This window comes from Schistocerca cancellata, chromosome 6 (assembly GCF_023864275.1).
Source record: "Schistocerca cancellata isolate TAMUIC-IGC-003103 chromosome 6, iqSchCanc2.1, whole genome shotgun sequence".
Lineage (NCBI taxonomy): Eukaryota > Metazoa > Arthropoda > Insecta > Orthoptera > Acrididae > Schistocerca > Schistocerca cancellata.
Window position 1 is genome coordinate 563,199,867 of NC_064631.1, and position 288,358 is coordinate 563,488,224.

At 41.5% G+C, this 288,358-nt stretch overlaps 1 protein-coding gene across 1 annotated transcript; it reads left to right on the forward strand.

Moving 5' to 3' along the window:
* The first annotated feature begins 105,110 nt into the window (after positions 1-105,110).
* LOC126191176 (class A basic helix-loop-helix protein 15) lies at positions 105,111-237,599 on the forward strand. Its single transcript, XM_049931951.1, has 5 exons — positions 105,111-105,202; positions 174,349-174,514; positions 174,596-174,755; positions 197,358-197,669; positions 237,216-237,599. The coding sequence occupies exons 1-5, from the start codon at positions 105,200-105,202 to the stop codon at positions 237,340-237,342; spliced, it is 768 nt and encodes a 255-aa protein (XP_049787908.1). The 5' UTR covers positions 105,111-105,199; the 3' UTR covers positions 237,343-237,599.
* Positions 237,600-288,358: the final 50,759 nt, after the last annotated feature.

A 288,358-nucleotide genomic window follows, 5' to 3' on the forward strand; every position in this document is an offset into this window, starting at 1 on the left:
AGGAGTTTGCAGAGGATGAAGATAATCCATCCTATGGACCTGGAATGCACTAAAAAGTTAATCCAATCTTTGTCGCTCGATTCCCAAAACTTTTATTTTCTCATACTAATTACATGTTTTCTAAGGATCTTCCAAACATATTTGTTTCAAACTTTCAGTAAATGTTACACAGTACCTTCTGCATAATTTAACATAGCCTTTTTCCAAAAAACTGTATATTTTTGAATATATAAATAAAAAATTGCAAAAAAAGTTGTGAATTTTCATTACAATTGAAAAAAAAATAATCTTTAATAACTGAACTAAAATTTTGTAAAATCCCTGTGTTAAGTTGTAGCCCATATTCCAATAAATAATCTGTAAAAAGTTGAACTTCCTACCTCAAATACTTTGTGAGGAAAGATGTAATTTATAAGCGTTATTTTAACATTGCAAGTATAGGGCATTCCGGAGCCCCTTAATGCATTTGTTCTGCTTTTAGTGCTCTGCGTTTTCAATTTACGTCTTGCGTCTTGTCTTCAATTTTCTTGTTTAAAGTTTTTCCAGTTCTTCGCATTTCTTTCTGTGGTCTTCTAGTTTCCGGTTAATGAAAACTATTTGTTCATATAACTTCCCGTTTAAGTTTTTCAGTTGTTGCTTATTTTCCTAAAATTATGGGTTCCTGGTTTCTTCGCTATTCTATGATAGGCTTTCGCTTTTTTCGAGTCGTGCCCCTAATTTTTGGAATTTTACTTCAGTTTTTTTTCGCTTTTGTTTAGCAGTTCCGTGTGGGGATGGCGTTGGGTGTCAGTTTGTGCAGCATTTTCGTGATTCTGAGTTTGCCGCTGCATGTGAAGTTTCACGTTCCTCTTCTCTCCTAATTTCTACCTCACATTTCGCCACTACTTTGTTCCTCGTCTTGTTCGTTACTTATGTTAGTTTCATTTAGAGATCTTGTTAGTTAATTATGTTGGTTTCATTCAGAGATACTACTTCACACTGCTCACTCGTATCTTCTTCCCGATCATTTTCTGGTGCCACTTCCACATTTGAACCACGGTTTAGTGCTTCTAAACTACTTGAAATTTCCTTCTCTGCATTGTTCATTCGTGCTAAGCTTCTTGCCTCGCCCCAGTAAACCCTGACATTCACTAACAAAATTGTTAAGATTTAAAGATACCTGACATACAAGACAAAACTAACTAACCGACAGAAAAATTTCTCAGTATTTGCCTACACAGTGAGATTCTATCCCTACCTAAAACATAGACAAAATGAATAAAATCTCCTCCAAAAGTTCAATGATGGTTTGCAGCTAAACAATGACGGATAATACCAACTTTTCCTCACGGAAAAGAATACACAAATGGTTATGTGCCAACACTTAAAATTATATTTTAAGTCTAGAAAATTTACCAGTGTTTGAAGTATCTACCCAAGTCCTTTTGTCAAATTTTAAGTTTCACAGGTCTTAACTGCGGCATCAGTAAATCACAGATTAACGAATACTAGGCAGGAGTCATCAAAATGCTTACAGTCGTGTGATTCAAAGTTGCAGGTGTGGAAATTTGGCACAATAATGAATTAGGGATTAAATGGCTATTGCGCACAGTTTGAGTAGTAACAGACGTGCTGTGGCTGCATGAAAAGCATTATTCAACATGGTGGCGTTGCTTTCAGAGTTCCTCCGAGTTATAATCCGTAGTTAGTAGTCATCCACTGCAGTAGTAGCCCTTGGGCAGCCTGAGCGAGGCATGTCATCGACAGTTCCTGTCTCTATATCGCCTCCATGTCCGAACAACGTCGCTTTGGTTCACTCCGAGACGCCTGAACACTTCGCTTATTGAAAGCCCTTCCTGGCACAAAGTAACAATGCGGACGCGATCGAACCGCAGTACTGACCGTCTAGGCATGGTTGAAATCCAGACAACACGAGCCGTGTACCTCCTTCCTGGTGGGATGACTGGAACTGACAGACTGTCAGACCCCCTCCGTGTAATAGGCGCTGCTCATTAATGGTTGCTTACATCTTTGAGCAGGTTTAGTGACATCTCTGAACAGTCAAAGGGACCGTGTCTGTGATACAATATCCACAGTCAACATGTTTCAGGAGTTCTGAGAACCGGAATGATGCAATTTTTGTGTGTGTGTGTACAAACATACATCCTAAAATCCACAGTCAACATGTCTTCAAGAGTTCTGGGAACCGGGATGATGCAAAAAATTTTTTATGTGTGTACAAACATACATCCTAAAATCCTTCGTTTTTGAGTTATTAATGACAGTTTACAATGTAGTGATGGAGCAAATCAATACTCTTAATAAATGCTCTAAATTTACTCCTTTTGCTTCTAAACATGTATGAGCTCGTAGAATCATGGACTGTCGCTCCCTTTCAAATACTCACTGACCATTTCGAATGATTTCGGAGGCTTCCACGACACGCCGATGTAGAGCTTCTGCATCCGGGTTGACTGCTGTGTAGACCATCTGTTTAAGATGTCACCGTAGATAAAAATCCCAATGATTGCGATAGGGGGAACGTGCAGGCCATGAAACTAGTCCTTTTGTCCAACCCATCTGTAATGGTAGAAATGAGCCAGCGTATCTCGAACACTGACACTGAAATGTGCTGGAGCTGCTTGACACGTAAACCACGTGTTCCTTCGAATTTCCAGGACCACATCTACTACTCAAACTTGGATGTTCTGTAGACTGCTCCTTTAAGACGTGCTGGGTTAACGTATGGTCCTACCAGACAGTCACCTACAACTCCTGCCCACACATTAACCGTAAACTGAAGCTGATGTGTAGCCTGTACAGTAGCATGAGGACTGGTGTCAGGTCGTACGTGTCATTCCAACTCTTCCAAAACGTTGCATCGTCTGTAAAGAAAACTGCAGGGACAAACAACGGACGGGTATGAAACTTCCTGGCAGATTGAAACTGTGTGCCGGGCCGAGACTCGAACTCGGGACCTTTGCCTTTCCCGTGCAAGTGCTCAACTGGCGGTAGTAAAGTTGTGAGGACGGGACACGAGTCGTGATTGGGTAGCTCAGATGGTTGAGCACTTGCCCGCGAAATTCAAAGGTCCCGAGTTCGAGTCTCGGTCCGGCTCACAGTTTTAATCTGCCAGGAAGTTTCATATCAGCGCACACTCCACTGCAGAGTGAAAATTTCGTTCTGGGGACTGACGGGTAATCTGTGCAACAAACCATCGCCAAAATTTCTCCTGTGGTGGGAGGCACTGCACATATTGAAGATGATAGGGACGAATGAGTTGCTCGTGAAGTACAGAGTGTGTGAGATAAGTAATGACACTGAATTTTTATGTACGGAAGTTTTTATTTCTTCAAACAACAATATTTCCCCCCTCAAGATAGTTCCATTCAGTAGCTAAACACCAGCGAAGTCGTTGTTCCCAGTCTTGGTATCAACGCTGAAGGGCTTCATCTGGTGGGGCCTTTAATATGTTGATCACGATCTTTTGCATGCACTCCACAGTCCCAAAATTACGTCCTTTTAAGACATGTTTCAGTTTAGGAAAATAAAGTCACAAGGACTCAGTTCAGTTGAATAGGAAGTAAATGGAACAGCAGGAATGCGTCTTGGTTTCATAAATTCCGTTATGGAAGTGGCTTTGTGACACGGGGCGTTGTCGTGATGCAGCATCCGCTTGTCTGCAATGTGCAAATCTTCAGTCAAAATTTCATGTACGGTGAAAGTGCTTAAGTTTAACAGATCACCCAACATCCATATTGTTAAACGTCGACCTGATCTCACAAGAGCACAGACAAGTTCGACCTTTTCGTCGGTTTTTGAAGTTGAAGGTCTCCCTGAGCAGGGCTCATCTTCAACGTGTTCCCGGTCTTCCAAAAATGATTTTTACCAGCGCAGAACTTGTGCTCTTGATGAGAAATGTTTCCCATAGGCCTGTTTCAACTTTTCAAAGATCACACTCGCAGACTCACGAGGATTAACGCAAAACTTGATGCCAAAAGGTTGCTCTAAATATCGCTTTCCATTTTCGTAGCCCACAACAAAAACACGGCTTCATTGAGGGCGTTCTCATAAATCACCTGACCGTCGTACAGATCTGAAACTCGGATTGAGCATCTGGAAGGAATGAAGACACCGGTATACACAAGTAGAACAACACAGCGATGCCAGATCGCATGTCAGTCTCATTACTTTTCTCACACACCTCGTATCCTTCGTGCTGAACTTGGCAATGTACCTCATGGCAGGGCCATTAGTCTTGCTCTTATACCTGGCTCTTTTAAACACCACGTTGAACGTGCTCTTCTTAATCAGGCGTACGAGCAACACTTGGTTTTACTGCGCCAACAGTCTGCTGTCTTCCATATGGCAGTGCCGTCTGATACAGCCGTACAGCGTCCTGGCCATTACTACTCCCGCAGTCGCATATAGAAAAATCATGTCTGTCTGCTCACGAAATGACTATCCTGCCACGTTTGAACGGAACACTTTCAGCTAACTCACTAGCTGTATAACATGTGCACAATGGACACATTGAAGACAGGCGAATAACAAATGTAAACAAGTTTCCCTGGCCACACAATGCTATCAACGATACAACGAGCTAAACGGGTGCACAGATAAGTGAAGTTTTTGGGTTGTAAAGGGAAAGCCGTTGATTGTCAGCTACATTAATAACTCGAATACGAAGAGTTTTCGGACATATCTTTATATTCCAGAATGAGATTTTCACTCTGCAGCGGAGTGTGCGCTGATATGAAACTTCCTGACAGATTAAAACTGTGTGCCCGATCAAGACTCGAACTCGGGACCTTTGCCGCTGCAGAGTGAAAATCTCATTCTGGAAACATCCCCCAGGCTGTGGCTAAGCCATGTCCCCGCAATATCCTTTCTTTCAGGAGTGCTAGTTCTGCAAGGTTCGCAGGAGAGCTTCTGTAAAGTTTGGAAGGTAGGAGACGAGGTACTGGCAGAAGTAAAGCTGTGAGTACCGGGCGTGAGTCGTGCTTCGATAGCTCAGTTGGTAGAGCACTTGCCCGCGAAAGGCAAAGGTCCCGAGTTCGAGTCTCGGCCGGGCACACAGTTTTAATCTGCCAGGAAGTTTCATATCTTTATATTGACTTTTTTCTTGTTTTGGTGTAATGAACCTGTTCTCTGTAAAAGTATTTCTGAAACACACTCTATATGCCGGTTGGACTGTGTCCTACATGGTCCTTCCTTGGACGTTATAACTGTCACGCCTTCGCCTGGTAGCCTGGAGTCTCATTGCGCATCACGATTAACATCGCATTATTTGCTGTGGACGTCCGTCGACACTAGCAGGGGTCTCAAATCGCGAGTAACGGCGAGGAGCAGTGAGTAGCGCGACGGAAGGGGATTATATAGCGCAAGTGGGCGGGGTGTGGTGGGGGGGGGGGGGAGGGGGCTACGCGCTGTAGAATCAATTTGCGGGGGGTGGTCGGCCCGCTTATCGCACGCCGCCAGCCAGGTGGCCACTGCGCATGCGCCGGCCAGCGCCACCCCAACGGGGCAGACGGAACCAGCCACGGCTCTCCAGCGGCAATCGGCGCTTTCTCACACCCTCGAAAAAGGCGCAGTTAATTCGAAAACATAAATGTTTTTCCAGTAGACAGTATTCTGCTCCACATCGCAAGTTTACCGGACGAATCTCTCAAACTGTTAAATATTTCATAACATCGCACAAGTGTTCTGACAAATGGTATTCCACTGTGTGGTCAACGCTCGTAACGCCTTTATCCATCGAGAGCCTGAAGCAACCTCAGAACGAATAGTTTCAACGAAAACCAAAGAGTTCCAAAGCTGCACAACAGGTTGTTGTTGTTGTTGTGGTCTTCAGTCCTGAGACTGGTTTGATGCAGCTCTCCATGCTACTCTATCCTGTGCAAGCTTCTTCATCTCCCAGTACCTACTCCAACCTACATCCTTCTGAATCTGCTTAGTGTATTCATCTCTTGGTCTCCCTATACAATTTTTACCCTCCACGCTGCCCTCCAATACTAAATTGGTGATCCCTTGATGCCTCAGAACATGTCCTACCAATCTATCCCTTCTTCTAGTCAAGTTGTGCCAGAAACTTCTCTTCTCCCCAATTCTATTCAATACCTCCTCATTAGTTATGTGATCTACCAAACTAATCTTCAGCATTCTTCTGTAGCACCACATTTCGAAAGCTTCTATTCTCTTCTTGTCCAAACTATTTATCGTCCACGTTTCACTTCCATACATGGCTACACTCCATACAAATACTTTCAGAAACGACTTCCTGACACTTAAATCTATACTCGATGTTAACAAATTTCTCTTCTTCAGAAACGCTTTCCTTGCCATTCCCAGTCTACATTTTATATCCTCTCTATTTCGACCATTATCATTTATTTTGCTCTCCAAATAGCAAAACTCCTTTACTACTTAAAGTGCCTCATTTCCTAATCTAATTCCCTCAGCATCACCTGATTTAATTCGACTAAATTCCATTATCCTTGTTTTACTTTTGTTGATGTTCATCTTATATCCTCCTTTCAAGACACTGTCCATTCCGTTCAACTGCTCTTCCAAGTCCTTTGCTGTCTCTAGCAGAATTACAAGTCATCGGCGAACCTCAAACTTTTATTTCTTCTCCATGGATTTTAATACCTACTCCGAACTTTTCTTTTGTTTCCTTTACTGCTTGCTCAATATAAAGATTGAATAACATCGGCGAGAGGCTAAAACCCTGTGTCACTCCCTTCCCAACCACTGATTCCCTTTCATGTCCTTCGACTCTTATAATTGTCATTTGGTTTCTGTACAAATTGTATATAGCCTTTCGCTCCCTGTATTTTACCCCTGCCACCTTCAGAATTTGAAAGAGAGTATTCTAGTCAATATTGTCAAAACCTTCTTCTAAGTCTATAAATACTAGAAACGTAGGTTTGCCTTTCCTTAATCTAGCTTCTAAGATAAGTCGTAGGGTCAGTATTGCCTCATGTGTTCCAATATTTCTACGGAATCCAAACTGATCTTCCCCGCGGTCGGCTTGTACCAGGTATTCCATTCGTCTGTAAAGAATTCGCGTTAGTATTTTGCAGCCGTGACTTATTAAACAGATAGTTCGGTAATTTTCACATCTGTCAACACCTGCTTTCTTTGGGATTGGAATTATTATATTCTTCTTGAAGTCTGAGTGTATTTCGCCTGTCTCATACATCTTGCTCACCACATGGTAAAGTTTTGTCAGGACTGGCTCTCCCAAGGCTGTCGGTAGTTCTAATGGAATGTTGTCTACTCCCGGGGCTTTGTTTCGACTTAGATCTTTCAGTGCTGTGTCAAACTCTTCACGCAGTATCGTATCTCCCATTTCATCTTCATCTACATTCTCTTCCATTTCCATAATATTGTCCTCAAGTACATTGCCCTTGTATAGACCCTCTATATACTCCTTCCACCTTTCTGCTTTCCTTTCTTTGCTTAGAACCGGGTTTCCATCTGAGCTCTTGATATTCGTACAAGTGGCTCTCTTTTCTCTAAAGGTCTCTTTAATTTTCCTGTAGGCAGTATCTATTTTGTCCCAAGTAAGATAAGCCTCTACATCCTTACATTTGTCCTCTAGCCATCCCTGCTTAGCCATTTGCACAACAAGACTCCTTACGTTTTAATACGTGAACAGGTCGTATCATGAGGAATGGTCTGTATTCAGGAACACGACAGGAAACATCATTCAAAGCAAAAAAGTCTAGTAAACATGGGCTCTAAAATGCGTAACTTAAGAACTATCAGCACTTGTTTGTCTTCGATACTGTGACACAAATCTCTTCTGTTATTTCTTAGGTTTTCATGTTTTAAGAGGTGGCAGTATGGAAAAAGTAAAAAATGTGTAATGGACCTAAGCTCTAAACTGCATACTTTAAGAGCCATGGGCAGATTTTCGGTAGGAAAGACGTTAGACAATAGTGAAGATAAAAGAGTGTTCGTAACTCTTATGGTGCGAAATTTAGGGCCCATGTTACGGGATTTTCTTTTAAAAAAAAGTTCTATACCGCCACCTCTTAAAACATGGTAACCAAAGAGCTTGCAGATGTGCGAAGTGGCCGCGCGATTGGAGGCGCCATACCGAGCGAGATGGCGCAGTGGTTAGACACTGGACTCGCATTCGGGAGGACGACGGTTCAATCCCGCGTCCGGCCATCCTGATTTAGGTTTTCCGTGATTTCCCTAAATCACTCCAGGCAAATGCTGGGATGGTTCCTCTGAAAGGGCACGGCCGACTTCCTTCCCCATCCTTCCCTAATCCGATGAGACCGATGACCACGCTGTCTGGTCTCCTTCCCCAAACAACCAACCAACCATTAGAGGCGCCATGTCACGGATTGCGCGGCCCCTCTCGCCGGAGATTCGAGTTCTCCCCCGGGCATGGGTGGGTGGGTTGGTCTTAGCATAAGTTAGTGCAACCTAGTTTAAGTAGTGTGTAACTCTAGGGGACAGATGACCTAAGCAGTTGGGTCCCTTAGGAATTCACACACATTTGAACATTTGAAAGCTTGCATAGAACGGATATGTTTCACGGTATCGAAGACAAAGAAGTGCTCCTAGCTCTTAGAGTATGCATTTTAGAGCTCAAATTTACTAGAATTTTTTGCTTCGAATGGCCATTTCTGTCATACCTCTAAATATTGACCAAGTGTCCTGGTACACCCTTCATATAATTTGTCACACAAGTTCACCACCATTCTTGGATTTCCGACTACACAACTCTCTATTTTATGGAATCTAGTGATGCGCATAACGACATCATTATGGCGAAGATAAAACACTCATCAAAATACAATATATTGTACGTAAAATAGCAGCCGTGACGATAATCAGATATTTTCATGACCTGGCATTGTTGTATTCACTAAGTCAACCAAAGCAGGATATGCGAACCTGAACTATACCTGGGGCTACGCTACAGATCAGTCTCTCGCCACAGTTTATATAGCGAAAGGCAAAATATTTATTATCAGTGTTCTGTTCTATCTGTGTTTGCACGCGTATGCTGTCATACTCCACAACGTCATTACTCCACCGGTCAAAGCAGTCGCCTAATAATTGGAGGTTCAACTAACCCCACGAAGTATCATCACTGGAGGATTCTCAGTATCCACAAGTTTATTCAGAGTTATTTTACACTTTGCATCAGGAGATTGTTGCAAATCCTGACCTAGATACCGTTTCCAGCAAGTCCACTGAACAGAAGTTCACCTCAAATATGGACAACAGGCAAGATGATTCGTACGAACAAGAAAAATATAATAAAGTTTACCGCATGTGATCAAATTTTGCAGCTTGTAATACTATGTAAGTAGCTCATAAAAAAATCTAGTGCGATCTGTTCCATAGTACTGCTTGAGTATTTACTGCTTCAGTGATTAGAGTTCTTGTCAACCATTCACGATAACAGACATGGAACTTGTTCAGGCACATGCTGCTGTAATCTAAGAGATCTGCATAGCCCTAACAAATTTTTGTTCGGGCTATGCAGGCCTGTTAGATGCTCGAGGAACATAAGTGGGAATCGAGGGTAGAATGGCGACATCGTTCTCGAGTAACCCTGTTAGTAAAACTACCGTTGGGTAAATTAACATTCAAGGAAGACTGTATAACGATTCCGCTGTCCCTATTGTATATATCCCACATCATATAACTGACACCAGAGTGCGAATGGAAGAATACGGGTAACCACCATATCCCTTTATTTCTGATGTGAATGGAACACGACATGGACTGCCTTAGTACGAAGTATCCTACACCATTCATTATAGAGGGGTATAAACAGAGTACTTTATCTGGGAATTTGTGGTATTCCCCAAATGTGTTCTAAAGACTGTCATATCAGATACTTTTATTATGTGGAGATACACCAATGGGCAAAGATACTATGCCACCTGCTGATATCGTTTGTTCCACGTTTGGAAAGCAGAATGGTTCAAATGGCTCTAAGCACTATGGGACATAACATCTGAGGTCATCAGTCCCCTAGAACTTAGAACTACGTAATCCTACCTAACCTAAGGGCATCACACACATCCATGCCCGAGGCAGGATTCGAACCTGTGACCGTAGCATTGGAAAGCAGTATAGCAGCGATTCTACATAGAATGGTTTAGAGGAGTTGTAGGTAAGTTTCCGAAGGTATGAAACACCAGTTATCTACAACAGTTCGAATTAACAAAAGCGTTCCATGCCGCTTCGTCAACACACACCTGAACTGTCAACTTCCACAGAAACCTAGAACTCGGGCTGTGCTACAGATTACTCTGTCACCACAACGGAAATTCAAAAAGCTAATACAGAAAAAACCAAATATCGTGCGTGTTCTGTTCTCTTTGTATTTGTGCACGTTTGAAGACAAGCAATATCATCGCTACATTACGGAATGAAGCCGATATACACTATGTGATCAAAAGTATTCGGACACCTGATTGAAAATGATTTACCAGTTCGGGGCGCCCTCCATCGGTAATGCCTGAATTCAATATGGTGCTGGCCTACCCTTAGCCGTGATGACAGCTTCCACTCTCGCACGCATACGTCCAATCAGGTTCTGGAAGGTTTCTTGAGGAATGACAGCCCATTCTTCATGGAGTGCTGCACTGGGGAGAGGTATCGATGTTGTTCGGTGATGCCTGGCACAAAGTCTGCGTTCCAAAACATCCCAAAGGTGTTCTATAGGATTCAGGTCAGGACTCTGTGTAGGCCAGTCCATTACAGGGATGTTATTGTCGTGTACCCACTCCGCCACTGTCCTTGCATTATGAACAGGTGATGGTCGATCGTGTTGAAAGATGCAATCGCCATCCCCGAATTGCTCTTCAACAATGGGAAGCAAGAAGGTGCTTAAAACATCAATGTAGGCCTGTGCTGTGATAGTGTCACGCAAAACAACAAGCACCCTCCAAGAAAAACATGACCACACCATAACACCATCGCCTCCGAATTTTACTGTTGACACTACACACGCTGGCAGATGACGTTCACCAGGCATTCGCCATACCCACACACTGCCATCGGATCGCCACATTGTGTACCGTGATTCGTCACTCCACACAACGTTTTTCCACGGTTCAATCGTCCAATTTTTACGCTCCTTACAACAAGCGAGGCGTCGTTCCTTCACGTTTCCACTTCACTATCACATCGAAAACAGTGGACCTAGGGATGTTTAGGAGTGTGGAAGTCTTGCGTACAGACGTATGACACAAGTGACACCCAATCACCTGACCACGTTCGAAGTCCGTGAGTTCCGTGGAACACCCCATTCTGCTCTGTCACGATGTCTAATGACTACTGAGGTCGCTAATATGGAGTAGCTGACAGTAGGTGGTAGCACAACGCACCTAATATGAAAAACGTATGTTTTTGGGGGTGACCGGGTACTTTTGACAAAACAGTGTACGGTATCGGTTTAGATCAGGTAAATTAGGTAACAAAGACATGAACCTCAGTTCACTGTTAAGCTCCTCAGACCGCTGTAGCACTATTTGAGCCTTATGACGTGGAAATTATACTGCTGTGAAATGCCATTGCCGTCTGGGTAGACGTCAAATATGAAGGCATGCTTGTAGCCCGAATTAATGTTCGCACAGCCGACAGCTATCACGGTGCCTTCTATCACTACCATAGGTCACATGAAAGCCCACGGATATGTCTGTCATTGGAGCCACACCGTGGTGCAGTCCTGTTTCGAGCAGCCACTCGCTTGTTAGACGGCGTAATCGTATGCGATCATTGGCTTGGCGTATCAAGAAACGTGCTTCATTGAACAAGAAGACCCTTTTCCATTGATCGACCGTCCGAACTCAATGATTCCGTGCCCACTGCGACCGTGACTAACCATGTCGTTGGGCCAACATGGGAACACGTAGAGTCATCAGCTGTGGAGCCTCGTGCTCAACAGTGGGCACGGAATAGTCTGCTACGAAACACTTCTGCCCGCACCAGTATTATACTTTCTCAACAGATCTGCCACACTCCGCGGCATATACTTCTTTACAGAGTTGGGAAGCCTGCGACTTCCACGTTCTGTGATGAAGCGTGGACGCCCAACACATTGTCGCTTACTCGTGGTTTCACTGCCCGTCAACCACTCTCCATGGATGCTCACGACAGTAGCATACGAATAGCCAAACAACTTTGCAATTTCTGAGATGCTTGTTCCCAGGTGCTGGACCTTATCAATCTGACATTTGCCGAAGTCACTTATGTCATTTGATTTTCCCATTTGCGGTCCGTATCGTATATAGAATGACCTGCCATTTGTCTCTCCCCGCTTGTATACTTTGCTTTCAGTGTCACAAGCCGCCACGTGGCGGCACTAATTCTTGTGCTAGACAGTGGCTACCCATTGTGCCCTCACGTTCAGAAAAAAAACAGAACATCTTGAACGACTAGAGATAGGACGTTCATATTCACAGCACGTGTACATTTGCATCTTCTGCAGAAATAATTAGCATTTCAGTCACCTCGGTTCAGCATAATGGCGTCCTGTGGTATAGCCATCCATACTGCATTCACCTGGTTTCAAGGTTCATCTGTATTGGTTGGCACTGGGTCACAGTGTTGCATCTGTCGTTTCACCATACACGACACATTTTCGACTGGTGACAAGTCTGGTGATCTGGCGGGACAGGCCAAAAGGCTGGCATCCTGTGACACCTAGAAGGCACGTGTTCTTACCGCAGCATGTGTTCATGCATTGTCTTGATGAAAAATGGAGTCTGGGGTGCAGAAAGGGTATGGTTGCGGGTCGCAGAATGTCATTCACGTACGTCACACTGTTCACAGTACGCTGGAGACGCATCAACTCTGATTTGTGGTTGTATCGGATAGCATCCCGCACCCTAAGGCTTTGAGTTGGCTCTGTATGTATTGTGCGAATGCAGTCACCGTAATTCCGCTCCCCCTGTCAGCGGCGATCCAAAATGAAGCCAACATTTCCAAACAAACAGAACCTGGATTCGTCCTAAAACACTGTCTGATGCCATTTCTATCCACAGTGACGTCGTTCCATACACCATTGCCAACTAGAGCGTTTCCGCACATTTGTCGAAGGTGAGCGGAGAAGAGGAAGACGCGCACGTAACCCATGCCGTAATAAACGGCGAAGGACTGTCAGCCCAGATAGTGTACGATGTGTTACACTGTTGCATTACTGTGCCAGAGCAGACGAGGACGAAGATCTGTCCTGCAGTGCCATTCGGATGATGTGTCGATCTTCTTGCGGGGTGGTCTGGTTCGTGTGACCTGACCCATCTCGTCGTATTCTACTGCCTTCCGTGAACCATTCCGCACACACCCGTTGCACTGCCGAAACGCTTCGTCCCATATGAGCAGCAACTTTCCGGATGGATACATCACATTCTCTCGTGCCAATAATGCACCCTCTTTCAAACTCAATGATTTGACAGTGCGGTTCGCACATACCTCTGCGAGGCATCCTGCACGTCTGCTCAAGTCACTGCCTCGTGATGACTGGGTGTTGTGTTACGTCCTTAGGTTAGTTAGGTTTAAGTAGTTCTAAGTTCTAGAGGACTGATGACCATAGACGTTTAGTCCCATAGTGCTCAGAGCTATTTGAACCATTTTGCTCAAGTCACACTGGTCAGTTCCATGCGGTTTACAGCGACAACGAGAAACGCAGGCCATTTTACCAGTAGATGATGTTGCGCTGCGAATCGATGTTGACCTTGAACCGGAGGATCGACGAAGTTCAAACGCTAATCATTTCTGCATAACATACTAATGTACATGTCCTATGAATATGAATGTCCTATGTCTAGTCATTCAAAGTGTTCTGTTTTCTTTTTTTTCTCTTGAGCATGAGTGCATACACGTTCACGTTCTTGAGGACATAATGCAATCATACTATGCAATTCTGGATCTGTTCTATCTTCCTAAGTGTCTTTCAGTCTACACAGCGCTTGTAAGCAGCCGACTTTCTAGGACTTACTTATCCGCCTACAGAAACAGAGCGGGGATATGTCATTCTCCCGGGTACCACAACACTTGGAAATTCAAGGAAATGAGTTCACATATGAAGCAGTTAAGTGTCACTCCCTAATACGATTACCTCGATGCTGAGGCAAAGGAGATCACATTTCAGTAGGAGGAACAGTGGCTGAGGTTAAAGCCACGTAAGGAGCAACAACTAATGCTCGATTAAGCCGATATTTTTTTTTTAATTCTGAGTAAAAGTTTTAAATTTCGACATACCCGTAGTGAGTCCAGGAACCTGAGAAAAGAAAACGACTAATTTAGCGCTAAGAAGGATAGCGGCAGTCTTCTTTCGCACAATCATTCGGAGCTGGAATAGTAAGGTAAAAAATGAGACGAGACCTCGGTAACGTACTCTCCGCCACAAACCACATTGTGGCTCGAGGAGTACCGACATAGCTATGGGTGTAAATTTTTACATCGAATGTAGACCTTCTCTTATTGACTGAACTGTCTTAAAATCGAGCTTCTAAGAGGTGGAGAAAATTTTTTTTCTTTATTGTAATTTTAATCATCTCACACAGGCGGTCTGGCAGCAGCATATTACGCTGCACTTCAGCCTTAAGTGGTACAATAATATGACATATAGGTGACACAGACAATACAATAAAAACGGCGGGCAAAAAATGTAGATACAAAAAACAATAAACATGAAGCCGTTCACGCTGAACGAGAAAAAAAAACACTAACACTTGTTGACACGGCGCACATAACACGGATGACTTGGACGGCACACGTGAACAGTGGAGGCGTGACGGCGAAAGAACACTAAACACAACGAAGGCACACACGCAAGACACTGATGGCGATGATCTCCGGCGCGCGAAAGTCCACTGAGCGTGTACGAATCCGGAGAACTGCTAAGAGATGAGGAGGGGGGGGGGAGAGGGAGAGGGGAGAGCAGAGATGCCATGGGCAGGGGAGATAGGGGGAAGGGAGGAAGGGGGAGGGGAAGCCCGAGGGAAGAGGGGTGGAGGGAGGGGGATGGGGGAAAAGGAAAGAGAAGGGAGGGGAAGGGAGGGAGGGTGCCTAAAGGACACAGGAAGTGGGGGTGGGCAATCAAAGTTGATAGGAGGGGTAGATGGAGGGGAGGAGGACATCATCAGGGAGGGGGAGCTGGCGGAAGCCACCTTGGGAGAGGGTAAGGAGGGTGGAGAGATGGAGACCGGGTGGGACGTGGGAATACAGGCGCGGCAGCGGGCGAGGGCGGGAGAGGATGGGCGAGACAAGTGGGTGAGGAGGATCGAGTTTGCGGGAGGTGTACAGGATCTGTATCCTTCCAAGGAAAAGGAGGAGGTGGGGGAACGGAATGAGATCATACAGGATCTGTGTGGGGGAGGGGAGACAGATGCGATAGGCGAGGCGGAGAGTATGGCGTTCAAGGATTTGAAGGGATTGATAAAAGGTAGGGGGGGGGGCGGAAATCCAGGCCGGATGGGCGTAACAAAGGATAGGGCGGATGAGGGATTTATAGATGTGGAGGATGGTGGAGGGGTCCAGACTCCACGTACGGCCGGAAAGGCGCTTGAGGAGACGGAGTCGGGAGCGTGCCTTGGCTTGGATCGTCCGGAGATGGGGAGTCCAGGAGAGGCGACGGTCGAGGGTGACGCCAAGGTACTTAAGGGTGGGAGTGAGGGCGATAGGACGGCCATAGATGTAGAGATAGAAATCAAGGAGGCGGAAGGAAGGGGTGGCTTTGCCTACAATGATCGGCTGGGTTTTGGAGGGATTGACCTTGAGCAACCACTGGTTGCACCAAGCGGTGAACCGGTCAAGATGGGATTGAAGAAGGTGTTGGGAGCGCTGCAGGGTGGGAGCAAGGGCAAGGAAGGCGGTGTCATCGGCAAACTGGAGAAGGTCGACGGGGGGGTGACGGCGGCAGGTGGAGAAAGTCATGCCGTCGACAATGACGACGACGGGCTCGTTCTTAAGAAGGTTGAGGTAGATGGCTGGGCGGAGACTTAGATTGCCATAATTGTGAATACGAGTCCTGTGTCATAACATTGGATATACAAGGTGATTATAATTAAATTTAAACTTTAAAAATGCTTTAGAAATAACACCACTGGTCAGAATGACGTGAAACTGCAACGGAATATTATCGGTAAAGGGAGAAACGTATGGCAGAAGAAAAAAATAGTGCGAAAATTGGTCAATAGATGGCGCTGTATGCGTCAGATTACGTAAATGAAAACACCTGTCATGCGCACGACTCATTGAAGTTAGCATAAACACGCCGAGTACATGGCTTTTCCTCCTTTCGTGTCTGCGACGTTCGCCATGACTGTCAAAATGCAGGATCGCGCTCTGCCTGTAAAGCTGAATTACAAGAATGATGACCTTGCACACGTTGCTCTGCAGAAGTTCCGGACATTGGAGGGTTTGAAAAAAAGACGTTGGTCCGATGACTGCCGTGAGTCTGGAGAAAATGTTTCGGAAATTCGAAAAGGCGGGTTCTTTTGGTGTGCAACCTGGTAAAGGGGAGAAACGAGTTGATTCGACGTCAGAGGAAGCAGTGGCCACAGCAATGCAGGAGAAGACGAGCGGTGGTGCGCAAACCTGTAGAGCACGGAGAACTGCCCGAACATTAGAAATACTTTGCTATACATTCAAAATTACCCATGTGCACGAGTTGCTTCCTGTTGACCTGCCAGTAAGAGAGACCTTTGCTTTATAACTTCTTCCACGCATGGAAGTGGATAATGATTGGCTGCGGAAGATTTTGTGGACAGACGAAGCCCGCTTCTATCTGACAGGATATGTCAATAAACAGAATTGTCGAATACGGGCAACGGAAAATCCACACACAAATCAACCAGTACCAGTTCATCCTGAAAAGGTCACTATGTGGTGCGGGTTTACGGCAGCATTTACCATAACGCCATATCTTTTCGAAGAGTCAGGTGCTTCCGGTCCTGTTACCTTGGGAGGCACCCAAATGCCTTGCTCATACTGTGGCATCAAGCAGTCAGGCCTGCAAGATGAGTGGTCTGCCAAGCGAGTGCATTCATTCTTATTTATCTAGTAACATGAACTCTCGTACTCAAAATTAAGTTACAAATTATCCTCCTGTATGAATAATACGCAACGGAAACGCATATCTGACTATCAGTAATTTACAGATCTCTGACTGTTCACTACGCACTGGCAATACCACATTTTCTTTTTGTCTTTTATTTAACGGCTTTTATCAACACGTGGCCATCGCACTGAATATGAGTGGCGCACACATTATAAATTCTGGATATCATGACAACATACAATTCGAAGGAAAAGGCCACCAATCTTTTTCTTTTCACTAACTTATTTATTCCGATAAATTCTATAACCTAAACACACAAATTCTATAACCTACAACAATAACACATGAGAAATTCCGCCCAGTGGGCATGGCTTAACATTGGTGATTCTCTACCTTATGGTCTCGTAATTATTTAACGCTACAGTGCACTTTCTGGATAGGATGGTGGATCTTTTATTATATCTCACACTTCGACTCTCACAATCATCATCACGAAACTTTCCTCCAGACCGAGCAGTACAAAAGGAACAAGCATAACCCACTAATCTTTTGAAACTACCTTGCTACTCTCCCATGCAAACCACACATACCCAAATTACATGACATACACCACACTACAACATGGAATACAATACAATAAATAGTCACAACACTATCACTTTCAGCTTTCCCACTTCCATTAGTATTTATCCCAGTTTCACACGACACTGCCCCACTTTGTAATTCTACTTTCCTACTATGAACTCTGGAGATATATGCACGTCTTCCTGTGCAATGCAAGCCAAGTGGCATTGCTGGATAGACGGCCGACTCACCTTGCTTCTCTCTCAGAGTTTGAATCTAGCGTCACACGGAATCATATCACGCAAAGTAATATTAAGAACATATTCATCACACACGCGAGTCCTCAACTGATACCATGGACGAGTACTTCTTTTTATCCTTTGTCTCATACACAGATTGAGAGTCACACAGTAGTCACCACGTGGAAGTACTCGTCTCTAATTTCAAGTCCTGCACACGCCATTTCTTAAATATTTCAACTTACGGTACACACGCTATTTCTTAAATATTTCAACTTATTGTACACACGCTAGTAATCCAGCTTAACTTAAGCACACGGAAGTATTTCAACTTATTGCTACACGTGGTTTCATTGTGACCGTTGGTCACTTCCGAAGATTACTACAATCCCGTTAATATTACCTGCCTGACATTTAAATCTCCACACAAAAGTTCCTGAAATAGAGAAATTATTACTTCAAACTACTCTTAAATATTCCACATGCATACCGTGTCTCCACTCTTTTGTCTTTACGGAGCACAACTAAAACAGGTGTTAACAGCACAAGATCCAGCGGCAGAGTGCTGAAACATGGCCGTTCTTCAGATCATCTTGCACCGCTGTCGAGGTGGGGGAAGACCATGCTACCGTATTAGTCAGCCACATTTCAGGCGCTCAAAACTCCGGTAAGTTTCATCTCTTTGGTTCCACCAAAGGTGGCCAAAGGATCGTCTCAAAGATGATCATATATTCACATTCACTATCTGCGGTTAGCAGACGACCGTACATTCATTCATTTCACAGATCTCACCAAACTGGATGTAGCGATTTATTTTGTGGGAGTGCGCATGTGATCAATTAAATAAATAAATTGTCATTCTTTCCAACACTGGTATCCGGCTTCGCTGTATTAATTGAAATTGAGTTATTATTAGCAAAAATTTGTTGTTCTGACAAGAATAATGAAGTATGTTGTACCTATTTTCAATGACGGGCGGTACTGTACCCTTTCAACCTGTACCGTCCCTGGTAAGCGCTATGAGTGTCTTTTGCGCAACCACCTCATTCCAGCTCTCCAACAGCGTGGATGTGTGGATGGAATCATTTTTATGCAAGATGGCGCACCTCCGCACATTGCAAATCTAGTTATGCAGTCGCTGAAGCGCCATTTGGGAAATGCTAGGTTTATCACCCGCTGTTTCCCCACAGCCTGGCCGCGCGGAGTGGCCGCGTGGTTTGAGGCGTCCTGTCACGGACTGCGCGGCCTCTCCCGCCGGAGGTTCGAGTCCTTCCTCGGGCATGGGTGTTGTGTTGCTCTTAGCATAAGTTAGTTGAAGTAGTGTGTAAGTCTAGGGACCGATGACCTCAGCGGTTTGATCCTCTGGAAGTCACACACATATGAACATCCTACAGCCTGGCTGTTCCGATCACCTGATCGTAATCCGCGTGACTTCTGGCTGTGGGGCTTTCTGAAAGATGCTGGATGTGTTCCGATTGCAAACTTAGCTGCATTCAAGGCATGCATTGCGAAACACATTCTGAACGTTATCCCGGAAACACTTCGATCAGAGGTGGAACATGCTTGTTCTCGATTTCAACTTGTTGCAGAAAAAGGAGGACTGCCTCAGGATAATTAAAACCGATTTAATTGATGCGTCTTATGCGGTTTTAGAGCTCAAAACATTAAAACCCGATTTGAATTATGCTTTTTATGCCGTTTCTGGCCTCAAGACAATCAAAAACCGATGTGAGTTATGCTTTTTATGCGATTTTTGGCCTTAGGACAAATAAAAACTGATTTTTCTCACCGGATGTGATATGACCTTACATGCTGGATGGACTTACGTAACTAACAGTATCACACCTGTACACCCATGCACACTGAGTAGTACAGTTTGTTTAACGTCGAACATACAGGTTAGGCATTGTTGTATGATTTATTTGTCATTTGTAGTCGACCACTACTAAACTGTGATGCTTACAGCGCCATCTATTGCTACGTTTTGTAACTATTTATTTTTCTTCTGCCATACGTTTTCCTCCTTTTCCGATAATATTGTGTTCCAATTTGACGTCATTGCGACCAGTGGTGTTATTTCTACGACGGTTTGAAAGTTTAACTTTAGTTATAATCACCTTATATAACCACTGCGCTACCTCAATCAGCGATAAGAGTTCTGTCTCAGTTGGAAATCACATTTACATCGACATCCATACTCTGTAAACCACTGTGAGGCTCATGACAGAGGGTGCTTGCCACTCTACGATGTATTTATGCTTATATCCGTCCCGTTTACATATAGAAGCCATGAAGAATGAATTGCTTGAATGCCTCTGCACGCTCAGTAATCAGTGTAATCCGATCTCAGCAGCTGGAAGCCCAACATAGGGGACTATGGTGTACTCCTAGATTCCTTGCTGAATACTGGTTCTTGCAGCATTATAAGCAGGACTATTTTCTGTAGACAGTGCTGTAGACAACCAAAAACTATTGCAACGAATATTTATTCACGGATAACTAGTTTCAGTGAAGTCACCAATTCACGGGTTAACACTACATCAAGATTAAGGGAGGTTACTTGGCGTGAAATACACCTACATACTTATTTATTGTTGGAGTGTGTACGTGGGTTGGAAGACATGAGTAGAGTGTGGGAGAAGGAGAAGGTGGACAGAGACACAGGAGAAGAGCAAATGGACAGAGAGAGTGGGAAGAGGAGATGGACATAGAGAGGAGGACGGAGGAGATGGAAAGACAGAGGAGGAGGATGAGATAGACAGATGAAATGGGGAGAGCAGATCGACAGACGGAAGGGAGTGGAGCAGATGGACAAACAGAGGGGGAGGATCGAACAAATCAGTCACAACTTGCATCTTGTGCACCCTAGTACTGCCCTGCAAATGGATGGGCAGATCCTGTCGAACGAGTCGCCTTTTCTCAATCTAAGTGGGACGCAGGTTGTGTTTCAAAAATGAACAGCTCAGAGAAAGAGGTGACGAAACTTTCTGCAGGAGTCGCCAATCATCTTGAAGGAGACTGCTCGCGCGCATATGGCGCAAGTTGTAAATAAATGATTAAGTCGCTCGATGGAGCTAGGAAGCGCTGTACCATCCTCCAAACTGTCCACACTTACGACCTTGTGACTTCAAATTGATACCTAAATTGAAAGAATCACTTCATAGCAATCGCTTCAGAACTGTTACAGAAATTTGTTGGCAATAGACTGCTCCACTAGAACTACCAAAACAGCTGGCGTCGCTGAGGATATACTACGACTTCTACATCGATGGCTGTGCGTTATACACGTTCCTGGTGATTACTTTAAAGGACTGTAAATCTTTGAAACCGAGCGGGGTGGCGCAGTGGTTAGACACTGGACTCGCATTCGGGAGGACGACGGTTCAATCCCGCGTCCGGCCATCCTGATTTAGGTTTTCCGTGATTTCCCTAAATCACTCCAGGCAAATTCCGGGATGGTTCCTCTGAAAGGGCACGGCCGACTTCCTTCCGAATCCTTCCCTAATCCGATGAGACCGATGACCACGCTGTCTGGTCTCCTTCCCTAAACCAACCAACCTAAATCTTTGAAAGATGTCGGCCGCTGTGGTCGAGCGGTTCTAGGCGCTTCAGTCCGGAACCACGCGGCTGCTTCGTTCGCAGGTTCGAATCCTGCCCCGGGCATGGATGTGTGTGATGTCCTTAGGTTAGTCAGGTTTAATTAGTTCTAAGTCTGGGGGACTGATGACGTAAGATGTTAAGTCCCATAGTGCTTAGAGCCATTCTGAACTTTGAAAGATGTGTCTATTTTGTGTAAGTTGTAAATAAATAGGTGCCACTATAAATAGGTCCCACAACCCTCATATATGTGCACAGATGCTGTGTCTAAAATTAGTTATGTATTCAACGCACTAGATCGTTAATACATCTTACGTCGTGTTAATCCATGATTTGAAGGTGATTGCTTGACCGAAAGTTGTTGTCTGCGAATAAATATTCATCAGCTTTTGGTGTTTCCATAATTTGTAATTCGTATCAGAGGATGGTGAACGCCTTTATTCACGCTGTTCAGCATTTCGGTTATGCTCTTCCACGACTAAACAAACCTCTGACCATTTGTGATGCCTTTTTCTGCAAACCGATTTAGCACAGGTCCCACGCACTTGAGCAATATTCCTCGATGGGTTGCCCGAGTGTTTTGTAAGCTACCTCTTGTACATTAGCAACGAAGCGAAGTCTGTCACATCCTTTATCTACGACTGAACTTACGTGATAACTGTAGTGCACTGACAAGACAGCCAGTCCACAGTGACGGGTAACCGAAAGGCACGCGTTTACACACGCCGGCTGGCGTTAGGTCTGAAACAGGATACGTAATGAATGCTATAAAGAAAAGTACGTAGCTGCTGAAATACTTAACTTTAATCCATCATTTGTATACAGCATTCTGGATGATACAAGTGAGACTCTCTATAGCAATGGTTAATGGCGCCTTGCTAGGTCGTAGCCATGGACTTAGCTGAAGGCTGTTCGAACTGTCTCTCGGCAAATGAGAGAAAGGCTTCGTCAGTGTAGTCGCTAGCAAAGTCGTCCGGACAACTGGGACGAGTCCTAGTACGTCTCTCTAGACCTGCCGTGTGGTGGCGCTCGGTCTGCAATTACTGACAGTGACGACACGCGGGTCCGACATGTACTAATGGACCGCGGCCGATTTAAAGCTACCACCTAGCAAGTATGGTGTCTGGCGGTGACACCACAATAACTCTGTTTCGTATCCCCAGGAACGTCACACCCGAGTTTTTATATGAGTTGACTGTTTCCAGTTATGAATCATTGATATCGTAATCATACCTCAATTTTGGGTTTTCCGAAATGCACTGTTTTACACTTATGGACTGTAAAGCAACTCCTAGTATTTGCACCAATTTTAAATCTTTTGAAGATGTAATTGGATGTCTGATTCTTTTTATACAAATAGTATGTCGTTGTACAAATTGGGGCACATAAAACCGGCCCGAACCGGAATGCGAACGCGCGTGAGTAGCATTACTACCTTGTCAGTTTCTTTGCCACCTTCCAACGGCAGTAGCGTGTGAGTAGTTCATACGGAAAGAGTCGTTATAAACCGTGTACTTCATTGTCATGCCTTACTCCATTGAAGAACGTGTGTTTATTGTTGAAGAATATGCGCGATCTGAATCCATTAAAGTTGTTCGTGACACTTTTCATGAAAAGTTTCCAAAAGTAGTATTCCTGCAAAACCAGCGATTCAGGATCTAGTGAGAAAGTGGCGTTTGACAGGCAGTGTTGTTAATTCAAAGAGAAATAAGGCACCAACTGTACGTACACCTGAAGTTGTGGCAAACGTGACGGCACACACTGAAAGAAGTCCCTACAAGTCAACACGACGATTATCACATCAATGTAGAATATCTCGCAGGTCATGTCAACGCATCCTTCGTGGCTTAAAAATGAAACCTTACCGTGTGAGTGTTGTTCAGCAAATAAAAGAAGCGGACAAGGGTAAGCGTACACATTACTGTAATTGGTTGCTGGAAAACGTCGCTGGGGGACATCTTGATCAGTTTCTCCTTTTTTCGGCGGATTAAGCTTGGTTTCATCTGTCGGGTAACGTTAATTCACAAAACACAAGACACTGGGCTACAGAGAATCCCCATGGCATACCGCAAAAGCCGTTACACGATTTAAAAATTTGTGTATGGTGTGTTGTGTCTGGTAACAGAATTATCGAGCCATTGTTCTTCAACGAAACTGTCAACACACATGTTTACTTGCAACTCTACAATGAATTTTCGGCTGTGTTAACTCCAAACTAAAAATGTTGTGGATATTTCCAGCAATATGGGGCAACTTCTCATACGTCGGATTTGTCCTTAGCTTGTATAAATACTGATTTTACAGAGGAGACGACTATTAGTAAGGGCTTATGGCCATCCCGCTCTTCCGACTTGTCACCATGTGACTTTTACCTCTGGGGACTCTAAAGGCTAGAGTCTACCGCAACAATCCCAGAACACTTGACACCTTAGAAAACAACATACGTCAAGAAATTTCGAACATCCCTCAAAGAGTACTGAAAAGTGTTTTCCTTAACATGCTTCGACGTGCACAACTTTGCTTGGATGTTGGCGGAGAACATTTTGAACACAGACTTTAAATTCCTTCCTAAAATATGCTTATTAAACTAATAAAAGTAAATCTATTGCTTAAACTATTAATTACACAGTTAATAATGAAACTGTACAATGAAAATGTAAGAAAGCGATGATATGCGTTGATTTTCTTCATTCATATTCCTTTCAGCGCAGGGGCCGGTTTTATGTGTGCTATTCTGTAGACCACATCGGGAGAAAAATGATTGGGATTACTGTTAATCCGAGACAGAATGAAATTTTGGGGTGGAGCCACTGACACTGACACCATCGTCATCTAACTCGTGAAAGTTTGTATCTGCTTTTTGGCGTTACTTGTGGAGATAATGACTGATTCTTTAAAAATTGTGCACATAGCATTTTCTTTGGCACAAGCACAGGAAATGATTTATACCGTTAACCGCTGTCGGCCACCATTAGATGTCATTCAAACAGTTGAGAGCAGCATCAGACGCGCACCAAGGAACCCTTCGTCCGGCTGATACTGTCTGTAACTAATTTTTGACCGTTGGAGCACTGCTATTGTGGAAATTGAAGGTGCTTTGTAATGAACTGGGTTTTTTGTCTTAATTCAATTTTTTATGTTGTTCACAAATTACAACACCTTCTAAACTTTTCAGGCTACTTAAGGCCATGGTCTTTTCCGAATGTACTTCTGAGCAAAAAAGGGTCTGGTAGCTGAGTCCAAGGTTTTTGTTAATCATGACTTTTGCGTTCTTGAGGTGATATTTCCATAGGAACTTTTTCAGCCCCTGACACATATTTATTTACATATAACCGAGAAGTGAAATACCAACTATCGTAAACTTACAAATTTTTTTAACATAACGAAATATTTCTTTAGTAATTTTTACCCTCAATTTCTCCCTCTAAGGGATTGAATTTCCAAAAGCAGCAAAACACGATTTTTTTTAAATTTCTAACAGAGAAGCCAAACATAAATTTCCATAGATTTAGATAGAAAATGTTTCTTCAAAATAAAATAATTTCATAAAACATTTCATCCCATATTTCAGTGCCTTAGGGGGCTGAATTTCCAAAAGCACTTAAACACTTTTTTTTAATTTTTAAGTCAAATAGCAATTTTTCATACATGTAGCTTTAAAAATGCTTTAGTAGTTCTTTAGTAATGAATTGTTTCCAAAAAACTTTAACGTAATATTGTACAACCTCAATGGTTGAATTTCTAAAAAATTCTGAAACACGCGTTTTTTAATTTCTGTCTGAGAAAGCAAATACCAATTTTCGTAGGCTTTCATCCTCTGCTTTACCCCCTTTAAGAATGGGATTTCGAACAATCCCAAAATGATATCTACGGTGTAAGATCCACATCCTCTCCAAATTTCAAGTTTCTATCCTTAGCTGTTTGGGTTGGACAATAATGAGTCAGCGAATGTGTCACTCAGTCAGGACATTGCGTTTTATGTATAAAGATTAGCTGCAACCAGTTATTTTTACTAGTAAATCTGTACATTTTCCCATGATTACATTTGAAAATGCTTGACTTCCTATCTTCAGATGTTTACGTTTATTTACGTGTTGTAAACCGTTTTCTTACTGACAGCGTTGCAGAATTTTGCAACGTAATTTTTTAAGACAGCTACTGTAAAACGTTCTTAGTAAAGAAACAATGTACATGTAAACATATGAAGGTGGTGAGAACATAAATTGAATGTACTCTCAAATACGTATGTTTTTAGCCATAATTTGTCGGCGTTGCATGCTGGTAAATGGTACCATTCGTTTTGGTACTTAGCTTATAAACACTAGTGTCACAGACGCAACAGTTTTGACTTTGTGCACCACGAGAGCTCCTGTCGCGTCACGTGACAAGGCAGCCCGCGAGCTTAAGCATGTGGATCAGGCCCTGCGGGTCACTAAATGTTGCCCATGCCTCGTATAGACGAGCAAGTGAAGTGTTTCACAGAAACAACAGAAAACCTACATCAAGACGATCGGATGGGATTTCGAATGCAGCGCTTGCGGCACACGACTCTAGTCCCTGGTCTTCTGGCTCCACTGCAAGAGCCAGGGGCCGCCCGACCCCAGGACACTTTGCATAATCCCCTCCACACGACCTCTCAGCGAGCGGCGCAGCTTCACATTGTGCTGTGTTGACTTTAAAGCCGCGAGGGCGTGTGTAATGAGGGACGCTTTAGCCGACTCACTGTCAACAGAGCATGGGGTGTAGTCGAGTCGGTTCTTTCTGAACGATCCTCTCTATTTGTCCTTCTCTTCTCGGAGCTATTGCTGCTGCTATATATAATAACAACGCTTATAAGAACATCAGGTTCCTATCAGTGACTCGGGAGAAATAACAAATTAAGTCCTACAGGGTTCAATATTGGGTCCACTTCTTTTTCTTGTATGTGTCAATGACACTTAACATTCATCAAGCGGAATTGATACCTTTTGTAGACGATATTATTGTTATAACAAATATCATTGGGGAAGAGGCAATAGAAAATATTTTTAGTGATTTTTTCAAAGGATTGTTAAGCTGTCTCTGAAAAGCGGCTGTCCCTAAATTCTGAGAAAGCACAGTATATGTGAAGCTGTGTATGTTAGTCGTGAGTCATATATGGATAGCTCAGTCCGTAGAGCACTTCAGGACGCAAGTCAAAGGTCTGAGGTTCGAGTCCCAGTTGAGCATATAGTTCTGTCTGCCAGAAGGTTTCAAATGAGCGCACACAGTGAAAAGTCACTCTGGTATTGAGTTCTGTAAAACAGTCGTACCAACAACTGATGCAGAACGTGAACTGGAACCAGTAAACGGTGTATGAAGTTCAAAATGTTTGAGTATGCATATTGATGTAAACTGTAAGGAAGATATTACTGAGCTAGTGATACAGTTACTTTCAGCTGCTTTTGCTCTTAGTATGATAGCTAGCTTTGGAAGAAAAGGTATCAGCCTCCTAATATATTTTACACATTTCCACTCCTCAGTGTCAAATGGAAAAATTTTCTGAGATAACTCGTCACTCAGAAAACACTGGTTGTACAAAATCAAGCAGCAAATAAGAAATGTGGTGTTCACTCAGAGTCATTTAGCAGGTACTTTTTCGAGGCTTTAAACATTTTAACTCCACCTTCACAACGTCGACGCGTCGTGTTGGTTGCTGCTACTACAACGGCAGGGGAAGGTGTGGATGCAGCAACCAATTAGGGAACGGGAGCCGAGTCTGTAACTGGTGGCGACTCCTGCTCGTGGCCCGGCATTTGCCTTGCGACCACCCCGGAACGACAGCCGAAAAACGAGGCGGAAGGCACACTCCTGCATCCGACAATGGAGCGCAATCTTGATGGTGCTGACCCACAGCGACATCGTGATGTGGGATGGCAGCCCATTGGTAGGCCGCGGGTGGACCATCCACAGAATACGTCTGCTGTTCACTCAGTGCTGGCTGAGGCGTTGTGGGACAGGTGCATGGGTTCGGGGCCTGGTGGCAGTGATGCGGGACTCCAGGCCGCCAGATGAAGTGCAGGATGCATCATCGGGGAAGGAACCCATCTGTAAGCAAAGACTCGGCAGCACGATCACGCAAATTACATTGGTTCCAGGGCCGCCGCTGCAGACCTCCTGAACCCTGTACAAGAAACATGGCTCTGGGCACTATGGGACTTAACTGCTACGGTCATCAGTCCCCTAGAACTTAGAATTACTTAAACCTAACTAACCTAAGGACAGCACACAACACCCAGCCATCACGAGGCAGAGAAAATTCCTGACCCCGCCGGGAATCGAACCCGGGAACCCGGGCGTGGGAAGCGAGAACGCTACCGCACGACCACGAGATGCGGGCACAAGAAACATGGATCTTCCTGATGATTTTACAATACTGCCTCGCTCCCAGGTCTGCCGTACGACCTGGGAAAAAAATTGTTGATTAGCTTCATACATTGCCTGAGTGAGTGAAGCAGTCGCAAGGCGCCGTGACCGCTGCAGTGGCTTAAACAGTGTGAGGTGGCGCCATCCATGGGGCAACTCAGCCAGTGAATGGCCGTTGCGGACCTGGGAGCGGTAAGATGACTTTGTGCATCTGCTGTTTGAAAGTGCGCACGAAGCACTCCGCTTCCTCATTTGATTGTTGGTGAAGAGGAGCACTGGTGATGTGACGAATACCGTTGGCTGCACAAAAGTTCTCAGATTCTGCTGACACAAATTGAGGTTCATTGTCACTCACTAACAACTCTGACAGACCTCCAATGCAAAATATGGACTGCAAAGACTGGAGTGTGCAAAATGTGAAAGTTGAATTCATGGGGACGACAGAAGGGAACTTTGGCTATTTCCCAGCGAATGTTCCAGTAGGGTCCAGCAAAGTCCAAAAGAATGCACTGCCAAGGTGCTTCTGGCTTTGGCCAGCCAAAGAAATGTTGAGGAAGGGCTGCCTGGTGTTCCGCACAAGCATTACGCTGTGTCATCATCTGTTCTATTCGAGCGTCCATGCAGAACCGAGTGCAGTGTCTGCGAGCTAATTGTTTCGTGCAAATCATGTCCGAGCGTCCATGTCTCTAGAGAGCCTTTGGGAGAACCATAAACGAGTGTTCTGATTCAGTGCGTAGCAAAATAGCACCTTGAAGCACTGAGAAGTCGTGCCAACATGCAAAGTATTGGCGCATCACCAGGATAATGATTTGTTTCACTGGGCGAGGCCAACCCAAGTAGATGAAGTGCAACAAAATCTTGAAGTACAGGCCTGCTACCACTGCCTGGGCAACCTTCCGATGATCTAAGGGGAATTGGTCTACTAACTCCTGTGCGACGATGTGGCAACATGATGCTTCTGATGTATCAAAGTCTGCATCCGGTCATACGGGAAGGTCCAGAGCGTGTCTGCATTTGCATGCTTGGATGTGGGCCTGAAAATTATCTCGTACTGATTATACAAGAGAATAAGAGCCCATTGTCGCTATTTTAGTGCAGTGTGGTTTGGAAAAGACTTGGTTGGGTTGAAAAGTGACTGCAGTGATTTGTGATCAGTAGCTAAGTAGAATTTCCTGTCATACAAGGACCGGTGAAATTTAGTCACTCCATAAAAGACTGCAAAAGTCTCGTTCTCTTTCTATGAATAATTGGTCTGCGCCCTGTAGAGAAGTTCGGAGGCAAAAGCTACAGGTCTATCTGTAGAACCAATTCTGTGTGAAAGTACTGCGTTTATGCGGTATGATGATGCATCTGTGACCTGTTTTTCCAGGATCGAAATGGACCAGACAAAGATATCTCAGCAAAGCGTCTTTAATTTCTGCAATGCCATGTCACATTCGTGGGACCACTTCGAAAATGATGTAAGGATGCCATGATTTGAGCTGCGTGAGGAATGAAGCAGATGCAGGAGGTCAGATTCGCTAGTAGTGATAGCAACTCAGAGAGATTTCTTGGAAGTCTGAGGTCACGATTAGACAGAAAGTGCAACTGCTTCGGATGAACACCTTAAGAATTGATCACATGACTTAAGTACTCAATTTCAGTCCGGAAGAACACACACTTTCATTTGAGGCCTGCCTCTGACAATACTTCGAATAGGGTGCGCAATTTACTGTGGTGCTCTTCTGGTGTGCGGCCTGATACCACAATGTCATCCAAGTAATTTGTACATGAAGGCATAGATGCAGTTAATTGTTCCAGATACACTCCTGGAAATGGAAAAAAGAACACATTGACACCGGTGTGTCAGACCCATCATACTTGCTCCGGACACTGCGAGAGGGCTGTACAAGCAATGATCACACGCACGGCACAGCGGACACACCAGGAACCGCGGTGTTGGCCGTCGAATGGCGCTAGCTGCGCAGTATTTGTGCACCGCCGCCGTCAGTGTCAGCCAGTTTGCCGTGGCATACGGAGCTCCATCGCAGTCTTTAACACTGGTAGCATGCCGCGACAGCGTGGACGTGAACCGTATGTGCAGTTGACGGACTTTGAGCGAGGGCGTATAGTGGGCATGCGGGAGGCCGGGTGGACGTACCGCCGAATTGCTCAACACGTGGGGCGTAAGGTCTCGACAGTACATCGATGTTGTCGCCAGTGGTCGGCGGAAGGTGCACGTGCCCGTCGACCTGGGACCGGACCGCAGCGACGCTCGGATGCACGCCAAGACCGTAGGATCCTACGCAGTGCCGTAGGGGACCGCACCGCCACTTCCCAGCAAATTAGGGACACTGTTGCTCCTGGGGTATCGGCGAGGACCATTCGCAACCGTCTCCACGAAGCTGGGCTACGGTCCCGCACACCGTTAGGCCGTCTTCCGCTCACGCCCCAACATCGTGCAGCCCGACTCCAGTGGTGTCGCTACAGGCGTGAATGGAGGGACGAATGGAGACGTGTCGTCTTCAGCGATGAGAGTCGCTTCTGCCTTGGTGCCAATGATGGTCGTATGCGTGTTTGGCGCCGTGCAGGTGAGCGCCACAATCAGGACTGCATACGACCGAGGCACACAGGGCCAACACCCGGCATCATGGTGTGGGGAGCGATCTCCTACACTGGCCGTACACCACTGGTGATCGTCGAGGGGACAGTGAATAGTGCAAGGTACATCCAAACCGTCATCGAACCCATCGTTCTACCATTCCTAGACCGGCAAGGGAACTTGCTGTTCCAACAGGACAATGCACGTCCGCATGTATCCCGTGCCACCCAACGTGCTCTAGAAGGTGTAAGTCAACTACCCTGGCCAGCAAGATCTCCGGATCTGTCCCCCATTGAGCATGTTTGGGACTGGATGAAGCGTCGTCTCACGCGGTCTGCACGTCCAGCACGAACGCTGGTCCAACTGAGGCGCCAGGTGGAAATGGCATGGCAAGCCTTTCCACAGGACTACATCCAGCATCTCTACGATCGTCTCCATGGGAGAATAGCAGCCTGCATTGCTGCGAAAGGTGGATATACACTGTACTAGTGCCGACATTGTGCATGCTCTGTTGCCTGTGTCTATGTGCCTGTGGTTCTGTCAGTGTGATCATGTGATGTATCTGACCCCAGGAATGTGTCAATAAAGTTTCCCCTTCCTGGGACAATGAATTCACGGTGTTCTTATTTCAATTTCCAGGAGTGTATCTTTGAAAGATCGCTGGTGCGGATGCGATGCCGAAAGAGAAGCGAAGAAATTTGTTGAGTTCCACGGGTGTATTAATCACAAACACTTCCTGTGACTGTTCATCTAATGGAATCTGTAAGCAGACATCGCGCAAATCAATCTTGAAGAAGTAGCGTCCCCGCTCCTAAGCAGTCTATAAGCTTATCAGATCGCGGCAGTGGGAATGAATCAACTACTGCCTGAGGATTCACTGCCGCCTTAAAAGTCCGCGCAGATTCTCAGTTTCCCTAGTGGTTTATTCACGAAAACTGACGGGGATGCCGACAAACTGGCTGTTATGGGAGCAATAACGCCTATTTCCTGCCACTGTGCAGGTTCTTTTGCAGCAAAATCAACGAGCGCGTATGGTACAGCGGGGGCTCTGCAAAAACGGAGCTGCGCATTGTCTTTCATCGTCACATGAGCAACAGAATTTGCAGTTTTACCCAAGCCCTCAGCAACAAGTCTTTAAATCTGTCACGTAGTTGAGCAACACTGTCTCTAGAGTCAAACGAAGCGACTGCTAGCCCATTGTCTACAATACGCAATCCAACCAAGCCAAACAAATCAAGGTAAAAAAAATATATTAGCACTGTACCGTGAACGCAAAACCTTGAACGACACAGTCTTTTGCAAATTTTGATGGACAACAGGAAGGCTACAAGATCCTAATGCTGGAATATCCTGCCCATTACACGGTGTCAGCGTAGCTATTGACATCTGTAACTTATGTTTGCCAAGCAGATAATAAGTATTGCGTCTAAGCTCTGACACTGAAGCACCCACGTCTAGCTGAAACTGAACACTTTGGCCAGCAATAACAAGGCCCACAAAAAGTTTGTTGAAGTGTCGTTGTACTGAAGAAACTACTGATTCTTTGTATTGCACGGTTTCACTGTTACGTTCTACACTAGTCTCACAGCTCGACTCAGGATGAACAACATGCACTTGAAAGTTCAAGTTATGTGTGCATCTTTGGCACCTACAGACAACAGCTTAAATGTGCTCGTTCTTAGCACATGCAAAACAAGTCGCGTACCACAAAGGGTACCGTTCATGTTTGTGAGATTTGTAACAGCGCGGGTAAGACTTCACGCCACTATATTTCCGGTAAGGTTGTTTACGTGGTCAGCTGCGGCCTACCCGACTGGGTCGCTGTGTATTTGCCGTCGAAGTGGGCTGCTTGCGTTGGCCGGCCGGAGTGGCCGAGCGGTTCTAGGCGCTACAGTCTGGAACCGCGCAAATGCTGCGGTCGCAGGTTCGAATCCTGCCTCGGGCATGGACGTGTATGCTGTCCTTAGGTTACTTAGGTTTAAGTAGTTCTAAGTTCTAGGGGACTGATGACCTCAGACGTTAAGTCCCATAGCGCTCAGAGCCATTTGAACCATATTTTGCTTACGTTGCTGTGCAATGTTATCTCTTGGGGCTACGGCACAAATGTTCCCTGCTTGAAAATCATCATCTGCACTGTCACACTAATCTTGAAAGTCAATAATCTGCTAAACCTGTTGCAATGTAGGGTCAGGGTATTTTAAGATTTGTTCACGGATTCTACTGTCTGACACGATTTGAATAACAGAGTCACGAATCATCAAATCATTATAATGTTTCCACAATTCACACTTAAATTTGCACTGTCTTGTGAGCCGCTGCGGATGTATCACCCATTACCTGTACGTTTGAACTGGTTGTTTCTTGAGCCTAAATAATTTAAATGTGGCAGCCACCGCATTGACCTTATCGTCGTAATATTTGTTCAATGCTTGAATAAGCGCCCCTCATCACTAACTAGTACTGGCCTTGTGGTAGAAAATCACTTCGCACAAATGCGATAAACGGTGACACCAACGGTGGACAGAAAAAAAGACTGCTTCACAGTACGATGGATTTGCTGAGCGACCAGGAGCGCTTCAGATAGTGGCAAATTACGTTCCAAACTTCCAGCGAACTGGTTGCAAACAGAATTTAAAATTCTTTAACTAGTTTTCAACGCCAACTAGGGCTGCCTTCTTCAGAAGAAACTGTTACCTTACTTAAAAATATCACAGAAAGTGTAACACCTCCGTTTATTTATCCCGACCTGATCTGATCGAATAGCAGCCCAATAATTATTATTAATGTGACCGTGTACCTAATGGGGCTGGCAATCGGAATTGACTGCTACGGAAGTTGTTACTTTCCAGTTCGTCCTTCTCAAATGCTGTAATAATGAAATGTCTGGTAACAAGAAAAATACCAACACAGTTTCACTAATTACGAACCAATATTCGTCTCAAAAACACAAAAAGGAGGAGACAGCCACTGCCTTCGTCATACATATCTAATTACGGCTAATCTCAGCACAGGCTTCTTCATTTTTCATTATCGTCACACGTTAATCCATCACTGCAATCCAACACTGCAATCCAAACTGATGCCGGCGCGGTAGACGCGAAACCAAAATATCGGCACTAGAATGTTACTAATCACTTTCGTAATAATATTTCTTCACCTTCCCGATATTATTCTAGTACAAAGGGGTTAAACCACGGCGATGGCAACTCCCTTTGTCGTTAAAGCCTTGCATTACCACAACTGGCCTCCACACCTCTCTACCCGCAACATGGGAACTGGCAACTCCACACTCGCTCTCGCAACACGACACAATCGATTGTTCGCCCTATCGACCTGTGCCGAGTGCAAACCTATAGTAAGGGCCTACGGACCCCTTACAAAAGGTACATTAATATTAGGTAGGCATAGAACAAATAGTTAATTTTTACAAGTTAAATTGCATAAAAATACTCACATATGGTAAAAAGGAAAATTTGTGCGACATCGCTCTAGTCAAGACGTTGAAACCACAATTAAAACGTTTTGCACCTCGATTCATAACAGATATAGTCAAAATTTTAAAACAGTGGGTAAACTTACCTCTAAGGGCAGTAGAGTGGTGTAGGCCACGAGTAAGTAACAGCAATTGTGCGAACAGGTCGTGCCAAATAACGACGTGAACATGATACAGATCGCGCCATCTGGTAGCAGAATTTATAAAAGTTTAACAACATCTACACTAAATTAATATAATAGTGATTAACAGATTAATAAGATGTGAATTATACAAGCAAGGGAGAGGAAAACAGTGTTTAAGGGCTTACAGGGAAACGGATAAGCAGTGGCTTTAAGCCATTGAAAAAAATTTGTTACGCGACTGCAGTTGTTCATTTAATATGAGGCCAGGCCATCCTTCAGAGAAAAATGTTTGAAGATCTGTAACTCTTCCAAAATGTTTAGTCTAAAACATTTTCTTTCAAGTGCAAAATTCCGATGTCATGAATTTCCATAGGTTTGTGGCCTGTGATCAACAGGTGGTTGGCCAAGGTTAAGTCATGAATATTAGAACCATTTTTCCCTAAAAGATGCTCTTTGTATCTGGCAGAGAAAGCACGACCTGTTTGGCCTATGTAATAGGCTTTACACGTGTCACAACTGATTTTATAGATTCCTGAGTTCTGGAGGGGAGACCATTGTGATTTTAAATCACATATAAGGTTGCTCCAGAATTCCGCACTAGAACTGTCGTAAGCCAATGCCGAAAATAATGCGTCTGTCGCTGCCTGCGGCCGCTGCTTATCACAACGCGGAAATCCATGTCATTGGTGGCAGCACGGAGTTTGCTGATTGGGCCACGCTTATGGTTGGCGGCGAACTTCAAAGCGTCGCCTGAGGCGCCAGACCGAAACTGCCTCAAGAAGCCAGCTCTGGTTTCATCCACTGGCGAGGACACAACAGTCTCCTTCATTGCTCGCTCACTGTACAGATTGGATAACTACAACCATGTCTCACCCCTTTTCAGCAACAGCTTCACTTCGACTCTTATTCGCTGATCAGCCAAAACATTATAACCACTTACCTAATAGCCGGTAGGTTCACTTTTGGCACAGATAACAACGGCGATGCGTCGTGGCATGGAAGCAATGGGGCCTTGGTAGATCGCTTGGGGGGAGTTGGCACCACATCTGCACACACAAGTCACCTAATTTCCATAAATTCTGATGATAGGGGCGATGAACTTCCATCACATCCCAGATGTGTTCAGGCAAGTTGGGGGGTCAGCACGTCAATTGGAACTCGCCACTGTGCTCTTCGAATTTATCTTGCTGAAAATGCCACTGTAACACGATCGTCATGAAGGGGTGTAGTGGTCTACAACCATATACTATACTCCCTGGCCGTCACGGTGCCTTGGAGGAGCTGCACTCGACCCACGGGTGCCCGCGTGAATGCTACCCAGAGCATAATGGAGCCGCCGCCAGCTTGTGTCTGCCCCGCAGTACAGGTGTCAAGAAGCTGTTCCTCTGGAAGACGACGGATTCGCTCCCTCCGACTGGCATCATCAAGAAAGTATTGGGATTAGTCGGACCAGGCAACGCTAGGCCACTGCGCGAACGTCCAGTCCCGATGGTCGATTTCAGCTGTAGTTGCCGATGTCGTGGTGTTAACATTGGCACATGTATGGGTCTTTGACTGAGGAGGCCCATGGCCAGGAGTGTTCGGTGCACTGTGTGTTCACAAACACTTGTGCCCTGCCCAGCATTAAAGTCTGATGTTAGTTTGAGAAGCACTCACATGCCTTGCTCATACTGTGGCATCAAGCAGTCAGGCCTGCAAGATGCGTGGTCTGCCAAGCGAGTGGATTCATTCTTATTTATCGAGTAACATGAACTCTCGTACTCACAATTAAGTTACAAATTATCCTCCTGTATGAATAATACGCAACGGAAACACGCATCTGACTATCAGTAATTTACAGAACTCTGACTGTACACTACGCACTGGCAATACCACATTTTCTTTCCTTTTTTATTTAACAGCTTTTGTCTACACGTGGCCACCGCACTGAATATGAATGGCACACACATTATAAATTCGGGACATTATGGCAACATACAATTCAATGGAAAAGTCCACCAATCTTTTTCTTTTCACTATCTTATTTATTCCGATAAATTATCTAACCTAAACACACAAATTCTATAACCTACAACAATAACACATGAGAAATTCCGCCCAGTGGGCATGACTTTACATTGGTGAATCTCTATATTACGGTCTCGTAATTATTTAACGCTACAGTGCACTTTCTGGATAGGATGGTGGATCGTTTATTATACCTCACACTTCGACTCTCACAATCATCATCACGAAACTTTCCTCCAGACCGAGCGGTACAGGAGGAACAAGCATAACCCTCTAATCTTTTGAAACTACCCTGCTACTCTCCCATTCAAACCACACATACCCAAATTACATGACATACATCACACTGTAATAAGAAATATAAAACACTAAATAGTCACAACACTATCACTTTCAGCTTTCCCACTTCAATTAATATTTATCCCAGTTTCACATGACACTGCCCCACTTCGTAATTCTACTTTCCTACTATGAACTCTGGAGATATATGCACGTCTTCCTGTGCAATGCAAGCCAAGTGGCGTTGCTGGATAGACGGCCGACTCACCTTGCTTCTCTCTCAGAGTTTGAATCTAGCGTCACACGGAATCGTATCACGCAAAGTAATATTAAGAACGTATTCATCACACACGCGAGTCCTCAACTGATACCATGGACGAGTACTTCTCTTTATCTTTTTGTCTCATACACAGTTTGAGACTCACACAGTACTCACCACGTGGAAGTACTCGTCTCTAATTTCAAGTCCTGCAACGCCATTTCTTAAATATTTCAACTTACGGTACACACGCTATTTCTTAAATATTTCAACTTATTGTACACACGCTAGTAATTCAGCTTAACTTAAGCACACGGAAGTATTTCAACTTATTGCTACACGTGGTTTCATTGTGACCGTTGGTCACTTCCGAAGATTACTACAATCCCATTAATATTACCTGCCTGACATTTAATTCTCCCCACAAAAGTTCCTGAAATAGAGAAATTATTATTTCAAACTACTCTTAAATATTCCACATGCATACCATGTCTCCACTCTTTCGTCATTACGGAGCACAACTAAAACAGGTGTTAACAGCACAAGATCCGGCGGCAGAGTGGTGAAACATGGCCGTCCTCTAGGTCATCTCGCACCTATCTCGAGGTGGGGGAAGACCATGCTACCGTATTGGTCAGCCACATTTCAGGCGCTCAAAGCTCAGGTAAATTTCATCTCTTTGGTTCCACCAAAGGGGCCAAAGGATCGACTCAAAGATGATCATATATTCACATTCACTATCTGCGGTTAGCAGACGACCATACATTCATTCATTTCACAGATCTCACCAAACTGGATGTAGGGATTTATTTTGTGGGAGTGCACATGTGATCAATTAAATGAATAAATTGTCATTCTTTTCCACACTGGTATCCGGCTTCGCTGTATTAATTGAAATTGAGTTATTTTACAAAAAAAAAAATGTGTTGTTGTGACAAAAATAATGAAATAAGTTGTACCTATTTTCAATGTCGGGCGGTACTGTACCCTTTCAAGTTCCGCCGCAGTTTGCCGCCTGTCCTGTTTTACCAGTCTGCCCAGCATACGACTTCCGACATCTGTAATGAGGGATGGCCGCCCAACCCCAGGACCTCTGGACTTGGTTTCACGTTGGTTCACCACTTGTTGAAGAGACTCACCGCAGTACTCCTCGAACACCCGACTAGTCCGGCAGCTTCAGAAATGCTTGTGCCAGCCTTCAGGCCATCACAGTCTGCCCTCGGTCAGAGTCCCCATTCTACACACGGACAGCACATTCCCTCATACAACATGCACTGTGCGTGTGTCTGACTAGCAGTCATTCCTCACCAGGTGACGCTACTATTGCGTGGACGGCTTGGTGTCGATAGCAGGTCGGTGGTCATAATGTTCTGGCTGATCAGTGTCACTCCAGTCTGTTTTCTGTATGAATTGTAAATAACCGTCAGATCCATGTATTTTATCCGTGATACCTTCAAAATTTCAGAGTGTACTCCAGTCAACATTACCAAAAGCCTTTTCTAAATTTCCTGATGCTTTAAACGTAGGTTTGCTTTTCTTCGGCCTATCTTATAGGGACAACTAGTCTAACAGAATCAGATTTTCACTCTGCAGCGGAGTGTGCGCTGATATGAAACTTCCTGGCAGACCAAAACTGTGTGCCCGACCGAGACTCGAACTCGGGACCTTTGCCTTTCGCGGGCAAGCGCTCCACCATCTGAGCTACCGAAGCACGACTCACGCCCTGTACTCACAGCTTTACTTCTGCCAGTACCTAGTCTCCTACCTTCCAAACTTTACAGAAGCTCTCCTGCGAAGCTTGCAGAAATAGCACTGCTGAAAGAAAGGATATTGCGGAGACATGGCTTAGCCACAGCCTGGGGGATGTTTCCAGAATGAGATTTTCACTCTGTAGCGGAGTGTGCGCTGATATGAAACTTCCTGGCAGACCAAAACTGTGTGCCCGACCGAGACTCGAACTCGGGACCTTTGCCTTTCGCGGGCAAGCGCTCCACCATCTGAGCTACCGAAGCACGACTCACGCCCGGTACTCACAGCTTTACTTCTGCCAGTACCTCGTCTCCTACCTTCCAAACTTTACAGAAGCTCTCCTGCGAAGCTTGCTGAAATAGCACTCCTGAAAGAAAGGATATTGCGGAGACATGGCTTAGCCACAGCCTGGGGGATGTTTCCAGAATGATATTTTCACTCTGCAGCGGAGTGTGCGCTGATATGAAACTTCCTGGCACACCAAAACTGTGTGCCCGACCGAGACTCCAACTCGGGACCTTTGCCTTTCGAGGGCAAGCAAGGTGCCGAGTTCGAGTCTCGGTCGGGCACACAGTTTTGGTCTGCCACGAAGTTTCAACTAGTCTAACGTTTTTCAGCATTTCTCCGGAATCCAATCTGACCTTCCGTGATGTCGCTTCTACCATGTTTTCCATTCTCCTGTTGCTTGTAACTTCTAGAGTTCCTTGTCTTCTACGAGACTCTCAAACTATTTTATTTTCATAAAATTAGCAGTGAAATTAGGAGACTGATATATTTTAATATATAAATACTCCTACTAATTACTTTTTTTGGGCTGGGTGTGTCATGACCCCCATTGCCTCCCTCACCCCTTAGTTCCGCCCCATCAATCGAGCATGGGACTTGCTTTAGCCATCTGCTACCCTTCGTACACCTACATGTCCAGTCCAACTCCATTTCATATTAATTATAGTCGTAATTACGTCCTCGTTTTCAGTCTGTGTTCTGATCCATTTGCTCATTTCGTTTTCTCTCCGAGCAATTCCCACCACACATTTCTTCATTGCTAGTTGAACAACTTCTGGGCTTTTAATTTTTTCCCTTTAGAAGTCAGAATCTCTGTGTAGAAAATTAGCCGTGTCGGTAGACAGTTTCGGAAACGTTATTTAGTTTACAGAAATGAGTTAGAAGCTATTTTCACTTCCCCGTTTGAATATTTCGTCCACAAGGTTATGAGGATTGCGACTGTTGATTAATACAGATAAAACACTTGCAGTGAACACATAGTGCGTAGCGGGGCGATCACTCTGTTGTGGAAATAATTCAAAAGCCAAGGTCGCTTAAATACTGTTTACTGGATAACTGGTTTCAACACACTAAAGGTGCCATCATCGGATTTGAATGTAGATTAACATTCATAAACGATTTGGATTTGTGACAATGATCTTATATCAGCTGGTCTGCCTCATGTATCGTTATATCCAAATGGTTTATAAATGTTAATCTACATTCAGATTCGATAATGGCGCCTTTAGTGTGTTGAAACCGATTATCCAGTAAACAGTATCCAAGCGATCTTGCGTTTTGAATTATTTCTACAACAAACAAAACAGTTTCTATATCAGTCGCTTGTTTATTTGCCACAACGCGTTTCGATGGTTCACACCATCACCTTCAGTTGGAGAATTGTTTATTTACATGGCTGGTGTTTGTGAAGAGTACAAAAGTCTTTTCAGAGTCGCAGACCGAGGGCAGTTTAGTATGCCACAGACTTCATCAAAACTTAAAAAGCAGTCGAAATAAATTTTCATCCTCTGGCATATACACTGAAGAGCCAAAGAAACTGGTACATCTGCTTAATACCGTGTAAGGCCCCCACGAACACGCAAAAAGACTCGACTAACGTCTACAGTAGTGCAGGAGGAAATTAAGACCATGAATCCTGCAGGGCTGCGCATAAATACGTAAGAGTACGAGGAGGCGGAGAGCTCTTATGAACAGCACGTTGACCATATATGGTCAATAATGTTCATGTCAGGGGAGTTTGGTAGCCAGCGGAAGTGTTTACACTCAGAAGAGTGTTCCTGGACTCACTCTGTAGCAATTCTGGACGCGTGGGGAGTCGCATTGTCGTGCTGGAATCGCCCAAGTCCGTCGGACATGAATGGATGCAGGTGACCAGAAAGGATGCTTACTTACGTGTCATCTGTCTGAGTCGTATTTAGGCCATTAAAGAGCCTCCACCATCTTGGAGAGCCCCTGCTAACATGCAGGGTCTATGGATTAATGAGGTTGTCTCCATACTCGTGCGCGTCTGTCCACTCGATACAATTTGAAACGATGCTCGTCCGACCGGGAAACATGTTTCCAGTCATTAACATCCCATTGTTGGTGTTGACGGACGCAGGCGAGGCGTAAAGCTTCGTGTCGTGCAGTCATCAAGGGTACACGAGTGGGCCTTCGGCTCCGAAGGTGCATATCGATGTTTCATTGAGAGATTCGCACGCTGCCACTTGTTGATGGCCCATCATTGAAATCTGCAGCAATTTGCGGAATGGTTGGACTTCTGTCACGCTGAACGATTCACTTCAGTCGTCGTTGGTCCCGTTCTTGCAGGATCTATTTTCGGGGGAGGCTATGTTGGAGATTTGATGTGTCACCGGTTTCCTGATATTCACGGTACAGTTGTGAAATGGGCATGCGGGAAAATCCCCACTTCATCACTGCCTCGGAGTTGCTGTGTCCCATCACTCGTGCGCCGACAATGGTTCAAAAATGGCTCTGAGCACTATGGGACTCAACATCTTAGGTCATAAGTCCCCTAGAACTTAGAACTACTTAAACCTAACTAACCTAAGGACATCACACACACCCATGCCCGAGGCAGGATTCGAACCTGCGACCGTAGCAGTCCCGCGGTTCCGGACTGCAGCGCCAGAACCGCTAGACCACGCGCCGACAATAACACCACGTTTAATCTCACTTGAGTCTTGATAACCTGCCATTGTAGCAGCAGTGACAGATCTAACAACTGCGCTAGACAATTATTATCTTATATAGGCGTTGCGACCGCAGCGTCGTATTCCGCCTGTTTACATATCTCTGTGTTTAAATACGCGTGCCTATACCAGTTTCTTTGACGCTTAAGTGTATGAAATCATATGTTGTAAATGCGGGATCAATACGTAAGTGAAACAGGCCGTAACTTCCACACCAGATTCAAATAACACATCAACGCCTTCCGATACAGCGCTCCACACAAATCTGCAATAGCCTCCCATATAAAAATACAGGACATCCATCTGATAATATAAAAAGCAACCTTCCTTAAAATACTACGTACACTGAACAAAGGACACAGAATGACTATATGAAGAACTGGAAATCTGCAAACAGGGAAAGAAACTTGGGGAACATCTACTCAATGACAATAGTGAAACAGACACAAACAACTTTTTCAAAAGCTTTGACAAAGTACTTAAAACAGTTTAAATGCACAGAAATTAATGCAATCACTCCCATTCATTCCTCAATAAGTTCAACTTACAACGCATATGCATGATCTATTTTAATCTTCTTATATGTAAGAAAGTAACATAATAATGGAAGTGTGCATTTATCTATATTGAAGAGCCGTCCATTAATATTTTTAAAAGAAAAACATATTTATTTGCATAACCATTAAATCATTATTTTTGTATCCAGGGCTGCAGCAAGCCCACATTACATAAAAATATATACAGGGTGTTACAAAAAGGTACGGCCAAACTTTCAGGAAACATTCTTCACGCACAAATAAAGAAAAGATGTTATGTGGACATGTGTCCGGAAACGCTTAATTTCCATGTTAGAGCTCATTTTAGTTTCGTCAGTATGTTCTTCCACCTACGCTCAATGGAGCACGTTATCATGATTTCATACGGGATACCCTACCTGTGCGTCTAGAACATGTGCCTTTACAAGTACGACACAACACGTGGTTCATGCACGATGGAGCTCCTGCACATTTCAGTTGAAGTGTTCGTACGCTTCTCAACAACAGATTCGGTGACCGATGGATTGGTAGAGGCGGACCAATTCCATGGCCTCCACGTTCTCCTGACCTCAACCCTCTTGAGTTTCATTTATGGGGGCATTTGAAAGCTCTTGTCTACGCAACCCCGGTACCAAATGTAGAGACTCTTCGTGCTCGTATTGTGGACGGCTGTGATACAATACGCCATTCTCCAGGGCTGCATCAGTGCATCAGGAATTCCATGCGACGGAGGGTGGATGCATGTATCCTCGCTAACGGAGGACATTTTGAATATTTTCTGTAACAAAGCGTTTGAAGTCACGCTGGTACATTCTGTTGCTGTGTGTTTCCATTCTATGATTAATGTGATTTGAAGAGAAGTAATAAAATGAGCTCTAACATGGAAAGTAAGCGTTTCCGGACACATGTCCACATAACATATTTTCTTTCTTTGTGTGTGAGGAATGTTTCCTGAGAGTTTGACCGTACCTTTTTGTAACACCCTGTATTAACAAATGTATATATAGCTACCTAACATAATAACTGAGTTGTGCACGTGTCAGTATTCTGCAGCAGCCCATTCATGTATTAAAAAAGAAAAACATACTTTTGTAGAAGTCATTTGATTTTGTAACTCTGCATCCAATGTAAGCAAACATATCTGTTACATGTACAGTCGTGGACAAAACGAGCGAGACCCCTCGCCTTTTCGTTATGCTGATCCGCACGGCTTTAAAGTCTGCTACACAGCATAACAGGCAAGGCGACGAAGTGCTACCAACATACTATGCACAGGCGTGAAATTGACAAACTATCTGACCTTTTTTAGTCTGTTTTCAATAATTTGTAATACTATATTAATGCTGATTAGTGTGTTAAATACAACGCGTAAATATAAGACAGAACTGAAAGAAGAAACGCTAATTGGTATGAACTGTACCAATAAAAATGAATTTCAACTTATCGAGATAACATAATTGTTTTAGTAATACAAAGAACGCCGGATCGTTACGAATTAGCAAAATATTATCCGCTTTCGGCCGCGAAACGGTCTGTGTCAACGTTCAGACCAGTCATACTGGATTACCGTTGCTGACCTACCATGAAAGTGTGCAAATTTAACAATGCGTGAAGATTCATAACGAAATTCAGTTAAAAATCATTCAGTGCCACACTTAAGTCAATTCCATTATTGACAGAAGCGGAAAAAGTAGGCAGTAACATGTATGAAATTCTACAAGAGTGTCATATTGACACGCACAGGGCGCCAGTACAGAATAAAGGTAGCGATAAAACGTATTGGGGCCGCGAGAATTTCTTAAAATTGCTTTACTGATATTCTACCTGCCTCCATCGAGATTAGAACCGAAAACAAACCAGACCTTCCTTTCACTACGCTAGCAGACAACCCATGCAGCCCTCTATTATTATCCCAGACATGAATAAGCCACCAATTTCGCAATGAAAATGGCAAAATGATCTGCAGTTTCTGTTGCATAGAGCTTTCTGGACTCAAAAACATGAATTTTCTTCCTTTATGTCACCGCTTATGTGACAACCATTCGGGATGTTTATCGAAATAGCAAAATACTGTTATTAGAAAGTAAATTTAGTAGGATATTTCTGCACCACCCCAGGAAATAAATGGCTACACAGCTGCCAAACGTATTCTACACTGTTTCGAATTCTCCACTAGACTCGCCACAGCCGCAAAACGTTCATTAGCCTAAGTGTTTCTTAAGCTAGCTAGCAATGGGAATGTTCACACTTCTAAAACGCGGTAGCATTAATACTGGGATGTGAACTACCACGTGTATAGGCAAATGGATTCTATTTGCATTCCTGTAAACGTGATTTGGATCGAAAGCGTAGCTACGATTAATATGCTGATGTATCGACTGCAACTAGAACATTTCGAATAAAGAGTAGGGGGTGTTATTTATGCAGCCCTCATCTTCAGTATCTGTCGTAGCTATTTTCGTTGTTAGGATTTCGTTACCTAAAAGGGTAAAAACGGAACCCTACAAGTCTCACTTTCTTGACCGTCTATCGGTCTACCCAACCTTTAAAACCCGTTTACCTCCAGAACGGGTAGACATAATAAGCGGAAATGTTTCGCACTTCTAGTGGTAACCGGTCCCTTGGTGGTGTAAAAAAGTGAGCTACTATGTCAACGCAATCTAAAGATACGGCCGTTTATGAAAAGAAAATTTACGTGAAAGGTAAAAAAATGGCTCCAAGAACTATGCGATCAAACTGCTTACGTCATCAGCCCCTAGACCTAGAACTACTTAAACCAACCTAACTTAACACACATCCACGCCCGGGGAAGGATTCGAACTGACGGCGCAAGCAGCCGTGCGATCCGCGATATGACGCCGTTGAAAGCACGGCTAACCCGCGCCGGAAAGCTGTTAATATCATCTGATGTTGCTAACAAGTTATTTACTTCTGGTGAATGATTTTCTGCGCAGTTCATTTAAGACAGAATAACTAAAATATATTTGATGTTACGGAAGACGAAGGACGCCTAATTCGTTTCCCTCTCTTTACTTATGATGTTACATTCGCAATCTGAGCATACGTATTATCCATAACCACACTTTAGCGCCACACAGATACGTGAATGAAACACATTGGCGTACAGTTTTAGACATAAAAACTGACCGCCGGCCGCCTGCCACAGAAACTAAGTCCGAGTCTATTCACTTAACGTAGCCAATAAAACTGACCGGCCATCTGCGCAATCTGGCAACACTGTAAGATGCGGAAGCGTTAGGAGGAAGTGTTGTCTACTTCCGAGATGTTCTCGGATTGTGTGAGCCCGTGGTCTAGTGCTAGCCGGCACGGTAGCTCAGCGTGTTCGGTCAGAGAGCCGGTTGGCCTCTGTAATAAAAAAACTGAGTGAAAGGATCTACCACCGAACTTGAACAGGATGTCCTGCGACGTCCGCAACGACCAAACACAACGATCAATAATGAACAATAAGAAAAAAAAGAAAAGAAAAAATGGTAAACGTCATGCATTCTAAGCTTATGGTCGCCTATTCGTGTCCAACTATTTTTTTCTACCACATTTCGGTCTAAAGTTATGATTCTGATTGAGCATCGAAGATAATTCGCTTAACATTCTACCCACCAGCAATGACAAGTATTCCAGAAACAACTCCGCAGGACAGCTCGTGGCTGCGCCGCGATCATAACAGCTTACGCTCGAGCGTTTCCTCACGCTGCAGCGGCTACCGGCCACCGGCCGGACGCTACCCGCCGCCTGAAATCTGGCGCCGCCCATGTGAACGCGGCGCCACGCTGTCAGTGTATGTATCAACTGTCATTTTCGAATTTGAAGTTCTAGTTATCATCTTGCAGTTAAACATTCGATTTTGCATACTTGAAAATCATGAACTACAGTTAAGCATTGTAAAATTGAGTCGCAAGTGGAAAAAGGTGTAACACCTGAAACACAACGTTTACTTTTGGTATAACAGAGGGGTGAATGCAGAGGAGGCAGCTAGAAAGATTTGAACTGTGTTTGGAGCGAGTGCTTTTGGTAAAAATACGCCAGAAAAAGATATTCGTGTTTCAACAAAGATCGTTCTGGCATGAATGATTTTCCACATTAAGGAAGTCTCAACTACTGATATATGTGATAGATTACCATGTAACCATCATGCGACATTTGCATTCAACAGGCAAAGTTCAGAAGTCTGGTGTAGGAGTACTGCATGCTCTAATTCGAAACATCAAAAATCAACGGAGTGACTATTATTGAACGTCATCAGGTCACTCATCGAGCATTCCTTTCGGTCGGAGTGTAAGAAAATCGAGCAACAAAACTACATCACCTGTGCTACTGCATGATAACGCACTATGTTGATTTGAGAAACAAAACAATCCAGGAGATTGATAGAAAAGTCGTCTCTCAGGCACTTGTATTGATAGTGAAGTCCTCTCTCAAGCACTTGTCCCTCTCGTCATATATTTGTAAAATTTTACCTTTCCCGCTCTTGACCGATCAACCGTCAAGGCAATTCATTTCTAGACGGAAATACTCTTAAAACTACTCTGGTTTAATGACATCGTTAGAACCAGTAGGTTTCTACAGGCGTAGAATTTGTAAACAACTTTAGCATTGTCAAAATGGCTCTGAGCACTATGGGACTTAACATCTTTGGTCATCAGTCCCCTAGAACTTAGAACTACTTAAACTTAACTAACCTAGGGACATCACACACATCCATGCCCACGGCAGGATTCGAACCTGCGACCGTAGCGGTCGCGCGGTTCCGGACTGAGCGCCTAGAACCGCTAGACCACCGCGGCCGGCTAGCATTGTCAGATCGTTTTAGATATCGTGAAAGAAAATTCTGCTGCTGATTAATTTCTCTTTGATAATTACTGTAGCGTTTAGTAAACTGATGGAAAATGCAATTAAAATATTCACTGTACTAATACAAATTAAATTCAGCTTACTACAGAAACATCACGACGGCAGTCTATCTTAATAAAGCATTAAGTGTCTGTGAGACGATTGAACCTATTTTAACACGAATTAGTATGATATTACCAACTTTTGACTTCGAAAAGATCTGTATTTATTTTATTTCCTGTACGATTCGCAAGTATTATGAAAATGTGACATTTCATAGATAAAATTATGTATTCACAACAACAAAAAATATGTCGGCAGAAAACAAAAGTGGCATTATGAATTTGGCAGTACCGTAAGGTTTTCGCTCTGACACTAAGAGTTACTGAAAGTAGCAAGACGAATTTTGCTCGAGCGTTGTCTTACGATTCCCTTATTGAGTTTTTATCAGCCTGCTTGTAGCTGTGCTACAAAAGAATTCAGAATCTGGCTTTCAGCGAGTCGCGAATGGCGAACGAAAGCAGCTTGCACCTGTTAGCTAAGCATGTTACCTGGGAACTGGTTTTTTCCTAAACTGGGAAGACGTCCTTTTGTGGTTGAATTGTTGGCAAATGTCAGTCAGACGTGTGCCGTTGGTCTAACCGTTTCGGTGTGTTGAATTTGTGCCAATGATTTTTCTACAGGTTTCTTCTGTCCCAAATAGAGAGTTGAAGTCTCCCACTAGTATTTTCACGTCATCCTGGTGAATTTTGCTCATAGTATTTTCGAGTGTGTTCCAGAATTTTTCGACATTTTCGGAGTTTTTCTTATTTTCGATGTTGGTGGGGACACGTGCATTGATGAGCGTATATTTTTTACTGTGGCTCTGAATGAGCATAGTCATAAGTCACTTGTTGATAGGCCGGCCACGGTGGCCGAACGGTTCTAGGCGCTTCAGTTCGGAAACGCGCAACTGCTACGGTCAATGGTTCGAATCCAGCCTCGGGCATGTATGTGTGTGATGTCCTTAGGTTAAGTTAGGTTTAATTAGTTCTAAGTTCTAGGGGACTGATGACTTCCGGTGTTAAGTCCCATAGTGCTCAGAATCATTTGAACCTTTTCATTGTTGATGGGTGTGATTTCTTTGACAGAGTTGATAATAGATCTGTGTTCGAGAAGTGCAATGCCGAAGATTGGTACGCCTTTCGCTACCTTTTGTTGTATTTTGCTCTTGAAGACGCAATGGTTTCCCTAATGCAAGGTTTCATTGTCAGTTAGTCGTGGTTCTTGAAGAGCAAGGATGAGAATTTTTTGTCGGTGGATTTCTTTTGTGAGATTATTTAGTTTTCATGTTTGGATCAATGTATCTATGTTTACTTTTAAATGCATGTTTCTTCCTTGTAGGGAAATTTACCAGAGATCTTCGATATTCTCTGCCGTGCTAACCTGGACTCCCCAGAATCCGAAAATCCAACTGCCGCCTGTCGACAGCCGGGTTGTGTACCACCTGGGGTAAAGTTGACTTTGCTTGCATAGTTCATGTTTGCTTGTGTTTCATTGGTTTGGCTTGGGTGATACGAGGACCGGACAGGACCAGAGGGTGTTGAAGCCTTTGAAAGCAAATATTTTCAGCCAAGCTCATTGAGCTAAGAGACGGTGACCAGAGTAGCGGTGATTTTCACTCAGACGTGTCTGGATTTTGGGTTCAACGGATTTGGTACCCGTTCAGGATTGTGTTAGTATTTGGTTCACCCCTAGTATTTGATTTCCTCGGTACCACCCATATGGGGGAGGGTTTCACCTATCCGCTACACGCGATTATTATTATTATTTCTTTCTATTCTCAGACGTAATGTCTGGTCAAAAATGGACAGTGACGCGGACCTTGATCAAGCGTGACTTCCTTTTAACTGTACGGTATATGTTATATTGCATTTAGGAACTTTCGGGTCATTGAACATGTATCAATAACTACAGATTTTTGTAGTTGTATATATATGTTTGGATGTAGCTGTATTGCATTGATGTACTGGTGGATATTGTGAGGTATGACTCCTGTAGTAGATAGTATAATTGGTATAATGTCGACTTTATCCTGATGCCACATGTCCTTGACTTCCTCAGCCAGTTGGATGTATTTTTCAATTTTTTCTCCTGTTTTCTTCTGTATATTTGTTGTGTTGGGTATGGATATTTCAATTAGTTGTGTTAATTTCTTCTTTTTATTGGTGAGTATGATGTCAGGTTTGTTATGTGGTGTTGTTTTATCTGTTATAATCGTTCTGTTCCAGTATAATTTGTATTCATCATTCTCCAGTACATTTTGTGGTGTGTACTTGTATGTGGGAACGTGTTGTTTTATTAGTTTATGTTTTATGGCAAGTTGTTGATGTATTATTTTTGCTACATTGTCATGTCTTCTGGGGTATTCTGTATTTGCTAGTATTGTACATCCGCTTGTGATGTGATCTACTGTTTCTATTTGTTGTTTGCAAAGTCTGCATTTATCTGTTGTGGTATTGGGATCTTTAATAATATGCTTGCTGTAATATCTGGTGTTATTGTTTGATCCTGTATTGCAATCATGAATCCTTCCGTCTCACTGTATATATTGCCTTTTCTTAGCCATGTGTTGGATGCGTCTTGATCTATGTGTGGCTGTGTTAGATGATACGGGTGCTTGCCATGTAGTGTTTTCTTTTTCCAATTTACTTTCTTTGTATCTGTTGATGTTATGTGATCTAAAGGGTTGTAGAAGTGGTTAGGAAATTGCAATGGTGTAGCTGATGTATTTATATGAGTGATTGCTTTGTGTATTTTGCTAGTTTCTGCTCGTTCTAGAAAGAATTTTCTTAAATTGTCTACCTGTCCATAATGTAGGTTTTTTATATCTATAAATCCCCTTCCACCTTCCTTTCTGCTTAATGTGAATCTTTCTGTTGCTGAATGTATGTGATGTATTCTATATTTGTGGCATTGTGATCGTGTAAGTGTATTGAGTGCTTCTAGGTCTGTGTCACTCCATTTCACTACTCCAAATGAGTAGGTCAATACTGGTACAGCGTAAGTATTTATAGCTTTTGTCTTGTTTCTTGCTGTCAGTTCTGTTTTCAGTATCTTTGTTAGTCTTTGTCTATATTTTTCTTTTAGTTCTTCTTTAATATTTGTATTATCTATTCCTATTTTTTGTCTGTATCCTAGATATTTATAGGCATCTGTTTTTTCCATCGCTTCTATGCAGTCGCTGTGGTTATCCAATATGTAATCTTCTTGTTTAGTGTGTTTTCCCTTGACTATGCTATTTTTCTTACATTTGTCTGTTCCAAAAGCCATATTTATATCATTGCTGAATACTTCTGTTATCTTTAGTAATTGGTTGAGTTGTTGATTTGTTGCTGCCAGTAGTTTTAGATCATCCATGTATAGCAAATGTGTGATTTTGTGTGGGTATGTTCCAGTAATATTGTATCCATAATTTGTATTATTTAGCATGTTGGATAGTGGGTTCAGAGCAAGACAGAACCAGAAAGGACTTAATGAGTCTCCTTGGTATATTCCACGCTTAATCTGTATTGGCTGTGATGTGATGTTATCTGAATTTGTTTGGATATTAAGTGTGGTTTTCCAGTTTTTCATTACTATGTTTAGAAACTGTATCAATTTAGGATCTACTTTGTATATTTCCAATATCTGTAGTAACCATGAGTGGGGTACACTATCAAAGGCTTTTTGGTAATCAATGTATGCGTAGTGTAGGGACCTTTGTTTAGTTTTAGCTTGATATGTCACCTCTGTATCTATTATCAGTTGCTCTTTACATCCTCGTGCTCCTTTGCAGCAGCCTTTTTGTTCTTCATTTATAATTTTGTTCTGTGTTGTATGTGTCGTTAATTTCTGTGTGATGACTGAAGTTAATATTTTGTATATTGTTGGTAGGCATGTTATGGGGCGATATTTAGCTGGGTTTGCTGTGTCTGCTTGATCTTTAGGTTTCAGATAGGTTATTCCATGTGCAAGTGTATCAGGGAATGTGTATGGGTCTGCAATGTAACTGTTAAATAATTTAGTTAGATGTGAATGTGTTGAGGTGAACTTCTTTAGCCAGTAATTTGCTTTTTTATCATTTCCAGGGGCTTTCCAATTGTGTGTAGAATTAATTGCTCAGGTGACTTCATGTTGCAAAATTATCACTTCAAGCATTTGTGGTATCATCTTGTATGTGTCTGTTTCTGCTTGTATCCACCGTGCATGCCTGTTATGTTGTACCGGGTTTGACCATATGTTGCTCCAGAAGTGTTCCATGTCTGTTATGTTTGGTGGATTGTCTATTTTAATGTGTGTGTTATCCATTGTTTGGTAAAATCTCTTTTGGTTTGTGTTGAATGTTTGGTTTTGTTTTCTTCTATTTTCACTTTTTTTGTATCTTCTAAGTCGTTTGGCCAATGCTTGTAATTTCTGCTTTTTTTCATCTAATTGCTCTATTGCTTCTTGTTGTGAGATTTTACCTAACACTTTTCGTTTTTTGTCTGATATTTCATTTCTTGTAAATTGTGTTAGCTGTCCAATGTCTTTTCTCAGTTTTTCTATTCTGATCTGTAGCCTGTGTTGCCATGCTGGTTTTGTGGGTTTCTTCTGTGTGTTGGTTTGTTCTGATCTCTGCCTAGTGTGTATATTTAGTGTAGTGAGTGCTCCTATATAAACCAGTAGTTGTAACTCTTCCATAGTTGTGTTTTCATTTATTTTGTTGTGTATGATTGTGTTGATAGTTTTTATTGTTGTTTCGACTTGTGGGTTATTTGGCGGTCTATGCAAGAATGGTCTAATGTCTGTATTTGTGTCTTTGTATTCTATATATGTCAGCTGAAATTTCTCTTCTATATTTAACACGTGTGTCTCTTCGCGTTCTATTTGTGCTTGTTCTGGTGGCTGTCTTAAGATTTCGTTTTCCTCCGATTGTTTAATTGATGCGTGTTGGTCTTTGTTTGTTTGCTCTGGGATGTATGAGTCCATTACTGTATTTTCTTCTTCTTCTGATTGCACATTATTTTGTTCCAGTATTTGTTGTACTTGTTGTTTGATGTTTTCTAATTCTGACTGGGGTATCCTGTTATTTTTTATTATTACACGGATCTGATCAGCTAGTCGTTGTTCTGTTAAAAATTTTAATTCCGGGTATCTGGTAATAAATGTTGTGTATACTTGTGATCTGTATCCAGTTGTGTTGGTTCCTAGGTTTGTTGATTGGTAATAACAGAACATGAGGTGTCGATTAACTTCATCTGACCATCTCATTCTCTGTCTTTGTTTTCCTTCTAAGGTGGTTGCAGGAAGCATATCCTGCAAAACACCTCTATTTGGATTTAAATCATTTTCCAGTTGGCTAGCAGTGTCGTTACCATTGTGGGCGGGCATGGGGTTCAAGCGTCGTCCCCGACCATGACGGCGCTTGTCCGAGGCTTCTTTAGTTCTGTCCTGAACCAAGTAATCACACTAAAAGGGGGGTTAGCCCTATTAGTGGTTTGTTCTTTTCGTCGCCTTTTATTATTATTATTATTATTATTATTATTGTCATTATGTCATCAGCAAATCCGATATGATGTATCTTCCCACCACTGAAATAGATGTGTATTGTTCGATTCAGTATTTCCATCACATAAATGTGGGTTATAATTACGTTTCATTGCTGCTAGAAGACATATTTCTCACTTTTTCTTAGACAGTTGCTACCTGTTACTCCATCATAGGAATTTATGTGCGCAGCATTGTTGCAATACAGACGTTCAAATTATCCGATTTCTGTAATTTCGTTTCGATACCAGATAGTTCTAATCGGATTCAGCTAGGCAGTCTTAATGTGGATATCTGACTACGGCTCTCATCATGTGATAGACTGGGCAAATCACATTCTTAATCGGACTGTTGAATATAGATCACTTATCTATGACAGGGCCTGAATTCTTAAACACTGTGGAAAATAATAATCCAATGTGCTTATTACAAATATGTTATTTAAATATAAATACATGGACTAACGAGATAATAGTTCATTTACAGGAGCAGAGACCCATCCATCATAACAGAGCAGTGCGAGATTGGTTTCAGGCCCAAGAGAGGATAAAGCTGTTGCCGTTTGTTCCACGATCACCAAACATCAACCAGATAGAGAATATGTGGGCAGAGGTAACAAGGCCATTTCCACGTGGATCTACAAAAGCAAGCGACCTTTGGACAAATATAGAAAACATATGTTGGGAAGTAAACCAACACGCTACACTATCGACGACTTAATGAAATCAATTCCCTAAGCCTTCGAGAAATCTTACGTAATGATCGTGGGTGGGTTGGTTACTAAAAGTATAAAAAAATGTTCAAATGTGTGTGAAGTCTTATGGGACTCAACTGCTAAGGTCATCAGTACCTAAGCTTACACACTACTTAACCTAAATTATCCTAAGGACAAACACACATACTCATGCCCGAGGGAGGACTCGAACCTCCGCCGGGATCAGCCACGCAGCCCATGACTGCAGCGCCGCTGACCGCTCGGCTAATCCCGCGCGGCTACTTAAAGTATACTCGTCCACAAAACCCATGTGGGCAATTATCTGATAATCAGTCAAGATTTGCTTTGTGGCAGCTCTTTAGCATACAAGACCATTTACTTTCAGGCTCCTCCTTACAATTCTTGCAATGCAAGGTAATTGAAAAAACTCATCCACTCGACGCCAACTGAGGAACTGACTGGTGCATGTGTTGTTCAACACACAGTAGTTGTCAGCCTCACTAGAATCAATGACTGTGTGTGTGTGTGTGTGTTTTCGTGTTCATGCACAATCTGAATCAATACTATTAACATTAGAGAGACAACCAACAATAAATAATTCATCAAATATCACTGTAAAGTATTTTAATGCGATGGGAAGTTACTAACTGAATTTTCAACCAACCCACGTCCTGTATATTACGTTAAGTAAGATGTATTAACTCCATAGTATCGTTAGCAGAGACAGTGCGCTCTTGTTTTCGAGGCTCGCGACAAGCGCAGCGATCAGCAGTGCCCAATGCCGCCGCGATTTGTTTATGTTGGCTGAGCGTGGACACTGCAGCAGACGCTTCGCCATAAACAGAAAGAAATCGCCTTGTCTCTGACCGCAGTGAGCGGATATCACTGCCTGCGTGTTCTTATAGTAACCAACGTGAGACTCTATTCACAGGAGCCATGGAGCAATTGCAACGGGTATCATGTCATTAGTCATCAGAATATTAACCAGTGATGAAATGTCCACTCTATTTGAATCCCAAGAAAATAGGAACCTTCTCACAAAGGAATGTGAGGTGATATCAAAATTTATCCAACATACAAAAATTAACTGCAGGGCTTTCATGTATGCAGTAGTAGCACACAAGGAAATATTATGTCTTGGAAGCGTATATTTCATTTCCTCTTCTCATTTTAACGCCCTTGTTTTAGTATGAAGTGGGAAAATAAACACGAAAAACTCAAGATCCTGAGAAGCATATAAGTCATTTCCTCTTCTCATATCATATCTTTTGTTTTAGTATGAGGTAAAAAAATAAACAGTTTAGGGTTCTGAAACATAATATGACACCAGATTCTTATCGTAGGCGCTATCGGAAAGGCAAAAAGCAGGGAGCTGCCCATTGTTTTGTCCAAAAGTCTGTTTCCTTTCATGCATTACGCACGTTAGGAGATTCTTATTTAAGGACTTGAGGGCATCAAGTTCTTCAGCAGAACAAGCATTATGTTATTGTGCTAATTGCGGTATGGAAAAAATGCAACAAAGACGAGTTCCCCTGGAGCAGTGAGGATATTTGCACATGTCTGTATTCAGCAATGACCGCCAGCTGCCACAACACTTCACAGAATCCTTGCGGCAGGCACCCCAACTGTGCGTGCACTTCAGACTTCATTCAGTAAGACGTCAGGAGTTGGATGGAAACGTCAAAGTCGTATTCAATCCAGAATGAGGGTTTATTAAGATAGTTGAACGTTCTAGCAATTACACTTCTATAATTCCCATATGCGTATTCTCATAGCCAAAAGAACCCGTTAGTGCGAAACCAACTGGAACTGCATTAACATCAAACTGCAAGAACTTGAGACAATACGTGGACTCTTCTCTTCGCTAAGTGACCTGTTACTGATATTTAGGATTCTCTCCGTCCTAGGCGTAGTGGAAATGGAACTTCAGAGGCGCCGGCCCGGGTGGCCGAGCGGTTCTAGGCGCTACAGTCTGGAACAGCGCCACCGCTACGGTCGCAGGTTCGAATCCTGCCTTGGGCATGGATGTGTGTGATGTCCGTAGGTTAGTTAGGTTTAAGTAGTGCTAAGTTATAGGGGACTGATGACCTCAGCAGTTAAGTCCCATAGTGCTCAGAGCCATTTGAACCATTTTTTGAACTACCTACTTAAGTAAAGATAGTGTTGTGGCGTCGTCGCTTGTCTTTATTTGGCCTCAGCTTGAGTAATCCGATTTAACGAACATAGTACTACATTCGCTGGCTGCTAATGATACAGTATGACAACAGAGATCATCGTGCGGGTATTACATTAATTCTGCAATGAATTGCTTAAAAAATATTACCATCAGCTATGTAGCTGGAATGACTCATTACACAGGTACTCTATGTTGCACTTGGTTAAGTGATCAGTTCGCTGCAATCCTGCTTCTTCTGTTTGTAAATACTTGAATACTTCAAAAATGGTTCATATGGTTCTGAGCGCTATGGGACTTAACGTCTGAGGTGGTCAGTCCGCTAGAACTTAGAACTACTTAAACCTAACTAACCTAAGGACATCAGACACATCCATGTCGGAGACTGGAGTCGAACCTGAGAACGTAGCTCTCGCGCGGTTCCAGACTGTAGCGCCTAGAACCGCTCGGCCTCCCTGGCCGGCATACTTGTATACTGACCATTCGTTATTTGACTAAATATGAACTACAATCTAATTCGCATGTATATGGCATGGGTTAGCTCCGGCACGAAAGTATGACTAAGGATTGGATTCCGTTGGAGTCCCGTTATTTTGATGGCAAGACAAATGTTCGCAAATCACCTCTATTGCCTCAAAAAACAATTGCATCTTAAATATCGAAGGACCGACGTCCGCACTGTCACAGCGCGTTGAAATACAGCAACGACGGCAGATGAAAATTTGTGACCGACTGAGCTTCGAACCTAGACCTGCTCTTACTAGACAGACGGGCTAACCACTGCGCTATTACTTTTTTTTAAAGTTTGAGAAGTCTTTCAGCACCAGGTAGGCGGAGGCAAAGAGGGCAGGGGTCGAAAATCCGAGGCCTGGCCACAGTGCCTCCCCCATACCTGTCACTGAGCAGCTGCATTATTCACATGTATTCCATGTTTTCACCCATATATTCCTTTAAATTGTTGAACAAAATTGAAGTAGTAATTAAGGTAAAATAAATTACAGATTGTCGCCTCCAATGGCGTGCGTTCCTTGTGGAACATAACTTATAACAGTGAACAGGGTGACGGAAAAATAAATAACAAACATTCATTCAGAAATATATTCACAATTTAAGTTATTATGCACTGGATGCATATGAAGTCTGTAAGGAAGCCATATATTTTTCAACAAATGGAAGAAGTTTCGGAGCCGGAGGGGGTTTGCCAAATTAGAACAGTTGTGATTTAAGAACCGACGTAAAAGAATATTCCAGGAATAAAAAAAAGTGAAAGAATAGTATTCTGCTTCAAATCAATAAAACTGTCCATCTCTTTGTAGCCCACATAAAGCAATAGATAAAATTTTTTAAAAACATTCCTTATATTTGTTATTCTTCTTCAGCTTAAAATGTTCTTCTGCAATATAAAACATGCACTCTTCTTAAGTTCTAAGTTTTGTTTATTACGACGTACAACACAAACTGTCCCAGAAGCCACGAATAACTGTTATTCTTTGTGGACGGGTAACATTTCCAGTCGGGTTGTAAAGCTTCAGTTATCGGTATATGACTTTCTGCGGTTCTGTGGATAGTGCTAATTTCTTCGTAGTCCAGTTCCAAATTCTGATTCTATTTTCACATAAGAAGGTGTGCGCTACAGTTTCTACAAGCCCACATTTGTCGCAGTATGAAGATGGTCTCAATTTGATTTTTCATAATCGTTCCGCTGTGGGTATGGTTTCGTTTACAACGTCGCACCATACGGCACTGACTCTAGTTGGTATAATTTTATTGTTGATATTTTTCCAGACGTTCCTCCAGTTTTTTGTAGGTTAATTCTCCGGAATTGGTTTGTGTAGACGATGTCTGGTAATTTAATCATAGACGGTTCTAGTGTTGGTTTGTGCTGGTGGAAGTCTTATACAGCTCCAATCGCCATAGTACTTTCGGACGTAATCTAGGCTGGCGTGCTACATTAACAGGAGCGTTCCTATCTCCAGGATCTAACGAGGGGAACAGAAGTTTCGTGATGCTTGTCTTAGTGACGAGTATTAGTTTAAAAGCACGTCTTAATTCCAAGTCCCGTGTTTTGCCTCTGCAAAGTCGTCGTGTGGAAGGTTACTTTGAAGATATTTTGTTTCCACACATACCAGGAGGCTACAGCTAATATTTTATGTGCAGTGACCTGCAGTATCGGTAAGACTGCTGCGACATGATAAATTTTGCTAAGTATGTATGTATTTATAAACTGAACTTTCTGCAGTCAGTCTAACGATCGCATGTCGTGGGCCTTCAACAAGGTTCCGATGACATTAAGTTTCCTCTCCCAAGCGTTCGTGGCCATGCGCTTGAGATTCGCCCTTAATCACAATCCGAGTTGGAGTCTCTCTTCAGTTACATCGAACCAGTGCGCAGCTATTGCACTATTGTAAGAACCGACATGCGGTATTTTGGATTTAAAATTTTGTAAATTTGTGATAAGAACTTATGAGACCAAGCCCCCCGACCATTATTCCACTCGCTCGCGGCCACACTGTATTCCCGCGTGGGTTTGGACGATGTCGTGCGCCTAGCGCTGAAAACTTTAGATGAGCTGCCGAGACCCAAATAATTATACAGGATGTTTCAGGAGGAATAGTAAATATTGTAGGAGGTGGTAGTATAGACAAGTTGCAGAAGAAATGCCATATAACATGTGTCTAATTTTTATTTCGTACATACAGCTGGGTTCAATGCATTTACGTTTCGTATGTTGGTCCTTACAGGACCCAGTTGTCTACATTTCCTTGAAAATGACTTCCAGCGTTATTGGAAGAGGTTTATTTGGCTACAGGAATGCCTATGTTCCTCCAGCATGACGGGGCTCCTGCAAATTCTAGTCGTCAGGTGACAAATTATCCAAACCTAACATTTTCTGGAAGATGGATCATTAGATATGGGCACTTTTCTTGGCCTTCAAGGTCCCTGGACGTTCTCTCTTTGGATTTTTGCCTGTGGGGATGGTTAAAGGCGAAGTCTACAAAGAAAAAGTAAACCCAAGAGCCGATTTGATCGTTCGGATCATGAATAGTGCAGCCCTCATAAAAGAACGCAAAGACGACCTCAGAAGAGCTACACGTGGTGTTATCAAGAGAAGTCAAATGTGCATTGAAGTTGGTGGGGAAATTTTTGAAAATCAACTTTTAACGTCCTCATTTGCCTTTGATTTGAGTTTGTTAGGGTTACGTGCTAACAGCTGTATCTCTGTCCTCAATAAAAAGTGGACGCATTTATATGGAATTTTGTTATGCATTTCGTCTGTACTACCACCTGCTAAAATATCTACTATTCCTCCTGAAACACCCTGTATATGGATATATGTGTGGTGTCTGTTCTTTCGGACATGTCCGAAAGAAAATGTTTCATGGCATTCTGCAACGACCTTCGATCTAGTTGTACGGGCTGATAGAGATTTCAGAGCTGCTTGGCTGTCTTAATAAAAGTAGATGCTACGATTTTTGTAGGGTCTACTCTAATTCTCCTCCGTGCACTTGCTGATAGAAGATGTCATGTAATACTGTGGCCATCTTCCCTAAAGAGATTCTAGGCAGTACACCAGACCCGGTACATTCATCTGTTTTCGACCTGTCAGCAAACCACTATATTATGTCTCCTGCACGGTTTAGTGGTTCGTTCTTCCACTGCTCCCTGCCTCCAACTATTACATGGCAAAGTTTATTGAAACAGCTACAAGTTATTGTATAGTTAGTCGGCATTTCCCGAGCCAGCGCCATACTGATTTGGGATTCCGTATATTCTAACTATATCCAGATATTTCCAATTTTTAGCCTTTATGTCCCTGCCGCTGTCTCCATTTTAAGCCACAGGTGTAAGGCTGGCATGTCTAGCGTAATATCAATCCCAAGAGTGGATATCCTGCTAATTCCATCTGTTTGTGAAAGCAGATCATTCTCTGAACTTTGCCAGAGTCCCTAGCAGCCACCTTCTGTTCGACTTTGTTCATATTATAGGCCTATAAATTACCAATGGTCTTTTTACAGAGGTATATATCCAGTAAGTACTGGGTTTAGACCCCATTTTACCCTACAGCAGCTTCTAGTGCTTATAAGATTGTCTTTCGCAGTGGAACACATTATTTATGTGAGGTGTTCATAATATTTTTCCATCCAGGGCTACCTCTAGATACATTACAACCCAGCTATATGTATGTTCAATAAAAATTGGACACATGTTATATGTCATTGTTTCCACAATTTGTCTATACTACCATCTCTTACAATAATTACTATTTTTCCTGAAACATCCTGTATAATTATTTGGCTCTCGACGGGTCATCTAAAGTTTTCAGTGCTAGACGCACATCCGAACCCTGACGCACGACATTGTCCGAACCCTCGCGGGAATACAGTGTGGCCGCAAGCGAGTGGAATAATGGCCGGTGAGGAGGGGGGGGGAGGGAGGGGGGAGTACCGCGCATGTGGTATACGGCAAAGATGGGAATTCGCGTCTGATGAGGAGCGTGTGTAGATATGTGCTGCAGAGAGGTTGGTTGCTGTGTCCCGACAGTGCCCACCGTCGGAGCTTCGAGTCCTCCCTCCGGCATTGTCCATAGTTTAAGTTAGATTAAGTAGTGTGTAAGCTTACTTGGTCCCATACGCTCTCACCACAAATTTACAGAATTTTAAATCCAAAATACTGCATCTCGGTTCCTACAATAGTGCAATAAGTACGCACTGGTTAGATGTAACTGAAGTGAGTCTCCATCTCGGATTGTAGTTAAGGGCGAACCCCAAGCGAATGGCCACGAACAGTTGGGAGCGGAAACTTAATGTCATCGGAACCGTGTTGAAGGACCATGACATGCGATCGTTAGACTGACTGCAGAAAGTTCAGTTTATAAATACATACATACTTAGCAAAATTTATCATGTCACAGCAGTCTTACCGATACTGCAGGTCACTGCACATAAAATATTAGCTGTAGCCTCTTGGTATGTGTGGAAACAAAATATCTTCAAAGTACCCTTCCACACGACGACTTTCCACAGGCAAAACAGAGGACTTGGAATTAAAGACGTGCCTTTAAACTAATACAGGCCACTAAGACAAGCATCACGAAACTTCTGTTCCTCTCGTTAGATCCTGGAGATAGGAACGCTCCTGTTAATGTAGCACGCCAGCCTAGATTACGTCCGGAAGTACTATGGCGATTGGAGCTGTATAAGACTTCCACCAGCACAAACCAACACTAGAACCAGACATCGTCTACACAAACCAATTCCGGTGAATTAACCTACAAAAAACTGGAGAAACGCCTGGAAAAATATCAACAATAAAATTATACCAACCAGAGTCAGTGCCGTATGGTGCGACGTCGTAAACGAAACCATACCCACAGCGGAACGATTATGAAAAATCAAATTGAGACCATCTTCATACTGCGACAAACGTGGGCTTGTAGAAACTGTAGCGCACACCTTCTTATGTGAAAATAGAATCAGAATTTGGAACTGGACTACGAAGAAATTAGCACTATCCACAGAACCGCAAAAAGTCATATACCGATAACTGAAGCTTTAAACCTGACTGGAAATGTTACCCGTCCGCAAAGAATAACAGTTATTCGTGGCTTCTCGGACAGTTTGTGTTGTACGTCGAAATAAACAAAACTTAGAACTTAGAAGAGTGCATGTTTTATATTGCAGAAGAACATTTTAAGCTGAAGAAGAATAACAAATATAAGGAATGTTTTTAAAAAATTTTATCTATTGCTTTATGTGGGCTACAAAGAGATGGACAGTTTTATTGATTTGAAGCAGAATACTATTCTTTCACTTTTTTTTATTCCTGGAATATTCTTTTACGTCGGTTCTTAAATCACAACTGTTCTAATTTGGCAAACCCCCTCCGGCTCCGAAACTTCTTCCATTTGTTGAAAAATATATGGCTTCCTTACAGACTTCATATGCATCCAGTGCATAATAACTTAAATTGTGAATATATTTCTGAATGAATGTTTGTTATTTATTTTTCCGTCACCCTGTTCACTGTTATAAGTTATGTTCCACAAGGAACGCACGCCATTGGAGGCGACAATCTGTAATTTATTTTACCTTAATTACTACTTCAATTTTGTTCAACAATTTAAAGGAATATATGAGTGCAAACAGGGAATACATGTGAATAATGCAGCTGCTCAGTGACAGGTATGGGGGAGGCACTGTGGCCAGGCCTCGGATTTTCGACCCCTGCCCTCTTTGCCTCCGCCTACCTGGTGCTGAAAGACTTCTCAAACTTTAAAAAAAAATAGTAGTGCAGTGGTCAGCACGTCTGTCTAGTAAGAGCAGGTCTAGGTTCGAAGCTCAGTCGGTCACAAATTTTCATCTGCCGTCGTTGCTGTATTTCAACGCGCTGTGACAGTGCGGACGTCGGTCCTTCGATATTTAAGATGCAATTGTTTTTTGAGGCAATAGAGGTGATTTGCGAACATTTGTCTTGCCATCAAAATAACGGGACTCCAACGGAATCCAATCCTTAGTCATACCTTCGTGCCGGAGCTAACCCATGCCATATACATGCGAATTAGATTGTAGTTCATATTTAGTCAAATAACGAATGGTCAGTATACAAGTATGCCGGTCAGGGTGACCGAGCGGTTCTAGGCGCTACAGTCTGGAACCGCGCGAGAGCTACGTTCTCAGGTTCGACTCCAGTCTCCGACATGGATGTGTCTGATGTCCTTAGGTTAGTTAGGTTTAAGTAGTTCTAAGTTCTAGCGGACTGACCACCTCAGACGTTAAGTCCCATAGCACTCAGAACCATTTGAACCATTTTTGACGTATACAAGCATTTACAAACAGAAGAAGCAGGATTGCAGCGAACTGATCACTTAACCAAGTGCAACATAGAGTACCTGTGTAATGAGTCATTCCAGCTGCATAGCTGAAGTTAACATTTTTTAAGCAATTCATTGCAGAATTAATGTAATACCCGCACGATGATCTCTGTTGTCACACTGTATCATTAGCAGCCAGCGAATGTAGTACTATGTTCGTTAAATTGGATTACTCAAGCTTAGGCCAAATAAAGACAAGCGACGACGCCACAACACTATCCTTACTTAAGCAGGTAGTCAGCGCTAAATTATGTGCGCCACCGTTAACGTTGCCGTAAGCAGTTTGACAGCATTACACCACCACAACTACTGACAACCTGAACCATTATCATCACGCAGTTGTAACTCGCATTGATTACAAGTTTCTCATGTTGTCAAGAATAGCGGAAAGCGCCTCTGAAGTTCCGTTTCCATTACGCCTAGGACGGAGAGAATCTTAAATATCAGTAATAGGTCACCTAGCGAAGAGAAGAGTCCACGTATTGTCTCAAGTTCTTGCAGTTTGATGTTAATGCAGTTCCAGATGGTTTCGCACTAACGGGTTCTTTTGGCTATCTGAATACTCATATTGGAATTATATATGTGTAATTGCTAGAACGTTCAACTACCTTAATAACACCTCATTCTGGGTTGAATACGACTCGGAAAGAAACGTTAATTTGTCGTTTCCATCCGTCTCCTGACGTCTTACTGAATGAAGTCTGAAGTGCACGCACAGATGTGTTGCCTGCCGCAAGGATTCTGTGAAGTGTTGTGGCAGCTGGCGGTCATTGCTGAATACAGACATGTGCTCCAAGGGAACTCGTCTTTGTTGCATTTTTTCCATACCGTAATTAGCTCAATAACATAAGGCTTGTTCTGCTGAAGAACTTGATGCCCACAAGTCCTTAAATAAGAATCTCCTAACGTGAGTAATGCATGAAAGGAAACAGACTTTTGGACAAAACAATGGGCAGCTCCCTGCTTTTTGCCTTTCCGATAGCGCCTACGATAAGAATCTGGTGTCATATTATGTTTCAGAACCCTAAACTGTTTATTTTTTTACCTCATACTAAAACAAAAGATATGATATGAGAAGAGGAAATGACTTATATGCTTCTCAGGAACTTAAGTTTTCGTGTTTATTTTCCCACTTCATACTAAAACAAGGGCGTTAAAATGAGAAGAGGAAATGAAATATACGCTTCCAAGACATAATATTTCCTTGTGTGCTACTACTGCATACATGAAAGCCCTGCAGTTAATTTTTGTATGTTGGATAAAATTTGATATCACCTCACATTCCTTTGTGAGAAGGTTCCTATTTTCTTGGGATTCAAATAGAGTGGACATTTCATCACTGGTTAATATTCTGATGACTAATGACATGATACCCGTTGCAATTGCTCCATGGCACCTGTGAGTAGAGTCTCACGTTGGTTACTATAAGAACACGCAGGCAGTGATATCCGCTCACTGCGGTCAGAGACAAGGTGATTTCTTTCTGTTTATGGTGAAGCGTCTGCTGCAGTGTCCACGCTCAGCCAACATAAACAAATCGCGGCGGCATTGGGCACTGCTGATCGCTGCGCTTGTCGCGAGCCTCGACAACAAGAGCGCACTGTCTCTGCTAACAATACTATGGAGTTAATACATCTTACTTAACGTAATATGCAGGACGTGGGTTGGGTGAAAATTCAGTTAGTAACTTCCCATCGCATTAAAATACTTTACAGTGATATTTGATGAATTATTTATTGTTGGTTGTCTCTCTAATGTTAATAGTATTGATTCAGATTGTGCATGAAAACGAAAACACACACACACACACACACACACACACAGAGAGAGAGACACACAGTCATTGATTCTAGTGAGGCTGACAACTACTGTGTGTAGTCAGTTCCTCAGTTGGCGTCGAGTGGATGGGATTTTTCAATTACCTTGCATTGCCAGAATTGTAAGGAGCGGCCTGAAAGTAAATGGTCTTGTATGCTAAAGAGCTGCGACAAAGCGAAGCTTGACTGATTATCATATAATTGTCCACATGGGTTTTGTGGACGAGTATACTTTTAGTTGCCGCGCGGGATTAGCCGAGCGGTCAGCGGCGCTCCAGTCATGGGCTGTGTGGCTGATCCCGGCGGAGGTTCGAGTCCTCCCTCGGGCATGAGTTTGTGTGTTTGTCCTTAGGATAATTAGGTTAAGTAGTGTGTAAGCTTAGGTACTATGCTCATTCAGAGCCCCAGTAAAAAATATACACTCATCAATGCACATGTCCCCACCAACATCGAAAATAAGAAAAACACCGAAAATGTCGAAAAATTCTGGTTCAAATTGGTTCAAATGGCTCTGAGCACTATGCGACTTTACTTCTGAGGTCATCAGTCGCCTAGAACTTAGAACTAATTAAACCTAACTAACCTAAGGACATCACACACATCCATACTCGAGGCAGCATTCGAACCTGCGACCGTAGCGGTCGCTCGGTTCCAGACTGTAGCTCTTAGAAGTGCATGGGAAAAATTCTGGAACCCAGTCGAAAATACTATGAGCAAAATTCACCAGGATGACGTGAAAATACCAATGGGAAACTTCAACTCTCGATTTGGGCAGAAAAAACCTGTAGAAAAATCTTTGGTACAAATTCAACACACCGAAACGCTTAGACCAACGGCACACGTCTGACTGACATTTGCCAACAATTCAACCACAAAAGGACGTCTTCCCAGTTTAGGAAAAAACCAGTTCCCAGGTAACATGCTTAGTTAACAGGTGCAAGCTGCTTTCGTTCGCCTTTCGCGACTCGCTGAAAGCTAGATTTTTAATTCTTTTGTAGCACAGCTACAAGCAGGCTGATAAAAACTCAATAAGGGAATCGTAAGACAACGCACGAGCAAAATTCGTCTTGCTACTTTCAGTAACTCTTAGTGTCAGAACGAAAACCTTACGGTACTGCCAAATTCATAATGCCACTTTTGTTTTCTGCCGACATATTTTTTGTTGTTGTGAATACGTAATTTTATCTATGAAATGTCACATTTTCATAATACTTACGAATCGTACAGGAAATAAAATAAATACAGATCTTTTCGAAGTCAAAAGTTGGTAATATCCTACTAATTCGTGTTAAAATAGGCTCAATCGTCTCACAGACACTTAATGCTTTATTAAGATAGACTGCCGTCGTGATGTTTCTGTAGTAAGCTGAATTTAATTTGTATTAGTATAGTGAATATTTTAATTGCAGTTTCCATTAGTTTACTAAACGCAACAGTAATTACCAAAGAGAAATTAATCAGCAGCAGAATTTTCTTTCAGCCACGAGCTGTCCTGCGGAGTTGTTTCTGGAATACTTGTCATTGCTGGTGGGTAGAATGTTAAGCGAATTATCTTCGATGCTCAATCAGAATCATAACTTTAGACCGAAATGTGGTAGAAAAAAATAGTTGGACACGAATAGGCGACCATAAGCTTAGAATGCATGACGTTTACCATTTTTCCTTTTCTTTTTTTTCTTATTGTTCATTATTGATCGTTGTGTTTGGTCGTTGCGGACGTCGCAGGACATCCTGTTCAAGTTCGGTGGTTGATCCTTCCACTCAGTTTTTTTATTACAGAGGCCAACCGGCTCTCTGACCGAACACGCTGAGCTACCGTGCCGGCTAGCACTAAACCACGGGCTCACACAATCCGAGAACATTTCGGAAGTAGACAACACTTCCTCCTAACGCTTCCGCATCTTACAGTGTTGCCAGATTGCGCAGATGGCCGGTCAGTTTTATTGGCTACGTTAAGTGAATAGACTCGGACTAAGTTTCTGTGGCAGGCGGCCGGCGGTCAGTTTTTATGTCTAAAACTGTACGCCAATGTGTTTCATTCACGTATCTGTGTGGCGCTAAAGTGTGGTTATGGATAATACGTATGCTCAGATTGCGAATGTAACATCATAAGTAAAGAGAGGGAAATGAATTAGGCGACCTTCGTCTTCCGTAACATCAAATATATTTTAGTTATTCTATCTTAAATGAACTGCGCAGAAAATCATTCACCAGAAGTAAATAACTTGTTAGCAACATCAGATGATATTAACAGCTTTCCGGCGCGGGTTAGCCATGCTTTCAACGGTGTCATATCGCGGATCGCACGGTGCTTGCGCCGGCGGTGTTTTTATGTCTAAAGCTGTACACTTGAGATATTTCGTTTCCCATGAAATGGTGGCATACGATGCTGTGGTGTCTTCGAAGCGCGAGCTTTGTCAGTGCAAGATATCTCAGCACAGCTGAGCGTACGTTTTCTTCCTGCTGCTAGTCTAATGGACAATGGACAATTATGTTAGTAAAATCACTCGATATTTTTATGTCCTTTAAATTACATTTGCTTCATGTTTCGTATTGAAGACGTAGGAAACGTATGTTATTTGGTCCAGGAAGCACGTTCCAACATAAATTGATGCTTACACTGACATTTATGTTGCGAATTAGTCGTCTTATCAAAAATGGCTCTGAGCACTATGGGACTCAACATCTTAGGTCATAAGTCCCCTAGAACTTAGAACTACTTAAACCTAACTAACCTAAGGACACCACACACACACCCATGCCCGAGGCAGGATTCGAACCTGCGACCGTAGCAGTCCCGCGGTTCCGGACTGCAGCGCCAGAACCGCTAGACCACCGCGGCCGGCTAGTCGTCTTATCCATCACATGGATAGCGAGGATGCTCCGTTTTGCTACAGTTGTTTCATAGCTAACAAGGGAACCTCCCCATCGCACCCTCCTCAGATTTAGTTATAAGTTGGCGCAGTGGATAGGCCTTGAAAAACTGAACACAGATCAATCGAGAAAACAGGAAGAAGTTGTGTGGAACTACGAAAAAAAAAAAAAAGCAAAATACACAAACTGAGTAGTCCATGCGCAGGGATAGTCTGAGTTCGGGAGCGCCGTGGTCGCGTGGAAAGCGTGAGCAGCTACGGAGTGAAAGGTCATTGGTTCAAGTCTTCCCTCGAGTGAGTCGTTTCATTTTTTGTTTTCAGACAATCGTCACCACACGTACTGTTTATCAACAAATGTAGGAAATCATCATATAAATGTTCGACAATCGTTCGATCCTTTAAGGAACTTTCCGATGCCTTACAGTTCGGAAAATATTCATTGACAGTGTTATTGAAGTTGCGAGCTCTATTTGCTGGATTCATATTGCCCACGGAATGCATCTCACGTATTTAATGCACTCCCTTCTAAAGTAGCGAACAGTCAACTGCCAGCCATGGAGCCTCGTTAGCAGGAATACTCTCTCCTCCGTGCGCTGTAGTCGACTGACGTCATGTCTTTCGATGTTTGTTTCGGCGTAGCGTCATCATACTACGGCGCAGTTACCTCGCATCGGACGGACGGACGGACAGATAATAATTGTCTGAAAAGAAAAAATTCAAATTTTCACTCGAGGGAAGACTTGAACGAAGGACCTCTCGTTGCGCAGCTGCTCACACTCACCACGGGATCAGGCGCTCCTGAGCTCCCTCTGTCCTTGTTGTTGCGTATCTTGCGCATGGACTACTCAGTTTGTATATTTTGCTTATTTTTTTCATAGTTCCACACAACTTCTTCCAGTTTTCTCGATTGATCTGTGTTCAGTTTTTCAAGGCCTATCCACTGGGTGATTTTAACGCCAGGATTGGAAATCGAACAGAAGGGTATGAAAAGGTTATGGGTAAATTTGGAGAGGATATGGAGGCCAACAGGAACGGGAAACAACTCTTGGATTTCTGTGCCAGTATGGGCTTAGTAATCACAAACTCCTTTTTTAAACATAAGAACATTCACCGGTATACTTGGGAAGGCAGGGGAACCAGATCTGTCATTGACTATATAATAACAGATCAGGAATTCAGGAAGGCTGTGAGGGACACACGTGTATTCAGGGGATTCTTTGATGACACTGATCATTATTTAATCTGCAGTGAAATTGGGATTGTGAGGCCGAAAGTGCAGGAGGTCAGGTCCATATGTAGGAGGATAAGAGTGGAGAAACTTCAGGATAAGGAAATCAGGCACAAGTACATAACAGCGATCTCAGAAAGGTACCAGTTAGGTGAATGTAGTCAATTACAGTCATTGGAAAAGGAATGGACAAGGTACAGGGACACAGTACTAGAAGTGGCTAAAGAATGTCTTGGAACAGTAGTGTGTAAAAGTAGGATGAAGAAAACAGCTTGGTGGAATGATACAGTCAAGGCAGCCTGTAAAAGGAAAAAGAAGGCGTATCAAAAATGGCTACATACCAGAACCCAGGTAGACAGAGAAAGTTATGTTGAAGAAAGAAACAAAGCCAAACAGATAATTGCAGCATCCAAGAAGAAATCGTGGGAAGACTTTGGAAACAGGTTGGAGACTATGGGTCAAGCTGCTGAAAAACCATTCTGGAGTGTAATTAGCAGTCTTCGAAAGGGAGGTAAGAAGGAAATGACAAGCATTTTGGACAGGTCAGGAAAACTGCTGGTGAATCCTGTGGATGCCTTGGGCAGATGGAGGGAATATTTTGAAGAGTTGCTCAATGTAGGTGAAAATACGATCAGTAATATTTCAGATTTCGAGGTAGAATGGGATAGGAATGATGATGGAAATAGGATCACATTTGAGGAAGTGGAAAAAATGGTCAATAGATTGCAGTGCAATAAAGCGGCTGGGGTGGATGAAATTAAGTCGGAACTCATCAAATACAGTGGAATGTCAGGTCTTAAATGGCTACACAGGATAATTGAAATGGCTTGGGAGTCGGGACAGGTTCCATCAGACTGGACAAAAGAAGTAATCACACCAATCTTTAAACATGGAAACAGAAAAGATTGTAACAACTACAGAGGTATCTCTTTAATCAGCGTTGTGGGTAAAATCTTCTCAGGTATTGTTGAAAGGAAAGTGCGAGTATTAGTTGAGGACCAATTGGATGAAAATCAGTGTGGGTTTAGGCCTCTTAGAGGTTGTCAGGACCAGATCTTTAGCTTACGGCAAATAATGGAGAAGTGTTATGAGTGGAACAGGGAATTGTATCTATGCTTTATAGATCTAGAAAAGGCATATGATCGGGTTCCTAGGAGGAAGTTATTGTCTGTTCTACAAGATTATGGAATAGGAGGCAAACTTTTGCAAGCAATTAAAGGTCTTTACATGGATAGTCAGGCAGCAGTTAGAGTTGACGGTAAATTGAGTTCATGGTTCAGAGTAGTTTCAAGGGTAAGACAAGGCTGCAACCTGTCTCCACTGTTGTTCATATTATTTATGGATCATATGTTGAAAACAATAGACTGGCTGGGTGAGATTAAGATATGTGAACACAAAATAAGCAGTCTTGCATATGCGGATGACTTAGTTGTGATGGCAGATTCGATTGAAAGTTTGCAAAGTAATATTTCAGAGCTAGATCAGAAATGTAAGGACTATGGTATGAAGATTAGCATCTCCAAAACGAAAGTAATGTCAGTGGGAAAGAAATATAAACGGATTGAGTGCCAAATAGGAGGAACAAAGTTAGAACAGGTGGACGGTTTCAAGTACTTAGGATGCATATTCTCACAGGATGGCAACATAGTGAAAGAACTGGAAGCGAGGTGTAGCAAAGCTAATGCAGTGAGCGCTCAGCTACGATCTACTCTCTTCTGCAAGAAGGAAGTCAGTACCAAGACTAAGTTATCTGTGCACCGTTCGATCTTTCGACCAACTTTGTTGTATGGGAGCGAAAGCTGGGTGGATTCAGGTTACCTTATCAACAAGGTTGAGGTTACGGATATGAAAGTAGCTAGGATGATTGCAGGTACTAGTAGATGGGAACAATGGCAGGAGGGTGTCCACAATGAGGAAATCAAAGAAAAACTGGGAATGAACTCTATAGATGTAGCAGTCAGGGCGAACAGGCTTAGATGGTGGGGTCATGTTACACGCATGAGAGAAGCAAGGTTACCCAAGAGACTCATGGATTCAGCAGTAGAGCGTAGGAGGAGTCGGGGCAGACCGAGGAGAAGGTACCTGGATTCGGTTAAGAATGATTTTGAAGTAATAGGTTTAACATCAGAAGAGGCACCAATGTTAGCACTGAATAGGGGATCATGGAGGAACTGTATAAGGGGGGCTATGCTCCAGACTGGACGCTGAAAGGCATAATCAGTCTTAAATGATGATGATGATGATGATGATGATCCACTGTGCCAACTTATAACTAAATCTGAGGGGGGTGCGATGGGGATGTTCCCTTGTTAGTGGTATTGTGTGTTGGTGGCGTTGCCAGTTTACATACTGTGCATGTAACACACAATAAATGTGTTGGATGCCTCCTGTGATCAGTTTACTTGAAAAACGTTTGTTGCCATCGTAATTTATGTAACTGGCTCTCCGACTTCCAATTTGACAATTTGTGGAAAAATTGTTTACCTTGCTAGTCCTAGTTTCAAATATTGTCTGACAGAAGACGTAGGCATGAAGGAGTCAGTAAAAGCAATTATTCGCTATTATAGCGAACTTTTGAATCCACTGGACACTTGAATCCTCTATATTGATTCTGAGAGTTTTGTTATTTCTCTTGTTATTTACTGTCTCAATGTCATCCGTGAGAATAAAATTAAAGGCAGTTGGATTAGGTTCCTGATCTATAAACTATGATTTAATAGCCGGCCGCGGTGGTCTAACGGTTCTAGGCGCGCAGTCCGGAACCGCGCGACTGCTACGGTCGCAGGTTCGAATCCTGCCTCTGGCATGGATGTGTGTGGTGTCCTTAGGTTAGTTAGGTTTAAGTAGTTCTAAGTTCTCGGGGACTGATGACCACAGATGTTAAGTCCCATAGTGCTCAGAACCATTTGAACCATTTAATATTCTGCGCTGCTAAATAAATTTTGAAGGTTATATTCTTTACGTAAAACAGGGTATCGGTTTCAGTCCTAGGATTGACGATAAACTTCAGAAAAACAATTACAGAATAGTGGCATATCGATTATTGAAACTTCCTGGCAGATGAAAACTGTGTGCCCGACCGAGACTCGAACTCGGGACCTTTGCCTTTCGCGAGCAAGTGCTCTACCAACTGATCTACCGAAGCACGACTCACGACCGGTACTCACAGCTTTACTTCTGCCAGTACCTCGTCTCCTACCTTCCAAACTTTACAGAAGCTCTCCTGCGAACCTTGCAGAACTAGCAGAACTAGCCAGAGCCCGCGAAAGGCAAAGGTCCCGAGTTCGAGTCTCGGTCGGGCACACAGTTTTAATCTGCCAGGAAGTTTCATATCAGCGCACACTCCGCTGCAGAGTGAAAATCTCATTCTGGAAACATCCCCCAAGCTGTGGCTAAGCCATGTCTCCGCAGTATCCTTTCTTTCAGGAGTGCTAGTTCTGCAAGGTTCGCAGGAGAGCTTCAGTAAAGTTTGGAAGGTAGGAGACGAGGTACTGGCAGAAGTAAAGCTTTGAGTACCGGTCGTGAGTCGTGCTTCGGTAGCTCAGTTGGTAGAGCACTTGCCCGCGAAAGGCAAAGGTCCGAAGTTCGAGTCTCGGTTGGGCACACAGTTTTAATCTGCCAGGAAGTTTCATATCTGCGCACACTCCGCTGCAGAGTGAAAATCTCATTCTGGATATCGATTATTGCTCCTCACCATCAACAATAGTTGTTACCCATAGTTTCGTATTTGCTATTTTACCATCGTTACCCTTTAGAAACCAAACTGATCTTTCCACAATGCCATTTTTGACTTGCTTCTTAATATGTCCTATAACTACAGATTTGTTGAAAATATTAACTGTTAAATACGCTATTCCACAAATTAAAAACTTCCAGTTATTCTTCATATCTTGAAACTTACTACCGTTGACTTTCACTGAAGAAAAGATACATGATAATAAAATGAAATCAAAGATTAGAATGTCAAAGCATAGTGTTAATGGTTAAAATGAAATGAACTAAAAATCATCTTCTTGTCTAAAACACGTTACTCTTCCATAGAACTTCGGCATCTCTCAAAATTTTTTACACCTCTGATGTTTAGCCACATGTGGACAAATAGTGGGTCTCATGATGCAGCACTGTTTAGCCGTCACAAAATAAAGTCTCAAAAATCAGTAAATAAAACTATTCTTCTACTGTTTCTCCGAATCGCATATACCAACCGCCCTCTGCAGCGACAACGACTCAAAGTCTACTGGGTATTTGATTCTTCTCTGCTTTCTCGGGCCTCATTACCTCTCCTTCTAGCCCAACCTTTGTTCTCCAATTACGCCTTCATCGGCGAGCTTCTCCTCAATATTTTTCATTTGTGCTGAATTGTTTTGTACCCTTCTTGCATATACACATGTGTCATGTATTTTTTACAGACTGCATGAATATATAAGGTGTGTATTTCTTCTCTTGTCAAATTAAATATTACATATCTTGCTGTGAATTAATTTGTTTGTCCACATTCCACTTACTGCGTTTTCTTGAAATTATATAAAATATACGTCTGTAAATAAAGAAAAAACTTGAAACAGCTGTTGCAGCTGATTGGTGAAAGGCTGAAAAAAAAAAAAAAACCACCTCCGCTGATGCTGTTTAGTATCGCGTATAGCCTCCTTCGGCTTCCACAACAGCTCGAAGTCTGTTGGGCATTGAGCCCACAACTCGAGCCACATAACTAGGAGATTCAAGTAACTCATTCCAAGCGTCATGAATCACATCAGAAAGCTGTCGACGAGTCGACGGTGACTGCCCCTTTTCTCGTATTACTCTGACCATTTCTGCCCAAATATTCTCAATGGGATTCATGTCAGCTCCTTTACGTGGCCATTCCATTACAGTAATATTACTATGGTCGTCGAACCACTTCTTAACCACACGTGCCATATGAATAGGCGAGCGATCTTGTTGGAACATGATCTGATCATCGCCAAATCTTGCTGTCACAGAAGGCTACATCACGTTCTCCAGAATTGATATGTAATTGCGCGCATCGAATCTTCCTTCCACTTCCCACAGGAGCCCACACCCTTCGGCTGATATCCATGCCCATGCCGTTACCGACTCCCTGCTATTCCTTCGGCAACTGTAATATATTTTCGATTATACCTAGCACCTTCAGGCCGGTAAACAAGTACTTTTCCGGTTGATGCCGTAGAGAAAACTTTTTCGTCCGTGAAAATCACTCGCCTCCAAAACTGGAGAGGTTTGTCGACATTTTCAGCAGCACAAGCAAGGCGAGCTTCTCTGTGGGAAACAGTCAATGTCTCTTTCACAGCAGCGCTTCTTGCTCTCAGTCCACCTTCCCTTAGACGACGAGTGACGGTCTTACTAATAACATTGAGACCCAAAGTCTGCTGAATTTGTCGTGGGGTGACAAATGGGTGGTTCTCACTGAAACGGCGTATCTGCTGATCCTGAGCTGCTGTTGTTTTGCGGCGACGCCCATGAGGCCTCCCATTCAGGTTACCACTCTCTTCGTTTCGTCTGATCCACCTGGCTACCGTCGACTTGGGAAGACCCATAGTTCGTGCTGTATAGCCATTTGAAGATCCCTCTGCATGGAGTGCTATTATAGCGCCCTTGTCTTCCTCAGCTAGATGGGCCATTTAGCGTTGACTGAATGATTCGTCGCGGTTAATATCTGCTGCGGAAACAGCGCTAGTAGGAAACAGGCTGCCTCCTCCACGACGGCAGCCACAACGCAGTGGCCAAGTATGTGTAACACGGAAATCGATGGCATAAACGAGAGGTCGCAAGCCCGTACCCGTGTCATTACATAGTGGAGCAACTTAGAATCTGTAATTTTTCTCAGAAGGGACTGGTCCACTCTTGTCATGTCTTATCCTGATAAATATTACATGAAATGAAATGTTTACGTTTTGCATATGCGGCAGGCCTAAAGCAAGAAACATTTCTGAAATATATGAGGCAACCTGAAGAACACTTCGTGAATTTTAGCTGTAGAAGGTTGCCTTATAAGAAGGAAAACTTGTTTATCCTCGCTGCCATGTTTCCAAGTGGCGCAGTTTTCTCTGAGGCATACATAATTCTCGCCGGGCGTAAGAAGCGACTCGACTAACGAGGAGAACCCGCCAGGTGCCATAGGCTGATTGTCCGGAAACTTTGCTCAGTGAAGGAGAGGACAAAATAAGCGAACATGTGTTTTGACTTATCTGCAGACACTGGACCGTTTCCGAGAAAACGACGGTCAAAGTTATCAACACGCTCTTGCTATAGTGTAGATACCTTCTGCAGCCGAGAACGCAATTGAAGCGGTGGCTCAGTGGCTACCGTCGTTCCTTCTTAACTTTGATTCCCGTGTTCGAGACCATATTGGGTTTTTTATTACTATTTTTTCCTGCCTCTCTATCAGAATTATCTACGAATGTTTTTTTTCTAATTTATGTTGAAATAATGTTGTCATTATTCGCCAATTAACTTTATGTGTAATAAATTAATTAAAAAAACAATAAACGAATGAGACAAGCTGATCTAAAATCATCTGGTCTGCCTCATGTATCGTTATATCCAAATGGTTTATAAATGTTAATCTACATTCAGATCCGATGACGGCACCTTTAGTGTGTTGAACCCGGTTACCCAGTAAACAGTATTTAAGCGATCTTGGCTTCTGAATTATTTCTACAACAGAGTGATCACCCCACTACGCACTATGTGTTCCCTTTTTAACTTATTTCTTTACACAGTAAATTAACTGACGAATAACGACAACAGTGTTTCAACATAAATTGGAATAAACATTCGTAGATAATTCAGAGAGTGAGGGGGGGGGGGGAGGAAAAACCGGGTTTCGAACTCGCAGCGCAAAGTTCCGAAGTCGCTATGGTAGCCGCAGAGCCACCGCTTCAGTTGAATCCTTACCCGCTAAGAGGTATCTACACTATAGCAACAGCGCATTGAAAACTTTGACCGTCGTTTTCTCAGAAGCGGTAGAGTGTAAGCAGATAAGCTAAGACACGTGTTCGCTTATTTTGTCCCCTCTTTCACTGGGGGAAGTTTCAGCAAGATCGGGGTTTGACGCTTGGCGTGTCCCCTCGTAAGTGGCGTGCGTTGGGATTCAGTAGACAGAATGCGTCCACTTTCCTCGACTACTCATTGACATGTTTGGAAACTTTCTTTCTTGTAGTGGCACTTTGCATTAGGAGGGCTGATTTTCCTGATAACGATCTACTAATGGACTTTGCTCCTAATTTACGTTACTGTGTAGTAGACCTACTGCAACTTCTTAAACCGGAAATGTTTATTTATTTGGATACTCCGCTTCTTAGTTGCTACATTTCGCTATAATATTTTCCTTTGTTTCAAAACGGCAAGTTAAGATGATCACTGCAACTTGGTAACATCAGTAACAATTTAATACTTTGAAACAGTTATATGTGGTGTAGGAGGAGTGTACTCTGTTGAATGAGGAATATATTAAACACGAAAGCTGCGTTCAATAACAATAATTAACTTTCGGTTACATGACAAAACACAAGTCGAAGCACTGTCAGTTCATCTCAGTACCCAGTAAAACTCAAACTGGAACGATCGAAAACATACTTTTGTGGGGAAGGCAAACGAATGACTGCGTTTTATTGGCCGCACACTAAGAATACGCAACAGGCCAACTGAAAACACTGCCTACACTACGTTTGTCCGTCCACTGCTATAATATCTATGACAGAAGTGATTGACTGCGCTCGCAAAATCGTCCAAGGAACGGTAGCACGGCTCTGAGCACTATGGGACTCAACTGCTGTGGTCACAAGTCCCCTAGAACTTAGAACTACGTAAACCTAACTAACCTAAGGACAGCACACAACACCCAGCCATCACGAGGCAGAGAAAATCCCTGACCCCGCCGGGAATCGAACCCGGGAACCCGGGCGTGGGAAGCGAGAACGCTACCGCACGACCACGAGATGCGGGCAAATGGTTCAAATGGCTCCGAGCACTATGGGGGTAGCACGATTTGTAATGTCACGAAATAGGGGAGAGAGGGTGCCAGGTTTGATAATCGAGTTGGGGTAACATTCATGAAAACAAAAGCGTTTTTCGTTGCTGCGAGATCTTTTCACGAAATTTCAATCACCAACATCTGTTCTGAATGCCAATCCTCGGGAACTTACACAGGAAGAAACCATAGTAGTAATGTAATTCAAGGCTCGCAAGAAAAGATTTAAGTGGTCCTTTTTCCCGCACACTGTTAATGACTGGGACGGTAGAGAAATAGTCCGAACCTTCTGCCAGGCACGTAAGTCTGGATTGAAAAGAAGTCTTGTTGATGTAGTCATGTAGATGTAACAACGAAATTATGTTGTAATTGCAACATGTGACTTTCATTTAATTTGAACATCGAAGTTGTTTGCTATTTATTTACTTTTTGTTCATTAGTTTCAGCCATATATGAACACCTAGGCGCGTTAAATTGATGTTGAAATAAAGTGTGATGCATGGACCAATAACAATAAATTCTTACCTAATTGTTATGGTACTGCAGTATCTTCAGAAGTGGATATCGCATACGACGTTCCTAGGGTGTTTATAAATGGATATTGCAGACGACTTCGAACAAAGTTTGAATGTAGCTTCGTAAAAGTTCCGTGCTCAAACGATCTGAGTTGCTGGCGAATACAGTTTATCATTACACATGAGGTGAATAGGGCTCCGCCGGGTGCTGTGGTCGAGCGGTTCCAGGAGCATCAGTCACGAACCGCACGGCTACTTCAGTCGCAGGTTGGAATCCTACCTCGGGCATAGATGTCTGTGATGTCCTTAGGCTAGCTAGGTTTAAGTAGTTCTAGGTCTAGGGACTGATGACATAAGCAGTTTGATCGCATAGTTCTTGAAGCCATTTTTTGACCTTTCGCGTAAATTTTCTTTACATAAACGGCCGTATCTTTAGATTGCGTTGACATAGAAGCTCACTTTTTTACACCACCAAGGGACCGGTTACCGCAAGAAGTGCGATACATTTCCGCTTATTATGTCTACCCGTTCTGGAGGTAAACGAGTTTTAAAGGTTGGGTAGACCGATAGACGGTCAAGAAAGTGAGACTAGTAGGGTTCCGTTTTTACGGGTTTAGGTGACGAAATCCTAACAACGAAAACAGCTACGACAGCTACTGAAGATGAGGGCCGCATAAATAACACCCCCTACTCTTTATTCGAAATGTTCTAGTTGTAGTCGATACATCAGCATATTAATCGTAGCTACGCTTTCGATCCAAATCATGTTTACAGGAATGCAAATAGAATCCATTTGCCTATACACGTTGTAATTCACATCCCAGGATTAATGCTACCGTGTTTTAGAAGTGCGAACATTCCCATTGCTAGGTAGCTTAAGAAACACTTTGGCTAATGGACGTTTTCTGGCTGTGGCGAGTCTAGTGGAGAATTCGAAACAGTGTAGAATACGTTTGGCAGCTATGTAGCCGTTTATTTCCTGAGGTGGTGCAGAATTATCCTACTAAATTTACCCTCTAATAAGAGTATTTTGTTATTTCGATAAACATCCCGAATGATTGTCACATAAGCGGTGACATAAAGGAAGAAAATTCATGTTTTTGAGCCCAGAAAGCTCTATGCAACAGAATCTGTAGATCATTTTACCATTTTCATTGCGAAATTGCCGGCTTATTCATGTCTGGGGTAATAATAGAGGGCTGTTTGCCTGGGTTGTCTGCTAGCGTAGTGAAAGGAAGGTCTGGTTTGTTTTCGGTTCTAATCTCGATGGAGGCAGGTAGAATATCAGTAAAGCAATTTTAAGAAATTCTCGCGCCCTCAATACTTTTTATCGCTACCTTTATTCTGTACTGGCGCCCTGTGCATGTCAATATGACACTCTTGTAGAATTTCATACATGTTACTGCCTACTTTTTCCGCTTCTGTCAATAATGGAATTGACTTAAGTGTGGCACTGAATGATTTTTAACTGAATTTCGTTATGAATCTTCACGCATTGTTAAATTTGCACACTTTCATGGTAGGTCAGCAACGGTAATCCAGTATGACTGGTCTGAACGTTGACACAGACCGTTTCGCGGCCGAAAGCGGATAATATTTTGCTAATTCGTAACGATCCGGCGTTCTTTGTCTTACTAAAACAGTTATGTTATCTCGATAAGTTGAAATTCATTTTTATTGGTACAGTTCATTCCAATTAGCGTTTCTTCCTTCATTCTGTCTTATATTTACGTGTTGTATTTAACACACTAATCAGCATTAATATAGTATTACAAATTACTGAAAACAGGCTAAAAAAGGTCAGATAGTTTGTCAATTTCACGCCTGTGCATAGTATGTTGGTAGCACTTCGTCGCCTTGCCTGTTATGCTGTGTAGCAGACTTTAAAGCCGTGCGGATCAGCATAACGAAAAGGCGAGGGGTCTCGCTCGTTTTGTCCACGACTGTACATCATCTCTGAAACGACAGTGTAATTGTAGTGTGCAATGACGAGGACATACATCAGACAACTGTACACAGACGTTTTACAGCTCTACCGTCCATGTAAGTACAGTTCACTGTCAGAAATTCATTTTTTTAACCTCTAAAGTGCCTTTCTAGGTAAACAATTTTTATCATTAGCACAAGACGCAAAATAACCTACACTGTCCTTGATATGCGACTCTTCGCCAACAACAGCCACGTAACTAAACAATTCTCCACCTGAAGATGATGCTGTGAACCATCGAAAAGCGTAGTCGCAAAATAAAGGTTGTTTGGTTGATTCGGGGAGGAGGCCAAACAGCGAGGTCATCGGTCCCATCGAATAAGGGAAGGATGGGGAAGGAAGTCGGCCGTTCCCTTTCAAAGGAACCATCCCGGCATTTGCCTGAAGTGACTTACAGAAAACCTAAATCAGGATGGCCGGATGCGGGTTTGAAGTGGTCCTCCCGAATGCGAGTCCAGTGTGCTAACCACTGCGCCACCTCGCTCGGGAGCAAAACAAACAAGTGACTGGCACAGAAACTGTTTTATTTGTACTTTTCTGTTTACTTCTTTGGCTGTTCATCCAGTCATCTTGCTGAACTAACCTACATACAAAAACCCATCAATTGGTTCCATAACTTAGTGTTAATGTGTACAAACTTCTTTCCAGTTTACACACAGTACATTAATCTACTAGCCTTCTAATACATTTCCTGGCACATTTTCAACTATGATTTCTGAATTTGTTCTATTCATTGCTAAATTTTAGCTCCATTCGTGGGGAAATATACAACGTCATCAGCGAAATGATAATATTTCCAGTATGTTCCATTAACTTGTTTTCCATCTTCATTTTCGGCGTTTCATCATCTAGGGACATTTCTAGGGCTGCTGAAAGTAGTTTGGTGATATGGAACTTCTTATCCTGACTCCTGTTTCACTTCTGATCTTCTCACAATCGTCATGAAGTGTAATGAAAACTGTAGCACTGACATTTACATTCTTCAATGAAGAAGAATCTTGTAAATTTTTTTATAGAGTTTCTACATTGGAAGACCATTTCCCGTAACAGGAGCAGGACTGTACCTATTCTATTTGGCAAGAAAGAAGACAAATTAGCTATTTAAAAGTATGATCCTTTCCTGAAGGTACAAGGTATTCTAGAAAATTATCCCCAGTCCCGTAGAAAAAGTATTAGACTGCAATTAGGCAAAGCAACGAGGCGGATTTAGAAGTAGATATAGCACGACAGAGCATTTGCAAGTTTTGATCGAAATTATACAATAGGGAAATCAGGATGAGTAGTTGCTTATTGGTGATCTAGTGGTAAAGCATGAGCCTGGAAACGGAAATGTCGCTGGATCGAATACCAGTCGGACCACAGGGCTCCCTGTGTGTTTTTATTCCCAATTCCTGGAATGACTACTGCGGTGGGTTAGGGACACGTAAGTGGCCGAAGTAGTCTCCAACTGAAAAACTTGCACCAGTACGTTGAGCTAATATACATCGTTTATTTTTAAAATATCTTTTGACCCAGTCTCCAATAAATTTATATTAGTGTCTCTTGAGAAACACTTCATTGATTTAATCTAACAGTAATAATAATAATAATAATAATAAAATATAAACATGGCATACACAACCGTATTTAGCCGTTTAAGTTTCTCAGTTAAACAACTCAAGAAAAAAAGGAATCCGGAGAAAAGATAATTTAAAGTTAAACGAATAGATTAAATACCAACATACAGAAAATCTCTACAATGAGAAATGCATCTCTAAACACACACAACTAAAACGTTACAAGTCCATCACTAAGTGAGTAAAAATTTGCATGGGGAATACTCATTTTGAACAGAATAGCGGATATCGAGAACATTGAGAAGAGAAAACGTAAAACTACACAGAAACTCCTGGAGTCTAATGTACAGTCGTGGACAAAACGAGCGAGACCCCTCGCCTTTACATTATGCACATCCGCACAGCTTTAAAGTCTGCTGCACAGCATAACAGGCAAGGCGACAAAGTGCTACCAACATACAATACACAGGCGTGAACTTCGTCAGAATGTTTTCAATCATGTGTAAGACTACATTAATGCTGATTAGTGTGTTAACCACAACACGTAAACATAAAATACAAATGGAAGAAGAAACGCTAAATAGTATGAACTTCCTAATAAAAATGAATTTCATCTTATTGAGATAACATAATTGTTTTAGTAAGACAAAGTACACCAGATCGTTACGAATTAGCATGATATTATGCGCATTCGTCCGCGAAACGGTCTGTGTCAACGTTCAGACCTGTCATACTGGATTACCGTTGCTGACCTACCATTAAAGTGTGCAAATTTAGCAATGCTTGAAGGTTCATAACGAAATTCAGTTAAAAATCATTCAGGGCCACACTTAAGTCAATTCAGTTATTAACAGAAGCGGAAAAAGTAGTCAGTAACAAGTACGAAATTCTACAAGAGTTTCATATTGACATCCACAGGGCGCCGGTACAGAATATAGGTAGCGAAAAACGTATTGGGGGCACAAGAATTTCTTAAAATTGTTTATTTATAGTCTATCTGCCTCCATCGAGATTAGAACAGAAAACAATAACACTAAGCTATGAAACAATTGTAGCAAAACAGAGCATCCTCGTTGTCCATGTGATGGATAAGACGGTTAATTCGCAACATAAATGTCAATGTAAGCAGGAATTTCTGTTGGAACATGCTTTCTGGACCAAATAACATACATTTCCTACGTCTTCAGTGCGCATCATGTAGCAAATGCAATTTGAAGGTCATAAAATATCGAGTGGATTTACTAACATAATTATGAACCAGTCAAGAACGTAAATCGATGGTGGCATAGCTGTCAAACATATTCTACGGTGTTGTCATTGTCCATTAGACTAGCAACAGGAAGAAAACGTTCGCTCAGCTGATGTGCTGAGATAGGTAGCATTGGCGAAGCTCGCGCTTCAAAGACGCCACAGCATCGTCTGACACCACTTCGTGGGAAACAAAATACCTCAAGTATAAGCCAATGTGTTGTATTCGCATATCTGTGACTATGACTTAGCGCTAAAGTTTGGTTATGGATAGTAAGTATGCTCAGATTGTGAATCTAACATTATAAATAAAGACAAGGGGAAATGAATTAGGCGTCCTTCCTCTTCCGTAATATCAAATATATTTTAGATATATTTTAGTGTATTTTTATATGTTTTAGTTCAACGGCGTCATATCGCGGACAACGCGGCTGCTTGCGCCGTCAGTTCGAATCCTTTCCCGGGCATGGATGTGTGTGATGTCCTTAGGTTAGGTAGATTTAAGTAGTTTTAAGTTCTAGGGGACAGATGACCTAAGCAATTGGTCGCATAGTTCTTAGAGCCATTTATTGACCTCTCGCGTAAATTTTCTTTACATAAACGGCCCTATCTTTAGATTGCGTTGACATAAGAGCTCACTTTTTTAGACAACCAAGGGTCCGTATACCGCAGGAAGTGCGATACATTTCTGCATACCCGTACTCGAGGTAAACGGGTTTTAAGGTTTGGGTATACAGATAGACAGTCAGGAAAGTGAGACTAGTAGGTTTCCATTTTTACCGATTTAGGTGACGAAATCCTAGCAACGAAACTGCTACGACTGTTACTGAAGATGAGGGCCGCATAAATAATTCCCCCTACTCTTTAGTCGAAATGTTCTAGTTGCAGTCGATACATCAGCATGTTAATCATAGCTACGCTTTAGATCCAAATCAAGTTTACAGGAATGCAAATAAAATCCATTTGCCTATACACCTGGTAATTCTGATCCAAGTATTAATGCCACCGCGTTTTGGAGGTGCGAGCATTCCCATTGATAGCTAGCTTAAGAAACACTTCTGCTAATGAACGTTTTCTGGCTGTGGTGAGTCTAATAGAGAATTCGAAACATTGTTGAATACGTTTGGCAGCTATGTCACCGTTTATTTCCTGGGGTGATGCAGAATTATCCTATTAAATTTACTCGTTAATAACACTATTTTGTTATTTCGATAAACATCCCGAATGATTGTCACATAAGCGGTGACATAAAGGTAGACAATTCATGTTTTTGAGTCCAGAAAGCTCTATGCGACAGAAACTGCAGATCATTTTGCCATTTTCATTGCGAAATTGCCGGCTTATTCGGGTCTGGGGTAATAATAGGGAGCTGTTTGCCTGGGTTGTCTGCTAGCATAGTGAAAGGTGTTTGCTACTGCAAGGGAGGTCTGGTTTGTTTTCGGTTCTAAACTCGATGGAGGCAGATAGACTATCAGTATAGCAATTTTAAGAAATTCTCGCGGCCCCAATACGTTTTTTGCTACTTTCATTCTGTACCGGCACTCTGTGGATGTCAATATGAAACTCTTGTAGAATTTCGTACTTGTTACTGACTACTTTTTTCGCCTCTGTTAATAATTGAATTGACTTAAGTGTGGCACTGAGTGATTTTTAACTGAATTTCCTTATGAATCTTCAAGCATTGCTAAATTTGCACACTTTAATGGTAGGTCAGCAACGGTAATCCAATATGACTAGTCTGAACGTTGACACACACCGTTTCGCGGCCGAATGCGCATAACATCATGCTAATTCGTAACGATCAGGGGTACGTTCTCTTACTACAACAGTTATGTTATCTCAATGAGCAGAAATTCATTTTTATTAGTACAGTTCATACTAATTAGCATTTCTTATTTTATCTATGTCTTGTATTTACATATTGTGTTGAACACACTAATCAGCATTAATATAGTCCAACACAAGATTGAAAACAGTCTGACAAATTTCAGATAGTCCTTGAATTTCACGCCTGTGCGTAGTATGTTGGTATCACTTCGTCGCCTTGCCTGTTATGCTGTTCAGCAGACTTTAAAGCTGTGCGGATCAGCATAACGAAAAGGCGAGGGGTCTCGCTCGTTTTGTCCACGACTGTACAGGTGAACAGTTCTGATCAAGATGCAACAGGGATATCAGACAGTACACAGAGATGCACAGCGACGTTATAAATCGCAGACTAAAATGTTATTGTGATATAAAGAGATTGGATCCTGGTTAACTGACAAAGGAAACTCTTGAATATTACAGAAACATGAATGGTCAGAACCAGATCTCATTGAATGTATGTGGGAACAAAATTGGCGGAGATCACAAAAGAAGGTAACAGAATAAATCGTCTCTTTATCTTCAGTTCAGAAAAAGCAGGTGAATCTGAATTAAAACACCTGGAGCAACTTGGCATTAATCAATATATAAATCACCTTTCCAGGAAATGAACATAATGACACGAAGAGAGACCAACCGTCGTCTCTAAGTAGTTTAAATAATCCTACGCGGGGTTATTCGCAATAACAAAAATAAAGTACGAATGAAAAAAATTGATGAAGATATAGTTCCCAGGAACTTGGCCGCTGTAAAATACGTAAAAAGTAACTGTAGTTACAACCAGAGGAAAATTTAAAAAAATAGTGTGTAACAGAGGTACTTAGTAGGAATAACCCGTCATACCATTCCTGTGCCGACAGCAAAGAGAGTCTACTTAACTTTGCGTTCACTCTTGTTCATTAAATGAAATGTTTATAGATAGTTTCCTCGAGCAAATTATGTAGACTTCTAAAGATAATGTATTGCTTGTAATAAATGTGTTTTTTACTCGAGAGCCTTCCAGGTAATTCTTGTGTAAGTTTTAGGAACATTGTTTATCCCCACGTTCAGCATTGCTCGATGGTCCACCCCATAAATGTGATCCACAATTTTCGATAATTGTGGTTCAACAGCCCTGTGCCTATTAGAATTTATTGTAGCTTATAAACGAGCTTATTAAATCCACCTTTATCTGTCTGTCAAACAACAGTGCTTGCATCCCTGTTAAACTTTAAATCACTCTTGCATCTTGATCAGGACTGTTTTCTCTTCTCAATGTTCTTGATATCCGCTATTCTGCACAAAATGAGTATTCACCATGCAAATTTTTTCCTGCGTCGAAACCACACAAAGGCGTACCGTATCCTTTAGGGCCCATAGCATCCGACTGAACCTCCTGGATCGTTACTGCGTTACCATTTCTCTGCGAAAGGTGTTTCCTTTGTTTCCTTTACATTTCTTTTTTTTAACAGAGTGATCTCTTGCCATTTTACAAGGCAGTTAAGCTGCTTTAATTTCTTCTTTAGACGAGCGGGTGCTGCGATTAATCGGGAAAATCTTTTCCGCTACGTACTGCATTAAATCCCTGAGGAAAGGGCAGTGATTCTGGAACTTCTTGATGAAGTTACTCCTCTTACTTAATGTCTCTGTTGCCCCTAGTTCTCAAATATTGTTCGATCTTTCTCTGGCTCAGCGAGTAGCATTTAATCCCACTGGACTTGAGAATTAAACGCCGAAGCGGAGGAACCCTTCTGCAACTTTATAATCCTGACGATTAAGAGTCTTAACTCGGCTCCGAGTCCAACGTAAAGAAATGAGGTTTAAGATAGTAGCCGTTTTCGAAACAGCCACGCAGCTCCCTATGCACGCAGCTCGGTGGGAAATGTTATTTGGATCTGTTATGGAAAACACTAGGGAAAGTAGCGTTCAATAGTTTGCATCGTAGCGAGGAAGTCGACAGACTCGAGATCAACACACACAGGTGTCGTTAAGTACTAAAGGCGCCAGCTTTGGCGGAAAGCCGTCTTCTCAGGGGCACTTTGTTCGCTACGAAAGGTCCTTACTAGTGAATGTCTTATAGGACTGTTATTGTATCATTAGTGTTAATCGCAGCTGTATTCGAGTGTGCCGACTCGCTCTCAAATTACACAAGCTGTGATCGGATTAAGCAGTTCTAAAGCGGAGTTTCGTAAGCCAGTTTCGTCTTAGACAGAATGGCTCCTCTGGAGAAGCGAATCTCCACGTTATTCATAGCATATTTCGGCATTTAGTCAACGAGATTACATGTTGGTTCAAGCTATTGGATCAAAACTGGTACACAGTTTCAGAACTACAAATATCTCACAAATTATTTCTGTTTGACAGCACTAACATGAATCTTAGAAATTATACTATGGGACCCTTTCGTCACTGCTGGCAGAACATTGTTACATTTGAAACTAATTACAGTACCATATTCTTAAAGCTAAAAAAGAAAACAGATAGGTCTGAAGAAGCACTGTACGTCCTCCAGGTGCATGCAACAAATAGGAGGAACGTTATTAAAAACTTAAATACAGAGTATGATTTTCCCCAATAATATTTATTTTATAGTTCACTATGGAGCAGCTTTCCGCTTTCTAGGCCATCCTTAGACAAGGCTAAAAAACACAGTCCATACAGAATCAACGACAGTTTATAGCCGTACAAAGATTGATTTTATAAAGATGTTTGACACTTTACAGCTATACATCTACATAAATATACAAGCATAATGAAGTTTACGGAGACGCTATACACAAATAAATCTTACACTACTTCATACTCAAAGATTAAAAGTGTAAGAATGTACAGGCCAAAAGCGGAACTCTAGCACAGGTACGGACTACTATGTTGTATGTTATGTATGTGACAAACGGGCAAAACAAAAACAAAAAAAAGAAAAAAAGGGAGAGGGCGGCAGAGGGGAGGAAGAGTCGATCCTAAGTGGGTCGGAAATAGCTATACTATTAAGAGCAAGCATATATCTTATGGTGAAAACAATCTTAACTGGCTGCTGCTACTTTAATAATGGTGAATAATGGAACAGTGCGCGGCTGTTTGCTGATGATGCTGAGGTGTACGGGAAGGTGTCGTCGTTGAGTGACTGTAGGAGGATACAAGGTGACTTGGACAGGATTTGTGATCGGTGTAAAGAATGGCAGCTAACTCTAAATATAGATAAATGTAAATTAATGCAGATGAATAGGAAAAAGAATCCCGTAATGTTTGAATACTCCATTAGTAGTGTAGCGCTTGACACAGTCACGTCGATTAAATATTTGGATGTAACATTGCAGAGCGATGTGAAGTGGGACAAGCATGTAATGGCAGTTGTGGGGAAGGCGGATAGTAGTCTTCGGTTCATTGGTAGAGTTTTGGGAAGATGTGGTTCACCTGTAAAGGAGACCGCTTATAAAACACTAATACGACCTATTCTTGAGTACTACTCGAGCGTTTGGGACCCCTATAAGGTCGGATTGAGGGAGGACATAGAAGCAATTCAGAGGCGGGCTGCTAGATTTGTTACTGGTAGGTTTGATCATCACGCGAGTGTTACGGAAATGCTTCAGGAACTCGGGTGTGAGTCTCTGGAGGAAAGGAGGCGTTCTTTTCGTGAATCGCTACTGAGGAAATTTAGAGAACCAGCGTTTGAGGCTGACCGCAGTACAATTTTACTGCCGCCAACTTATATTTCGCGGAAAGACCACAAAGATAAGATAAGAGAGATTAGGGCTCGTACAGAGGCATATAGGCAGTAATTTTTCCCTCGTTCTGTTTAGGAGTGAACAGGGAGAGAAGATGCTAGTTGTGGTACGAGGTACCCTCCGCCACGCACCGTATGGTGGATTGCGGAGTATGTATGTAGATGTAGATGAACAGTATTTGATCACTACAGATCAATAAAACTTCTCAGATCCGTAAACTTCATTTTCTTTTCGTCAAAATATCACGAAAGGAATTGTACATGTCTACACAGTCAGCTTAGGGTGATCAATTGACAATTTTATTCGTTTGTTCACCATGGCCGTACGCAGAATTTGCGACCTCCTAGGCTAAATCTTTGTTGCGGGCCGCACCAGGAGTAATTATGTGAAAAATATCCCACAAAAATAGCATTTTTCGAATTAAAACCCTGTAATGCAGCATTTAAGTTTCATTATTTAACTGTATAAAAATTTGCTGTACACTTTACGATTTAACGAATCCATGAGATTAAAAAAACTGAAATGACTGAAATCATTAAGGATTTCAACCTGATGTACTAACTTCATAGGAACAATCATTATCTAAAAAAATATGAAATTTTAATTCTAATAATTGGCCAGGTGCGCACTGTGGGTTCCGTAAAAACTTTTTTGTGTATATATGTAGTAATTCCAATGCCGTATCAAAATATCTACAATAATTGCTCAGACCAGCCCGGACATACAAAAAGAAACGAGCAGGGAACTTCAGTTTGTATTTGTAGAGAGGGAGTATACAGTAAAATACTTTTTATTTACTTTTTAAAATATGACTACACCTTATGTTTTATGTTTATATGTGGTAATGTTCGTCTATAATGTGTATGGTGGATGATAAATGCAATGTATGTTCACATGGCAAAAGGTATTTTTATGTGATATAATTTAACAAATTCCTGATTTTTTACTCTACTTGTACTGCGAAATCTTGCTTCTTGCCGAATTTCTTGATTCTAGGTCAACTGGAAATACGCACTAGGTTTTGATGAGTGAGTTTGCAAGTATCAAAATACGTGAAATAAATGACCAAATCTTTTGTTTGTATTGACTTAAAAGCTTACAATTTTTATGCCGCTAAGGCAGTATAGACCTTATTATGTGACATAAATTTGAACTTGATTCGTCAACCCGCTCCATAGGAAAAGTATCCCTAACAGTCGGGCAGACAACAGACTGACAACACAGCCGTCCTATAATGCTTCCTTTATTACGGACTTGATACACTGCTGCTTGTGAGTGCGAGGGACAGGTGTCGGCTGGTTAGGATTGAACTGACGGTGTTCCGAGTGTTGCAGTGCGAGCTGTATACGGCGCAGAACGCTGAAACATCTTAAGTAAGTTCATTAATCAGTGCGCTCGCAGAGTAAGCTGGCACCAGGTGAAAATCTGGCGCTGTAAGCAGTCAGAATGTGATGTGGGTGCAAGAAACGGGAGAACGATCAAGCACATCATAGCGGTGATTGTGGCACGTTTATTAGGATATGTTCACAAGTTACAACATTTGTTGAGTATGGTCTCCCGCCTCAGCAACAAGCTGCATTCGTAGCACGGCATGGTCGACAGTTGCTCGTAGCATATCCACTATAATCAGAGCGATATATCGTCGCATGCTATCTTTCAGATCATGAATTGCCCAAATACATCCGCGATAAACACAACCATGAGTCACATGTATTTAGCCTGGGGGATGTGGAAGGCCGCACATCATGAAATTGCCCAGAGATGATGCGGTCATTACCGAAGATTTTTCGAAGCAAATCTTTCACCTGGCATGCGAGCCATCTTGCATGAAAACAGAAGCGTGGACACAGATCCGTTCTTGCAAAGATGGAATCACGTGTTGCACAAGGAGGTCTTTATAACGTGCAGAAATCACTCTACATGTACATCTACATCTACATTTATACTCCGCAAGCCACCCAACGGTGTGTGGCGGAGGGCACTTTACGTGCCACTGTCATTACCTCCCTTTCCTGTTCCAGTCGCGTATGGTTCGGGGGAAGAACGACTGTCTGAAAGCCTCTGTGCGCGCTCTAATCTCTCTAATTTTACATTCGTGATCTCCTCGGGAGGTATAAGTAGGGGGAAGCAATATATTCGATACCTCATCCAGAAATGCACCCTCTCAAAACTAGGCGAGCAAGCTACACCGCGATGCAGAGCGCCTCTCTTGCAGAGTCTGCCACTTGAGTTTGTTAAACATCTCCGTAACGCTATCACGGTTACCAAATAACCCTGTGACGAAACGCGCCGCTCTTCTTTGGATCTTCTCTATCTCCTCCGTCAACCCGGTCTGGTGCGGATCCCACACTGATGAGCAATACTCAAGTATAGATCGAACGAGTGTTTTGTAAGCCACCTCCTTTGTTGATGGACTACATTTTCTAAGGACTCTCCCAATGAATCTCAACCTGGTACCCGCCTTACCAACAATTAATTTTATATGATCATTACACTTCAAATCGTTCCGCACGCATACTCCCAGATATTTTACAGAAGTAACTGCTACCAGTGTTTGTTCCGCTATCATATAATCATACAATAAAGGATCCTTCTTTCTATGTATTCTCAATACATTACATTTGTCTATGTTAAGGGTCAGTTGCCACTCCCTGCACCAAGTGCCTATCCGCTGCAGATCTTCCTGCATTTCGCTACAATTTTCTAATGCTGCAACTTCTCTGTATACTACAGCATCATCCGCGAAAAGCCGCATGGAACTTCCGACACTATCTACTCTACACATAACCGGCCCGCGAGGTACCATCTCCTCGAAGAAAAACGGACCGAGAATGAAGGGTCTTATGTAAACACACCAAACGGTCACAAAAGCTGAATGCAGTGGAAGTTCCTGCACAACATGGGGCAGACTAGAACACAATATGCGACAGTTCTATGCATTAACGGCACCGTGCAGAGCAAAATGTGCCTCGTCCGTCCAAAGAATATTCCCCGGCCACATGCCATACATTTCCGTGCGTGCCAAAGAAGTAAGGGCAAAGTCACAGTATTGTATCCTATCTTAGGGCAGCATTTGGTGGATATTCTGGAATCTTGTAGGGATACCAACGTAAAATGCATCGCAAAATCTTGGGTGGCCTCCCTCTCCCTAATGCATCACCTAATCCGTATGTTTCTTCAAATTCCTCAGTCTCTGTCATGTCTTCCAAACCATAACGAATCCTATTCTCAGTATACCCCTTTTGCTTCTTTCCATATTACCCTGTATTCATCTGATTCTGTATCCTTGTCTTCTTTCTATTTTACTTCGTAACACAAACTATATCTAGATTAAGCCTTTTACTTGCCTTTTCAAACTGTCTAGCTTACCCACCGCGTTTATACGTCGAACATTATAATCTCCATCAGGTAGAATATGACCCCTTCGTTGGCTTTTCAATCTCTTTCTCATGATCTACATCTACATATATACTCCTCTAGCCACCAAGCGGTGTATGGCGGAGGGCACAATTCGCTCCAAAGTCATATTTCCCCCTCTCTGTTCCACTTGCAGATCGCGCGGGGGAAAAATGACTGTCTGAACGCCTCAGTACGAGCTCTAATTTCCCTTATCTTTGAATGGTGATCATTGCGCGATTTGAGAGTTGGTGGTAATAATAAATGCTCTACATCCTCGGCGAAGATCGGATTTCGGAATTTAGTGAGCAGCCCCTTCCGTTTAGCGCGCCGTCTATCTGCAAGAGTGTCCCACTTCAAACTTTCTATGAGATTTGTAACGCTCTCGCGATGGCTAAATGCCGCTCTTCTTTGGACCTTCTCAATCTCTTGAATCAGACCCAAATGGTAAGGGTCCCATACAGACGAACAATACTCTAAGACTGGACGTACTAACGTATTGTAAGCTATTTCCTGTGTTGAAGGATGCATCGCTTCAGGATTCTACCAATAAACCGCAATCTAGAGTTTGCCTTTCCCGTTACTTTTGTAACCTGATCTTGCATTTGAGATCATTTCGAATAGTCACATCCAGATACTCGACGAATGTTACCGCTTCCAAAGACTGGGCATATATTTTGTACTCGTACATTAATGGGGATTTTCGCCTTGTTATACACAGTATGTTACACTTACTAATATTGAGAGATAACTGCCAGTCATTACACCACGCATTAATTTCCTGCAAATCCTCATTGATTTGTTCACAACTTTCGTGTGATACTACTTTGCTGTATACTACAGCATCATCGGCAAACATTCTAATGCTGCTGTCAATACCATCAACCAGGCCATTTATGTAAATCGATAAAAGTAGGTGACCTATTACGCTGCCCTGGGGCACACCTGAAGTTAAGCGTGTTTCTGTTGAAGTCACCCCATTCAGGATCACGTTACCCTTGGTAGTCCCCTCCAAGAGATCCGAATGGGAACCAATACATAATCTTTTGCCAATGGACAGGTCATCACGGTATTTTTTTCAGTTACAGGTTGTATTTCTGTGAATAAACATACTCTGTCTTTAATACAGTGGCTTCCATTACCTTCATGTCATTGATCAGTGGTGATTCTTCTAACTTACCGGACAATTTCCCACCGCAAGGACAAGAAGGTACTTTGAAAATATGTACTCCTCCGCCCTCTTTGACGACACCGTTGGTGGAGTGTAGATAGATCGTTATCCCGGGAGTTTTGATGATGAATTTTATTCAGAATGTAGACAGCCAGTATAGTAAGTAATAGTCGTAAAATATTAAATCGAATTATAAACAGAAGAATACAAGACTGCCAGAAGAACCCATAGATCAGTTTGAATTACGGAGAAGCGCAGTAACGCGGAAGGCAATCCTGGTCCTATGACTTCTCTCAGAAGATACACTGAAGAATGGGAAACCTACGTATACTGCATTTGTAGGTCTAGAGGAAGCGTTTGACAGTTTCAACTGGAATACATTGCAAATAATGCAAGTTCTGCAAGTAGCAGGGATATAATACAAGGAGCGAAAGATTATCTAAAACTTCTACAGGGAAGAGACAAAGGACATCAAAGGGAAACAGTAGTTGAGAAGTGCTTCGATTGAGATCCAGCCTGTTTATTAACAATGAATATAAGTTTAAGTGTTAGAACGTCTTTTCTAAAGGTACGATGTTGCAGTGCCTGCGTCATTCAGAAGTACGATGCAAAGTTCCTTCGGAGTTCGTAAGTCCAAAGGATCAGGCAACGTGGTGACTACATCCGTTGTGAAATACATTAAACATACTCGCAGTTGTGAATAATGGCAACCATCAGCTGTCTAATGAAAGGACGAACAACACAGGCACTGCAATATCGCATTTATCCGCCAACAGCGGGCAAACGACTTTCAGTTAAAATTAGTGTTAGTTGAAAACAGTCTTGGTTGCAATTTTAGTTTTTTTTTTTTATCAACTACGCGTTTCACCTTATTTAGGCATCTTCAGGCTGATCTTAGTTTTATATTTCTTAGGACGATCCTTTAGACAGTGTAGGTAAAGGGCAACGTCCAGTACATCAGGCCAACATCGCCTTCGTTAACCTCAGTAAATACTTTCTAGATGTACATAAGTGACTGCAAGACCTGTATAACGCGTACCTGTTCACATGTTGGCCTGATGTACTCGACGTTGCCCTTTACCTACACTGTCTAAAGGATCGTCCTAAGAAATACCAAACTAAGATCAGCCTGAAGATGCCTAAATAAGGTGAAACGCGTAGTTGATAAATAAAAAACTAAAATTGCAACAAAGACTGTTTTCAACTAATACTATTAAACACTGGTTTGCTGATTCATGCAACAGATGGAATGGAAGAATTTCAGTTAAAATGTCTCCTCTGTATCTTCATATACATAATGAATGTACGAGCGCAGGTTGCAGACACGTGGTTGAGACATTTGGAAGTTTGGGTCTGGCCGTGCGTCGTGCTCGGACAGCCTAATGTTAAGGCGACCAGTCGCTTGAATTCCAGTCCGGCACACATTTCCATTTTCGTAATTACGTTATACAGCTGACGGTTCTCCGTATTCACAAATGTGAATATATTTCATGTATTTTCTGAAATTTTTTGTCTGGAGTGTAGCGCTGCACGAAACTGAAATGTGGACAATAAATGATCCAGAAAAGAGCTTCTGAAGTGTTGGGTTCGAGAAGTAGATTAAATTCTTCACTTAAAACTTCCGGGCTGATAGGTCGTGGTCGAAGTATAAAACTCTCTCCTGACGTTTCGTCTCCGACTGCGGGAGACATCCTCGGAGGTAAAGCGGCGAACTGCGGAGAGGACTCGAGGAGGCGCTGATTATATAGGCAGTACAGGGGGCGCCACTATGGATCACGTGGCGTCGGCTATGAGATTGTCTCAGGTGATGCCAACATTCTCGATTGAAAGTAATCGATCGTCACGCTTGCGGTGCAACGCCGACATCCAAATTTTATCCAGTTTAACGCCTTCGTCTTTCCTGTTAAAATTATTACGATGTTTATCAATCTCGATAGCCTCTTTATACAAGCGTGCATAATAATGCGAGGTTTTTGATATGACGCTCGTCTCGCTGAATTTTGTTTCATGATCACCTTCCTGGTAAACATGTTCCGCTACGGCCGATTTATCCGTGTGACCCAGGCGGCAATTCCTCTTATGTTCAACAAGACGGGTGTTCACACTTCTCTTTGTGGTACCGATGTAAACCTGTCCACAACTACAAGGAATTTTATATAACCCCGGTGTAGCCAAAGGGTGTCGTGCATCTCTTGCCGACCTTAAAAATTCTTTTATTTTCCTGGTGGGTATGAAAATAGTTTCCACCCCATACTTGCCTAAAACTTTCCCAATGCGATCTGTGACCTTACTAATGAACGGAAGAAAAACTTTGCCCTTGGACGACTGTTGTCCGTCGTTATTCCTGGTTCTCTGCCTAGAGCGAAGTGCTCGATCTATATCCTTGCTAGAATAGCCATTCTTCACGACAGTTGACCGTAGATGTTCAATCTCATCTTTTAAATAAACAAGTTCACAAAGTTTGTACGCCCTGTCTACCAAAGTTTTCATTACACCTCTTTTTTGTCTAGGATGGTGGTTTGAATCCTTGTATAGATAACGATCAGTATGTGTGGGCTTTCTATACACCTTATGGCCCAACGTTCCGTCCCGTCGTCAGGAGAGAGTTTTATACTTCGACCACGGCCTATCAGCTCGGAAGTTTTAAGTGAAGATAATACCGGCCGTGAAAGTTTACATTGTATGAGTAGATTAAATTGTTGGGTGGTACTGAATGGGATAGGGGAGAAAAGGCACTTATGACGCAACTTGAATAAAAGAAGGGATATTTTGATAGGCCCCATCCTGAGAGATCAAGGAATCGTTAATATGGTAAAAGTTAATTTGGTAAAAGTTAATTTGGTAAAAGTTAATTTGGTAAATATGGGGGGGGGGGATAAAATGGTAGAGAGGAAAGAAGGCCTGATTACAGTAACCAGGTTCAAATGGATGTGATCTGCAGTAGTGATGCAGACGTGAAGAGACATACATGGAGAGATGAATCAAATCAGTCGTTAGATCGAAGAAAACAACACAATAACAATAACAACAATAACAATAATAACAACAACAACTACTACTACTACTACTACTACTATTACTACAAGCAACTGCTAAGATGGAATGCTTTGATTAGAGGTCAGACACGTAATTCAGCACGGTGACGTACCGGTTTCCTATAATAATAACGATGCTAATTTCAGTTTGTAATGGTATTTTCTAGACTGCAGTGCGGCTAACATACATATTGAGAATAAATTAATTCTGCGCAAAAGGGATAATATAGCCATCGATAAAATGTGATTTTGACTACGAGATCGTAATATATATAGAAAATAAAGTGCAAACAAAAATGATCTGCGATTTGCAAAGCAGAGAACTTGCTGAATAATGGCAGAGCAGGTGGGTGCAGCGGAGTGGAGATGACAGTTTAATTGCGAAATAGCAATGCCACTTTGGCGCGAAAATACAAGTTAGTGTTTCGCGATTAAGGAGTACGATAAGTCATTTTAGCTGACTTGACAGCTTTTTATTGTTAGAACACTGTAAATAATTACACAAGAAAACACTATTTCTCACACTTCTTAGTCGAAAATCATGTTGCGGACCGTAAGCCAGTATGAAACTCTTCATTATTGCTGTTAGTTTCGATGTTTACTAATCATCATCAGGCAAAAGCAGATTTTAAATTACAGCGTACATGTGGATGTATACACTGCCCTTCCAAAAAGTTTCGAGTCTGATTTTACTTCTCCGTGAGCACAGTAACTACGACGACTGCTTGAACTGACAACAGTAAACGACAGGTGTACATGTGAGCAGGCAGGCTTAAGTAGCGTGTCAAGGTGTCACAGGTCGCAACGGATCAAAGTCTCTAAATCAATTGTTAAAGATATTATTCCGTATGTTTAGAAGGAGAGAAAACTGGTCTGCAATGTTTATCCAGCATACCCAGACTCCCGGTCAAAAAACAATGACGACTGGGCACCTGTCACGACTCAATTGAAATGAAATACGCGGACAGTTCTTTCTTGGAAAAACTCGTGACGGGTCACGAGACTTGGCGTTATCAGTTCGAATCTACCACGAAACAGTTAAGTACAGAATGGGGCTCTGACGGTTAGCCAAGGCCGAATAAGGTGCGAAGGAAACGTGCGAGTTGAACTACTTCCCAAAGTAGAACTTCACTGACACTTTCACATGGTTGCATGAACTCTAGTGGAGGAGGAAAAAATTTTTATCTTTTTTTTTTTATTAATCTAGTCTCGAGGGTTTCTGGATGGGTTAGGCCCCAAGTGAAATGCTATCCCCCGCTACGTAATGCTAATAACGTGAACCGCCAGCCGTGGTGGCCAAGCGGTTAAAGGCGCTACAGTCTGGAACCGCGCGGCCGCTACGGTCGCAGGTTCGAATCCTGCCTCGGGCATGGATGTGTGTGATGTCCTTAGGTTAGTTAGGTTTAAGTAGTTCTAAGTTCTAGGGGACTGATGACCTTAGAAGTTAAGTCCCATAGTGCTCAGAGCCATTTGAACCATTTTGTTAATAACGTGAAGTCTACAATAACACTCAATATCTTATTGTGTTCTGTCGTGGAAATAGTCCTTTTGACACTATGTGAAGGGAACTAAAACTTCGTATGTCTGTCCACACAGATGCTGTAACTGAAAAACATCTTGTGCCCGATGACGATTAGTAAAAATCTAAACTGGTAGCAGGAATGAAGGGTTCATAAAAGCTGACGGTGTGCAATCTGGTTTTCATCAAATTAAGCCTTAAGTCTAAATATATCGAATAAGACTAGAAAATTGACTTCCAATCTGAAACCTACTAAATGTCATAAAATATAATACAACAACATTTTGACACTATTGGCAAAAACTGTTGTTGGTTGTTTCAGTACGATAAAATTATTCCGTTTAGAGTCTTAACTGATATTTCTATGCATTACCCAAAAGTCTCGGACGGGAAAGTCGTGTAAGGCCAACGGAATCCTATCATTTTTATAGGCGTTAGACGACAGTTATCGACAAAGTAGAATTTCACGTTACAGTCAAGATAGAATTACGGAAGGTCACTGATAGCCGAGCGGTCTAAGGCGCTGCAGTCATGGTCTGTGCGGCTGGTCCCGGCGGAGGTTCGAGTCCTCCCTCGGACATGGGTGTGTGTGTTTGTCCTTAGGATAATTTAGGATAAGTAGTGTGTAACCTTAGCAGTTAAGTCCCATAAAATTTCACACACATTTGTATATTTTGAAGGCCACTGAGGATAGCAAAAGCCGAGAGCTGAAACACATCCGGCGTTGTTTTCCCCTCGTTGTCAGCTACTGTCAAAACGTCAGTCAGTCAGTCAGTATGATAGCAAGAGTCCCTCGACGGCTGTTGTCTGTCAGGCATGGAAGCCTGGCGGTCCCCAGGGAAGTCTGCCGCGATTCCCAAGGGACGCCGTGGCCACCACCCCAGACGCTGCAGTCCGGGACGACGGGAAGGCTGATGTGCGACTAGAGCCTCCGGTCGGGTAGACCGTTCGCCGGGTGCAAGTCTTTCGATCTGACGCCACTTTGGCGACATGCGCGTCGATGGGGATGTAATGATGATGATTAGGACAACACAACACCAAGTCCCTGAGCAGAGAAAATATCCCACCCAGCCGGGAATCGAACCAAGGCCCTTAGAACTGGCATTTTGTGGCGCTGACAACTCAACTACCGGGGGCGGTACACGGGAAGGCTGATAAGAACTGCCCACTCAGATACTGCAGCTAAGACCTCCAGTCCACGCTCACATGGCTTCTTTATTTTGTTTGTGTTTTGCTGAGTGAGCATCCCGCGTTGTCCGATTTCTTATTTACCCCAGTCTTATATTACGACATTTCTGTGCCTGTGTTTTTAAGAAGAACGAGCACTGCATTGTTCTTCTTAACAGCACAGGCACTGCAATATCGTAATACTGAGATGACGAACGTCGTGGGATACTTGTTAGTATCGTGTCGGACCTGGTGTAGTGCAGCAACTCGATGTGGGATGGACTCAACAAGTCTTTGGAAGTCCCCTGCAGAAATACTGAGCCCTATTGCCCCTACAGCCGTTCATAATTGTGGAAGTGTTGCCGGTGCACAGTTTGGTGCGCTAACTGATCTCTCTATTATGTCCCATAAATGTTCGTTGGGATTCATGTCAGGCCATCTGGATGGCCACCTCATTGTCCAGAATGTTCTTCAAACCAATCGTGAACAGTTGTGGCACAGTGTCATAGCGAATCCATAAAAATACCATCATTGTTTGCTGCAAATGGTATCCAAGTATCCGAAAATAATCATTTCCGGTCAATGTTCGGTTCATATGGACCACAGTACCCTGTCCATACAATGTAAGCACAGCCCACAACATTACGTAGTCACCACTAGCTTGCACTGTGCCTTGTTGACGATTTCGGTCTATGGCTTCGTGGAGTCTGCATCACACTCGAAACCAACAACTGAAATCGGGACTCATCTGAACAGGTCACGGTTTTCCAGGCGTCTAGCATCTAACCGTAGTCGAGAGCCCAGGAGAGGCGCTACAGCCGCTGCCATAGCCAATTAACGCCAAATTTCGCCGCACTGTCCTAATGGATACGTCCGTCGTACGTCCCACATTGAAATCTGTAGATATTTCCAGCAGTGTTGCTTGTCTGTTAGCACTGACAACTATATGCAAACGCTGCTGCTCTCGGTCGTTAAGTGAAGGTCATTGTCCACTGCGTTGTCCTTGGTAACAGATAATGCCTGAAACGTGGTATTGTCGGCACACTATTGACACTGTGGACTCGGAATATTAAATTCGATAACTATTTCCGATTTGTTAACATCGAGTATAGATTTAAGTGTCAGGAAGTCATTTCTGAAAGTATTTGTATGGAGTGTAGCCATGTATGGAAGTGAAACATGGACGGTAAATAGTTTGGACAAGAAGAGAATAGAAGCTTTCGAAATGAGGTGCTACAGAAGAATGCTCAAGATTAGATGGGTAGATCACATAACTAATGAGGAAGTATTGAATAGGATTGGGGAGAAGAGAAGTTTGTGGCACAACTTGACCAGAAGAAGGGATCGGTTGGTAGGACATGTTCTGAGGCATCAAGGGATCACCAATTTAGTATTGGAGGGCAGCGTGGAGGGTAAAAATCGTAGCGGGAGACTAAGAGATGAATACACTAAGCAGATTCAGAAGGATGTAGGTTGCAGTAGGTACTGGGAGATGAAGAAGCTTGCACAGGATAGAGTAGCATGGAGAGCTGCATCAAACCAGTCTCAGGACTGAAGACCACAACAACAACAAACAACAACTATTTCCGAAATGGAATGTTCCAACTGTTTAGCTCCACCGGTCATTCCGAGTTCAAAGTCTGTTAAGTCCCATCTTGCGGCTTTAATCACGTCGTAATTATTTTCACATGAAACACCTGAGTGCAAATGACGTCAAATCTCATTTGGCAAAGGCACTACGCCAAGGTACAGCCTACCATCCCGACAGAGACCTGGTTTAAACATCGCACTTTGTGAAAACGAACCGTCACCAATATTTGTAGTGCAAGATTTACACATGGATGTCTTCAGTCTTATGTGTTTAAAATCAGCATCAATGTAGCAGAATTTTGTGCAAAATTTCGTGACTGTCAGAAAGAATCTGTCGAAAATGTAAAGCATCTGTTGTTCTCTTGAGGCAAGTATGAAGTTGCAAACAGAACATTTATGCAACAGTTGAGTTCATTATACTTCCAGTTTCAACAACAAAATTATTTAAGTTTTTGATGAGAACAGTATGTAACTTTTTTACAGATGTCATTGAATTAATATAGGAAAGCAGTATTACTGTTTAAATTTAAATGTAATTTCAATTATAGCTATAACTCCTTGGAGTTGATATTCTGCTCTCTTTTAGTGTGTCTTTCGTACGATCCCTGTATGGTGAGCGTTATACATCTACATACATACTGCGCAAATCACCGAATGTTGCGTGGCAGAAGATACCTTTACCACTACTAATCATTTTCTTTCCTGTTCCACTCGCAAATACGAGGTGCATTCAAGTTCTAAGGCCTCCGATTTTTTTTTCTCCGGACTGGAAAGAGATAGAAACATGCACATTGTTTTAAAATGAGGCCGCGTTCATTGTCAATACGTCCCAGAGAATGATCTGGTACACGACGTCGGAATCTTCATGAAAATTTTGTGGAAGGCTAGTGGGAGGATGCCCTTACAGACATCAGCTTTCCCCCCATCGCCTGCCACTCTCCCTCGAGAAGGGGTCATTGTACCCCATGTGTTGAGACGGGATTGAGAACCAGTCCGGTATTTATCTATCTGGATGTGGGAAATAGCCTAAAACCGTTTCCAAGCTGACTGGCTCACCAGCCCTCCTCGTCAATCCTCGAGGCAGATTTGATCCGCAGCTGGGGTGCCTCCCTGTGTCTCCGAAACGTATGTGTTAGTGCTCTCGACTATCCGAGCTACTGACACTTCACCTTTAACATAAATAAATTTGACACATTGCAAGTAAATTGACGGAGGACCCATTATTGTTTCGTTACAGGTTTAGAGATGCCTTAGTGGGAATAGTAACAGATCTGGCAGTCTATTGTACTAATAACGACGTACCAAGCATCACTTTGTCAGCCACGCAGAGTAGCATAGAAAAGTGCTTCAAGAGTCAAGCCGGCCGGAGTGGCCGAGCGGTTCTAGGCGCTACAGTCTGGAAGCGCGCGACCGCTACGGTCGCAGGTTCGAATCCTGCCTCGGGCACGGATGTGTGTGATGTCCTTAGGTTAGTTAGATTTAAGTAGTTCTAAGTTCTAGGGGACTGATGACCACAGCAGTTAAGTCCCATAGTGCTCAGAGCCATTTGAACCATTTTTCAAGAGGCAACAAGAAGGATGCAGGATACGTCAACACTTTCGTCTGAAGATCAGTGTAATCAGAAATACCCAAAATGACAAAGCAGTTTACAGCCATCTGCCGAGTCATTTCCAACTTGTTATCTACCTAGAAACTTTTTTTTTCAGATATGGTTTCACGTAGTATGTGTCAATTAACATTCATTTCTGGGCCAAGAAGTCACTGGTTTTTCTTTGAAACTACATAAGAGTGGCTTCCTATGGCCCCGGTGATCCTCTTAAGTGACTGCTTGGAAACCGGAAGGACGCAAGTCTCTGTCGGACTACGGAATCTATCCTTTACCTCTCGAAGATGTGAAGATTCACCAGGTACGCCACGTGATTCAGATTCCACATTAAACTGCAGGTCGTCTTTCCTCGATAGCCATACTGGAATAGAATAGAGACATTCAAGTCGCCGAAGTAGCGCCAATTGAAAGACTTGCATGAGGCCATTAATACCACACGGACTTATTACCGTCAACGTCTCTCTAAGATGAAATGTTGCATCCCCTGCCACAAGCCAATTACAGTGCAGTTTAAAAATTATATTAGTCGTGTATGGTATTGTCGGTATCGTAAACCGACATACGGCCGGGAGAGCTGTATGCTGACCACATGCCCCTCCGTATTCGTATCCAGCGACGCCTCCTGTGGACTGAGGATGACACGGCGCCCGGTCGGTACCGTTCGGCCTTCATGGGCTGTTTCGGACAGACTTTATATGGAACTGTCGAGATCAAGCAGCTTCGCAGTGTGTTTACTTCACCGCCAATCGTGGCCGTGTTTCAAAAGCCTTGTTACGTCTCTGCAAGATCTATAAGTAGGTAGGTAAGGAAAGAAATGAGAGCGCCGAATATCGATATTAAAGTTACTTGATTTGCCTCGCCTCTCACTGCACTAACAGTTGGTATCTAAACAGATTTTGCTAAATTATCCATGTTTTACATAAAAAAGGTGTATACCATAACAGACTTATGTCTCCAGTTTTCTATTTGCAATGGTGTCCACAGCCAAAACAATTTCTTTGAATGATTAAATTAATTTTAAAGTCATGGCAACCGACTACCCTTTAACAATGTACGACTAGACGAACAAAATGGTTCAAATGGCTCTGAGCACTATGGCACTTAACATCTGAGGTCATCAGTCCCCTAGAACTTAGAACTACCTAAACCTAACTAAACCTAAGGAGAAGGGACAGGATGATAGGACATCTGCTAAGACATGAGGGAATGACTTCCATGGTACTAGAGGGAGCTGTAGAGGGCAAAAACTGTAGAGGAAGGCAGAGATTGGAATACGTCAAGCAAATAATTGAGGACGTAGGTTGCAAGTGCTACTCTGAAGAGGTTAGCACAGGAAAGGAATTCGTGGCGGGCCGCATCAAACCAGTCAGTAGACTGATGACAAAAAAAAAAAAAACTAACTAACCTAAGGACATCACACACATCCACGCCCGAGGCAGGATTCGAACCTGCGACCGTAGCAGTCACGCGGTTCCGGACTGAAGCGCCTAGAACCACTAGGCCACCATGGCCGCCCCTAAATATTCAGATGTGTGTGAAATCTTATGGGACTTAACTGCTAAGGTCATCGGTCCCTAAGCTTACACGCTACTTAACCTAAATTATCCTAAGGACAAACACACACACACCCATGCCTGAGGGAGGACTCGAACCTTCGCCGGGACCAGCCGCACAGTCCATGACTGCAGCGCCTTAGACCGCTCGGCTAACCCTGCGCGGCCTAGACGAACATCCAGACTATAATCCAGATACATCCGCTTAACGTGTTACATAACAATCACACGAAAACTGCATCTCCAGAACTGCAGTGTAGTGATAACAGACTAAAAGGGCATTTTAATCTAGCTGATGACAGCCAGTGGGGCAGACTTAACATTCGTAACGGATTACTGTATGACGGGGAGGGCTCAACCAGCGTAATAAATACGAGTAGGAAGCCAATATGGATAAAATAGCTTACTAAGTCCTAAAACCAATGCAAACTTCGTAAGCTACAAAGTTGCTGGAACACATTGCCAGGAAAGCAGTCATCAAAAGAGCCATGACCGAACATATATGATAAATAAATAGCAGTTAAGAAGTGCTACGGAGATGCATTGAAGTTTACTGTAGTCTCTTCCATTCCTAAGAACTGTGTAAAAATTCCTCATTTCCTATCCGTTAAGTTCGTTGAAGTCAACGTGATGATCCTCAGGCATTAGCCTACATCTTCAATTTTTCTTTCTTGCCTAAGTTCTAGGGGACTGATGACCTAAGATGTTAAGTCCCATAGTGCTCAGAGCCATTTGAACCATTTTTGAATTTATTCCATATGCCAGTACCTCCGCTAACAGCCCGCAATGGGACACCATGTCAAATGCTTTCAGGAAATCTAGAAATATAAAATCTGCCTGTTGCCCTTCATCCACAGTTCGCAGCATATCATGTGAGAAAAGGGCAAACTGAGTTTCGCACTAGCTGGACGGTACGGAGAAAATTGCGGCTGTTAATCCGAATGAAAATGTTACCATTTCTACGTCTTATGACGAGCTTTTTATTTTATCCACTGCTGTTAAGACGATGGGAGGCTCGTTTTAAGTAAATGTACATTGTCATTTATTATACAGCGGAAAGTATAAGAGATTTTTATATCCGAATGCAGCACATACCCGGTACAAAAATTTCCTTTCATGTCTGTAAAACTATTCGCTCTGTGATATCGATGATTGTTAAGGCTAATTTAGGCCTGGACTACCAGTACAAGACTCATCGTAACGATATTCCCAAAACGCTTGCTGCTACAAGAATTCGGCAATGCTTTGCCCTATGATCAGTTATATGATAATGAATTGATAATAGCGCAACTGTCAAAATGAGAAGTGAATGAGACATTAAAAAATATACCTTTGGGTAAAGTAACAGTAAACAATTCTTCATCAATGCATGGAAGTAAATTTTGTCACGCAGTTTATACTTAGTTGCTGAGTGTTAATGTAAATGCAGAAAGCGTCACCAACAAAGAATACTTAGCAGGAGAATGATTAAACCTCTATAATATGCGGTAGTAACTGTCACGCTGCGTAAAACAAAAAAATATTATTCAGTACTTGCAACAGAAGCAATAAAGGCGTTTTGAGTCAGTCCATTCACTACTGCTAGAAGCATTTTCCGTTTTCTTGCTCTAATAGAACGCTTACTTTACTCGCATGAAACAGGCGTGCGCCTGCGACAGTATCTCATTCGGCGGAATGGAAGGGTATGTTTCAGCCGATGTTTCAAGACTTTCCAGTTAATCTACCTTTGAGCTTACCTGATCGAATAATTTTTGTATGTGGTCGAATAGGCTGCATGTCCACTAGTGGTACAAGGTAGTAGATGAATTTAATTTGTTGTAATTCATATTTTGTTTACAGTTTTTTAGGTTTCGTGAAATATCGAACCCATACTTCCTTTCGTTGACTTGCAATTTTAAATAAAGGGGACAACGCTTTGCACCTAAACTGAAGGCAAAACATTAGAAGACAGGGTACGATGTTTTTGTAAAATAGCCAACAGGTTCCGAACATAGTGTACTTGATAAGAAAATTGTTTGTTTTTCCGCGATGATCTTAAGTCTGTGCGTTACATGTATACGTGCCATTATCAGAAGCGGAGATGCTCACTGAAGAAGGCGCAAAAGACGAAAAAAATGTGTAGATGTAAAAATGAAGCATGTCTGGAAAGCGGATGGATGTGCAAGTATTAAGTGAAGCACAGAAAGAGAGTTTTCGAAACTCAAAAGACCTAGAAAATGTTGCAGAGCTATTACACTCTTATTACGGATTATTGGACAAAAGGCCATGGAAGTTAACGCTGCCAGTAAACGAATGTCGTACAGCTTTAATTCACTACCTACGGGAACTACGTGTATTTTAACAAACGACTAACATGGGGCACAATTTCAGTTGCTGGTTGCCTATGTAACTGCTATCAGGAGCAACATATTAATTTTCAGTACTTTATATAGCTATTGACCGAATTAAAAATATTAGAATTCTGTCATACGAATAATCTGCCAATTAAGAGCTATAATCTCATTTTAAAGCTTTAACGCAGTAAGTCTAGTATTAAAACTACGACCTGTGTTTATGTCTCGAGGAATAAATTACCAAGCTATATTCATCAAGAATTTGAGAAGAAGAGCACCTGATACCTTCCAGCAAAGTTTGTGTCTAATTTCAAAACTTCACTAAACTTTGTCTCGTTGACATCCCCACAAAACGAAGAAAGGAAAAAAGTATATCGCTCACTGATTTTCGTTGTTCATGCAGTAAAACTGCATTTCTCACTTCTTTACCTCTAACTCTCTTCGCATATTGCAGACGCTGTCCACATATACTACTGAATGCACCTGCGATATTATATTATTGTACGACATGTAGTTCGGGAGTTATGACGTTTAGTGCAGGGGAGTTGAGATTCTTTAAAAAATCTGTTGTGGGGTTGTGCTAGCTGAATACTAGTTGTGCGTTGGAGAACCCAAATGTCAGTTGCAAAGCGATACTCCACGCTCAGATTTGGTGTCCTTCACCGAAAATCCAATAAGTTCGTAGCGAATGTTTCGTCGCTCTGGGCATGACGCGATCCATGTTTACAGCACGGTTGCAATTTTTCGGGGGTCGGGTGCTGCAGCGCTATTGATCGCAAATTCGTGCGCTGCTCGACACTACACTCGGTATCGGCGGAAGCAGTTGTATGCAACAGGAAATAGAGGGGGCGGGACCAGCCGTGGCCCCGCCTACAACCGCGCGGAAACCGGCGCCGGATTGGCCGTCGCGCGGCTGGCGCATGCGCGTACCCCTCCCCCCAACGAGGCTGGAAGCAACACACAGTGTCGTGTGCAGCGGGGGTCGCCGGAGTTTGCGCGTGGGAGGTCAGCCGGTGAGAGCAGCGGGCAGAGGACACCGGACCAGTACCACAGCTGCGGCGAACCCTGCACCAAATGGTGAGCCAGGCAACTTTCCTGCCCATACTTTTCCCCCTCTAACTTCATACTCCTGCAGCCTCCAAAACAAATCTTGAAGTGTGTGGCTTATTTCGGTCCAGTTGTTTTTATGTGCTAGCTATCGTCTCCAAAATTGACACGGTGAGGGCGTGAATGTGTTACAGTACTGGTAGTCTCAGGAAAAAACTAAAAACATGAAAGAGTCACTCTTAACAATGCTGTTTATTAAGAACAAGTAGCATTTTTACCTGTTTTATTTAATGAATACTGCTCTTAACAGTGAAAGAAAGTTGTTATTTGCTCTTTGTTGGATTCAAATCCCTGTCCAGCGCCTAGATTAAGACTGTAATCACCCTCTGTTGCTTTCTTGATAAACGTTTCACACGTGAGTGGGCCATTTTTACTTGTTTTATCTTTATGTCACTTATTTAAGCTGATATAACATGTATTGTGTCACGATTAAAATTAGTTACAATTAAAACGTTTGACTGATCATTCCTGAACCGATAACCAGTCATGAATTATTAACGGTGGTAAACTTCACCCTGGATACATTTAAGACGATTGTGCAGTCCTTTGCAAGGTAGCGATAACAATGCCAATGTGGCATGCAGTTGCTTGTAAAGAAACACAAACACTTCACAAATATACACTAGCGCAAAGATTTGTGGTAAGGAAATTTACGCCACCACCAGCCACAGTAGTTATCACCTGCTAAGAGTCACAGCGTCTATATTGTCCTTCCCCTGAGGTTACCAAGCAACCATTGAAGCGAATTTTGTCGCTGAGAGTTGAGGATTATTATCTTATTATCTGCGGGACTTAGCAAATGAGCTCTGGAGGGGGATTCCAACATCAACATCGACACTTCTGCAAAAGATACGGGAGAAACAGTGCTGTAGTACGAGTAAAGAAAAAGTTGTTATTCAGTCTTGACTTATTCCATTTATGACTGAACTTCCGAGCTTTGCTAGAGTGATAAATTACCCTGAATTTTTATGATCGTAGCGAAGCGATGTAGCAACATAATTTGCATTAACTGATTATTAATAAAGATAGTTAAACGAAATAAAATTCTCACCACGATCATAGTATCTGTAAATAATTCCATGGTTACGAATTTTTAGTCATATTACCGCACGTTGCATGTTTTTATGTTTTGGTCTTTGCCATTTACTTTGGTTTGCTTTTATTCATAACTAGCGAATCCTGCAGAGCTTCGGAACTGCTGTAAATGTTTCAACATATGATTATACAGCCAATTGGTTGCAAATAACTATTACGTACAGTGACCTAGGTTTCGACACCTACTAAGGGTGTCTTCATCAGGATAAACTTTTGATAAATCGTAAAATTACAATGCTAAAAAGCAATGGTCAGAATTTAGAGCAGCTATGCTCAAGTCAGATTTCACTTTTTGCAACCGGTTGGCTGTATAATCCTATGTTGAAACGAGTATACGGTTGCTGAGTAACAGCCATGTTTAAAACCGCTAAATATGTATTGGATTTGGATTATGTTGTAACCTCCTTCTTCCCCCTCCCTCTGTCTTCTCCTCCTCTCCTACCCCCCGCCGCCGCCTACCACCTCCTCTCTCTCTCTCTCTCTCTCTCTCTCTCTCTCTCTCTCTCTCTCTCTCTCTCTCCATGTCCTCCTTACCCCTCTCCATGCCCATATCTCCTCCCGCCCCCCTCTCTGTCCACCTCCTCTTCCTCAGTATCTCTGACCTTGAGCCTTGTTTACTGTTTTGCAAACAAAACCTTGATTGACAATCGAAGTCGCTTAAAATGAGTGCGTAAATTGGTTGCGATGATTGGTATACGGGATTCGAAACAGACTTCAGCGGCTGGGTCTGTGAGGAGGTACTTCGCATAGTTTCAATCTGCGAAAAGGATAACATTACAAAATTTCATACGATTCAGATTCCGTAGTAGTATTCAAAGTGTAAACTGATAATCCATAAACACAACTTTTCTGTTTTCAGTTAAAAGGGACAGCGAGAAAGAAAACAAAGCAACGCATTGCTGTGTATCCACTTTTAAAAAAATTGTATGCCAGCGTACAGTATACGGGACAACCAATTTGTCCTGTTGTTAAAATGCTCTGCTGTCATATTCAAAACTGACTGTGAGAATGAAACTAAGCCACACATACTCACAGTGCAACACAGCATTTTATTTTTCGCAGTCAGCTTTAACAAAAAAAACTTTTACATTGTTATTTAAAAAAGTAGGCTGTACTCCTAAATGTTTATTGCAGTATTGTGTAAAAATTTTAAGTATATCGGGGAAAAGCTTTTTGTGATTTTTGGTAACAACATTAAACAATATCCTGTCTCTATCTAGTTAGTAGTATCAGAAGATGCAGAAACATGTCATGTGAAATCATTATTTTTCTAGTCTCATTATGCTTTGTTTTATTGCCACTGATTATTTAGTTATTAGCAGTCGTTCCACCGTCTCGCCCCCTCCCTCCTGTCCTTTCCCAATTACCTTTTTATCCTATAATCCTTTCGCGTGACGCTACTGCTTTGCTGCGTCGTCTTCTTTCCTTAACTTTTCGTCACCCTGTACTCCTCCAACACCAGCCTCATAATCTGATGTCTGCTACTACGTTAATTCTCCCGCTATTGCGTGGATAGTTTGACTTAGAAGCCTTACTATACATGATGTTTCAAAATGAATATACGAGTGTTAAGGCTTTGTAGCATTTATTACATTTAATTTACACTTATAAATAATACATCAAATGAAGGGGCAACTCAAACGTTTCGGTTTGGATACCAGCGCTCAAAGGGAAGAGTATGGAACAAGCAAGAGTGACTGAAGAACGTGTTGAATGAGTGAGTGTCTTTTACGCGTAGCCCCAAGAAATCAGTTCGGAAGGCTAGTAGCGAATTAGCAATCCCAGTGACGTGTGTGTGGAGACAGTTAAGGACACGCGTGCAACCACGTGCTTATCGTTTGCAGTTGTTACAACCTCTAAGGCCTACAGACTAGGTTTACATGACAACTTTTCAAACGAAATGTTGCTGCGTGACGATGATTTTTTAGAGGCGACGTCTTCAGTGATGTATCGATTTCACCTGAGTGGAAATGTTAACACACGCAAAGTGCACATCTGGCAATCAGAAAATCCCCACGAGATGGTACAGATGTAACGAGACTCCACTATCTTGAATGCATTTTTGTGCCAAATACCGGCGGAAAGTTTATGGACCTTTATTTTTCGGTGAAGCAACTGTAACTGGTGTTTCTTATGTTGATGCGATAGAACTATGGCTCCTTCCTCAGTTGGAAGAAGCTGAACCACGCAACTTTATTTTGCAACAAGATGGTGCGCCGCCTCACTGATATAACTCAGTACGCGATTGGTTAAACGATGTTTTACCCGACCGCTGGGTTGGCCGCAAGGTTCCGGATGACAGAGCTTGTTTTGTATGGCCTCCACGTTCGCACAAGATCTGAAACTACCCGTGTTTTACCTTTGTGGGTTGATAAAGGATTATGTATACGTGCCTCCACTACCAGATGAGTTACTCGACTTTAGAAACAGCATTATTGCTACAATTACTCCGGACACATTGAGTAGGATTTGAAAAGAATTGGCCTATCTACTCGATGTGTGACGAATGCTACTCACATTGAACCTTGTACGAAAAACTGTTTCAGTTGCTCTTTCATTTCATGTAACGTTACTGCCTACCACGCAGGGTGCCCGGGTTCGATTCCTGGCAGGTGACTGGGTGTTGTGTGTCTTTCATCATCATAGACTCGCAGGTCGCCGATGTGGCGTCACCTGAATAGTACTTGCGATACGGCGGCCGAATTCCCCCGGCCAACAATGCCATACGATCATTTCATTTTTTTTTTAATTTTAAGTGAAAGTAGTAAGTGCTACATAGCCTTAAAACACTTATATTCGTTTTAAAACACCCTGTACATCCTGGATATCAGATTTTTTCGTTCACACACATTGTTTCCCACAGAGATATTCCTTGAGCTTTCTTAGGTATTCTGTTCAAATGGTTCAAATGGCTCTGAGCACTATGGGACTTGACTTCTGATGTCATCAGTCCCCTAGAACTTAGAACTAGTTAAACCTAACTAACCTAAGGACATCACACACATTCATGCCCGGGCAGGATTAGAACCTGCGACCGTAGCGGTCGCGCGGTTCTAGACTGTAGCGCCTATAACCGCTCGGCCACTCCGGCCGGCTACGTATTCTGTATCTAAATTTGATACTTTGTCTATTAAGTTTCTTTACAGGTTTTACACTACTGTTTAATCCGATATTCCAAGGAGCAGGCTACTTCCAATCTGCTTTCCCCGCCTTTTCTTTCGAACTCCTTAGTTCTTACTTCTGAACGTTTTAATACTGCTTCGTGTGCTTAGACTGTATTCTTTTACTTCTTGCTCAGGTCGACGACATACTATAACGGTAATTCCTTCATTTTGTTTTATTAACGATGGAACCAATGTCATCAATGCGCTTGAAACTACCAATAGCTTCCTAACGGTTCAGTACAATATTTTGGTGTGTGCCGACTAGTCATGTAACTTCACACTCACACTCCACACAAAACCCTTTAATACGTTGAGTTCTATTTTGTCTAGATACATGACTTAATGTTTGTAACCTAGCTGCTGAATCATCAGACATTTGCATAGATGATTCGTAAACAAAATGTAGAATTACAGCATTCTGAATATTCATGTATGTGCGAAATGCTAACAGCTAATAGCGACTGGAGATGCTTTTCTGGCTGCAGATGACGAATCTGAAAAGTATGTAGTTCTTACAGCGTTGATTACAATTATTCCCGTCTTAAATAACATTCTGTTATTAATAGTCTTGAGACTGACGCATTTGTAATATCAGTTAACTGAAGAATAAAAAACTATAACAAGGGCTCACAGAATAGACGCACTCCCCCCTACGTATCGTTGGATGGGTACAGTGCTGTCGTAATGTGCAGCGCACAGCCGAGAACTTGTGCGCTGTGCAACTCGTCCAGACTTTTTAAGGTGGAATGTTTCCATAAGAAAGTCAGCGCACTGCCATTAAATTAGCTCGGCCTTAATTATCACTCTCAGCTAAGCATGAAGGAGACAATGGAAATTTCGCGCTAACCATCCCGGCTCGCGACTTTGCTCCGTAAGTTCAAAATATTCAAAAGTGTGTGAAATATTATGGGACTTAACTACTAAGGTCATCAGTCCCTAAGCTTACACACTACTTAACCTAAATTATCCTAAGGACAAACACGCACACCCATGCCCAAGGGAGGACTCGAACCTCCGCCGGGATCAGCCGCATAGTCAATGACTGAAGCGCCTGAGACCGCTCGGCTAGTCCCGCGTGGCTGCTCCGTAAGCAATACTAGAAAATAGTGGGAAATTCATAAATCCACAAGAAAGGAGGAAGGCATGGTGGTGTGTCCAACATAATTTTCACTTACTTGTTGTGGGCGTTGTGGTCCGCACAATAACAAAGATCATGAAATCAACACTGTGATTGGCACCACAGAGTACACTAACCTCATAGCATATGTTTTAAGTACACTATCAGACACTAGTAGTTATTGTGGTTCAATAGCCAGCTTCAAGTCTCTCAGTTGGAATCCATTTCGGTGGATTGCCTGTCCCTAACCTATCTCATTTAACTAACGAGCGAAAGGAGAACTACAGTTTAACGTGGTATCGTCACATCGGTGACAGATGAAGGCTAGATTAGAGACAGAAAATTTTCGTGGTCCGACCAGGGTTCGATCCCATGACCACACTGTTTCCAGGCACACACGCCACCGTTAGATCACCAGGCCCGACATGCTAGCAGTGAAAACTACTTACAGAAACAAACCACCCAAATGACGATCGAGAAAAGACACCCTATTTTGCGAACTGTGAGACGCTACCGACTACAAGACGCACCTTAATTTTGAAGCAGTTTTCATTATTAGACTGCAAAGCCAGAGTGAAAAAGGGTTCCAACTTTGTAAAACCAAACCGATCTTTAAAATCCCTGAAAATTGTCGCTTGAATTTTCTTCTTCTTCTTCTTCTTCTTCATCCTCTTCTTCGTCATCGTTGTCCTCTTCATAAATAAGATGGTCTTCACTGCCATCGAGAGCGCTACATATGCCGCACTTCGTGGAAGATTTAACAATATCTTCTCTCACTACAGACCACGACTGTTTTATCCATTGACACACATGTTTGACTGTAGGTCGTATTAAAGCTTTCTTTGGCGTGAATCGATGTTGGGTTTCAACCATCCATTTGTTCCAGTCCTCCCTCATATACATTTTAAATAGTTTATGTATCGAGACATCAAGAGGTTGCCATTGTGAAGTAAGTCCGCCACCAATAACAGCTAGTTCTGTATTTCCCTGCCTCAGTTTCTCTTTCACAGAATTTTTCAAATGACTACTAAACTCATCTAGCACAAGAAGAGAACTTCTTCAATAAAGCACCTTTTTCGTTCTCTCCCACACCATGCTAATCTATAATTTCATACCAACCTCGTCCATCCAACTCCTGTCATGTACGTGAACAACAACATCTGGTGGTATTTCAGAAGGTTTGTCATTGTTTTGAATTTGAAAGTGATAATTGGATTAAGTGTAGCAGCGACAGCTCGTCGTGAAAGGACATCAATGTAGTGCATTTTCTCATGTCCACTTGTTTTTCTAGTCACAGATTTGTCACCTTTCATGGAAATTTCTGTTACTCGGCACATAAGATGTCAAGAGGAGTTTCGTCGACATTCGCTATTTGGATTAGTGACACACTGCTTCTTTCGATGTTGACTAATAAAGTGATGGAGAGATAATACTTTCTCTTCATACTCTTGCGGCATTTTTCGAGATATTTTGGTTTTGGTCCGCAAGCTAAGTACATGACGCTTAATAAATCTGCAGCACCAACTAATTCCATCCTTAAAGTAGGCCTATGTTAAGCTCCACTGTAGCGCTAGCTTGCGAGCGTGTATTTGAATCATTTGTGTATTAATTCCAGTGTCATTTTGAGGGTTCTTGCATCCACTTCAGTACGTTATCTTCTAGTTTTGGAAATTTTGTTGATGGACGGCTGAAATGCCGTTCAGCTGCTCTGTTTTCATGTTCTTCTGCATGTGCTATTACTTTCAATTTGTAGCCAGCATCATATGAATATCTTTCATTTTTATCCATTACGAAACTAGCTAGTAACACAAATATTATGCTGTTACCGATAACACAAATCACTATCAGTTCAAGTTCCCTTGCACTGCAGACTGCAATGACGCATCATAGGCTATACAGCGTTATGGGTTTGTGATGGTGGGGCCGCAGGGAGACGGTGTTAGGAACCTTGTTAATCACCGCAATTCATGTTCGTCGCGCCGGTGCCTTGCTGATGCCAGTTGAATCCACTGCTTCCAGGTAGAGATAGGTTTCCTGCGGCATCGAATCTATGGCAATTTTTAAGACTGGTGGGAATTTTAAATCAAACGCTGGGTATTTTTATATTGATTTTGAGTATAAGAAGCACCTGAATTTTGGACGCAATTTTTCGAAGAATAAAGCGCGTCTTATAGCCCGTAAAATATGGTAAATGAAATGTAGTGTGTCACCTTCATGTCAAAATAATCTGGGTGGGAGCGCAGGCCACAACAAATAATCTGAAATTACATTTCAAACATATTTTACAATTAAATAACAAAGTTCAACAAATATTTATTTTAAAGAATTAGTTTCAGCATTACTGATAATGAAATTACTTAAACCTTGATTGTAAACCGTTTACACAAAATAAAATCTTGAACAAGAATCTTTAGATAGACAGAATATCCGGCGGTCCAGTCACCTAACAGGTTCACCCACAGGCCCCCACAGACAGTGATAGAAAGTTTGTTGCAATAACTAAAACAGACTAAAAATTAGGACTACATTTTAAATATAAACACAGCCCCAATAATATTCCCTTCTTTCTTCTTTGACCAAAACTACCTGAAAATCTTAAATTGTGCACACACAAAATTTTTGGATGCTGAACTTGGCCGAGCATAAACGGCCACAAATAATTTAATCCTTGGAATCTTTAAGAAAATTCCAAAACGCTTCTAGGAGGCCTCATGTTTCAATATCATTGAAATAAGAAATGTATTACAAATAGTCAAAAACGGTTAACTTATGAGATTATTTGTTTAAATTCAGAACGGTCACAACTAGCTACAGTGTGAAATTTATATTTACTTGATTAACCTCAACGAAAATAAAAGAAATTGGCCGTAGAACAGCCTCTCAGCGGCAACTGTCGTTTGTAAAATAAACTACGTAATGACACAGGTGTTCACGCATCGGCACAAGACGCTATAGTGACTCCACTGCGTGATTCCGACAGCACAGCAGCTTTACAACTTAAGTAACATAAACTTTTGTAACCAACAAAGGGTTATAAGCAGTTCGCTCAATACGAGAAGTTGCATAATACCTGAGACTACGGTTATCAAGATCGAAGGCGCTTTGGTCTCAGTCGTACAAGAGAATATATTTTACTTATTGTTACTAATCACAATGAAACCTTAATAGAAACACTAAGAAGGTTACTCAAAAGTTTTACCTAGTTTGACATTCAAAGATTAATTATGAAGTACCAAACACGCAGTGCGTATACCTCGTGTTGCTTTCACCCAAACAAACAATTTCCCCTAGAACACGGACTGCACCGGATTCAACCACCAATTATATTGTGGTTTCTCCTATAATACAACAGAATGAGCTTCTATTGCAGATTTTACAGTGAATCTAAACTTGAGTCACACGCAGGCAAGCACATTAAAAACTACAGCGCCATTACACAGGCAACAAGATTGTTCACCACATAATATGTAGAGTTGACAAATAACCATGTGAATTAATACGTTGATATTCCCGGTAAAGGCAGTTAACATCAAGGTGAATGAAACTCAGAGCAAAGCGATGGGCGGCTAGGGCCACACGGTACGTCCCAATAATCTAGGGCTGTTGATAAAACATATCGATTTATATGGCCTGCATCTTTCACCTAATATATCGATATCTAAATGGCAATATCGAGTGCCGATATTTTTATTTCATATCATATTTTTTTCGCAATTTTCGTTTAATGTTTGAACCTTTCTAGTGGTATTGTAGTGCCGGCCGGGGTGACCGAGCGGTTCTAGACGCTTCAGTCCGGAACCGCGCGACCGCTACGGTCGCAGGTTCGAATCCTGCCTCGGGTATGGATGTGTCTGATGTCCTTAGGTTAGTCAGGTTTCAGTGGTTCTAAGTTCTAGGGGACTGATGACTTCAGATGTTAAGTCCCATAGTGTTCAGAGCCATTTGAACCATAGGACGGCCCAACAGCCAACCCTCACACCACTCCATCCAAAAAAATCTACCTTGTGTAGCAATGTCGTGTCGACCTCCGAGAAAAGTTCGTCTTTTGTCATTGCGTGCGGGGTTAAATGCTGTTCTAATATACATGACAGGGCGCGAGGCCTGACAGTGTTTCTGATGAAATTTAAAGAATGCAGATGTTTGTGGGATATGTCATTTGAGCAGTGTAGCAACGTATGTTGCAAGAAATGAAACACTTTGTTCGGTTTATTGACGAATCCATAATGGTGTCGTATGCCACTTAGGGGGAATAAACGTCGGTTGATCATCTGTGTATCTGACTTAGATTTTATTTCCCGTACTTATCGGAAATTAAATATAAAAACCGAAATATTGACATTCAATGGACGTTAATTCGTAAAATATACTTGCTTCACTGTTATAAGTCTTACAGAAGTACAGCCTATATCAAAGTTCTCTGCTATGAAGAGCAAAGTGTGGAACTTTTTTACGGGTCTAAAAGTTGCTGTGTGCTTCATTTCTTTCTTATTCGAATTCTGATTGAGTTTACCGTTAGACTTCCAGGAAATTAGGAAGGTAAAAACAAAAATAATGGAAGATACACTAAAATCTCCCTGCATTCAAATGTATCCACTATAATGAAAGTGGGGGGTACTAATAATGATTCCAAAAACCCTGGAACAACGCGCATCGAAAAATTAGTCTGTTTAGCTGTCGAGCTGTATCCTACTAAACGGCTAAAATGGTGCACGGGCCCAGCACAGTGTTGCCTATCTAACGGCTTCTAGGGGCAACAAAAATTTGAGTTTTACACAATTATTGACACATTTTAAAAACTTAAAATGACGTCATAATCTACCCATTAACAAGTGCAATCTTACGTTAAAGGATTTAAAAAATTAGCCAAGTTTTAAAGTTATCTGTGTAAAGTAATCTGTGTATACAGGGTGTTACAAAAAGGTACGGCCAAACTTTCAGGAAACATTCCTCACACATAAATAAAGAAAATATGTTATGTGGACATGTGTCCGGAAACGCTTAATTTCCATGTTAGAGCTCATTTTAGCTTCTTCCACCTACGCTCAATGGAGCACGTTATCATGATTTCATACGGGATACTCTACCTGTGCTGCTAGAACATGTGCCTTTACAAGTACGACACAACACGTGGTTCATGCACGATGAAGCTGCTGCACATTTCAGTTGAAGTGTTCGTACACTTCTCAACGACAGATTCGGTGACCGATGGATTGGTAGAGGCGGACCAATTCCATGGCCTCCACGCTCTCCTGACCTCAACCCTCTTGACTTTCATTTATGGGGGTATTTGAAAGCTCTTGTCTACGCAACCCCGGTACGAAATGTAGAGACTCTTCGTGCTCGTATTGTGGACGGCTGTGATACAATACGCCATTCTCCAGGGCTGCATCAGCGCATCAGGGATTCCATGCGACGGAGGGTGGATGCACGCATCCTAGCTAACGGAGGACATTTTGAACATTTCCTGTAACAAAGTGTTTGAAGTCACGCTGGTACGTTCTGTTGCTGTGTGTTTTCATTACATGATCAATGTGATTTGATGAAAAGTAATAAAATGAGCTCTAACATGGAAAGTAAGCGTTTCCGGACACATGTCCACATAACATATTAATGTGATTTGATGAGAAGTAATAAAATGAGCTCTAACATGGAAAGTAAGCGTTTCCGGACACATGTCCACATAACATATTTTCTTTCTTTGTGTTTGAGGAATGCTTCCTGAAAGTTTGGCCGTACCTTTTTGTAACACCCTGTATATCTCAAGATAGTGTAAGTCATAGCGAGCAAATTGCGAATTACCCAGACTATATTCAGACAGTATTTGACAATGAGAACGCCAGACTACTTCCAACAAACTTTACACATAATTGGAAACATTTTCCAACATTTTTCTTGCCGACACAGTCCGCAAAATAATGAAAAGAAAAAAGTATATCGCTTACTACAGTTTCGCGCTTTATTCACTAAAAATTCAGCAGTAGGAACGATGTTTTCATCTTTCTTTACTATTAACTTATTTCGCAACGCGTTTTGCAGATAGTATCCACATATACCACCAAATATATCTGCAAGATTATATCATTATGCAACACATAGTTCAAAAATATGACCTCATATGCACTGCGATTCGTGAAAAACTAGCTTTTCTTAAAAAGTAGCTCATGTTACCTAGATAATACTCATCCAATGGATAATTCTAAACTAATAAAAGGAAAATAAATTAGGGTTTTTCCTCTTAAGCCATAAAGATTTTACATGTTTAACGCCAAATATTAAACACGTTAACTCACATGCAAAGTAATCATGCGTTTGAAGCTTCTTTCTTTATACATGGAAATTCGATTCTTTAAAAAGTCGGTGTTGAGAGGGGGTATTTGTTACACATAGCCGATTTGTAACAGGAAAACTCATACATATTGTTCAGAAATTCATGGCCAACCAACAGATGTTTTCGCAACACTCCCTGAACATTTGAGACGCGATCGTAGCCAGTGACGCAGCGGAAGTGCAAATCTAATTCGTTATTTTACATGTCCACCCGCAAAAAAGTGTTTAACTGTGTTACCATTTCCGTTTCTACATAGTATTGTCGACATCACGAAGCCTAATCAGATGAAAACTGAGCAGAATAATCCAGATAACTAGATTCCTCAGACAAAATTGTCCTAATACACATTCGTGGGCTTCCACGCGCGGTGTCATTTTGGATAAAGTAATTTTTGCTGTTGGTCCGCGTCATAGTAAACTATTAAGCAACTAAATTGCTGATGTTTCGAACACTTTGCTGCGGTCCTCTTCAGGGTGAAAATTTAGTTCTTTTAGTAGTTTACAATGACGTGGCCCATTAGCTAAAATTATTTTCTCTAAAATTGTCCTGAGTTGATGAAACACGTCGTCGAACTACGACTATCAGAAGTCCATAAATAAGTCAGGGGAACACAATTTTTCGGAGAGAAACTAACAGTATGCTCATATACTGACGATTAAAACATAATTACCACCAGAAACACCGATGTAAGTGAAATCCGACAGCGAGTCAGTACTTATTCAAAAGCATCCAAGGCCATAGTAGCCATAGTAAATTCTCGCAAGTCGAAAGTTAAATATTTGAGCCCTACAACAGGACGCAGCACTGCTGAATAGCATACAGTTATGTGACAAAAGCCTTTGGAATTGAATTCACAGGCAATTTACAAAATGCCTCCTGTATAATGTGGAGAGCGTTTAAAAGATGTGAAAGCAAGATTGAAAATTAATAAATCAATATGCACGTAGAGATCTGCTTATTGCGAAAAAGTACGATGTAAAACTAGCACAGCTTTTCCAAAAATATGGTCCTGATCTCCACATATTTCCCATACTGAGGCAAATATTGGGCTGGTTACAAATGGCTGTTCGGTGACTCACGCAATAGGCTGAAATAATGAAAATCATGCATAAAATCCTACAAATGACGTATCATGAGATCTACGTGATATATAAAACACATCAAGTTATGTGGTTAGAAGAAAGTAAATTGACGTGCAGGTCTTCAGCTGCCACTTCCATATTTTAAAACTGGGCTTTATATACGCGAAAAGCGTTAAAGCGAAATATCCCACCTAAAAAAATATCCGAATAAGTATGAGTGGGACTGGCGCACCGAGGGTTCTGTATAAACTTAAATATGTCTTATAGATAGTTCATCCATCCCGTGTATAGAGAATTTCGGCCGTTTTTGCCTGTTACTGGTATCGATACTGTCAAGATATCAAAAATATGATCCAAATGGCTGTACCTGCTGATTGCATTGACGTAAAAGTTTAAATTTCTTACACCGCCGAGGAACTTAACAGATGGACAGACAGACGGATGACAAACGACAAAAAAATTTTGTGGGTGACATAATTACAAATTAACATTTTTAGGATTTTTTCCTTGCTTCCTGCCAAATTTAATTACTCTAGATCAACGGAAAGTACCCTATTGGTTTTGATAGGTGAGTTCGCGAATATCAAAATATGTGACATAAATGACAGTCTCTTTCGATTGCACTAACTTTGACGCTTCAATCTTTTACACTGATAAGGGGTCGGGCAGACAGACAGACGGACAGACAACAAAGTGATTCTACAAAGGTTTCGTTTTTACCAATGGAGGTACGGAATCCTAAAAAGTCACAATGCAATGCAACAACAGATCCCATATAAATGTATCACGTTCTGCGAAATTCTGAAGGTAGCAGGGAAAATACACAGGGAGCGTACAGTTATATACGACTTGTACGGAAACCGGACTACAGATATGAGTCGAAGGGCATGAAAGGAAAGCTGAATTTGAGAAGGAAGTGAGATAGGACTGTAGCCTATGTCCAGGCTTATTCAATATGTACAATAAGCAAGTTGTGAAGGAAATCTAAAGTAACCTAGAAAGTGAATTAAAGTTCGGGGAGAAGAAATAAAAACTTTTTGGTCTGTTGAAGACATTGTAGTTCTGTTAGAGACGGCAAAGGAATTTCAAAATCAGTTGAAGGGGATGGATAGTCTCTTGAATTATGAAATGAACATCAGTAAAAATAAAAAATCAGACGATGATGAAGGAATTAGATAAATACATGAGTTTTGTTCTTCGGTTAGCAAAATAACTGATGACTTATGAAGCAGAGAGGATCTAAAATGCAGATCGGAAATGGGAAGAAAAGCATTTCTGAAATAGAGAAGTTTGTTAACATAGAATATAAATGCAAGTATTAAGAATTCTTTTCTGAAGATGTTTGGGATGTCACCTTGCACAGAAGTGAGAAGTGGCTAAATGAAGGGATCAGTTGATAGGACACATTTTGAGAGATCAACGAATTGTTGTCAGCAGCTCGTGGTCTAGAGGCTAAAGTCGATGCCTCTATATCGCGGCGCCAAGCGATGTGGCACAGTGGTTATCACATATAGTAGGCTGAATCGTCCGCGATGCTTCCCCAAGTCTGAGAATTGAGCAATGTTTATCTTATGGGTGGTTAACCTATTCACGCAACTTTTTACGGTATTTCTTATAAAATATTTGATACTGAGTGTATGAAGTGTCCCGAATAGTAATTAATGTGTAATAGGTAGTAATTAATTAGTAATTAATGTCCACTTTTCATAAACAGAAAAATGAAATGTGATATTACAATTCTATAGAAATGTAAGCTTGGAATTTTCATGGTAGTTTGTAAATATTAAATGTAATGAGCTAAGAAGTCGGAACCAATGTCTTCAAATCTGGGTGTTAGACAGTAACAACCTGTGTCTGTTTATTAGTTTTCGTCCGTATATAGGCAAATGCAGAAGTGGTGTTTATTTTTTTATCGTAAATAGGTACTTCAAGAAATGCGGCATTTTGATTGTACAGGGGATGAGGGAGATTAGGAGTATAGTTTCGTGTTACAGTGAAACGAATTTTCTTCATCAGATTAAAGTAGCACTTGCCCAGCAGGGAGGTCTGGGCAGTCACATTCCCCGTCCCCACCCCTTTTGATTTGTCAACATATTATTACGTTACTACTGCAAGTTCCCTCGTAATGACGAATCTGCTATAAAAATATGCTTATTAACTCTCGCCCTGCCATACCCTTACCATTATTCAGTTTGTGCACGTATGTTTATGATAAGGGGGTATAAATATACCACAATAAATATTACTCTCCAATCTGCCAATTGCGAAATTGTCTCAGGAACTGAAAAATTTGGAGACCAATTGTTTCAGTGTAGTTTCCAACTGGGGGAAGAAACGCAACTGGACACAAGTGATTTCATCTTTATAACTACTTTTATTAACATGTATTTATAATACTGTATATTGATCAAGCAGTAACGGAAACAAAATAAAAATTTGGAGCTGAAGTTAAAATCCATGGAGAAGAAATAAAAACTTTGAGGTTTGCCGATGACATTTTAATTCTAACGGAAACAGCAAAGGAACTGGCAGAGCAGTTGAAAGGAATGGACATTGTCTTGAAACGAGGATATAAGATGAACATCAACAAAAGTAAAAAAAGGATAATGGAATTTAGTCGAATTAAATCAGGTGATGCCGAGGGAATTAGATTAGGAAATGAGACACTTAAGGTAGTAGATGAGTTTTACCATTTGGGGAGCAAAATAACTGGTGATGGTCGAAGTAGAGAGGATATAAAATGTAGACTGGCAATGGCAAGGAAAGCGTTTCTGAAGAAGAGAAATTTGTTAACATCGAGTATAGATTTAAGTGTCACGAAGTCGTTTCTGAAAGTATTTATATGGAGTGTAGCCATGTATGGAAGTGAAACATAGACGATAACTAGTTTGGACAAGAAGAGAATAGAAGCTTTCGAAATGTGGTGTTACAGAAGAATGCTGGAGATTAGATGGGTATACCGCATAACTAATGAGGAGGTACAGAATAGAATTGGGGAGAAGAGGAATTTGTGGCACAACTAGAAGGGATCGGTTGGTAGGACATGTTCTGAGGTATCAAGGGATCACCAATTTAGTATTGGAGGGCAGTGTGGAAGGTACAACTCGTAGAGGGAGGTCAAGAGATAAATACACTAAGCAGATTCAGAGGGATGTAGGTTGCAGTAGTTACTTGGAGATGAAGAAGCTTGCGCAGGATGGAGTAGCATGGAGCGCTGCGTCAAACTAGTCTCTGGACTGAAGACAACAACAGCAACAACAACATTTCAAATACACAACTGAGCGCCAGGTCCTGGTTCTCAGTCGTCTCTCTGGCAATTTATGGCCTATCTTTTTCGTTATTCGGGCTCCCTCGTAAATATACATGTGCCAAAAACATTTTTGCAATGTTTGCAATTGCAGCTGAGCAGCCAAAATTTACGACGAATTTTTCAATACATTTCATTAGAAATCTCCTCTCGCATCTTGACTCATATGTAAACAAGTATAAAAATCCTAAACTTTGCATAAAACATGACGGACAATTCACCCCACGTTATAGGAGTCTTACTTAACACACTGGATTCGCAATAAGGAGGACGACGGTTCAAATTCCTGTCGGAACATCTAGATTTAGCTTTTCCGTGAGCTCCCTAAAGCGCACCAGGCAAATGCCGGAGTAGTTCCTTTGAAAGGACACAGCCGATTTCTTTCTTCTTCCTTACCTAATGACTTGCGCTCAGCCTTTAATGGCCTCATTCTTGACGGGACCTGCATTTTCCTTCCTTCCTTTTAAAATGAGGGTCCCTAGTTCGATTCCCCGCCGGATGTGGGACTTTCTTAGACCTCGGTGTTTTTGTTGCTATGATCATTGTTCTCATCTTCATCAGACGTACACGTCCCCGAAGTTCACGCCAAGTAGAAAGACTTGCACTGGCGGCCGAACGACCTCAGACGGAGTCTTCCGGCCAGTAATGTCGTAGGGTGATTTCAAATAATAGTTTGGAGGGAAAAGTAGTGAGAGAGAGGGAGAGAGAGAGAGAGAGTGAAGGAGGTACTGTAAGTTGTAGCGGGAGATAAACGCTCGCAATACGGTAAGCAAGTTCATATGGACATATGTTGGGTAGTCACTCAGAGATGAAGGATCTTGCACAGGATAGACTTGAGTGGAGAACTGCGTCTTCTGGCTGAAGATAACAACAACATAAAAAAAGTGGAAATAAATCGGACTCAATCTATACAAGCCACTCGTTAGTTGGAAACCACGAGCGGTGTGTTAGAAAGCTGTAAATAGAAAGTTTGCAACAAACAGCTTTTCGAAATGTCGGTCTTTCACCTTCGTATCGCCCGTACATCTTGCAAGATACAACAGAGGACTAAGCTGCGACAATAGCAATGCGGAAATGGACGAAGGAAGAAATGACTTGATGACGACATCGCCTCACACAATAATCACAGGTGATACACTGCTCCCGTACAGGGCACCGTATCCGAAAGTAAAAAAAGAAAAATAACTGCATACTACTCATTACCATACATAGTATGGGAGAAGCCAGAAGGATTTTTAGTACTACGTTGCAGGTCGAATAAGTGAAATACAGGCACATCAGAAATACCTTGATAACCTCGCTGTGTTCTTAATGACAACTAAGCACATCGGAATTCTCTCCTCTGCAGTTTGTACAAATGCAAAATTGGAAGTACGCCTTTTTGGTACATATTGAAGCTGCATCTTTACTAGTTTGCTTTTGGATCAGATACCTACGTTCTTCGTTTCTGGCAATTAGCGAAGATCTGTTCCCTCATGTTCCTCAGGGAATGTCTACCTTGACGTTGTTATTAAAAACATTGTTGGAGAAAGGCAGCAATCGCAGTGTAATACTGGAAATTAAGTATAGAACAGTTTTGATCGTAGGACACGTTTATTAAAAGGTGGCCGATTTTGATTATCACATGATCATCTTCAGATCTTCAACCATATTGATGGACAGTAGCTGTGCATGGAACAGGGACCTCCGAATTACAATAGTCAAATGCTGAACCTTAATACATTCGGAGTGGAATTGATCTTGTGTTCCATACTGACACTACTGGAAAAATGTGTCACACGTTACTTCTGTACTAACTTAGACTTTTCCATACGCATCAACCACACTTTATAGAAAAGATTCTGATGTTACGGGTTGCTGGAGGCCTACATCACTGTTATCGATTAGAATTGTTAGATCTACTGTCTCCTTCCACATCTAAATTATTCAAGCCAACATTTTAAAGGACGTCACAGATTCCGACTTTCTATGTTGTTGTGCTGTAGGATTACATGTACAGTTTTTCTGTGTTTCTTCACAGTTTCTGCAACTGGTTCTAGACTAAATACTCGTCTGGTTTCAATATCTTTGTTGTAGCTGAGGAGTGATTATTCTGTCTAACAAAGGGATTCACACCAAAGGATTCAATTTATTTTGATTGACGAGATGGAAGACTTTAGTTTTTGCACCTATTTAGCATTAAGAATCGACCATAACCCCCAGACAATTTAGGCAAAGTTATTCCTTTTGAACTTTCCGTTTCAGTGTTTGTTGCATCATACCACAGAAAAGTTGAAATCTCTGGAGTTTCATTTCCACATACTCGTACACTGTACGGCTAAAATTTACGTGGCTGGTCATTAATTTGTGTATTCACTTTTAATGATTTTAGCTTTAATAGAACAAAATTCTCGAAACCACCTTATTATTACTTTACTTTTACTTTACATGTGACAAGGGCCACCACTTTATTTTTAATTTCTAAAATTATCTTGCCTTATTAGCGGCAACCTTATATTCTGAACTACTGTTTTGACTGCAACTTCATCCTTGTCAACGTTGATCAGATCATCCTCAAATAATAAAGTAAAGTTGTGAACTTCACATTCTTACTGATAAAGCACTTTTTATTGTTTTCTGACATTGTTTATAATCTTTTCATTGCAAAGATTAAAAATTGTGGTTGATTGTGGTCTTTCTTGCTTAATATTTGCAGAGAGTATACCACGTTTCAAAAATAAGATTCTTCCTTGTGTTATTAACGTACAGAGATTATATTTCCTAGATCAGGCGCGCTGGTACTTCAATATTTTTCTATACTTCCCACAATTTTCGCGTCAAATACTTTCTCGCAGTCTACGAACACGTGACACGTGGGTAAACGAATTGCCTTCTTTTTTAAGGTACCAGTGCAAGAGTAAAAATAAAAACTGAGCATGACATGTCTTTCTTGAAGTCACGTTGAACATTTGATAAACGAGCATCAACGTGATATTATAATACAACTACATGTGTAATAATAATTATACATAATTACTGTATTTCGCGTCTGTAAACTATAGAGCCACAATTCTCTGCTCTTACAAGTGTAATACTTCTTGCATGAAAGAACGGCTGGGAACTACGTATGCGTAATGTAAGCACATATCGTCATCCTGCTAAAGTCAGTGGCTCTGTGGCAATTTCAGCGTGACGTACAACCAGAAGAGTTTTACTGAAACTACATGTCTGCAAATTTGAAAGCCGTCGTGACACAGCTCACGGTAAGTGCGATACATTAAGCAGTACCATTGTACCACTATGCATACTGATCCTACGCTTTTTATGTTAGTGGTATGCCTTCGTAATGAAACTATGGATGAGGCATTCACTCGGTAGTAACTTCAGCACGTCGCTCTGTTATTTGAATATATGTTGATCAGTTTACATTTGACACTTCCTCTGTTTAGAAATACTACTCGCAAAAAAATTGCGTAACTCGTGTTGTGAAAGTACTCCATTTTAATTTTGAAATCAGACGAAAATTAGTGTAATTTTCTTGTCACCTTGCTGCTATTTCCGCTACATATTCCAGCGTAATGATGGACAGAATTGAGAGTTTCCAATAACTGATAACTCTCTTCACATTCGGGAACCGAGAAATTTTGCTAGTTCTATTAGATGCGTCCTTGGTGAATGATTTTTCAATTACTAGACATGTTTCTACTAATATCTTTATGCACAGTAAATTATTTAAGAAATGTACTATATGTAAAGCGTCACTTAATTTTTAAAGTAGTCTCATTAAATATTATAAGAACCACTTTGAGTCTATCGGTGATTTAAGCCAAGCTATTTTTGCGAAATATCGACAAAGTCGTGATATCATATTGAAGTTTTGGAAAAAGGCATTACCGTAAAGTTTACAGTCTCGAAATACCGTCTTTCCTTTCAAAAAATTATTTCCGTATACTTATTTCAGACACAAAAGCGCATGTTCAGTTTTAATAACTGTTTCTAGTGGCAGTTATTTTAAACTAGATCTCTTGTTTGTTGGTGGCTGCATAGACTCTGCAGGTGGGCTACTCTTCCTGGAATTCCCAGTACTAACTATCGTTTACTCAGGACTCCAAACGCTGCGCATTCCGAAAACAAGACGCCTAGCGACATTGAACTGGGCGGCAAGGAACGAATCATCTTTTGCACCTCTGCTGGACAATTTTTTTTTAATAGGAAATGTTGCTTGCACCGTTTTAGAAATAGCAGATATCTACGAGGCACATCGATTCTTTAATCCGTGTGATCATGAAATTGTTATTTTGTCCAAGATATTTCTGCGGATACACGGCAACCACAACTGCCTGTAATTTTTTTATGGAACCGCAGCATTAGTTGCACCAGACTTTCTCTACGACTGGTTTCGACCCTTAGGCCCTTTTAAGTTTCCACGATTGAGCAACGGGAACGATCGTAGCGAAGTGGGGGGCGCCGGACACATTAGGAACACACCCCATCTCACACTGTGCTGTTACTCAGTTGAAACAAGTCGTAGAAAAGTTTTGGTGCAACCTGTGCTGCGATTCGATAAAAGATTCTGGCTCTGACATCTCGATAATAATTGGTGTTACAATTGCTATTTGAAATGGCGAGACACTGGAGGCACTATAATATTTTAATAAGGTATCGTGACGTCACGTTTCATTCAGCGAAGTCTCCCCTCTCCCCTTATGACGGCATACCAAATTTGTCGTTATTTAATCTCTTCAACCATCCCCCCCCCCCCCCCCCAGCCCAATTACCTCTTAGCCTGACTGCAGTTCATGTTAATTTCAAATTTACAATTGTATCCATGTTTGTATGCATGAAGAGTATAATTTTTATATCACAGTAAAGAGAAAGGAATTTTTGAGAACCTCAGAACTGTGCAGGTAATCAGACCACTTCAGCTTTTTAACGAGAAGTGTTTTCTAAATTTTTTTGCACTCTAGTTATTTCTACAATAATTTTTTCTAAATGTTAATAGAACAAGTCGCAGCGAAATACTATGTTTTGTGCATGTTTTCCACCTTACTGGTGGATAGCAGCTGCGAGAAACGTTTTTAACACTTAAATTTAATCAAGTCAAATAGTTGCATGTTGTTGTTGTTGTTGTTGTTGTTGTTGTGCTCTTCAGTCCTGAGACTGGTTTGATGCAGCTCTCCATGCTACTATATCCTGTGCAAGCTTCTTCATCTCCCAGTACCTACTGCAACCTACATCCTTCTGAATCTGCTTAGTGTATTCATCTCTTGGTCTGCCTCTACGATTTTTACCCTCCACGCTGCCCTCCAATACTAAATTGGTGATCCCTTGATGCCTCGGAACACGTCCTACCTCAGTGGAAAAATAGTTTCCGATGTTTCAGCCATTTTCAATAGCCCATGAACGAGTAGTCTACATGCTATGTGAAAATATAGTAGGAGCGTCAACATACACATAGGAGGCAAGGTCATGGGATACCATCTAACGTAGCGTCGGAACTCCTTGTGCCTGGCGTGGAGCACCAGCTCTACGTGGGATAGAAGTCCTCTGCAGAAATACTGACTCATGCTACCTCAATCCATAATTGTGGAAGTGTTGCCGGAGCAGGAGTTTGAGCGCGAACAGACCTCTCAATTATGTCCCATAAATGATCGACGGGATTCACGTCAGGCGATCTGGGTGGTCAAATTGCGTTCGAACCGTCCAAAACGTTCTTCGAATCAGTCGCGAACAATGGTGGCCTGGTGACGTGGCATAATGTCATCCACAAAAAAATCCATCGTTGTTTGTGAACGTGAAGTCCATGAATGGCTCATGGGGTCTGCGCAGCACTTGAACCCTACCATCAGCTCTCACCAACTGAAATTGGGATTTATCTGACCAAGCCACGGTTTTCCATGCTTGTAGGGTCCAGCCGACATGGGAGTCAAAGAGATGTGCTGCAGGCAATGTCGTGCTGTTAGCAAAGGCATTCGCGTCGGTCGTCTGCTGTAACAGCGTATTAACGACAAATTTCGTCGTACCTAACGAATACGTTCGTCGTACGTTCACCATTGATTTCTGCGGTTATTTCACTTATATTGCTCGTCCGTTAGCACGGAAAACTCTACGCAAACGCCGCTGCTCTCGGTCGTTAAGTGAAGGCCTTCGGCCACTGCGTTGACCGTGTGGAGAGATAATGCCTGAAATGTGGTGTTCTCGGCACACTCTTTTGACACTGTGGAATTCCCAAAGATTGCCGATTTGGAATGTCCCATGCATCTAATTTCAACTACCATTCCACGTTCAAACTTTGTTTATTCCCGCCGTGCGGCCACACACCTATTCACATGTATCATCTGACTACAAACGGCAGCTCCGCCAATGCACTGCCCTTTTATCCTTTATGTATGTGATACTACCGCCATTTGTATATGTGTATATCACTAACGCTTGACTTTGTCACCACAGGTATTTTGATGCAGTCTACGAATCATTCATAGGCTATTGAAAATGGCTGATAAGTCTTAAATGGATCAAACGCTAAAATATTTCATGCAAGTATTTGACTTCAGTATCTTCTTTCTTCCTCTTCTTTCCCTAGCGCTTCTCCCGTCTAGTACGGGCTCCGCTTTGTTGGGATTTGGCAAATTTAATTTTGTTAACTGTAGTGACTGGATGCCCTTTCTGCGTCCACAGTTGGGAAGGTAACCTATGGTAGGAAAGTTGTGTGCGCCATCTGTCTTGAATCGTGTAAACTTCATTCTGTATGTTATCGTAATCTTACTATTTTTGTAGACTGCGTTCGGGTAAGATACCTTACTTTTTGATTCTATATGAAATTATACGGTAAATTATAAGATTTCCAAAACCACACTAATTACACATGTTTCGCAAGGTTACTTCAATCAGAAAACCGATTAATATGAAAAAATCATAATTTTTTAGTCTGGTAGTAACTGTTCTATACAGGTTGGACTACTAGGCATCTCACCCCGGAGATTGGGGTAAGATGGCACAATAAATTTGATAACATCACCAATTGTACTGACCACTGGACCCACATGAACAAAATAACGGTCAATGCAGAGAAAACCAAAGTTTTTGTCTTCACACGTCGGAGACCCATCGTCAATGAACGCCTACGGATATCAGACCAGCCACTCCCCTGGGCAACAACTGTAAAATACCTGGGAGTGCATCTGGACGCCAAACTGTTGTATAGTCATCACATTATGGAGAAGAAGACGTCTGGCCTCAAAATGCTGGGAGCTCTCCTCCCATTTCTGAAGAGCTCATACCTCAGCCAACGCACGAAACTCCAGTTGTACCGTGCCACAGTCGAACCATCTATTTTGTATGGTTCGACCTCTTGGGGTACTACGTGTGCCACTAACTACAAGAAGTTACAGGTTGTACAAAGCAGATGCCTACGATGGATCACAGGAGCCCAATGGTGGATCCGAAATCATGACATTCATCGAGCCTTAAGCGAATCTTACCTCTCAGACATGGTCAAGGAGAAGGCACGAACCTTATTTCGGAAGTTGGACATGATACGTGACAGTACACCACAACTCACCACAGTAGGTGCGGTAGTAATCTTACGCAACTACAAATATAAAGTACCGAAGGCGATAGTATTTGAGCCTCCGTAAATGATATCCCTACGTAATTCTCCATAATTTAAGGACATATCGTCCTTAAGCACTTCTACACACATGTTTTCAAACACACACCAAAAGCAGCGAATTAAAGGACCCTTCTGTGTGCCCAAACTAAAGCTGAAAGAAGAATAAATAAATAAAGAGAAAATTTTTACCCCTTCCATTCCCTACAGAAGTAAAAATCAACGAAGTTGATCAGACTTCAGCACCACCACAAAAAAAAGAAACCAATTATACTATAAATTTTACTGTGGAGTATTACAAAATAAAAGTTTGTACTGCAGTTACCGACCGTCCTATGGTTGATATTTACAGTTTTACAGCAAACCCGTTACACATGTGCGATATGGAACCCCACGCACAAGAGAAGCCCGAAAACATACCACCAGTTTTACGTACTCTGTTGCTCACTGGAGGCTTTCTTCACTCCATTAGCCTCTATTTTTGCCACTATTTTACGTAATTTCCAAGCATTGTCTGTAAATAAATAAATTAAAATAGTTGTTACGAGTGTACAGCTAACCCCAAAGAAAATTTGGTGTCTTTCCCTGGTATCTGAGTGAGATGCAAGTTGTAATATTTGTTCCAACTGGAAGTAACTGGACACACACCGTAGTTTAAGATATAGAGTAAATGACAAACACACAGACAGAACTGGTGTAAATGTATAGAAATCACTATAATTGTTTTTAAAAAAAGTCTGCAATTATTTTACAGCGTAAATTTTAGTGCATATCACAGCTTTTGGATCCCAAAAGATGAAAAATAACCGTTACACCTGCACTTCTCGCTTGCTGCCTCCAGACCTTCACTCAAGGAAGCAGTGGACCACTGACTGTTGTGCTCTTCTGACACAGTGAAATAACACGACCTGAGAGGCATCACACCCCATTTACCATCTTCCCCCGATTCACTCTGTCATATTCCCTGAGGCGAAATTTGGAACCAGCCGAGTATTTGCCTAAACGAGCGTGGGAAACCGCCTAAAAACCTCACTCTGGCTGGCTGGTGTACCAGCCAATGGTCGTTAATCCGCCGCCCCTTCTCGCAAGCTAGTGCGCCTTACGTTATACAAGCAGGTCAATTCTACGTTTCTACGTTCATGCGTATTTAAAGTATAGATAATTCATGTTTTACGCTCTTTTTTTTCAACGTTATTCTATATAACAGGTGAAATAAGGGCTAAATGATGGGGGCTAAATGATGGATGTGAATACACATCCGAGAACTGAGAAATTTAGTAAGTCTCATGTGCTCGCCAACACAAAGTCTTCAGTGGCGAATGGGAAATATTTTATTCGGTCGTGGTTTTCGAATACGCAGCTGCGGTTTCCAAGAACATCTAGAATTAGTTGGAAAAAAACTACTCGATGCACAACTGCCGACTGACATTCTAAACCTGCCCTTACATGCCGTGAGCAGTGAGAGGCGTTTCGTTTTTATGTATTATTAAACATCGCTAATACTCTAAAAGATATGTACATTCAATTATTTACATTGCTTGCATTTTTGTATTTAGAGACTTGTGACTCTCCTGCTCACTTTGGCAGAGGGGGCCACAACCTCAGTTAAATAAAAATTGCTGAAGTGATCAGCCGAGATCTTCACGATGGAGACCTCTCGTTAGAGATGACTCAAGAAATCTAAAGCGGAATAGCAGAAAGTGAAAATTTATCTTTCATTTTATGAATGTGGACCCACAGGAAAAACTCTCTTTCAAACGTTGTCGCTGTTGAATCTTAAACGAGGGAAGATTTTAACATTCGGGTCAGATACATTCGTGCTTTAAAATTGATCACGACGTGACTGTGTAAGGTTTTCCGTAGTCACATTAGGAAACATGATAGCACAGTGCAGATAACGGCTAAGTTGGAAATATGTATGGATATTGCTCTCAGTATTTGATTGTTGTACTGCTTCCGTAGTGAAGTGGCAGTCTAATGACAAAGTGGGGTACTGCAGATAACTTCATTTCCTGCAACAAGTTTCCTTCCTGCCAGTGTCTCCAAGTTGTCTCATTTCCCGAACTGTGGCTTGCCACTGTGCGTTCTAATTGGGTCTCTGCGCCAAGTCACTGTTCGCTTACTTACCTGTAATAATAACACTACCGCCTATGTATCCCGCACAATCAGAAGATTTCGGCCTCAGTGGTCGTTCTCGAGTGATCATTACGTATAGGTAATTCAGAAATATGCACCTGATGTCCAAATTACATCTGCATCTCCGCACAGATGTATGAATTGTCCTCAGATACTCTGATGTTGGTTTGGCTGTAAGCAGTAAATTTTTATATAATCACTTACACACGAGCAATGGTGACGCAGCATTCTAATGCATTGTATCTACATCTTTTTCTGTGTGTATGAAATATAATTCACATGAACAACAAGGCTTATCAGAAAATATCGGTACAACCCTCGTATAACGAGTCGACAAAGGATGAGATGAACGTAGACGACAAACACGTTGATAGTTTGTAAGCGAATTGTACTAGGGTGGAATGTTTATTAAAAGAAGAACAAATAGGCTTCAGGAATGGAAGATCGACAACAGAAGCAATGTTGTAATGAAACAGATCACCATCAGAACAAAATTAGTGGTGAACATTACGGCCGCAGAAAAGTTCAGTCATTATTAATTATCTGGGACATGATATCACATACTCGTATGGTGTAGCAAAGATAGAGACAAGAAAGAAACAAACAGTGGAAACATATGTAAAACAATAAACAGGTACGTTAGAAACAAGACACAAAAAATAATGCGAATGTAGTTTCAAAAAGTAACGGCCGTCCCCACACTAACCGTGAGTCATTTACAAACGGCATCATCATCATCATCATTTAAGACTCATTATGCCTTTCAGCCTTCAGTCTGGAGCATAGCCCCCGGCAAGAATGAAAAATCCATGCAGTTGAAATGAGACTCCTTTGGTCTGTGAAAGGCTGTACCGCAGTAGACAGATTAAGTAACAGCGTCATTACGAACGAATTAAACACATAACGTGAGAAACAAACTTGAAGACAACAGAAGAGAGTGGAGTGAACATCTCGACAGAATGAAATGGGCCTGACTATCTTCCAGAGTCGAAATTTATGATTCGTTAGGCCGAAGAAGTCGGGAAACGCCAAGTAAGAGATGGTCACCGTAACAAGGAAACGCCTAATCCTTGAAGTGGAGAAGGTAGTTCGAGGTCAGTATGTTTCAGTTACAAACAGGTTTCATAAAGACTGCCACCAGTCACAGTTCTTTGTTGTCCTGCTTGAATTATTTATTTTTGTACCGCGTTTCGAAATCTGATCAGGCCAAAACTGCAACGCAGAAAATTTACCTTAAATATGCATAGCTTTTTACTGTAGTGACTTTTGGTCTCGGCTTATGCAGGTCACAGCCGGCAGAGAGAGAGAAGTTTGAAACAGCGATTAATTCGTTTGTTGCTCTATAGCCAACATGAAAATGTAAATATTCAATCATTGCGTTCATCGTTTAGTCACTAATTTTTATTCTGTGCTGTTAAATTAGAAAATCCGTAATAATCATTAAATGTATGAATTTCAAAAAGTGTCTTCGCGATTCCAGTGCAATTAGATGTTCATCTTTAGAAGTAGTATTGCCTCACAATTAATCTACTAACATCAAAGAAGCTTCAAATATGCAGAAGACATGACAAATATCAACGTGAAAACATCGACAGTAAAGTCGAACCAAACGTAGTTTTAATCGCTGCCTTGGTCTGGTGAATGGTAATGTTATACACAGCAAATAACGTGTTGTTAGTTTCACTCTCGAGATTATATTCTATGGACAACATAGTCCAGACCCCACAGGGACGGATGGGAGACAATACGTCGCAAGATGACAGCCGATTCTGATGAATTGAGTGAGTTATTATTTACATTTTTATGTCAATAACGGGCCAAGAAACGAAGTAAACGCCTTTTCAAGAATATTAAACTTCCTTTTGTCCGCAGGGCGGTGCACAGCACGCGCCGAAGCTGAAAGACACAACAATAAATTTAATTTATACTAAGATATTTCTTTTGTACATCGTGTTAGCCTAATGGTGATGTTATATCTCGAAACATGTTGCAGAAATAAAATAATTTATACTGGATAACAAATAATTGCGAATAGCTGCAGTCGCCGTAAAACAGTTGAAAAATTGAAACGACAAGTGCGGTCAAGTAACATGCAATATGGATATAAACAGTACGAGCTCACAATGTTGCCAAAGGTTTTTCGACTGCGCTGCACAAGTTTCGCTGGGAAGCCCATACAGATCCTCTCCGCATTCGATTTCCATATTTTTGGAGCCCTGAAGAAAGACATTAGTCTCTGTGTATTCGCCTCGGACGAAGAGGTGCACACTTGGACACCGTCATGTTTCCATATCAACCGCAAACACTTTTCCATGAAGCCACTGACCGTCCTGTCTCACCGTCGGATAAATGTGTTAACAGTTGTGGCCACTGAAGTAATAAACAGTTTACTTACTTTTTTCCATGTTTCGTTTTCATTTGATTGTCCCTTATATATCTGTAAATTGGATGAGGAGCCATAAGCCAAATACTGACTCTCCCACAAAGAATATTAGTGTGGTTTGTCCACCTTAAATTTTAATTAGCGTACACACACAGAAATTTACAGGTGCCAATTTCTGTTGGTGAAATGTTACTCTCATATTACACCACTAGCAACAAAGATGCCAGCATCTTAAATTCTCTACCATAAATAAGATTAAGATATCACCTGCATAGCTTACTGTATGAGATTTAATGGTCCGTGCTGTGTCGTTAATACACAGTATATGAGGAAGAGACCAAAGATTGAACCCTGAAGTTCAGTTGTATTGCTGTTTCAGTGGTCTGTTAAAATTTTATAATTTTATCATCTAATTTGTATGCCAGTTTGGCACATAGCTTACGATTCAACAGATATGTGCCGCATGGATGGATCCTCACTGAGATATGACTTCACTTTTTTTTGCAAGTAACTTATGATCTACTGTGTCGAAATCTTTTGTCGGATCTAAAAATATAGATTCAGCCTGCATCCTCTGGTCCAGCAGATAATACACTTCATGGAAGAACTGTGTAATTGCTGTGGTCGTGCTTAACTTTGTGCTAACACATGCTGAGAATCTGTAAGCAGTTTGTGTGTAGCGGAAAAGGCGCTAAGCTGGGACAGAACAATACTTTCGAACATCTTACTAAATGTGGGAGTTAACTTTATTGGTGTATAGCTGGAGATATTTTCCTTACTTCCCTTTTTATACACTGGTATAAACTCCCACATTTAGTAAGATGTTCGAAAGTATTGTTCTGTCCCAACTTAGCGCCTTTTCCGCTACACACAAACTGCTTCCAGATTCTCAGCATGTGTTAGTACAAAGTTAAGCACGACCACAGCAATTACACAGTTCTTCCATGTAGTGTATTATCTGTTGGACCAGAGGATGCAGGCTGAATCTATATTTTTAGATCTGACAAAAGATTTTCATAGCACTTATTTTTAGAACTGTTGGATACATGTTTTCTCTAATTCTGCAGTTAATAAGGTAGGTGGGAGGTTTTAAGAACCCTGTAACGCGCACGTTAATAACTGTACTGGATAGGCCATCCCACACAGATTAAATTATTTTCTTAGATGTGCGTATTATGTAGCAATCTTCTTGCTCAGTCGTTTCCGTAAATTAAAACTCGGTACACTGAGTGTGGGAATGTGGAATCTCGATCTGTGCATCTATTGTAAGGACTGATTGGTGAATGGTAGAAGTGAAATAGTTATTAAAAATTCTACATATAGTATTTGGGTTTTCACAATGTTACCATCATTTTTTGTATACTTACTGAATGGTTCCGTGTTCATCTTCTTCAGACTTTTACGGTATTTGTCCATCAGCTCCCAGGTCCCTGGATGGTGTACTTAATTATCGAACTGCTGTGTTACTTTGCGGTTAGTCTGCTTCCTGATGTTAGCAATTTCAGTTTTAAAGTTTTCTTTGCCTGATCTGCGTTGTAGTAACGTTACACAGTAGCTTCTGATCATGATTGCATACTCTTTCTGAGCGTAATTAGACTTGGTGGCAGTTTGTCTAGGATTACTTACATCTTACCAATTTTAAGAACCTTATGGATTTCTCTGAAAGCGCAGCAGTGGTAATGACGACTCAACAGGGTCGGATATAACTCATTCCATTTGTCGTCACATCCTTTCAACTGGCACACATTATCCCATTTCTCCTCTGCTGGTCTGTACTTACAAGGGGAGGTCGCCAATTGTGAAATTCAGATTCGATTCATACTGCGCATAATAAAAGCTCATGGCCTGAGTTATAATGTGGCAAAGCACCAAGATACACTTCTCAGCCGTTGTCGAGAAAATCGACAGTTAAAAGAAACCGTTGCGGTGAAATACTCTGTACGATTTGCAATATATATATATATATATATATATATATATATATATATATATATATAAATTACCGGCAATCAGTTTGCAACAATTATGCATATAATAAGTTGTTGAAAGTCGTTTGTCGTGGAAAAACTGGCGACTTCGAACATGATAATGTTTTCCGCAAACAAAGTTGTATTTCACAAATGTTATTAATTGGCTTCATAATGTTTACACGTGTACTTAACGGAAGACGTAGAAACGATATTCCGAAACTGCTCCATGCAACTTTTTTTTAAGTATTTGTTTTTTGTGATTCAAGTATATATATATATATATATATATATATATATATATATATATATATATATATATATATATATAAGTTGCATGGAGCGAGATTCGATCTGGCAACCTTCGGATTACGAGCCCGAACGCTTACCGCTGCGCCACGACGCTGTAGGAAATTTAAAATGGTAGAGAGTATTTTACGGCAACGGTTTCTTTTAACTGTCGAATTTCTCGACAACGGTTGAGAAGTGCATCTTGGTGCTTTGCCACATTACACCTCTGGCCATGAGCTTTTATTATGCGCAATATGAGTCGAATCTGAATTTCACAATTGGCGGCCTCCCCTTGTTAGAGGCGGTACAGTTTGATTTATTCAGAGTTCATTTCTGCAGAACAACATTTTGTTATTTTTAGTACAAATGAATTTATATACTCAGTCACACTAAAAGTTCCGCCTCCGTAGCTGAGTAGTCAGCGTGGCTAACTGCCATATGGAAGACCGAGGTCGATTCCCGGTACTGTCAGGGATTTTTCCTTGGCAGAAGGACTGGAGCACAGTGCACTCAGCCCGGCGAGGCCGACGGAGGAGCTGCTCGGCCGATTAGAAGCGGATCGAAGGTCGACAAAACCCGACAACGATCTGGAGAACGATGTACTGATTCCACGCCGCTCCATACTGCATACGATGACGGCATTGGCAGAGGACGACACTGTCGGTGGTCGGGCCTGATTGTTCCGTATAGGACTAGAATAATGACAATCTAGGCTCCTGTAATTTACCTTTTCTGTGATTATTTTTGTTGATTAAAAAAATGGTTCAAATGGCTCTGAGCACTATGGGACTCAACTGCTGTGGTCATAAGTCCCCTAGAACTTAGAACTACTTAAACCTAACTAACCTAAGGACAGCACACAACACCCAGCCATCACGAGGCAGAGAAAATCCCTGACCCCGCCGGGAATCGAACCCGGGAACCCGAGCGTGGGAAGCGAGAACGCTACCGCACGACCACGAGATGCGGGCTTTTTGTTGATTATAGCATAATCAGTTCTAGCGGAGTACGTGTCCGTTAATCTGGTGTTTGAGATTACTATGTTTAAAAGATTGTGCGACCTTAATGCAACAGTAATTTCAAGTTCATTATACTATTTGAATTTGCATATATGTTTGTCGCCAAATATAGTACGGCTATTAGAAACGGTCTGACCAACTACACTGCTAAGTCTATCCGTAAGCCGCACTACGTCAGCATTTGGCGGGCAACATACTCCAATCATTTTATGATTCACTAAATTAAGATAATTACTGCAAAGCACAACACCTGGCAGTTCGATAGATACTTCACTGGTGTGGCGTTCGAGAAAGGAAATTTAACTGCTATATCGTTACTAACATAAATTGCCATACCACGATTGTAAGAAGGTTGTATAGGTTTTTTTATTGGTAACGCCACGTAGCGCTCTGTATGAAAATCACTGGCTATGCTGTGTGCAGTCTTTGGCTGGATGGCATTGTTGTAATATTCGCTGTTGTAGTGTTGGGCTGTTTGGGCTGTTGGCTGTTAACAGCGCGTAGCTTTGCACAGTTGGAGGTGAGACGCCAGCAGTGGCGGATGTGGGGAACTGAGATGGCGCATTTTTGAGAGCGGATGATCTGGACGTGTGTCCATCAGAAATAGTAGATTTGTAAGAATGGATGTCATGAACTGCTATATATAATATGACTTTTGAACACTATTAAGGTAAATACATTGTTTGTAATTTATCAAAATCTTTCATTTGCTAACTATGCCTATCAGTAGTTAGTGCCTTCAGTAGTTTGAATCTTTTATTTATCTGGCAGTAGTGGCGCTCGCTGTATTGCAGTAGTTCGAGTAACGAAGATCTTTGTAAGGTAAGTGATTTGTGACAGGTATAGGTTAATCTTAGTCAGGGACATTCTTTTGTAGGGATTATTGAAAGTCAGATTGCGTTGCGCTAAAAAAATATTGTGTGTCAGTTTAGTGTTGATCAGAATAGGTAAAGAGCGAAATGTCTGAGTACGTTCAGTTTTGCTCAGCTGTTTGAAAATCAAAAAATGTAAGAGATTTATCAGCACAGTAAATCAATAATTTTTCTAAGGGGACGTTTCACGATCTTTCGAGTATTATCTGCAGTAACAGTCTGTTAGAAGTAACCTTCTCTAGTGTACAACATACGCTATGTAATCAAAAGTATCTGCTGCCACTTACTGCCAGGTACTCCATATCAGCGACCTCAGTAGTCATTAGGCATCGTGAGGGAGCAGAATGGGGCGCTCCGCGGAACTCAACGGACTTCGAACGTGGTCAGGTGATTGGGTGTCACTTGTGTCATACGTCTGTATGCGAGATTTCCACACTCATAAACATCCCTAGGTCCACTGGACACCTGGCTGAAAATGACTTAAAACTTCGTGGCGCCTTCCATCGGTAACGCTGGAATTCAATACGGTGTTAGCCCACCCTTAGCCTTGATGACAGCTTCCACTCTCCCGTTTGATCACATAGTGTATTATTTCACTTAGTTTTAATAGATGCTCAGTTATTACTAACAAATGTGGTCAGTGCTCCTCCACGAATGTTTGCAATAAGTCTAATTTGTTTATGAGATACTGAACTTTTAAGTGAATCTTCTTTAAGAGTGTTATCCATTCTTGCTGATTTGCCACTTCTCGGGTATTAAAGTTATTTAATTTCTTTACCATAAGCTACGGCAATAACTGTTTCCTTAGTACTGTTTCGCAGTGGCAGGTCCCTTACCTCTCAGCCTGGCTTTTCTTCAAGTGAACAGGGATCAGGCACGTCTGAACTACGTCCCTACACACAAGGAGGCCTATGATGGCCTTTATCCTAAAAAAGGCTTCCTGCGTGTAGTGTAGAGCTGTTGGTTCCTCCTCCTCACTAGTTTTTCCGCACTAATCTTGGAAACCAATTTGGCCTTCCCCTTTCTGTTTATATGCAGTCCATGACTTCTGTGGTCATCACGGTTCATTTTACAACCGTCTAGCAAATGTACTTAGTTAAACGTAATATCACACAATTTTCTTAGCTCAGAATTCCATTACCTAACTTTTTGTCGAACTGGCAAGTCTGTGATGATGATTTCACATAAAACAGTTTCAGCAGTAAGTTTCGAGAACGTTGCACGCTGGCTTGCTTTCGCACACGTCGCTGTAGTATTAACCACCATTGTATTTAACGAAGCACCAGAATTATCCTTCACGAAACGAAGTGCTTTGTACGTGTATTTTGCGAATGCAAGATTTTGATATTTTAAAGTGGTTATCATTAGACCATCTGTTAGCACAGATATTATTTAATTTCTTTTGACTTTCACAAGTTCATTATTTTATTTTTCGCGGTACTTACCGAGCACTGACGGCATGTCCACTGATGTTGGTCTTGTCTAATATATTTCAGATTCACTTTTGCGCATTCGTCGTGGTACAAGCATTTGCTAGTGACGCACAGGTTACCCCTTTTCACCTGTTTTGCGTGGATCTCATTTTTTAGACAGAAGAAAGCGCTACCATTGTGTTTTTTCCGTATACGTTGTTGATCCGCCTTTACATATTTGAGTATATTTGGTATTTTTCTTCCTGGTACGACATAGGTGAAAACTACCTTTTTCTTTTGAGGAAACAGTCTACATATTTTACAGAAATATTTTGACAGGTGCTGTGATAGTCATATAGGAGTGTTGGAAAGAGCTAACTTCGGTGTATTTTATTTTGTAGATATTTCCAACGATCGTATCCTATCTTTTGTGGACATGAAACTGACTTTTAATTGCATTTCTGTGATTCCTGATTCTTAATCAGTGAGTGATCAGTTTTTCCCATTATTTCTAAAATGTAACGATCACATGACATCGTTCTGCGAACATGTAGCGGCATTTATGTTGCTTCCAGTAGAAAGGTGCGTGTGGGGAAGAAAGTAGAGCTCCGAGGCAGATGCATAGGCGTTTGTAATGCAGTCCGTCCTGCAGTGCAACGTATTTGTTACCGACGTTGTGGCCGACCAGTATGAGAAAATCTGAAAATGAAGCAACAGATTTACCTTTCCTTTGACACCGGCTTATTACAATATCTTCAATGATTTGTAACTAAATTGGGCGGTTCGTGAACTTTCGGAAAGCGACATCAACTTAATCGGGCAACTTACGACATCCACTTGCGGCATAGCGAACATAACGGCATTGTCAGCGAAATGCATCGAGAGCAGTAGATCCACAGGCAGAAGATTTTTCGAATGGAACGTGTGTCAAGCTCATCACACCTTCATTAGTACTATGAGAAGAAAGAACACATTCGAAATCGGAAAGTTACCATTGATGTAGCAGAAGCTAAAATACTTTTAACTGCTGCAATATAAATCAGTTTGATGATTCAGTCCACATGTAAATGTTGTTTTACCGACAGCAGATTGTGTTTTGGAGAACTTCCGCACATATTTGCTCTACGTGAACGTTTGTTCTGGTTCAAATGGCTCTGAGCACTATGGGACTCAACTTCTAAGGTCATCAGTCCCCTAGAACTTAGAACTACTTAAACCTAACTAACCTAAGGACATCACATACATCCATGCCCGAGGCAGGATTAGACCCTGCGACCGTATCGGTCGCGCGGTTCCAGACTGTAGCGCCTAGAACCGCTCGGCCACGTCGGCCGGCGTTTGTTCTGTTCCTCTGTTCAAGTCATTCGAAAGGTTAGAGACAACTTAACCAAATATCTCCTACCGCGCTACTGAGAGAAGTATAAACTTCATGGTGGCGCCTCATTACACTTCTAAATTCCATTTACCGCGAAATTTCTTGCCAGAGTTACGCAATAGTTATATTTATGAGTTTGTGTCATTGAGAACTCTATAACGATTAGTAAGTGGGTGTGTATTTATCTAAGAGATTATGAAAACGAATTAGCCATTTTTCTTTCCCATTTAATTACCTATTCACCAAAAGGAAAAACAGATCACTAATACCGTTAACATCTCAAAAACATTACAGGCTGTGTTTCTCCCGGAGGATGTGAGTACGTCTGTAGGAGATGGAATAAATTAAAATTCTTCCGCTTCTTTCAACGAGCAATTGATTAGCGTGTTCAGGTCATAGGAGCTACTGCCGGCCGCGGTGGTCTAGCGGTTCTAGGAGCTCAGTCCGGAACTGCGCGACTGCTACGGTCGCAGGTTCGAATCCTGCCTCGGGCATGGATGTGTGTGATGTCCTTAGGTTAGTTAGGTTTAACTAGTTCTAAGTTCTAGGGGACTGATGACATCAGAAGTTAAGTCCCATAGTGCTCAGAGACATTTTGAGGAGCTACTACGCTTGTTTCCTTTGTCATGTGGCTCTTCTGCCGTTCGATTTATAAGATTAAACTTCTTTTGGTACTCTTCCTACTCATGCTCAATTCATATTTGACAGTCACCCCTTTTTTATTATTGGACGTCCTCTACACACACGACTTTTAAGATCAAAATAAGTTTATAATATCATTTTATAGATTGTTGTTCCATCACACCTGTCAAGTCTTCAGTTAACCACAACCTTTCGCGTGCGGGGCAATTATATCCAAACTCGTCAAAAAGTTTTCAGCCGCGATTTCATTGCTTTTGCTTCTTGTTCATCGCAAATGTATTTTCATTTTCTTTCAGTATGTGCGTGTTTCCTTTGTTCATGTTATTTAATTTGAAACCGATTTCGCTTCGTTTATATTTGACACCATAAGCACAGACTGTTCAACGTATTTCTTCTTTTGAGGATTCGTCTCTCCGTTGTCGTCAATGCCTTTGCGTGGCTGCTGTTAGTATTGGTTAACTAGCAGAATCACCGTCGTAGAAGTTTGTCTTAAATAATAAATCGCATTATATTACTTTATACCACAATACCAAAAGTCACAAACTGATTAAAGCGTTAATTTTTTGACACATGTGTGTAAACTAATCACAATTTCTTGTGTCAATTCGCACGTTTTTAGTTCGACTCCTCTCGCTGACGATATCACGACATTCCGTTAAACCTATATAAAAATGTCGTTTACTTAAACCCTTTCACTGCGCATTTAGTCTGTGCGGCCGCTTGCGCGCTTTAGCAGCCTATCGCCATTAATCAGAAAAACTTAAGAGGCAAAATGCAGTATTATTGTATTAAATTAGATACTCACGACAGTTGCACATGAACAGGCAACCAGCTTCGCTGTTTTCGAAACGCTCTTTCCCAGTCGGCGGGCCATAAGAATCTGTCCTTTGTCAGAATCACTTATGACTAGATTTGTCCATTTGCGAGCCGTATTGCTGCCAGACTGATTTCCATTCGTCTCTGCTCCACTTATATACAGAGGGTGGACAGAAATGTGGCAGCACCGAAAGCACAACACATTACCGTTGTTAATAGCGTATAGGAAAAGCTTTGGCATTCGAAACAGGTTCTGGCCGTTTCGGAACGGGTAAGTACACGTCTTGCATGATTTGCAAGGGATTCTTATATCATCTTCCTGCAAAATAGGGAGAAGTTTAGGCAACAATGACGGAGGTGGATAACGATCACGTTCCCTTATCTCCAAAACAGACCAAAAAAGCTCACTAATGCTTAAGGGGCTCCGGAAAGGCTCAAAATCATGAAAAGTTCAATTTTTAATTTTTTGCGTTTTGTGAATCTGCAGACTATTACCTTTTAATAGATATATAATTTATTCAATTCCGAAGACTACAACTATTTTTAAATTTATTTTGAAATGTGTTCTACATGGGCGTGACCCACTGTGGCGCTGTTAAACTGCTGTCAAATGGTGTTATTATTAACGTCCGTGTTCATCAGGTACATTTTAGTGATGTGAGATAAAGTATGTGTTGTGGCTAACCTGTAATGGTTCAATATATATCGCTGGTGTGATTGTCGAATGTTTCATGTTTATTTACTCTGTCGTTATCTCGAAAATATTCGTAATTAATTCTGTTTCTTGAGTCTCTGTTTTGTTGAAGTATAATAATGAGTAAAAGTAAAGTTGGTGTTGCGACTTTCAATGATGGCAACATTGTAAGGTGCAAGGTATTTAGAAATATGGGAATGAAGATAGGTTCTAACATGGTACGAGCGATGCTTGCTTTAGACAAGGAACGCCTTCGGGCTGCAGACAGGGCTGTAAAGAGTCTAGAAATACAAGCAAGAGTAAACAGGAGGCGGAACAAGAGGAAGCTGGAGGAGGAGTTTGCAGAGGATGAAGATAATCCATCCTATGGACCTGGAATGCACTAAAAAGTTAATCCAATCTTTGTCGCTCGATTCCCAAAACTTTTATTTTCTCATACTAATTACATGTTTTCTAAGGATCTTCCAAACATATTTGTTTCAAACTTTCAGTAAATGTTACACAGTACCTTCTGCATAATTTAACACAGCCTTTTTCCAAAAAACTGTATATTTTTGAATATATAAATAAAAAATTGCAAAAAATGTGAATTTTCATTACAATTGAAAAAATTCATCTTTAATAACTGAACTAAAATTTTGTAAAATCCCTGTGTTAAGTTGTAGCCCATATTCCAATAAATAATCTGTAAAAAGGTCAACTTCCTACCTCAAATACTTTGTGAGGAAAGACGTAATTTATAAGCGTTATTTTAACATTGCAAGTATAGGGCGTTCCGGAGCGCCTTAAGTCTGGTGACAGTGGTACCCAAAGGGGATGCCACAACTCATCCTCCAGCTCACAAAACAATCCTGGACGACGCAAGCTCTGTGAGCAGGGGCAGTGTTGTTCTTGTACACATCATCACCATTGGGGAACAAACATTGTATCATAGGATGGACCTGATCAGCCAGAACTGCCACATAATCCTTGACAGTAATGCGACCTCTCACAGTAACTACGGGGCCCATGGAATTCCACGATATGGCTGCCCAAATCGGCAGCTAAGCCCCGCCATGTTCCACTCCTGGGACGTAAACTCTTCTAGAAGTTGGAAACGGTTTGAAACAAGACTCATCCGACCAAATGACTTCATTCCCTTGCTCCACAGTGCAGATTTTATGGCTTCGACAGCACGTTTTCCTGTTACATTTACTCGCATCACTGGTGTGTGGTTTTAGAATTCCACCTCGTCCTCCAGTTCTTTGCCTCTGGAGCTCCCTTCGTGGTGTTCTGATGCTGACGAGGTTCGCGAGTGCGACACTCAGTTCTGCAGTGATTTTTCCAGCTGCCGTCCTCTTATTTTTCGTCACAATACGCTTCGATGACCGACCATCAAGAACACTCAACAAACCCTTTCGTTTGTGTTATGACTTGTCAGGCGCAGTTTTTCCGCTTTCCTGTATGAATGTAAATCTTACATACAGTGCCTCTCGAAACACCAAACACTTCAGCTACATTGATTACAGAAGCACCCACCATACGAGGGCCAACAACACTCCCACGTCCGAAATCACTTAGCTACGATATAGTGGACTCTCAGCAAGACAGAACATTGTTCTGACCACGACTGGTACTTGCAAAGTATTGAGGATATTCCACTGGTGGCGTTCGTAGGCAAATACAAAAGAAAGGAAGGAAGATTGGGTTTAATGTCCCGTCGACGTCGAGGTCATTAGAGACAGAGCACAAGATCGGATTGTGTCAAGGATGGGGATGGAAGTTGGCCGAGTGTTATCAGAGGAAGCACCCGGCATTTACCTGGAGCGATTTAGGAAAATCACGCAAAACCTAAATCGGGATGGCCGGATGCGGGTTCGAACTGTCGTCCTCCATAACGCAAGCCCAGTGTGCTAACCATTGCGCCAACTCGCTCGGTGTGGCCAAATACAACAGCCCAACCTGCGGGCTTGGCTCGCATCTACAGTTGTGTCAAAGCATGCGTTTCTCGCGGTGTTTCCGTATTTTTGTGTAACCCCTCTACTTTTCTTACCGCCTCTCGCGCCCCAACACCGCCTGGCGACGTTCTGTCACGTTGAAGGACTGTGGACATAATGCTCCGGCTCATCTGTGCATGTTTAAACGAAATACTTTCTAATTTCAACAGTATTACGTCTTGTAAGGACAGTGGACGCTTTTTGAAAGGTTTGTAAGGTGTATGGCCGAGCGGCTCTAGGCGCTACAGTCTGGAATCGTGCGACCGCTACGGTCGCAGGTTCGAATCCTGCCACGGGCATGGATGTGTGTGATGTCCTTAGGTTAGTTAGGTTTAAGTAGTTCTAAGTTCTAGGGGACTGATGATCTCAGATGTTGAGTCCCATAGTGCTCAGAGCCATTTGAACCATTAAAACTGCTATACCAAGAAGAAATGCAGATGATAAACCGGTATTAATTGGACAAATATATTGTACTAGCACTGACATGTGATTACATTTTCACGCAATTTGGGTGCATCGATCCTGAGAAATCAGTACCCAGAACAACCACCTCTGGTCGTAATAATGGCCTTGATACGCCTGGACATTCAGTCAAACAGAGCTTGGTTGGCGTGTACAGGTACAGCTGCCCATGCAGCTTCAATAGGATACCACAGTTCATCAACAGTAGTGACTGGCGTATTGTGACGAGCCAGTTTCTCGGCCACCATTGACCAGACGTTTTCAGTTGGTGAGAGATCTGGAGAATGTGCTGGCCAGGGCAGCAGTCGAACATTTTCTGTATCCAGAAAGGCCCGTACGGGTCCTGCAACATGCGGTCGTGCATTATCCTGCTGAAATGTAGGGTTTCGTAGGGATCGAATCAAGGGTAGAGCCACGTGTCGTAACGGATCTGACATGTAACGTCCACTGTTCAAAGTGCCGTCAATGTAAACAAGAGGTGACCGAGACGTGTAACCAATGGCACCCCATACCATCTCGCCGGGTGGTACGCCAGAATGGCGATGACGAATACACGCTTCCAATGTGCGTTCAACGTGATGTCGCCAGACACGGATGCGACCATCATGATGCTGTAAAGAGAACCTGGGTTCATGCAAAAAAATAACGTTTTGTCATTCATGCACCCAGGTTCGCTGTTGAATACATCATCGCAGTGCTCCTGTCTGACGCAGCGTCAAGGGTAACCGCAGCCATGGTCTCGGAGCTGATAGTCCATGCTGCTGTAAACGTCATCGAACTGTTGCTGCAGATAATTGTTGTCTTACAAATGTCGCCATCTGTTGACTCAGGGATCGAGACAGGGCTGCACGATCCGTTACACCCATGTGGATAAGATGCCTGTCATCTCGACTGCTAGTGATACGAGGCCGTTGGGATCTAGCACGGCGTTCCGTATTACCCTCCTGAACCCACCGATTCCATATCAGTCATTGGATCTCGACCGACGCGAGCAGCAATGGTGCGATACGATAAACCGCAATCGCGATAGGCTACAATCCGAGCTTCATCAAAGGCGGATACGTGATGGTACGCATTTCTTCTCCTTACACGAGGCATCACAACAACGTTTCACCAGGCGACGCCGGTCAACTGCTGTTTGTGTATGAGATATCGGTCGGAAACTTTGCTCATGTCGTAGGTGTCGCCACCGGCGCTAATCTTGTGTCAATGTTCTGAAAAGCAAATCATTTGCATATCACAACATCTTCTTCCTGTCGGTTACATTTCGAGGCTGTAGCACATCATCTTCGTGGTGTAGAATTTTTAATGGCCAGTAGTGTATATTAGTTATCTGCCGTGTTTCGCTGCCGCACGATGAATGCAGCTCACACCGGACCTCCGCGAGTGGCTGCACTTTCATTATAACCAGCAGGCATCTCAGATTTGAAAAGGTGACCCCGTGTAACGGGAGTAGGTCAAGAGTAGACGCTGAAGAGGTACAGATCACGAAGAGCGTCAACGTACAGATATTCTAGTTTTCTTTAGGTTTTTGGATGGCCACCCAAATTTCAGCGCCGCAGGTGACTACCCAGTTGGCGTATTCGGCGCGGCGGGCCGCGGTTGCAGTGGGAAGGCGAACCTTTGGCAGCAGTGGGCGGCGGCCGCAGCTGCGGCAGGTGGAGGAAGGTGTGCGCACGTCGCGCGCCCGCACCGGCAGCGCGTCGCGCGCCGGCGCGCCTATCTGGCACGTGGTCCGCGGCTGGGCACGCAGCCGCGCGGCCGCGCCGTGCTTATCCTATCTGCGCCTTCCGCCAGATGCCGGCCGCCGGCCCGCTTCCGCCGGACATCGCAGCCAGGTCGCCCGCCCGCGCGCGCGCGCGCCCGGCGAGGCAAGGTCGGCCCCCTCCGCCCCCACTCGCTCCTATCTGCCCACAAATAGACGCGGCGCTTTGGCACAGTTTTCCCCCTTTTCTTTGTGATTCTCCCGCACTACTCTCGCTGTCCGATGGATGCCGCAGACGCTGCGGTGAAACGATTTCCTCAGGCACGGGGCGGTGCGGGTAGAACTTCAAAATATGAAAGTGGCGATTTTTATAACTTCACAACTGTAAAAGACACTTTTATTTAATTCACTGAAAATTTTTTGCTGTTTAAATAGAGAAATATTTACGCTTTTAAGGAAAACTGGTTTTTCGCGCTATCCAACATTAATCACGCCGTATCTCCTAAACTACAGGGTGGTCCATTGATACTGTAGCGGCCAAATATCTCACGAAATAAGCGTCAAACGAAAAAACTACAAAGAACGAAACTTGTCTAGCTTGAAGGGGGAAACCAGATGGTTGACCAGCTAGAGGGCGCTGCCATAGGTCAAACCGATATCAACTGTGTTTTTCTCAATAGGCTGGCTAATGGATCTGTTCGGTGGCGTTCCTCTGGCTCCCGGGACACGTTGGTATCTGCGGAAATGAGGCGGCCGATATTGCAGCCAAGGCTGCAGTCTCTCTTCTTCGGCCAGCTATTCCATCGATTCCCGTCGCCGATCTACGGCGCGTTTTATGTCGTCGTGTTGTTCATTTATGGCACGCGCACTGGTCGACACTTCCCCAAAATAAATTGCGGGACGTGAAAGCTCTTCCTTGTGCTTGGACCTCTTCCTCCCGAACGCGTCGTCGGGAGGAGGTAATTTTAACTAGACTCTGGATAGGGCACTGTCTTTTTAGCCATAGACATCTTTTAAGCGGCGATCCTCCCCCACTCTGTCCCCACTGCTCTCAGTTGTGGACGATAAGACACCTTTTAATTGAGTGCCCCTATTTTACTCCATTACGCGCCCGTCTACAGCTGTCGCCTGATATATCGTCAATTTTAGCAGATGACACGCGATCGGCCGATCGCGTTCTAGAGTTCATTCGTACCAGTGAAATGTTGTCAGTTATTTGAAGTTTTTTTTGGGACAACCAACCCCCTTCTGTAGTGAATTTTTAAGCCTTCCTTCTGCTTTTAGTTTCTCCAATTTTATGACTTTCGTTCCCATTGCTGCTAGTTTCCGTTTTCGTTTTTTTACTGTTTCCTAAGTCATAGACCGGGCGCTAATGACCCTAGCAGTTCTGCGCCCTAAAACCATAACAAAAAAGAAATAATGGATCTGAGCACTATGGGACTTAACATCTATGGTCATCAGTCCCCTAGAACTTAGAACTACTTAAACCTAACTAACCTAAGGACAGCACACAACACCCAGTCATCACGTTCTAAACAGGAACCCCTAATTTTATTACATATTCGTGTAGTAGGTAAAGAAATATGAATGTTTTAGTGGGAACATTTTTTCGCTTTGTGATAGGTGGCGCTGTAAGTCACAAACATGTAAGTACGTGGTATCAATTAACATTCCGCCAGTGCGGACGGTATTTGCTTCGTGATACATTGCCCGTGTTAAAATGGACCGTTTAACAATTGCGGAAAAGGTCCATATCGTGTTGTTGTGTGGCTATTCTGATCAAAATGCCCAACGGGAGTGTGCTGTGTGTGCTGACCGGTATCCTGGACGACATCATCCAAGTGTCCGGACCGTTCGCCGGATAGTTACGCTATTTAAGGAAACAGGAAGCGTTCAGCCGCATGTGAAACGTCAAACACGACCTGCAAAAAATGATGCCCAAGTAGGTCTTTTACCTGCTGCCGCGGCTAATCCGCACATCAGTAGCAGACAAATTGCGCGAGAATCAGGAATCTCAAAATCGTCGGTGTTGACAATGCTACATCAACATCGACTGCACCCGTACCATATTTCTATGCGCCAGGAATTGCATGGCGACGACTCTGAACGTCGTGTACAGTTCTCACACTGGACACAAGAGAAATTACGGGACGATGACACATTTTTTGCACGCGTTCTGTTTAGCGACGAAGCGTCATTCACAAACAGCGGTAACGTAAACCGGCGTAATATGCGCTATTGGGCAACGGAAAATCCACGATGGCTGGGAACATCAGCGACCTTGGCGGGTTAATGTGTGGTGCGGCATTATGGGAGGAAGGATAATTGGCCCCCATTTTATCGATGGCAATCTAAATGGTGCAATGTATGCTGATTTCCTGCGTAATATTCTACCGATGTTACTACAAGATGTTTCACTGCATGACAGAATGGCAATGTACTTCCAACATGATGAATGTCCGGCACATAGCTCGCGTGCGGTTGAAGCGGTATTGAATAGCATATTTCACGACAGGTGGATTGGTCGTCGAAGCACCATACCATGACCCGCACGTTCACCGGATCTGACGTTCCCGGATTTCTTTCTGTGGGGACAATTGAAGGATATTTGCTATTGTGATCCACCGACAACGCCTGACAACATGCGTCAGCGTATTGTCAATGCATGTGCGAACATTACGGAAGGCGAGCTATTCGCTGTTGAGAGGAATGTCGTTACACGTATTGCCAAATGCATTGAGGTTGACGGACATCATTTTGAGCATTTATTGCATTAGTGTGGTATATACAGGTAATCACGCTGTAACAGCATGCGTTCTCAGAAATGATAAGTTCACAAAGGTGCATGTATCACACTGGAACAACCGAAATAAAATGTTCAAACGTACCTACGTTCTGTATTTTAATTTAAAAAACCTACCTGTTACCAACTGTTCGTCTAAAATTGTGAGCCATAAGTTTGTGACTATTACAGCGCCATCTATCACAAAGCGAAAAAAGTGGTCCAACTAAAACATTCATATTTCTTTACGTACTACACGAATATGTAATAAAAAGTGGGGGTTCCTATTTAGAAAAACGCAGTTGATATCCGTTTCACCTATGGCAGCGCCATCTAGCGGTCCAACCATAGCGCCATCTGGTTTCCCCCTTCAAGCTAGACAAGTTTCGTTATTTGTAGTTTTTTCGTTTGACGCTTATTTCGTGAGATATTTGACCCGGTCACAATCAATGGACCACCCTGTATATGTCGTACATCAGCATAATTTTCTGGTTGGCTGCAGCAGTATATGCCGATATTGTGGGCAAACTTTCTGGCCAATAGAGTCAGAAACAGTGAAGTAATAAATTAAAATGTCACGTATTATGTGGAACTTTTAGCAAACCAAGATTCGAAATGTAGTAAGCGACAAACTTCTTCCCTATACACTTTTTGTAGGAGGTCAAAGCGAGAAGTTTCGGTAAGGTTCGAATTTATTTTTAGAGTTTGTTGAAAGTCTGTGGGTCCTATAGCATTATCGTGTGAAATCCCTTGGCACGATTCGAGTTTCAGCACGCTGCGACGCTCATTTTGCTGTTAGAAACGCGGTACAGTGCGACGCGACAGTAGCAGCGGAGGAAGCAAAGGTAAAACATACAGCGCTGTGATCGGTCTAAAAAACTTGTTAATTTTGGGACTCCGAAAATAGGTGGAAGTTGGGAAAGAGGAAGAAGACTGTATAATACTGGGAGGAGCCCTCAGGAAGCGCAAAGCAATCAGAGAAATGTTCTTACATCGTGAAGAAGAACATGCGTACGACATTTTAGTAACAAAAGCCGTTGCTCGGTGACGTGAAGGAATACTACACCCCTTCAGTATGGACATATTGTACCCTGGTGGCCCTGACCACATCCCACTGCCTCATAACGCAGACTATCAGAAATTAATGAACTGGCAGAGGACAAAATGATACCTTTGGTAGGTGCCGGCGGTTACGCCAAAGTGGAGGGATTCACTGTGAGGAGCGGATTCACCGATTTCCTCAAAAAATGTCCAAATGTGTGTGAAATCTTATGGGACTTAACTGCTAAGGTCATCAGTCCCTAAGCTTACACACTACTTAACCTAAATTATCCTAAGGACAAACACACACACCCATGCCCAAGGGAGGACTCGAACATCCGCGCGGACCATCCGTCACCGGTTACCTAAACGGTCCGAATTTTAATCGTCGTTCGCAGTACAATAACCACGACAACATCCAACTCATTATAGCTGTGGTTAAAGGCACAGTAGAAATATATTTACAAAGGCATTACACAGGACATAATCAAAGACATTTCTTCTTACATGTTTCATTAATTTTTCTTCAGACTTCTGCCGAATTAACTCCTTTCGCATTTGGTTTTTCAACTCGGCATCAGACATGTTCCACAAAATACGCTCTCCGGATCCTACTCGATATGCTGCTCAACCTCTGAGGCAGAGAAGCGATCAGCCGACACTTCTGGTGAATGTTTCAGTAATTACGTCAGAAGACTTACCTACCCTCTTGCTGCCGGTGAGCGCGATTCAATTACTGTAGCTGTGGCCTAGCTGCTCAGTTCGACCTCCCCCACTTCTCCAGCACCGAGCGAGGTGGCGCAGTGGTTAGACACTGGACTCGCATTCGGGAGGACGACGGTTCAATCCCGCGTCCGGCCATCCTGATTTAGGTTTTCCGTGATTTCCCTAAATCACTCCAGGCAAATGCCGGGATGGTTCCTCTAAAAGGGCACGGCCGACTTCCTTCCCCATCCTTCCCTAATCCGATGAGACCGATGATCACGCTGTCTGGTCTCCTTCCCCAAAACAACCAACCAACCAACTTCTCCAGCCACACAAATCTCTGCAACGTTGCAGATAGGGTTGATAGAAGAGATAGAGAACATCCAACGGAGAGCAGCGCGCTTCGTTACAGGATCATTTAGTAATCGCGAAAGCGTTACGGAGATGATAGATAAACTCCAGTGGAAGACTCTGCAGGAGAGACGCTCAGTAGCTCGGTACGGGCTTTTGTTGAATTTCGAGAACATACCTTCACCGAGGAGTCAAGCAGTATATTGCTCCCTCCTCCGTACATCTCGCGAAGAGACCATGAGGATAAAATCAAAGAGATTAGAGCCCACATAGAGGCATACCGACAATCTTTCTTTCCACGAACAATACGAGACTGGAATAGAAGGGACAACCGATGGAGGTACTCAAAGTACCCTCCGCCACACACCGCCAGGTGGCTTGCGGAGTATGGATGTAGATGTAGAACGTGCGGGTCAGACTCCTCCCGAAGTATGCAAGCGTTTCCTGTAGGCAGGGTGCTCACCGGCACTGCGTTGTCCGCGCCCTAGGAAAACGGTCTACCATATTTCCATTGTGGGAGTGGGGAGCGCAATCTCGCACGAGTTTTATGCAGCACGTTGTGGGAAATTCCAGCAGTTAGGGAGACGTAGCTTAACAGGCCTCTATATGCACTCCGCCCATTACCTCCTCCATTCTCTTACCGTCTCTTGTCGACTTGTAAGCATTGCGACCGTGTAATGGTTGTACACAGTGGGCTGAAAATGTTGTTGTTGTATAGTGTCGATTCCGCAACCTATGGAGACCGAGCCATTCAACGCCCAGTTGCATAGTGATCATCACAAAACATTCTGTCACCTCTGAGAAAGGGCTACTTTGCTATTTTGGAATTCATAAGATGCCGAATTGCACTGTTTTGTTCATAGGTATGAGTGTGATCACGCATTATATGGTCCCATCTGGGATACATTCTGCTGGAAAAGAAATGCGACACCCTCAAGAACTGTGGTCAGAGCCACCAGGGTATAATATGTCCATACTGAAGGGATGTAGTATTAGCTGTTCAGTTCTCACAGTGATCGGCGATTAGATGACGCTCAGGAGACCTGTCTGTGCATCCTCTGTTCTGACTTTGCAAGCAGTAACTTTGCTCAGTTTAGCGGTGGACAGTGTATATAACATTCATTCTAGGATGCAGCCATGCCCCACTGATAAGTGTGTACTCCCGTTGAACAGCTTGAGCCAATTGAACGAGGTCCTACTGAGTCTCTGCGACAAGCTGGATGGACGATCTAGATGCTGCACATGTTGGGCACAATATATCTGTGATGTGCCATTGCTTTCAACATTGTTTGTGGGACATTCCTACACCTTTACATCAGATCAACACATTGTTAGAATAGCGGTGACGGACTGAACGTCATCCAGGGACGAAATCTGGACACATGTAGCACCTGTTGTGGCAGGAACCGTTGGAATCCGCCTGCTTGCAGCAGGATTAAGACCGCCTGTCCCTCCGCCCAGCTAACGGCCTTGCCGTAGTGGTAATATCGGTTCCTGTCGATCACCGAAGTACTGTCGGGTTTGACCAGCTCTTGGATACTTCACCGTTCGGGTCTGCCGAGTGCTACTGACCAGTGGTGTGCACTCAGCCCTTGAGAGGTTAGTTGAGGTGCTACCTGGTTGAGAATTAGTGACACTGGCCACGAAAACTGACAATGGTCAGGAGACCAGTGTGCTGACTGCATGCTCCTCAGTATCTGCATCTAATGACGCCTAAGGGCTGAGGATGACACGGTAGCCGGTCGGTACCACTGGGCCTTCAAGGCCTCTTCGGGTGTTTTTTTTTTTTTTTTTTTTTTTTTTCCTCTGGCCAGGCTACCACTGACACCATGACAGGACCAAGCATAGCTACACTGGGTCGTGAAAGTATCGACAGGAGACTGGAGTGGTGCCCTGTTGTCTTCAGTGATGCCAGTAGGTTCTACCCTCATGTGAGTGCATTCACCCATGACACATCGGTCCCATCCCAGGCTTCATGGCGTGGTGGTAATGGTGATGGTGGTGGTAATGGTGGTGATGGTGGTGGTGATGGTGATGGTAATGGTGGTGATGGTGGTGGTAATGGTGGTGATGGAGGTGGTAATGGTGGTGATGGTGGTGGTAATGGTGGTGATGGTGGTGGTAATGGTGGTGATGGTGGTGGTAATGGTGGTGATGGTGGTGGTAATGGTGGTGATGGTGGTGGTAATGGTGGTGATGGTGGTGGTAATGGTGGTGGTGGTAATGGTGGTGGTGGTAATGGTGGTGGTGGTAATGGTGGTGGTGGTAATGGTGGTGGTGGTAATGGTGGTGGTGGTAATGGTGGTGGTGGTAATGGTGGTGGTGGTGGGACAGGGGGCATTAGTTGCACCTCCCAGTCACATTTAATGTTACTGCATGGTAAAGCAACCAGTGCCTGCTACATTGCTCGGGCTTTTATCCCAGTGCTACAACCATTTCTTACACAGGAAGGTGATGTGCTTTTTCAGCAGGATAGTGCAGGTCCACATACAGCTCCTGCAACGCAACATGCTCTTCATAGCGTACAACAACTGCCTTGATCAACGAGATCACCAGATCTCTCGCCAGTTGAATACGTATGGGGCATGATGGAGCGGGAACTTACACTTCGTCCGGGGCCTACAAGAGACATTGTCCATTTGCGACAAAAGACGCAAGATGCTTGGGTCAGTCTGTCGCAGGATGCCATTCGGCACCATTATAATCGTCTGCATGCGAGAATACACGCCTGCGTTGCCACCAGAATGGGGTACACTACCAGTCACCTCCTTGTCAATTGAACGACCTTGTCCTTGAGGGCGTCGCATTTTTTTCCCGCCAGTGTGGTGTACAGAAATGTTTCAAGGGTAGCTGCACAGGTCAGAAGGAAAACGTTCCACGGTAAGCCGTGAGTAAAAAATCTATGCAATATTCTAGACGAATGGTATGCTTCCTGGCAGCTTATGCTGCCGAGAGCGACAGATAAGGCCAGGATGGCAGGATATGTCAGTAGTGGAGAAGTTACTGTTTGCAAGGGCGTTGTGTGCAGAGCCAACCACAGTGATCTCGGTTCTGTAATCTAATTAAGTCATCAAAGTCAATTTAATCAAGTCATCAAAGAGGTCTATTTGATTACAAAGTCGGCCACTCATTGTCGATTTTCATGTGCGTTTTGTTTGTGATTTACTTTTTGTCAGCGTCTTTGTGACTGCCTGATGTTGGGCTGTGTAAATGTAGATGGAGAAGCCAGTATCTATTGCTGATAGGCATGGACTTTCCGACGCCATGTTGTCTGAGGTTTCGTATTATACAGGTTGTAACGAGTGTAAATGTATATACTCGTATTTTTCTGTATCGTCCGTAGTATATACACACATCAGTGTGTTGGTTGATTTTTCTCTGCCTCTAACAGTCTTCTTATAAATACGTCTCATAATTTACTACCTCATATTTACTGCATCATCATAACTGCACCATTAAAGAGGCTACCACTGTCAGTATAGACCTATCGTTTTGCGTGCACATGTTCACACTGCAACACCTGTCCGGGGAAAAATAAGCATTAATGGCTCGCTCTTGCCACAGGTACTAACGAACCTAAAATGTAAGATTCCTAACAATTAGAATTATTAGTCTGAAAATGACGTAAATCTGATCTTATGTTGTTCCGTACACCGTCCTCAGTCACCAGTAGAAATATCTGCATTTATACCAGTCACATCCTGTTTTTAAACTTGCCATAGGTAGTCAGTTTTCCCTACGAAAGAGTAAAAAACTGAGCAGGTCAGAATGAAAGACGGTATAATGCGTAAACTGACAAAAAAAATCAAGAAAACTTTTAGTGGAAAAGAGAACCATACCAACACAGAATATAAATTTCAGTGTTAGGAAGACTTTTCTGAAAGTATTTGTTTGGAGTGTAGCCTTGTATGCAAGTGAAACGTGAATAATAAAGATTACAGATAAAAAGGAATAGAAACTTTTGAAATGTGGTGCTACAGAAGAATGCTGAAGATTCATTGGGTAGGTAGGGCAAATAACATAGAAGTGCCCAGTCAAGCTGGCACAGCTGTTGGGGAAAGCAGAACGCATTCTGGGACATCAAGAAATAGTCAGTTTGGTAATAGAGGGAAGGGTGTGAGTGGTGGTGGTGGGTAATGGCAGTAAAAATAGTAAAGGAAGATCGAGACTCGAACACAATAACCATGTTCAGAGTTACGTAGAGAGCGGTGGTTATGCAGATATGAAAGGATTTACACAAGATAAAGTAGCATGAAGAAGTCCACCAAACTAGTCTTCACACAACTGCTCTTCTACGTGACACAGCAACGTTTTCTCTTATTGCAAATAACATTATGGCCAACAAATCGCCCAGCTGATCGTGGATGACGTTCCCAGCTTTCTCCTCATTTTAAAACATCCTTCTTAGTGCGATCTTTATCCAAAAGGTTGACCAGTGATACCGGTCAGCAGGCCGTTGTGGACTAGCGGTTCTAGGCGCTTCAGTCTGGAGCCGCGCGACCGCTACGGTCGCAGGTTCAAATCCTGCCTCTGGCGTGGATGTGTGTGATGTCCTTGGGTTAGTTAGGTTTAAGTAGATCTGAGTTCTAGGAGACTGATGACCTCAGATGTTAAGTCGCATAGTGCTCAGAGCCATTTGAACCATTTGATACTGGTCAACAAATTTTCATTCTTTCGGGTGACTGGGGCACCAAACGTCTGATTTTGTTGTCTCTGCAGTGTAGCATCTCCTCTAATACAACTTTCGTCCATCTGCGACCTGGTTTAACATCCCGTTATAATAACACTAAGTCAAAGTTTGTGCCGAACTCGGGAAAAGAGCGTTGGGCCCAGGTGAGGGGAAATAAGCATCGCCTAGGCGATTTCGTAGTGGTGGTGGTTTGCCGTTGCTTTCCGTCAACCTAGCATGAGATTTTAAATGTGTGTTAGTGTCGTTCGGATGACCGAGGTGAGCGCTTGTGCAATGCGGTGGTGTATTTGTGCCGTTATGGATGAAGAGAAGGGATAGGATGGAGCTCAGTAATAGCATATAGCCTACTCCTCTCGAATACCAATAACAGAGTCTCCGAGCTGAACGTCTCTCTATGACAGCTGGAAAACTTTCAGCAGTGTCACATGCCCCCACTCTATGAGACACTTTGAAAGAGATCAGAATTTAATGCAGAACACTGACCCTAAGTCTCATGCCAGCATTCTGACGCCACTACCTCGCCTTCTCTTGCACCGAAATGCTGGAGTTCCTCCACTAGGATTCGAACCGGTTACCTCCGTCTTAGTGAGGAATCTTTGTGGCTAACCTGCTTCGTGCTCCTTTCTGGTTTGCCTAAATGCTAGGAGAGACACCTCACAACTAAAAGCCTTCTCAAGTGCGAAAAAGGTTCACGTCATGACTATCGTGCGATATTCTGCGGTTTATGGTGGACTATCTGGATACCCGATATTGCCCGGGCATGTATTTATTCTAGTCTTCTATTAGTCCAGCTCCTCCGTCCCCCTCCCTCTGTCCATCTGAATCCTACCCCCTCTCTCTCTACCTCCTTCACTCCTCAGACCCCACTCTCTCTCCATCTCCTGCTGCCCTTCTCTCTGTACATTTTCTCCATCTCTTTGTTCATCTCCTCCCCTTTCGCCGTGCAGTTTCATTTCCACGCAGTTTAATGTTCATGACGTCATATCTCCTGAACTAAGTGCTGTACAATGACATAATTTTGTTGGTACATCCAGTGGTATACGTTCCTAATGTCTGCGAAATGTGTCGTGAATAGTTAGTGGTAAAGAAGTAGTAAATTAAAACGTTATGCATGATGCCGTAGCATCTCCAGCACCTCAGTGTTTACGATGTCACATCTGCTGAACTAAGTGTCGTACAATAAAATATTTTTCTTTGTACATTCAGCGGCATATGTGAGTGATGTCGCCGAAACAAGCTACGAACAGAGGTAGTAGCAATTAGGTGATAAATTTCAGTGTCGTGCATGATGAGGTAGTTTTTCATGCTTTCACTGTCTGACGTCGTCTCCTGAACCAGGGGCCATACAGTGATATACCTTCTTTGGTACATTCACTGCTGTTTGCGAATACTGCCTGCAAAATGTATCGCGACTACAGTTAAACTGTATATATATAATAAATTAAAACATCATGATTCATGCTGCAGTTTCACTGTATGAACAGCGAAAATGTAGTAAGCGACCTTTTTTTTCCTTTCGTCATTTATTTGGGGTTAAGCGACGAGAAAAAAAATCATAAATATTTGAAATTACGTGTAAAGTTTGTTGCAACTCTCCAAGTGCTCTCACTCTCAAATACTGGATGGCTGAAGTATGGATGTCCTCGTGTCGTGGGTTATATCGCTTTTTACCCCCATCCCACCCCTCACAGTGATTATTTCCAAACAGTAAATGATATGCAAACCAAGTTTGGTTGAAATCGGTCCACAGGAGATATTGAACCTACATACATACATACGTCTTACGTACATTTGTATGGATTAATTGCGAGTGAGGTTGCATAGGCTTCAGATAACAAAGCTTACACACTACTTAACCTAAATTATCCTAAGGACAAACACACACACACACACACACACACACACACACACACACACACACGCACGCACACGCACACACACACACACACACACACACACACACACACACACACACACACACATATATATATATATATATATATATATATATATATATATATATATATATATACGTCCGAGGGAGGTCTCGAACCTTCGCCGGGACCAGCCATAGAGTCCGTGACTGCAGCGCCTAGACCGCTCGGCTAATCCCGCGCGGCAGCTGCCAGTCCCACAGTCTTTTCTTCTTCCAATGAAAACATATTAGTTAGCTCATTAAATTTACAGACAACTGACCAACAGAATATCGTACCTCTACGAGCCTATCTCAGTCAAAAATGAGGTGTATTTTAAGATAAAAAAGAGCTACTGCAGTGATATCTCTTGACATTGTTGATGTCTTGGCCTCTACATCACCGCTGATGCGCCGTCTTCAGCAAGAAGAATTTTACCTCTTAGGTCTGTTGAACAATACTGCAACGCCGTAATCCAAGTTGTTTACGTATCTATAAGTGCATTAGCCCCCCCCCCCCCCCCCATGAACCATGCACCTTGCCGTTGGTGGGGAGGTTTGCGTGCCTCAACGATACAGATAGCCGTACCGTAGGTGCAACCACAACGGAGGGGTATCTGTTGAGAGGCCAGACAAACGTGTGGTTCCTGAAGAGGGGCAGCAGCCTTTTCAGTAGTTACAGGGGCAACAGTCTGGATGATTGACTGATCTGGCTTGTAACACTAACCAAAATGGCCTTGCTGTTCTGGTACTGCCAACGGCTGAAAGCAAGGGGAAACTACAGCCGTAATTTTTCCCGAGGGCATGCAGCTTTACTGTATGATTAAATGATGATGGCGTTCTCTTGGGTAAAATATTCCAAAGTAAAATAGTCCCCCATTCGGATCTCCGGGCGGGGACTACTCAAGAGGACGTTGTTATCAGGAGAAAGAAAACTGGCGTTCTACGCATCGGAGCGTGGAATGTCAGATCCTTTAACCGGGCAGGTAGATTAGAAAATTTAAAAAGGGAAATGGATAGGTTGAAGTTAGATATAGTGGGAATTAGTGAAGTTCGGTGGTAGGAGGAACAAGACTTCTGGTCAGGTGAATACAGGATTATAAATACAAAATCAAATAGGAGTAATGCAGGAATAGGTTTAATAATGGATAAAAAAATAGAAATGCGGGTGAGCCACTACAAACAGCATAGTGAACGCATTGTTGTGGCCTAGATAGATACAAAGCCCACGCCTACCAAAGTAGTACAAGTTTATATGCCGGCTAGCTCCGTAAATGACGAAGAGATTGATGAAATGTATGATGAGATAAAAGAAATTATTCAGATAGTGAAGGGAGACGAAAATTTGTCATGGGTGACTGGAATTCGGTAGTAGGAAAAGGAATAGAAGAAAACATAGTAGGTGAATATGGACTGGGGCTAAGAAATTAAAGAGGAAGCCGCCTGGTAGAATTTTGCGCAGAGCATAACTTAATCATAGCTAACACTTGGTTTAAGAATCATGAAAGAAGGTTGTATACATGGAAGAACCCTGGAGATACTAAAAGGTATCAGGTAGATTATATAATGGCAAGAACCAGGTTTTAAATTGTAAGACATTTCCAGGGGTAAATGTGGACTCTGACCACAATCTATTGGTTATGAACTCTAGATTAAAATTGAATAAACTGCACAAAGGCGGGAATTTAAGGAGATGGGACCTGGATAAACTGAAAGAACCAGAGGTTGTACAGAGTTTCAGGGAGAGCATAAGGGAACAATTGACAGGAATGGGGGAAACAAATACAGTAGAAGAAGAATGGGTAGCTTTGAGGGATGAAATAGTGAAGGCAGCAGAGGATAAAATAGGTAAAAAGACGAGGGCTATTAGAAACCCTTGGGTAACAGAAGAATTATTGAATTTAATTGATGAAAGGAGAAAATATAAAAATGCAGTAAATGTAGCAGGCAAAAATGAATACAAACGTCTCAAAAATGATATCGACAGGAAGTGCAAAATGGCTAAGCAGGGATGGCTAGAGGACAAATGTAAGGATGTAGAGGCTTATCTCTCTAGTGGTAAGATAGATACTGCCTACAGGAAAATTAGAGACCTTTGGAGAAAGGAGAACCACTTACATGAATATCAAGAGCTTTGATGGAAACTCAGTTCTAAGCAAAGAAGGGCGAAGCAGAAAGGTGGAAGGAGTATATAGAGGGTCTATACAAGGGCGATGTACTTGAGGACAATATTATGGAAATGGAAGAGGATGTAGATGAAGATGAAATGGGAGATATGATATTGGGTGAAGAGTTTGTCAGAGCACTGAAAGACCTGAGTCGAAACAAGGCCCCCGGAGTAGACAACATTCCATTAGAATTACTGATAGCCTTGGGAGAGCCAGTCCTGACAAAACTCTACCATCTGGTGAGCAAGATCTACGAGACAGGCGAAATACCCTCAGACTTCTAGAAGAATATAATAATTCCAATCCCAAAGAAAGCAGATGTTGACAGATGTGAAAATTACCGAACTATCAGTTTAATAAGTCACAGCTGCAAAATACTAACGCGAATTCTTTACAGACGAATGGAAAAACTGATAGAAGCCGACCTCGGGGAAGATCAGTTTGGATTCCTTAGAAATTTTGGAACACGTGAGGCAATACTGACCCTGCGACTTATCTTAGAAGAAAGATTAAGGAAAGGCAAACCTACGTTTCAAGCATTGTAGACTTAGACAAAGCTTTTGACAATGTTGATTGGAATAATCTCTTTCAAATTCTGAAGGTGGCAGGGGTAAAATACAGAGAGCGAAAGGCTATTTACAATTTGTACAGAAGGCAGATGGCAGTTATAACAGTCGAGGGGTATGAAAGGGAAGCAGTGGTTGGGAAGGGAGTGAGACAGGGTTGTAGCCTATCCCCGATGTTATTCAATCTGTATATTGAGCAAGCAATAAAGGAAACAAAAGAAAAGTTCGCAGTAGGTATTAAAATCCATGGAGAAGAAATAAAAACATTGAGGTTCGCCGATGACATTGTAATTCTGTCAGAGGCAGCAAAGGACTTGGAAGAGCAGTTGAACGGAATGGACAGTGTGTTGAAAGGAGAATATAAGATGAACATCAACAAAAGCAAAACGAGGATAATGGAATGTAGTCGAATTAAGTCGGGTGATGCTGAGGGAATTAGATTAGGTAATGACACTCAAAGTAGTAAGAGTTTTGCTATTTGGGTAGCAAAATAACTGATGATGGTCGAAGTAGAGAGGATATAAAATGTAGACTGGCAATGGCAAGGAAAGCGTTTCTGAAGAAGAGAAATTTGTTAACATCGAGTATAGATTTAAGTGTCAGGAAGTCGTATCTGAAAGTATTTGTATGGAGTGTAGCCATGTATGGAAGTGAAACATGGACGATGAAGAGTTTAGACAGGAGAGAATAGAAGCTTTCGAAATGTGGTGCTACAGAAGAATGCTGAAGATTAGATGGGTAGATCACATAACTAATGAGAAGGTATTGAATAGAATTGGGGAAAAGAGGAGTTTGTGGCACTACTTGACTAGAAGAAGGGATCGGTTGGTAGGACATGTTCTGAGGCATCAGGGGATCACCAGTTTAGTATTGGAGGGCAGCGTGGAGGGTAAAAATCGTAGAGGGAGACCCAGAGATGAATACACTAAGCAGATTCAGAAGAACGTAGGCTGTAGTATGTTCTGGGAGATGAAGAAGCTTGCACAGAATAGAGTAGCATGGAGAGCTGCATCAAACCAGTCTCAGGACTGAAGGCCACAACACCAACACCAAACAAGTTCTAGGGGACTGATGACCTCAGATGTTAAGTCCCATAGTGCTCAGAGCCGTTTGAACCATTTTTTTGTAATCGAGAAGAATGTTTTCACATCTTACGTACCTACACCTCCAACTTGCTGTCACAAATGAACTTCACTTAGAGGTAGTGCTGCACAGTATGGAGAAGCAAAGTACTCGCAATATACTTGCTACGTGCTTCTAGTGTTTAAATTTTGCTTCTACCGTAACAAATCTGATATTTTTACACAGACTGTTTAAGAAGAAGAAAGATGAAGCTGTATTGTTATTTTAAGCCAAATGTATTACAGAACAAACGGATCAGCATCAGGACTACAGCTGATGTGCATACATAACATGTCATCCCTGTAAGAGGCTGGCTGTCACGTATGCACACCAGTGTACCAACATTAGTCAAATATGTTAGCATACCACCCTCTCGGCATTATTTGCATACCTTTGCTGACATATTGCCAGCACACCACGTCAATTCTAGTTGGGTATATCAGCTGAGATCTCAGCATGGTATCCTGTCAGCACTGCATGAGTACCATGATAAGAACCTCAGAGTGCAAGTTTATACAGTATATAAAAACTATACAGCGTGGTCAGAAACAGCCCGAAGTAAGGCTGTCGCACGGTAGTCTGTCCTGAGAAATAACTGATAAGAAACAAATTCTGTACGTTGCACCGTTTCCGAGTTAGCATTGAAGTTAGCCAATCACGCCGCTGCGCACGTAATTTCATGCGGCCCGCAAGATACAATATTACTGTCGGTTGCTCTCATAGTGTAGACGATAGCGCACAAGTCTACTTAGTCTTTGGCTCTTGCTTGAGCCTTACTATGGTCCAATGCTAATTTTTGTATCGCTCTCTTGTTCGGGTCTCGGAAACGAAACGAAGAACACGTTTAGCGACCCCGTCTCTGGCGGGCCTCTTAAATTTGTACGTGCAACGGCCTGCTTGGCCAAATTCAATTCTCAGAAATGGCATCGAATTTTTTTTATTAACAATCATTTCACAACAAAACCTATCCTGAGACGCCCTTAGAAGTTTTTCAGACTTATTTCTAGTCACCCGGTATAAGCTTGACAGAGGTGCTAGCACTCCATTGTGTTATCAGTGCATGGGTTCCTCAGATGACATGACAGCGTGGTAAACTCAAACTCTGTCTGGACAGGCCTTGAAGATCGGACGGTACCGACTGACCGTCGTGTCATCCTCACCCCTAAGCCTCATTGGATGCGGATTTGGAGGAGTATGTGGTCAGCACACCGTTCTCCCAGCCGTTGTCGATTTTCGTGACCGGACAGCATGGTAAACTGCCAGTACAGTACTATAGTTGGCATATCATTTCACAAGTGGGAGAAACCAGTGTCCCTATCTTAACCTGTGTGTGGCCGTCTGCCAGTAAAAAACTGTCTGTGAGGCAAATGAAGAACGGTACGTAGTAAATATTTAAAATCTGTCGCCAGGATACCGGGCCAAAAACCTACATCCGAAAGTTAATAAGGCGAGTTTGCTGTTGATAATGCAATGTGCAGTAAAGTTAAGAACCGAGTTTCGCAAGATATACGCTTTTGCATTCAAAAACTGCAGTGGCGCCTGTGTCGTGTAGCTAGCTGCAGTACGTAGTTTAAAAACAGAAAAAATGTATTCAAATTTGTGAAGAAAGTTGTTTCATCTCCCGCATCACATGTTGGAAGGCCCGAATTACCGTAGACAAATTGCCATTGCCACAATATAAGTCATACTCATGTCTGCTAGTCTCAAGAAATGGATATTTTACTTTCACTTACCTGGGTATAAGACGCCGATCTACGCAGCTATCTGTAAATTAAATTAGTTCTCGGCCCCACGTCAACTGCAGTGTGGTTCGATTCCAGATTGTTTTCCATCTACCACAGCAAAAATTAACAGGCCACAATCTGGATAGTGAAAAGACAGAATGTCAAGTAATTTACACTGTACTGCCGTCTATAACGAAATACAGTTTCATTTACATTATCTTGAAACCTTTTTCGGTTCTCAATGCTACTTCCTTTTATAATCTCAGAGCGAAATTTCCATATCCATAAGCTCACATACCTCTTTTCTTGTTCTTCCAGAAAAAAACAGAACATTTTCTTCACCATAAAACCACAGAAAATTAGGAGAATCCTATTGACATTTATTAAAGCGTAGAGAACAATTATATCTTCTACAATTAAAATCTGTCGCTTCGCATTTAACTCCTCTGGTCCCGTTTTTTCTACATAATTTAAAAAAATTACCGAAATTACATATAAATTGCATGCTGCGAAAAATCATCTCCATTTGTAGGGGACAAAAATACGCAGCTTGCGAACGAAATTCGCGTGAAAAATATACACGAAAATATGTTACAGTAGATGCTAACCTGTCAGCACTGTGTGGATTTACCAGCAGGCAGGTCACCACCCTAAACTTTCAGAGTATTTTGACTGTCGGGTGCGAATGAGTTTTATTGATACAGTATCATGCCAATGTATCAATGCTGTGTTGTATCTTGGCTAACATGTTAGGACTCTGTGATTAGCACGTTTATTAAGAAGGAAGCTTAGGCTTTAACATATCGTCGACGAGGGGAGCACAGACATGGATCAAAGAAAGGAGAGAGAATGAATCTACCACGTCTCGAAAGAAGCATCCTGACATTTTCATTAATCTATTTCGGGCAACAGTAGATAATCAAATCTTGTAAGGCTGGACAGGGATTTGAACTGCCGTCTTCCTGAGTGCCACTTCGCTCGGTGTGCCATTTATGGGCAGATTCCTCACTTAACATTTCACCTTGGCTCAGGTGTCTAACGTATCAGCACTCGGTGTGTACCCCAACTAAGGGGTAAACTCTTTATGTGCACCTCAACTAACATGCCAGCAATCTGTGAGTATGCCAGTTAACGTAATGCTCTGCAGTTAGCTCAGCTAACATATCAGAAACTTGCAGCTAATGCATCAGAAACATACAGGTACCTCGGCTAACAGGCTACATTCTTTGGGTACCTAGGTCAACATGTCAGCAATATGCAGATGCTTCAGTTAACATGTCAGAAATAAGCAGATAATAATGATTAACTAGTCACTAATGCACACGTACCGAAGCTAACATATTAACTTTCAGTGGATATAGAAATGTCCCAAGCAGAATATCAGCAATATGAAGAAACGTATAATGGCTAATATGTCAGCCACATGCAAGTACCTCAGCTAATACAACATTCTGTATATATCCCAGCTAACTTACCAGAACTGTGAGGATACTCCAATTAAGTTGCCATCATTCTAACTGTACCCAAGTTAGCATGTCGGCAATACGCAGATACGATGGTTAACTTGTCAGCAATGTGCAGATACTCATTTACTATGCCACGCTTTGTTTACACCTTAGTCGGAAATAAGGACATTGTGAAGCCTCCACCTCTGTTACTGTTTAGAAGTATTTATTTAATTTCACACGGTTGGTCAATTTCGCCCGTACAAGCCATTCTTAAAGTCCTATAGATGCCGACCTGTCGCAATACATCTGGTTATTAAGCAGCGGTTATGGCAACTCTGAAAGCGAGCACATATTCGTACAAGCACCAGAGTCAACGCAGCATGTTTACTGAACACAGTAAGCCATCGTACAAACTATTGTCACTTTGCTTGACGTTATAAATACTCACTGTCGTTCTTAAAAACTACCGTCTTGTGCGCCGCTAAATAATCGGATACGTTTACATATTAAGACGTGTTGACACCTGCAGCACTTGAGAATGACATGTTGCGCATATTCTTCCACGTTTTTGCTGCAATTGACTCTTCACTTAATTAGATTTAGATCACGACGAGCACATTTCGGCATTTTTTGTCATTTTCAGGTGGTTCTGCAATGGTGGTACAATTTTTTGTAATATTATGCGATAAAGGTATATTGTTTACGTCTATGTTAGTAATTCTTTGTTCTACAATGTATGTGACAATATGTTCAGCTATGAGAGTATATGGTTTATGTCTATGTTAATGGTTGTTAAGTTTATGTTTCAATATAATTTGAAAGCATATGGTTTACGTATACGTAAGTAGCTGTGTGCTTTGCGTCTCAGGAGTTACGACGTGTATTACAATACTGCGTCTTAGAGTGTCTTTTTAATTGTGTGTCAGTTTTTGTGCTATTATTAATTTTGTGTGTAATCACCTATAACACAACAGCACTTTTAACTGTTTGTGATCACGTTTACAATAGCACTTGCTTATGTTTGTAGACTTTGTCCAGTGGCGCTGATATCTTGAGAATGAATTTTACTGGTCGAAAATCAGTGATAAGAAGTACATTACAAAGACTGTATAACTGTAATTTTTCGTTCCTCGTGCAAAGTTAATAGTGGTGAGAATCCTATTGTTTTTTCATGTCGTGAACTGTTGAAAATTTATCCTTTTCATTTTAGGATATTAACAAGTTTTCTAGATTTTTTTTACGTTTTCATTCTGCCTTTTCATGAAAGATTTTCTTGGGATATGTGGATATGCGTCTCTCTCTCTCTCTCTCTCTCTCTCTCTCTCTCTCTCTCCGCCGGCTGCGGTGGTCTCGCGGTACTAGGCGCGCAGTCCGGAACCGCGCGACTGCTACGGTCGCAGGTTCGAATCCTGCCTCGGGCATGGATGTGTGTGATGTCCTTAGGTTAGTTAGGTTTAAGTAGTTCTAAGTCCTAGGGGACTGATGACCACAGCTGTTAAGTCCCATAGTGCTCAGAGCCATTTGAACCATTTCTCTCTCTCCCCCTCACTGTGTGTGTGTGTGTGTGTGTGTGTGTGTGTGTGTGTGTGTGTGTGAGAGAGAGTGTATTTTCTATTTTTGTTTGCTTTTTTCTGCGGACGCTCCAGAATGCAATATTGAATGTCTTAACATTTGAGGCATAAAGCAAACAACTACTAACATACATATAAGCCACTTACTTCTAAACTACATTATATTGAAATATAAAGGAAACAACCACTAACAAAGACATAAGCCATATACTCTTCTAGCACATCGTATTGTGGCACACATTGCAGACAAACGACTACTGACACACACGTTTCAGTAAAATTTTATCGTATAGTAATAAAAAGTACTATTATTGCGGCCCCTCCCCACAGAGGTTCGAGCCCTCCCTCGGGCATGGGTGTGTGTGTGTGGTGTTCTTAGAATAAGTTAGTTTAAGTAGTGTGTAAGTCTAGGGACCGATGACCTCAGCAGTTTGGTCCCTTAGGAATTCACACATATTCGAACTTTTTTTTGAACTGTTATTACAGGATCACTTGAAAATGACAGAAATTGTCCAATGAAGCTCGTCGTGATATGCATATCAGGAGTTAATGAAGTGTCGGTTGCACAAAACCTTGGAACAATATAAATAATATGTCGTTCTTAGACCTAATGGGCGCCGTAAGCAGTTGCGAATTGCCTGAAAGGCTGACATCGGCCAGTCGTGTGATATTACATCAAGTAAATAAAGCTAAATAACAGGTGAGATGGAATATTTACAATGTCCTTCAACTAGTATACGGCTACGGTGTCCCATATGAAGAGAATGTCCGAAATACAGTGTGTCCCAGTTCCGTTAGGAGTACTTGTATGAAATTCCGAACTGTACTGCCATTTCGGGGCGAGTTTCGGCATTACGATCTGCCGAAGTTTCAACAACAACCATGTTGAGGGTCACAGCAGTAGGCGTCCTGAGCGCGAATGTAGCAGTACGTGTCCGACCCGTCGGAGAACGGCGGTGGAGCAGTGAGGCAACATCAGCTTTTTGAATCTTATTTCTGGGCGAGAACTCATCGAATTCGACCCGAGTACCGAGAGGCAGATTCCTGGTCGCTCCTCCACGACAATGACCCAGCCCACAAAGTGAAGACTGTGTGTGAATTTATGGCCAGCAAATGGATCACAGTCCAGGATCACCCGTTTCCGTTTTATTCGCTGTAGTGGCCCCCAGCCGTTTTCTGGCTGGTCGTTCCCCGAATTGAATGTGTCAATAATGGACAGAATTACAATGCAATTTAGGACATCCAAGAAAACTGTACTGCAACACTAAATGCAATTCCCAAAAGCGCTATGGTCTTCATTTGTGTGGGCATATTGTCTGTAGTTGCTTTACAACTCCCGAGGATTTTTCTTCCGTCGAACAATGATAACAAAATGTGTGTTTTCTTACCAGACGCGCTTCGCTTTAGTGAAGTAAAGCATCATCAGCGGTCTGCAATTAAAGATACTTACAATCTGGTTTGTTTTTTAGGTCGAAAATAATTTTTTGAGACTTTGTTGGTTTTTACTTACGGTAATTTCTCCTTGGTTTTTCACCTATGTCAGGAAATTCCATCTGTTAGCTGCTCTTTGGCTTCATTCTTCATTAGACACTGATACTTGTGGTCTAGTTTTTCGCTCCTTTGCAGAACTATGCATTTTTTACGTTTCACACAGCATGCTTTTCGGTACACCACTGTTCACTGTTTATTCGTATACTTCTAAGAGTGTAATGTGTTTCGTAGTGTTGTCAATGTCGCCACTAGTTTATCTTTGAGCTATATTTTTTTCTTTTTTTCTATAGTTAATTATACACGTATTATTCTATTTAATTATGTTGCTGTGTTTTTATATACTTAATAATGAAGGAATAGTGATGGCCTTTTTTGTGGTGACTAGATGGAGGAGCGAGAAGCAAAGATGATTGGATATAAGTGTATGGTAGTGTGGTGGAGAGGAACTGGATTAAGAGGTAAGGAGCTAGAAGTGAAATTAAATTGGGGGTGGGGAGATTAATGGGAGAGGGTGAAGGGTAAAGAAAGCCTTTTCTTTCTCATTTGATTTCTTCAATTATTTTATATAGTGTCTGGTTTCCAATATTTGTTAGGTCATTGTGCAACTGTTTGTGTTAATGCTTTGTGTATGTGAAAATTTTCTTGGAAAAGGAGATCGTGTCTATCTTCACTGCTTCTTATGATGTTCATATCTTTTTCCAGAGTGCTTGGTCTATGGTACTTCTGTTTTAGATTGTCTGCAAATGCTTAATGGTTTATATTTTATTCTAATGCTCTGATGTGTTTTTCATATCTTGTCAAATGTTCTGCCAGTCATCCCAATGAATATTTTTTCATAATATCGGCAATTGAGCTAATACATACGAGATTGTTGGTATCTGTCTGGTTTTGGTTTCAGTTGTGTGATGTGCTTTGAAGTGTGACAGTATTACAAAACACAACACAGTCAAAAGTACACAAAGAAACAATGAACAATGGTGTACGGAAAAGTATGCAGTGTAAAGAGTAAAAACTGCATAGTTCGTCAAAGCAGCGAAAAATTATATCACAAGTATCAGAGTCTAATGAAGAAAGAAACCAAACACGTGCGGCATTTCCTGATGCAGGCGAAAAACCAAGCAGATATTACTGTAAGTGAAAACAAATTGTTAACGAACTGTTTTTTTTTATCTAAGAAAACAAATTGTAAATATCTTTAATTACAGACCAATGATGATGCTTCACTTCGATAAACTAAACTTATGTGGTGAGAAAAACACGCATTTTCTTGTAGTTGTAACGACGGAACAAAAATACCCCCAGGAAGGGCTATAGTGTCTGTTTCGACTTTTAAAACGATTTTAGGCGTGTATAGTTTCAAGGGGAAACTGTTTTAAACAAATACAGTTATTTTGTGACGATACACCGATGAGCCAAAACATTATGACCACCTGTCTAATAGCGTGTTGTCACATCTCAAGCACAATACAACAGAAATTGTTCTTGGCACAGATTCTACAAGTCCTCGAAAGGATTACAGAAGTATGTGACACGAGATGTCGACGCACAATTGAAGCAATTCCATCAAATTAAGGGATGATGGTTTACCGGCATACAGCTAGAGCCCGATATGTGTTCCAATTGGTACAGATCAGCCACATTTGCTGGCCAAGAAATCAATGTGAGTTCACTATAATACCCCTCAAACCACTGCAGCACGGTTCTAACCTTGGAACACTGACAGTTAGCCTGCTGGATGATGCTATCGCAGTAGGGGAGACCTCAAGCATGAATGTTCGTGTAGTTCCCTGCTGTCGTGATGTCTTCGATTAGCACCACACGTCCCATGTAAGCCCAGTTCAATGTACCCCATAGCATATGTCTGCCCTCACCGGCCTGCATCTCTGGCGCCGCGCGTGTTTTGTGCAGCCATTCGCCCTGGAAGACACTATGTAGGGACCTAATCATCGACGTGGTGCGACAGGGAACGAGATTCATTCGACAAGCGACGCCTTTCTATTGATCCTCGGTGAAAACTCAGTGATGCTGTCCCCACTGCAATCATAGCTGACGATGTCGTTGGCTCAACACGGGGACACGTAGGAGTCGACAGCTGTGGAGCTGCATGTCCAACAATGGCCTTTGAGCAGTGTGCTCCGAAACACTTGTGCCTGTACCAGCAGTCGTTGGCTCAACACAGGGACACGTAGGAGTCGACAGCTGTGGAGCTGCATGTTCAACAATGGCCTTTGAGCAGTGTGCTCCGAAACACTTGTGCCTGTACCAGCATGTCGTTGGCTCAACACAGGGACACGTAGGAGTCGACAGCTGTGGAGCTGCATGTTCAACAATGGACTTTGAGCAGTGTGCTCCGAAACACTTGTGCCTGTACCAGCATGTCGTTGGCTCAACACAGGGACACGTAGGAGTCGACAGCTGTGGAGCTGCATGTTCAACAATGGCCTTTGAGCAGTGTGCTCCGAAACACTTGTGCCTGTACCAGCATGTCGTTGGCTCAACACAGGGACACGTAGGAGTCGACAGCTGTGGAGCTGCATGTTCAACAATGGCCTTTGAGCAGTGTGCTCCGAAACACTTGTGCCTGTACCAGCATGTCGTTGGCTCAACACAGGGACACGTAGGAGTCGACAGCTGTGGAGCTGCATGTTCAACAATGGCCTTTGAGCAGTGTGCTCCGAAACACTTGTGCCTGTACCAGCATGTCGTTGGCTCAACACAGGGACACGTAGAAGTCGACAGCTGTGGAGCTGCATGTTCAACAATGGCCTTTGAGCAGTGTGCTCCGAAACACTTGTGCCTGTACCAGCATGTCGTTGGCTCAACACAGGGACACGTAGGAGTCGACAGCTGTGGAGCTGCATGTTCAACAATGGCCTTTGAGCAGTGTGCTCCGAAACACTTGTGCCTGTACCAGCATGTCGTTGGCTCAATACAGGGACACGTAGGAGTCGACAGCTGTGGAGCTGCATGTTCAACAATGGCCTTTGAGCAGTGTGCTCCGAAACACTTGTGCCTGTACCAGCATGTCGTTGGCTCAACACAGGGACACGTAGGAGTCGACAGCTGTGGAGCTGCATGTTCAACAATGGCCTTTGAGCAGTGTGCTCCGAAACACTTGTGCCTTTACCAGCATTGTGCTTCGTCGTCAGATCCGCCACAGATCGCAGCCCATCCTAGATTACACAGCTTGGGACCCTCCGACCTCTACGTTTTGTGATGAGACGAGGTAGTCGAATACCGTACGGCTTACTCGTTATTTCATCATCCTGCAACCACTTTCCACAGGTGCTCACGACAGTAGTACACCAACAGTCGACCAGCCTCGCCATTAGGTTCTCGTTTCCAGCCATAGGATCATACGAGGGTAATCCCAAAAGTAAGGTCTCCTATTTTTTATAAGTACATAGACCTGTTTATTTCTACAATGGTTTACATCAGTTTACAGCTTGCACATTTAGCTATTTTTCGACATAATCACAATTTCCGTCGATGCACTTTCGTAGACGCTTTGGCAATTTTTGTATGCCCTTGTCATACCAGCTCACCGCCATGCTGTTCAGAAAGTTATGACCCTCTTCTTTCAGAATGAGATTTTCACTCTGCAGCGGAGTGTGCGTTGACATGAAACTTCCTGGCAGACCAAAACTGTGCGCCGGACCGAGACTCGAACGCGGGACCCCCACCATTCACGGCCAAGCGCTCCACCATCCGAGCCACCCAAGCACGACCCACGCCCCGCCCCCACAGCTCTTCTTTCATCTCGTCGTCGGAGCTGAAACGCTTTCCAGCCAAATGTTCTTTTAACCTAGGGAACAGGTGATAGTCACTGGGCGCCAAGCCCGGACTATAGGGTGGGTGGGTGATTATGTTCCACTGAAACTGTTGCAGGAGAACAACGGTTTGCCGGGTGATCTGTGTTCGAGCGTTGTCATGGAGAATGTGTACGCCCTTGCTCAACATTCCTCTTCTCCGGTTCTGAATTTCCCGTTTGAGTTTTTTCAGAGACTCTCAGTACCTGTCAGCGATAATTGTGGTCCCAGCGATTCAGCTCCGACGACGAGGTGAAAGAAGAGGTTCATAACTTTCTGAACAGCATGGCGGTGAGCTGGAATGACATGGATGTACAAAAACTGCCACAGCGTCTACAAATTGAATCGACAGAAATGGTGATTATTTCGAAAAATAGCTAAGTGATCGAGCTGTAAACTGATGTAAACCATTGTAGAAATAAACAGGTGTATCTACTTACAATAATTCCAACTCCAAAGAAAGCAGATGTGGAAAGATGTGAAATTATCGAAGTATCAGTTTAAAAAGCCACGGCTGCAAAACACCAACCCGAATTCTTTACAGACGACTGGAAAAACTGGTAGAAGCCGACCTCGGGGAAGATCAGTTTGCATTCCGAAGAAATGTTGGAACACGTGAGGCAATACTGACCCTACGACTTATCTTAGAAAATAGATTAAGGAAAGGCAAACAAGCTTTTGACAATGTTAACTGGAATACTCTCTTTAAATGCTGAAGGTGGCAGGGGTAAAATACATGGAGCGAAAGGCTATTTCCAAATTGTACAGAAACCAGACGGCAGTTATAAGAGTCGAGGGGTATGAAAGGGAAGCAGTGGTTGGGAAGCGAGTGAGACAGGGTTGTAGCCTCTGCCCGATGTTATTCAATCTGTATATTGAGCAAGCAGTAAAGGAAACAAAAGAAAAATTCGGAGTTGGAATTAAAATCCATGGAGAAGAAATAAAAACTTGGAGGTTCGCCGATGACATTGTAATTTTGTCAGAGACAGCAAAGGACCTGGAAGAGCAGTTGAACGGAATGGACAGTGTCTTGAAAGGAGGATATAAGATGAACCTCAACAAAAGCAAAACGAGGATAATGGAATGTAGACGAATTAAATCGGGTGATGCTGCGGGAATTAGATTAGGGAATGAGACGCTTAAAGTAGTAAACGGGTTTTCCTATTTGGGGAGCAAAATAACTGATGACGGTCGAAGTAGAGAGGATACAAAATGTAGACTGGCAATGGCAAGGAAAGCGTTTCTGAAGAAGAGAAATTTGTTAACATCGAGTATAGATTTAAGTGTCAGGAAGTCGTTTCTGAAAGTATTTGTATGGAGTGTAGCCATGTATGGAAGTGAAACGTGGACGATAAATAGTTTGGACAAGAAGGGAATAGAAGGTTTCGAAATGTAGTGTTACAGAAGAATGCTGAAGATTAGATGCGTAGATCACATAACTAATGAGGTGGTACTGAATAGAATTGGAGAGAAGAGAAATATGTGGCACAACTTGACTAGAAGAAGGGCTCGGTTGGTAGGACATGTTCTGAGGCATCAAGGGATCACCACTTTGGTATTGGAGGGCAGCGTGGAGGGTAAAAATCGTGGAGGGAGACCAAGAGGTGAATACACTAAACAGATTCAGAAGGTTGTTGGTTGCAGAAGGTACTGGGAGATGAAGAACCTTCACAGGATAGAGTAGCATGGACAGCTGCATCAGACCAGTGTCTGGAGTGAAGACCACAACAACAACAACATGTACTTATAAAATAATAGGAGACCTTACTTTTGGGATTACCGTCGTAACATTGTCTCCTTTGCCAAAACCGGTTGTATCAGTGGATTTCCGCATTTGTGGCCCGTATCTTCACAATAATGATTGCCCATTCGTCTCTCTTCCGCTGACATTCTTTTGTGAATGCGTTACGTGCCCGCAACAACACCAGAAGGCATTCAACCTCGCAGTGGGGAGAGGTCATAATATTTTTGGCTCGTCAGTGTAATCCACGACTTTTATTTTTCATAGCTAAAGTCCTAACGGAAGTGGGACACACTGTTTATACAGGTGGACTTCAGTCAAATGTCACCTTTTTGTGGGTACCTCAAGCATGTCTGCACTCTGTGGGTACCTCACTGAATACGAAGAACAGCAGTGTGCAGCACCTCGGCTGACATGTCGGCAACATACGGGCGCCGCGACCGGCAAGTCAGCGGACTGCGGTGGCGGCGCCGGCTGACACGCGAGCGCGCCAGCCTGCGCCGGGCGACGTGTCGGCGGTTGTTGCAGCCGCCCATCACCTTGCCGCGTGCCTGCCTGTTCGAGGTGGAGTGGGACGGCGACGGCGACGGCGACGCCACCGACCACAGCACGACGTCGTCGCCGGGCGGCGAGGCGTCGGCGTCCGCCTCGGCGTCGGGGTCGCGCCGCTGCCCGTCCGAGGACGACGCCCTGTCGGATGAGCTGTCGCTGGCCGACTCGGAGGACGCGTCCGAGGAGGCGGCGGTGGGCGGCGCCGGGCTGGCCGCGCTCGGGGGCGGCGTGGGCGGCTGCGGGCCGGCGCGCGGCGGCGGCGGCGGCGGCGTCGCCGTGCGCAAGATGTTCACCAACAGCCGCGAGCGCTGGCGCCAGCAGAACGTCAGCGGTGCCTTCGCGGAGCTGCGCAAGCTCGTGCCCACGCACCCGCCCGACAAGAAGCTCTCCAAGAACGAGATCCTCCGCATGGCCATTCGGTAAGCGCACAAAACAAAACACAGCAGTTACTTCAGAATGAGATTTTCACTCTGCAGCGGAGTGTGCGCTGATATGAAGCTTCCTGGCAGATTAAAACTGTGTGCCGGACCGAGACTCGAACTAGGGACCTTTGCCTTTCGTGGGCAAGTGCTCTTCCAACGGAGCTACCCAAGCGCGACCCACAACCGCCCTCACAGCTTCACTTCCGCCAGTACCTCGTCTCCTACATTCCAAACTTTACAGAAGCTCTCCTGCGAACCATGCAGGCAATGGTCCCGAGTTCGTGTCTCGGTCCGGCACACAGTTTTAATCTGCCAGGAAGTTTCATATCAGCGCACACTCCGCTGCAGAGTGAAAATCTCATTCTGGAAACATCCCCTAGGCTGTGGTTAAGCCATGTCTCGCAATAGCCTTTCTTTCAGGAGTGCTAGTCCTGCATGGCTCGCAGGAGAGCTTCTGTAAAGTTTGGAAGGTAGGAGACGAGGTACTGGCGGAAGTGAAGCTGTGAGGACGGGGCGTGAGTCGTGCTTGGGTAGCTCAGTTGGTAGAGCACTTGCCCGCGAAAGGCAAAGGTCCCGATTTAGAGTCTCGGTCCGGCACACAGTTTTAATCTGCCAGGAAGTTTCACAGTAGTTACTTACTTACCCCTAATGATGAGCCAAAACATTATGACCACTGCACAACGCGAGATTGAATACCGCCTGTAGTCCGATTAAAATTACTTGATAGTTGGCAAGCCGGCCGTTGTGGCCGAGAGGTTCTAGGCGCTTCAGTCCGGAGCCGCGCTGTTGCTACGGTCGCAGGTTCGAATCCTGCCTCGGCATGGATGTGTGTGATGTCTATAGGTTAGTTGGGTATAAGTAGTTCTAAGTCTAGGGGACTGCTGACCTCGTATGTTAAGTCGTATAGTTATCAGAGTCATTTGAACCATTTGGTAGTAGACACTTCACGCGTTATACCTAGTTTCCTTCACGGCACGCCCAAACCGTTCGCCGTTGCCAAATTGCCGCAACAACTGTTCACTTCACTTCCAATTGTTTGCCTGCCATTCTTTCATGACGTGCTTCGATTCCAAATCATGGGTTGATTGATTTGGGGGAAGGGGACCTAACAGCGAGGTCATCGGTCCCACCGGGTTAGGGAAGGATGGGGAATGAAGTCGGCCGTGCCTTTTCAAAGGAACTGTTGCGTATGAGGCGGAACTATGGGCCTAATGGAAAAAGGGTGACCCGGCTGAGTCACGCAATTTGACTCTTAGTCTTATCACGAGTTGTGGCCATTAATTGCACGCGTTGATCACGTAGGCTGGCGTGAGGATCAATGAACTATACTTGACGGAATGTATCTGGAACATCTTAGGTGATTAGAAAGTAACAGACAGGAATACAGTTAAATACTCAGCTTTAATTTAGCATGAGCGGTGAACGTCGATCTTGACCTTGTACAATAATATTTACAAGTGCAGTTATTGACTGAACTGCGAATGCTTCTTTACAATTCTGATTGCTTCACACATGTAGATCAATTGTCAATGCATAAACTGTATGTGGCATCTGGCTACGTCGTAGCTACTGACTTAGCTGAAGGCTATGCTAACTAGCGTCTCTGCAAATGAGATCTCTGAAGCTATAACAAGTGAACCACTCCTGTTAAAGTCGGCTGTAGAACTGGCCAGTGCGCTAGCTTGCCTTGTAAGACCAGCCGAGAGGCGGCGCTCGGTCTGCTAGCGTCGACAGTGGCGACTCGCTGGTCCGATGTGTACTGACGGCCCGCGGCCGATTTGAAGCCTACAACCTAGCCATTGTGGTGCCTTGCGGTGACACCACAGGAACTATCCCGGCATTTGCCCGGAGCGATTTATGGAAATCACGGAAAACCTAAATCAGGATGGCCGGAGGCGGATTTGAACCGTCGGCCTCCCGAATGCGAGTCCAAAGTGCTAACCACTGCGCCACCTCGCTTGATGCGAATCATGGGTCTGGCACTTTTATTTCGTATTTCATCACACGTAAAAACTAGAGCAAAAACACACACACAGACACACAATGCTGCTAATGAATGACACGTTTCATACACAGCACTAACCAAACGTTACTCGATATTTCCGCACAAGATGCGATTCAGCGTCATATGTACAGCTATCATAATTACAGAAATCGATTTGCAATAGGTAAGCTTCGCATAACATTCCACGAAGCCGAATGTTGAAGACTGCAATTCATCGTTGCAACAGAGTCACCACAGTCATAACTATAACTACTAAATACAGTGTTGTTACATAGCGCAGTAGTTAGTGTATAATCCTGGCGTATAGAAGATCGTAGGTTCGAATCTCGTCAAATGTATGGTATTTTTACAAGTTCTAAATCTAATCAAAAAAGTTTGATTATTATTTTTATTCAGCTAATTGGTTCAAATGTAATTCTTTTAATTTTTAATTCTTTGCTGCGTCATTTTAATAATCGTTTTGACATTATTTGCTCATTTTTTTCTTCCTATTACTCTTTTTTTGTTCGGAATCTGCCTGTAGTCTGCCTACAGTCTGCAACCGAGTGAGAATGAGGACTGGTCATCGGTTGGTAACACGGCAGCTACTTGAGTGTGAGGATAGTTTCAGCTAACATATTATAGTAAAAAATTAGTTTGCTTTTAGCGCTGAATTTTATTTTTTTAAATTTTTATTTTTTTATTTTTTTAGTTTGCTCGTAAAGGTTGGCTTTAATCGCCGTAACATAGCGGTCGTGAATTTTTTCTGCCGCAATTGTTGAGCGCCGTTTTCTCGGATATACTGCACATCATGAGGTTGTGGTTACCTCAGGACATGAGTAAATTCATGTGTAGAAAACGCCTTCATTCATTGGTCACTTAAACTCAGATGTCGACAAAACATTTCGCGTTTACGATATACCTCGCGGTCGCCAGTTCCAACATTGGTCCGCGTTGCACATTAACAGTATTTGTGAAGTGACCCGCCGTGTTAGTGTGTCGCCTATAATCGAGCTGTAGCCCACAGCCAAAGTGGCAACGCTGTAGCGGTAAGTTACAGACGTCAGCTATCAAGTAATTTTAATCGGATTATAGTGGCCTTGCGGATACGTGATGCGGTAAGGGGAGCATCTAAGGCGAGGAGATACGTTGAGGGAATCTTTCTTGTGATGATCTGGGCCCCATATTGTGAGATCCACTGACATTCGCTCTTCTAAAATGATTGGAACTAGTAACATGCTACCGATCATGCCGCACCAAACACTGATCGAAAAATGAAATTGGTTACCACCGCAGCGTGTAGATTTTCCTGCCACCGTCGATGGTTATTACGTATGCTGTTGATTCCCTTCCGTGTAAACGTGGCTTCATCTGTGTACAGTATCAATGGAAGCAATCGATTGTTATTCAAACAGAGACAAAATTAAAGTCATGTGGTATCGTCGCCAGTATGAAGATTGTGGACACGATATGTGTGAAATGGGTACAAGTTTTTCGCCATACACGTGTGCGAGGGACACTGGTAAGACAAGTGCAGGAAGTCGCCGTGTGCTGATGGTACGACTACGCTGCATCATTTCAACAGTATGTTGCTGTTCCTGCACTGGTTGTTGAACTGTATGTTCAGAAGCAAACCGGGAACTTGGAACAATACCTGTTTTACACAATGTGCTGAAAACTGTGGTAAACGCTCCAGGATCAGAAATTAGAAATGTCGGAAAGCGCCGATGGCATTTTTCGGCAGCAGCTGCATATCTGCATTTTCTTCATTAATGTAGATGTGTGACGCGTGTACAGACATATGATAGTTAATCGTTGCTTGTCTCTGATACATTGTCAACCCGTCGCACCACTTCACTCACGACACACCACAGACAAATGGCGCGTTCAGCGTGGCAGTTTAATGACAGAAAGACATCCTGAGCAAAGAGGTAGAAAGAAACGAGGCACGTCGGACTAGAACAAAACGTCAAAGAGGATGGGTACAAAGTAGGTAAGGCACATACGTGCGCGCCGCTCGCCCAAAAACAAAAGTACATCAAATTATGCTTATCCATTACGGATATTTTAGAACCGTGACTGTATATTAATGTAAATAAGTTATACACAACTGCAACCAGTCACTTTTTTCAGTAATAATGCTTTGTTACATTAACCGGTTTTCGAACCCTTTCAGGTTCATCTTCATATGATTTCGGGAGGATCCAGGAAGTTATCTGTCAATAAGCTATAGTCATGACGATACATTAAAGTGTGACCCATCTTTCTGCCATAGAACCAGCACCTAGCATTATGCTACTACCAGTAATGATGTAACTTCCCGGATCCTCCCGAAATCATCTGAAGATGAACCTGAAAGGGTTCGAAAACCGGTTAATGTAATAAAGCATTATTATTGAAAAAAGTGACTGGTTGCAGTTGTGTATAACTTATTTACAGTAGATCAAATGTTTTGTAGCTCATAAGTCATATGGAATAAGACATGCGTCCATATGAACTTTCTTGCTTCAGATGAGCGTTCCTCTGAAATACCTGAATGTAGGAACCATTTCGTTCCATCAACCAACTATGAGCATTACAAAAACATACATACAAATCGCTGGGTGTCAGCATACCGACATTTTTTTTGCCATTGAAACAAGCTCATTTGCATTGATGCTTTTCTGAATTGAAATTGTCTTATCAGTCGGATAAGGAGGAGTAACTGTTCATTACACATGAAGTGTCCTTAACAATGAAGGTATGAACATCCGAAGATTCATAGAGTTCCAAAAAATCTGATAGTGGCTTTAACATAAGCCGTAACCGTTCATAATAAACAAATATTACTGCGATCTCGACTGTTGTTTTAACCAATATACCGAAATATTGATCATTCCTCCTGGTGCACTTTGTATGTGGCTTTGAACTCACATTCTGATCATCAAGCACACCCAGAAATTTTGAACATTCCGTTTTAGATATTTACTTTCCTGTATGGTTTGTTTCTATTGAACGTGATTTATCCTGACTTGTGTGAAATAGAATCACCTGTGTTTTATTCTAAATTAAGTTGGCTCAAATGGCTCTAAGCACTATGGGACTTAACTTCTGTCCGCAGCTCGTGGTCGTGCGGTAGCGTTCTCGCTTCCCACGCCCGGGATCCCGGGTTCGATTCCCGGCGGGGTCAGGGATTTTCTCTGCCTCGTGATGACTGGGTGTTGTGTGATGTCCTTAGGTTTGTTAGGTTTAAGTAGTTCTAAGTTCTAGGGGACTGATGACCATAGATGTTAAGTCCCATAGTGCTCAGAGCCATTTGAACCATTTGAACTTAACTTCTGAGGTCATCAGTCTCCTAGAACTTAGAACTACGTAAGCCTAACTGACCTAAGGACATCACACACATCCATGCCCGAAGCAGGATTCGAACCTGCGACCGTAGCGGTCGCGCGGTTCCGGACAGTAGCGCCTAGAACCACTCGGCCACATCGGCCGGCCTAAATTAAGTAATAGGCGATTTACACCGGTAGTCGATCAATAAGTTTTCTGTGTATTTTTGTGTCCGAACTGTTATTGCACCTTTATACGGTTTCATCGCATCATCAGCGTAGATCTACTCTAACAGTAAGAGCAACATCTATGCAGACGTTGAACCCAGAGCAGAAGTTTGCCACTGTTCATAAAAAGGTTCATTACGAAAACTGTGTGAGCAATCTATCATGACTCGTCCTTTCCTACGAGTTAAATGTGAAGTGATCGATTTACTCACTGTCCCTTGAAAGCCATAAACGCACTTTCTCCAGAAGAATGTGATTTGCACGATAGAAAACTCTTGTATCATAAACAAATCTCAGTAGATGATAGAAGTCGAACATTTCATTGAATGGTCAGTGAAACGGTGGATGGCATATTCAGTGGACAAGCCCTTCTGCAGTCCTGACCTTCTAGAATCCTAACTGTGACTGATTCAGATCGTCATGTTTGCATATATGCTCAACCTTTCTTAAGTACATTATCTTTTCCAAAATTTTTGAGAAGGATACCAATAACGAAAATGGCTGATAGTTGCAATAACTTCATTATGAGGGCTGTAAAAATCATATAACATAGTTTCTTTGACGATACGCCTTGTGAAATTATTGGGTCACGGAGTTGAGTATAGTAGCTATATCAGAACATGCATTTAATGTTTTGCAAGGGGATCAAATCCCCGTCCGGGGATTCGGGTTTGATTTTTCCGTGGTATTGCTGAATCACTTCAGGCGAATACCGAAATACTTTCTTCGAAAAGAATTGTCTCATATCCTCCCTCATCCTTGCTCCTTCGGAGTTCTCCGTCTCTTAAGAAACTGGTCATCGATGGTACGTCAGATTCTAATCTTCCTTCTAGTCAACACTCAAGAAATCAACGACTAAATTAAAATAATGCCACTCTCTCTTAGATGTGATCAACTTGAAAGAGGATCTAAAACTGCAGTCACAAATGAAATTGAGAAAGTGCATTCCACATTACTGAGCAATCGGCTGTTACAAGCATTTGAAACATCTGATACCAGAAGCATTTCGGATAAAATATAACGTTACATTTTACATAAAAAAAACAGAGAAGTGCGAATAGGACTCGCGCACCGAGGTTACGTAAAAACTTTATTATCTATAGATTGTTCATCCATCTACATCTACATCCATACTCCGCAAGCCACCTGACGATGTGTGGCGGAGGTTACCTTGAGTACCTCCATCGGTTCTCCCTTCTATTCCAGTCTCGTATTGTTCGTGGAAAGAAAGATTGTCGGTATGCCTCTGTGTGGGCTCTAATCTCTCTGATTTTATCCTCGTGGTCTCTTTGCGATATATACGTAGCAGGGAGCAATATACTGCTTGACTCCTCGGTGAAGGTATGTTCTCGAAACTTCAACAAAAGCCCGTACTGAGCTATTGAGCGTCTCTCCTGTAGAGTCTTCCACTGGAGTTTATCTATCATCTCCGTAACGCTTTCGCGATTACTAAATGATCCTGTAACGAAGCGCGCTGCTCTCCGTTGGATCTTCTCTATCTCCTCCATCAACCCCATCTGGTACGGATCCCACACTGCTGAGCAGTATTCAAGCAGTGGGCGAACAAGCGTACTGCAGTGTCCGGTGCAGAAACAAAAACGCTACTTCAGCACATGCTTCTCGGTAGGTTTTTGACCAAAAAGTAAACGTATCTCTAAATCTGAGAATAAAACAACTAAAATAGACTATCTCCATTGGCACCAAGAACTGATGAACCCTGCAGTGCAGATGCCACCTGCCTTTGTTGGCGGCAGCTTCATATTGGTCCCCAAGCCATCTGCAAGAAGAGGAGTTGACCATTACTGGCCAACCAAGAAATCTCAAATATCGACAATTTTTGCCTGTCATCGATATCGATAATGCCAAGATATTCGACCTGGACATTCGAAGACTTTCGAGAATGACGAGAGAAACATGTCGCTTTAAGTAATCGAACGATACAACAAGTTTACTAAACTTCCTGACGTGTGCCGGACCGAGACTCGAACTCGGGATCTTCGCCTTTCGCGGCCAAGTGCTCTACCATCTTTTTTTCATTGTGTTCGATATAGTTCGTTGCGCGTGGTTGAGTGGACGTCACAAGAGATCCGTTCAAGTTGATAGTTGATTCCTTTACTCAGTTTTTTTATTACAGAGACCATCTGAGCTACCAAAGCACGACTCACAATCCGCCGTCACAGCTCCAATTCTGCCAGTATCTCGTCTTCTACCTTCCAAACTTCACAGAAGCTCTTCTGCGAACCTTGCAGTACTAGCACTCCTGGAAGAAAGGATACTGGCAGAATTGAAGCTGTGAGGGTGGGTCTTGTGTCTTGCTAGGGTATCTCAGATCATAGAGCACTTGCCCGCAAAAGGCAAACGTCCCGAGTTCGAGTCTCGGTCCGACACACAGTTTAGTCAGGAAGTTTCATATCAGCGCACACTCTGCTGCACAGTGAAAATCTCATTCTGGGAACAAGTTTACTTTTACCAGTCACTGTTTATAGCCGCAACGCGTTTCGAAGGTTTATACCTCCATCATCAGGTGGACTTTCATGCCTTAGTACGACGTGTATGTGTTGTGTTACGAGTTTGAGGCAATTTGTGGCAGTGTCCGGCGCAGAAACAAAAACGCTACTTCAGCACATGCTTCTCGGGAGGTTTTTGACCTAAAAGTAAACGTATCTCTAAATCTGAGAATAAAACAACTAAAATAATCTCCATTGGCACCAAGAACTGATGAACCCTGCAGTGCAGATGCCACCTGCCTTTGTTGACGGCAGCCTTTTATTGGTCCCCAAGCCATCTGCAAGAAGGGGAGTTGACCATTACTGGCCACTTACGCTGCTCAACAGCGATTTCAATATCCTTACGCGAATTCTGGCTGGCCAGATTTAGAGTATCCTCCACCAAGTCGCCCCTACAGTACAGACATGTCTTGGTGCTAACAGCATCATCCAGACAGCGCTCAGTGATTACCATGATATCATCACACTTGCAGAAGTATGGCGTGTCAGTGGACTTGGACCACACTTCCGATAGGGTGTGTCACGACTATCTTGAGAAGGTGCTGTGGCAGCTGACCTTCTCCCAGTCCTTCTTAAGCATCATCTTGCGCCCTCTGCATGGCTCGACTGTGAAGGTTATGGTCAAGATCACTACTGCTCACTCTTTGAGGCAATATTGCCCCCAGTCGATGGTTATGTATGCCGTTGCCATGGATCCTCTGTTACACAGACTAATATGTTGGCTGCAGGGACTTACAGTGAGAGACCATACCCTCGTCTGCCATGCGTAAGTGGACGAACTGCTGTTTTTAGTGCACTGGGCTAAAATTGGTCCCATACCCACTCTGGGAGATGATCAAATGTTTGGGGGTTATTTTTATACCTGACAGTCGATGGACAGCACACCTTACTTTTACTCATCTCCTATAAGGCGTGCATGTGGATGTAGCAACTTGCTGCAATGTTTGAACATGGTTCAGCAGGTGGCTTGTATCAACATATACGTGGCGTCCAGGATACACCATCTGGTTATGCTCCTCAGTACGCCGAAGACGACAGCAAGCAGTTTACAGTCAGTCTCTGGTTACTTCGCCATTGTGGGAATGCTTATCTAAGTGCAATACGATACTTTCATCCTCCCTGCCACAAAGGACGGTCTCGGACTGGTCCATATGCAGGCTAGAACAGCTGCTTTGTACGTTTCACGATGATGAAGATGTAGAATCATCGCCAGCACAGCTTCACGGGAACTCCCGCCCCACCTCTCATGAACCACCAATTGCAGAGGCCATATATTTCACTGAGACTTCTCACCTTAAGGAGTTTTTGTAGATTTCATTTATGTCAGCGCTGACCTACCCAGTGAGTGATTGCAGAGGGCCCTTGATGTTTACTGCCAGATGATGCGAAGCCATCCCCAACATCCGACTGAAAGCCGTCTACCGCCGGTTACTTGCCAGGGGTCTTCTCAATTCCAATGGCAGAGCGATCTGGTCTACCACAAATATATGAATCGTCAGAGACTCAACTGCATATGTCTATCAGAGTCTCCGTTATGTCCCCAGTGCCATCTACCTCATACATATGAACACCACTGGAATGTGGGTCTGGTGAGGAGGTTGATGAGACTAATGTTGGCCCTCATTCAGCGAACGACCCGCCATTTTATCCACCTACTAAGGTGAATGCAGTGATATAGATCAAGGGTTGATCCTACTGTATCTTTACTGGGATGGTGAAAAACACTTTCTTGATTTTTGGACCTTTCTATTGGAATGTTCACTCATCTGCGATGCTACCCACACTACTGCCAATACTTTGCTAATTATCTGGATAGTGTCTTCCTGGACCTTCCCTGCAATTGGAGTGTGCTGGGTATGTGAAGCTAACGTTATGCATGTTAGTTTTACGTAATGGACCAGAACAAGTGGAGGAACCATACGAACCCTTTCTTTGTGAAGATGGCCCAGCTCTAATGGCAGGTTAGAAGAATCCATGGACATGTATATTAACAGTAGCAGCGGATGTAGTGTCTAATGGCGGCTCCACCGGAAGGATGATCTTTATGTGCTATTTATGCTTTAATATTTGTTGTTGTTGTTGTTGTTGTTGTTTAGTTAGTTTCAACTCTTGCCATTGCATTGCCACAATGCGCTATGTGGCGGGAAGCCATTATTTCCTTCCTACCTTTTCCCCATCCCATTTCCTTTACATTTCTTTCACACAGTTATTCATGAAAAGATACTGGCCAGTGATTTCTGGAAAGCAAAAAGAATTCGTTCTCCTGCCAGATCTTCAAGGTGTGAAGAGGAACTGAATAATACTATGACATACATTATTGTTGCCTTAATACGGCAGAGCAACCAATGTATGATTACAGTTTAAGTAATATCGAAAACGAGTGCAATCCGAATTATTTAATAGAGAAACAGTTCATAAATTGTCTAGGAATTTATAAACTTAAACTAGGCTGTTAACGTCTAACTGGATGCAGCGACTGAAAAGAAATACATTACAGTAAACTAAAATTTAATGTTGCAGTTTCAGTCTAGCATTCATACATAAACAACTTTTTTAATGCTGCTGTTTTGAGTGTTAAATTTATATAACTGTGTCTTTGTTGTTTACGGCTATCGTAAGTTGGTGAGGGATACCCAGTTTCAAAAATGTTCAAATGTGTGTGAAACCTTATGGGACTTAACTGCTAAGGTCACCAGTCCCTAGGCTTACACCCTACTTAACCTAAATTATCCTAAGGACAAACACACACACCCATGCCCGAGGGAGGGCTCGAACCTTCACCGGGACCAGCCGCACAGTCCATGACTGCAGCGCCTGAGACCGCTCGGCTAATCCCGCGCGGCGATACCCAGTTTCCTTAAAGTCATGTATTGTTTCGTTTTCTGAGCGGAGAATTTCGTACATCCTCAGAATTATTTGGTTTATGTTTTTTCTGCGCCTAAACGACATGGATAGTTGTGGCAAGTACCTGTCTTTCAGCAATGATCCCTTGCCTTTGGGTTGCGCCGATACACCATCCTTTGGGAGCTAGTCAGCATTCTGAATATCGCTTGTACCACTGTGGTTTTTAATTCAGACCACTTTCGTTGTCTCATTGGCGTTTCTACATTATAAAAGCTTTTGTATTATTTTAATAACGACTAATTTTATATTACTAGATATACTGTGCTCTCTTAACAAGTGTCCTCTATTACGCCAGACATTAATAATTCAGATGTTAAAATAAAAGGAGTATGGGTGATTGTTGAAAGAGAAACGAGGAAATCTGTTAAGGAATGGAAGGATTTAATTACACTCCTAGAAATTGAAATAAGAACACCGTGAATTCATTGTCCCAGGAAGGGGAAACTTCATTGACACATTCCTGGGGTCAGATACATCACATGATCACACTGACAGAACCACAGGCACATAGACACAGGCAACAGAGCATGCACAATGTCGGCACTAGTACAGTGTATATCCACCTTTCGCAGCAATGCAGGCTGCTATTCTCTCATGCAGGCGATCGTAGAGATGCTGGATGTAGTCCTGTGGAACGGCTTGCCATGCCATTTCCACCTGGCACCTCAGTTGGACCAGCATTCGTGCTGGACGTGCAGACCGCGTGAGACGACGCTTCATCCAGTCCCAAACATGCTCAATGGGGGACAGATCCGGAGATCTTGCTGGCCAGGGTAGTTGACTTACACCTTCTAGAGCACGTTGGGTGGCACGGGATACATGCGGACGTGCATTGTCCTGTTGGAACAGCAAGTTCCCTTGCCGGTCTAGGAATGGTAGAACGATGGGTTCCGGTTCACGTACACGCTGTCGCGGCATGCTACCAGTGTTAAAGACTGCGATGGAGCTCCGTATGCCACGGCAAACTGGCTGACACTGACGGCGGCGGTGCACAAATGCTGCGCAGCTAGCGCCATTCGACGGCCAACACCGCGGTTCCTGGTGTGTCCGCTGTGCCGTGCGTGTGATCATTGCTTGTACAGCCCTCTCGCAGTGTCCGGAGCAAGTATGGTGGATCTGACACACCGGTGTCAATGTGTTCTTTTTTCCATTTCCAGGAGTGTATTAAAGGAAAATAGCAAAACAATAAGTGATAGCAGTCAGGTAGCTAACATTCTTAATAATCACATCTTGGAAGAAGCTCACAAGATTGGCGTGGGGAGTACAAGGACTTAGGCAACAGAATACAGTTGGTAACAGTGCCACATATATACAGTCAAATCACAATTACTCCACTACCGGAAAAGAAATTACGAATGTGAGTAACTTTCTGAAGAAAGAAAGATTCCACGAAGTTGATGATAACCGAAATCAGTTACTGAAGGAAACTGAGCGTCATATATGCAGTGCATCATCAGAGCGAACATTTCGAGACAGGCTGAAATATGTTGTCATCAGACCACTTTTCCAGGAAGTTCCTAAGACAAATATTAATAATTGTAGGCCAGTCTTGTACTTACGTCTTTCTCAAAGGTACTGGAAAAGCTCCACTTGGAAGTACAATAACACACCAACCTCAAAACAAGATACTTCGTAAGACTTCGAAAAGGCCTCTCCACATAGCATACTGTTTTTTAGTACTGATCAGATAATAATAAATTCAAATGACGAAATGGCAATTGGTATCTCCTGTGAGTTGTCAAAAGTATGTTATCCAGCAATGGGGGGCTCAAATATTAAAGTATCAGTAACTTGCTCGTAACTGGTTTTCATCTTATGTAACTCAAAAACTTCAGTGTCGTATTAAGAAGCCGATGGTGTCTACACAACCAAGAGACATACTGTATTCAGTGTATGACCTGAATAATACAGGAATAGCACAAGGATCAGTATCGGATCCACACGTTTTCCTGTGTATAAATGAGCTACCAGCATATATTAAAGAGGCTGAAGTATTTCTTTTGTTGATGATGCAAGTATTATAATGGAGTCATATGGAGAAACTTCATTTGAAAAGCTAAACAAAAATTTCATGGCATGTTACCTGGTTCCCTTTATATGAACTGCTGCTGAGCTTACAGAAGACTCAACACCAACAGTTTCGTGACGTAGTGGGGAATACCGAGGCCGCTAGATGCCCAACGGCAGGGCATGCATGGGGAGAGAAGTAGCCATTGTGTTTGCAGGCAGACGATGATAGGGGAAATGCCGAGCGCTAGAGAAGTGCCATTCTAAACTGAAGCCTATGTCACATTTTTTGTAAATACTAAGCGTGGGCCCTCCACACCCATACTTCCATGGTGATCGTCCAAAAAGATCTACTGTCACCTCTGCTTTGGTTGGCGCCTAGAAAGAATTCTGCTGAAAATACAACAAAATTAGTTGTGTATTTTAGCGTTGCTTGTTAACCATTTGTGACTCTCAAAAGCGTCCTGAGTGTCGAATTCTGCAAACACCCTACTTTTCTCTTGTTGTCATGTTAAAATTTGCTTCTTTTGCCAAAATATAGCGCAGTTTCCACAATGTCATCTGATTAACATGCTGTGCAGATGCAATTGTGAGTGTATTCTGAAACTGTGGTCTGTTAAGTGAGGAAATGGGGAAAGATAAGAACAACAGCTTATGAAAAAACTCAACCTTGGTACAAAAACAAACTGTAATGTCTTCACTTACGCTGTTCCAAAACCCGCACCATTTCTCGTTTCAGTAGCTATTGTTGGTCCTTAAAAATTACATACTTTCATCGAAAAAGTCTGTATTGAGTGGAGGTTTTGCCTACTAATCGTTTGGTAAATAATCTCCTTCTGGTGAGATAAGTGACAGGTGGAGAACACCACCTAACTCTTTAGAAAAATGAAATATGTTAGCTGAATTTCATAGACAGCAACACATTATGTAATTTGCACCCAACGTAGAATCATAGCGATCCCTATTTTCCATTACATCCTTCTTTGAATCTCGCGCACTATCTTACCTAAATGCAGATATCACAATAACGATGACCGTTAACGAAGTGATGGGAACGTTATCATGGAGCTGACATACATTATTTGATCAAAAGTACCCGGACACCTGACTGAAAATGACTTAAAAGTTCGTGGCGCCCTCCATCGGTAGTTCTGGAATTCAATACGGTGTTGGCTCAACCTTAGCCTTGATGACAGCTTCCACTCTCGGAGGCATACGTTCAGTCAGGTGCTGGAATGTTTCTTAGGAATGGTAACCCATTTTTCAAGGAGTGCTGCACTGAGGAGAGGTATCGACGTCGGGCGGTGAGGTCTGGCACAATGTCGGCTTTCAAAAACATCCCATAGATGTTCTATAGGAGTCAGGTGAGGTCTCTGTGCAGGCCTGTCCATTACTAGGATGTTATTGTCGTGTAACCACTCCACCGTAGGCCGTGCATTATGAACAGGTGCTCGATAGTATTGGAAGATGCAGTCGCCATCCCCGAGTTGCACATCAACAGTGGGAAAGAAGAAGGTGCTTAAAACATCAGTGCAGGCCTCTGCTGTGATACTGCCACGCAAAACAACAAGGGGTGCATACCCCTCCATGTAAAACACGACCACACCATAACACCACCGCCTTCGAATTTTGCTATACACGATGGCAGATGACGTTCACCGGGCATTCGCCATACCCACACCCTGCCATCGGATCGCCACGTTGTGTACCGTGATTCGTCACTCCACACAACGTTTTTCCACTGTTCAATCGTCCAATGTTTACACTACTTATACCAAGCGGGGTGTCGTTTGGCATTTACCGACGTGATGCGTGGCTTTTGAGCAGCCACTTGACCATGAAATCCAAGTTTTCTCACCTCCCGTCTGTCATAGTACTTGCAGTGGATCCTGATGCAGTTTGGAATTCTTGTGTGAAGGTCTGGATAGATGTCTGCCTATTACACATTACGATCCTCATCAACTGTCGGCAGTCTCTGTCAGTCAACAGACGAGGTCGGCCTGCACGCTTTTGGGCTGTTCGTGTCTCGTAACGTTTCCACTTCACTATCACATCGGAAACAGTGGACCTAAGGAAGATTAGGGGAGTGGAAATATCGCACACAGACGTATGACACAAGTTACACCCAATCACGTGACCACGTTCGAAGTCCGTAAGTTCCGCGGTGTGAATTGAAAGCATAGAATAACACACAGCCCAATGTCGTATTGCTTGCAACAATAACGCGTTTTTTTTTTCACTGTTTCAGAGCAAATAGGACAACAAACGCAATATGTACGCTTTAGCGTTCCTTGCATTTACTCACGTGGCTCCAGTCATGGGCGTCTGCAGAAATTTATTCAGAGAGGGAGAGAGGGGGCCGAGACTCTAAAACTGCCATTATTTGTTTATACGAGTTGGCCATTTTGGGGACGTGTCGTGACACAAGAAGTAAATTTTATGTGATACATACACATCTTATATCTCAGGGAACTGACATGTATCCACTCAATATTGGGTACAGATACTCCGTATTCTAGTGTCCAGGGCGGAGGAGAGGGCGCAGGGTAGCTGCCCCCCCTCCACTTTCTCTCCCACCCCACCCCCCCCATCACCCCCCTTAGCCTTACGGACGCCCATGAACTGCATCAAGTAGCAGAAAACTAGAAACAAGCGTCTCTGTATCAAGTAGTGATGTGTCACAGTAAACTGTTCGTCAACGCTGTTCATTTCGAATCTCCCGATGATTTTGTTTCGTACGTCTTCTCCTCTATCCCCTTTGCTTTTTCTGATTTTTTTTTTTTGCCTGTCACAAAACTGCCCCTCCCTCCCGGAAACGAGGCTTCTTACGCTGCTCAAGGAGGCTTTAGTCAAAAATAAAAGAGAAGCGTGCTACCCTGTGTTTCACTGGGAGAAAAGCACTATATGAGTAAATTAACAGAAACTTTACACCTTATAGCGAGAGATCACCATTATTGTCTGTAAACCATACATGTAAGTAAAAAAGTATTAGGTCGGTGCATAAGCCCGCAGCGTTTCTGTTTTGTATGTTCGTATACCGGTTGCTAGGGGTTTTATTTATCGACTGTCACGTTTTATTTGTAGTCCACTGTTGCTACCTGAGTTTACATATCACGACTTGGAGATAGTGAGTGGAGCTATGGACGCTAGAAAATGGACTACCGAGTGGAGAAATCGGAACATATCCGACATATTCTCGGCTTGAGTTCAGTAGCGCGGAGACAGCAGTAGGGGCAGTCGGAAACATCTGCGCCGTGAGTGGAAATAGTCCCACTGGACAGAGAACGGCAAGAAAATGGTTGTCTCCTTTTAAGGAAGGTTATTTTGACTTTAGTGAGCCTCCAAATTTACGAATATCTTCAGAGTTTGATGAAGCTGCTTTAAACGCATTAATCCACATTAATCCCCGTCAGTGTTCTGGAGAACTGCCAAATATGATAAACTGTGATCATTCCAGCATCATGTGACGTTTGCATTTAATGGGGAAGGTTTCAAAAATCAGGTGTATGGGAACCACATGCTCTAAGCCAAAATCGCAAAAATATCGCGCATCAACAAAAGATAACGGTATGTAACTGGTGGAACAGCGACGGTGTGGTGTCCTACGATTTGCTTTCCCGAGGTGTAACCATCACTGCTGACATTTGGTATCAACAACTGAGACGTCTTGCAGACGTAATCCAAGAACGACAAAGAAGATTTCGTGAAGTGAGGCCACTCCACGATAACGTCAATCTGCTAGATTGACAAAAAACACTATACGGGAGTTGGGTTGGAAAGTCATTTCGCACCCACGTTATTCGCCTCATTCTGTGCCCACAGACGGTCACCTTTTCCGATTTTATTGAACACCCTTGAAGGAACTTCCTTACCGGATGAAAATGCGCTTCGCACATAACTCGACGAGTTCTTCGCCTCAAAACCACGTGATTTCTACAGTATCTGTATCTAAAAGTTACCCCACCATTGGCAGACTGTTGAAAATAGTGAAGGAGAATTTACATGATGATTTTTTCCCCAGTTCTGTTCAGTACCTCCTCATTAGTTACGTGATCTACCCATCTACGGATTGATCGATCAGAGGATGTTGTTGTTGTTGTTGTTGTTGTGGCCGTCAGTCCAGAGACTGGTTTGATGCAGTTCTCCATGCTACTCTATCTTGTGCAAGCTTCATCATCTCCCAGTACCTACTGCAACCTACATCCTTCTGAATCTGCTTAGTGTATTCATCTCTTGGTCTCCCTCTACGATTTTTACCCTCCACACTGGCCTCCAATACTAAATTGGTGATACCTTGATGCCTCAGAACCTGTCCTACCGACCGATCCCTTCGTTTAGTCAAGTTGTGCCACGAATTTCTCTACTCCCCAGTTCTGTTCAGTACCTCGTTATTAGTTATGTGAGCTACCCATCTAATCTTCAGCATTCTTCTGTAGCACCACATTTCGAAAGCTTCTATTCTTTTCTTGTCCAAACTATTTATCGTCCATGTTTCACTTCCATACATGACTACACTCCATTCAAATACTTTCAGAAACGACTTACTGACATTTAAATCTGCACCCGATTTAACAAATTTCTCTTCTTCAGAAACGCTTTCCTTGCCACTACTTATTATATCCTCTCTACTTCGACCATCATCAGTTATTTTTCTCCCCAAATAGCAAAACTCATCTACTACTTAAAATATCTCATTTCCTAATCTAAGCCGCGCGGGATTAGCCGAGCGGTCTGAGGCGCTGCGGTAACGGACTGTGCGTCTGGTCCCGGTGGAGGTTCGAGTCCTCCCTCGGGCATGGGTGTGTGTATTTGTCCTTAGGATACTTTAGGTTAAGTAGTGTGTAAGCTTAGGGACTGATGACCTTAGCAGTTAAGTCCCATAAGATTTCACACTCATTTGAACATTTTCCTAATCTAATTCCTTCAGCATCACCCGACTTAGTTCGACTACATTCCATTACCCTCGTTTTGCTTTTGTTGATGTTCCTCCTATATCCTCCTTTCAAGACGCTGTCCATTCCGTTCAACTGCTCTTCCACGTCCTTTGCAATCTCTGATAGAATTACAATGTCATCAGCGAACCTTCCCTGTTATGGCCCTCGACTCTTATAACTGCCATCTGGTTTCTGTACAAATTGTAAATAGCCTGTCTCTCTCTGTTGTTTCCCCGTGCCACCTTCAGAATTTGAAAGAGTGTTCCAGTCAACATTGTCAAAAGCTTTCTCTAAGTCTACAAATGCTAGAAACGTAGGTTTGCCTTTACTTAATCTATCTTCTACGATAAGTCGTAGGATCAGTATTGCCTCACGTGTTCCAACATTTCTACGGAATCCAAACTGATCTTCCTCGAGATCGGCTTCTACCAGTTTTTCCATTCGTCTGTAAAGAATTCCCGTTAGTATTTTGCATCCGTGACTTCTTAAACTGATAGTTAGGTAATTTTCACATCTGTCAACACTTGCTTTCTTTGGGATTGGAATTATTATATTCTACTTCAATTCTGAGGGTATTTCACCTGTCTCGTACATCGTGCTCACCAGATGGTAGTCAGGGCTGGCTCTCCCAAGGCTGTCAGTAGCTCTAATGGAACATTGTCTACTCCCGGGTCCTTTTTTCCACTCAGGTCTTTCAGTGCTCTGTCAATCTCTTCACGCACTATCGTATCTCCCATTTCATCTTCATCTACATCCTCTTCCATCTCCATAATATTGTTCTCTAGTACATCGCCCTTGTACAGACGCTCGATATACTCCTTCCACCATTCTGCTTTCTCTTCTTTGCTTAGAACTGAGTTTCCATGTGAGCTCTTGATATTCATACAAGTGGTTCTCTTTTCTCCAAAGGTCTCTTTAATTTTCCTGTAGGCAGTATCCATCTTACCCCCATTGAGATATGCCTCTACCCCCTACATTTGCCCCCTAGCCATCCCTGCTTAGCCATTTTGCAATTCCTGTCGATATCATTTTTTTCATTTTTGAGACGTTTGTATTCCTTTTTGCCTGCTTCATTTACTGCACTTTTATATTTTCTCCTTTCATCAATTAAATTCAATATATCTTCTGTTACCCAAGGATTTCTACTAGCCGTCGTCTTTTTACCTACTTGATCCTCTGTTGCCTTCACTATTTCAACTCTCAAAGCCCCCCTTTCTTCTTCTACTGTATTTCTTTCTCCCATTCCTTTCAATCGTTTACTAATGCTCTGTACAGCCTCTGGTTCTGCCAGTTGTTCCAGGTCCCATCTCCTTAAATTCCCACCATTTTGCAGTTTCTTCAGTTTTAATCTACAGTTCATAACCAATAGATTGTGGTCAGAGTCCACATCTGCCCCTGGAAGTGTCTTACAATTGAAAACCTGGCTTCTAAACCTCTGTCTTACCATTATATAATCTATCTGAAACCTTCCAGTATCTCCAGGCCTCTTCCATGTATACAACCTTCTTTTATGATTCTTGAACCAAGTGTCAGCCATGATTAAGTTATGCTCTGTGCAAAATTCTACCAGGCGGCTTCCTCTTTCATTTCTTACCCCCATTCCGTATTCACCTACTACATTTCCTTCTATTCCTTTTCCTACTATCGAATTCGAGTCCCCCCGTGACTATTAAATTTTCGTCTCCCTCCACTATCTGAATAATTTCTTTTACCTCATCATACATTTCATCAATCTCTTCGTCATCTGAGGAGCTAGTTGGCATGTAAACTTGTACTACTATGTTAGGAGTGGGCTTCGTGTCTATCTTAGCGACAATAATATGTTCGCTATGTTGTTTGTAGTAGCTTACCCGCACTCCTATTTTTTTATTAATTATTATACGTACTCCTGCATTACCCTTATTTGATTTAGTATTTATAACCCTGTATTCACCTGACCAGAAGTCTTGTTCCTCCTGCCACAGAACGTCACTAATTCCCACTATATTTAATCTATCCATTTCCCTCTTTAAATTTTCTAATCTACCTACCCGATTAAGGGATCTGACATTCCACACTCCGATCCGTGGAATACCAGTTTTCTTTCTCCTGATAACGACATCCTCTTGAGTAGTCCCCGCCCGGAGATCCGAATGGGGGACTATTTTACCTCCGGAATATTTTACCCAAGAGGACGCCATCATCATTTAACCACACAGTAAAGCTGCATGCCCTCGGGAAAAGTTATGGCTGTAGTTTCCCCTTGCTTTCAGCCGTTCGCAGTACCAGAACAGCAAGGCCATTTTGGTTAGTGTTACAAGCCCAGATCAGTCAATCATCCATACTGTTGCCCTTGCAACTACTGAAAAGGCTGCTGCCCCTCTTCAGGAACCACACGTTTGTCTGGCCTCTCAACAGATATCCCTCCGTTGTGGTTGCACCTACGGTACGGCTATCCGTATCGCTGAGGCACGCAAGCCTCCCCACCAACGGCAAGGTTCATGGTTCATGAGGGAGGCGATGAGAGGATACGGAATAAAAAAGATCTAATGAACGTATGTCCGGAAATGCATGGTGTCGATGTTAGAGGCCATATATTCAATCATTTTGTTACAGAGACTGCTCTGTACCGTGCAGCCTCAGTTACAGTATGCATGGTTTCCTCCTAGAGAATGGTACTGTTCCTCATGCGTCATACCCTAGCGCCCTTCCTGCCATAGTGATTGGTAATATTGTGTCTGATTCACATCTCTTGCTGACTCACCTTGTAGTGGATGTGGTATAGCGTTGTACACAATGGTTCCATATTCGAATCGACAGCTTGCCGACATGGTGTTTACTTGAAGAAAGGCAAATGGCAATGAGCGGCGGGCAGCAAGGTTGTATCAGGAGACCTAACACAGCCGACAACCACCTCAGAGTTCAATGTTTGCAACAGTGTTTCGCCGTTTATCTGAGACAGGGTCGTTTCAGTAAGCAGTAAGTCATGAAGGACGTACCTGAAATGTGCAGACACCAGACTTGGAGGAAAATTTGATTAACACTGTGGAAGGCGAGCGCCGTGTCAGTACCAAGCAGTTGGACCGCCAGTACAAAGTAAGTCAGACGACTGTGTGAAATATTCTTCATGACAACTTTTACTACCCTTATCACTTACAGCGTATGCGAGACTTACTGGCGACGGACTTTCCACATCGGGAGCAGTTTTGTTACTGGTTACTTCAATAGACAACCACGATTCCAGGATTGGTGTCACCCATCCTATTCACACATGAGGCCATCTTTACGCATAGTGGTATCTTCAATTTTTATAACAGTCATCTGTGGGATAGTATGCAGAACCTCCATGGTATGATGACAGCGAATCATCAGCATCGGTGCAACCGGATTGTGTGAGTCGGGATAATTGGCGACCCTATTTTGGGACCAAGTCTTCCTTCCACGCGGCCTAAAAGGCCGCAACTATCGGCGTCTCTTGAGATGAATTTGCACCCCCTCTGGAAGTTAGTGCCATTGATGATTCGAACGGTTATTTGGCTGCTACATGATTCTGCTCCAGCCCACTTCGCCGTTAACGTCCGGACGCATCTCAATCGTGCCATCCCTGGTCGATGGATCGGACGAAGGGGTCCAGTTGCTTGGCCTGCTCGTTCACCAGATCTCAACCCCTGCGATTTCTGTCACGGGGAACTCTCAAAAGTATCGTGTATGCAGAGCCCATTCCAGATATGGAGAGACTAGAGCAGCGTATGCATGCTGCCTTTGATACTGTTCGGATGCAGCCTGGCCGATGTGAACGTGTGAGACAGAACACGCTACAGCGGGTTCATGCGTGCGTTGAGGCACATGTAAATCATTTTCAACACATACTATAACTGTGGCTGCATGGTACAGCGCTTATTAGACCGCAGTCTCTGTAGCAAATTATGATTGAATTAATGGTCTTTAGCATGGGAACAGTATATTTCCGGACGTAAGTTTATCAGACCTTTTTTGTTCTGTATCCTCTCATCGAATAGTCCCTAGAGCTTGTTCAAAAAATGTTCAAATGTGTGTGAAATCGTATAGGACTTCACTGCTAAGGTCATCAGTCCCTAAGCTTACACACTACTTAACCTAAATTATCCTAAGGACAAACACACACACCCATGCCCGAGGAAGGACTCGAACCTCCGCCGAGACCAGCCGCACAATCCATGACTGCAGGGCCCAAGACCGCTCGGCTAATCCCCTAGAGTTTGTAACAGGTGGAAGAAATCACCCTGTATTATTGATGACTAAAGGCTACGTTGTGTGTATCTGTTTTACTTAATAATCTTAAGGAAAAACGCTACGAACTTACGCACCAACCCAGTAAGATCCAATACATCACCCGGCCGCGGTGGTCTAGCGGTTCTAGGCGCGCAGTCCGGAACCGCGCGACTGCTGCGGTCGCAGGTTCGAATCTTGCCTCGGACATGGATGTGTGTGATGTCCTTAGGTTAGTTAGGTTTAAGTAGTTATAAGTTGTAGGGGACTGATGACCACAGTAGTTAAGTCCCATAGTGCTCAGAGCCATTTGAACCATTTTTGCAATACATCAGCTGAAGTGATTCCAAATGCCTCAGTACTTTGTAGAATATTTCCTTGCCTTCTGACATGGGAAGTTTCACGATACGACGTACAGTGTCCTATCGAGAACACAATATGTAGATGTGTGAAATGTGTGGGGGTATTGCACGTAATCAGATTTCATGTCCAACTTGCAGGTATATCAGACTGCTGACTAACGTCCTCGACTGGCAGAAACAGCAACAGCTGCAACAACAACAGCAGCAGCCCCAAAAGTACTTCCACAACAACAACCACAACAGCAGCAGCAACGGGCTGCAACACCACATGCACAACGGGGGCAGGCATCGCGACGTGGGGGTGCAGCCGCTGGTGAAGCGGGAAGTGGGGACCGCAGCGAGTGTCCTCAAGAGGGAGCACAGCAACGGCCACGGCACCAATGGGCTACTCGTTCTCACCACGCCCGCCATCAAGGTCGAGAGGGACGAGGACGACGAGGATGACAACAGGTAACTATAAAAATACTGCCACTCTTTTCAGTTTCCTTCATGGTGCGCAGCAGTCTTAAAGAGGCGTGTGACAGAAAGGTTAGTGTGAACAGATTCCCACTTACGAGGAGAACATGGCAAGCATCATCATCCGATTTGCCAGGAACCTTGCTCAGTGTAAGGGGAGTCAAACTAAGTGGAGATTTGCCTCGGCTAGGACTGTTGAAACACGTGAGGACTGTTGGAACACTTGAGGCAATACTGACCTTACGACTTATCTTAGAAGAAAGATTAAGGAAAGGCAAACCTACGTTTCTAGCATTTGTAGACTTAGAGAAAGCTTTTGACAATGTCGACTGGAATACTCCCTTTCAAATTCTGAAGGTGGCAGGGGTAAAATACAGAGAGCGAAAGGCTATTTAAAATTTGTACAGTAACCAGATGGCAGTTATAAGAGTCGAGGGGCATGAAAGGGAAGCAGTTGTTGGGAAGGGAATGAGACAGGGTTGTAGCCTCTCCACGATGTTAATCAATCTGTATATTGAGCAAGCAGTAAAGGAAACAAAATAAAAATTCGGAGTAGGTATTAAAATCCACGGAGAAGAAATAAAAACTTTGAGGTTCGCCGATGACATTGTAATTCTGTCAGAGACAGCAAAGGACTTAGAAGAGCAGTTGAACGGAATGGACGGTGTCTTGAAAGGAGGATATAAGATGAAATCCAACAAAAGCAAAACGGGGATAATGGAATGTAGTCGAATTAAGTCGAGTGATGCTGAGGGAATTAGATTATGAAATGAAACACTTAAAGTAGTAAAGGAGTTTTGTTATTTGGGGATCAAAATAACTTGGTTCAAATAGTTCAAATGGATCTGAGCACTATAGAATTCAACAGCTGAGGTCATCAGTCCCCCAGAAACTTAGAACTAATTAAACCTAACTAACCTAAGGACATCACACACATCCGTTCCCGAGGCAGGATTCGAACCTGCGACCGTAGCGGTCGCGCGGTTCCAGACTGAAGCGCCTAGAACCGCATGGCCACTGCGGCCGGCATCAAAATAACTGATGATGGTCGAAGTAGAGAGGATATAAAATGTAGACTGGCAATGGCAAGGAAAGCATTTCTGAAGAAGACAAATTTGTTAACAAATGGCTCTGAGCACTATGGGACTCAACTGCTGTGGTCATAAGTCCTCCAGAACTTAGAACTACTTAAACCTAACTAACCTAAGGACATCACACACATCCATGCCCGAGGCAGGATTCGAACCTGCGACCGTAGCGGTCGTGCGGTTCCAGACTGTAGCGCCTTTAACCGCTCGGCCACTCCGGCCGGCAAATTTGTTAACATCGAGTATAGATTTAAGTGTCAGGAAGTCGTTTCTGAAAGTATTTGTATGGAGTGTAGCCATGTATGGATGTGAAACATGGACGATAAATAGTTTGGACAAGAAGATAATAGAAGCTTTCGAAATGTGGTGCTACAGAAGAATGCTGAAAATTAGATGGGTAGATAACATAACTAACGAGGTGGTATTGAATGGAATTGGGGAGAAGAGGAGTTTGTGGCACAACCTGACAAGAAGAAGGGACCGGTTGGTAGGACATGTTCTGAGGCATCAAGGGATCACAAATTTAGCATTGGAGGGCAGCGTGGAGGGTAAAAATCGTAGAGGGAGACCAAGAGATGAACGCACTAAGCAGATTCAGAAGGATGTAGGTTGCAGTAAGTACTGGGAGATGAAGAAGCATGCACAGGATAGAGTAGCATGGAGAGCTGCATCAAACCAGTCTCTGGACTGAAGACCACAACAACAACAACAGGACTGTTGATATTTTTAATAACATCGGGAACCCGGTATATCGATATTTAAAACGTATCATTATTGGCTCTCAATACATCGAAAAGTATCGATATGTCGACGGAATAAGTATGGACGTAGCTGCCTATAAAAATATCAGCTGCACGTTGTAAATACACTGCCGGTTTTAGAGCTGTTTATTTTAGTACTGATTAATTAAAAGATATCCTGCACATCAACAAGCTAGCAGCCTGCCTATCCCCCTTAAAGCAACAATTGAAAGGAAAACGATGCACGTTCACAATTGGCGATAAGAACTTTGCTAACAGCGGTAACTGCATGTAAGTGGCACAATAAAAGGTGTAAGATGGTTCCATCACTCGGTTTCGTCACATAACGGATTCGTCTGGAACACTTCATGTCGACTCCCCTGTTTTTTTCATTTCTGCCAACGCCGGCGACCTAACAGTTGTAGTTTCAAAATTGCATGATGAAGCTAAACGTTTCAGTTTCAGTCGGTATTTTTTATATCGGAATGTTCTACTACAATTTCGAAACAACAACTTCATATATTTACCGAAAATTGTGAAAAAATAATACAAAATAAAAATATCGGCACTTGATATTACCATTTTGATATCGATATGTGGGGAGAAAAAATATCACAGGTATATGTCTATACTTTCTGGATAAAGTGTCAGTGTACTGATATATCGATATTTTGTCCACGGCTGTAGCCTCGGCTTATCTGCAGACATTGAACCGTTTCTAAAAAAAAAAAAAGAGATATCAAAGTCTTAAATGTATTTTAGAGGCATTTTATGTGCCTTTTAGTGAGAGATCTAGTCAGACGACATGATGGCTTCGTGGTTAGCGTCGCGTCTTTTTAACTTTCCGCCCCGTCTTCGAAACGCGATTATTGTTTTTATTTATTTCATTTAATTTTATAGTTTATTGTTTTCATGCACCTACCCATGTTCGTAGAAGATTACTACACGAATGTTTCTTATCAAACTGAGGGATGCAAGGACGTTGTATTAATTGTAAAATTACAACTGGGTTGCACAGTAAATGCACACGTTTATTACATACTACGAGGATTGGAACTTAAATAGTGACAACTATTTATTCACAACCGATACAAAAGAGTTACATGTTTGCACCTGTCACTGCCCTTCAAAGTAGACACCAGCGTTGTATAGAACCAGTTGCCAGGGATGTGGAAGACATAGTATACCGTTAGCAGAGCCTGTTCTGTTGATGATGCGAATGGAGTGGTCTACTGCCTGTCGAATTTCTGGAACAGTTTTGAAGCGAATGCCTCGAAGTGGTTCCTTCATCTTCGGAATCAAATAATGTCACAAGGACTTAAGTCCGGGGAGTATGGTCGATGGTACAGTACTTCCCAGTCCCATCGAGCGAATAGAGCAGCCACAGCTTGCGCTGTATGTGCCCGCGCATTGTCGTGCAAAATTATGGGTGGGTTGCGCAGAACGTGTCGCCGCTTCTTTCGCAAAGCTGGTCACAGGTGATGCTCCAAAAACGAACAGTAATACGACTTAAGTCCTTGTGACTTTGATTTTATTCCGAAGATGAAGGAACCACTTCGTGGCATTCGCTTCAGAACTGTTCCAGAGTTTCGACATTCAGTAAACCGCTCCATTCGCACAATCAACAGAACAGGTTCTGCTAAGGGTATATTACGCCTTCCACATCGCTGGCAACGGGTTCTACACAACGCTGGTGACTACTCTGAAGGACAGTAACAGGTGCAAACATGTAACTCTTTTGTATCGGTTGTGAATAAATACACTCCTGGAAATGGAAAAAAGAACACATTGACACCGGTGTGTCAGACCCACCATACTTGCTCCGGACACTGCGAGAGGGCTGTACAAGCAATGATCACACGCACGGCACAGCGGAAACACCAGGAACCGTGGTATTGGCTGTCGAATGGCGCTAGCTGCGCAGCATTTGTGCACCGCCGCCGTCAGTGTCAGCCAGTTTGCCATGGCATACGGAGCTCCATCGCAGTCTTTAACACTGGTAGCATGCCGCGACAGCGTGGACGTGAACCGTATGTGCAGTTGACGGACTTTGAGCGAGGGCGAATAGTGGGCATGCGGGAGGCCGGGTGGACGTACCGCCGAATTGCTCAACACGTGCGGCGTGAGGTCTCCACAGTACATCGATGTTGTCGCCAGTGGTCGGCGGAAGGTGCACGTGCCCGTCGACCTGGGACCGGACCGCAGCGACGCACGGATGCACGCCAAGACCGTAGGATCCTACGCAGTGCCGTAGGGGACCACACCGCCACTTCCCAGCAAATTAGGGACACTGTTGCTCCTGGGGTATCGGCGAGGACCATTCGCAACCGTCTCCATGAAGCTGGGCTACGGTCCCGCACACCGTTAGGCCGTCTTCTGCTCACGCCCCAACATCGTGCAGCCCGCCTCCAGTGGTGTCGCGACAGGTGTGAATGGAGGGACGAATGGAGACGTGTCGTCTTCAGCGATGAGAGTCGCTTCTGCCTTGGTGCCAATGATGGTCGTATGCGTGTTTGGCGCCGCGCAGGTGAGCGCCACAATCAGGACTGCATACGACCGAGGCACACAGGGCCAACACCCGGCATCATGGTGTGGGGAGCGATCTCCTATACTGGCCATATACCACTGGTGATCGTCGAGGGGACACTGAATAGTGCACGGTACATCCAAACCGTCATCGAACCCATCGTTCTACCATTCCTAGACCGGCAAGGGAACTTGCTGTTCCAACAGGACAATGCACGTCCGCATGTATCCCGTGCCACCCAACGTGCTCTAGAAGGTGTAAGTCAACTACCCTGGCCAGCAAGATCTCCGGATCTGTCCCCCATTGAGCATGTTTGGGACTGGATGAAGCGTCGTCTCACGTGGTCTGCACGTCCAGCACGAACGCTGGTTCAACTGAGGCACCAGGTGGAAATGGCATGGCAAGCCGTTCCACAGGACTACATCCAGCATCTCTACGATCGTCTCCATGGGAGAATAGCAGCCTGCATTGTTGCGAAAGGTGGATATACACTGTACTAGTGCCGACATTGTGCATGCTCTGTTGCCTGTGTCTATGTGCCTGTGGTTCTGTCAGTGTGATCATGTGATGTATCTGACCCCAGGAATGTGTCAATAAAGTTTCCCCTTCCTGGGACGATGAATTCACGGTGTTCTTATTTCAATTTCCAGGAGTGTAGTTGCCACTATTTAAGTTCCAACCCTCGTATATGTGTGTATGGTATGTTGAGGGATTACAATCTTTTTTAAATTCTCATGTTGTGCTATTTCATTGTCAAATCAATTCTTATATTAATTCTTGCATTTTATTCATATGTTTATTCTTCAGGAAGATATGGTGCATTCCCTTGGATGATACCGATCGTAGAAACATTCGAAACACTGAACTCCAAAGAACATAACACAGCGCGAAGACAGGTTTGCCACAGTGACATTTCTTCGTATGAATCCCACTCTGGAAAGATACACCGTCAACATTAGTGAAGATTTAGCGCGTTGGCAATCGTTTTGCGATGAACCAAGGATAATGAATCACTTTTCCGGAAGCTAACGCTTGCAATTGATTAAGAATTAAGGTATACTAAGGGAATTTTACCGAAGACAGTTTGATTTTTTCTTTTTTTTCTTTTAGTCATTCATCAGACGTACAATTAGTAGACGGATAAGGACAACGTTATATCAGTATTCACCGGAAAAATTGCGTGGTAATCTTCTACAGGAAAAACAAAAGGTAAAAATTGGGTTTCGATCACGAGGCGCAAAATTAAAAACCCGCTACGCTAACCGCAGTCCCACCGTTTCGCCAGATCTCGTGCAGTAAAAGGCATATAAAGTACTTGGAAAATATTCGAAAATTTTGACAGGTTTTTTTTTTTCAGAAACGGTCGACTATCTACGAATCAGTGGAGACATGCGTTCGTTTATTTTGACCACTGTTCTATTGAGCAGTTTACGGTACTCGCCGTGTTTTCCTCGTTAGTCACAATTAAAGCAATTTTTAATACATCATGACATTTGAAAATGTTACGACAGACCGGAAATGGACAACGGATGTCCTGCAGTAGTTTATTATTTGTCTCCGCCCCCCCCCCCCCCCCCCCGTTATTTTAACTCCTACCTTAGGCACGAAAATAGTGCCCCTTTCGACAGGTTTCTAAAAAAATGGTTCAAATGGCTCTGAGCACTATGGGACTCAGGTCATCAGTCCCCTAGAACTTAGAACTGCTTAAACCTAACTAACCTAAGGACATCACACACATCCATGCCCGAGGCAGGATTCGAACCTGCGACCGTAGCGGTCGCGCGGTTCCAGACTAAAGCGCCTAGAACCGCTCGGCCACCAGAGGCCAGCCCGACAGGTTTCTGTCAAATGTGCTGATCAGCCAAAATACTACTGCCACTGCCCATCGCAAGACTAGATTGGCGCCTCGTGGCACTGCAGTCTAGCGACTATACGTATCGTAAATAGCGAAATCTACCTACATAAATAATGAAAACAGGTTATATACCTGGAAGGGGCCTGGACACAAAGGAAGGTTTTAAGTAAATTACATAATTGTTAAGACAGATATTAGAAAACCAGATTTTAAACTGCAAAACTTTTCCAGGGGCGGATGTGAACTGTGACCATAATTTATTGGTTATAAACTGCAAACTGAAAGTAAAGAAATTGCAAAAAGGTAGAAAATTTGGAGAAGAGATCTGGCTAAGCTGAAAGGACTAGAAGTTGTTGAGAATTTCAAAGAGATGATTAGGCAACGATTGACTGAAATAAAGGTAAGATACACAATAATAGACGATAGGTTAGCCTTGAGAGACTAATTAGTGAAGGCAGCAGAGGATCAAATGAGCGAAAGGTCAAATCCCAGTAGCAATCCTTGGATAACGCACGACATACTGAATCTAATTGACGAAAAGGGAAAATATAAAAATGCAACAAATGAAGCAGGCGGAAGGGAATAAGTACAAATGTCTAAAAAATGAGATTGACAGGAAGTGTAAAATGGCAAAGCAAGAATGCCTAGACGAGTAATGCGTGAATGTAGAAGCATGCTTAACTAGGTGAAAGACACTACAGCAAAATTAGAGAGACCTTTGGAATGTGTAAAAGAAGCTATGCCATTACCACGATTTCAGACGTCAAGCTTTTTCTAAGGAAACAACGGAAAGTTGAAAGGGGGAAGAAATATACAAAAGGGCTACACGAGAGAAACAGTCTTGAAGGCAATACTAAAGAAAGCGAAGAGGAAATAGATAAGGAAGAGATTGAACGCATGGTACTGTGAGAATAATTTCACAGAGTACTGGACCTACGTCGAAACAAGGTCCCAGGAGTAGAAGTAGTTCCCTGAGAACTGTTGAGATTACTGGGAGAGCCATATGTCACAGAAAAATTCCACGTTGTGAGCAAGATGTATTTGACTGGTGAGATACCCTCTGACATCAAGGAGAATGTAATGAATACAGTTACAATGAAGAAAGTGGTGACGGGTGTAAATATTACCGAACTACCATTTTAACAGCTTATTCTAGCGAAATACTGAGGCGAATTATTTACAGAGGAATGGAAAAACTGGTAGAAACCGACCTAGGAGAACATCACTTTGGGTTCCAGAGAAATGTAGCTTTATTCATCCGTAGATCTCTTTTTACAAGGACATAGAACATGTCAAAGTATTTACAAGTTTAGACCAATTTAAAATAAGCTAATTCATATACACATATATACAGACTTCTAGTTAGAGACAAACATTAGATTTCCTCCTGGTATACAATACTTTTTTTTACAAACAACTTATTAAATAATGTAATGCCACACTGTTCACTCATATCTCACTATCAGTCACTGACACACACTATACACACATTGTTTCATTACACTTCTCTCACTACACACACACACACACACACACACACACACACACACACTGGTGATCTCTGGACCATTTTCTGTACCGCAACTTCCCATTTGCGCTATCGTGAAAAACCGAGTCAGCATCCCTCCATAATGAGTGAGATGTTGAGCTCAAAAAGAGGAAGAGGTGTTAGTATTGTGCTATGCATAGCTTGAGGGGAGAGTGTTTCTAGAAAGGAAAAAAGAAGGAAAAATAACATAAAGTGAACATGTTATGTGGAATGTTAGGTTTTTTATAATCATCATTATTATTATTTATTTGTATAACATTTTTCATCAAACCCCTACTCTGTTTTATCTAAGTAATCCTTCAATGTATATAATGTATTGCATAACAGGTACTTTTTTAGCTGCCTTTTTAAATAAGTGTATTTTTGTAATTTTGCGATGTAGGAACAAACTAAGCAACAGTGACTCTTCGACTTATCTTAGGAGATAGGTTAACGAAAGGCAAACCACTATTTCCAGCATTTGTAGATTTAGAAAAATCGTTTGACAATTGTGATTGGAAATTGTGTGAAACACAACATCCTTTTAAATAAATTAGAATTCTATGGTGTCACGGGCAGTGCTGCAATATTGTTCAAGTCATACCTCGCTAACAGGAAACAAAGGGTGTCAGTGCAAGGGACTAGTGAATTAAGTCATCGGTCATCATCAGAATGGGAAGAAATTACATGTGGTGTCCCACAAGGATCCATCTTAGGGCCATTGCTGTTTCTTGTGTACATTAATGATCTCTCATCAGTTACACTGCCAGAGGCAGAGTTCATTTTGTTTACAGCTGACAGAAGTATTGCAATAAATAGTATGTCGAATGTAGTTCTAGAAAGCTCTGCTAATGATATTTTCATGGATATTAATAAATGGTTTAAAGCCAACTCACTGACATTAAACTTCGAAAAGACTCACTATATGCAATTCAGAACCTGTAAGAGGTTTCCACCCAGCATATGCATAAAGTATGAAGAAGAGCAGATAGAAGAGATTAACAGTCTTAAATTCCTGGATTACAACTTGATAATAAATTCAGTTGGGAGCAGCACACCACAGAACTGCAGAAACGCCTTAACAAATCTGTATTAGCAATTAGAGACATAGGCGACATAAAAACGAAAAAGCTTGCATACTTTGCCTACTTTCATTCCATAATGTCATATGGTATAATATTTTGGGGTAACTCTTCAAGTCAAACAAAAGTTTTCAGAGTCCAAAAGCATGTAATATGTATTATTTGTGGAGTAAATTCACGGACGTCTTATAGAAACCTCTTCAAAACACTGGGTATATTAACTTCTGCCTCTCAGTATATTTACTCCTTAATGAAATTAGTCCTAAATAATATATCTCTTTTTCCAACTTTCATCCATACAATACCAGGAACAAAAATGATCTGCACAAGGACTTAAAAGCACTTACTGTAGTTCAAAAAGGGGTCCACTACTCAGGAACACTCATCTTCAATCATTTGCCAGCAAACATAAAAAGTTTAGTTACAAATAACGAACAGTTTAAAAGAAGCCAGAAAGACTTACTAGTGACCAACTCCTTCTACTCCATTGACGAATTTTTCAATAGAAACAAATGATGTATTGTATATATTCATACTATTAGTATTGTTATTTCAGCTTTAAAAAAATTGACATGTTTCACATCCACGATGATCTCCTCAGCACGGATCTATGGAACGAAAAACTAATCTAATCTCTAATCAGTCGTCGTCTAGAGTGAGAGAAGATATTGTTAAATCTTTCAAGAAGTGCGGCGTAAGTAACGCTCTCGGTGGCACTGAATACCATCTTATATCTGTTTATGAAGAGGACAATAATGGTGACTAAGAGGAAGAAGAAGAAGGAGAAGAAGAAGAAAGTTCAGATGACGATTTTCAGGGATTTTAAAGGCCAGTTCGGTTTTATAAAATAAGAACTTTTTTAGTATGACTTTGCAGCCTGATAATAAAAATGGTAAAAACGTTAAATATTTAAAAAATTGATTGAAAGTTAAGGTGTGTCTTATACTCTGTAAAACACGGTAAATATCCGTTTGTTCAAAATCGTATGTCACAAAAAGTTCTTGACCGACAGCTTTTAAAAAAAAAAACACACACACACACACACACAGACAGATATATACACAGGGTGAGTCAGGAGGAAAGGCACATGCGTTGAGGGTGGTAGTATAGGGCTATTACAAATGATTGAAGCGATTTCATAAATTCACTGTAGCTCCATTCATTGACATATGGTCACGACACTACAGATACGTAGAAAAACTCATAAAGTTTTGTTCGGCTGAAGCCGCACTTCAGGTTTGTGCCGCCAGAGTGCTCGAGAGCGCAGTGAGACAAAATGGCGACAGGAGCCGAGAAAGCGTATGTCGTGCTTGAAATGCACTCACATCAGTCAGTCATAACAGCGCAACGACACTTTAGGACGAAGTTCAACAGAGATCCACCAACTGCTAACTCCATTCGGCGATGGTATGCACAGTTTAAAGCTTCTGGATGCCTCTGTAAGGGGAAAGCAACGGGTCGGCCTGCAGTGAGCGTAGAAACGGTTGAACGCATGCGGGCAAGTTTCACGCGTAGCCCGCGAAAGTCAACGAATGAAGCAAGCAGGGAGCTAAACGTACCACAGCAGACGGTTTGGAAAATCTTACGGAAAAGGCTAAAGCAGAAGCCTTACCGTTTACAATTGCTACAAGCTCTGACACCCGATGACAAAGTCAAACGCTTTGAATTTTCGGCGCGGTTGCAACAGCTCGTGGAAGAGGATGCGTTCAGTGAGAAACTTGTTTTCAGTGATGAAGCAACATTTTTTCTTAATGGTGAAGTGAACAGACACAATGTGCGAATCTGGGCGGTAGAGAATCCTCACGCATTCGTGCAGCAAATTCGCAATTCACCAAAAGTTAACGTGTTTTGTGCAATCTCACGGTTTAAAGTTAACAGCCCCTTTTTCTTCTGCGAAAAAAACGTTACAGGACATGTGTATCTGGACATGCTGGAAAATTGGCTCATGCTACAACTGGAGACCAACAGCGCCGACTTCATCTTTCAACAGGATGGTGCTCCACCGCACTTCCATCATGATATTCGGCATTTCTTAAACAGGAGATTGGAAAACCGAATGATCGGTCGTGGTGGAGATCACGATCAGCAATTCATGTCATGGCCTCCATGCTCTCCCGACTTAACCCCATGCGATTTCTTTCTGTGGGTTTATGTCAAAGATTCAGTGTTTAAACCTCCTCTACCAAGAAACATGCCAGAACTGCGAGCTCGGATCAATGATGCTTTCGAACTCATTGATGGGGACATGCTGCGCCGAGTGTGGGAGGAACTTGATTATCAGCTTGATGTCTGCCGAATCACTTAAGAGGCACATATCGAACATTTGTGAATGCCTAAAAAAACTTTTTGAGTTTTTGTATGTGTGTGCAAAGCATTGTGAAAATATCTCAAATAATAAAGTTATTGTAGAGCTGTGAAATCGCTTCAATCATTTGTAATAACCCTGTATTAGTGATTCTGAACCAAAAGCTTCATATGGACGTATGCCGTATTCCGAATGGTTTCCGAGATAGAACACATTTAATATCACTTTTGTAAGTTTTTATTGAATAACTCGAAAAACGCACCCTCCAGCGAAAACGTGTCACAGTAAAAAATTAAACTATATTAAATTTCCTACAAAAAAAGGCCCTATTCTTTTTTTTTCTCTAGAACTAATGGTTTGGCGAAGACAGCCCGAGAATGTTGAAAACTCGCTCAACACGCATGCGCTGTAGCTTACGTAGTTTTTGTAGGCCAATCTGCGGTAGCATATTGAGTGAGCAAGTTGAAAGGAACAGTTTGATACGGGACACTTGTGGTCTATCAAGTCGGAAAATAACCTCAAATTGGACTGCAAAAACTACGTAAGCCACAGCACATGCACGTCGAGCCAGTTTTTCAACATTCTCGCGTTTTCTTCGCGCAAACCATTAGTTCTAGAGAAAAACAAGAATAGGACCTTTTTTTGTAGGAAATTTAATGTAGTTTAATTCTGTACTGCGACACGTTTTCCCTGGAAAGCGCGGTTTTAGAGTTATTCAAGAAAAACGTACAAAAATGATAAGGTATTAAATGTTTACTATCTCGGAAACCATTTGGAATAGGGCGTAAGTCCCTATGAAGTCTTCTTTTTTTTCAGAATCACTAATACTATGACCCATCAAAGCATGTGCCTTTCCACCTGACTCACCCATATATCGGGCTGCAATCATACGTCCTTGGTTCGACGAACACTCTGATACTCAATTGCACATCAAATGGCCTGTTAAATCACTAATCTTAATCATGTAGTAAATGTGTGGGACTGTTTGGAACAGCTGGTGAAATGTACAACGGGCAGTCAAATGAAAACTGAACACCTGCCTCAACAAGACAGTAGAATGGTTCAATTCAAAAGTAATCACGTGTATTAAGACTTTATCTCACTGGGAGACGTGATGATCAATTCCAGTTTTGTAGAACACAGTTACCCACTGACGGATCCACAACAGAACCTGTTCTTGCACCTCCTTGTCTGACAGACACCATTCATGGTTTTCTTCAGGCCAGCAACAATATGAGAGTCACATAGTGAATGATCCAAGCTGTACATAGGATGGTACAGTGCTTCCCAACCATCTGATTTCCAGTGTAGGGGCATGCAATGGGATGATTCCGTCTGACAGAATGCCTCAGCAGTTTGAATTTATGGCACGTCGCGATTCATGCAAAGTGTCTTCTTAGCGCTACACACTGATTGTTGTTTGCATGGACATCGGTTTCAGTCACCTGAGAAAATGCAAGAGTGGGTGTGATTGTGGGTGCGTCTTTGTGTATTATATAAAGGGAATACATTGTTACCGAATATCTCAAAATGTCCCCTCCCAATTTACGTCAAATTTTTAAACGTAAGTGTAATAAATATTGAACATTATTAGCGAACAAAAAGGTTGTATTTATGGCTTTTTGGGTTACGATTGGAACACTACTACAGAATCGGAATTTGCAGTACAGATGCAAAATAGCGCTCAAGGCCAGAGAGAGTGGGGAAGAGGAGATGGACAGAAGGGTGAGAGGAAATGGCCATAGAAAACGTGAATGAGGAAAGAGGGTAGAGAGGGTGCAAGAGGAGGTGGTGAGGGGGGGGGGGAGATGACAGACAGAGAGAGGGGGAAGCAGAGGAGATGGACAAAGAAAGGGGTACTGGAAGATGGACAGAGATAGGGGACACAAGGAGATTAGGACGTATAATCAGTTCCCATATATATCAGAAACGTGTGCTTCTTCATAATTGTTACCTAACCACAGTGGGCAAAAAATTAGTCATTCCCATGAGACCTCATTCTAACACGGTGTAATATCGCCTCTAGTCTTTATAACTCCCTCAGTTGACAAAGAAGGGAGTCCACAAATTTATTCAGGTATGTCATATCCATCTGGAGATGCTCATGGATGATTTTATTCCATACATCCAGCATACTGCAAGCTTGTTGGTAGCTATTAGGACCAGTTAAACGAAAACCGAACATCTGCCACAAAGGGACCATGGAATGTCTCCATTCAAAGGTAATCACAAGATATGTTAAGACATCTATCTCACTGGAAGATGGGATGATCAATTCCTGTTTTGTAGAATGTGGTCAGGCACTGACAAATCCAGAGCCACACCCACTCTTGCATTTTCTCAGCTGATGAAACTGATGTCCATGTAAACCACAATCAGTGTGTAGCGCTAAGAAGACACTTTGCATGAAGTGCGACATGCCATAAATTCAAACTGCTGAGGAATTCTGACAGATGGAACCATCCGATTGCATGATAATGCCTGCCCCCACACTGGCAATCAGATGAAGGCTACGCCACAGTGATTTGGTTGTGAAGCACTGTAGTATCCTGTGTACAGCTTGGATCTTTTGCTGTATGACTCTCACACTGTTGCCGACCTGAAGAAAAACAAGCATGGTGTTTGCCAGACAAGGAGGTGCGAGGATAGACACTGTTGAGGATCCGTCAGTGGGTAACTGTGTTCTACAAAACTGGAATTGATCATCACGTCTCCCAGTGGGATAAAGTCTTAATACACATGATGATTACTTTTGAATGGAACAATTTCATTGTCTTGTTGTGGTGGGTGTTCGGTTTTCATTTGACTGTCCCTCGTACATTTCACCAGCTGTTCAAATAGTCCTACACATTTACTATATGATTAAGATTGGGTGATTTAACAGACCATTTGACGTGCAGTGGAGTATCTGATTGTTTGTCAAATGAGGAATGTATGATTGCAGCCCTGTAGACACAGATGTTGTCATCATGGAAGATGGGAGTGGTCATTCCATACTCAACATGAAGATGCAAAAGAAAGAGCAATCTTTGGTCACCGAAAATGTTGAAATGAACATTCACAGTAATGTAAATTGAAGGGGATCACTGCTGTCAGCTGCAGCAGGACTTTATGGGAAATCAGCAGCGACAAGCAAAAATGTGTACCCGACTGGGATTCAAATTCAGGATCTCCTGCTTACTTGGCAAGTGTGTTAACCACTGTGCCATCTAGGACACAGCTTTATCACAACTGCATGGACTATCTTGGCATGCCTCATGGCCGATCCACATTCCTACTGAGTGCCACCTATCCGCAGTCCCTGTCCATTATACTCCTGTTCGCTACTCTGATTTATCAAATGGTTCAAATGGCTCGGAGCACTATGGGACTTAACATCTATGGTCATCAGTCCCCTAGAACTTAGAACTACTTAAACCTAACTAACCTAAGGACATCACACAACACCCAGTCATCACGAGGCAGAGAAAATCCCTGACCTCGCCGGGAATCGAACCTGGGAACCCGGGCGTGGGAAGCGAGAATGCTACCGCATGACCACGAGCTGCAGACTCGCTACTCTGAGATTCCCACAGAAGGTCGGATGCATTTGTACATCCACTCTGAAGAAGGGGGACCCATTACCTAGCTGGGCATCTGATGAACAGACACCACACATTCGTATAACTGTTGTTGGTCCCATGTCATGTCATGAAAGAATATTCCCGAAATATCACAGAACAGGCTCCAGCTTGAGCTACACCCTCTACACACTGTGGTTTAAACACACCATTGGGCCATTTGTGCAGTCAACACCTAGCATCCAAATCCAAATACGATAGCTACTTTCTGCCATTGTCTCATTGTTCCAGCCGGCCCATCTTACTCTACTACTTTCATACAACTGAAATAGATATATGCTACTTCATAACCATGAGCAAATCAGCAGAAGAGGGTCACATGACTATGTGTTCCAAGTTCTGTGCCATCTACAGCACTCCAGAGTGACTAGTGTGCTCTTTTAATGGAGTATTGAATATTTTGTCTTGTGGGCTTATAAAAAGAAACAATGTTATCAAAAACAAAATCTGCTTGGACATCTTGCTGCATTAAACCATAACACTTGATGATTGGTGGAAGAGGGAGTAGGGGCATGGGGAAGGTGGGGCATGTATAATGTCATTTCAGCAACTCCATGACCAACTCATGGAGTGCCAACTGTGTTTCCCCCGATTTTTAAAACAACAAGAGACTCTTCCTCTGTTGTATAACATTGTTGCATTCTGTTGGTTCCATCCCTATTGATTCCTTTCGTTTCAGGTCTGTGAACTTAATTCTATTGATGCACATTGTTAAGGCAGGTCATATCCATTCTACTGGTGGTGCTATTCCCAAAGCGATGACCTCTGGTTGTCTGATCATAAAACTGTGAATAAAGTGTTAGTGCCACTGAATATCTCATTACAGTCTGGAGGTGGTATCAGATGGCCTAATAGTTTGTGTCTTTTGATTATATTTTGAAATCAGAGTTGTCATGGTTTGCTACTGGCTCAAATGGCTCTGAGCACTATGGGACTTAACAGCTGAAGTCATCAGTGCCCTAGAGCTTAGAACTACTTAAACCTAACTAATCTAAGGATATAACACACATCCATGCTCGAGGCAGGATTCGAACCTGCGACCGTAGCGGTCATGCGGTTCCAGACTGAAGCGCCTAGAACTGCTCGGCCATAACGGCCAGAGGTTTGCTACTGCAAAGAGTAAAAGTTTCACATGGATGTTAGGTCATTATTAATAATACATTTTGCAAATAAAAGTTCTGTTTCTATTAGGTTTCAAATAAATGCAATGCTGTAGCCTTTTTTCACAGTAAGCTCACTTACTAAATAAAAGGATGCATGCAGAATTTTATAATGCAGGAAAAAAAGCAGTTTCACATTATATAAATTAAATCAATAATGTCTAATAATGTTTGTAATTAATTTGGTGAGGTTTCAGAAAATTTGATTGCCAACTAATGACGTTGTTTCCTGTTGAAGTCTCTTTAATGTCTACGTCTACATCTACTTACATACTGAAAAAGGCACTGTACAGTGCATGGCAGATAGTATCTTATACCACTACTAGTCATTTCCTTTCCTGTACCACTCACAAACAGAGCAAAGGAAAAATGATTGTCTATATGCCTACATATGGGACATAATTTCTCATATCTTATCTTGGTGGTCCTTATGCGAAATGTATGTTGGTGGCAGTAGAATCACTCTGCAGGCTGCTAAAAATGTCCATTCTGTAAGTTTTCTCAATAGTGCTCCTCGAAAAGAATGTTGTCTTCCCTCTATGGATTCTAATTTGAGATCTCAAAGCATCTCCATAACACTTGCTTGTTGTTCGAACCTACAAATAACAAAGACTGCCTTTGAATTGCTTCAATGTCTTCTTTCAATCCAATCTGGTGCAGATCCCAAAAATTTGAAAAGCACTGAAGAATAGGTCATACTAGCATCCTATGTGTGGTCTCCTTTATGGATGAACCACACTTTCCTAAAATTCTCCCAATAAACCGAAGTTTACCATATGCCTTCCCTACCACAATCCTAACATACTTGTTCCATTTCATATCACTTTGCAGCATTACACCCATATAGTTTAACAACGTGACTGGGTCAATCAGGATATCACTAATGCTGTATCCAAACATTACAGGTTTGTTTTCGTACTCATTCAAATTAATTACAATTTTCTATATTTAGACCTAGGTACCATTCATCGAACCAACTAGAACATTTGTCTAAGTCATCTTGTTTCCTCCTACAGTCACTCAACTTCAACACATTCTCATACACCACAGCATCATCAGCTAACAACTATAGATTACTGCCCACCCTGTCAGACACATCATTTGCTTGTATAGAGAATAACAGTGGTCCTAACACACTTCCCTGGGGCACTCCTGACAGTACCCTTGTCTCTGATGAACACATACTGTTAACTGTTAAGGATAACATACTGGGTTATGTCACTTAAGAAGTCTTTGAGCCACTCACATCAGAAATCTTGAAATATGGAATCTGCAGTATATCAAGTGAGAAAAGGGCAAGCTGAATTTTGCATGAGTGATGCTTTCTGAAACCATAATGATTTGGGGACATAAGGTATTTGGTCTCTAGGAAATTTATTACAGTCAGAATAAGTTCCAGAATTCTGCAGCAAACAATGTTAAAATACTAGTCTGTAATTCTGTATTTTTTTTTTTTTTTTTTAAGACAAGGAGTCTAAATAAGTCATTTTTAGTTGGCTCTATTGTAGGAAATATCATTTCAAAGTGTACAAAGATTTTATTTTAATTCAAGAAGTGATATGCTCTAGAGGGTAAATTTAAAAAAATACAATAAAATAAGATAAAATAATTAAAAAAGCTGTTTTACATAGAAGAGGCCATATTTACTGGCAAGTGATTAATTTAGAGAAGAATTATCTGTACATTAAGAACAAGTTATCATTCCTTGAGAAAAGGTATTTTGTCTTGTTGCATCTAAAATAGCCATGCTTTAGATGACAATACAGTTGAAAAACTAATGCCAACACCAAGGAAGATGATTATGTTGAGTGCAAGGATGAGGTGAAAGTGATATGGTTGGGAAAAAAGATGATTGGTCAATTAAACTAGAAGATCTAGATTTGAATCTTACTCTGCCATACATTTTTATTTTTCATTATTCATTAAACTGCAGGTTCAGCAATCCAGAACATATTTTTCTATTTAGTTGATTACACTCCCTTTTGATTTGTTTCAGAGAATTTAATTCAACTGATAAAATAACATTTTATAGGCTACCTGTATGTGATCAATGATCTGATCTTTACGCCAAAATATAAAACTAAATGAGACATGCAATAGCACATCAGTAAATATGAGAATTACTTGATATTTTGTTGCATAGATTATTAAGCTTGCTAGTTAGTATTCTGATCACATTATGTCCCCTTATCTTGTAGCCTACCAGAAAGTTATTTTGCTAGTGACTGAGTAGATAGTTGTCCACATAGTCTCCCCCATTCTGTTTTCAGGCAGTATCTAAAATATTGTGATCTGATAGTTAAATACTGGCACTGATAACTTAAAAAGGTCCTTACTAAATATTTTTGTACATTTTATATAGATATTCTACATTACACACAGATATTTTTCTGGACAAAATAAGCCATTGACTATTGAATGTACCAATCCTTTTGGAGAACCACTTCATACTTCTTTTTGGCACTTTTCACTCTCTACTCCAAGGGATAGTCTAGGCTGTTTAGGAACTGGCACATTATAGAGCCTCACTTCTTTTATTCAAATATGAAGCAATATGTTAATGAGTCAGAGAGGTTTTTAGATTGGGAATAAATGGGAGGGAACTGTCAGTTCCAACATTTGCCTTTCAACTAAGAGGAACCTTCCTAAAACCTTGATCAGAACCAGGGAAGGGGATTGGAACTATTTTATAAAGTTTTGGTTCTTTTCATCCAAGTAACAGGTGAGCTGGTAGTGGAGTGAAGGACAGTGAGTCCCAATTACAGATATATGAAAGCTGGATGACTAGTTCCAGCATTCACTTTGGCAACCTAGGAAAAACCACATCGAAATCTTGTTTGGAACTGGGGGATTGGAATTATTTTCTGCGCGCGCGCGCGCGCTTCTGAGCAACACTGAGGCAGCATGGACTTCTCCATCAACCCTGATGGCTCTCTCCTTCACTATGCCATTTTAGTAAAACAATGTGTGTATGTATGTATGAATGAATGAATGAATAGGCAAATGGACTATATCACTGAGACAACACAGATGCAAGTGCTGAATTATCTTAGTGGCACCTGAATAGCAAAGTGTGCTGGAGTTCTATCCTGCTGTAACTGCATGAGTCATGATTCCCTCATCTTTGAACACAGGTATTAATCACGTTTACAATGTGCCCAAATAAAATGTTGCATTCACATATCCTTAAAAATATGGTATTTTCATTCACATACTCTTGTGATGATATGCTATTCCAAATTACCATCTCATAACAACTCATGTATATTTTTTCTTAGGCACAAAAACCACAGCCATGATATATTGCACATTCATCTTAAAAAAACACTGTTGAGCAAGACTTAGTTTAGAAAACAGTGCCAACAAAGTATGGCAGTCTTCAACTCATTGCTACATGTTGTTTTCAGCTAACTCATCCAACAATCTTTGCTACTAGACTATATAATACTGACTGGCTGCTACATCATGCTTTGCCAATCAAATAATTTGGATACAGCATGGAAGGTTGTTGTTAGGTCAGCATACTGCTCTCCCAGTCACTATCAGTTTTTCAGACATTGTAGCCACTACTCACCAGCTGAATCCGCAATAGGCATCACAAGGCTGGGATTATCCCATGTCACTCCTTCCACGAAGGAAAAATTCCTTGACAATACTGGATATTGAATCAGGGTTCTCCACATAGTCAAATATGCTGACCACTTAGCTGTGGAGGAGAACAGGTTATTCATCCTCAAACTTCTAAATCCTGTCACTTTCAGACTTTTTTTAAGCATTGCAAATATTAATTCCTGCAACATGTCAAGGAGGACATGAAGATGCACAGATCTCTGTGTGTAACACACAATGGTGCAAATACATATACACTGGATATGTAGTTTTTATATGTAAGTACTCCAGTATACAATACACTGTTTTAACCTTGAATACCAGAATTTAGCCAGGACTGGAATTATGTAGATAAGCCTGTACCCTGATATTTCGTTGGGGTTGCTGTTTTATGAACAAGTAACACATATATTAGTTGTAAGGCATCTGAGAATTGATTAGTAGATAGTAATTTGTTGATTACTTCAGTTTTTAGGTGATCTGCTTATCATTTTTTTCAGATAAGTACAAAACATACCATAATTATATGAGCTCACTGATAGTTCATACTTTTTTCTGGCTTGTAGAATTCCACTTGATACTTTAAAGTTTAGATTTGCTTCAAGCAGTGACTACTAAAGTATTATTCTGGTATGTGACATTTGCTTCATAGACCGTGGCTAGCTCAGTCTTCTTCACTTGATTCTGCAATATATGCATGAAGACAATGATAGAAGACAGTTTATAATTTTCTTGAAATAATTATAACAACACTTCTCATATATATGTTCCATGTATTCCACAAATTCAATGGAATATTGTTCTCATAAGAAATATTGTCATCGTCATAATGGAATTGCGAATATTATTGACAAACTCAGAGTTCAGAATGTGAATTGACAGTTCCAAATGACAGACTGGAATATTAATTACAACACAGTATTCGTTTGTCTTTCAAAGTATATACAGTCATTGCTCCATTTCAGCATTTGGTTCAGTTATGACCAAATCCTCCAACAAAGACTGGTGGTACACTCAGTGTCAATATCATGTCCACACAGGTATTTTCTCCCATAAAATTACTGCAATCACCTTCCCACATTGACAACATGCATTGTCCCTTGATACAGTGTGCTACATGAAATAAATAATAAATTCACAAAGTAGTTATGCTCTCTTGTATAATAATTTATTTTATATTTTCATCATTTGTGAGAGTCTTTCATCAGAAAGGCAAACATAGGGTTACACATCATTCTACCAGAGTGATACGTGAGACCACATACCCCCCTACTTAAATAAATGATCTTGCGACAGGTTTAGTTGCTATACTTTAGTCATATGTTAACTTCTGCAAATAAGTAAAACAATTCACAATTACAATCAAATCTTTCTTAAACAATCTTTATTTATACTGCTGCTTTATAAAGTTAATATTTTCATTTTAGAATATATCATTATGATTCATGCTTTCCTTCATTAGATATCTCGCTGTTATCTTTAATACAACCAAACACAAGCTACTAGGTTTCAACTATAATTCAGTATAGTGGTTCTATATATTTGCACACAACATTTTTTAAACGTAAATTACATTCAAACTTAACATTTACTGCAAAGTAGTCATTTTATTTTAATTATATTTTGCATTTACTATTATTTCTTCTCCATGTATTTTCCTCACAAGGCAACTACAGCACATCATGTCCTTCAAAAACCTATTTATAAGATATATCTGTTCAAAAATATGCAGCCTTTGTGATAACACATTAGATTCTGCTTGCCGTAACAACCTAAAACAATTTCTTCCTTTTCATCTCTGTAACCATACAGGTAATGTTACATTTTGAGGAGAACTTAGTAGTCTTACAGTTTGAATATTGTGACTGTTGCTTCCCAAACTTTCTGTATTCAAGCCAAACAAACTGACATTTTCTTCCATTTTCAGTAATTTTGTAATTATTATACTCAGAAACCTACTACAACTCAGGCAAGATTCTTCTGTACAAAGTTGGAGTAAGCCTGAGAACATTAAGTATTCCATATTTGCAGAAACCATCAATGGCATTTCTTCCCTCAGAATTATTTCACGTATTTAATGATGTATTGCACTCCCTTTTCATAGTGATGGTGCCTCTGTGTACACCATCCTGTCATATTAATGTCTGAATAACCACATTTTGCAGTGCTGACATGCAGGGAGAGAGTCAGTAATTTTCATTGAGGTTCTGGACGGCATTGATCTGAATGTGGATCCACTCTGACTCCAGTGTTGTGGCCAGCTGTGCCACGTTTGTCAGTGTGGACAGCCCAATTGAGGTGGTCTGACAGATTCTCGAGTGGTTGTAGTCCAAGGAATTTGGTGGCCAGGGGAGTACGGTAAATGCTTCCTGGTGCTCTTCAAACCATGCACGTGCACAGTGAGTCATGTGACCTGTTGCATTGTCCTGCTGGCAGATGCCATCATGCTGAGGAAAAAACAAACTGCATGTAGGGGTGGACACAGCATCAAGGATAGATGCATAGTTATGTTGATCCATTCTTCCTTACAGAGTGATGAAATTGCAAATAGAATGCCAAGAAAACATTTCCATACCATACCAAAATGTTCTGTCCTCTGGCCTGGACCCATCTGAAGATTGTTGCAGAGTATTTTCCTTCAGACATTTGTCTCTCTATGGAGCATAAATTGCGATTCATCTGTCGTCCCTCAGAGGAGATCCAGTTATAGTATAGGCATGCAAATTCCAGCCTTCATTGCCAATGAACAGCAGTCAGCATGGGTGCTTGAATTAGAGACCCATATTCAGCAACATCTGCTGAACAGTCATTGAGGAGACACGGTTGGTAGCCCCTTGGTTCATTTGAGTGGTCAGTTGCATAACATGTACATGTCTACTCACCCATACCCATCGCTGCACCCATCATTCATCCTTGTCATCTATGGCTCGTGGGGCACCACAGTTGCCTTGGTGCTGGATGTGGACGGCACCGTTTTGCCATGCATTGTGTACTTTAACCACAGTAGCATGTGAACAGTTTACAGAGTTAATCATTTCAGAAATGCTTACATCCTTGTCCCAAAATCCTATGATCATGCTCTTTTGGATGCCAGATAAATTGCTCTGTTTCCATAATATAACAACAGTTGCATTGTTTTTTGTGTTCTCTTGACATACTTCACATATCCTCCATTGCTACTGTTACTGCCTGCCATCTGTGAGTGGTTATTGCACACGGAGATCAAACATAGGTGGTGGTCACATTAAAGTGACAGGACCATGTATACCAGTATTTCTCCCTTTCCTCAAACCAGGTGTTGATCCTCCTTCCTTGGTGCATTTTCCTTCCATTTTGTTTAAAAATTATTCTTACTTTTATCTCTCCTACAATTTCAAACTTCTTATCACTTTACAAATGGAGTTAATGTGTCAAATATTATACAATAAGCATGTAGGTGAGAAAAAGTTTAGAAGGCTTGAGATTATGTTTAAAATTTGTTGGAAGTTGCTAAGTGCTCTAATTCTCAAATACTGGATTAGTGTAGTCCTGGTATTTGCATACCCTGAGTTATGCTACCTCACAACATAGATACAGTTTTGAACTTAAATACTTGTCTTATTGTGTTAAACCTGTAACATAAGATTAAACTCTTAATGAGCAGATTATGAAACTTTTTTAAATTCAATCAATAATTACATAAAATACTGACAAATTTTTGTTGCTTCTGGAAGCTGTTAGATAGGTGACTTGCAACTTGAACTGGATTACCATGCACCTAATTAGTCCATTAGTAATATCAATACCATTCATATAATCTTTGTAAAAAAATGTATATTTGGTTACCAAACTGATGCTAACTTTGCTGCTATGTATTCACATATTTACCTTTTATTACAGCATTGATTTTAGCAAATAATAAATCATGTTCCTCATCCAGTGAGGCCTTGCTTAACTTTCACCTCTGCTACTGCTAAGATTCTTGTACCAAAATCATAATGCAGTGTATAGTAAATAATACCAACTATTCTTTTTTTAAAAAAAATGTTTACTAGTATAGTGTGTTATTATACTTTAGGGAAACATTCTCTTTTACATTTCCATTACATGTACTTTGTGTTACTTAATTACTGAAACCATATCTCTTTTGCAAATGAACTCAAGGTCATAGCTAGAGATAGTAGAAGAAAATGCTTTTAAAGTACATAGGATTGTAGAAGTGAAGGATTGTTGTACAGAAAATAAATCATGAAGGAGTACAGTGATCAACTAAGTAATCTTATCCTTCAACGTAAATACTAAGTTAGGATCACAAAATTTTATGCATTTCAGATCAGTTGACATTAAATAATAATTAGTAACTAAATTCATTGCACTTACATCTACATTGTCCAAAAAATTCAGTTCTATACTTACCTTATCAATCCAGCTGTAACTGTGAACTAAATTTAAATTTTTTCTCTCAAACACATTGTTTACAGACAGTATCAACAAAAAAGGTGCATTAACAAATAACTCAATCATTTGCTGAGTGTTTCATTCAACTGAACCATCAACACATTCCTCCAACATTGCAAGAGTGGAACCTAAGATTGTAGCTTCATCTGAATCTTTACTTTTGTTGTAATCTTTGGTAGCTGGAGGTGGGTAGAATGTAGTATTGACACTCTGGCAAAGAATTCCACACTTTATTATCAATATTATACATCAATCAGGTACAGAACATGTTATCACAAAACTCTCAACTCAAGAAGCCATGAGAACTGCTGGAACAATGATGATGACTTTAGGTTACGTATCATAAATGTTTCTAGTTGCTGAAGTCTCTATGTTAGGTGGAGTCTATTCTAATGATCAGTGCTACTGTAGAGACACCTCCCCCTCCCCCCATCTCAGAGCACTGCATAGAAAAGGGAGGTGGAAGTGTATTCCAGCATATAGTCTCATAGAATAATGGGTTGGAGAGGTCTGCCAGAGCAGGAGTGACGAGGTTCATCATTGGCAATTTTTGAGGCATGTGGATGTGCCTATAGTCCTAACATCAAAGCTGATATATCAGTGTAAAGGCCCACGTTGGGAGGACTGGAGATGGGGGACGTGGGGAACAGAGGAAGGGAGAGATTGTCATTCTTTTGTACTGTGAGCACCTAAGCAAGTCTGAGTCAGTGGGCCAACCCTGTTATAGGTTTTTCCTTCACAAGAGGCAAAAATGTTCATTCCCCCATCGGAGTGCTTTGTATGGACTATTGTGTGGATGCTGAAGTGTGGTGAGGGCTGTATCATCTTAAAACATGACATTGGAGAACTCACTTAGCCTCTTGTGGATGAAAATTGCTTGTAAACCCTGAGCATGAGGTGGGGGTATGATAATGTTGCTAATGTAGCATTGGACATTCTGTAGTAATGAAGGTAGTTCTGCAGGTGTCAGGGGTGAGGAAGGTGAAAAAAAGTGGGCTGGTAGTCAATGGCTGATAGAATGTATTTGTAAGCTTTGGACTCAGGTAAAGGCTGACCAAGTCCAGGTGTACATGTTGGAAATGTCCTTCTGGTACACTGAAAGTGCCTTGTGGTAGGGGTGAGTGTCATCCATTTTCACTAAGCTGGCAAAGAATGCAGGCTTGTGTCCATTTCATGCAGTCTACTTCAGTGCTCAGCCAACAAAATGTTCTGTAGGAGACATGAGGTGCAGTAAACAGTGGGGTATGACAGATTATGAAGGCTATCAAATATCAGTTTCCTAAATGGCAACAGAATCAGTGGGAGTGATCTCCTCTGTGATGTAACACATCATAGTTCAACAAGAGTTGAGTATCCTTACTAGCTCAAGCTGTAGCCCTGTCTTGGGATCGTCTAAGGATTCACACAAATGACCCTCTTGTCCTCTTGCATTTGCCAGGTCCTAGTAGTTGATTAAAGTACTGAAGGAATAGATGTGGGTTATGTAGTCTGCTATCATGTTTCCCTCTTGTCCACATGCTGGATGTCTGTTGAGAACTAGACAATGAAGTCTAGGTGTCAGAAGCAGAGGGATGATCATGACATGCAGCTTCTTATGTTATATGTTGAAACTTGTCAGAATATAAAATCTATTAAATCTGACTACAGGAGGCTAATAAACCAGCCAAAACTTAGAATTTTTGGAGATTGTCCAAACACATGATAGATGTTTACAATAATTCTGACTCAAATAGAAAATACAAAGCATTTATTAATAAACTTACTTCCACTTCTGAAAATTGTTTTCTCCTAAACGTAATGCAGATCAAATAGAAGTCTAAAAATAAACCATTGATTACACAAAGAATAAAGGTAGCGTGTGGGACAAAAAGGAGGCTGTATCTACTATCTAGGAAAACCTCTGATGTTCACATTGTAATGCATTACAAATAATACTGCAATATATTGAAGCAAGTAATCCAAAAATCTAAGCAGCTTTATTATGAGAAAAAGATAATTACATCAGGCAACAAAATAAAATCTATGTGGGATATGGTGAAGACAGAGGTGGGGCCAAAAAGGAAAAGAAACAAATAGCTCTAAAAATAAATGAGACATTGGTAACAAGTAGAGGTAGTAAATTTGTTGTAGCTGGGATGCACAGTCATAAAAAATTTTTTGGAGGACATCATCTTTCTGCCAGTGACTGTTGTAAGTTTGTAATGTAAGTTTGTACGTAATGTACAAATGTGTCAGCTTACATTATGTTGACATGGCTTAAAGCCATAATATCACTTGATAATGGCCTAAGGCCAAAATTGCAATAGTGGAATAAAAACTTATAACAGTCACTGGCGGAAAGATGATTTCTTTCAAAAAGGTACATGTAGTGTTGCAAATCACTGAAACAAGTACTGTATTTCTTTTACTAACAGCTTGGAATTACTGGGTTCAGTAAACATGGAAATGGAATATCTGAGACCAGTGTTTACAAATAACCCCAGTAAAATAAGTACTATAGTTCGTTTACTGACAGGTTGGAATTACTAGGTTCAGTAAACAGTGCAATGGAATACCTGAGACCAGTCTTTACAAATAACTCAAGTAAAATGGAAACAGCACTCATTTCTCCCAAGGAAGTAGCAACCATCATAAAATCCTTAAAATCAAAGAATTCTAGTGGTTATGATAACATTCACTATTATACATCCGCCAGATACACAGCATGTTACTATGAAACACACAACTCAAAAAGCTAGTGGTAACTGCTGGAACTAAGACCCTGAGTTTAGGTTACAGATTAAAATAATCAATATCTTCATCAGATTTGACTCTGATCACTGATGTTGCCACACTTTGCTCTAAAACATTAATTCGTACTCTAGTGTCTGAAATTTCTTTGTATACCTCAGTAAATTACTTAATCTGCTTTACATCCACATTACTTCCCTAAGCTGTTCATGTACCTCATTTCTCAATAAATGTCTGTGCTTAATTATCTAAGAATCATTCATGAGCATTATTTGACAGAAAGACAAACATAGGGTTACACAGATTCTGGAGTAATGTGTAACACAACGAACTTCACTCACCTAGGAGCAATGATTTAGCTGTTATGAACTGCAAAGCTTTTGCTGCTATACTGGATTTGTTTATTTTATGGTTTAGCGTTTACCCAGTTTATCTAAAATCAGTTCTGATTACCTCCGTGCCAACTTCTCATCAGTTAAGCGCAAATAAGGACCAGTTCTTACAGCATGATGATTAGTGTGCTAGCATACAAAAGAGGAAACTGAGACCATACCAATCTCCAATTCACTTCTCAGAAACCACAGTACATTAACAATTAAAATATGTTAACACATAAATAAAGTTCCTATTATGAACAGACACTAGAAGAAGGGATCAGTTGGTAGGGCATATTCTGAGGCATCAAGGGATCACCAATTTAGTATTGTAGGGCAGTGTAGAGGGTAAAAATTATAGAGGGAGACCAAGAGATGAATACACTAAACAGAGATTCAGAAGGATGTAGGTTGCAGTAGGTACTGGAGATGAAAAACCTTGCACAGGATAGAGTAGCATGGAGAGCTGCATGAAAACAGTCTCTGGACTGAAGACCACAACAACAACAACATGAACAGACACAAATTTCTTTCATTAGATTAAGTTAAAACTGTGGTGACAAGGGAGACATGCAGCAACTAAGTTAAATAAGTGCCAAATAATGAAATGAAAGGTGACTAACACTAGAAAGTAGTAGACTGAGCATAGATAAAAATGTTTTGACGTCTCTTAGATTTGTATATTACTTTCATCTGGTCTGTAGTCAAATGTATTCAGTCAGTTGCCCCATTCTTTGCTGAAGCTCTTCTGGATCTTAAGCAACACAACAGTATCACCTGAAAATAAAAGGAGGGTCAGATAATCAATTTATGCTCCTATTTTCATCTGTCAGTTTAGTTCTCTGAAGACCTCTTACAAGGCTTCAGAAAATAATTCTGATGAAATGGAGTTCCCTTCACTAATTTCCTTCAATTCTGAAGTTTTGACACTCTTGTAATCAAATGTTGTATGGTCTGTTGTATTACACTCACTTCTAAAGAGACATTATTCTAGTAAAAAGTCTAAACTTTTCTAGACAATTAGTAACGATTTTTCTAAAAGCTCTGTATACCCCTAAAAAATGACTAATAGGCCTATAGTTCTTCACATCTTCACTGCTCTCTTTCTTGTCAATTATAAAACTGAAAGCATTGTTTGAACTATGAAGTTTCATCCTTGTATGCTAACATTCTTCGAACAACTGTGCAAGGTTTGTTTTTGCCTCATCGGACATTGCTTTTATTACTTATCATTTTCAGTCATGTCCAGGGCTTTTTCCTCATTCCTTTTATCGACTGCCTGCCCTGCTTCTTGTAATGCTTTCAGAGTGTGTCTACTATCACTGTCTATTATCTCAATGTCCATTTCTTTAGGTACCCCATACACACTTTAGAAGTAATTTCGAATACCTCTGGTAATATCTACCAGTTTGTGTATGTACACCACACTAATCACAAAGGAGTAAATAGTTTCAAATTTACTTGGAAGTTTAACTGATGTTCAGACTAGTGAACGTCCCTGATGTACAGAATGGTTCTACTGTCTGAGGGGAGCATTATACAATGCTATGCATAAGCCTTAATACCAGCATCTGCTGTTTAAGGAAGGGTTTTACCAGGCAAGCACCAATTACACACAGAGAGTCAGACATTTATTCCAAAAGTAAATGAATAAACAAGTTAAAAAAAAATTGTAGAAATAAATAACTAACTTTAGTTGACAAAGTAGGAAAGATAATTTTGGATTCTACACACCATTCAAACTAAATCATAAAAAGATGTGTGGATTTGTTTCAAGTTATTAATAAAAGTATATGAGCTCTGACAATGCAAAGTCCAGTATGAAATAATGATAATAAAATGAAAAGGGTAGATTGCTACTCACCGTATAGTGGAGATACTGAGTTGGAGATACTGAGTTGGAGACAGGCACAACAAAAAGACTATTAAATGCGTAAGCTTTCAGACAGAAGGCCTTCTAGTGAAATAGACAACACACACACACACATATTCACACAAATGTAGCTCATAAACTCATGACTACTGTTTCTGGCTGCTGAATCCAGTCTCTTCAGGCACCAAGCCTCAGCAGCCAGAGACAATTATATATGTGTGTGTGTGTGTGTGTGTGTGTGTGTGTGTGTGTGTGTCTGTTGTCTATTTCAGAAGAAGGCCTTCTGTCTGAAACCTTGCATGTTCAGTAGACTTTTTGTTCTGCTGGTTTGCAATTTAACATTTCCACTGCACGGTGGTTAGCAATCTATCCATTTCATACTAGTGTATGATTTCCCATGCTTAAAGTCAGGAAATGAAATAATAGCTGCGTGCAGTGAAGTTTTCATAAAGAGCTTATGTAGATTCTCTGGTTAGATCATCTACAGTGAAAACAGAACAAGAAACTAAGTCATGGCTTTGCTGTAATGTTAAATTCCATCAATGATGCTGCTTTACCATCTGCAAAAGTTCATCATGGACAAAGCTACCAGTCATGCAACTTTACACCACTTGAAATCAGTATGAAAATGTATGATTCCCAACATATTGCTCAAAATTCTATCACCCATAAAATTTCAAAGTTCCAAAACTGTGTGGTTAACTTGTTGCCTAGAAACTAAGTTCAACAACAACAAAGGCAGACATAGACTCAGTGTCTCCCACCAACTTTTCCAGAAACTCACAGGACACCTGTGCCATGGAGTGCTTTTTTAATTTTTTATTACTTTTCATCCAATCCTCTTATGGAGGGAGGTGGACTGTTTGAAGGCTTTCAATTAGTGTGTTACATTGTTCTCTTCATACCTTTATTGCTATTTCTGTGAAGCCGAGTGGGTTCTTATACATCCCAATTGGGAAATTATTTGGAGGGTATTATTAAGGACAATTCTGTATTCACCTTACAGCCATGAAAAACCTCCTAAAACCCTAAGCAGAAATCGCCACAAAATGCTTGTAAGCCACCTATTTATAACACTGTGGATCTGTACTATGTTAACGGCAGAATTTCTGACTTTCCTAAAATAGCAGTAAGGTGTCTTTTGACACCACATGAAATATTTTCATATTTGGCTTAAACAAGTTTTTTTTTTTTTTTTAGTGTTTGTTAATCCATATTTTATATCTAGTAATCACAACAATAATTCACAATTATAAATAATAATTACTAGTTTATTTGAACAACAATGTATCATACAAATTTATTGTTGCTACTGCTAACCAGTTTCTTAACTACAGATTTTAATTTATTAACTATTCATACAACCTTCTAGATACATTTACTATATTTGGTCCATTTTAATCTCACATTTTTAGCTGGTCTTGTAGCCTTTGCAGAGGCTGATTTGGCACTTCCTCTGCTTTCTAGGTGATTTCAGTCCCATATCCTCTTCCTTTGCCTGATGTTCTTGCTCTTTTGTTTCCTTGAGTTCATTTGCCAGTTGAAAAACGAACTTCTTCCTTTCCATTTTCTTGTTCATTACTATGTTATAGATGACCCATGCATTTATTGCCACCATGTCCAGTATGTATAGAAGTAATGCACTGCCCATCTCCTACATGCAACTATTGTAGTATATTTACAGGCCATTTGATCAACCATGTCCACCCCATACTTTGTAGCATTGTAGAACTTTGCAGTTTTAGGTTTTTTCTTTTCTTCCTTGTTTATTGCTACTTAAGCATCCAGTGTACTTAGAACAATGACATGTTTATTCTTCTTTCCTTGGTATACAGTCAAGGTGCAGTCTGTGTTGCCACTATTGTGCAGTATTGTGTATTTCAGCATTTGGCTTCCTTACTTCATCGGGAATTCCATGGTGGATCTCATTCGTTCTACCAACTAATGAAGTTTTCTTTTCTTTCAGTCTTTTTAGCAAGTTGAAGAGATGAAAAGAAGTTGTCTGTGGTCACATTTCTTCCTTGATTTACAAATGGCTTTATGAGACACAGAGCAACGTACTCTCCAAGTGGTTGTTTCTCTCTATGCATGTCCTCTTTGCTGAAGTATGGGAAAGCCTTAATATACTTTGCTGTTACATCAACAGCCAACCATAATTTGAGGCCTTATTTGTCTGGTTCATTGGGTATGAAGTGAGTAAACCTGCATCTTGCTTTACTTCATAACAGTTCTTCATCAATGATTATATTTTCTCCAGGGCGGTAAGTGCAAATACTGTTTTCAATGAACTTTCCCCAAATTTCAGATACAAGAGTGAATTTGTTGGCTGCCACGGATTCAATGCGGTTTGATTTTTCATCAAAATGGAGAAATCTCAGAAGCTTCTGAAATATACCTGTTGGCATAATGTCCCTGATAAGAGAGCAACCAGAGATCATCCACAAACATAACTTTTGTGCACAATACACCCCAAACATATATGACGGCTATCAATTTCTCCAGTTCCTCAAGTGACACAGTCCAGTAATTGCTTTTTAGTACTTTTTGAGAATTTGATTCTGAGTATTTCTTCATGAGATGTAGCACTGCTTGATCAAAAATAAGACGGAAGACACTGATGACAGAACTGTCTACTCATTGGCAAGCATAAGCAGTGAGACTTCCTCTCTCCTTCAGAGCATTACAGCTGACCACCTTCCAGAAGATGAATAATTTCCAATGTCCCACAAGGTTCCATCCCTTGAAATCATATTTGAAGATGCTTCCAACTGTGCCTGCTGGGGTGGAAGAGGTGGCGGTTGATGTATATCAGCATCTGAATCCTCTTCCACTAATCATCCCTCCTTCACAATGTCTTCATCTTCACTTGTGTCAGGTTCATAATCATCATCTTCATCAGTGAAGTCAATTTTTGATTCAGCTTCGGAATTCTACAAGACATTAAAGAAAGCGTTTCTGAAGAAGAGAAATTTGTTAACATCGAGTATAGATTTAAGTGTCAGGAAGTCATTTCTGAAAGTATTTGTATGGAGTGTAGCCATGTATGGAAGCGAAACATGGACGGTAAATAGTTTGGACAAGAAGAGAATAGAAGCTTTCGAAATGTGGTGCTACAGAAGAATGCTGAAGATTAGATGGGTAGATCACATAACTAATGAGGAAGTATTGAATAGGATTGGGGAGAAGAGAAGTTTGTGGCACAACTTGACCAGAAGAAGGGATCGGTTGGTAGGACATGTTCTGAGGCATCAAGGGATCACCAATTTAGTATTGGAGGGCAGCGTGGAGGGTAAGAATCATAGGGGGAGACCAAGAGATGAATACACTAAGCAGATTCAGAAAGATGTAGGTTGCAGTAGGAACTGGGAGATGAACAAGCTTGCACAGGATAGAGTAGCATGGAGAGCTGCATCAAACCAGTCTCAGGACTGAAGACCACAACAACAACAACAATAATCAGAAACTCCACACTTGACAATACATGGTTGAAAACATGTTTCATGGCCAAAGACTGCCTGAGTGACACAACATAAGCTGTGGCAGACTGGAATGTATATGTGCCAAGTTGCAACAATGAGCAGCAACTGCTCTGCATTACTGCTCACTGTTGACACTGTATTGTTGGATCATTTACTTATATTTAGAAGAGAATTTACAGTGGGGTCAAATTGACCCCTTCTGCCGTACTAGATATACTGAATGAAATGGCAAAGAAAATTAAAATATTTTGTAAACAATAAAACGTCTTCCAAAAGAGGAGAAAAAATTAGAAAAAGTCATATAATTTCATTAACAAAGAAAATGAATTGAATATGACAGCAGAAAAAAAGGGGGTCATTTTGACCCTTTCCGCCATTCTAGTGTTACTCACACCTACAGTTCTTAAAAACTTTTATTACAGTGGCCATCATTTAAATTCTATGTTTTCTTAATTTGATGCATACTGAAAGGAGTGCCACTCCACAACACAGCTCTTTTTCCAATGTTACAAATCATTTTCGCATAAATATTACATCAAGTATAAAACTATGATGTGGTACCATAGTACACAATTGATTTAAATAATAAATACAAGAAAATATTCATACACAAAGAAATATTATATTTCAGATCAGAGCATGCTTCCCTGCTCTTTTACATGGCGTTATTGGCATATATATATAAAACTCACCAAATTCAAGATATGAGCAGTCAACATAAAAGTTTTCTGGGTTGGTATCATGTCATATTGTATAAAACTACTGCTTGAGAAAACCAAAATTTCGGCTATGGTTGCAGCGGCCTTCTTCTGGGTCTACTGGTGCATTCTAACTATGCAATGTCCCTTATATATTGTTATTGCTGCTCACTGCACATGCCATTACACCATAATTTTTAAAAAGATAGTTTATTTCCTTGGTCACTTAAAGAAGAAGGAGAGGGAACTTTCTTTTAAAAAGTGGGCTTTGTTCAGTGTCATGCACTGTACTTGTGACTTCAAGGCACACAATTTGATGTCATCATTTATTATGTAGTTCCAGAAGACTATTTTTAATATTTTTCTGTGTAAAACCTTGAGTTATATTTCATCAGTGGCAAAAGGTAAATCTGCAGTAATTAATTTTCCCAGTGCTGACTTGGTCATTAGGTCTGTCTCTAGGATTTTCAAAGTCATTATCTAGTGAATGCTCATTATTTCCTTGCTACTGAATGTTCATTATTTCCTTGCGTTATGTCCATGCTGAGCTCCATTGAACCAATAACGCAAAATTACATACTTCAATTGCTAAGGCCTCCTTCACCCCCAAGCCAGGAGCCATCCAGGCTTGTAAATTCACAAGTTCATTCTAACCCAGCCTTTTATCATCATGACTCTTGTGATATGATGCCTCATTCAACTTTCTGACATTTACTTGTAAACAATTCTAAATAATTTTATTTAGTTCAGTTAATGTTCATCATCTGCTATCATTTCATCTTATTCATCAACTGTCTTGCATACTCAGATTCATATTGTTTGCTCCTCAATGCTCCTGCAACATTTTTTGTTGTTTCCACTACAATACTTGGCAAAACACCATTTATCATATTTAAGTTAATGGTTTCTAGATGCTTAACCTACTTGCTGATTTTAATTTTATTTGGTTTTCCACCTCATTTACACCTAAATTTATTAAGCCCAATGAAATGGGAGTTTAGCTTAGCGAGTTTAGTTCTTTCTGACTTTGTGTCTAATTTTATTTTGCATCTTACTAATCTATGGTCGCTTGAAATCCTGAACTTGTTCAAAACTAACACATCCTGCATAATTCATTTGTTGTTTGGCAATTCACAATCAGCCTCAATTTTAATTCCACGTGACCCTTCCATGTCCATTTTCTGTCTGGGATCTTCTTGAAAAATATGTTAAGATCACACATTCTATTTTTCTCAATGAATTTCATTACCATGTTCCCTATACCATTTCTTGTATAGAAACTGAAGTTTCCTACTGAATAATGTTTGGTATTGCAGTCAATCATTACTGTTATATAGTGTGAATCACTTTTCTTTTAGTAAACATAAGTATCCCCAACTGCCTAAAAAATTTGTCACAAGAGGTTCATCACCTCAACATAAGATTCTAGCCCTTCTTCTGTAGGTGATGAAGATCTTTTGCAAAGGTAAGTGTTCTACCTAAATAGCTCCATAACACATAATGGAGTATAGCTAAATAAGATGCCTTCACTCCTTTCTGGTCACCAATATAAGAAAATATTCTTAAAGTAAAGTCAAATGAGTTCAATATCTTTGTGGTGTGACTTATGTGACATTCCCAGTTCAGTATGCAGTATAAATGCAAAGTTATGAACTTAGTGCTGTCTGCTCTCATTAAATATGTTTCTATGATACACCATAAATTCCTTTTTTTCTTATGGCTTGCATGAAACTGAATGAAGAGGATTGACAGTAAACCTCTTAAGTAGTGTTTGAATGAGGTTATCTGTGTGTGCAGTTGCCAAATATTCATTCACCATGCTGGTGTCATCTACATGCATCAATAAGTTGCTCTTATAATTCATAATTACAGCTTGTTAACATACACTGATGTGCCAAAACATTATGACTGTTGTTCACTGAGAGACTGACCGTTGCCTGGTTGCATTATTGGCATGTGTTGCATTAAGGAAAGTGTACAGCAGAGATTAAATGAATGGTGAATCATTATAGTGATGATACTGTCTGCAAATAGAGAAATCCACTAGCATAAGTGACAATGACAAAGAGAAGTTTGTTCTGGCAAGGCACTTCAGCAAGAACATTTCAGAAACAGTGAAGCTTGTTGACTGTTGTCTTGTTACTGCAGTAAACATCTGTGGAAAATAGTTGAAGGATGGTGAAATCAGGAGCAGGTAATGAGGCATTGGGTCCATGCCTCACAACTGCACTTGGAGTTTGGAGGCTTGAGTGCCCTATAAAGCAGACGAAGTGGTGATTTGTGGCAGATTTGATAACAGAGTACAGTGCTGGTGGAGACAAAAGTGTTTCAGAGCACACCAATCAGTGCACGTTGAAGAACATGGAGCTCTGCAGCAGATGACATAACTACATTGTCAGTTTCAGTTGTGCCATGATTGGGCTGTGTATCAATGGAAAAATGTTGCTTGTTCAGGCGAATCATTGTTGTTGTAACATTGTGTGGCTGGTCATATCTGTACACACCATTGTCAATGTGAATGGCTGATTGAATGAATGATGTACCGCACCATGGAAATAGATCAATGATAGCAGTACTGTTTTGGTTGCATTTGGCTGAGATTCTGTGGGAGCTGTAGAAGTAATATAAGACACCATAACAGCTATGGACTACATGAACATTATTATACAGTACCTGCTTTCCCTTCATGCTGGACACCTTGACAATGGCAATGATATCTTCCATCAGGATAACTGTTACAATCACTAGGCCAGAATCATCTACAGAGGTTTGAGGAGCATGATAGTGAACTCACATTGTTATCTTGGTCGACACGGGTACAAAGACAGCCTATTTTGCTTATGCACACACCATTATGTGTTATGGAACTGTTTAGGTAGAACTCTTCTCTTTTGCAAAGAGTCTTAACGGCTAGAGAAGAGGGGTTAGAATCTTGTGTTAAGTTGAAGAACATCTTGCAACTTCTTTTTAATTAAAAAAAAGTTATTTTAAGTTGAGAATAGTTATGTCTGTTAGAATAAAAGTGATCAACATCTACCACACATAGGGCTGGGGGTGAAAGATGGTGACATAGAAGCTTAACACAGAAACATTTGGAGAAATTTCAATAAAATTTTGTGTATACATGATGCATTATTTGTATAATTATTTCTATAAAAATATTTTAGTGGTAATATACCTGTACCACCCCAAGTGCTGGGGAGGGGAGGAGGAATGAGAAAATGTGACATGTAAAAATATTCGGTAACAACCAACATTTGTATCAAATCCATGGTTTTCATGGTCACTAGACTTACTGGTGCATGTAGTACTGGACTGTCATATGCAAATGTATCTTGCACTTAGCCACTCACAAGCATTATGGCCAATGTACACACATTATGATGTGATGGTAGGACTTATGTGGATGGCTTGATAATAGGCAAAAGTCCAAAACCGGTCACCAAATAAAAACAAACTTCTGTGCAACTTTGACAATTTTGTAATTTTACTGAATCATCTTAATTTGCTGCCCACTGCCATCCTGCATACTGGAAGGGAGCTATTATTGATGACAGTTACAATGGTATTTCACCACTGGAATTAGGGGATAGTTGCATGTGTGCCAAGACATGTCTGGTCATCTCTGTAAACCCTGTAGGAATTTCTGCCAAATGTGGCTTATGTCTCATTTTCTATACAGAAAAATTTATTATGATCATAACATAGATAAGAGACAGATCACACTTAATAATTTAAAAGTATTCCATGTGTATAAACTACAAAAAATTACCTGTTGACATTTCTTTCCTGCAGTCAGTTAACTTGGAATATTATAATTTTATGAACCTTCTGTCCCTTTTCTTTGTTCAACACTATTGTTGTTGTTCAATAACTCATGATGGCTGAAGTAGAGAGGATATAAAATGAAGACTAGCAATGGTGAGGAAAGAGCTTCTGAAGAAGAGAAATTTTTTAAAATCGAATATGGATTTAAGTGTTAGTAAATCTTTACTGAAGGTATTTGTCTGGAGTGTAGCCATGTATGGAAGTGAAACATAGATGACAAACAGTTTGGACAAGAAGCAAACAGAAGCTTTTGAAATGTGTGCTACAGAAGAATGCTGAAGATTAGATGGATAGATTGTGTATCTAATGTGGAAGTACTTAGTGGAATTGCGGAGACTAGAAATCTGTGACACAGTTTGACTAAGAGAAGGGATCGGTTGAGAGCATACAATCTGAGACATCAAGACCATTTAATATTGGTAGCAAGTGCAAAGGGTAGAAGTCACAGAGGGAGACTGAGAGGTGAATACCATAAGCAGATTTGGATGGATGCAGGTTAAAATACTTATCTGGAGATGAAGAGGCTTGCCAAAGATAGAGTACCATAGAGCTGCCTGAAACCATTCTTCAGGCAGAAGACCACAACAACAACAGCAACAACAATGGAATATGTGTGAAATATGTTAAAAAATATGTGTATTATCTCTCTCTCTCTCTCTCTCTCTCTCTCTCTCTCTCTCTCTCTCTTTCTCTTTGTGTGTGTGTGTGTGTGTGTGTGTGTGTGTGTGTGTGTGTGTGTCTGTCACATTGCACAGATCAAGCTATAAGCAAAGAGTGATTCCAAATTTAATTTAATGTATAAAAAAATCATCATCTTTCATTTATTTTGAAAATGTAAATGAGTCTCCTTTTTATATGTGTATCTATTTGGAAATTAAAAGAGGTATTGCAATACATGCAAGCTACAACTAGTTATGTCATAAATAAAAAAACATACACAGTAGTGTGCACAAAAAGTCACACACAGACAAGATTACAGCCTGCGTTTTACTTTTATATGGCCAAGTGAATGCTTAAAATAGCAGAATGAATGAAACAACACAATTTTTACGTCAATGTCACAAATAAATAATGAAATTTACATTTTGTCATTATGCTTCAAATTACAATACAAAATTTTTATCTGCATCAGATAAGTAAGTTCAAGTGAATACTTAATAGTGCAGAATAAATGGTAGTATAAATGTTAACCTATCATATAAATGAATTTACATTTTATCATATAATTTATGTCAGGAGTGTACAATTTTGCCTTCATGGCATAAAAAAATATTTTCTTTCCTTTATTTTTACTCAAAAAGATGCCTTATTACTATAGGAGCTCATCATTTTATAATACGTTTTTCTCTGAGGGATGTTTCCAGTTTCCTTTTGAATACCTACAAGTTATTAATTTCCTTTTTTTATACTGCTGGGAAGTTTGTTATACGCTTTTATCCCTGACTGTTACTCCTCTATGGACTTTTGTGGGAGTTGCAGAGGCTTGGTGGAAATTTTTCGCCTGCTTTGTGTTATGCTTGTGAATGTGACAGTTTTTCTGAAATAATTCCCTGTTGCTGGCTACAGACATCATCAGTGAGTATATATATTGCTTTGTAACATAAATATTCTGAGTGTCTTAAAGAGACCAGTGCATGATGCTCTGTTAGAGATGTCACAAATTAACCTCACTGCTAATTTTTGTAGTTTGAAGTCACTTTCAACTCCTGTAATGTGTTACTGTACTTACTAAGTAGCAGAACTCATTCATTTTCATTAGCATTTTATTTTCTATCTTAATGATCACCCATATGTCTCTGTTCAGTGTATCTCTCACCATTGTTTTAGTCTTGGCATTTATTTTCATTCTGTTGCTATCCAAGGCATCAGTAATTTTTTTTACATATAGTTCAGGTCCTTTTCAGAAAGTACTAAGACTATTACATCAAGAGCAAATGGAATGCAATATATTTGTTTAACATAAATTTTGAGCCCTTTGGTGCCACTTTTTACTGTTCGTTCTGCACTTTTTGTAAATAAATTAAGGAGAGAGAGGTCAGCCTTTTCAGACACCTTTTCTTGTCCTAGCCTTTTTGTTATTGACATTGATATCTATTACTGTAGGTATCAACAGAATTAAGAAAGAGACAACAATGAGACAAGGTGTCCAACAAGGTTATCCTTGCTCTCCTTTTTCATTTAATTTATATCTGTAGTAAAAGTTTCTTTATTCTGTACTATAAACTGAGTGTTCTCATTTTTTTTTCCATTACTGGGAAGTAACTTTTCTTGCGCCTCTATACTTGAGTTGTACCTAACATTATTTTATTTTCAGTCAGTGTGGAAGTGATATGTAGGGGGTGCAGGATATTCCTAGATTCCTCAGTGAAAAATGGTTCTTGAAATGAAATTTTGTAAGTAGATTTTTGATATTAGTTGGTGCCAGTCATTTTACCCATGGCGGACCCTAGGTCAAAGCTACATTTCACATACTCATTTATTTTTGATCCTAGGTATTTCCATAACATGACTGGCTTGCAAGAAATAATTGCTATTCATGAAATAGTAGAAACTGTGTATTATACAATTATAAGTCAAAAGTAAAAGTTATGTATTTCTTTTGTACAGACACACAACACTTGTGAATGAGAGTCAGCTAAGGAAGGTGCCAACTTGTTGGCATCATCACAGCCTTGGATTGTCACTTGGCAAACCACCTCCTTCGCATTCATCATCCTCTAGTGGAAACAAGTGACTATAAAAGTGATCTTGTTTATCTGTGTTCCGACTCAGGGGAATAAGTCAGCTGCCACCATTTCATTACCCTGGTGTCTTTCTACTGAGTTAACACAAGAGACTGAAAAAGTTAACTGTGATTTAAAGTCAAATGTTGTAGCTTTACATTAGTGTTTAATACAATTTCTTGTGTATAGTTTCACATAAATTACATTGTAAAATGAATGACAGTGCATATATATGTTTATTGTGATATGTGTTTTCCAAATATAGAAGAAAATCTGTTTTAAATTTAGTATGTAACTTATGGGAATCAAATGAACCCAGTCACAGATATTTCATACCTTCATTTTTTGGAAGATGTTTCCGACAGTATGGAGAAGGATCAACACTGTCTCACAACAACTGTGAACAAAACGCAAGAAAAATCAAATAGTTACACTGCTAAACTCTTTAGAGAAGTTTCCTCAGGCACAGAAGATACATGAAGCTTAAGATACACATTGTCAAAACTGATTCTACAATTGTCTGCTATTTTAGACTAACTATATGGGAAAAGTGGATGACAACAACAACAACAACAACAACAACAACAATAACAATAAAATAATAATAATAATACTAAATTCACAGTTAAAGGTAGCCCTGTCCAGAACTGATGCATGTTTCATAATAGTGATATTTTACTGGTTCCTCATTCTCAACAATGTGTAGTTAACTTTCCCCATAAGTCAACGTGAGCGAGGAAAGACAGTAAAACAAAATAATCATACAGCACTGATGGCCAGAGTCCAGACACACAGACAAAGAAACAAAAGGTGTCTAACTTAAATTATTATGGCCCTACAGTGAGAGCTAAACTCTTACAGTAGCACAGTACTCCAACTGTAAACTACTCCCTCATTGCTCTGTTGTTTAATGCAGACATCCCACACTATGGCTGATATAAGTATTTGCAACAAATACATGAAACAGCCTCCCTGAAGTTGAAAAATTAAATTTACATATTCAGTGGATCATCTTACATGTGAATTGTTCAGATTATTTAATAGATCAACAAAGCAGTTAAATTGTTTAATGGAATATTGAATAAACTTAACCAGATAATGAAGCAAGGCACCTGTAAATCAGTGGATGATAAAAGTTTTTGAAACATTTCCCACAATTTTGTCAACTCAAAATTACATTATCAAAAGGAAGGTAATCCCTTTCTTGAGTTGATCCAGACTTATTCCATTGTTAAGCACAGCCCAAATTGTACTGACTTCAGAGATGAGTTGTGGTGGGGTGCCAAGCTGAAGCAACACCAAAATAACAAGAGGATCCCCCTTACAGCCTCATTTGCATTTATGTACATATGTAAGAACTAGGAATTGTTCAGATGTGCTGATGGCAGTGTAGGTTATAATTAAAATGACATGGCTCAGTGAACTGAAACAGTCATGTGGTGCTACAAAGTGCACCACAGTTCATGCAGTTTGTTCTAAATTAATTTACTTATAGTTTAAAACTAACAATGTCTTTTATGCTATCAGAATACTTACAATTATTGTGGTACATTGGGGCATATTGTTACCATATTAGTGCTCCACTGGTATCTGAATATGACTCAGTGGTCAACACAACCATTAATTTCAGCCCAGTCACTGATATACTGGGTAAATCCTTGGATGCTCTGAATGTAGGTTTTTCATAAATTTCATTAAATGTTGTGTCAGCTAACTGTTGAAACTGAATGCAGACAAATGCAAAGCTCTTTATTGTTATAGTTCAGCAAGTCATCTCTATTTAGCTGCATGTTACTGGGTACAATAACTGGTAAACAACATTATAATAATTACATAATCAATGAACAGGTTGAGTAGTATAAATTTCTGCTGCAAATATGTCACTAAAAGAATGCTCACTACAATTTTCTTGTTTTGCTGTGTAAATGAGCAATTTGATTTCGTTCTGCATGACATCAGATAAGTTTTTAGTTAGTTTTTTTGTACATCTCAAACACTGACACATTCTATTTTGAGCTCACATGTATATGGTGAGTTACTACATTTTTGTGACAATTCAGATAAGTACAGTTTGCTGTTACTTGCAGTGTAAGCTAATATCGATAAATAAGTGAAGCATCAGACTTCCCAATCTAATATTAATCATGAAAGCAGACTGTATATTTCAGATTTGCTGCTGATGTACACTGCATAAGGAATATTGGTAACTTTATTAAGTGTGTGTTGAAATTTGTTGACCATGGCAGTGTAAGCTGCCACCAAGTTCTTGCATGCTAGGCAGCTCCCTAAACAGACAGCTCTAGGTAAAATATAGTTTCCTATCTATTGCATTACATCAAATCTTCACAAGCAAATGGTTTATCTGAGTCTCTACCAAACATATTCCAAACAATATTCATCCTGTTTACAGTACAGACTTTCAATTCAAAATCGAATTTGGAAGTCAGGAACTTCAAACTCACTCAACTGATAAACAGAAGCAAGCAATTGATATCAAAGGTATTCATTGCCATGTGGAGGGAATGGCAACATCAATGGATGTCCTAAAGAGCTCTGGAGCATAATCTGTTCAGAGGTGAGCAGCCAGTCAAGACATTAGTTACACTATTATTTTTTGGAAAAAATTGTTAAGATATTAGAGAATGAATAATCTTGACCGATGTAATTGTTAGTTTAATACTGCATTCACCACTATATGCTGGTGCACACTGTTTGAGTGACAAAGCATTCCTTCTACACTTTGCCTGTGCCTATAGTACTGACAGCTTGTGCATATTCTTTGTCTTAAGAATTATAATATTTTATTGTTGAGTTAGGGTATCTCTCTCTGATTAATCACCCCCAACAACCAGCCAGTGGTCAGGCTGTGTGCCAAAAAATTATTTCTGAGGATAGGTGAAATGATGTGATAGATACAAATAGAAGAGAGGTCACATGTGGTGACAGTGGTAACCTTTTTTGCCACTAATCCACTGAAGTGTGATAGCCATATTGCAGTGATCTCACTTTCTGGAAAAAAGATGAATAAGTTATTACTGGTGACCCGAGAACTATTAATTTCGAATTCCAAACTACAAAAGCAACAACAACAACTACTACTTCTACTTCTACAACTACCTGCTGCTACTACTACTACAACTGATAATAATAATGATAACAATAATAATAATAATAATAATAATGTATTTGTCATGAAATATCATATAAATCTGTTCACTGTGCTCTTTTTTCTATTTTCATTTGTAGAAAAGAATCATAGTTTTATCCACTTGAGTTCAACATCACAACATACTTTTATTTTCAGAAACCAGACACAATGTCTATGAGAGAATCGGAACTGAAGGTAACTTGGTTGAAAACAATCATCATAAGTTACCAATCAGCAGAAGTATACATGTTGAGTTGTAGAATAATACATTGTGATCTGTGATTCATAATAAAAATCATTATCAAACAATGTATAAAACTATAAAATGCTATCTTCATAACATAATGCAATGTATGAGGACAAAATGACTACAACAGACACCATTATAATGTTCAAAATGCTACCAGCTGCTTTGTTACACAGCTCCGTCACTGCAGAGCATGAGATGCAGAGTATGTCAGGTTCCTGCTTTCAGAAATTTTGTTCTTACACAAGAGAAAGTCCCAGTTTGAATAACAACAATACCATGAACAAGACAGATTTGCTACTCACCATAAAGATAACGCATTGAGTTACAGACAGGCATGATGGAAAGACTGTTACACATAAGCTTTCAGGCAGAGCCTCCACAGAAAAAAAAAAAATGTATACACATGGTCACAAGCAAGCCCACCTCATACACACATGGCTGCTATCTCTTGTCACTCTGCACAGAGTGCAATGATTTGCTTTGAATAAGAGCAAAAGGGTGGAGTGGGGCAGGATAGCAGGGGACTGGTGAGCAAAGATGAATCAGTAGTGCCTGGTGTAACATCAGCATCCTACCATATAAGAGGTTGGCCCACCTGTGAAAGCAGCCATGTCATATACCAGCTCTGCTGCAATCATTGCACAGCCTTTTAAGTTGGTGTGACTACCAACAAGCTGGCCACTGACAAACTGTTGCCAAGAGGAAACTGGATCATCCAGTGGCACAACATGCAGCTGAACATATCATTCTTGATTTCAATGACTGCTTCACAACCTAGGCCATCTGGGTCCTCCCTTCCACCACCAACTTTTCTGAACTGCATAGATGAGAGTTACCCTTACAACACATTCTCCACTTTGCCACTTTGGAAATCATCCCGGCCTCAACCTATGGTAATTTAGTGTCCCCACACACTCCATCCAGATGTTTCTGATTCCCCACTGCCCCATTCTGTCACCTCAACACATTTCGTGCCCCTCACCCACATTGTGCTGTTCTCTGCTGGTGCATCAACTGCTCTCTTCCCCTCTGCTTCTCTCCTTTCTGCTTCCCATTTTCTCCACTCTCTCTTGTCAGCAGCCTCCTGTTTCTGCACCTGGCAGCCCTGTACTGCCACCTCTAACCCCTGTGTGTTCTGCCAGGGCTGATTCCTCTCCATCCACCCATACCCTGCTATCCCTCCCCATTCCCTGCCCCACTCCAGAATGTCTCTCCCATTCAAAGCATTTCAGTTGCATTCTTTCTGAAGCAGCTGCAGATATTAGTCATGTGAGTGTGGGAAGATTTTGCTTGTGTGAATGTGTGTGCATTTTTCTTTTCTGAAGAATGTTTTGGTTGGAAGCTTGTATGAACAGTCTTTTCACTTTACCTGTCTGCAGTACAATGTGTCATCTTTATGGTGAGTAGCAATCTATCCTTTTCATAATATTGTTCTTTCACAAGAGGTAAATATGAACCCATCTGAAGAAACAAAAGTGCGTAACTTCTTTCTAAAGTCGCTTCTTCCAAATTGGGGTGTCATTCTGGGCTGGCATTTACTTACAATAGCATTGCATGTTAGATTATCCTGAATGTGCAAGCAGTATTCTGAGATTCTGATGCATTTCTGTATATATGTAAGAATTTGATTCATTCTAAGGTAGTCAATGATACAGTACATGATTTAGGGTAATATACTGTGCTTAAAATATCTTGCCAGCCATTTTATTCATGAGCCATGCTTCATTGTCAACAGACTATATGCAGTAGTGTCATTAGTCTTCTGGAAGAAGAGAATTTGTCACTGTTAAAAGCCAGGGCATAGCATGTTGTTCCTGTGTGTACATTGTGACAATAGATTCACAGGGGTCTGGAAACTGGAGACTAATGAATTGGATAATGAAGTTGTGAGCACACCTTGGCAACATCCCTGAGGGAAAATGAGAAGATGTGAAAATAGGTGCTTGAGCTTATTGTGAATACAACAATAATGTTGGCATCCAGTAATATAGCTTTTTGGGGACAGGGAGAAAAAAGCAAACATCAAACTTCTCACAAAGTACAATCCTGTAATACGCCATATCATAAATAAACCAGACTAGGCCTATATACAAAAATACGTTAGTCCTTCAACTCAGAATGTCTTCTCATGCAGTTGAAAAAGAAATTATTAATGCCATCAATGCGGTCTCACTATTTTCTATTATTACACAAGCATCATAGAACATTACATAAAGATATTAGTTAACTCAGATATTTAGATATGTTGCAGTGGAAAGCCTTGTGACATGAAGATACATGAAAGCTTTTTAAGTGTTCGTGAAATAAAAGATCAAAGTGCTTTAGAAACAGAAAAGGTATGTGCAAGAGATGAAAAGGGACTTATTAACCAAATGCTGTGGCCAAGGTTATGATGGTTATGACAATATGTCAGGGATACACAAAGCTGTCAGTATGAGAATTCAACAAAGACAAAGAGAGCAAAATATGTTTGTTGGTTGACCTGTGGAGGGTACCAAACAGCAAGGTCATTGATGCCATTGGATCAGAGAAGGATGGGGAAGGAAGTCAGCTGTGCTCTATCAAAGGAACCATCCCAGCTTTTGCCTGAAGCAATTTAGGGAAATTGCAGAAAACTTAAATCAAGATGGCTGGACAAGGATTTGAACCATCATCATGAAAAAATATGTGCATTGTGCAGTGCACACATTAAGTCTAGCACTTAATGATGCTACATGTGGAATTCAAGAAATGAGGTGCTTTTACAACATAGTAGAAATGTATTTTTTTGTCAGTCATTGAATTAAAAGATGGGACCTTAGAAATACTTGGCCCAACAGGTTCATTTTCGAGATACCAGTCTTTAAAAGCCCTTCATTCTGCTTGTGCCTATTAGGCTGCTTAAGGCTCTGTAAAAAAATTAATATTGGCATCTAAGTAAAGGGAAGAAAGAAACAAGCAGTTGTTTTGAAAAACCAATCAGAGAAATGTAGATTCATATTTCAGATAGTGCTGCAATTAAAGCTTTGCAATTTAGCATCTTAAATTATGCTGTTGAAAAATGTAGAGCTTGATAAACATGTTCTCTTATTCAGACACAGCTGATAATTTATCTTGCTATTGACACAATTTTTAAGAGGTAATGTTAGTGACTACATGTTTGGCAAAGAAATGGGACATTTTAATGGCTGTTTGGACATCATTGTAGCCAAGTGAAAGAGTAAATCTGAGGATATACATAATGTTTCTTCAAAATATATATATTTCTTCAAAATTATTTTCCCAAAATTTATAAATTCAGCTTCAAACAATGAGATTCACAGTGTCATAGTAATGCTTCAAAATCATTATGAGGAGAATTTATTCCGTTAATCCCCAGACCAAAAAAGCTCTGAAAAAAGAAATGGCCTCATTAACCTCCATAGTTGATTAACTACATCATTAGTACCAGAGAATTCAATCATAGCTGCAGCATTCCAGATTAATGCACAAAATTTTATCTGTTTTCAACTATCCCTGGTGATTTTTCTTCAATTGATACCTTATTTTTGAAGTTCATACTTATAAAAAACTATCTGTGGTATTCTATGACCCAAGACAGAGTTAGTGAACTCAGCTTCCACAGTATCCAAAGTGATCGATTGATGCCAGTGAAATAATCAATACCTTCCCTCACAGAAAGTACGCCACATAGTCCAGTTTCACTAGAGGTCAAACTGTGTACAGTGAGGTTCTATAAGTACAAATCAATCAAACAATAGCTAGGACTATAAGCCTGTGATTATTGATATTGACTGTCAATCACTATAATGTGTGTAATTTTTAATAGCATTTATCAGTATTAATAATTCTTGTTTAATACTTCAAATATAGTAAACAAATGATCTCTTTGTTTATACTAACAAAGAGATAGAGGGGCTGGCCAGTACTTACCTCAGCTCAGTACAGCCGATAGATACACATAAAACAGAACCAAAAATTTACGTTCCTAGCTTTCGGAACAAATGTTCCTTCATTGGGGAGGAGAGAGGGGAAAGAAAGGGAAGAGGGAAAGGAGATTCAGTTACTCACAACCCAGGTTGTGAAGCAACAGGGAAAGGAAAATCTCCATCCTTGCTACCCTCCCAATTTTCCTTTCCCTGTTGCTTCATAACCTGGGTTGTGAGTAACTGAATCTCCTTTCCCCTCTTCCCTTTCTTTTCCCTCTCTCCTCCCCGATGAAGGAACATTTGTTCCGAAAGCTAGGAACGTAAATTTTTGGTGCTGTTTTATGTGTATCTATCGGCTGTACTGAGCTAAGTACTGGCCAGCCCCTCTATCTCTTTGTTAGTATTTGTTTCACATCTTTATATGAGATTTTCCATTAATCATTTTGATCTCTTTGTTTATATTTCATGGAATTTTACAACACACTCCATGAAATTTCTATATCTACCTGCTGTAATGAAAGTTATGTTAGTTAATGGTAGGTTGTATATTTTTTGTCAGGGGTCAGAATTTTTATTTTTGCAATCAGATCCTTATTACATACATTTTGCCTCTGAGTCTGTCAAAGTGCATTTGAACCTGAGTTTGATCTCATTTATGTTGCTTTTAAGTAAGCTGTGTTACTGATTGAGCTAAGCAGTCACAACATGAATTTATAGTGTTGGTGTATTTTACATTCTCACGGCGCAGATCTTTACGACACAGGCAGTGTTCATAAAAGATTATAATTGAAAGATAATCATTTTAAAAAACATCAAAATTCCCCAGAAAACATATACTACATTCCACCATTTATATGCATCCACAGAAATTCTGGAAAGTCAGTTCCCTTGAATGACAACATGGTCAACAGAAAACCTAGGTACTTTTCAAATGTGATCAAACTATCCATGGATGAAGTGCAGTTTCATAGTGTCCAACAGGCACAATATTTTGGTGATCAGAAATGCTGACATCATCAAGTGTGCTGATGAACTGAGCTCCTGAGTGTTTGCAGCTGACTTATTTCCCCTCCCACTATGAGCCACCCCTTAAGCAGTCTGCACATTAGGCTGTGTGTTGTTGGCTGCAGATGAGATGGTATCAGTATCTGTGGTAGTATAGGTGTTGTTACTCTGTCCCCAGCAGCCACTAGATCATTGTGTTTGCTGAGTGTCTTCTTGATTAGATCCAGTGGTGGCTCCCAAGCCTTTCTGAGATTGCAGTATCAGTCTCAGTTGATGAGACTGGCCTGGTGTGAATTCCAATTGCCTGTCTTATGACACTGCCTCAGTATTTTGAAGTTAGTGCTAAAATCTTGGTACATTTGCATTCCATCAAATGATGCTGAGGAAAATAGTGTTCTGCAACCACAGCCTTTTTTGGGATACATTACTCATGTGCACTGCTGGATTTCTAGGGTTCATTCTTGGATGATGCACACTATTTGTCCAATGCATGTCTTGCCACACTGGAACAGCATCATTTAATGGAATACAAATGTACCAAGATTTTAGAACAAACTTCAAAATATTGGGACAGTGTCATTAGACAGGCCATTGTAATTCTCACCAGGCCAATCTCATCAACTGAGACTGATGCTGCAATCTCAGTAAGGCTTGGGAACCACTGCCATTCTGAATAAAAAGATTTTTTGGAACACTCTTCTGAGGTGCTCTAGTTCCTGGAGAAGACTCTCTGTGTCTGAGATGGTATTGTGCTACGTACTACAGTTTTAATTATCCCATTCATCTGTACAGGGTGGTTCCAGCTGTCTGTATTCAAATACAGGTCAGTGTGCATTTTCTTCCAAGACATACCATAGTCCAGGGTGCCACTAACTCTTTTCTTGACCATGACATCCAAGAATGGTAGCCCAGTACACATAGTGAACTTGGTGTTTGGATGTATGGAGATCATAAACTATCACTTAAGAAAAAGCTCTGCCTATGTGATACTTCTGAAAGTTTTCATGAGAGACAAAAAAACTGCATAAAACTTGTTAAAATTTTAGTAGACCTCCATTTTCATGTATTTATACTCTTTGTTGTTGGTTTTAACGTATTTTATCACAAATTTAAAGTCACTTGGTAAAACTATAATTTTAAGTGATGTAGGTAGTGCTGTCATTGTTTCCTTTACACTGTAGGGGTGATATGCAGTGTGTACTATGAATTTCCAGCCTTACGGTATGGAGAGGTGGAAATTCCGGCATCACTTGAACAGTGTTGCCAGTAATAGTTTAGTTTCATTAAAAAAAAAAAAAGAAAATTGTAACATAGACAGTGTTACTTCTTAAGTGATGATGTGCAAGTCAACATGTTTGTCTCTTCAGTGGGGCAGATGACAAACATGTCATCTGCATACTGGGAAAAGAAAGTGAGTTTCCATTTGGATGATGTTAGGGCCTCTTCCTCAAACTATCCGTATACAAATTCACAACCACAGATATGTCAGCTGCCAATTCCTCTGTTTTTTCATGTCATTCTCCATTAAACAGAAAATATGTGGAGGCCAAAAAAGTTTGGTGCACATCCTGTCAAATTTCTGACCAGTGAGTTCCAGTGAAACAACGTAAAATCTTGTCAGGATATATGAGTCCTTCAGCCTTAAGTTGCTGAGGTCTTTCACAAATACAAACAGTTGTGGATGTGGTGTGGCCATTTACCCATATAAGACCAATATTTAGGAGCTCTGGTGTTGCTGACAATGGAACATAATGTCACCCGATCTCTGGGGATCTTAGAGAATCAAAGTCTTTGTGGTACAGGTCCCTGTGCTAACAATTTCTTGATGTTCTCTTCTATTATCTGAGTCCTTAAGAAGTGCCTTAGTATTATTCTCTACCTTCTTGTTGGGGTCAGTGTTGATATTCCTTTAGGAGTCATCATTTAGCTAGGTCTGCCCCTTCTCAGTGTAGTCCTTGTGGGAGGGAACAATAGAAGCATTGAATTTGTCACCAGATAAGACAACAAGCTCAGGGCATGTTCTCAGGTCCCAAATGGCTGCCCTATCTCTGCTGGTAATGTTTGGTTTCATAGGTTTAGTACTCATCAGAGCACAACATGCTATTTCAGCTGCTTCAGGCAGTGGTGGGAGCAGAACTGAAACTACATCTCCACTCAGTTGAATGTTAGTCCGATTGATGACAGTCTTACATGCAGTCTCCAGTACTGGTTTGTCAAAGAGAAATAAGAATTTGGATGTTCGACATCCTGTGGCCATCCTATGTGCAGAACTGGTCGCCCCTCAGGTAATGCCATCAATCCAATCCCATGTATAGAGGTAAAAATGATTGGCCAGCTGACCAAGTGGCTTAAATAGTTCCTGGGAGTTGAACTCAATGCTCTGGTGAGTAAATTGTGCCCTGTCACATACCAAGGCAGGGCTTCTTCATTCTCCGCTTTTACACTGAAATGATGTGATGCATAGCATTAGTAAAGTTTGACGCAACATGCTCGTCACAACATCTCTACAAAAATGCCCAACACTCAGCTAACAGCATCTCTGATTGTGCAGCCTGTCAAGTTTTGTTATGCTGCATGATACATCTCCTCCTTGTAAAGGGAGTGTTATGCCATTTCATAGTTCCAAGCAGGTACAATAGTTACATGAAAAAGATATGTCAGAAAAAAGTGTTGTTAGGTGTGCTGATGAACTGAGCTTCTGGGGGCACTCAGCATACTTACATCCCTTCCCCCCAGCGATTTGTTTTCCACATGGTCCAGCCAAAGGGTGTGCATCATTTAGCAGCATCTGTGGTGTGATAGGCATAGTTACTTTGCCCATCTTGGCCATCAGATTGTTGTATTTGCTGTCTTTTTGATTAGATCCAGTGTTGGTTTCCAAGCCTTGCTAGTATTGTAGTCTCAGCCCAGGTTGATGGTGCTAAAATTCTGGTACATTTGTGTCCCATCACATGATTCTCAGACAAATATTGTTCTGTGTCTGCTGACATTTTGGCATACACAAGTCAAGTGTACCACTGGTGTTCTTGACATTGCTCTTTGATGGTGCACACTGTTTGTCCAATATATATCGAGTCACATTTGTGTAGAATCTGAGATAATCTGGCCTTCTGCAAACCAAGGTCATCTGTGAAGCTCTTCAATAAGGCCAATGTTTTACTGAGTGGATAAAAGACAGTTCTTACTTAGTGATTTTTCAGTATGTGTCCAGTTTTTCCCAATAGATTTCATGTTTTGTAACAAGACATATGTTGGATAATAGTGCACACCATCAAAGAGCTGTGGTGAACACACCTGTGGCACACTAGAGTAATGCTTCCTCAAAAGTCAGTGCTCACAGAGCACTATCTGTCTGAGAATCACACAATGAAATACAAATTATAATGACCCTGTCAGTATTCCTCCAGGCGCACTATATTAGGTCACAGTTTCTCCTTACTTTTCCAACAAATAATTCCTCCATGGATACTATGATGACTGTTTCAATTGAGAACATTGATTGTTAAGGGGTCATGAAATATAATTTATTCAAACACTCAGTAAACATTTCCATCTACTTGCTACAATTTGCGAAAGGTCACTTCAACAGTGAAACTTAAACAGTGACCAGTCATGACACAGACATACTATAAAAACACTAAGACAGCTACTGAGCAGTGCCAATGAATGCACTATCCAAGATCAGCTCACTCCATCCTGGCTGAAAGCCCTACTGCAACTATCTCGCACCATGGTGTTAATTGGTCTCCAGCATATTGTCAACAAGTAAAGACTGACATACTGGTAACCATGGCTACAACATTCTCAATGAAAAATGAAGAATGTCATCTATAAATACGTATATATCTAAACTATTATCATATGGCAAATATATTGCCATGTGAGGACACTGTACTCTCACATATCCCTGGATCTCAAAAATTAATTTTGCTTGGAAATTTATGGCAACAAAGTTTCATTGTGACATTGATCACGTAAGAAGGGCCCCAGTAAACAGGAAAGAGGAGAAGAGAATAAAATATAACCTTAACTAAAGAAATATTGAGATTCTTGACATTAAAAGAGTGTTACTACTTCACAACATTACCAAAATAAAGTATTTTTAACATCATCAAAACAGTTCACTTTGTGTCCATGAAACATCAATAAAGAAAGATAGAAACATTAAGTTATGAACCATCAGTTTCTGTAATGCACAATATACATTAATTTATTTGCCACTGTGTGCAAATTAAAATTTTTCTCAATTCATCAACTTTAAAGTTCATCATTAAAGTAACTGATGAAGTAATCAACTTTTTAATTAGTCAATGAAGCAATCAATTTCATAAGATCAGTCAATAAAGCACTGATAAACTGGACACAAAAATCATTAATAAAATATAATATCCTTGGGATCATCATAACCAAAGGTAAAATGTTGCCATAACACAACAAAAAAAAAAAAAAGAAGTGATCACAGGCTTTACAAAGCACGCACACAGATAAATAAGTAATCAAAGTGACATCCACTATCATTGGTAATTAATAGATTCAAAAGAAAAGAAAAGGAAGAAGGGGGCAAATATTATTTCAGTAACATGCAGTGCATGGAACAAATTAACAAATATATAAATACCTTGCATCTTTGTAATATCCAGAAATATTTTTTCATTGCACTTTTGTAACACATTTAATCATTAACCCATGGTTACTATGCTCTTTTGATAAATATCTAACCATCACAGTATATACTTACACACAATTCACAATTCTGTCACCACTCCACACCACATGATTTGTTGATAAATGCCCCATTGTCCGTGGCCTGCTGAGGGTAGAGAGGCAGCACACTTTGATGCCCTGGTGGAGTGTGGGAAGGAGGGGGAGGGGGGGGGGGTTATGATGATTGCACTGCCCATTGGGAAATGGCAGTGACGGTAATGTAGCATGGCTTGTTGTCACCGTGTGCCCTCAGAGGACAATTCGTAAACTGTTGGATGTGATGTGCTGTGACACTGGTTATTTCCCATGAGCCAGCAGTTTGCATGCTCTGATGTATTGGTGGTGTAGTGTCATCAGGTTAGGGTACCTCATAAAAACAGAAAGAAAACATGCAGTAGGATCACTTCACTTTAACAGATCGTGCTGCAACAAAAATAAATGTAATCATCACATGCACACAGTACAATTCAAAATGGTGCAAGACAAATTACATTCACATTGTAATAATTCATAAACAAACTCCGAAAACCAGCACACGAGATATCAGGTCATAGAACTTGCAAAAAATCAAACTATTCATAAATTCATTGTAACTAACAACTTACTAACAGATTTCAGGGAGAAACTTCAACCAGTTTCTTATCCTAACTCACTGGGAAAAATCCTCAACTAGTTTCACTCCAGAGTGGGTATCATCTGAAACTACTTCTAGTTTACCACACTTGTTGTCAATGTCTGTCATTTGTATCTTTTAGTGGTGAATGATCCAAAATGATCATCTACTGTCTGCTGGTTACCATTACCAAAGTCATTTTCCTCTTCTCATTGTTTTGAATTTGGTCGTCATTGCACTGGTAACTTCTTGATCATTCATCTTCTCACATGTCAATGTGTTGCTGTTGATTGTTATGTTGTTGGGCCCTCCGACTGACATACTTAATTATCTCGACTCAGTGCATCATTTCATTGAAACTGTTTATCATGATCAGTTGAATTTCACTCTGATCCCCTCGGTGTTCCTTGATAATCTGTTTCTTCTAAACAACCAGCTACTCATAATAACTCATCAGAATCATCAAATGTTCATGACATTGTTCCCTAACATTCCATGGCAAATGCTTGATCATAATTATGATCAAATCACCATCACTAATAGGATCATACAGAGAACTATTGTGCTCCCGGTGTTTTTGAAGAAGGTCCACTCATCAACCTCTTGTGCCAATCATAATTATCCACGGCAAATAATTTCTCTTTTATATTTCATTATTTCTCATACAACCAGCATTTGTGAAGAAATGCACTTTCAGAGTCTGCAAATGTAGCATACTGATCAGTTTCCCCATGGTTAGCACTTGCATTCACATGTCTCACACAGATATTGGTTTTTTCTGATTCATTTTGAATTTGTACAAATACAGCTTTAAATTGTTTCATGAAATCCATGGGATGAAGTTGTTTATATGGACAACTTTTTTAAACTGTGCTTGACCAAGGACACTGTTAACAAGGTTCTTACAACAACCTGTACCACGTTTTCTTGCATTAACATTTCTATTTCTTGTCAGATAATGCTTCTATCTACTGGGGTATGAGATATTCTTACATTCTCCATTGTGTCTTCCATTGCCTATATTTTTGATTCTAGATTGTAACATGGTTGTCACACACCTGATACTACTTTAATGACTAACTTCTTATTTTCCTCACATGCAGTCTGAGCTCAAACTGCCTCATTATTTATAACTTGCACTGCTCGGTAAAGCTTGTTTTACTACTTCCATTTGTGAATTGACTTGTTTATGTATCTCAATTAGATTTGCTTTAATCCTCTGACACTGTGTTGTAAACTTGTGCTACAACTCCAACTGTTTCTCAGATTCCCGAGCAAAATTATTAAACTGACTCTGAAACTCATTACAAAAATTCACTGTTTTTTGATCTAACACTTTGTCCCAGTTTTTTACTTTATTGTTCAAATTTTTTGTTCACATTTCACTGATGATCATCGAGTTTTTTGTTCAAATCAGCGTTCATTTTCTGTGAAAACTGCATCAGTACATCCTCTCTTCCTACAACCTCAACCCTATTGTTATCTGTTATTGCCTCATGTGATTCAACATTTACATTCAAGTTTGTATTTTCAATTTCTAGGGCATCTACATTTTTGATTCCTCCACATAGTTCTGATTCATTAACAAGATCCACATCACCACTGTCCTGATTAACACTGCCGTCTCTGTCAATTATGTTACCATTCTCTATTTTATTAGACATTATTGTTCAATTTTATACTGCAAGTGCAAATAATAATTAAAATGGGATTATTCACAGCGTATTATTCTTTCCCTGTCCAAGAATGCTTGAAAGTTGAGGTGTTGCTAAAAATGTCTAACTCACTCTCCATATGAAGGCACTGGCATTCAGCATCCGGATAGATTTTAGGAGTCTGTGATGTTATGCCAAGGTCACCATGTACAGTGACCCTGTCGGTATTTCTCCAGGCCTGTCATACTAAGTCACAGTCTCTCCTTACTTTTCTATTAAGCTTTCTGTACAGTTAATCTTGCTAAATGTTTCCTTCAGGAATACTGTGATGACTGTTTCAAGTGAGAATATCAATTGTTAAGGGCTTATGAATTATAATTTATTCAAATACTCAGTAAATATTAACACTTTTAATAACATTCAGCATTTGACTCTACATGCCACAATTTGCTACCAATTGCTTCCACACTGAAACCTAATCAATGACTGATTGTGACACAGATATGCTATAAAAGCATTAAGGTGACTACCCAGTGCCGATGAATGCCCTATCCTAGCTTGGCTCACTCTGTCCTGGCAAAGACCCTAACTGCAACTAACTCTCACCACAACAATAACTGGTCTCCAGCATATTGTCAACAAGTAAAGATTAACTTATACTGGTAGCCATGGCTACAACATGATGAATGGAGAACATGATCGATAAATATATATATAAAAATTAGTAACATACGGCGAATGTATCCTCACAAAATGTACCAGGATTTTAGGATAGACATTAAAATGAGGGACAATGACATTAGTGATGACCTTGAAATTAGTACCAGAGACAATCTCGTCAACAAGGGCTGTGGCTACAATCTCAGGAAGGCTTGGGAACCAGCACTGGGTTTAATCAAGAAGATATTCAGCAAACACAACAATCTGGCAGGTAGGGTTGACAGAGTAATTAACCTATGCTAACAGATATAGACATCATCACCTCCAAGGCCAACAATGTGTGCCCTCCATTTGTGGACCACATACAGGTCGATCACTGTTCATGTTGGGAGGGGATAAATGTAAGTCGTGTATCTTCAAGAGCTCAGTTCATCAACACACTTGACAATGGTGACATGTCTGGTTGCCAAACTATTGTTCCTAAATTGGCAACACACTCATGGGCTGTTCAGTCAACAAATATACTGGAAAAAACTGAAGAACCACATATTTAAAAAAAATTATTTCATATATTCCACAGGGGCAATTCTGTAAAATTTCCTGGACTAGCACACCTTGGAGGAAGAATACTGTAAAATTTTAGAATATATTCTGAGCACAAATGTAATGAGGTATTTCAATCAGAGTAAACACCTCCACACCACCCTGCATTGATTCTGGAAATATTGGTCACGTGCAGCCCAACTTGCATGCTACTCACATGACACCCTTAAAGCCATGGATCAAAATAATCAGGTGGATGCAGATTTTCTTTCATTTCTAAAAGCATTAGCCTCAGCATTACAACAACACTTATTACAAAAGTACAATCATACAGTGTGCCAAATGAAATTTGAACTGGACTGATCATTACTTGGTAGGGTTGTATCATGTTATCTGGGATTGAGTGTCACCAAGTGATATGAAAGTATAAGTAACAGTAGTTGTTGTAGCAACAGAACTAGTAGCAGCATAAATGTAAATTTCATGTGACATTGGTGACTGGGAAATCTCATGGAATGGGTCCAGCCACCTCTTGGAAAAGGTGTTCTAACACAGTACCAGCATATAACTTATTCCTCTTGAATAGCTCAAGGGGGGCCACTGAGCTTAACATCTTCACCCAATGGGAGGATTACCATCAACAGTGTAATATGAACTCAATTCACGAGAAACTGCAGAGAGGTTTGGAATTTAATCCATGATATTGGTGCATGAACCATGGACCTTGCCATTGGCGGGGAGGCTTGTGTGCCTCAATGATACAGACAGCTATACCGTAGGTGCAACCACAACGGAGGAGCATCTGTTGAGAGGCCAGATAAATGTGTGGTTCCTGAAGAGGGGCAGCAGCCTTTTCAGTAGTTGCAGGGGCAACAGTCTGGATGATTGACTGATCTGGCCTTGCAACATTAACCAAAACGGCCTTGCTGTGCTGCTACTACGAATGGCTGAAAGCAAGGGGAAACTATAGCCGTAATTTTTCTGGAGGCCATGCAGCTTTACTGTATGATTAAATGACGATGACGTCCTCTTGGGTAAAATATTCCAAGGTAAAATAGTCCCCCATTCGGATCTCCGGGTGGCGACTACTGAAGAGGATGTCGTTATCAGGAGAAAGAAAACTAGCGTTCTATGGATCAGAGCGTGGAATGTCAGATCCCTTAATCAGGCAGGTAGGTTAGAAAATTTAAAAAAGGAAACGGATAGGTTAAAGTTAGATATAGTGGGAATTAGTGAAGTTCAGTGGCAGGAGGAACAAGACTTTTGGTCAGGAGAATACAAGGGTATAAATACAAAATCAAATAGGGGTAATTAAGGAGTAGGTTTAATAATGAATAAAAAATAGGAGTGCGGGTAAGCTACTACAAACAGCATAGTGAACGCATTATTGTGGCCAAGAGAGACACGAAGCTCATGCCTACTACAGTAGTACAAGTTTATATGCCAACTAGCTCTGCAGATGATGAAGAAATTGATGAAATATATGATGACATAAAAGAAATTATTCAGGTAGTGAAGGGAGACGAAAATTTAATAGTCATTGGTGACTGGAATTCGATGATAGGAAAAAGGAGGTGAGGAAACATAGTAGGTGAATATGGATTGGGGCTAAGAAATGAAAGAGGAAGCCGCCTGGTAGAATTTTGCACAGAATATATCTTAATCATAGCCAACACTTGGTTCAAGAATCATAAAAGAAGGTTGTTTACATGGAAGAAGCCTGGAGATACTAGAATGAATCAGATAGATTATATAATGGTAAGACAGAGATTTAGGAACCGGGTTTTAAATTGTAAGACATTTCCAGGGGCAGATGTGGACTCTGACCACAATCTATTGGTTATGAACTGTAGATTAAAACTGAAGAAACTGCAAAAAGGTGGGAATTTAAGGAGATGGGACCTGGATAAACTAACTAAACCAGAGGTTGTACAGAGTTTCAGGGAGAGCATAAGGGAACAACTGACAGGAATGGGGGAAAGAAATACAGTAGAAGAAGATTGGGTAGCTTTGAGGGATGAAATTGTGAAGGCAGCAGAGGATCAAGTAGGTAAAAAGAAGAGGGCTAGTATAAATCCTTGGGTAACAGAAGAAATATTGAATTTAACTGATGAAGGGAGAAAATATAAAAATGCAGTAAATGAAGCAGGCAAAGAGGAATACAAATGTCTCAAAAATGAGATCGACAGGAAGTACAAAATGGGTAAGCAGGGATGGCTAGAGGACAAATATAAGGATGTAGAGGCTTATCTTACTAGCAGTAAGACAGATACTGCCTACAGGAAAATTAAAGAGACCTTTTGAGAATAGAGAACCACTTATATGAATATCAAGAGCTCAGATGGAAACCCAGTTCTAAGCAAAAAATGGAAAGCAGAAAGGTGGAAGGAGTATATAGAAGGTCTATACAAGGGTGATGTATTTGAGGACAATATTATGGAAATGGAAGAGGATGTAGATGAAGATGGAATGGGAGATATGATACTGCATGAAGAGTTTGGCAGAGCACTGAAAGACCTAAGTCGAAACAAGGCCCCAGGAGTAGACAACATTCCATTAGAACTACTGACAGCCTTGGGAGAGCCAGTTCTGACAAAACTCTACCACCAGGTGAGCAAGATGTATGAGACAGGAGAAATACCCTCAGATTTCAAGAAGAATATAATAATTCCAATCCCAAAGAAAGCAAGTGTTGACAGATGTCAAAATTACCTTTGTGAAAGTATTTATATGGAGTGTGGCCATGTACGGAAGTGAAAGGTGGACGATAAATAGTTTGGACATGAAGAGAACAGAAGCTTTCAAAATGTGGTGCTACAGAAGAATGCTGAAGATTAGATGGGTAGGTCACATAACTAATGAGGAGGTACTGTATAGAATTGGGGAGAAGAGAAGTTTGTGGCACAACTTGACTAGAAGAAGAGATCGGTTGGTAGGACATGTTCTGAGACATCAAGGAATCACCAATTTAGTATTGGAGGGCAGTGTGGAGGGTAAAAATCATAGAGGGAGACCAAGAGATGAATACACTAAGCAGGTTCAGAAGGATGTAGGTTGCAGTAGGTACTGGGAGATGAAGAAGCTTGCACAGGATAGAGTAGCATGGAGAGCTGCATCAAACCAGTCTCAGGACTGAAGACTGCAACAACCACAACAACAACATTGTTGCAAATACTGGTGGTCAGAAAATGCATGCCACCACTTCTACTCTTCTTGCCTGCCCGTGTTTTGACAGTGAGAATTTCATCCACCAGAAGATTTGAATCAACTTACCTCCGAGTTGAGCACCACTACATAGGCACAGACAAGTCAGCACTTAGTCAACACTGAGACACAGTAGAGTGCAATCAATTGTACTGTGTCATCAATCAACATTAACTGAAAGACGTTACCAAAGTCAGCCCTTCTGTAGCATTATGAAGTCACTGTAATGCAGTACAACTGCTTATTTAATTAAGGTTAGACCCATGGAGGCTATGTGGTGTGCTAATCTTAACGAACTTTAATAGTAGCAACCTCATTCATGTGAAGCCACACATATTTAAAAAATGGTGTGTGTGTGTGTGTGTGTGTGTGTGTGTGTGTGTGTGTGTGTGTGTGTGTGTGTGTGCGTGTGTGTGTGTGTCATCTCCTAAACCACTAGATCAATGGATCAATTTCAACTGAACTTGGTACACACATCCTTTACTTTCTGGCAACAATTGCTGTTGGGGTAAGAACCACCTACCTATCACAGATCAGGAGATATGACATCATAAATAATGAGATGAGTGAAAAACTGCCGCATCACATATGACATTTAAATTTATTACTTCTGTGCTATTGACTCTGTTTCCGATCAGTTCCACAGTTGGAATCTATATACACTGCTTACTGCACCTTAAACGTTATGTCATGGTACCACATATACTTCAGGAGATGTGATGTCATAAACACTGAGATGCTTGAAAAAATGCCACATTATTCATGAAGTTTTAATATATTCTTCACTCCTTTTAATATATTCTTTACCACTAAGACACTCCTACAGAATGTCAAATTAAGTAAATCCCTGACACGTATCAGCACTTTTGGCAGCTTTCAGCTGTCAGGTGCAAATGACTGTAGTTGAAAACATCACTCTCTATAGAGGTACAAAGAGATGTTGTCAGAGAGACATTTACACAACTATGTTGTAGACACTCAAGGCAGCTGCATCCAACATACAGAAACTGTCCAGGATCTCATGTCTTGTTTCTGTTTCTAACAGAATATTGGCAAAATCTATAGCCAGGCACTGCCAGGTTTGTTGGCTAGTATGGTTACAAAAGATAAATCTTCTGTGATTGAACTCTGAAAATCAATAGTGTCATCTTGGGGTGTCATTTAAAACAATTCCAAGCACCAACTTATTCATCATCTGAATGAGGGAGAAGACCTCAGTCAAGGCACTTGAATATCAATGGCTTCACATTTCAGTGAACAAGTAGTCTTTCCAACTTGCTTTTTTGGAATCCTCAATACCTTGCTGATCATTGCTGGTACAACAGTTATGTGGCTCCTGACCCCAACCTCTATGTGAACATTCTCAAAGAGGCCAGGCTTGTTTGCCGCTAATAAGTCTAATGTGTTTACACTAAGAGTATAGTTCCAAAGAACTTGTTTAATATAATTTTTGCCAAAAGCATTTAAAAATATTTTGAGAGGAAGTTTTCTCACACTTGTATTGATGGAGTTTTAATTTCCCCCTACAGTCTAAGCAGAGGTCTTAGAAAGAGTTCCTGGGCTCCATCAGTAAGTCCACAGCCTCCATCAGCAGGTCCACAACACCAGTAAGGAATGGGAAGTCACTAGGAGGATTTCCAGGTGGGTTTCATGACTGCTAATAGCAGCCGTAAGAGCGCAGGGATGTCTCCTAACATCACTAAGAGACATTTTTTGGACAATGGCTGAATCTTACAAGGATATTATGGTCAATTCTAGCCAGGATCCAGCTTTCCATTGTGATCAGATGATATAGGGCACAACTGGTTGCAACTTCCACACCACTGATACAGAGGAATACAACTAGCCTTTCTGTCTCTGGGAGTTGGATTCTGCAATTTCCATAGTTTTTGATACTGCATTCTTGATACTGCACCTGGTCAAACCTAGTGAAACAGTACGTTAAAGCAGTTGAACCAACAGTCAAAGGAGGTCTTCCCCAAGCTAGTTAATGAAATATGAATTGAAGGAGTATTTCCAAACTCATGGAAGAAAACTATTTTATTCCTAGTTCTAAAACCACAGTATGATATTACTAAACTGAGTAGTCACCATAGAATCAGTCTCACAAGTGCACTGGTAGGATACTGGAGCATATTATCTACTGGTGCCTAATAGGAATTCTTGAAACCAGTTCATTTTTTACTTGCTTCCAGTGTGGGTTCAGGCAGTATCACTCCACACTCAATAAGCTGACCCTCCTCAAAACTGCAATTCACCACATATTCTCAAATAAGGTCACTAAGGTCACCCAGAAGGTGAAAATGTGGAAAATGTGGAAAATATGGAATTTTTGTTTTGCATATTCAAATTTGCTGAGTTTTCTGATTAATTTGCTTCAAGAACCACACGTCTACCTTAATTCTAAGTATTTGAAATTAGATAAATAAAAAGGACCTGTGTTGCTCATTGTGGGCATTTCCCAATTAGTTTGACAGGATTTTTGTGTGTGTGTGTGTGTGTGTGTGTGTGTGTGTGTGTGTGTGTGTGTGTGTGTGTGTGTGTGTGTGTGTGTGGGTAGATAGCGTGGGTGTATTCTTGTCTGAATATCACTTTTTTAGTGAAAATTTCATGAGTAATAGGACATTTAAAAAGTGGAAAGACAAAAGGAAGAAGCATGTTTGGAAGAACGTTACTGCAAATGTAGAGCTAGGTCTGCAGCAGACAGTGAGGCTTCTTCCTCCCAGTGCAGTGAATCCAAGAGGAAACTGAATACTAGTGAAGACAGCTACAACAAAATGTCTCAGGAAACAGATCAAAACAATGTAAACGAAATATTTGACGTAAGTGTACGGTCAGATATTTTTAAAAATTATATCAGGAAGGTATTCAGCTTCAAGTCAAGCAATGTGTTGGCCTTGCATGTGAAATAGTGCTATCATGTGATATGCATGATTATAAAGTATCATTTTTTAATTATCACTCGTGGATAGTGAGCCAGGAAAGTAATCTGAACTTCATTTGAGACTGGTTCATGCCCTTTACTCTATGGGAAAATGTGCAACTGCAGGACAAATGGTGTGTGGTCTTATGAACTTTCCAAAGTCTTCCACAAAATTTAGTATTTACAGTAAAAAATTAAGGTCTGTAATGGAGATATTGCACAAGAAACTATGCAGGAAGCAGTTGAAGAAGCTGTTAGTGTCAATGACAGTGACAGCAAAAGGGACCTTAGTGTGGGCTTAGAGGATTGCTGGCAAAAGAGAGGGCATCAGTAACTCAATGATGTGGTAACAATGCAGATGCCATGACAGAATTAAAAATAAACTTCCTGAAAGCTGTCAAGCTTATTATAGTGGAGGCAGTGGTGGTATGCAAGTTGAAGGGGTAAAGAAAATTTTTGAAATGTCTTTCTCATGGTACAATGCTAGATACATCAATTTTCAAGGTGATGGTGACTGCAAAAGTTTCAAAACAGCTGAAGAATTGAAACCCTATGATAATGACATCAAAGTAAAAAGGTTGGAGTGAATTGGTCACATTCAGAAGAGAATGGGGTCAAGACTGAGGCAGTTCAAAACAAAATTAGGAAGAAAGCAACTTGCTGATGGACAGCCTATTGGAGGTATGAGCAGGCTGACAGATGATGTCATAGATAGATTTCAGAAACATTATGGGCTTTGTACAAGGCAGGCTATCAAATTTGTAAGTGATACGAGAAAGGCAATTTGGGAATTATTTTTCCATTTGACGTCAACAGATGCAAAAAATGAGCACAATTTATGTCCACATGGTCCATTGTAATGGTATTAAGTACAAGAAATTGAAAAAAAAACAGGCAAAATCTTTGACTACAAACACAATTTACATGTAGCAATTATGGAAGAAATTAAGCCAATATTTAGAGAATTATCAAATTAAACATTATTGGAGAAATATCTACATGGAAAAACACAAAATTGCAATGAAAGTGTGAATAATGTAATTTGAAGTTGCATTCCCAAAAGGGTTTTTGTGGAAATTAGTAATCTACATTTTGGAGTCTGTGATGCAGTAGCTGTTTACAATAAAGAAAATGTGATTAAATGTGAAGGTCTGAAGAGACTAGGACTAAAGCCAGGATGCTTCACAATTCAATTCATGACTGTGATAGACTCTGAAAGAATAAGAAATGCTGAAAGGGAACAAACTTGAACAGAAAAAAATGTAAAAATAGAACTGTTAGATGAGACTGAAGACCCTGACAATCCATCCTATGCAGCTGGGATGTTCTAAACAGGTAACAAATTTTAAAGCTTCATTTCTCAAATTTATGTTTTTTAAATTATAAGTACCATTTTCTTTAAGACTATAATACATATAGTGCTAGGCTTTCACAGGCTGTTGTAATAGGTATGTTTACTATTTTAAAATGTTTCTGCTGAATTTTATGTTACATAAAATATGTTATGCAATTTTCTATGTGACATTTTTTGTTAAAATATTAGTTTCAGATAAAAAATATTAATTTTTCAAATTGCAATCCATTGCTTCCAAAACATTTTTAAATACTAAATGAGCTGCTTGGGGGAACACAATGGTAAGCGCCATCACCATGTATTTTGCGGTAGATGGCTAATGACACTACCTGTGGGATGCACAATGCAGTAAACTTACTAGTAGTTCCAAATTCACTCAACAGATGTCAGGGCAAAGCTTAATGGTAAGCGCCACTGTCCGTCTGTTTCAGAAACATAATGGTAAGTGACAGAAAGAATGGCGGCAAGTAAAAACATCTCCGAGATTATGGCAACAGTGAACATGGCAGAAGACAAGGAATATACTTCCAATGATACTAACATCTTCGAGAGGGATCCAGAATATATTCCTAATGATTCAGATGACTCAGAGGTATGTTATTTTGTAAATATACTGTCTTTAGTATGTTTCACGAACATAATGGTAAGTGGATGTACATACCATTATGTTCCTGAAGTACGTTAATTTTGAGGTTATTTTAGAATGGCTACATTTTTTTGGCTAAGTGGTGTGTGAACACACATTTCTCATTTATATTGTTCCATGTAATAACAATAATAGTAACGGTAATAGTAGTTTTTGTTGTTATACAGATTAATAGCGAATCAGATCATATTGCCCAAAACAACGAACAGTGTATCGCTCCTGCAGAAACCATTCAGGAAGGGGCCCTCGAATAGACAAAGAGGTCATCTAGGAAAAGGCTGAGAGTCAATTCTCAATGCAAAATTAAACAGAAGAGGTGTAATTTGGGCGAAGAGTATGTTTCTCATACAGGAGCAACTGTAAGTAAAACAACTTGGGACCTAATTGCCAGTGCCCTCATAAATGTTTCGAAAAAGTAGGAGATTTGAATATGATGAAACTATTCAAAACATTTTGGGAAGTAGGTGATTTTAACATTCAAAATGCATACTTATTTGGTGCAGTGAAATCTAATATTGTTGCACATCTCCGAAAAGCAGCTGGAGAAAATTTCTGGAGAAACTGTACTATTTCCTACAGTGTAAAAGTTAGTGGTAGTGATATGAAAGTATGCAAAAGAGCTTTTCTTGCCATTCATGGTCTACATAACAATCGTGGTCGTGTCGAAAATATACAGAAGAAAATCACATCCGGATCGACCACGCCACCCCAGGACAAACAGGGCAAGCATACCGTACGTCTGAATGCTTACTCTGAAACTAGTGTTAACCATGTCAGGGAACACATCAACAAAATACCAAAATATGAGAGTCATTACAGACGCTCAAACAGTCATGCCAGATTGTACCTGAGCACGGGCACTATAAGAATGTTTTCTGCAAGGAGATGTCCTATGAGCCTGTATCTGCAGACAAGTACAGGTGAATTTTCACTGAAGAGTATAACATAGGAATAAAGTCACCAAAGAATGATACATGCAAGACTTGTGACTTGCTCAAAGTGCTAATTGAGAGCACTGATGCCCCCCAACTGAAAGTAAGTCTGGAGCATCAGTTGGAATTACACAAACATCAGGCAGAAGCAGGGCAAGCTAACATTGCCATCCAGACAAAACAAGCAGAAGCAGACAGTAATCTACATGTTGTGACTTTTGACTTGCAGCAGTTCCTAAGTTCAGTTGTGGTCCAGCTTTTTACAAAAGGAAGATTTGGTTGTATGATCTCAATGTTCATGATTGTGTCAAGAAGAAAGGGCACTGCTTTTTGTGGAATTAGACTACTGCTGCCCGTGGATCAGAGGAAATTTTGAGCTGCCTTTTATGTTAATTTGAGGAAAATGACATAAAAGGAGAGACTCTCATTGCAATATCTAATAACTGTTGTGGCCAAAATAAGGACTGGAACATGGTACTGTTTTGGAAATATCTAATTTCAACTGGTAGATTTCGTGTGATTGAACACCACTTCCCCATGAGCGGGCACACAATGTTTCCGTCGGATAGAGATTTCGCGACAATTGAAAATTACATTCACCGATAAGGACAAGATGTGTACAGTCCAGATCAGTGATGCGAGATCATCAAGAAGTCGGCTAATGAGAATCCATTGCTTGTATATAATATGAAAAGAGAGGATTTCTATCAAATACAACACTTTAAAGAAGCGTTTGTCTTCAGAAAGAAGACAGTTGATGGTCGAGATGTCAACCTAAGGAAAGTATGTAGGTGGAAGGTGACCTCCGAATATCCATCATCTTTATTCATCAGCAAGACATTCTGTCATGACATTTGGCATGAAGTAAGCTTCAGGAAATGTGGAAGGCAAGGACCAGGTCCTACACTTTGACTTATAACAATGGGCCAAGCCTTATTGAAAAGAAGAAAGTTGCTGACATCCTGTTCCTCCTATATTATATTATATTAGATTAGATTAATACTAGTTCCATGGATCATGAATACGATATTTCGTAATGATGTGGAACGAGTCAAATTTTCCAATACATGACATAATTAAGTTAATTTAACAACATACTTAAGTTAATATAACAACTTTTTCATTTTGTGTTTTTTATTTTCATTTTTTTTATTTTTTATTTTTTTAATATTTTTTTGTTTTTTTATTTATATCTAAAAATTCCTCTATGGAGTAGAAGGAGTTGTCATTCAGAAATTCTTTTAATTTCTTCTTAAATACTTGTTGGTTACCTGTCAGACTTTTGATACTATTTGGTAAGTGACCAAAGACTTAAGTGCCAGTATAATTCACCCCTTTCTGTGCCAAAGTTAGATTTAATCTTGAATAGTGAAGATAATCCTTTCTCCTAGTATTGTACTTATGCACACTGTTATTACTTTTGAATTGGGCTTGGTTGTTAATAACAAATTTCACAAGAGAGTATATATACTGAGATGCTACTGTGAATATCCCTAGATCCTTAAATAAATGTCTGCAGGATGATCTTGGGTGGACTCCAGCTATTATTCTGATTACACGCTTTTGTGCAATAAATACTTTATTCCTCAGTGATGAATTACCCCAAAATATGATGCCATATGAAAGCAACGAGTGAAAATAGGCGTAGTAAGCTAATTTACTAAGATGTTTATCACCAAAATTTGCAATGACCCTTATTGCGTAAGTAGCTGAACTCTAACGCTTCAGCAGATCATCAATGTGTTTCTTCCAATTTAATCTCTCATCAATGGACACACCTAAAAATTTGGAATATTCCACCTTAGCTATATGCTTCTGATTAAGGTCTATATTTATTAATGGCGTCATACCATTCACTGTACGGAACTGTATGTACTGTGTCTTATCAAAATTCAGTGAGAGTCCGTTTACAAGGAACCACTTAGTAATTTTCTGAAAGACAGTATTGACAATTTCATCAGTTAATTCTTGTTTGTCAGGTGTGATTACTATACTTGTATCATCAGCAAAGAGAAGTAACTTCGCCTCTTCATGAATATAGAATGGCAAGTCATTAATATATATTAAGAACAACAAAGGACCCAAGACTGACCCTTGTGGAACCCCATTCTTGATAGTTCCCCAGTTTGAGGAATGTGCTGATCTTTGCATATTATGAGAACTACTTATTTCAACTTTCTGCACTCTTCCGGTTAGGTACGAAATAAACCATTTGTGCACTGTCCCACTCATGCCACAATACTTGAGCTTGTCTAGCAGAATTTCCTGATTTACACAATCAAAAGCCTTTAAGAGATCACAAAAAATCCCAATGGCTGGTGTTCGGTTATTCAGATCTTTCAAAATTTGATTGGTGAAAGCATATATGGCATTTTCTGTTGAAAAACCTTTCTGGAAACCAATCAGAAACATCTTCTTACCTCTGAATGCTCATTACAGTTCACAAAAAAGTATTAGTCTTTTTATAGGGATTATCAAACAAGTCCAGTTTCTAGCTTGTGTGCAGAGACTAGTGAGCCTCCACTGTCTATTTGACATCTTCTCCTCATGATATCTAAAACATAGGGGCTCTGTCTCTTCCGAAATTGTCAATTTCCATCTCTATTGCCAAGTCACTACTGGAATGTATGTCCAACAACTGTACTTGGGCAATAAGCCATTTGGGATCTATGCAAAGATGAGCTTTGACTCATTGCAGGTGGAGGGCATTTATGTCTACAACCAGGTTTGGGGTAGAGGATCCCCCCTGGCTACTGAGGAGGCTCAGGATCCTTTTTGAATTTGATTTTTATAGGGAGAATTGTACACCAGATTATATTTTTAAGAAAAAGTTTTACTAGCTTTAAAAATCTCCACCCAGATTTTGTTAGTGTTTACACCAATGGGTCTAAACCAGGAGGGACTTCCTCAGCTGCTCTGTCATGTTCCCTGAATTTCTCCTTAAGACTGCCTGTTAATATTCAGAATTGTTTGCTATCCTTTGGGCACTGGAGCAGATAAGGTGGCACTGTGGCAAGAAATCCCTCATCTGCTCAGATTCACAAAGTGCCTTTCTTGATATTGACCAGATATACCATCAGATAGGAAAGTGCAGGATGTTCAGGACACTCACCTTATCTTGCAAGGTAGGAGAAGAAAACAATTTTCTGCAGGGTTCCAGGGCACATTGGAATCTGAAAAAATGAACTCACTGATACAGCTGCCAAGGAAGCTTGCTCACTCCCATTTCCTGCTTGCTGTTCAGTCTTCTTGCAGGCTGTCACTACATATGTGACCTGTAAATTGTGCACCAGGTGGGTGTCAAAGCATTTAACACAAAACAAAGCTCATGGGACCAGATTTGACTTTCCTGCAGTAGTAGCATTAGATGCAGACGAGTTTTTGGACTGGACCATCACAGTTGATGAGGTGTGTGTCACACACAATACCTCAGAGCACAAGTAGTAGCCAATGTATTATCACAATGGCTCTCCCTGGAAGACAACATTCAACCAGGCTGTGTCAGTGTGAAAAGTGCTGTGTTCAGTGCTCTGGAACAGGTGATGAGTTATCTTCATCAAAATTGTGGCCAGAGGTGAGACAGTGATTGCTGAGCATTACTGCAAAAAAAACACAGAAACTGAAATGAGCCATTCAGAACAAGCTGTGCAGGATACTTAGTGCTGATATTGTCTTTCTGTGTGATAATGCTTGCTCACACACATTTCAATGAACAGAGTTCATATAATTATTCTGCTAGGGGGCATTTTGTCATCCACCCTACATCTTGGACCTCACTCACAGTGTTTTACAGCTGTTGTGGAATCTCAAGGAATTCCTGTCCAGTGAAAGTCAGCATTTTCAAAAGGCACAGATTTTTGTCATACACAGTTCCAATGCTAGGAGGAAGACTTCTATGACTTTCTAATACAAAATTTGGTCCCACAATATGACAAAAATCTGAATTCCAGAGGTGAATATGTTGAAAAAAAATAGCTCAAATTTCTTGTACCTGTTCCAGAAAATCTTTCAATTGAATTTTGTTTCCTTTCAGTTTGTGGCCCCCAAAAAGCTCACTTTATGGATGTGTTTTGTGTATTATACAGTCTAAAAATGTCTCCCGGTACACTGTCAATCACAAATGTAGTAAATTAAGTGTATCAATCTGCAACAATAAGGCATTTATGCTGTGTGGAAATTTCAACAAATTTACATTTAGATTTCAAATTGTCTACTAATATACTAATTGTAAGCAGTGAGCACAACTACTGACATGATTATGCAGACTTTTGCATGTCAATAATTCACTATTTGTTCGTCACACACAATTTTGTCCCATAATGATTTTGTTTTCCCAGAAAAGCTTACATCAAAGCCATGTGATGGATAGCACTAACAACTAATCCTCTTTCTGAGTACAACATCTAACTCAGTATAGAGGGATACTTACTCAGTTTTGCAGGGAAGTAAATGGTAAGTCACAGTACACAAAATGGAAACCAAAAATCACCATTGTGGTCCTAATGTCATCTGATACTGTCTGTAGTGTTTACAATAATAAGTGTTGAGAAAAGAATGAACAGTGTAGTATTAGTGTGCTTAATTATGAAATAACTTCCATGTACATATGTATGCACCGATCAGCCAAAACTTTATGATCACTTGCTTAATAGGTTGTTTGTCTATTTTTGGGATGAAATTCATCACTGATTCTGTGTATCAGGTATCTGACAATTTGTTGGTAGGTGAGTGAAGATACATGGCATTAGATGTCTACACACAGGTCATGTAATTCACTAAATAATGGGCCACTGATTTGCATATGCAGAGATGGTGCATCTACAAAAGAGATGAGATTTACGTCGAGTGAATTTGGTCACTGAGACATCAACATGAGTTCACTATAATGCTCCTCAAACCACTGTAGCACAGTTCTGACTCTGGACAGTTATACTGCTGAAAGGTGACGTCACTGTCAGGGAAGACCTCAAGTATGAAGGGCTAAAGGTAGTCCACAGTTAGCAGTGTGTCTTCAATCACTACTACAGGTCCCATGCAAGCACAGGAGAATGTTTGCCACTGCAAAATACTGCTCCTGGCAGCCTGTGACCATGGTGTGCTGCACCTTTTGAGCCACTTTTCTGCTGAATGATGGTGTTTGTGGAGAAGACCTAGTGCAGAAAAAATGTGATTCACCCAAAGAGTCAACATATTTCAAATGGTTGCTGATCAAATGCCAATGGTCCTGTGCCCACTACAATCATGACTGATGATGTTATTGGGTCAATGTGTGAACGTGTAGTGGTCGTCTGCTGTGGAGCACCATATTCAACAATGTAAATGGATGGTGTGCTCCAAAACACTTGTGTGTGGACCAGAATTGTACTCTTTCGGCAGAGAGGCCACAGATCACCATCTGTCCTAATTTACAGAGCAGACCCCATGTTCTGTGTTAGCACTGTGGATGTCCACCATTTAGCTCCTGGTGGTAGTTTCACTGCCCTTCTACCTCTTTCTGTAGATGCTTGCAACAGTAGCATGTGAAGATTCAGCCAGCTTCACCATTTTTGACATACTTATTTACAAGCTCTGTGTAGTAATAATCTATTCTTTGTCAAAGTTGCTTATCTCAATGGACTTTCCCATTTGCAGCCCATATCTTCACTAGGACGATCCACCATTCATGTCTGCTCCTCTTACATACTTTTGTTACTGTGTCAGATGCCTGCAGTGCCACCAGGCAGCATTCAGTGTTCCAGTGGGCAGCGGTGTAATGTTATGGCTTATCACTGTAAACAAAACAGTATTGTAAACATACACCTACATCTGCATCCACATCTATGCTCTGCAAGTCACTATGTGGTGTGTGGTAGAGGATGCTATCTGTACCAATGTCACATCCCCCCTTTCCATTTCAGTTGTGAATGATTGCCTGTAAGCCTCTGTGTAGGGTCAAATCTCTCTAAAGACACACGGTTATCAAAAAATTGGCCTTATATTTGGGATGGTGAAGATTTTAATCCTCATTCAACCAACATGATGTAGGTTTCCCATGATTTCTCTGCATTACTTCAGGTAAATACCATAATGATTCCTATTAAAAGGTTGTGGATGATTATGTCCCATCCTTGTCAGATATGACCTGTATGTACTGAAACTGCATTCAAAAATCTTGCTTAGAATCAGTAACTGGAATTACTTTTTATGTGAGGGCAGTACAACAAACTCACAAATATCTAGAATGACCAAACAGTTACATGAAATTTTATTTATCTCGTATCACATCATTTTTCTCCATAGTGAAGTTGTAGCACCAATTTTCTCCAGGCCCATTATTATTCTGTGCAGATATTGTTTAATAGGATGTACTTTGCTAGAAATAAACATTCTGGCCACACAATTTTCTTTGCATAAATCCCATTTGTTCATAGGTAGATTAACTGTTTCACATTTTAATATTAATACTTTAGGATTCACCCCTCACTGAAGTGTTGTTATTGACAGACCCACATAAAAGAAAGATGCTGATAACTCAGTGCCGAGTGTCTGTAAGCTCCTCCAACAAAAGAAAGAAAACTTGCTAGCTTTTGGAGCTATCCTTTGATGAGCTAGCGTAAGATAGACAACTTCACACATATGCCTCTCTCTCTCACTCTCTCTCTCTCTCTCTCTCTCTCTCTCTCTCTCTCTCTCTATCTCTCTGTGTGGGTGGGGGGGGGGGGAAGGGCAGGTGATTGTTTGTGTGTGTGTGTGTGTGGTGTGTATTGGAGGGGGGGGGGGAATGGGATGAGGGTGGGATGGGGGTGTGGGTGGGTGTGAGTGCTCATGAGGATAGGGGTGTGGGTGAGGCTGGTGTCGTGGTGGTGGTGGTGGTGGTGTATGTGGGGGTGGGAGTGGAGAGAGAGAGAGAGAGAGAGAGAGAGAGAGAGAGAGAGAGAGAGAGAGAGAGAAAGAGAGTGTGTGTGTGTGTGTGTGTGTGTGTGTGTGTGCGCACGAGAGAGGAAGGGTGGAGGGTGGATGAGTCATCAAAAGATAACCCCGAAAGCTAACAAATTTTTCTACCTTTGTGTATGCCCATTGGGAACTCAATGCTTCTGCCTCTCAGTGAGTGGTCTCCTTTAATCTTAACGTATTTCCATTCTGCAAGAACTTTCCTCCAACACTATTATGTTAATGATCAGAAAATATCACATAATATAAAATGTATTCCAGATATTGTATCTCCTAAGCTCCCTGATGTGATATAAATCCTTAAAAAGTTAATTACATTTTGTAAGAAGTGATTTTACCAATAACATATTTCATCAATTTATATTCCATTTCTATTCTGTAATAATTCAGATGACTATTGAAATGTTTTAGTCATTACAAACTTATATGAGTGCTATTGTGATTTACACTGCTTTGCCATCTATTGATTTTGGATTATTGCATGTTTTGAAACAAGGTTGTAGTTATAGCTAATGAGAATAATAATGTGTCTGTTATGATATCATGTAAGTATAGCTATTTCAGGCAGTATTTCAAAATTTGAAATATCAATTACAAGTGTTATTTGCTGAAACAAAGCATAAAAATTTCAGCTGAAGAGATCGGTACACATCAAGATGTGATTCAGTGCTTGACAACTGACCAGATTACTTAGCAAATCAAATGAGACACATTCCAAAGCATTACTGTATGTAAATTGTTATTTATATAAATTAACTATATATATATTTTTTTAAACTGTGCAGGTATATCGCAGTGTGGGTTGGCAATTACAGCAACCATAAATAACGGATGCAGCATTGCAGGCACACCTGAATTACTGTGTCATGTCTTGTGCACTAGTGGATGCAGCTGGACTGCTTCTTGTGGTGGTTGCACCTTGCATTGTTGTTACTTTGGTGTGGCACTGAGTGCGGCAATAGGTGAGGAGGTGAAGGCATGTGTGCACTTGCTGGCCATGTCATGGCTAGCATGTAAGTGGGCACGGCCGGACTGTTTCTCAAGTGACTATCATAACTGAAGCATAGATTGTAGATGTGTTGCAGTGCCAACTACTGTGGTGGTGTGGTGGATGTCAATACACGGCCACAATGTGACATGGATGGCAAACCTGGGGCATGATGGTGTTGATCAGGGGACCAGTCATTGAGAGATGACTGCTGGCAGTGTCGACAGTAGTGTCGACTGAGATGTAGTCCTCAATATGCAATATATCCAGAACATCTTGTAGGGCCAAGGTGGGCTTGATGCAAGGAATGGAGACTGTCATGGTCTTGCTGTGAAGCAAGTTAACAAATGTCTGCATCCCACATTGGAGTACCTGATATGAGCCAGTGTACTGTTTCTGCAGGGTTGCCCAACCATCTCATCTCTCACAAAGACAAATTTCCATGTAGAGAGATCTTTGTGTATGAATACCTTGAGGGATGTATGGGGAGCTGGAAATGGGAAGAGCATCTTCTGAATGTCCTGGTGAATGCACTGTATGAGTGGTGGCAGGTCTTGTTGATGGCCATCAGTAATAGGCTGTGTAATGTCAGCAGGTAGAACAAGTTGTGACAAAGCAGGTTGGGAAATTTTTACTTCTCCTCTTGTTTTGCCTTTTGCCTCCTTTAAATTCATTTTTGCACTTCTAACTAATTACAATTAACAAAAGTGAATATATATATACTAAGATGGTATCTGTTCTTTCGGACATGTCCGAAATAACAGATACCATCGGTGACCATGCAGCTCGTTAGAATGAAATTACAATGAAATGAACACCCTTAGCTGCTTACAGGCGTTGACATACGTCAACAGGGACAGATGAAAATGTGTGCCCCGACCGGGACTCGAACCCAGGCTCTCCTGCTTACATGGCAGACGCTCTATCCATCTGAGCCACCAAGGACACAGAGGATAGCATGACTACAGGGATTTATCTCTGGAACGCCTCCCATGAAACCCACATTCTCAACATATTGTCCTGCACTACATTCGTAGTGCCCCCGCCCATTATACTCATTACTCGTGGCACGTTGCCGATTCCCATAAGAGTTCAGGCACTGTTTGTGCATTCGCACAGAAGAAGAAGGTGGTCAAGTGGCCGGTGAGCCTTAACTATATATATACTAAGATGGTATCTGTTCTTTAGGACATGTCTTGCTGAAATGACTCGTTTGTCATTGGGTAGTGTAGTATTACTGGTACAGTCACTAGGGTACAGAAAAATCTGTACACGTTGGGTGCCTAGATTATTGACAAGAGAAATGAAAACGATGAGCAAAAATGTGTACAAGGGTCTCATGAAGACCTTTACTGAAGAGTGGAGACAGTGTTTTGACAACATCATTACCCAGGATGAAAATGGTTCTTTTTGTCTGAACCTGAGAGCAAAACCCAATCAATGGAGTGGCATCATCCAGATTCCCCTTGGAAGAAGAAACCAAGACAGGCTGAAAGGTGATGGCCTCCTTGTTCTGGGATCAGTGTGGTGTCATTTTCATTGGCTTTTTGGAACCTGGCTCCACAATTAATTGGGACCATTACTGTTTGCCACTGGACAGGCTGCAATGTGCCATCAAGATCTATAGACCACAGTTTCAGGGTCAGCTCATCAGACTACACCATGATAATGCCAAACCCCATACAGCCCTTATGACATACGAGAAAAATCAGGAAAATGGCACCATGACACATCTACAATCTATGCTTCAATTATGACAGTCACTTGAGAAACAGTTCAGCAGTGTCCACTTACATGCCAGCCATGACATGGCCAGCAAGTGCACACATGCCTTCACCTCCTCACCTATTGCTGCACTCAGTGCCACACCAAAGTAACAACAATGCAAGATGCAACCACCACAAGAAGCAGTCCAGCTGCATCCACTAGTGCACAAGACATGACACAGTAATTCAGGTGTGCCTGCAATGCTGCATCCGTTATTTATGGTTGCAGTAATTACCAACCCACACTGCGATATACCTGCACAGTTTAAAAAAATATATATATAGTTAATTTATATAAATAACAGGTTACATACAGTAATGCTTTGGAATGTGTCTCATTTGATTTGCTAAGTAATCTGGTCAGTTGTCAAGCACTGAATCACACTTGCTGTGTACCGATCTCTTCAGCTGAAATTTTTATGCTTTGTTTCAGCAAATAACACTTGTAATTGATATTTCAAATTTTGAAGTACTGCCTGAAATAGCTATACTTACATGATATCATAACAGACACATTATTATTCTCATTAGCTATAACTACAACCTTGTTTCAAAACATGCAATAATCCAAAATCAATAGATGGCAAAGCAGTGTAAATCACAATAGCACTCATATAAGTTTGTAATGACTAAAACATTTCAATAGTCATCTGAATTATTACAGAATAGAAATGGAATATAAATTGATGAAATATGTTATTGGTAAAATCACTTCTTACAAAATGTAATTAACTTTTTAAGGATTTATATCACATCAGGGAGCTTAGGAGATACAATATCTGGAATACATTTTATATTATGTGATATTTTCTGGGCATTAAAATAATAGTGTTGGAGGAAACTTCCTGCAGAATGGAAATACGTTAAAATTAAAGGGGACCACTCATTGAGAGGCAGAAGCATTGAGGTCCCAAAAGGCGTACACAAAGAAAGGAAAACTTGTTAGCTGTCGCGGTTATCTTTTGATAACTCATACACCACCTTCCACCCTTCCTCTTTCATGCCCACTCTCTCTCTCTCTCTCTCTCTCTCTCTCTCTCTCTCTCTCTCACTCTCTCTCTCTCTCTCTTTCTCTCTCTCTCTCACTCTCTCTCTCTCTTTCTCCACTCCCATCCCCACACACTAACCCTACCCCTATCCTCACAAGGACCAACACCCCCACCCCACCCTCATCCCATCCCTCCCTCCCCCCACACATGCACACAGAGAGAGAGAGAGAGAGAGAGAGAGAGAGAGAGAGAGAGAGAGAGAGAGAGAGAGAGAGAGAGAGAGAGCTATATGTGTGAGCTTGTCTATTTTACTCCAGCTCATCAAAGGATAGCTCCAAAAGCTAGCAAGTTTTCTTTCTTTTGTGGGAGGAGCTTACGAACACTCAAAACTGTAATAACGGTGATTTTTGTAATTCAAGGAAATCGGTAAGCTGATAAAACCAGATAATTGAAAAAAATGTATTTTACCATAAAGTTTTGAATGGAGAATCAATGTTGTGTGACTTCTGGTATATTCCTGTAGTGCCGGTGCTGTTTCTTGTGCACCATGTAATTTGGTCAGAGGTAAGGCCACAATTGCGTCTAATCATAGTACAGACTGGGAAAATATTTCTAATATTTCATCTCATCATGCGAATTCACTTGAACATAAAAATTATGAGTTATCACTGTTAACAAGAAGCAAACAAAAGTGAGCTCAAAAGTGAACTGGAAGCAGCAAAAAGTGAACTAAGGACCAATATAGGAAATCAGGTCAATGTAAAGATGAAACAGGCTACCTTAGAATAAATTATCAGATAACAGCAAACTATATGTAGGTCATGGATGTAAGAGAGGAACTACATGCACTGAAATCCATGGTTGAGGCTGGGCAGAAACAGCTTAATAGTCATGTGGAAACAGTAGAAGGTAGACTAGAAGATGTAAAGTCAAATTGAGATTTCAAAAAATGATAAAAAATTAGAGTATTACCAATTTTGTTAAACAAAAATATACTCCATTGAGAGTAGTAGTGCAGACAAAATGATTTTTGATGTGATAGTCGAAAATTTTAAAACTAACACTGACTGGCAAATTTTGGCATTCATAGTCATGTTTATGACATTTACAAGCTTCACATTTCATACAAAATGTTTGTTTTGTCAGAATATTAAAAAGGTCATATGTTTGTATCAGAAATTTCCAGAAGGTTTAATTACATAATTAATTACAGACATTCTGAGTCTGACATATTTCACAACATGATCCCCTAAGATACTAAATGAGTTGAATTACATCTTAGCAAAAAATTTGTAGAGCTTCAGGAGAGGATAATGCAAAAAAAAAAAAAAAAAAATGTCAATAGCAGCTGTGGGAGTGCATGGGGGAACCTCCCCAGAAAAAGCTTTCCCCAAGAAAAAGCTTCCCCAGAGATGGAAAACTGCAGCCTCTTGTCTTATTTGACACTGTAATGAAAACTTTTACATATGACGCAACCATTGGTTTCAAAATAAAAATTGTTAAAAAATTCCTAGATGGGGAAGCATGAATTCAGGTCATTGCAATTAATCATGGTCCTCTGGACATTACAAAATGTGGGATATGGTTTTTAATAGTGTGTGAGGTCACCACTGATGGCAATGCATGCTCTCCATCATGCTCCCTTGCTGGCCATAAGGTTAGTTCTTTTGGTAGGTTGTTCCATTCCTCTATCAGCGTGGTTGGTAACTGCTGGATGCTAGTAGGTGTATTTGGATGTGCTGCAACACATCTTCCCAACACATCCCACACATGCTCAATGATTGGGGAAATGAGCAGGTTAGTCTGTTTGCTGAATATTCTCCTACTCCAGTAGCTAGTCAGCTTATGCTCTTGGGTGTGGTACATATGTGGATAATTTTTCAAAAATCTGTCTGACTTGCTGATATAGACATTTTCTGGATTGAATGGCTATGTAAATACTGTAATAACAGGGGATACAAATATAGGCTTATTACCCAGTGAGCCTAACACCAAAAAGCTACACCTCCTACTTGATGAATTCAATCTCACGCCACTTATTCATGAGCCAACTAAAGAGATTGGCAACAGCAAAATATAATAACAAACGCGACCCATCTTTCCAACAGTACAGCTGTTCTAAAACTAGTCATCTCTGATCACCATGCAGTATGGCTTCAATTGCAGGCAAATGAGATGCTGTTTGTCACCAAAAAGAAACTATATGCAAGCAAAAGAATTATGCATAATGATAACATCAATAAACTGAATGCATGTTAGCGCACATACCATGGTTTGAGAATGACAAGTTTCCCTATGATAGCTTTGCTGTTGACATCTACTATTGCTTTGATGCCACATGGCCAGATGTAGCCACAAAAGTTAAACAAACTAAAAATACAAACAAAAGCATCTGGATAAATAATGATGTCACTGAAGCAAGTGAAAAATTAAAATTATTCAAGAGTGCAATGTTGAACAATAGACAAAATCTGGAACTAAAGGTGGCCTTCAAAACTTATCAAGAATGCTATAAATATTTATTAACACAGCCCAGGAGCAGCTACATTGCAAACAAGCATCAGGCTTCACACACTGTTAATACTGGTGTCTGGGGAGTGATAAACAGTTTTAGAAGAGGCAGAGACTAATGCTGTATGGACTTTAATATTGACCACAATGGGCTAATAGTAAAAGATCAACTTAAAATTGCTAATATATTCAATGAATATTTTTCTTCAGTAGAGGAAGTTATCAATGACAAACATAATAACCTGCAGTATAATTTTAAAGGCAATCCATCTACACATAGCATATACCTAGCCCCCACAACCTGCAAAGAAATAATCAACATAATTAAGTCTCTGAAAACTTCCAGTTGTGCAGGGCATGATGGCCTCAGTATTAATGTTTTAAAAGTATGCAGAGAAAGTGTGTCTGTACCTCTGTCTGTAACAGTAAATAATATAATAGAATCAGGCACATTCCCAGACAGACTAAACGAAGTTCAGGTAACACCAATCTTTAAAAAAGGAAACAAACTCAAAATTCAAACCTACAGACCCATCTCGATACTTCCAGTCTTTCCCAAAATAGCTGAAAAAGCATATACAGCAGAATTATAAACTTTCTCCTGATGCACAACCTAATGTTTGAAAATTAAAATAGGTACTTAAAATGTATTCCACCAGCACAGCAGCTGCTCAGTTAATCAAAGAGATAATAAGTGCCATCGAGAACAAGCAACATGTTGCAGGTATATACCTTGACCTTGAGAAAGCTTTTGACTGTGTGAACGCCACAATCCTATTAGAAAAGCTGTGGAACATTGGCATCAGAGGCACTGCTGATGACCTAATAAAATCTTACAAGAGTAACTGAAAACATTTTGTACTGCTTAAAACTGAAAGTGGTATTCACAAATCCAAAATCACTAATAAAAAATATGGAGTGCCCCAGGGCTCAGTATTGGGTCCTCTTCTGTTTTTGGTTTATGTAAATGACATACAATATTACACTAAGAGTTCCAAAATAGTCCTGTATGCAGATGATGCATCCATTGTATGTAAAAAGGAATCACTTTAATGAAAGCCACTTAAATGTAAGCAGTAGTAAAATGTTTCATATGGAGTTTAACAACAGCAGTTTTAATGATGAAATTAAACTATACATCGGCTCCTCAGTCTCTATGAATGAGCCCATTGGTAGATCCAGCAGCAAAGAAAAATTGTCCACCTTACATTTTATTGTGGCATATAGTAGAGGGTTTGCCATATTTATTAAAGAGATGTTCAGAGTTTGTCTCCATGTATGTAAACAGGAGAGATTGATGTGATTACGAGCAGAGTAAATATTTGTTAAATGGTGGGATCTGATCTGAGTGCCATAAAGAGTCATGAACAGTGGGGGGACTTGCCGTTGTTAGAGGAGAGGCGAGGCTTGGCATTTGAATGGAACAGACATGGAGTGAGTATCACTCTGTCTTAATGGTACAACCATTACAAATAGTGCTATGGATGTGTGGGTGTCAATGGAATACAATGTACTCATTGGGCAAAGAGACAACCCCTGTGCTGTCACTGTGCCTCTGTAAAGCATGAGTACACATGACTTGCAGTCCTGTTAAATGTGGTTGAAATTGCACCCACAGATTGATATGGGTTCCGTCTTACTTGTTGCACAATGCAGCAGTCATCTGCTGTTGTAATTGGGTGAGGTCAACCACTTCCTCTCTATTGGGCAGCAGTGTGTGTGGTCTAGAATGCACCTCATGCACGTGAAACAATACTGTGAGCAATACCGAACTCCTGGGCTAGACTCATCACACTTCATCCTTTTTCCAGGCTTTTGATGATTCTGTCCTATTTGAAGTTACCTCAAGCTGTGGGGCTAGCAGCACTTGACACTTCAGTCACTCTGACGTCAGCCATGTGACTTCCAGCTTTCTGTGCACAGTTGAGAGACCTCTGGCAACATGACCCCACACATTAATTCATTTCAATCAAGCTGTTAATGTTTCATGATACTTTACCTGTGTCATCCTTAAATTTTGCAGAGCAATGTGAAAATCTAGCCAAGGAAAGTTATGTCTTTGATGCCATTTTGTGGAAGCTTTATGCATTATGAAGTACACAGTTGAATCCATTAGCAAGGTCATGGCAGTTCTCCACTGGATAACTTCTGAAATTTAGTTCATCTGGAAACTCACCTGCTTTATTAAATACAGCTTTCTGTGTGGACTGTCCCTTATGAGAGCAGAACTGTGTAGGTGTCGGTAAGTCATTTTGTGTAGCATGATTATAAATCCTGTCATACCCTGTTTCCTCACATATCTGTGAGAAATGGGCCTACAATTTTGTGGATTGCCATCAGTACCACATGTGTTAGTCTAAATGGAATTACCCCAGTTGTCATCGACTGTTTAAACAAATAGCACAATATTTGACTGATTAAGTGCACACATAATTTTTAAATCCTATTTGGTAGACCATTACATCTGGAAGACTGAGATGTAGTAAGGTAAGTAATTTTGTAGTTTTTACAACTTCTTTAGGGGTTGTGCTTTTGAAATGAAGTGGTATGATTTGCATGCCATTAACTAGCTCTATGGTTTCTGTGGAATTGTTTATTTTGGTTTCCTGTCTTTTCAGCTGTTGTGAGGAAAAACTATTGAAATCTGATGCTGAAATATCTTGATTATTTTGGTTTGAACCTTTACTGTAGTATCCCTGTTTGTTCTGATTTTATGTTCTTATTTGTCTCACTTCTTATGATGTTCCATATGATTTTTACTCTATTGTTTCAGCTGCTAACAGTTTGTGCATAATATATGAGCTTGGCCTTCCTGACCGCACACATTAGAATTTCACACTATTTCTTGTAATGTAATTTCACTGCTAGGTTTTTGTATACATATTCCTCTCTTTGGCACATGATATTTTAATACTGTTTGTTAACCATCCTTTCCTTCCACTATAAGTTGGTTTGATTTTAATCAATTTTTGGGGGAAGCAGGGTTCAAAATGTTCAAGAAATAAGTTCAGAAATGGATTGAATATCCCATTCATTGTGTCTGCCTGTAAACTACTTGTAAACTGGCTAGTGGATTCAATATTTATCATTTTAACATGTTTAACTTGGATATGACCATTTACTGTTTTACTACTGATTAGCTTTAAGGCTATCACTTAGCCACAGTATTCAATCAGATCATTTATTATAGCCTATGTTTTTAATTCAATAACATTTAATACCATATCATTGTATGACAAGCAACAGGAATGGGGAATACCTACATGTGCAGACATTGGATTTAAGTTCCATACACTACAAACTTATACATGATGTCTGGGCTAGAGATATAGAAAATATTTGTTTGTATTTAAGTAACTATTAAGATTTATAACTTTATTTGTCTAAATTTTTTCACATGAGCTCAAACATTTTTATGTATGTTGGTACAGTTCAGTGTAAGCATCATTTGTAGCTCAACAGATACTGAAATGGTACACAACTTTTCACCACATGTTCATAAACATGATAAGTGTAGTGGCTTCTACTGCAGTGTAAATCCATTGTCTCAAACCTACCAGATCTTGAATCTTTGTTCTGTGAACAATCTTCTTAATAAACCCCTATGCACTGAAATCTGAAATCCAGTCAAATCAGATTGGGAGACCGAGTGCTATGGGAACCCACCTTCTTTCCCATCCAACACTCAGGAAATTTCTCATGGAGCAATGTGGTAACATCTCCATGATAGTGGGTTGGGGCACCATGCTTCTGGAAAATGACACTGAGAGGCATCCATGGAACTGCATAGTTTTCCAACATGGTGAGATAGGTGTGCCCTGTCATTGCAGATTCCATAAAAATGGACCAATCACACCAATTTTAAGTGATACCAAACACACATTAACTCTCAATGTATCTCTTTCATAATCTGTTATTTCTCGTGGAATGTCATTTCCTCATATTCAACAGTTATATCAGTTAACTTTGCCATAGACGTGGAAGGTAGATTCATCATTGAATATCACTGCATTGAGGTAGTCATTGTTTTCAGCTGTATGATGCAACATTTCAACAGAAAAATTATATAATATGCAGTGATCCTCAGGCTTAATATAATGCAAAAATTGGAGTCTTTAAGCATGCAACCAGAGACATCTGTGCGTAATGTCATGCACCATCAAACAAGGGATGGGTAGTTCCCCACTTCCTTATCTAATGAATGTATGTGGGCTTCTAGTGAATACTTCAAGCACATGTTCCACAGTCTCTTCATTCACACATGTTTTGTAATGTTTTCCAGCATTAAAAACAAACTTCTCATTTCTTGAAGAATTCTGTCCCACTGATAAATGGATTTATGTGTGGGAGGATCCATACTCTATTCTCTTCTTGCATGCCACTGAACAAGTCTTACAGATTTTAACTCTGCTAACCACAGTGTGCACTGCAGCTTTCATTGTGGTGCCCATATATTGACTATCAGGAGTACATTTGACTGCTCCACAGTAAACATTTGTGCACATTCAAATGCGTGCACCATGCAATTCAGTGCTGTTCTTGAAATGGTGAGGATCATATCTTGGAGACTGTCTCTATCGTTTGTGTATGTACCCAACAACATAAAATGTCAGGTTATTTTATTATAACCATGTGTGTGTGTATACCACTAGTCTGCACGCTCTTTATATTCATGTTGTACCCTTATTTGAGTATTTTATCACAACCATCAATGAAAAATGGAGAAATGAAAACCATTTCTACTTATACGTCCATTTCATTCCTTTGAGTCTTTTCAAAATTTTTTGAGGGTTTGAGCTCAACAGCATACTCCCTAAATTATCTGGCTGGAACTTATTAAATGTCTCCCTGCTTTGCGTGTCAGAGGGTACGTCATAAAGATAGCCATATTTTGTTTAAAAAATGAAGTTGTAGAAGAGCTAAACAAGAAAGTTATCATATTAATAGGCCTACATTCTCTTACAGTAGCAAGGCCTTTGTTTGTGTAGACTATAAAACATTACTAAATCAAACTGGTGAACATAAAAATTAAACATCTAATGATATTATAAGGTTGCAAAAAATCTCTGGGTGGATTAAGAAATGTAGCCCTCTTACATGCATAGAACCACAGTTTTATAACACAAAACAATGTCTTCAACTGTACCAGTGTACTGAATTCAGAATGAGGGAACACAAAACAGGAGATATAATGTAAAACAGTAATCATTAGTCTTAATTGCTTTTAAAATATTAAAGTTTTTCAGTGACATTTTTATAACATCACATGATTATTGTTGGCATAGTTTCCCAAGAATTATAACACTTTAGATGTGGTTTTGGTTGATTCAAGAACTATTCTGGTCAGGTACTGAACACTGAATCATATGGTGCTTGGCACTGGGTTCTTCAGTTGAAGTTTTCACACTTTGTATCAGCAAATAATACTGATAGTTGAAATAACAAACTTTGATATACTATTTGTGATACCTACACCTAGACACTGTCATAATATGTGTGAGCTTGTCTATTTTACTTTTATGTTTAGCAAAAAGAGTATGTCTGTTTACAAGCCATAATTATGGACATGTTTGAAATGTGCACACACACAAAACCAACAGATTCAAAACAGTTTAAATAACAATAGTACTCAGACTAGTTTGATAATGATTGCAGTGTTTGTAAGAAGCTAGGAAGCCACTTGAACTTACAAATTTGCTTATTACAGAAAGCAATTGCCTTTTTAAGAATGCATAGGTCATCTCTTTCAATCTTTATACTCTTAACATGATAAACAATACTACACATTCTGAGGGAAACTGACTTTAAAATTCGCAGTTATCAAGTGACTTTCAAAACAAATACCATACACAAAGTGACTCTACTATTAAAGGCAATTCAGAGATAGGCTGCTAGAGAAAAGAAAAGAGAGGTTGAAAGTGACAACAGGTTATAGTAGAAATAGGAATAGGATGTTCTCAGACAGTATTTGATCTGTTGTCACAGTTGGAAACTGATGAGCCACTAGTAGATTTAGGAGTAGGCTGAACACAACGTACTTTCAAAGATTGCTTGAAAAGTAAGAAGTGAGTAAAAGTTGTGAAGAAGTAGAAAATTTTGTTGTTAGGTAGATCACATGGGAGAGGTGTTGGCCAAATGCTACAGGATGACCTAGGGTCAGGTTACCAGGTCACAAGTTTTTTTTAAACCTAGTGCAAGTCTGGGTCAGGTGATAGAGGATGTAGGTTCACTTTGCAAAGACTTCACAAAGGAAGACACCTTGGTAATAGTGGGTGGGATGGACAACAGCATGAATAGGAACCCTAATTATTCAATTGAGAGTGACCTGGTAAAGATAGCTTCAGCAACAAGACATACTGGTGTTGGGATTGTGTCAGTGCTGAGGCACCATGACCAGCTTCATTTAAACTCTTCTGTTGCGAGAGTTAATTTAAAGGTGGAACATCTGCTTGGATCAGGTGGGGTCTCATATTGGTGTGGTGCCTGTTGACTCTATCAGCAAATGGGACTATACTAGGCATGGCCTTCACCTCAACAAGAAAGGGAAAGGAAAACAGTCTGGGCTAATAGCAAATGACTTAAAAGGGAGAAGGGAGGGGGGGGGGGGGGCGGCACTGCCACAAGTAGTAAAGAGCCAGTGGTTACAAGTGACAGATCAGCAGTGTATTTAGGGTTGGGAGGGCAGAAACAAAAGCTGTTCAGAGACAAGGTGAAAATGACATTCACATTGATAAACAGGCAGTCAGAAAGCAAATTTTAATGTACACAGTTCATGCAGACAGCCTCTGATTGACACTAGAGATATTAAAAAATTGACAGGAAAAAAAGGGTTCATCTAGTTGTAATTCAGCCAGTGCACAAAATCATTTATCCTTATGGCATCAGAATATCCAAGGATTAAGGGGTAAGCTTAATGAGTTGCTTATTTTTGTTGAAGAATTAGAGTTGATCAAACCAGTTGATATAATCTGCCTCTCTGAACATCATGTGACCACTGGTATAGATTTGTTAAATGTTACAGAATTCATGTTAGCTTCTTACTTCTGTAGAGAAATATGGAGAAAGGAGGAGTTGCCACATTTGTCAGAAACTGTTTTGATTTCGAGAATATTGATATTAATAAATTTTGCTCAGAGCAGCACTAAGAAGCTTGTGCAACAGAAGTACTGTTTCATAAGTCCTTTATAGTAGTAGGTATATACAGATCACCTTCAGGAAATTTTAACCTCTTTATAGAAAATCTGGAAGCTCTCATGGTAAAAGAAAAAAAAAAAAGAAACAAGGAAATAGTTGTTTCTGGTGATTTTAACGTGGATTTATTGGAAAGCTCTGTCAATGAACAATTATTGCAGTCAGTAACATTATCACCCAATTTAGTCCCTACCGCAAACTTTGCAACTAGGATATGTAAATGCTCTGGGGCAGCTATTGATAATATCTTTGTAGACAAATCTAGGGAAAAAAGTCATATCACAAAACCAATAGTAAATGGGCTATCTGACCATGACATGCAGCATCTTGTGTTAAATGTTGAAACTTGTCAGGATTAAAAAATCTATTAAATCTGAGTACAGGAAGATAATAAATAAGTCAAAAACTGATGAATTCAGGAAATTGCTCAAAGACATAAATTGGATAGATGTTTACAATGATTCTGACTCAAATGGAAAATACAAAGCATTCATTAATAAGGTTTCCTCCACTTTTGAAAATTGTTTTCCCCTAAAGGTAACTCAAACCCCACAGAAGTCAAAATATAAATCATGGGTTACACAAAGAATAAAGATAGCATGTGGGAAAAAAGGAGACTATCTAGTATCTAGGAACAGCTCTGATGTAAAAACTATAATGAGTTACAAAGAATGCTGCAAAATATTGAAGCAAGTAATCCAGAAATTTTAGCAGCTTTATTATGAGAAAAAGATAATTACATCAAGCAACAAAATAAAAATTTTTGGGTATTGTTGTGACTCGCCAATCTTTCAAAGTGCCACCGTGCAGTTACGCACGTCCTCTACATGTGGCGCTGTCTGCCAGAAGCAGCGCCACCTAAGCGGCCAGCCAGCCAGCCAGCGGCCGCTAGACTTTGACTCAGTTATGATTTGACTGTTAAAGTGTACCCATGTCTTACTCTGTTTCCTTGATCTGTGACTTTCATGTATTGCATCTTCCTTGAAATATATTTGTTCAACTTGAAGTTATTACAATTGGCGACGAGGTAGTGATTTTTCTTTTCCATCGTTGACCCACATGTTTCCATGGCTACTTTAGAGCAACTATTGCAAGGTCTCATAGAACAGCAAATGCTTCTCACAAATGAGATTCACGATTTCGTCGTGGCATCAAATGTGGGGCGTCTCTCGTCATTGTCTCTGCCTACTTTTCCTCCTTACGACAAGATGGCGGAAGACTGGTCTGATTATGAAAAATGTCTTCGACAGCACTTCTTGGCATTTCATGTCGCGGACGAACAAACTTGTAAGTCTCTGTTCCTTTCATGGATTTCACCTCAAGTGTATTGGTTGTTGTCGCAATTGGCTCCTTTGAAAGATCCTGTGTCTTTGTCCTTTGCTGAAATGTGCTCACTTCTGTCCATCTATTTTCAAAAGCAAATGCATGTGGTAGCTTCTCGTGTTGCCTTTTATCGTTGTCAAAAACAACCGAATCAATCCTGTCGCGCTTGGGCTGATGAACTTGACGGCCTCAGTAAAAAGTGTCAATTTGTTACTGAAGTTCACAAAGAATCCTACACCGATTCCATGGTATGGGATGTTATCATCCGATCGGCGCCCGACAAAGAAGTTAGGCAACGTGCCCTTCAGTTGGCAAATCCGACTCTAGATGAAGTCCTATCCATTGCTCAGTCTTTTGAAATTTCTCTCGCCGCTGGAGTGCAAATAGAGGCATGGGGCAACGTCGGGGAAATACAACCTCTGTGCAATGTTGATAAAGCATGTGGCGTGTCTCCGCCAGCCGACGTGGCCGCAGTACGGTCCCAAGCGCGGCCTCGGCCTAACCGTAAACAAACCTCTAAGAAACTGCAGCAACACCCACGGCAACTTCCTTCATGCCCGCTGTGTTTTATGAAATATTCACAAGGAGATTGTCCACGACGTTGGGCCGTGTGTCACAAATGCGAAAAAAAGGGTCATGTGTCATCCGTTTGCAAATCCGACCACATACATGATGTTCCTGAACATGACGCTGATTTTGATTCTGTGTTGTCTGTCAATTGTACTTCTTCCCTTTCAGGGAAGTTATTCCTCACTGTCCAAATACTTGGTCGAGATGTTCGCATGCAGGTGGATACTGGTTCTGCTGCCACTATCATCAATTCACAGACGAATCTTCAGTTGGGTTATCCAATCCTGTCACCTGTCACTAGGCAATTACAGACTTAAAATAAACAGAAGATTTCTCTCTTGGGACAATTTGATGCTGAGGTACCTTACAAATCTGTTGTTTGCAATGTTCCCATATTTGTGGTCGACCATAGTAACGCAGAGAATCTTTCTGGTTTCGATGCCTTTCGCGTTTTTGGGTTCTCCATTGATGACTCTGTCAATATTGTCTCTAATGCTATTCCTTATGCTCAACTGGATCCCTTGTTGACGACATTTTTGTCCCTTTTTTCTCCTGGGTTAGGCCGTGCAAATGACTTTGAAGCTCATATCACGTTCAAACCCACTGCTCGGCCTAAGTTTTTTCAGGCTCAGCCCATTCCTGTGGCCCTTCATGATCAGGCCAAACGGGAGCTGGATCGTCTCCTGCTTCAGGGGTCTTGCTTCCTGTCACTTCGAGTGAGTGGTCCTCTCCCGTCATTGTTGCTAAGCTAAATGGTGCTATTCATCTCTGTGGCAATTTCAAAGCCACTGTAAATGCTCAATGCCTTATCGACACTTACCCTATGCCTCAAGCTGAAGAATTGTTCATTAAACTTGCTGGAGGCCAGTATTTTTCTAAACTTGACCTGTCAGAAGCTTATCATCAACTTCCTCTCGACACTGCTTGCTGGCAGTTTCTGGTCCTTAACACGCCTTTCAGCATCTATCGATACCAACAATTGCCATTCGGGGATGCCAGGGCCCCTGCTCTCTTTCAGCGATTCTTGGAACAATTATCGCTCACTGTCCCTGGGTGTATAAATTACCAGGACGATATTGTTGTCACTAGCTCCACCACTGACGAACATCTTCAAAATCTCTGCATACTTTTTCATGTCTTACAGACTGCTGGTCTTAAGTGTAATCTTCAGAAATCAAAATTTTTTTCAGGCACCTATCACATACTTGGGGTTTCAACTCTCTCGGGATGGTATTCGTCCGCTTCAGCCAACTGTCGCTGTGATTGATGCCCTTCGTCACCCTACATCTGTTAAGGAACTGCAGGCCTTCTTGGGGAAAATAGCATACTATCACAAGTTTTTACCGTGTGCTGCTTTGGTGGCTCAGCCGTTGCATCGCCTGCTACATAAAAACGTGTCTTTTCACTGGTCCGCGTCATGCGATGCGGCTTTCCAGAAACTGAAGACTATGCTGAAACAGGCCCCGTGCCTGGCTACTTATCGACCTGGCCAACATCTTGTTCTTGCCATGGACGCCTCTCAATATGGGGTCGGTGCAGTCCTTGCGCACCCTTTTTCTGACAGTTCTGAAAAACCCTTTGCTTATGCCTCCAAAACGCTCATGGATGCTCACCAAAAGTATTCTCAAATTGATAAAGAAGCTTTGGCTATTATTTATGCTCTTCATAAGTTTGGTGTTTTTCTCTATGGATCCAAATTTCATCTTGTTACGGATCACAAACCACTTGTTTCCTTGTTTCATCCATCAACGTCACTTCCCTACAAGGCTGCACACTGCCTCCAGTGTTGGGCTCTTTACTTGTCTCGTTTCAATTATGAGATTCATTTCTGGCTGACGGCTCAACATGCAAATGCTGATGCACTGTCTCACCTTCCCATGGGTCCTGATCTGGCATTCAATAGCGACGAACTTTTGTGTTTCCACCTGGATGTTGCTGAGCAGCGGGTTGTGGGCGGGTTCCCTATCACCGGGGACCGGCTGGCAGCTGCTACGGGTTCTGACCCTACCCTCTCCCAGGTTTTATGTTGTATTCAGAAGGGTTGGCCAGATCGTCCATCTGCTAAGACTTCTGATCTGTTGCAGAACTACTATGCTTTGCGTTACCACCTCCTTTCTACCGAAAATGCTTCACCGTGTGTTGTGGTACCCGCGTCTTTGCGTGCTTCGGTCTTGCACCTCCTTCACCAAGGGCACTGGGGTGTCTCTCGTACAAAATCTCTGGCGCGCTGTCATGTGTACGGGCCCGGCATCGACTCTGAAATCGCACACATTGTCGCTGCCTGCAGCCCTTGTGCATCACAGGCCGCCACCCCAAAGTCATCATTGTCACCGTGGCCTTCACCTGAGAAGCCCTGGGAGCGTATTCATGCTGACTTCATGGGACCTTTTTTAGGTACTTATTGGCTTCTCGTTATTGACGCCTACTCTAACTTTCCTTTCATTGTCCATTGCACATCACCTACCACCGCAGTAACCACCAATACTCTAGCTTGCATTTTCTCTTTGGAAGGCCTTCCCTCTACTCTTGTTACTGATAATGGTCCGCAATTTGCCTCTTCCGATTTTGTGGATTTTTGTGCCCGTCATGGCGTCATGCATGTCACGGCCCCTCCGTTCCATCCACAGTCAAATGGTGAGGCTGAACGACTGGTCTGTACATTTAAGGCTCAGATGAGGAAACTCCTGACCTCTTCTGCTGATGATGCACTTCTCCAATTTCTAGCTTCTTACCGCTTCACCCCCATGGGCGACCACAGCCCGGCTGAGCTCTTACATGGCTGACAGCCTCCCATGCTACTTCATCTTCTGCGGCCTTCCACCTTATGGCCGTGGGTGCCTTCGCTTGGCTGGTTCACCGCCAAGAACCTTGTATGGGTACGGGGATATGGCAGGCGGCCAAAATGGAGTCCTGGCCACAACTTACGACACCATGGCTGACACCTGTATGAAATCCAGACAGACACGGGTGTCGCAGTGCATCATTCAGACCAGCTTCGGCCTCATGAGCTGGCAACGCCTGTTCCGGATGCAGCTATACCACCTTTGGCTCCACCGGACGCTTGGGATACTGGAATTTCTCATTACTCACAACACAGTCCTCTCACCATCATATTGGTGCCAGCACAAGTACTGTCGCCACCAGGAGACGTGCCCATGCAGGAACCAGAGGACCATCATCTGTCGGAGCAACTCTACTCACCTCCTTCTCCTAC

Coding starts and splice junctions, on each gene's coding strand:
- LOC126191176 (XM_049931951.1), top strand. Junction 174,756..197,357: donor ATCCTCCGCATGGCCATTCG/GTAAGCGCACAA, acceptor TCCAACTTGCAG/GTATATCAGACTGCTGACTA. Junction 197,670..237,215: donor GACGACGAGGATGACAACAG/GTAACTATAAAA, acceptor TCTTTTGTACAG/ACACACAACACTTGTGAATG.